The following is a 280,815-nucleotide window of genomic DNA, read 5'->3' as shown; positions in this document are numbered from 1 at the left end:
CTCATTCAGCAATTCAATGGAGCACAAACTTTTAATACTGCCTTCTACTGCATTCTTAGCAGATTAAAAAATGTTTCTTAACAATAAGATTTTCTATATAATCAGATAGTATTATCCTGAATTTTCCCATAAACCAATTGATTTTCCTTTGTAATTAGTCTCTCAAAATAGCTGAGGAATTATGCTCTAATATAGGTCCCTTTTCATATTTCACCACAAATAAGCAGAATATTTGTTTCCCCCCCCAAAAAAATACAAGTTACTGTATCAATTTATAAAATAATGAGGTGTGCAGGTCAGAGAGGGCGTGCAGGGGTGCAGCGCAGGTCAGGGAGGGTGAGTGAGAGGCACTGCTTGGGTTGGGGATGGTGTGTGGGGGTGGAGCATGGGTCAGGGAGGTTGTGTGTAGGTGTGCGGGAGGCACCGCACAGGTCAGGGAGGGTGCTCAGAGGGTGGGTCAGGGAGGGTAGATGGGAGTGTAGCGCGGGTTGGGGAGGGTGTACAGGTGTGCAACACAGGTTGGGAACAATGTGTGGGGTTGTGGTGCAGGTCAGGTGTGCAAGGGGCACCGCACAGTTGGGGAGAGTGCATGGGTGGGGCAGACTTACCCCAGTGACTTGCGATCTTCCCTGCTGGCTTCCCCTTTAAATTTCTGGGGAACCCAGCATGGAAGGTTGCAAATGGTGATCATGTGACTGCAGGCCACTTGGCAACCTATCATAAATGCGAACAGGTTGCCAAGCACCCAGATCATGATCCTGTGACTGTAGGGGTGCTGGGATGGCTGCAACTTCAAGGACCAGTCATAAGTCTCCTTTTTCAGCACCGTTGTAACTTCAAATGGTCGCTGAACAAATGGTCATAAGTTCGAGGACTACCTGCATACCGAACACCTGCATACTCTTAGGATACACAGGAAAATAATGAGATGTTAGAGACATGCTTGTCCCAGTTTAATCATACTCCATCTTATCCTGTCTACAAAAGTCAAAGAGTACATTTAGGAAAATCCACTGCCTCCCACAAGTCAGGGAGACTAGGTGAAATTATGTCAGTAGTTAAATGTACAGCTGAGGGATCGGCCCTTAACCATCCTGAATCTATAGTATTGCTACTTCTTGATACTGAAAAAGTAGACTAAATTGCATTGTGAAACCCTATAAGATCCAACTACGTATTTTAAAATTAGGGCAAGAAGGTGGTATTATAGAGCACATTGTTTACAGATACAGATAATGCTACAAAATGCTCAGGGCCTGATAGCACCAATTTCGTCGTGGTATACCAAAAAATTTAAACTGGTTTTTTAGGGAAAAAAAAAGTATTAATTATTTAATTAATTAATTGATTAATTAAAGTTGGCTGTTTAGTTATTTTGGACTCTCTGATAAATGGCCAGATTACTATTTGCCATTATATTATATTCTAACATGAATTTTATATTTCAAAACACCTCATACAAAAGCAGAATATATTAACATGGTCCTATGCACATTTGCTTAAACATTAAGCTTTGTTCAATTTAATGGGATTAATTGAATTACAGTATTTATTGACAATTGTGAAGGGCTTTTTCTAAAAGTTTTTTTCTTTTTCTCATTTTGAAGTGAAAAATTAATACTAATACTTTATACCTGAAGTCTCACAACTGAATAGGTGAACTGCCCCCATTCATAAATTACAGGTGGAATTTCAACTAGGTGCTGCTGTAAGTTGAGTACTGTAACACTGGCTGATGAAATATGAACAGATTTCCCTCCTCACTAGTCACCTAATCAACATCAAAATATGGTTCCTGAGTGTAAATCTGATTTCATATCAGATTTCACTTACTGTGTTTGACACAGGATCATAGGGTTGGAAGGGACCCTGGAGGTCTTCTAGTCCAATCCCCTGCCCAAGGCAGGAGCCAAATGTGATGTGAAATATCTGAGGAGTTTAAAATGTGATGTGCAAATCCACATTTACTATTGCAGTTATCAGCTTATGGATAAGTTTCTGCTGAACAGTACCTCTGTGCTTATATAACATTCTAGAATATCAAGAACATAATTAAGTTGCATTGATGGGGAGAGTGAGCAGTTTGTTCTCTGCAGTCTCCCAACATGCAAATGAACAAATCAGCAGTAAATTAAGATACATGCTATTCAAATCATTAAAAATACATGTTAGATGAATATGTGGTAAATATCATTAAAAATACATGTTAGATGATTATTTGGTCAGTTCAATTTATTACAATGTACAATAAACTTGAGTCCATAATAGTAGAGAGCAGGTGTGAAGTTAATGCAAACAATAGATTTTCAATTATCTTTTTTTTTTATATAAATCTTCCCTTTTCACTTTGTATTTACAACTATGATTCATGCCCTTATTACCTCACAGTTAGACTACTGCAATGAGTTTTACATGGGGCTGCCCTTGAAAATGACTTGGAAACTGCAACTGATCCAAATTGCATTAACCTAGCTATTAAAAGGTCATAGCTGCCCAGAGTCACCTTGTGTGAGATGGGCGGCTATATAAATATGATAAATAAATAAAATAAATAAAAAGGGAGGAGTGGATTTAGTAGCGCAACGCCAGTCCTCTAGTCACTTTGTTGGTTGTCAATAGGCTTCTTGTTGGTTGTCAATAGTGCTGGTTTTAGCCTATGAAGTCTTACACAGCTCAGCACCTGTGCACCTTTCTTGAATAGAATCACCCCATCCTGTGTATTCATTCCTAAGAAGGGTGGCAAAGGGTCCCCCGCCTGCATGAAGTGAAAGGAGTGGTGACTAGAAGTGTGTATTCTCCCACTCCGTGGAATACCTTGCTGCCTGAGGTGCAGAGTTTTTTGGGTCCCAAAGGATTTGAGATCAACTTGTTCCAAATAGTTTTTGGTGAAGATGGTGGACCTGGACTATTACTGTAATGTTCTTTTTTATTAATTTGTGATTGTCTAACTTTATTTTGACCATACTGAGATTACCATAAGCCACCTTGAAATGCTAGAACTAAAACAGTATAGAAAAGACTAAATAAATAAATAAATAAATAAATATTTATTGGCAATGTTTCTGCAAATAGCCATTGTCAAGAGCTGAGTGATGTTGAAGATCTTCTCTAATAATATAAACCTGCATCAATGTATTGTTTTGAAGAATTTCTCCATAATTTTACAGAAAAGACAGTGGTTTTTTTTTTAAGATTTTCTCCTTGGTGAAGTATATTTTCCTAAATTGTGTTGAAGAAAAAAAAGAGAAAGATTAAATTGAACTGATTAGTAACAAGTTTAACTTTTCTTAACTATAGAGGGTCTTGTGACAATCCACATATTCCAAATTCATTCATTCTTTCCCCCTCAGTAGTTTTTATAGCATAAAATCTGTCTGTTATATAACAAAACATTGAAAACAGATCCAAGTCCCAATACTTGTAAAAGGGAAAGAGAATACTGGCACATTTTTTTAAAATCTCCCTACTCTTTACCATGCAAATACATTACAATTTGGATATTTAAAAACTTCAAAACAGCTGTAGCTATTTTTATGTACAGTAAGAAGCAATAAAAATAACTTATTTAAGAAAAAAGATCTTCAAGCTCAGATTCGTATCTTTACATAAAACTAGTCTATGAATCCCAAAGCTCAAGCTCATGTTCATGCATGTAAGGCAGCAGAAAATGGAGTAAAATGTATAGATCCAAAGCAAATAATTTGCAAAGCAGATGAATTTTCAGTTATGAACCCCAAATATTAAGAAAGCAGAGAAACATGCCAGGAAAGTTGCCGTATTAGCAGAACGTAAACAAAGAACCTGACATTCACAGGCATTAAAAACATATCATTTTAAGAAACCTGAGTGAAAATTCACAGGAACATAATGCTAAAAGAGTTTGATCCTTCAAGGGTTCAGCTGACTACTAAATGCTTAGGACACCCTGCCAAGGTCAACATATGCAGCATGTTGTTGTTTCCGATTCCACACAATCCATGTCTTCAGATGAAAAAGCTTTGGAGACCCAGGCAGTGTGATATTGGAAATGCTAAATTTAAGAAAGGTAACCTCATATTTCCTTAAGAGGATTTTTTTTATGGCAAAAGTGTGCATTGTTCTTTTAATGTACCTCAAACTACTATTAAATGTTTTTCTTCATGTTGTCAGAGCTGCCATTTTTATGAGCTTTGGCGTCTGCTTGTCCAATGAGACAAATAACTTTGTAACATCCTTGTGTAATTTTGACCATCCACATTAAGTTCATAATATCCAATACAATACTGGAGATAAACCAGGCGCTTTGAGCTGCAAATCCTAATCTGTAGAAAGCTTCTGTTCCAAACTCAGAAGCAACACTGTGATAATAAATTGGAATGACTATGATCCTCCCTAGGAAAAACATGATGGTCATTAGCAGTCCATTGATGATGTTGGCTTTTGAAGCTTTAGAATATCCCAACACTTCAAAGAACCACCTACAAAAGAAAGAGGATTAACAGAAATCAAAACCAGAAAGGCAGTATTTATTTTATCTAGGCAATCTCTGAGACCTACACACATGCCTACTTTGCCACTCTAATCCTCCCATCCTAGAATGGGCAAGAAATGTTGCTGCCCTAAATGTGGCTGTCCCCACAATGCCATCCTTACCACATATTTGGAACAGGTCTCATGCTGCATAGCTATCTCTACACCTTTAATGAGCCATATTCTAAGGCTCATGATTGGTGGTTCCTTGGCTGAAATTCCAGCCCCATTCAATATCCTGTGAAAAGCCCCCTCCAAGTTGTATGCATAATGCTTTAGTTACTCCATAACTGCAATCATTTCTTTTTTTCTTTCCTGTCATACCATCAACCAATCGAACTGGGTTTTTTTCTTTTGTTTCTTTTGTTTGTTTTATATCCTTGAAACTATGAGTTGACTGGTTATGGTGAAAGTTTTTTGTATCTCTTTGCTGCCATCTAGTGATCTTTCTAGTGTATTGATCATCTGGATTTGCACAGCAGTTGGGTAAGTGCTGATGAAGAGCTGGAGTTTGAGAAAGGGGTTTAGCTGTGGGGAGCTGTAAACTGCCTAGGAATATTACATGAAGAGAGGTAGTGAGGAGCTAGGGCTCCTGGTAACCAGGAAGGAAATTCCCTGTTAGGTGAGCTACAGAAGTATAAAAGATAAGATGTTTCAATTACACTTCCAATTACATGTGAAAAGCCAAGAACAAGCTAGTCAATTTCAGAACTTTGAACCTCCATCAACCAATTGACTAATAGAGTTGGAGGGGGTGGCTGTGGAAGCCAGGGTTCCAATTTACCTAATAGCCCAAAGAGAATTGAGGGGTGGGAGACAGATCAGGGACTGGATAGAAGAGATTGATCCAACAAAAAACTAGCAGAACCAAATGGAGCCACAAAATTGTCAATACAGGACACGTTCCCCCACATGCATCAACACACTTGGCATTGCCTATTCATCATGTCTGGAGGATAAGAGAAAAAACACCACTTCCAGAATAAAGATCCTAGATCTGTCCTTGGGTTGCCTCAGCTGCTGGGGACTATGAGATAAAGTTGATGGCTCCAGACATATCCTTTGGAAACACTTAGAAGGCCATTATCACAACAAGACAAGGATAACATGAGGATTTCCCCTGAGATTTAGGATTTACAACACTGGTAACTCTATTATATCATCCCTGCATTTTTACCTTTTATTATAGCTTCATCTGTAATTTAAAAAAAAATCAAGTGAGATTTCTGTAAGAATATTCAGATATAGTTCTAACATGAATCTTGTCTCTTTACTAGACAAAGTCCAGTGTAATATAAGTAGATTTTCATTAGTGTGACTGGAGTTCTCTCTCTTTCCCTCTGCACATCTTATATATCTCTCCCCGGTTTTTTTTTTTTTCTTGAGTGTGCCCCAGCTATACAAAGTAGATTTAAGGAGTGCATACGAAGACTACAGCAAGAAGAGGAAATTTTCTCCATCAGTAAATTTCCTTCACTATGTTTTTATCTGGTGAAATAATTTGATTTGATACAACCTACTGACATATAACCACATTCATAGGGAGCATAGCTTTTTGCTTCTTACCACAGTAATGGATTTTTAAAAAATACTGTAACAGCTATGCCCTAAAAGTATATTTTCTTAGTTATAATTCTTAGTATTAATATATAATACTCTTGTTCTTTGTGGTAAATAAGAATAAACAGAAACATAGTAATGAAGCATTGTCCTAAACTAAATAGGTGAAATCCTTAAACAAACAGCAGTACAAAGAATACTCTCTTTTAGCCCACAAGAATGCGCAGGTGCAAGAAAAAAGGGGTCTTGCCTCATTTCTCCCGTTTTCCACCATGTAAGCACACAAAAGCCAAACTCACAGAATATATTCTTAAATTATGAAAATGTGCACAATAACTGCTCTCCTCAGGTTCATCTGGTCTGATAAAGTGGGAAATATTCCTTCTCCCAGTGTGATTTTATTCATGTTATCTTCTACTCCAGTATAGTTTCTACATTCTACAGTTGCATGGATAGAAGTCAAGAAAGGCATAATAGTTCCTTTTCTGCACATTGGTCCAGAAACAGGAAGTGAAATAAATTTAAAGCAAGATCTAACAGAGCACTGAATTTTGCCTCATATTCTTCACATTTATAAGGAAGATGATGTTTCCTTTATACATTATCAGGGATCATTATGTAAATGCAAGCGCATTAGGCCTATGATAAATTTTAATTTTCTTCCTGTGTAAGGGAACTTTCATAACAAACATTGAGGCTCCTCTGAAGTGATCTTCTAGTTAAAACTACCCAGAAGATTCAGGAAGGAAGGAAAAGAACTTGTTTGGTTTAGATCGTTGTACCTGGGTTTTTATAATTTCTGTTGACAATTTCAGAAGAGTAATTGAATTGCTTATAGATGTCAGGGAGTACAACTGAAGAGAACACCTTGACTATTTTCATTTCAATAATGATATAGGCAAGCAATATAAGCTGTTACTATAGATAAAGATATGCATTCACCAACTGTATTTGTGTGTTAATGAAGACCTGGTTGTACTTTTATCATGAGCAACAGAGCTTCTCTTCACTTCAAAGCAGCAAAAACAAATAGCAATGATGACATAGCTTCGGAGAACAACTGTAAAAAGAAATTGTTTCTTTGAAACCAATTTGAAGCCAAACTGCAGATCTTACTTTTGCTCCTTATGCCATGCTGCAAAAGTAGCATCAGAAAGGATTCATGGTTTGCAATGGGCCTAGTACTTTCTAACAGCAATAATGAAATGACTTTGAGTCACTCTTTGCATGACAGAGAAAGCAAACAAAATAAAAATAACATTTTAATATAGAAACAAGGTAAAAAGTAACAAGGCAAACAAGGCTCACCTACTCTTCATTCTAATACTATAAAACCCTTATTTTACTTATCGTCTTGGCCAAAACTAAGGGAAATGAAGTAATATTAAAACAATTAGACTGTTCAGACTTAAAAGGAAACATTATTTCTAAACATATCCAAAGTCTGAGATAAAGCCATTAATTATTCCAAATCAATAAAACGAAGACAATGAATTAGTGCCCTCAAACTATAAGTAGCAATGGCCAAAGATGGATGGATGGATGGACGGACGGACGGATGGACGGACAGACAGCGTAGATTGTATAAAATACTATTTACAAATATAGTCATGCAGAGTGTGGTCTAATATATACTCTTGTTTTGTGGAACATATAGAAGTTAAATAAACAGTATGACAATCATATTACTCTTTAGAAAATTTCAAAAGTTAATTTCTAGATCTCACTATGTAGGCAATCGTGATACCCAGATGGATCGTGCTTTTGACTTAGATTTTAACAAGCCTTTGACATATCTCAGAAGTGATTATACAGTACAGTAGCAGACATGAACAAACAAAAAACAAAACAAGAATGAAATAAACGTGCAAAAAACAGAAGCATGCACTTCTTGAAAATACATGCAACTTGAAAGTTGCCCCTTTTTACTAAGTAAAGTACCTATTCCAAGAATCATTGTGCAAGGAAAAAAAATCTCAACATGTTATTTAGATAAAAACCTCCTTTCTGCTTGGTTAAAAAGCCTTGCATGGAAATTAAGATAAATAACAAAATGGTTATTGGTTTTAGTTTGAACAGTACCTTTTTAGATACTATGAATGTCAACTACTAGAAAAAATTAAATTACCGTATTTATCGGCCTATAACACGCATGGGCGTATAACATACACCTTAATTTTAAGAAGGAAGTTTGAGTAAAAAAAATTAAATTTAAAATAAATGACTTGGAAGCAAAATAAAGAGAGCTATGAACTTTTTGTTTATTAATATTTATACCACTTGTAAGGTAAATACGTCATATGAAAGAAAAAGCACCTCTTCGAACGAGAAAACCGGTGCTCCCCATCGCTCACGCAAGCACCTGAGCTCCACAGAGCAGGAGGTGAGCAGCGGGCAAAGAAGGGAAAACCGGTGCTCTCCATCTTGCACCAGCGAAAACTGGCACTCCCCAGCGCCCGCGTAATGGAAAACCGGCGCTCCCCAGCGCTCGTGCGAGCGAAAACTGGCACTCCCCAGCTCACACCCCCAGCTGGGGAGCTCCAGTTTTCGCTCTCGTGAGCGCTGGGGAGCGCCGGTTTTCACTCATGCAAGATGGGGAGTGCCGGTTTTCACTCACTCACCCACCTCTCGCCTCCGGAGCTGCCCCGGTTACAGCCCTGGCTCAAATGAAGGCTCAACTTTCCCAGCCCTGCCGCTTGAGTATCGGCGTATAACCTGCAGTTAGGATTTCAGCCCCAAAGTTTAAGGAAAAAAGTGTGTGTTATACGCCGATAAATACGGTGCTTCATAATGAAATGTAATTTTATTACATTTTACAATCATAAATTACAATCATAAATTTGGAAGAAAACTCAAAGAGAAAGCAAAAAGAAAAAAAAGTTAAAAAAATTGAAAACAAAGAAAAAAGATACAAAGAAGTAGCTTCTGATATTCTTCATAGCAATTATAAGTACATTATATTTCCACCTCTCTCTAAAGTTACATCATGATACTCTTTCTATAATCTATCCTGTCTAATCATCAAATTTAACTCTTTTTCTTTTCTTGCACTTTTTGCTTTCTCTTTGCTTTCTTTCTCTTTTTTCTTCTTATTTTATATTAGTTTGTATTAGTTTCTGTCTTCTCTTTTAAACATTTTAATAAAACTATATATACATACATACATACATACATATATATATATATATAAATTTTGAAAAAACCTCCATTAATCAATTACTAATTTTAAGTCATTTTCATGAACTCCTTTGCTAAAACAGTAGTGATACTGTATCATAATATATAGCAAACTATAAAAACACTGTATTGTTTTTACTATACAATGCAATAATGCTTGTATAGTAAATATATCTTCCTTCCTTCCTTCCTTCCTTCCTTCCTTCCTTCCTTCCTTCCTAGCATTTTCCTATGGGTGTCCCTTTTTTTTGATCAACTGAATGTTGATTCGTTGGTTGTGACAGGAATTGACCAACCGGCTTGTCACCCCAGCCGAACGTCATGGGATGAGGGAAGGTGACTGGCCCAAAGTCACCCAGCCAGCTTTCATGCCTAAGTTCTGTGAATAGAACTCACAGTCTCCTGGTTTCTAGCTTGGAGCCTTAACCGTTAGACCAGACTGGCTCCTAAATATTATATATATATATATATATATTTATATAATAATTTATAATTATATATTTATATATTTATAATTTTATATTTATATATTTTTATATATATATATATATATATATATATATAAAAATATATAAATATAAAATTATAAATATATAAATATATAATTATAAATTATTATATAAATATATAGCACTAGCATTCTTTTTTAAAAAGGGTGCTAAACCTATTTTTAAAACATCAATTAAAATCACCATAAATTATAGTAAGTATATATTTAATTCTAAATATTGTTCCATAGTTGAAACATAGCTTTCATCACACAAAGTAGCAACCTACTGAGTTGCCAGCATGGAAAAAAATAGCAGAATATATATGTAGAAATAATGCGACAGGATGCAATTCTGCTTACAGATGACAATAAAAAAAGCAATGATTAAACAATACTGTACTAGAAGCACCTACCTAGAGCAGTGCACATATGTTAGATCAGTAGCCACCGAACTACTGAACTTCTAGCAAGCTAAAAGGTAATGAAAGAATAACTTATAGGAAGTATCACCTACCGCTGATTCACAAAAGGGGTAGAGACTTCTGCAAGCAGACGAAAATTAGCAAAATACGCCAATAATCCTCTATCCTAGGAAGAGGAAGTAGAAAAGCAAATCAGAAATCACAGTCTTATAAAAGCAATGCAAAATATACAACTTCCAAATACTAACATTTTACTCTGGTATAACATAAAATAATAGTAGTGAATACGCAATTACATAGAACACTATTTAGGAAAATGTATCAAGTCATTCAAACCTCTCTCTAATGAATCTACCACACTCACTTAACACATCTTCTAGTCAGTATTATAAAGATCCATCCACTATGTTATTAAAAACTAGTGAGATAAATCATTTGACAAGGATAACTTCAGTAGTTTAAATTCATTTGGTTGTTTTTCCACATGGCATATAAATGGTCTTACTACTGTTGAATAAAGGCTGCTACTGTCAATGCCCTGATCTCTGAATTTCCATGTTGCTGTGCATTTTATATACGACTGAAATCTGCAGTTGGTTCAGTATGCTACCAACAATACTGATTTCTGGTGTTAACCATAAAGATTGTACATGGTCTATCGATTGCCAAATTTACATCTAGCTTGAATTCTAGATATTGCTGTTTAACTTTAAAGTTTTATACAATATACTTGAAAGAGGACAAGTATGAAAGGTAAAGCCTATGAATTGAAGGGTTATTGATGAACAAGGGATGTGCTGATTATGAGGCACTGTGATTGTACCTTCCTTTGTAAGCATACATGATAAGCAAACATAGATGGTTTTGATAACCAGGGCACCACAGTTAAGTGATACATTTTCTTTATACATAAGATAATATCTGATTTAGACTACTGCTTTTGAATAAAAGGGAAGCAGGGCTAAAATAGTTCAGCCCACAAATAATAGTTAATGGCCAGATGAAACTGGTACAGTTGCACTTACTAATTGCAGATAGCTCCAGATTCTTAATTTGTAGTAAAAAGTTAAGTCCTACTTTCTTTAAAAGTGCAGCTATAATTTGGGCATCTCCAGAATGCAAATTTCTACAGGATTCCTAGGTTGAGAATAGTCCCTTTGATATCCCAAATGTCATACTTCTTATAGAAGAACAACTGATGCATATCCTCCCATCTTGATTCTTACAGTACTTTTTACGTAAGAGATTACTTTGAAGCTAATTTGGAAAGTTTAATTAGAAAATATGACAATAAGATTTATTTACTAGTGATAAACAAGGAATATAGTAATTTTTGTCATTGCTTCACTACTCTGAAATTATAAATATATTGGCTTTTTTTCAAGAGTCCGTGATCAAGAGAAATTTCCTAATTTCAATAAGTGCTACATGCACAACTTTACTGAAGATAATTTAGCACATATACAACAGACATCAATTACCGCTAGTCCTCGGGTTACGACAGCAATTGGGACTAGGATTGCCATCCCTAAGCAATGTGGTCATAAAACACAACATCACGTGACCACATCGCTTAGTGACGGCAATCCCAGGTAGTCCCAGTTGCTGTCATAACCCCAAGATGTGTGGGTCATTAAGTGGGAAGAGGGAGGAGTCCCAAGTAAGGAGCATGGAGGTGCTGTGGGGACAGGGGAGAGGTGGGGGAGGGCCTGGGAGGCAGGAGAAAAAGTGGGAATGATTTACCAGAACAAATTGCGACCTTCCCTGCCGCCTTCCTCATTGACTTTGCTTGTGGGAAGCCAGCAGGGAAGACTGCAAATGGCGATCATGGTTCCCTCCAACATCATGATGACAATCTGGGCACTGTGATGGCCAGAACTTCGAGAACTATGCGTATATCCATTTTTTCAGCGCTACTGTAACTTTGAACAGTTGCTGAAAGAATGGACGTAAGTCAGGATTACCTGTATCAATTTGGGAACAAGTTACAAAATATTTTCAAAACTAAAGTTGACCAGTATTCTGTGCAGAATAATACCAATAAAGCCACTCCTCGTTTAGCTACCTTAGTTAGCGACCATTAGCAAATAGGACAGTAATAAACACTAATAAAAAAATTCATTTGCAACCAATGTGTGCATTTACAACCAAATTTCACATGCTGGACGACACACCCACATATTCAATTAGCAACCATTTCACTTAATGACCTGGTTGCTGGATCAGAACTTAGTCACTAAACAAGGAGTGGGTATACTTTGCTGTTTATTGCAGTTTCATGGCCAGGGTACCAACCCTAAAGTACAGATAGTCCTCGACTTACGACGGCAATTGGGACCGAAATTTCTATTGCTAAGTGATGCTATTGTAAAGTGCAACCACATTGCTTAGCAATGGCAATCCCTGCAGTCCTGATTGCCATTGTTAACTGAAACCCAAGGTCAGAAGGCAAGGCAACTTCCTGCTGTCTTCCCACATTCGAAGTCAGTGGGGAAACCAATAGGAAGTTGCAAGTCCCAGGCCCACAGGCAAGTAAGTGGCTGCTGCTGGGGGGGGAGGGAGTAAGGGGATGCATGGGGGTGCAGCAGATGGTTGGAGAAAGTGTGCAAGGTGCAGTACGGGGAGAGTGTGCGAGGGTTGGGGAAGGTCCACAACAGTGTGAGGGGGTCAAGGGTGTGCAAGAGCACGAGGCGATGCATGAGAGGTGCCATGTGGGTTGGGGAGGGTGTTCAAGAGGTGTCATGCAGGTTGGGGGTGTGAGGGGGTGTGCAAGAGGCACCGCACGGGTCTAGGAGGGGGCATGGGGGCACGCAAGAGGTACTGCAGTCAGGGAAGGTGCATGAGGATGCAAGGGGGTGCATAAAAGGCACAGCACGGGTGGTGAGAGGCACTGGTCAGGGCGGGGTGTGGGGTGTATGAGTGGCCAACATGATGTGAGTACAGAGGGCCTGGGGGACGGTGCACGGGTGGGGGAGACTTAGCTCAGTGACTTGCGACCTTCCCTGCCAGCTTCCCCATTGACTTTCTAGGGAAGCCAGCAAGGAAGGTTGCAAATGGCAATCATATGATCGGGGGGCACTTGGCAACCGGTCATAAGCACGAACGAATTGCCAAACACCCAGATCACGATCACATCACCATGGGGTTGCTGGGAGAGCTGGAACTCCGAGGACTGGTCATAACCACCATTTGTTCAGTGCCATTGTAACTTGGAATGGTTGCTGACCAAATGGTCGTAGATCAAGGACTACATGCATAGCAAGAACTAGTTCTCTGGTTACTCTGCAAGATACAAAACAGAGCCTGTTCCAGGAAGAACCCATATTAGAATCAGTACTGCACAAGCAACAAAGACACAGCTGCCAACCTAAGTCCCATGATTTGGCTCCTTGTCAGCAATAGTAGAGAATGACTGATTTATTTTAAGGCGTGAGGAGGAAGCAGATGTGAGAATTCTAGAAGGTGAATTTCCAGATTGCAACCATGGGTGCCAATATGTCTGTCTTAGTATTAATGAATCTCCATGCCTGAATCTATTCTTTTTAGATTTTTTTTTTAAATAAGCGGGAAGCTATCCTGCTGCAAATCAGAACTCCAATTCCTAGCATAATCTTTATTAACCAAGAACTTTTCTGTGCCCTTCTTATACCCCTAGGGCAGTGTTGTCCAAACTTGGCCACTTTAAGATGAGTGGACTTCAACTCCCAGAATTCCCCATGGCTGTCTGGGGAATTCTGGGAGTTGAAGTCCACTCATCTTAAAGTGGCCAAGTTTGGACAACACTGCCCTAGAGTCATTCTCACAATATAAAAATAAGATATTTTTTTTGAAAGCATGCTTGCCTGCCAATAAAAAAGAACTAAACTGAACTAGTAAAGAATATCCTGGAAGACAGATGGGATGGTTGAAGCAACTTGATCAGTTTGCTTTCTGGTAAATGGGTGCTTTGTGACAAATCACGTACACCATGGCAACAATTCTGTCAGAGTGTACATGACACACTATCATATGTGTTCACTGGACCTCCCAAATTAGAAGCCCATTATCTAGAGGAAAGATATTGTAAAGAAACTTTGAAGACCCAAGTTAAAAAAAAGCAAAGAAGTTGGCAATTTGGAGTACTAGTGGTATTAATAAAAGGACTGTGGCAGGAATGTTACTAATGACAATCGGTTTAACATCATTAAAAACATTTGAAAAATGTACATCCTACATTATATAAGGGCAAGGGAGAAATCTAAATCATTTCCACTACTTATAGAAAATAATTGTACCAAGTATATGAGTGTAACACTCAATGTTCATTAGATATATTTACAATGAGATGTATTTCAGTGAAAGCATTAGTACTTATCTTAGAAAGAACAAGATTTTCAACGTGTACAATAAATATATTTCACAAATAATGAGAAATCAAACTGATTGACTGATTGATTACAGTGGGGCAAAAAAGTATTCAGTCAGCCACCAATTGTGCAAGTTCTCCCACTTAAAAAGATGAGAGAGGCCTGTAATTTTCATCATAGGTATACCTCAACTATGAGAGACAAAATGGGGGAAAAAATCCAGAAAATCTCAATGTCTGACTTTTAAAGAATTTATTTGCAAATCATGGTGGAAAATAAATATTTGGTCACCTACAAACAAGCAAGATGTCTGGCTCTCACAGACCTGTAACTACTTCTTTAAGAGGCTCCTCTGTCCTCCACTTGTTACCTGTAGTAATGGCACCTGTTTGACCTTGTTATCAGTATAAAAGACACCTGTCCACAACCTCAAACAGTCACACTCCAAACTCCACTATGGCCAAGACCAAAGAGCTGTTGAAGGACACCAGAAACAAAATTGTAGACCTGCACCAGGCTGGGAAGACTGAATCTGCAATAGGCAAGCAGCTTGGTGTGAAGAAATCAACTGTGGGAGCAATAATTAGAAAATGGAAGACATACAAGACCACTGATAATCTCCCTCGATCTGGGGCTCCATGCAAGATCTCACCCCGTGGGGTCAAAATGATCACAAGAATGGTGAGCAAAAATCCCAGAACCACACAGGGGGACCTAGTGAATGACCTGCAGAGAGCTGGGACCAAAGTAACAAAGGCTACCATCAGTAACACACTACGCTGCCAGGGACTCAAATCCTGCAGTGCCAGATGTGTCCCCCTGCTTAAGCCAGTACATGTCCGGGCCCGTCTGAAGTTTGCCAGAGAGCATTTGGATGATCCAGAAGAGGATTGGGAGAATGTCATATAGTCAGATGAAACCAAAGTAGAACGTTTTGGTCTAAACTCAACTCGTTGTGTTTGGAGGAGAGAGAATGCTGAGTTGCATCCAAAGAAAACCATACCTACTGTGAAGCATGGGGGTGGAAACATCATGCTTTGGGGCTGTTTTTCTGCAAAGGGACCAGGATGACAGATCCGTGTAAAGGAAAGAATGAATGGGGCCATGTATCGTGAGATTTTGAGTGAACACCTCCTTCCATCAGCAAGGGCATTGAAGATGAAACGTGGCTGGGTCTTTCAGCATGACAATGATCCCAAACACACCGCCCGGACAACGAAGGAGTGGCTTCGTAAGAAGCATTTCAAGGTCCTGGAGTGGCCTAGCCAGTCTCCAGATCTCAACCCCATGGAAAACCTTTGGAGGGAGTTGAAAGTCTGTGTTGCCCAGCAACAGCCCCAAAACATCACTGCTCTAGAGGAGATCTGCATGGAGGAATGGGCCAAAATACCAGCAACAGTGTGTGAAAACCTTGCAAAGACTTACAGAAAACGTTTGACCTCTGTCATTGCCAACAAAGGATATATAACAAAGTATTGAGATGAACTTTTGATATTGACCAAATACTTATTTTCCACCATGATTTGCAAATAAATTCTTTAAAACTCAGACAATGTGATTTTCTGGATTTTTTCCCCCATTTTGTCTCTCATAGTTGAGGTATACCTATGATGAAAATTACAGGCCTCTCTCATCTTTTTAAGTGGGAGAACTTGCACAATTGGTGGCTGACTAAATACTTTTTTGCCCCACTGTATGTGGCCAGCATATTTATAAAAGTTTGTGTGATGAAATGGAATTATGAAGGGCAGGCTCAGGGAGAAAAACATTTTCTTACATCTCCTGAGGAGCGTGGGAAATACAGGAGGATGAGACTGGCACTTCCCTGAGGAATTCACAATGTTGTGGATGGCATTACTTGGGAGCTGGGGTTTCAGTCTGGGAAGATTCTTGTTAGAGGTTGTTGCTAATAAACATAGCTGGACATCATGTCAGCTCTAGCCCAAGGAACTCCAACAGACCATGTAAATTCAGCTATGTTTATTAGCTACAACCACAACATTGTGAATTCCTCAGGGAGGTGCCAGTCTCATCCTCTTGTATCTCCCACGCTCCTCAGGAGATGTAAGAAAATGTTTTTCTCCCTGAGCCTGCCCTTCATAATTCCATTCCATCACAGTTTGGTACAAATCATATTTCTTTGTGGTACATATACAGATAAACAAACACAAATGTATAGCTAAATGAGCAATTTAAATAATGCTTTCCATCCCACCAAAAGATAGGCAGGGGCTAGTGAAGCTCAGGCGATACTGTCAAATATGTTCAGGAAAAAAATGGAGTTTTACCACTTTGCCCTCAAAGCAAAAACTCCTCAGAAAAAAAGCCTGAATCATATTCTACAGTCTTTGAAACTTCTATGGCTTTATTTGTATAAATTCTGGGTTCAGTGTACTGAGACAAGATTCTCTTTGCCATTCATTCTCCTGAAATCCTGCATGCCAACTTTTCATAATTACAGGGGGAAAAAATAAAACACTGAGCGGAGGATATTACAAAAAATATGTGCGTAACATTGTCATTACCTAATTGCTATCCCATTACATATAAGTATAGGGCATGAACAACATGTATGACAAAAGCAGGACATGAACACAGAAAAAACACACAAAAATATACAACTCTCTTATTATGCCTTTTATTCAGGTTTGGCTTTTTCTCCCAATTCTCCTGTTGAAAATTATACTTGGCTATAAATATGAAAAAGAAAAGAGTGTAAGTACTCAAGTAGGAGTACCGTATTCTGTTTTCAGCGCTAAAATATAGTACATCTTCTAAAGGTTCCCTGAGCTGGCATTTGCACATAAGAATTAGCCCCAACAATTGGCTTGCTGAATCGCACAGCTAATAGTGGTTCCATTGCAATATTCCTGAATTACTTTTCTGTCAGTAATGTTCTTCTTGCCAATGTGAAAAGTCTATTTCAAGCTGACACTGCAGAAGCAGCAGAAATCACTGCCTTGCATTTTAAGAAGCATTCTATTCTCTCTTCCCAAGGGGCGGTTGGCTCGCCCCACTTTTAAGTTTCTAGGATCCTACCAGGATGGCTCGATTGCATAAAATGACTCTAATACAGAATAGCCATCATGACAGTAGGAGCATAAAGGTAATAGGAGTATTCCATCACGGAAAGTACAAAAACACCAGCAATGCCAGAATTTGTTACTAACTGCAACTGCAAGACTCACACGTTGGTTGGTTATTAATGTTTTATGTTTAGTTATCAGACAGAAAGGGCAAATGTTGATTGTCTGTTAGACTCACAAGTTTGTTAGACTAAAGACTCACAAACATGTAAACATGCCTGTGCTCCAAGTACCTTTATGGCTGTAAACAATCAGAACAGCCTGATCAACCCAGATCACATTTTAAAGAACTACAAAAGATGGTTGTCTGAGAGATCAGCTAGGCTAGCCCTCTCTCTCTGAAAGCCCTTAAAAATCTATATAACAGAAGTCTTTTTAGTTTTCCAACAGATTGTTGGAAAGAAATTATGCAAGAGACTCAGGATTCTTTCCATCTGTATGTCTACCAGCAGGATAATTCTCTTAAAAATAGGCTAGATCTGACCAGGGTTTATGGAGAAAATTTCCAGGAAAAAAAAAACCTAGTTGGTCAGTGGTTTGGAATGCTGCCAACTGCTCTAAGCATCCTCTGACTTCCTTCCTGGTCACATGATCCAAAATGGACTATCGGTAGCACACCCCATGCTTCCAGGTGCACAACAGACAAAACATGAGAGGAGACACACAGACACGATACATACACATTCCCCTTGATTAGACACTCACAAACACAGAGATGCATGCATATAGCCAACATATATGAACACACCCTGATTAGCTGTTGGGGAGAAAATGCATTCATACATATCGACCAAACAAGTTATCTCATTATATAAAAGAAAGTATTACTGCTGTTACATTCTTTTATCTTGCTTTGTTAATTTATACTAATTAAAACAAAACAAAACACATTCCACATGGAGCTACTCTTGAAAAGCATTCGGAAACTTCAGCTGGTCCAGAATGCAGCAGCATGTGCAATATTGAGTGTACCACAGTACATCCATGTAACACCATTGCTCTGTGAGATGTACTGGTCCCCAGCAGACTTCCAGGTGCAAGTCAAGATGCTGACTGTCACCTTTAAAGCCCTGCATGGCATGGTGCCAGATTATTTGTGGGACTGCTTCTCCCTGATGGTTTCTGCCTGTCCCATCAGATTTGGCAGAGTGGGCATGCTCAGCTCCCTGCTGAGGCAGTGTCATACGGTGCGTCCGAGGAAGCATGCCTTCTCTGTCAGGATGGCTGCCCACGGAACAGCCTCCCTCCAGAGATATGGACAGCTCCAACCGTACCGGCCTTTTGCAAAGTTGTGACGGCCTGGTTCTGGAGCTCTGGGGTAGACATATGGCATGGTAACTGTGAGTGATCTACACTTTTGACCAGCACACAAACCCTCGTTTAGTCAAGCCAGTCTCTTCCTCGTCTTCTCCACCAAGCCACGGGTACTCTCTTTGGTTTGCCTGAGTCAGGAGAGAAGAAACTCCCTGCTCTGATCTTAATTAGATAATTGATTATTTATTTATTTAATGGATTGATAGGGCTACTCAACTCAAACAATATGTCTCTGGGCAGCATACAACAAAAACAAACAATACCACACAAAACCACACATACACTAAAAAGATACCCAATATATAAAATATAAAATGGTGACCAAACATAATAATTAAACAACACAAAGGGGACTTTGCTCAATTAGACCCAAACACCTGGGGAAAAAGCCAGGTCTTATCCACTTTTCTAAAGGAAAGCAGAGCTGGGGGCTCGTCATATTTCAGTGGCAAGATCTTTCCAGAGGACAGGGACAGCCACCGAAAAGTCATGCTTCCTAGGTCCCATGAGATGGCCAAATTTAAAAAAGGGAACCTAGAGCATGCCCTCCTTATGTGAACACGTGGAATGGGCAGATGTTCTTGGGAGAAGGTGGTCCCACACCTTGAATCGCACCCAGAAGCCTACTGGGAGCCAATGCAGCTAGTAGCGTAGTCGTGTCACATAGGTGGAATTAAATAAAATAAAAATCTTCATCACACGAAAGAAAAAACAAACACTGAGGTAAACGGGTTGGAAAGAATTCCAGAAGCCATGTTCTACATGCTTTCCCTCTATATATATTACAGTAGAGTCTCGCTTATCCAACATAAACGGGCCGGCAGAATGTCGGGTAAGCAAAAATGTCAGATTACCCGCAGTAATCCCCCCTCGCCCAAATGGCAGATTCAGTCCAGTGCTTTTGTCTTTCTGATTGCCATCTATGGGTTGTGCAGTTGTTGTCTTTGTTGGGTTTTCCTGTTGCACGCAAAACCAGGAGTTCTCAATCACGCACTGATTGCTTTGCTTTCGCGCCATTGCGCTTTCCTTTGTTTGCAGGTGATACAAAGCATCCACTTGCGGTTTTTTGAGCTAAGCACCCGAAGTATCCGCTTACGGTTTCACTTCCCCTTTTTCTCTGCTAGGCCTGGGTGGTGAAATTAACTAGGCGAAGCCGAGCAGCGCCTTCACCGCGCCACACCACGCCATGCTGGCTGAATCTGACACACGCCTGCTGCACCTGTTGCAATCGATTTTTGCGTTGCGGCGCCACACTGTCAGGAGCAACAAGAAAGAGCACACTCACGCTCGCAAACAAGCGGCACACTTTTCTCATCACCGATTTATGCGTGTTGTGTTTTTTTTAGGGGTGTCGGATAAGATGGAATGTCGGATAAGCGAAGGTCGGTTAAACAAGATTCTACTGTATTTATAAATCAGATTTACACGCCACCTATATCACTATGTAAGTGACTCTAGGTGGCTCACACATAAGAGGAATAAAAACAGTTTAAAAACTACAAAACGAAGTTAAAAAAAGACTACAAGACAAAGTTAAAAAATGGAGAGAGCATCCTCAAGGGACTAACCACTCCCAGTGTCAGGAGCCCCAATTGGATCCCCAAGGTTGTCGGCAGAACCAGATCTTAACGCTCTTCCGGAAGGCCAGAAGAGTGGGGGCCAATCTCACCTCAGGGGGCAAGATATTCCACAGGGCAGAAGTGACAGCAGAAAAGGCTCTCCTCCTAGACCCCACCAGCTGAAATTCTCTAGCCAACAGGGTCCGCAACATGACCTTCCTGCCGGACCAGGTGGAATGGACAATGAACCGGGACAAGGCGGTTCCTCAGGTAACTTGAGAATTTAACCTAATTAAATTCATTGTTGTAGGGATAGGCTTTTGTGATCGTCTTGATCTAGGTCAGTGTTTCTCAACTTTGCAACTTTAAGAAATTAGGCTGTGGAATTCTGTGGGTTGAAGTCCACACAACTTAAAGTTGCCAAGATTGAGAAACACTGATCAGGCTTACACTTCCCATAAGCAAATTAACATAAGACAGCTACATATTTCACAAATTAGTTCAGTACTGAAATAATAGATATTCTTCACCTTTTTACATTTCAAGTTTTATTCCTTTCCTCTATTATCTACTGTACTCTATATCATAAGCCTCATAGAGCAGCTACTTTCTCCTCTTTCCTTAAGAAGAGCTATGAATCTTGATGGTAAGTCTATAAATAACCAATTACACTGTCAGTTACTAAAACACACATGTACTTATTATGTTATCATAAAATTAACATGGAACTTACCAGTACAAAGTAGTATGCATATAGAGCTACTACATGGTGAATTACAAAAAATATATCCCCAATTGCCTTCCAGTAAAATACAATAAGCAACAAATCTAAAAAGGAATAAAGAAAGAATCAGTAAAATTCTACAATTATTATATTTTATTTTAAAGCTTTTCATAATGCAAGAACATGGGGAAAATATTAAAAGAGAAATCAAATCAAACAAACATTCAGAATAATTTTTTTGCTCAGCAGTAATCCCCACCTAAAAAGGAAGGCATACTTGCCAAAACAGAAAGTTTGGCATTACTACTCTGATCATATGAAATGCCTTTATAATGCCACTTTAAAACAAGTGAAGTACCAAGGTAACATATTCTCACTGAACTGGTGTACACAATTATATAATGACAGGGCAGCTCTGAGAACTGAGGTATATGAAAATCCTTCTATGTGGGTTAAGTATATAAAGTCTTTTATCTTCTAAACCTTTACCATGTTTCCCACAATGCAAGGACTTGCATACGGCACACTTTTTATTTGAAAAGATCCAGTATTAAAAGCTAGATATAAAATATAGTTACAGTATTTGGTGTCCTTGTTTTGCATCAAATATTTAGCATAAACTATTTCTCTTGCAGAAAATGAATGTAATAGCATTGAAGTAATAAATCATATGGAAGTTAGGAATCTCCAGTATAAATAAAGGGTTATTCCAATATTTAGCAAGAACATTTCTTGTCCTCCCCCAAAAACACATCACATCTGCTCCAAAATATCTTCTGCATGTAGTGGCAGTGGCAAGATTAAAAATTTGTTCTACTGTTGAAAACAGCATTCATCATCACCTTTGGATACATCTCACTATATAATGTGATGTGATTTATTTATTTGCTTCATTTATTCAATTTACATGCCTGCCCAACTCACCTAAGTGACTCTGGGCCACTAACATAACATTAAAAACAATAATCAACAAAAATAGAAAAAGCAGATATATGTTATAGCTGTCAAACTTTCATTATTTTGAAAAAAAAATCCCATTCATTTTTAATATAAAAGCTGGAGTTCTGAATGCATGGAAACAATAGGTACAACTGTGAATTGAGCTATGAAGTTCATAAAGATCATGAATCGACTTTTCAAAAATTGGGTCCACCTGCCAGTTCCGTTGGCAACAATTATAATGCAATCCGTCCAGAACACCAAAGTCCACAGCATCACACTGCAATGTGGAAAGGGATATCACAGTACTAACACTGAAGGCAGAGAGACTATATGAGGAAGCACCAACAAAATTACTTCTCTTTTTCTTTTATCTGGATAAAAGCTTTCAAGTGGCACTGACTTGCCAGAACATTATTAAAAAACAGAGACTCGAGTTTGGCTTATGATCCCTTACCATATAAAAATGATCATAACTACTAACATAAACCTCAGATTTACATCACCAAAGGAAGTTATTATCAAGCTAATCCTAAAGTTGCCTGATGTTTCTTACAATAGCAATCTCCTCCCACTTTATGTTTAGAATTTTTTTTTTTAAATTTAAGACTTACAAGAGGAGATGCATACTGCATTTATGTATATACTGCTGTAGTCTTTTTAAAACTGGGAAGAGTGGGTGAAGAAGTTCAACTTCCAAAACAAAAGAGACAATATACTTTCCATTTGATTAATCAATTTACATCTCAAGGGGAACTAAGGTGAAATGTGTAATTAGGAAGCTAAGTTTTCCTCCATGAATGGCCCTCATTTCTTTCCCCTTAGTTATTTTTCTATAGTTATTAAATTACTGACACCAGATTAGAGCTAGTGCCATGGAAGCAGGAAGAAAAATGGAAAGAAAAAAGTAATTCTTGTTACACAAGCTTGAGAATATGAGAACTTTACAGAAAAAAGCATTTTGAAACTTAACACAATACTGTCATATTATGAAATAAAATAATCACATTTTACAGCATAATTTTTTTGTGCCAGGGAAATACAGTAACAATTCTGCTTCCCTGTGTAAGGAAAAATATGGTAAACAATTCTGCTTCGTACAGATAGACTTTCCTGAAGAGGAGCATGTTTTGGCAAACATTCTGCTAAAAGGTTCTTTCAAAATACAGATGACTTACAATAAATTACACAATACTTTATACATTACCTGAAATGAGGTAGCCTGAAGTAATAGCAAGATTTAGTTGCACTGTAGAAGGATCACCCCTATAAACAAAGACACCCAAGGCATTACATTTATGCAAACTTACAAGTGTGTGTCGATTAAATATAACACACTGTAAACATTTTGCACATTGCTTACACTTATCTTTCCCCAAATATCATGATCACTTTTTTTGATGTCGGAAGAGAAATCTTACATAACTGACTCTGGTAAATGGCAAACAGGCAAGAGAACAGCTCCTGAACAGATATATTAAAAAAAAAAAAAAAGTAAGGTATAGTATTCTGAAGACAACCAATTGAGAGGGGTCAACCACTGTTCAGCCAATTAGGTTGCTAACTTCCTCCACCTTTGCTTCTAGTATCTCAGTTTCAACTCAGATGAACAAAAACATCTCCGTTCCAGCACAGGAAGTGAGCCAAAGGAGGTGAGTACATGGTAATAGCTGTGGTCAGGCTGCCCCAGTTTTTTTGGTGTTAGTGAAGCAAAAGCCCCAGATGTCCTCCACATTACAGTTCAATATAAGCCTCTCCTGCAATTTTGGAAAGGTTTGGGTAGTAAACAGATATACATCCCTTATATTTTTAATTAAAACATGAGATAATTTGACCAGCCAAAGAAATAACAAGAGACAGAGAAAATGGGATTTACAAACCAAGGTATTTCTTACCAAACACGGTCAGCATTAATAGCTTCATCATATAACAAAATATAGACACAAAATATTCCAACCACCAAGGCATGGAATGTAGACGCTGTCCTAAAAAGACAAAAGCAATCCCATTAGGCGTATGCTCCCTTTAATTTGGTGGCACAATAATGAGAGAAACAAACAAAACAAGTAAAACACTTCCTATGACCTTAAAATGAGATTTGTGCAATAAAAATGTTTCTACTGTACTGGGCACCTCATAAAAATTTAATTAGGGTTGATTATAATTATCCTATGGTTGTAACTCAGTAATTGGGACATTCATCCATATAGTTTTGCCTTGTCATACTGTTGTTGCATTTTGGGATAAACCAACGGATTGCTAATATGATTATCGATCAACTGCTTTAGGGTGCATATGTTCTTAGCTACATTTGGAATCTACAAAGATATCAAGAACGCTGGCCTTTCTGGGCATGTGGGTTGGCTAAAAGAAGGAGAAGGAGAATTCTACACTAGATCTGCAGCAGTGAATTACTAACATGTGTCGTTCATCAGCATTTCAATTAGTCTTTTTTCATCAAAGGGCAAAGATGATTTTCAAGCACTATAGTCAAACCTTTTGGAGTTTCTTCAGTTTATAATATAATTTCCAAAAGGCCTTGTTTCCTGGCCTTTTTTCTTTAATTGCTCTGCCTATTAATTTTGTGGATCCTTTAATGCCGTGATATACATTTGTACTTTTTTATTAGCTTGTATAATTTTCTTTCAAAAAGGCATGTACTGCCCTTATTATCCAGGAGAGACACAAGATATACTATGCATTTCTAAAAATGATCAGGAAGAGAAACAACACTGATACTTATTTTCAAGCCTCTCCATATAGCTTGGAGACTCATAACCCAGAGGAAAATCACTGTCTTTCAAGGGGTTTATGATGGAAATGAATTGCCAGTAGTCTGAGAGACCTTCCAAGAGATATAAAATTCTTAAGGGCACAGTCAGTACACCCATTACATGGTGTTATGGGAGACAGAGAAAACAAAGATGAAGTCAGCTGTGATCCTCAGCTAAGAAGAACCTGACAACACCAAGAGGGGATTCACATTTACTGTATTCCTGCCTTACCCACTCTGGTGCCCCTTAGATATATGGGGCTAATCTTCATTACCACTACTGGTATGGCCAGTGGTTATGTTGGTTTACAACCTGGTATCTTCCAGGTGTATTGAATTGCAGTTATGGTCATCTTCAATACACCTGGAGGATACCAGGTTGTGAAACAATAACATATACAGTGAAACCTCGATTTAACAGACCAGTTGAGGTGAGATCTCTTACTTCTGCATGTCTATTAAATTACATAAGTGACATAAATTACCACAGATGATTTAATTCAGTGCAAATGACATTAAAATAACATAAATTTAACCGCCTTATCCAGTGTACTTATGATGCCACAAGTGTGCCTGTTAGTTTAGGGGTATGTCTGAATAGAAAATTTGGTCCATTGCATCTGAAATCCGCTCACTTGGGGTCTATTACATTTATTATACTTCCATACACTTTATCTATCAAGGTTTCACAGTTTACAATTCATTATTAAAGTATTTATGGTAAATAAGCTAAAATTAAAATAACTAAATCTAAACATGTTCACAATAATTTGATGCAACATTACCAACCAATGGTTGGTACAACACAATGAATGTAATGAAGAAAAAAATAAGGTTTCATTGTATTGAATACCCACTAAAAGAGACATTAATATTGGATGCATATTTCATAGTTCTTTACAGAAGTGCACTGAAAAAATTGCAACAACGTAATACTGCAACCAATTATAAATGTTAATTGATTAATGAGGTTAGATTTTAGCTTAATTAATAATTGTCATTGAAGCTATATGAAATAGATATTTCTCCTTTAATCCCTCATATCCAAGTAACACACAGAATCTTTTAACACACACAGAATGTTTTACATGCATGTATACAGGTGAAACTCGAAAAATTAGAATATCGTGCAAATGTTCATTTATGTCAGTAAGGCAACTCAAAAGGTGAAACCAATATATGAGATAGACGCATTACATGCAAAGCGAGATATGTCAAGCCTTACTTTGGTATAATTGTGATGATTATGGCATACAGCTTATGAAAACCCCAAATTCACAATCTCAGAAAATTAGAATAGTGTGAAAAGGTTCAATATTCTAGGCTCAAAGTGTCCCACTCTAATCAGCTAATGAATCCATAACACCTGCAAAGGGTTCCTAAGCCTTTAAATGGTCTCTAGGCTGGTTCAGCAGGAATCACAAGCATGGGAAAGACTGCTGACCTGACAGTTGTGCAGAAAACCATCATTGACACCCTCCATAAGGAGGGAAAGCCCCAAAAGGTAATTGCAAAAGAAGTTGGATGTTCCCAAAGTGCTGTATCAAAGCACATCAATAGAAGGTTACGTGGAAGGGAAAAGTGTGGAAGAAAAAGGTGCACAAGCAGCAGGGATGACCGCAGCCTGGAGAGGATTGTCAGGAAAAGGCCATTCAAAAGTGTTGGGGACTTTCACAAGGAGTGGACCTCTGAGGCTGGAGTTAGTGCATCAAGAGCCACCACACACAGACGGATCCTGGACACAGGCTTCAAATGTCGTATTCCTCTTATCAAGCCGCTCCTGAACAACAAACAACGTCAGAAGCGTCTTACCTGGGCTACAGAAAAAAAGAACTGGTCTGTTGCCCAGTGGTCCAAAGTCCTCTTTTCTGATGAGAGCAACTTTTGCATCTCATTTGGGAACCAAGGACCCAGAGTCAGGAGGAAGAATGGAGAGGCACACAGTGCACGATGCTTGAAGTCCAGTGTGAAGTTTCCAGAGTCTGTGTTGATTTGGGGAGCCATGTCATCTGCTGGTGTTGGTCCACTGTGCTTCATTAAGTCCAGGGTCAACACAGCCGTCTACCAGGAGATTTTGGAGCACTTCATGCTTCCTTCCACAGACGAGCTTTATGGGGATGCTGACTTCATTTTCCAGCAGGATTTGGCACCTGCCCACACTGCCAAAAGTACCAAAACCTGGTTCAATGACCATGGAATTACTGTGCTTGATTGGCCAGCAAACTCACCTGACCTGAACCCCATAGAGAATCTATGGGGCATTGCCAAGAGAAAGATGAGGGACATGAGACCGAACAATGCAGCGGAGCTGAAGACCGCTATTGAAGCATCCTGGTCTTCCATAACACCTCAGCAGTGCCACAGGCTGATAGCATCCATGCCACGCCACATTGTGGCAATCATTGCTGCAAAAGGGGCCCAAACAAAGTACTGAGTACATATGCATGCTTATACTTTGCAGAGGTCCAATATTGTTCTATTTCCAATTCTTGTGTTATTGATGTCATGTAATATTCTAATTTTCTGAGACTCTGAATTTGGGGTTTTCATAAGCTGTACGCCATAATCATCACAATTATACCAAAGTAAGGCTTGACATATCTCGCTTTGCATGTAATGTGTCTATCTCATATATTGGTTTCACCTTTTGAGTTGCCTTACTGACATAAATGAACGTTTGCACAATATTCTAATTTTTCGAGCTTCATCTGTACATTCAGTCTAATGGCAGCAAAGACATTTCTGTACCTTCACAACTGAAATGTTTTTTAAAAACTTTGTGAAGCCAAATGCCAAAAATATGGATGAGATTTTAAAATACTGGCCTTATTTGCTTGAAAAAGAAAAGTATCTTTTCCTGGTTTACAGAATTTCTATTTTCTATTATTTCAAGAGATCGTGCTTGTTTGGTATATTACCTTTCAGTTAGCTTTCTGGCTTTAATATATACATACAGAACATACACAGTTGTTTTAGGCAGGTGTGAAAAAATGCTGTAAAGTAAGAATGCTTTCAAAAATATATATTGTTTATGTTTATCAATTTACAAAATGCAAAGTGAGCAAACAGAAGAAAAACCCAAATCAAATCAATATTTGGTGTGACCACCCTTTGCCTTCAAAACAGCATCAGTTCTTCTAGGTACACTTGCACACAGTTTTTGAAGGAATGCGGCAGGTAGGTTGTTCCAAACATCTTGGAGAACTAACCACAGATCTCCTGTGGATGTAGACTGCCTCAAATCCTTCTGTCTCTTCATGTAATCCCAGACAGACTCGATGATGTTGAGATCAGGGCTCTGTGGGGGCCAAACCATCACTTCCAGGACTCCTTAGTTTTCTTTATGTTGAAGATAGTTCTTCATGACATTGGCTCTGTGTTTGGGGTCGTTGACCTGCTGCAGAATAAATTTGGGGCTAATCACACGCCTCCCTGATGGTATGGCATGATGGATAAGGATCTGCCTGTATTTCTCAGCATTGAGGACACCATTGATCCTGACCAAATCTCCAACTCCATTTGCAGAAATGCAGCCCCAAACTTGCAAGGTACCTCCACCATGCTTCACTGTTGCCTGCAGACACTCATTATTGCACCGCTCTCCAGCCCTTTGGCGAACAAACTGCCTCCTGCTACAGCCAAATATTTCAAATGTTGACTCATCAGTCCAGAGCACCTGCTGCCATTTTTCTGCACCCCAGTTCCTATGTTTTCGTGCGTAGTTGAGTTGCTTAGCCTTGTTTCCACATCAGAGGTATGGCTTTTTGGCTGCAATTCTTCCATGAAGACCACTTCTGGCCAGACTTCTCTGGACAGTAGATGGATGTTCCTGGGTCCCACTGGTTTCCACCAGTTCTGTGCTGATGGCACTGCTGGACATCTTCCAATGTCAAAGGGAAGTAAACATGATGTGTCTTCCATCTGCTGCATTAGGTTTCCTTGGCTGACCACTGTGTCTACTGCCCTCAACATTGCCCATTTCTTTGTGCTTCTTCAAAAGAGCTTGAACAGCACATCTTGAAACACCAGTCTGCTTTAAAATTTTTGCCTGGGAGAGACCTTGCTGATGCAGTCTAACTACCTTGTGTCTTGTTGCTGTGCTCCATCTTGCCATGGTGTATGACCTATGACACAAAACTGTCTTCCACAGCCTCACCTTAATAGCAGAGTTTGGCTGTTCCTCACCCAGTTTAAGCCTCCTACACAGCTGTTTCTGTTTCAGCTAATGACTGGGTTTCAACCTACATATGAAATTGATGATCATTAGCTCCTGCTTGGTATAATTGGTTAATCATATACCTGACTCTAATCCTACAAGATCCCTGACTTTGGGCAAGTGTAAGAACTGATGCTGGTTTGAAGCCAAAGGGTAGTCACACCAAATATTGATTTGATTTAGATTTTTCTTCTGTTCGCTCACTTTGCATTTTGCAAATTGATAAACATAAACAATTACAATATATATTTTTGAAAGCATTCTTACTTTACAGCATTTTTTCACACCTGCCTAAAACTTTTGCACAGTACTGTACATACTTATCAAAAACGTTACATTTTGTAATGTGGCCCTTCTGAATAAAATGCTTTAATATCTGAGGAAAAACAAGTCTTCCACTATCCATTCATCTGGCCTCACTCCAGGTCAGAGAGAAAAATGTAGAGCATTCCTATGTTCTCTCAGATATGCAGGCTATTATTTTTTGAAATAAATCTCACAACCAAATGTAATTGCTTTACAATAAAATATATATTTACAGCAAAGCTAACAAATTTTAGATTGTAAACTCCTTTAGGTAAGGAACTGTCCTCTTGTACTTTATTAAATGCTTGCACAATAGGGATGTGCAAAACATTTCATTTTGATCAAGCATGAAACATTGTGAAACAACCTGTTTCAAGCATAAACTGGGCCCTTTTGAGCATCTGCTTGAAACAACAAGAAGACATTTCATGAAGTATTGCACTTGAAACAATTCAAAATGAAATATTCTGCACACTCTTAATAGACACTGATACCAATATATTAAATAATATTTTCTAAGTAAGTTCTACATTTATCCAACAAGGTATTTTTAAGATACCATGTAATCAACACTATACACAAGGAACTTCTGCAGGGAATAGAATACAAATGTTTTCTTGAATTTATAGGACAGGTGGTACATTATTCATGTTAAAAAATCATTGTGTACATCATTGTGATCAGTTCACAAAAGATAAACAGGATATCATAGTTTGTTCCATTATAAATATCTTAGATAGAATGTACTTTGAGCTTGATTAAGGCATAATTTATGTTAAGACTGCAATTCTTGACAATACAATGTACTTTGAACATTACATTACCATTTAACCAAATAAAGTATTTTTTAAAAAGTCAGTAAAAATAACTGAGGATCAATAATTATTCATTAAGTCTAACTTTATTTTAAAGTGATGATTTCTACGTAAAGCACCCAAGGACAATTTTGTATTAAAGATTATTTTTAACACAAATCCTAACTACATTTTTTCCAAAATCCCATAAACAATCTGGATATTATTTGAGCAAGTACAGTACACTACAGATAACAGATTAAAAGTTTTAAACTTAAAAAAAATCTATTTATAATTGTATAATATTGTTTAAAAACTGTACCTTGTATTCCATTCGATTTTCTTCTTTTGGTCAAGACTATTAAAACCAGATGTTAGGCGTGAAGATATCCAAGAACTTAGCACATGGAAGCTAAGTTGAAATAAAGCAAAACTGCTGACAGCGATACCCACATTGAGTTTATTAAAGATAGTCATCTTACTTCTCCCTATTAAAAACACAATTCCAAACAGAATTCCTCAATTCAGGCATGTGCAAAATACTACTACTACTACTTGTAAAATCAACAATAATTTACATTAAGACTACAATTCTTGACAATGGGCATTGGAAAAGTATATGTGCTGCAGGCACAGTCCACCTAGTTGATAAATTGTAGTAGAATTATCTCTGGCTGCACACATTGTCTCTTGCACATATTCTGTGGACTGTAAAAGTAATACAGGTAGTCCCCGGGTTAAGAACACCTGGTTTACAGACGACCCATAGTTAAGAACAGAGCCTATTGTAGCAAAACTTGAGTTAAATACACAGTGATTCGAGTTAAATACACAATGGTTTGAGTTAATTACACAATACTACTTATAAAGTATTATACAATAATACTGTTCCAGCTTACATACATACAAATTTGACTTAAGGACAGTTTAGGAATGGCACTCATTCTTAAACTGGGGACCACCTGTACTTTATGTTTTCCAACCCACCTATAAAAATTAGTCTAAATTTATAGTATCGGAAAAAAATTAATGACATTTTCATAAATCTACTAAGCCAGGATAGACATGATTCAATTTTACAATTATGCCATCATACTTGTTATATATAAGTTGTAACTATAACAGTGTAAGGAAAGGAAAGCAATAAAAATAAGTAATCAAAACTTGCCTTTCCTAGGTCTAAGTCTAGCCTCCAGCTATCATATACAGTCATACAAATTAAGATAGATTTCAAGACAATCCTCCAACCATCAGATATATCAAATACTGATTAGCTTCCAATTTAAGGACCACACTGTACCAGAAATACCCAACAGAGCAAACAGCTCCATAGGAAAACTATGCCTTCCCACTGCTGTGAGCGCCACTAATTTTGTCCCTAGTTTTATTGGGACATAAACAGTGAAGGAAAGCATAACTATATTCTTCATGAGGACTAGTGACTCACTTATCATTGCAAGATGCAATGCAAATAATTAATAGAAATGAGATACACCGTCTTGCTACAATTCCCTACTCTAGATGATGAGTAGCTGTTACAGACCTATAAACAGATGTTAGGGGCTATAAATGGATTAACGGACAAACATGCCTACTAGCAGACACATGCTATCTCATTAACCAATAATAAGTATCTATTCCACCTAGTTGCCTATGCTTCAGTCACCATCTGTGTGTCTCCCACACCCATAGAAAGGTGACTGGTATTAAATGAAAGTGTGATTCTTAAAATTGACACAACTGAAATAATTAAAATTACTCCTTCCAAACTTTTTACTCAGTTCATGTGTCTTTATGCCAAGGTTTTATGGACCCATTTACCCATGTAGCCTTTGTCTGAAACATCAGCAAGATATTTGTAGAAGAGAATATGCTCTTGATGTTCATAATGCCCCCAGATTTCATTGCTCGATGAATCCAACATCACTGGTATCATATAGTGAAAAGGAAAGAACATAACTAGGTTTGCTGGAAAGGTAAATCTTTTCTGGTAGCAAAATGCTTGCAGATATATGCAGAAGAAATATGAATTGGGTTTTATAATAACAGTGTTCTCCCCTTCACAGCTAATATCACTTCCCAATACATATACATTTCACACACAGAAAAGGAAATCAGTACTGTGTATCCTCTACTGCCCACCTGAATTGAGCTATTTTGTTGAACCATGTACATCCCAGCTCCCAACTTCCTGGATTGGATGAAATAGCACCAAAAATAAGACTCTCCCATCCATGTGAAGGTCTCTCTGCTGATAGTACTCTCAACACATGAATGTTGCAAGCAGAGACAAAAGATATACAGGCCTGGTCTGAGAAATGTAATTCTCTTACATCCTTAATATTCAGGGAGGCCATTTGTGAACAATCCAACTGTGGATAGAGACATCATGACTAAAGATGGTATGAAAGAGACTATTATTGCTGCATTTTTTCCTATTGCTTTTATAGAAAGGCATGAGGAAAGTAATTGGAATGTCTAGTACATGAATTTCAATAGGTAATCTTGTATCTGTGTCACATTTCTTCAGATTTAAAATTATGATTAATTCAATAGAATTATTTCATTATTTCATGTCTATTGGATATTTATGACTATGTTAGGAAGAAATTAGTGGGCTCAGCTACTTGTTAGAGATTTGTGTTTAAAATATAATATTGGTTTTCTGATGATCATATCAGATGCTATTACAATTCCCTTTGGGCCACAACTAATTTTATATACTATTTTGAAAGATCCATTGTTTTAGATACTTGTATCAATGGTTTAGAAACTAACAGGTCAACATACATGTTTCTATTATTACAATATACACACACACAAAACACCATTGTCTGTCAATCATACAGGCAGTATAACTATATTACCTGGCGGTAAAATACTTATTCAGACAAAAAATACTTCTTCAAAAGAAGTATTTTTTGTCTGAATAAGTATTTTACCGCCAGGTATTCTCCTTGGAGAACTATTTAGAAACATAGATTGCATATATAACATGGATTCATAACTTAATTTCCATTTTTCTGTTGTTAATGGATTTAAATGTTTATAATTTAATACAATCAGTTTTGTTTAGTACATGAGACAAGTATGTTTTGCGGACTTTTATTTTTTTTTTCTTGTTTCCCTCTCTCTTTTTGAACGTAATGAAAATAAAATAGGAAAGATAATCATCCAGTGTAAGTTCTGCCAAAGTGTTGGCCATTTTATCTAAATCAGAGGATTGCCTTGTGATCTCACAATAATAACTTTTAAAGAAATCTATTTTATTTCTTAACACCAAAACCTTTCAAAGTTGCTTATAGAAAAAAATATTTTTTAAATAAAAGCAGCAATAGTCGTTAAGCAGCGAAAGCGGTACAATTCACAAATACTGTAAAGCATAGATGAGACTATTATTGGATTACAGATCAAGAGGTCTGGGCGAACGTAGAATTCTTCACCTGATACCTAATGCTGATTCACCTTGCTCTTTCCTCCTTTCTGTAGCACTTACTTCTTTAGTTGGGATACATTATATAAAAGAACATGCCTCAATTTTGGCACAACTGTAAAAAGCCATGTGAAAAAGGGCTTCAGATAATAATCTTAATAAATTGCTCCAATGAAATGAATGTAAGTACCAACATCAGCTTGGTTTCCAGATGAACAGGAACTGAATGGAATGTTCCTAAATAAAAGGTGTAACTAAATTCATCTTAATGGAGCTGTATGAAAAAGTTATCAGTATTTTCTTGTTCTCATATAGAGATTTAAAGAAAACATTTCATAGGAAACATATGTAACAGTATCAAAACTGTAATCAGATTCATCAACACTTCCAAGTCAACCTCCCTTGTGGAAACAAAAGCTGAAGCTGCTTAATTGTACTAATTAGCTAAATGTAGAAACAGACTTACCAAAATTGCAGTATGTGATAACCCTGCATGGGTATTTAATCTCACATGGCTTGGATCAGCGGGATTTATGAGCCCAGAAGAGTGTGTTCAAAGTTGTGTTGATTTGTGCAAAGTGCTGCTGGTTAGGTTCCTTAGACCCAATTTCCTCCAAGAACAAAAAGTGCATTCTGGGATACTTTGTAGGGCTTTATAGGTCATCACCAGCACCTCGAATTGAACCCGGAAACAAACTGGTAGCCAATGCAGCTCGCAGAGCAGAGGTGTAATGTGCACTGATCTAGGTACCCACATAACTGCCCACGCCACTGCATTTTGCATTAGCTGAAACTTCCAGATGCTCTTCAAGGGCAGCCCCATGTAGAGCACATTACAATATAGTCCATCCAGGAGATGACCAGGGTGTGAGTGACTGAGTGTAGGGCCTCCTGATCCAGGAATGGGAGCAACTGGTGCACAAACCAGAGTTGTGCAAAGGTTCTCCTAGCCACAACTGCCACCTGCTCTTCAAGCAGGAGTCGTGAGTCCAGAAGGACCCTCAGATTGTTTACCGGTTCTGTCTGAGGCAGTGCTACCCCATCCAGAACTAAAGATGGTAAGTTCCCAGGCCCTAGTGGTCCCAAGACCCAAAGCTATTCAGTCTTGCCAGGGCTGAGTTGAAGTCTGTTGTTCCCCATCAAACCCCCACAGCCTCCAGGCACCAAGACTGGACATCAACAGCCTCACTTACTTCATCAGGGTTGGAGATATAAAACTGGATATAAGCTACAGCTACAGATGACCTCACCCAGTGGTTTCATGTAGATGATAAACATAAGCAGAGAAAGTACCGAACCAGGCCAAGGGTGGGACCTCTTGTTCTCAATCAACATCAACTGGAACCAGCTGCAAAGGAAGGAGAAGAACCAGCACAATACAGTCCTGCCCACCCCCAACCCTCACAGCTGGTCTAGAAGGAAACCATGGTCAATAGTTTTTTTTAATAATCATTTTTATTAAAGTTTAAAAATACAAAGATAAACTAATACAAACTAACAAAAATATAAAAAGTGCAGAGAAAGGGAAAAAGAAAAAATATAAAGGAAAAAAAGATATATAAAGAAATGACTTCCCCCTTCATCAAAACAAGTACAATTTCAGTAACTGGTCACCTTCTCTAACCTTTCAACAGAGGATCTCTTTTTCCCATATCTCATCTCTTATCTATAAGCAAATTATAAAGCCTCATCATTCAGTCCTATTCAGCAAAAGTCCATTAACAGTTACCAGAAATAACAACATATATATTTTAACCGTAATCAAATAAATCAGTTACATATTCCTTTCCTTTTACTTTTAACACAGTAACTTATTGTTCTCTAAAAATACAAGAAAAAAATCTCTCCTTCCCATATCTTATCTCTTATCTATAAACAAATCTTTAAAGCCTCATCATTTAAACCTAATCAAGAAAAATCCATTCAGAGCTACCAGAAACATATTAAGAATCTTGATCTTTAATCTCTTCAAATAGTGTCCCACAAGTTAATTTCTTATCATTTTCTCTGTGTCTTCTCTCAGAAACTCCTTCACAAGTTTAACACATACCAGAAATAACAACATCTATATTTTAACCTTAATCAAATAAGCCAACTTTGTAATCCTTTCCTTTAACACCATAGCTTATCACTTTCTCTGAAAATACAGCAAAAAATCTCTTCTTCCCATATCTTATCTATAAACAAATCTTTAAAGCCTCGTTCAGTCCTGGTCAAGAAAAGCCCATTAAAAGCTACTAGAAAGAACATCATATATATTTTAACCTTGATCAAATAAACCAAGTTTGTATTCCTTCTTTTTACTTTTAAAAATCTTGATGTTTATTCCCTTTAAATAGTGTCCCAAAAGCTGACTTCTTTTCATTTTCTCTTTGTCTTTTCTCAGGAATTCTTTCATAAGTATAACACATCTCTTTTGTAAGTCCAAGATAAGAGAGCTGTCCAAGTCACTCTTCTGTTTTACTATTTGTGTGTCCCTTTTGGTTATTAAGACATCAGTCAATTTTAACTGTAAATCCAGTATAACATCTTTTTCCATATCATTCTTGTACCTTATCATTTTTAAATCCAAATCCAAAACATCCTGATTATCAGTTGTATCCTCTTCTATCTCCTCTTTTAAACCCATTTTTATGGCAGCAGACAGTCTAAAAAGAAATTTCTGAGTGCATTGTTCCCAAATATCCTTGAATTCTTCCAAAGTTAAAATACTTTTCTCCATTATGTATTAGTGGGTCTCTTCTCCTTTAATTATAATCTTTAGTTCTTTCTGATTTTTTCTAGCATCCAGCTTCAAAGTCTCCTCTTATCTTGTTTTTCTCTAATCCACATTTTCCCATGAGAAGAGTTCTTACACTTAGATTCAAAATCTTATTTCCAATCCATCTGGCCCCTTAGTCCATTTGTGACTTTCCAAAATCAACATTCTAATCACCCCTTTGCTGTTTATTTCAGAATTTAAAAAAATTAAGTTCTTAAACTTACATGAAACTTCTTTCGCTGAGGATTGAAGAAGAATCACCCAGTGGGATGAAACTTGTTGTTCTGAAGGTTCTTAATGTCCAAAAAGCAGTTAACAAACAATTTCCACAAGTGATTAAAAGAGGAAGTGGGCAAATCCAGTGTCTGTTTGAAGGCTCCAAACTGCGGTTTGGGCAAAGCTGACTTTTCCTCAGCTCCCAGAGCTCTAAAACCTGCCGAAGATGCTGTTTTATGGTCTCTTCACAGGAAGCCTCTGTATGGAGCACTCATGGGCGATCCCTGGTCCTCCCCTTTATCCAGAGAGGGATTTCAAGGTGCTGATCCATTCACTGGCCCCTTGTTCCGCTGCAGTCACAGCCCACCATTGCTTCCTCATGGTCGATGGTATTGAAGGCCACCATGAGATCAAATAGAACAAGGATGGATGCATTACCCCCATCCTGCTCCCACCAGAAGTTATCTAAATGCACAACCAATGCTGTTTCAGTCCCATACCCAAGCCTGAAATCTGACTGAAAGGCTTGATATTACCTGTCCAGGTAATCCATTTCATTCAGGATCCTCTCTGCACAACCACCTTCTCAACAATCTTCCCTAAAAAGGGAAGGTTGGATAATAGATTAAAATTGTCCAGCATGGTTAGGTCTACCAATGGCTTCTTGAGGAGGGGGTGGACCAAAGCCTCTTTAGGGGGTGGAGGAACCACCACCACTCCCTCAAAGAAGAATTTACCACTCCCAAAACCCAATTACACATCACCTCCCAGGAAGCCTCCACCAGCCAGGAGGGGAATGGGTCTAATAAACAGGTGACCAAGCTTACAGTCATGATGACCCTGTCCACTTCCTCAGATTCAAAGATTCAAACTCCTCCCAGATAGCATGGCTGGACTGTACCCCAAACACCTCCAGGGGACCTGTACCAAGACTGGCATCTAACTGGGAATGAATCTGAGCAATTTTGTGTGACAGATGCTCTGCAAAATTTTCCTTGAGGCCTTGTAGGTACACCCCCGGGTCTCCTCTATCCAAGAGGGCTCTAGTCACCTTAAACAGGGCCGCTGGGCAGCTATCCACAGATGTAATAAGGGTGGAGAACTACTGATGCTTCACTGCCCTTACCACCACATATTAGGCCATATTAGGTTAGTAGCAGCTCTAACCTGTGTTCGGTTGAGTTCACTCTTCATTGACCTCCAGCAGCGCTCCAGGCATCTCTTAACCCACTTCATCTCCCTCAACTCTTCCATAAACAATGGAGAGTAACAGGATCTGTGAGAAGAGAGAGGCTGCATGGGTGCAATCCTTTCCAAGGCCTCTGCCGCCCTCTTATTCAGGTAACAACCAAGGTCTCAGTCACACTGTGCAGCAAGCCATCAGGAACAAACCCCCTCCTCCCCTTGGAACCTATCCGGGTCCATCAGTCACCAGGGGCAGACCATTCAAATAGGTCCTGCCTCCCTATGGTGGGAAATAGTGCCAAAAAATCCCATGCTTATCAGGCGTGATCTGACCATGACAGGGGGACCACAGAGAGCTCCCCCAATTCCAGATCACATTGCTACTGCTCTGACAAGAAAACCAGATCAGGTGTGCGATTACTGCTCCATGCTGGGCCCTGGATGATCTGGGATAAGCCCATGGCTGTCTTGGAGGCATGAACTCCTGAGCAGCCTCAGACCCTATCCCCAGAGAAGGCAGATTGAAGTCTCCCAGGACCATGAGCCTGGGAAACTCCACTGCCAACCCAGAAATAGAGTCAAGGAGATCAGGCAGGGCAGTCACTATGCAGGAAGGAGGCTGGTACAGTACCAACAATCTCAACTGATCCCTAGAGCGCAACTTAATGAACAGGGTCTCAGGTACAGTAACTTGTGGAGCAGCGCCCCCCAAAACTGTTAGGGACTTCTAAATGACAATTGCCATTCCCCCACCCCTGCCCTAAGCTCTCAGCTGATGTCATGCCCAAAACCTGGCTGGGTACATTTCTGAAAGGGGCACCCCCTTCTGGACCCAGGCAGGTGTTGGTAGTACATGCCAGATCAGCCCTCTCATCCATGATCAAGTCACAGATGAGGGTGACCTTATTACAGACTGACCTGGTGTTAAGCACCAGCAGTTGAGACCCTGGGCCTCTGAAGTTCTGCTGACCTGGGCATGGGATAGAGCCCAAGTACCTGGAAAATGGCACAGAATAAGCAAGTTGCCTTCTCTTCATACCACATACAGATACCAACTAAACTGTTGCCTGAATCGACTTAATAGGGGTGATAGGACAGCATCTCCCACTGAATTTCAGACAGCATTTAGTTAACAGGCCTCAGGGAAAGGCCATGTGGCAGAAAGGTAGAAGCTTACATATTGGTGTGATTGCCTCACTTCCCGCCTACATTACTTCACTCTGCCAATACTGGCTCTAAGTTTGCTGACGTCTATTAAATACTATTACCTCAGGTCTCTAAAGATATCACAGTAAAAGTAACTATAAGCTGCTGTTAAAAGAAAATGTGTTTATAATTCCTCAATGATTTCACATGTATTTTATATTCTTTAAGATATAAAATACATAGGTTACAATCTTATGCAGGCTCAACCTCAGAAGAGGTTACATTATACTTTGCAAGGCTTAATTCTGAGTAAACAAGTATGGGATTATGCTAGCAAAGACAGATTGCTTGTACTGTAGTTCTCTCTTGTTTGTGATATAATTCAGTAATAAAATCTCAGAAATAGATGTTTTTGGTCCTCTTGCCTCAAACAAAATGTAAAGCTGGAAAAACATAGCTTCAAAGAGACATATCAAAACAGCATGCAAAGCAACAAGAAAAACTCAGCTACATCAATAATAAAGTATTTCCCAACTCTGAACATGAAAATAACCCAACACCATCATACTGAAAGATAACTAGACTATTAACAAAAGTAAAGTAGTGGTATAGCAATTAGGAATTAGTCCATTGATTCTTCTGAATAAAAACATCCAGGAAACATTTTCCATTGTTATAAATAACTCTGTCGGCTGTTTAAAATCTTTTACATCAACATATATTATAAAATATTTGGATCAAATATTAAATGAATATTCTCAAAGATGCAGGAGCACTTTCCTAACAGGATAGGAATTGCAGCATAGCGTGGGTACTGTTCAAACTAGCTGATTTAGACATATCAATGGGGAAGCTCCCATTAACATCCCCCTTCAATTGAGACTCTTGTCTTGCCCATCTTTTTATTAAACCCAATAACATTTCTATTTCTCCTGTTCTCCCATTCATTCTTCAGCTCTTTGGAAGATGCAGCATTTCCCAGCCCCAACCGCCAGCAAATTAGCACATTCCCCCACCTCGCATCCCCATTCCATTTTCAATTACTAAAACAAGGTATTATCATTCTTGACTGGATAATGAGGGGAATGAAAAGCACAAAACCTTTGGAAGTAAGGTAGGTGGGAAAAGATAAAAACAGTAATGGAATGCTACCACTGGAACTCATGTACCATTCAGAAGCCTAACTACTACTTCCACTTGCACCCATTTGTCCAAGTTAAACATTAAGCCATCAGTAATGGGACATTATTCCTTTTGCTCCCCCCAGGTGGATGGTTTGGGGTGGGGGGGGTGTAGGCTGGGCAGCAAGCGGCTTTTTAGTTTTCAAGCCTTCCAGCCACTCCCGCGCAGAGACACCCCACTCCCGAATTGAAAATCGAGGCGCCCTGCCTTTATTATTATTTCAGCCTCAGATCTCACCTCTACGGGGACTCCGTCCAGCTCCTGACCCTATTTCACCCTCTTCCCCGCCGTGGGTCCGCCCGGCCGCCTCTCGCTCAACCTGGTTTAGCCCAGCCGAGTCCCTGAAGGGAGCAGGGCACCTCCTGAGCCGCCGCCAACGGGCCTACGGGTCCTCCTTCTTCACTCCCAGCTCCCTCGACCCGATTCCCCGCCTGAAGGGCTGGCCGCTTCCTTCTCGCCCGCAGACGCTCACCTGAGGGCTCAGCGCGACCGCCCGGCTTTCCCGCCCATCCTTGCCGGCGAGCCCCTGCAGCCGGGAGAGCCCCGATGCCCGCCCACGCGTGGGCTTCGGTTCTACGGTGAGGCGGCTGTTACGGCTGCTCCTGCGGCAGCGACAGAAGCCCGCGCTCACTGCGGGATCGCGTTTCGCCTCCCCAGCCTTAAAGGAGCCGAGGCGCTGCTGGCCGCCGCCGCTTGGGATCCCAGAGGCGGCAAGCGAGCCGACCGCTGCGGTGATCCCCTCCTGCTGCCGGGCCATGTCCTCGCCCAAAGGCCGACCCGCTGCCTCGCTGGCCCCCCGGGCAGCTGGGTGGGACTGCGAAGCCGCGGCGGAAGAAGGCAGCTGTTCTGCAAAGGCGTGGACGGGCGCCCTCGTGGGGGACGGGCGAGAGGGAGGGGATGCCCTTTCATTCAGCGGTCCCGCGTAGGGAAGGCGAGGTTGGAGATTTTTCATAGGCCTTACAAACGCTTCTCCCTCTCCCTCTTTCTCCCCTACCCCTAGTTTGCATTCAGGCGGGTTCCCTGCAAAGTTTGGCGAAGCTTTACTTACAGTATTTCTTTTTATTTAACAAATTTACATGGCTGCCCATCTACCAAAGCACTCTGGGCAGCGAACATTCATTCATTCATTCATTCATTCATTCATTCATTCATTCATTCATTCATTCATTCATTCATTCATGTTTTTAAATTGTTTTTAATGTTTTTTTAATGATTTTGGCTTGGTTTTTTTGGGGGAGGGGGTATTTTGTTGTATGGTTTTGTGTTTTTTTAACTTTGTACACCATTCAGAGTCATGTATGTGGGATGGGCAGTTTTATAAATTTAACAAATAAATAAAACCATCATAACCTGTATCATTAAAAAATGGCACCAAAAAAAGAAGAAAGAAACCCACCAGCAATAGCTAGCAAAAATCTCACTACGATAAAACAAATAGACCTGCACTCTTATCTGAGCACCCTGGCCCCAGTGCCTGTGGGAATAGGTTCTACTGTAATTATATTTCCATCCAATCTTTCCCCAATAAGCTCAAGACACAGTACATGATTCTTCCCCTATCTCAGTTGATTTTCATCCTGCAGGACAGGACAGGATGAGAGTACGACTTGCTTTACTCATGTTAAGCCATAAACTGGTTTACAAGCCATAGTACCTAAACCAAAACCAAGCAGACCACATGAGATCTGAGCAATTGGCAAACTTAGTTATAAATTGCAACAACAGCATATTATCTATAAGACAATGAAGAACTAAGTCCCCAAATGCTTATTTGCACTAATGGATCCAGAGTCTGAAAAGTTTCAATACCTCAGCTCAAAAGGAGATATGTAGAACATACTGCTTGGAACACCTTTCATTTTACTCATGATTTATTGAATAAGCCATAATGGCTGAGTTCACACAATACTCTAAGACTTGGCTTAATGCCACATTAAGTCTCCTTGGATAGTTAATAAAAACACATACTTGCTGCCATATTTGCCTCCTGCCCCTAAAATCTCAATCATAGACTGGTTTTTCTAAGGCTTAGCATGTTGTCTGGCAGTCACTCTAGCAAATAATCTGCTTCATCTTAGAAGAGCCACAGATCATGGTTAGGGAATATGATGTAAGTGGTTTGGCATGTTCTACAAATTTGCTTTATGCCAAAATCAAACTTACCAATAATGGCATACACATACAACTGAGGGACAGGTCCATATGTGGCTCTCAAACCCATAAGTGCAAAGGTTGTCACCAAATTATAATGTTCAGTGTAGCAGCTGGGGGAAATTATTAAATGACTGGCTTGGGAATAATCACATCAACTGTATTTAATGAATCATTAATTTTAACTTTAAATGAAATGATTTTTTTTTTCATCTTGTATCACCCACTTTTGGAGTTATGACTTTCAGCATATTCCTCAAAGATGAGATGGGGCCATCCATCTAGAAAACGTATAAACCACTGACTCAGCTCCATATAATGAACAGGTCAATGGCTGTACTAACCTAGTGCTTAAGTTCTGGTTTGGGGCAGCAGAAAAAGTTGTCTATAGAACTTATGGACAAAACAAGGACTACAAAACACATTCTGCAACTATTCTTTCTCACCTTGACTTTTTCTCATAAGAAAAGCAGCAGTCATGGTGGAAATGCACCAAAAGATTGCAACCACCTTTACAATTTTGTGAATGAGGCAGGATAATTTCATAATAAAATCTCATCCAAAAGCACCTTTAAGCATACTTGTCACTGTATATTCACCTGGTCAAAATATAGCAACAGAGATCTGACCTTCACCATTAACATAAATCTTATTCGTGTCAAAAATATTGTGTGTGTATGAGAGAGAAAAAATAATCTGCATGCTGACAAAATGTAAAGCTCCCACAACTAATTAGATGCTAGATTTGGACTGGTAGATCTCTGTGGAATTAAATTTTATGTTGGGTGTTACTAAGGAGAATTTAATAATGTAACAGCCAAGCTGAATCTAGTATAGCAGGTTCTCACAGCGGTCAACTAGATGTCTATAGGAAATGTTGAGAATGTGAACACAAGAGGACTGATTTTTGTTTTCAGTTTTGGGGTGGAAACACAAATTACTTTAATCCCATTACTAACAACTTGTCCTGATGTTCAGTTTTGTGGTGGAAACAAATTAACCTTAGTCTCATTACTAGTAATTCATCCTCATGTTTCCTAACTGTGGCATGAAGATGCCCCCCTAGACATTTTTAAAGGATGTATCGTCACATTTTATTTCTTTCATCCCTAGCCTACCATGAAGGCAGCTTAATGTTGCCTTCAGCTGTTCCAGTTGAAAAATAATGTTTTCTCTTCTCCCTACACAATTTTAGCCATGGATCTAGGATACTTCAACAATGATGTGGTTGATAATCAGTTCAAGGGCTGGAACTGCCCAGCTCTGTTGCTCATTTCAAACTGCTATGAGCGCACCCTCTCACCTCTAATCTCTGGACACTGTTTTCTAAGACTATTCTAATTTTGTCTGAAGTCCAGTTCTTCTCACCAGGGTCTCCCCTGGTCTCATCAGGTCTCCATCTTCATGGAGCTACTCCATGGGACGGGAGACCCGGGAGATAGAGCCCCATCTCCAGTCAGCAGCTGTCTAGCCTGCCAGAGCTCAAAAGGGTAGCAATAGGAGTATGGAGAGAAAATCAACTTTTTCCCACCAGGGCACCAACAGACCAGATTGGAGGGAAGGGATTGGAGGCCTGGCAAGTACAGCCATCTCTTCCCATTTCTCCTGCCGACTTGGGGATAGTGTGGCAAAAGAAACACGAGGGACAACTATTTACAGGTCTCTGATCCATGCATGGATCTTAAGAGATAAGAGACCTTGTGAGTGAAGAGTTGGCTCCCAGCAAGTGTGAACTGGCCTAAAAAAGAGCTGGCAGGCACTGTGCAGGAAGGGAAGCACAGTGAGATCCTGCCTCACCACACAGCCAACTCAACAGCATCAAGCCCATTTTTGGATGACTTTTAGATATGACTTACTGCTCTAAAAACAGCTGACAGACACAGGGGACAGCACTAGCAAGGTGACGTGGGAAGAAACTCCCCACTTCACCTGCAACTGCCTCTCGATATCAGCTCTTTTTAGATTTATTTTTAAACACAAGTTTAGCACTCTTATGAAAGAGCACTAACTCTGTGTTTACAAGTAGCCTGAAAAACCAAAGTTCCTTTTATCTTTTAAAGCTTTTTAAATTTATTATATCCATGTACTGCAATTAATATTTCTGCCCTTTTTAATTCTCCTTTACAGAACTTTTTCTTACATAGCTATTTTCTTCTGTGAAAATACATTCTTAAACCACTTCATATTCTATTCAATTTTCTAGCACTACAGTTTGGTTATGTTTATTCAAGCAGTTGTGATGTCTGATTGCATTTTGGCTAACTTAGTAACTGATACCTGAATTTGCTACATAGAATATTGCAAAGTACCAAAATAAATTTTCTCTGCTGTTTTAGTCAAAGACAGATCAATTCCCATTTATACTCAGTAAGCGCACAGTCTTCAAACCTCTAGTGTATTAAAAAAACAAAGCATGCTAGAGTTATAAATATCAACAAGCATTTCATTCATTTGCATGTGAGTGAATTCTAATGAGCACTTATTCTTTATGTAACACGAAAAATAAGGTAATGGTGTGTTTGTCATTATATACATATTTATTTTATTGAATTAAAATGTTATTAGTGCTGAGTCTTATACAAGCTGCCCTAGAAAATATTAAATTTCTCTAGTGGTGGCAAAGTAGCATAGGTTGTATAATTCAGGGTTCCTCAACCTTGGCAACTTTAAAACGGGTGGACTTCTCAAAGCTGCCAAGGTTGAGGAACCCTGGTATAATTATAATCAGCACATATCTAGTTAAGCTTCATCCAACAGGTAGGAATGGGATCCCCTAGACAAGAAATCCAAGAACTTAGGATCAATAATATATTGAAGTAAGTTAAGAAGCCATAACCAAAATAATTTCAGTAATTGCTGTGATTCAAGAAAAGCCCTACGTATAGAAACAGTGTTCAAACCCTCTTGATACCTTTTTCCTTCCCACATTATATAATCGGCTGCTTGGATTTTCTTTTGCCTAGACTAGACTGTTTCCATCTGTGTTTGCAATGGTCAGATTTGCATTTACCTTGTTTTTCACTCACTGTGTGGGAACTACAGTAATTTTCACACATCCATATGCCACTAATTTATTTATTTATTATTAAATTTGTATGCTACCCATCTCCCCCAATGGGTAACTCTGGGCGGCTCACAATTAAAAATCAAAAGCCCATAAACAATAAAATACCCCATAAATAATTAAATTACTCAATCCATAAAAATCCACTATAAAACAGGCTCTATACATAAATACTAAAGACATTCAAGACGACCGGGGGGGGGGGCGAGAATCAATGACCCCACAAGCCACTTCCACTGATGCGAGCCCCCATCTGGCCCCCAGGCCTTCTGGCATAGCCAGGATTTCAAATTTCACTATACTGGACTTGTACATTTTCCTAACATGTGCATGTACATGTTTGGTTGCTTAGAGTCACATTTAGAAGCCTACACAAAATGAAAAAAAAAATATCCTGGGAATTTTACACTGCCAATGCAGAACAAGAAAAGGAGGGAAATCCCAGACATTGAAAAGTCCCTGTTAGAGTCTCATATTTTCCAATATTAGTCACATCGTTTCATCTGGAAAGGGATATCCTTCAACCTGGGAGCATATCAATGGGTAATCTGAGGAACATTAGCAAGGATTTCTGACTTCCAGTTGTATAACATTAACAGAAACCATATTTTTTTCCTGAATTATATTGCTGAAATGAAGGACTATAATAATTTACAATGTGGAATGACTGCATGGCCCTTCACTTCTGGAATTAAAAGCATATTTTGGGGATCAGAATGGTTTAATTAAAACAATGAGTTGCCTCTGACTCCAACGGGAAGATTCTAGGATCCTACAAAAAAGGAAGTTTTCTGAAGCTTTTATATCATTATTATAATGAGTAGAACTTGTGCTGAATATTTTTGATAGGAAAAATAGAGGGACAGAGTTAATCAGCGTCCTAGAAAAACCTAGACTTTTATTTTGCACATTGTAATCAGGCCTCTCTTACATCAGCTAATAGAAATTAGATTTTGTATTACTGGTCCTGTGAATTGCACAAATATTACTGTATTGAAGAATCTGTTCTCCCACCTACCCTTTGAAATGAGCTCCTCCCAACCCCCCAGGGTCCAGGCAACCCTTCATGCTTTCGTAGAACTGGGAAGACCTGTCTTTTCTCTTGTGCATTGGGCCTGGAGGGTAGTTCTGCCTGTCCTCTTGTAAGAACGCAGATTTGTTATTCCCAACCTCAGTTATGTGTTTGTGTATGGGTTGGTGGGTTCGTTGGTTGGTTGGTGCTTTCATGTCAGTGTTGACTCCTGGCAACTACCAGGACTAGTCCCTGAAGTTTTCTTGGCAACATTTTTGGAAGTGGTTTGTTAATTTAGTTTTATATTATTTTCTATTCGGTTTGGATTGTTTTTGATTTTTACAGATATGTGCCATTGCAAGTCATGAATTATGAATTGGGTGGCCTTATACATTTCTAAATAAATAAATACTTTTTTTTTTTTTAGAACTGCAATACTATGCCTGATAGCTTTGATTATTGAGTAGATACATAATTTGGGCACAAGCTCTATTGGATAATTTTTAACTCCAGGAAATTAGTATCCTGGGTCTACACTTCCTTGTTTCTCAGTAGACAGACTTGATACCTAGACATCTTTCTATTAGTGCTTGAAGACTTCAGTTTCTTCCTGACTTCCTTCACCCTGTAATTGCATTTGAATGTATTAATATGAGAGTACCCATACCTGCTCAGATTGCCCTAGGCTTTGTTTTCCAGGCCAGAGACAAGAATCTTGGTTTACATTCCCAACAAGATTCTTTATTACCACAATATTCAAAACGACATCAATGGCACACTGCCTCAGCCTCAAGGTAAAAGGAAAATAAGGCACTAAGAAAAATAACACAAGTGATTCTACCGAAGCTTCATGGAAAAATGGCAACATCAAGGTCTTTAAAGTTTTGTTCAGAAATGTAAACCAATGCCTCAGATTGCTCCACCCCCACCCTCATCCCTGCGTTGCATTTCCCTAAAGCCACTTGACCAGAAAATTAGGTAACCATCTTGAACTACACTACAAATTTACCATACGTCTAACGTTATTTTAGGGCGATGTACAACCTTTCACCCAAAGCCCTGCTTCTTTCTATATGTAGATAATAATGGACTTTATTTTTTAAATTACAAACTGAAATGTTTTCTTAAAAACAACAAAAATCAAATCTATTCTGCAACCATTGTTTTGGAAATATTTGTGGGAATACCTATCTCCTATTGTTTCTTCCTGTCCCATATGGTCTGAGTCAACATGCTCCAGGTCCCATCAATTAATGTCACCCGGAGGGATCTCAGAAGCGGGCCTTCTCTATCATGGCACCTACACTCTGGAACACTATTCTGCCCAAGATTTGTATGATCCCTACCCCCGGCCTTGTTTAAGCAAGCCCTTAAAACTCGGTCCTGGGTTAGAATGGATGGTAGACCCTTTGTGGGATGTTTTAATTATTTAATGGGTTGTTTTTCTCCAGTCTCTTTGCAGATTATATATTCTGCATTTTTATTGTTTTTTACTGTTAAATCCTGTAAGCCGCCCAGAATTGTACAGGTTGGGAGGGCCTATACATTTATAAAGTAAAATAATGGTTCAACTATGCACTAAAACCCTCAATTTCTGAACTGTTTTTATGGATTAGCAGTCACTTTTCAGCAGAAAACAGTCAATGCACATGAACCAGAAATGTATTTCTCCTGACATGGATGCGTGATTCATGCTGTTAACATCACTTGGCTAAATAAGGAGAGGCAGAATCAAGTTAATTTCTTTAAAAATAAAAGCATTTGCTTTGTTTCATGAGACTTACACTTTTAAAACCAGAAGCTGGAAATGTGAGATGTATGGCTTATGTGAACAGAACAATTGTTCTGTTCTCCCCATGCATAACCATGGGTGGAATATAAATAAAGTAAATGTATAGCCATTAGAATACAGAAACAAAAAAGGGCAGAGAGAACAGACAGCTTCCCATGAATCTTACAAGATTCAGATGATTGCTGTTTTGTTTTGTTTATAATCATGCAATATCTCAATGATACATACTAATTGTAGATTTGAATTTTATGAAGGAAAACATTTAGATTAGAGATTCAACAACTATTGACCAAGCCTTAAGCAAGTAGGGCTGGCATTGACAGTCCATACTATCTCAGATCTTGGTCTATTGGTTTTTTCAGAGTAGATTGATGTATATCATATAGAATGAGATTTACCAATGAGGTTTCCCAAATGATTGTTTTGCTCAGAATCTTTGCCAGCATAATCTTGCCCAGGCCTCAAATGAGATGCAACCCTGGTAGAACTCAGACATTCAGTTAGACAGAGCCAAACTTTTCCATCTCTCATACAGATAAATTGCTCTCTCTCCCTGGACACTCCCCAATTACTTCTATAAGATTCTGTATGCTCCACGTAGAAGGGTCTTCTCCCTAGCTTGTATAGATGCTGCCCCTACTAAGGTGACAGCTAGCTGATATGTCAACCTTCTATATGAAGATCAAGTATGTATTTGCTCACAGAGGCCGAGTCTGTTTCACACATCCTTTTTTACAATTGTTTTCACCCTTGTCCCTCTCGGATGTGTTTTGTTTCTTTTTCCATGTCGTTCAAATGAATTCGTTTAAGCTACCACCACTACCATTATTGCCCTCCATATATTTTGTAATATATATCTTTGTAGGAGAACATTATAGGAATCCAGTGCTTTCCACTGTGAAGTCCTGAAGTTTCTCCTGGTGCTTTCTGGCATCAGTCCTAGTTAGGACTTCATCATGGTCTTAAATAATGCATAGTTGTCTCAAGACATTTCACAGGACACTGACAACAGGAAACCAGTTAAATATTTATTAATCACATTTATATCGCTGCCCCTCTCACAGAACGTGACTCTGGACAGTGTAAAACCATAAAATAAGAATATTAAAACACACTACCATTATAAACATTGATGTTATTATTAAAAAAGGCTAGGTGAGAGCATTGGATATTATGAACAGTGGAGCCACCTCATCAGATTACCATTCCCTTAAGACCCCCAGACCTGTTGGCACAGCCAAGGTTTGAGAGATTTCTGGAAGGATAGCAGAGAAGGAGCCAGTCTCACCTTGGGAGGATGATATTCCAAAGGGTGGGTGCCACAGCAGAAAAGGCTTGTCTCCTGGGTTCCGCCAGATGTAACTCCTTAATAGACAAGATCCGCATCATGCCTCTTCTGGCAGATCTGATGGGATGGGCAGATGTAATCAGGAAGAGACAATCCCTCAAATAACCCAGCCCCATGCCATGAAGGGCTTTAAAGGTCAAAACCAGCACCTTGAATTGGACCTGGAAGCAATCTGGTAACCAATGCAGCTTGCAGAGCAGGGGTATAACATGTGCCATTCTAGGGACACACATAACCGCCCATGCCACCACATTCTGCACCAGCTGAAACTCTTGATATTCTTCAAGAGCAGCCCCATGTAGAGCACATTACAATACTCCAACCTGGGAGATGACCAGGGTATGAGTGACCATGAGCAGAGCCTCCCAATCAAGGAACAGGCACAACTGGTACACAATCCAGAGCTGTGCAAAGGCCTTCCTAGCTACGATTTCCACCTACTCTTCAAGTAGGAGTCGTGAGTCTAGGAGGACTCCAAGTTGCACACAAATGTCTCAAAAAGAGCACACACACTGCTGTTCTCCCATCTCTAAGCTGTGGCAAGTTGTCCAAGAAGTGGTCAGGGTTATTCCCTTCCCTTCCCTGTATCCTGGAATCCTGTATCTTTCCATAGGAGCTGCTGCAAGTGTTGAATGGCTCACCACTCTTCAGTTTCTCCAGTTGTAATCTACTCTTCTGTTGTCTCCACCATCAGTCCTTTTAATGCCAGGTCCCCTTTTAAAGGGTTTCCTCCATTTTTTTTTTTTTTTAAAGTTGGGCCTCCAACTTTTTTTCATCACTCAGCAGTCCTGTTCTCTTTTATTGTAGCTGTATTTCCAATTTCTTTAGTTCAAGCGGGTCAGTGAGCCCAATGAAGTGATTTGGCTAGCTGTCCAGCCTCTGACATGACTGTCTCAGGGTTGGACATGTTGGCTTTTCAGATGTCTTCTGCTAACTGGGCATGCAAAGATGTTTTCCCATTCTTCAACAGCATAAAGGAAAACTGCCTCTCAACACTAACCTAATTATCATGCCAAATCTGGGAGTTACAAATAAAATTAGTGTGTGTGGAAGTCTCTCTCTCTCTCTCTCTGCTAAAAACAACTTAGAAGAAAGAGAAAGGGGTAAAATACCATGAAACTATCCTAGGTCATGTTTCTGCCTGTATGCCAGGCACAAAACAACAGGTGCTTTGGAAACATTTGAAGGAAAGAAACATTGTTTACTCTGGAATGCCTTCTGGTGTCTACATAACCCACCTCTGCAACCACCTAGTAGAACAGCTGAGCCCATAGAAGAGAAGACCGGAAGTTTAAAAACTCCTCCCCCAAAAGTCCTCCAGGTCTACAAACTTGGCCACTATCTCCTGCTTTGGGATAGTGAATTGCTAGTTCCTGCTGTCACTTTTTTCCCTTGGGCACCTCCCTTGGGATCGTCTCCCTAAGCCCAGTGTGGGAAATAGGGCTTTCACAGCCCATGTCACTTTTTTGTGATTAAAAAAGTAAACATGGAAAAATGTGTTTTTTTCCTAAAACATAACCTTCTATCCATAACATATAGGCATGTAGCTAGAAGCTTCACCCCTTCTTTATTCCCCCCCAAATCTCACAGGAGTTAAACAAAATATATTAGAAAAAAATGATAGAAACATCTTAACTTTTGAAATCTAATATGAAAACATTCAGCCTTGAAGGAGGTAAATACAGAGCTGCCTTAATAAAAGTGCTACTTCCAAATTAATTGAAAAAGAAAAAATAAAGATACAGTGTTCCAATCATACCACAAGATTATATTAAATTTTAAAAAGTAACTCACTGTGAAAACCTTGGAGCAGGATTTCAGGTTCTTATTCCAAATCAAGTTTCTAAAGAGAAATTATTTATTTATGTACAATCTTAAATGTGCATAAAGAGCTGAAATACACACACTTACTATAGAGGAATGTAGGCACCATTGAAGGAAGAGAAAGAACACAGTCCTGGGAAAGGTGAAAGTGTGAGAAACTTAAAATAACCCTACCCTAATTCTGTCTGATACAAGAGGGAACAAAGGGAAATTCTGGCAGGCTTTCAACATGCTGTTATTATAGCTTAATAACAAATAACAATCCTACCAAGACTAGCTGTGGGTATTTTGAAGAGATCTGGAGATACTCCAACATTGACCTTGGATGAGATGGTACTTCCCCATTCAAGAGTGATGTGCAATTTGGGGGTCTTCCTGGACTCACAATTCCTATTTGATAAGCAGGTGGCAGCGGTAGCCAGGAAGCTCTTTGCCCAGCTTTATCTGGTGCACTAGTTGCTCCCTTTCCTAGATTAGGGGGCCCTTCAGACAATCACTCATGTCCTGGTCACCTCACTGCTTGACTACTGCAAAGCATTCTACATGGGGCTGCCCTTGAAGACTACCTGGAAGCTTCAACTGTCCAGAATGCAGCAGTGAGGGGCATGCCTTGGTGTGCCCATGTAACACCTCTGCTTTACAAACTGCACTGGTTGCCATTTTTCTTCCAGATGCCATTCAAGGTGCTGGTCACTTCCTAAAAAGCTGTCCTGTTTCAGGTCTCAGCTCACACACACACAGAGACAATTGCCAGGTGAGGAAAGCAATTTACTCAAGGCTGAGCAGATAACAGCAGACAGGAGAAGAAATGTAAATCAACAGAGTCTCTTGGAAGGAAAGCTTGCCTGGGTAGTTTTGATTTCAACAGGAGCACACAGAAGAGCAGTAACAATCCAGTCCAAAATTCAGGCAGCCAAATCAGATTTATCAGCCAGTTCAAGATCAGAGATTCACAAGCAGGATTCAGAGGAATAACACACTAGAGCAGAAAATGAAGCAGTTGTTTCCAAGAAGGGGACATGGGTCAGAGCTGTCTTTTAAATCAGGCTGCAACCAGCTGTCCTTAATCAAGAGATTTACTTTCTTGCTTAGCAAGGAGTCTCAATGAATGTCTTTGTTCGGTTCTCCCTCTACTCACCAGGTGTGAGGGCTTGGAGGCCTTATGTCATTATCATCTGAGTGTTCCAGCTGTTCACATGGTGCTTGTTTTGATCAACCTCAGGTGATTCTTGGCTTTGTTTCTCCTGAGGCTGACATTCCACAGGTTTAGCTGGAGCAGCTTCTTCAGTCAGATTCAGAGTCTGAGTCCTGGGCCATGACAAAAGCCCTACATGACATCGGGTCTGGTTATTTGAGGGACTGCCTGTCTCCCATAGTATCTGCCCAGCCAGTTCGATCTGGCAGGATTGGCGCACTCCAAGGTTCCATTGATTAAACAGTGCCACCTATCAGGACCTCAGAAACGCACCTTCTCTGTAGCAGTGCCTGGCTTCTGGAATAAGGTTCCCCCTGAGATTTGAACAGCCCCCACCCTACTGGTATTTCAAAGGGCCCTGAAGACAAGGATGATTTTCTTCCTTTTCTTCCTTTTCCTTGTTCCCATCAGGGTTTGTTTTCTCTGCCATCTCTGTTCCTTCCATGCCCTTCCTTCCCCACCATGATCCTGAAGCTAAGTATGGACCCTTTGAAAAGTTGGGGAGTCTTCATGGGTTAGTATTTTCAAGGTACAATTTATCTACTGCCTCAATCCTTATGAACTCTAGGCAGTTTACAGATATTAAAATAGCAGTAAGAATAAATAATACATTTTAAAACTTTGATAACAAAAATATAACACATATACACACAGTGCCAGCTCAAGGATATACAGAGCCCCTTATCCTGGGAGAGCCACTCTGGTGTAGTGGTTAAGGCATCAGGCTAGAAAGCAGGAGACTCTGCGTTCTAGTTCCGCCTAGGCACAAAGCCAGCTGGGTGACCTTGGGCCAATCACTCTCTCTCAGCCCTAGGAAGGAGGCAATGGCAAGCCACTTCTGAAAAACCTTGCCAAGAAAACTGCAGGGACTTGTCCAGGCAATTGCCAGGAGTCAATGCTGATTCGAAGGCACACACACACGCACAGACCACATTGACTGATGGTACCACCTTCTGCTGATGTGAAGATTTGAATTTTAGAATGATTTGGAAGGAAGGGCAGCATTGGTGCCCACTAAGCTTTGGCACCCTAGGCCAGTGGCTACTTGGCCTTAGTCTAAAACCAACACTGCACGCGTGCACACACACACACACACATATAGGCCCCTGTGCCTTTAAATTCAGTCTCCCAAGGCCTTCCAGAAAAGTCAAGTTTTTACTAGTTTCTGGAAGGCCATGAGATGGGGGCCATCCTTACCTTAGGGGGCAAGCTGTTCCATAGGAGGAGAACTGCCAGGGAGAAAATCCATCACGAACCTACTCCTGCTGCAACTCTTGGTAGGTGTAGACTCCTAACAGGTACTCTCTGGCTATGCAGGTCCAATAAGCAGAAATCATATGGCAAAGGCACTCTCTTAGATTCCCAGGTAAGACAAGAATATTAATTCTGCAGAAAACAAGCAGAACAGCTTGTTTTTTATTTGCCAGTATTTGTATATTGCCTGTGTCCTGTGATTGACCTGCATTTCTCAATTAACACCTGGAAGAATTTTAATTTTTCCTTTGTGGATGCCTAAGCTAAGCAACTCTGAGGGTAAAGGGGAAAAGAGAGGTTGCAGGGCTATAAAAACTTGCTCAATGAAAGCAACCCCTTTGTGAGTTGAATTCCAGAGACCATCCTTGCTGTTTGGTCTCATCCGGCAGATCAAAGGCAGACCCTCTAGCACTTGGAATATAAGTCAGGGACAATTTCTTAATAAAATTTCTTTTAAAAGCTTGTTGCCGTCCTGGCACCTCCCTTGGTGTTCTCATTCTTTGGTATCCATTCTGCAAATCCTAAATTAAGCAACACACAAATTAACAATAGCGGCAATAGCCTGTTCTCAAGATTCTAGGTAGGTCCTGCCCTTCCGGGCAATTTTTCCTTGTCCATTCAGATGAATCATGCAAGTTTTAGTTGATATAATTGTGTTTTATTGTTATAAACTGATGAGTTGTGGCAGTGTATGAATTTAATAAATAGGTATAAATAGCTCCTAACTGGGATATTTTCCCTAGGAAAAAATTATTTTTCCCCCTTTATAACAATAACAAAAAAAAAGAACAAAACAAAGGAACAAAACACAAAAATACATACATTGTAAAAAAAAATTACATAACAAGTGCTTAAAAATAAGTGGAAAAAATACAACTTAAAAATAATAATAAAATAATAATTCCAAATATGAACATCTATGACTGAGAAAATTCTGAAATATCTTTTTCTTTAACATGTCGTTACAAGAGTAAACAGGAAGAATTTATTTCTAAAATATATTAATCTCATACTGATCAGCTTTCAATTTTTTATACAATAAAAATTAGGGAAATTGCAGTGAAAAACATGGGAGGATTACATGTTTAATGTAGATGATCATGATTTCAATTACCATAAAGTTCTATGAATGAAGCAGCACAGTTGCACGATAACAGCTCATCATCTGGAAGCATCTGCAGGCAGTCTATAATCTTTCTAATTTTTTTCCTAACCTATCCTACTCATCATTTAGTACTACAGTAGACAAATCTGGGTTTATAGTCAGCATGATGCTTCTTCTTCATAAAAATGGTACATTATGTACAGCTGGAATTCCATATTAATTTTACATTGCTTATGTTCTCCTTTTTTCCATTATTTATATTCTACAAATAATTCTATCCCAATTCTTCAGTAGTTTTAATGTCACTTCAGAATTCCAAATGTGAACAACTATGAATAAGAAAATTCTGAAATATCTTTTTCTTTAACATGTGCCCTTCTGATTCTGTGGTAGCTAGAGTACATTACAACTCAAAAAAACATACAACTCTATAGAACAACTGAAAAAGCACATTATCGTGTGACACCAGAATAATTGAAGTTACTATATATTAAAGGAGTCTATTAAAATTATCTACCAGAGACAAAACTGCTATAAAATGTATGTACATTATATGGAAAGATGGTGCTGGTTAAGTCTCACTGGACAAATTACAATTTTAAATTTCAGTTCCAAAATAAGAGCAAAGTAGGTAGAAAATTTTACAATGACAGTGATGATGATGATGATGATGATGATGATGATGATCCCATATGAATAATCTTTCAAGTCATGCTAAACTAATGAAAACTTAACATGCTGAAGCAGTTGGGCAGCATTTCAACTGCAATGTTCAGAATGTGTGGTAGAAAAATGCACCTAAGAAATACCAACAACTGGAAAGGATCCAAACAATAATTTTATTTTCCAAAGCTAGCACATTACAGTGAGTAACTGGTCTCTTGCAGCAAGACAAGTCAAGAACAAGAGCCATGATGTTACATAGGTCATAGATAGAATGTTGATTGAGGACCATTTGAGTATGTGAATTTGGTAACAGAAGATCCCATTTGAAAAAATTGCTTTACAACAGATAAGGAAACAAGATAACTACAAAAGCAGGCATGGATATCCTTCACATAATAAAAGCATTATAGACACATTCCTTGAAAGGCAACATACTGTGGTGGTTTTGATATGGGACTTACACCAAGGCTTTACATGTTATTCCAAAAAGCAGTCCCTGTATTGAATTTACAGTCTCTGCTTAAGGCATGAACTCTAAAATCATCATGCTACATAAGAGACATGTGAAAGGACACATATGAATACCACTTTTGTTTAAGAAAGCATATAATTTACTTCATCCTGCATTCAGATTCCAGCTCCCCACAAATGCTAACAGGAATATGATTGAAATAACATTAATTAAAGGATTTAAAGACATATCCCTATGAAAGCTGGTTAATTAAAATGATGTGACAATATACCTGATTGAGTTCTTTTAATGGTTTTTAAAAATAACTTTTCACAATGGCTTAATTATTTGGGTATAAATTATCCCACTGCCTCATTTGCTATGTGAATAGAATAAACAGAAGTGTTAACATGTATAAAATGAAGTTTATGAAAGGTACAGAAAGTAAGTGGACAAACTAAAGAATATTTGCACATTCCTTGCAAGTAATGAGGAACATTCAAGGATTTGGCATGCTAGACCATTAATCTGTGATCAGGGCCAGTTTTTCTTTGACTGTAGTCTTACAGATATGATGCCTACCATAGGTTGGGACAGGGTCAAATTAAAAGGGACCTTAAAAAATAAATAAGAGCAAAAAAGTAGGACTAGGACTGCAACAGGATAGAGAGCTGTAATATGAATTCTTTTTTCCCTGCACTGCTATTTGCCTTGAGAAAAATATTATTCCTACTGCCAAGATAACCTTTCTTTCTGAATGTAAATAAGAATGTAATGTAATTTCGTAATGTATGAAACAATTTATTGTGATCATAGTGGAAAAGAGTTAAACTCATCCTCTCCAGTCATAATACTGTTTCCCTTCCTTCAAGTGACTAGTTGCACTTTTTTTTAAAATGCATGATGTATGTCTCTAGATCACGGGTCTTCAGCTCATCAACCCCTTCATGAAACTTCAGATTGTTCATCGACCCACAAACATTCATTATATGAAAACAATTTAATAAATACTAATTTAACTAATAGAACTATGAATAACAACAACAATGGATAGTTCCATTGACCCTTGGGGGTTGATATTGACCATTTTGGAGAACCCAGCTCTAGATAGAGGAGGAAAGGACATTGGAAGCTGTCAGGACAGCTTAAAGTTGGAAACAGAAAAGAATGGGAAGACGCTCAAGTTGCCTGAAGATGGAACAGCCTGACTGTGATTACTGTACTGCCTTGTGATACCAACTGTAATAATATATTTTAGGAATTCTGTACACTTGCTTGCAAAAGGCTCTCCCTGAATATTTATAAGTATGCTGTGAGGATTAGCTATAGACACAAACAACCTAAGTCAAGCCAAGAGACACAGCCAACTGATCTACTTCAAGTAGAGTCACACCAGGTTGTGATACCATCTGACTACTTTAGACTACTCAATCAGCATGTGCAGCCTTGATACAAAGGCAACATTCCAGGGAGCCCATGCTTCAGAGTTCACAGCAGTCTCAGGCAGCAGGGTTGTTGCAAGGCTGAGATCTGAGAAGTGGAAAGCAGACATTGATCCAGCAGCTAACAGACTAGAATGGAAAATTTTTGATCCCAACATCTAAGAACCCAGCCGGAGGCAAAGCTGCAAGCCATCACTGGAGCTTCTGCAGGGTTATACATATAAGGAGGACATTACACACAAGTAGACCTTTTGTTACAGTATTGGGTATCCTGCTTTTGGCTCTTTAGATAGGCATTTCTGTATCTGAAATGTAACTGAGCCTGTACACACTGACCTTATAGGCCTGGACTCAGTTTCCTCCTTGGAATCAAAGAGGCCGAGGTTTTTCACGTCTTGAGAAGACAACTATTAAAATGCCTTTATAGCTTTAGGATCTCAGTGCTTAGCCAGAAGGGTTCCTGGGAGCAAAAAAAAAAAAAAAAATTCCAGGGATCTCCAAATATTCCAAAAAGGCCCCCTCCAGGACTGGGGCCATGTAATCAGTAGTCAGGATAGAAAAAAAAGGAAAAACTAAAGGACAGGTCTGGTGCATTGTAGCAAGGTTGAGACAACAGGAACTTAAAGAAAAAATGGATATGAGAATATGCCAACATTCAGAAAGACATTGTTGTTTGAACAAACCTCAATAGGAAAAAAAAATCTTACATTCTTTCCACTCAAAAGGTAGAATTAGTCTAGACGGAGCCTGAAGGCAGCTCACCAAGGGCTTGCCACCTATATTTCAATGCCTTGCTACACAGGACAGTTTCTCATACATCCCAGCAGCTTCTGACTGGGACAAATATTACAAAAATTCCACAAGTCCATAGGGATCTCAGAGGTCCAAAGGAAACCAACCTAGTAACAGTGTTCCTGGACTTCCCTCTATTTGGCATACATCCACATCTGACAGCCAGCTAACCCAAAGCATGCTTATGTAGTGCTGTTATCCATATGCTGGGGTATCCTGTTTGTCTATAACTCCAGCTATGGGGATGATGGGAGTCCAATACATCTGGAGTACATCAAATTGGAAAAGGCCGATGTAATAGTTGAAGAAACAGTAGTGGTGGTTTCTCAGCAAAAATAATGGAAGGCTGGCTGGGGAATTCTGGGAGCTGACGTGTGCACGTCTTAAATTTACCAAGGGAGTTGAAGTCCACACATCTTAAAGTTGCCAGGTTTCAAAAACACTGAACTAGATGATCCTTATGGTACCCTCCAGTTCCAAAATTCCATGCTTCTATGAGTCCCTTGATGAAAGCCACTTTTTACACCATCAAGCATATATATACACCAGCTTGTTTTAAAGCAATACGTACAATGTGAGGAAGATACACAGATAGGCTATTGCCCAAGGCACAGCTACATTCTACTGTGCAGCCTTATAACCTTATAACCTTTATGGAACAGAGATGTTGCCGATTCTCATTAAAACACTTGAAAAAACAAAAACATATGAGGTCTGGATGTGTGTCTAAGAGAGAGAGAAAGTCAGAGAACAATATGATCATGAATGCTACATGATTTATAATTGGGCTTGATTACTAGGCACAAATGCCCTGGTACAGGAAAAAATTAAGTCCACCAGATGGTTAGTAAGTGAACACTGGCAGAGCCACGTTTCAATTACTGGAGAGGTTGGAAGTGGCTGGCGCATTTATAGCACAGAGAAGGAAAGAGGCAGAGCTGCAGGGACCAGGCCATAGGGCTGATGAGAAAAACAGCAACAGAGGAACCAGCTGAAAGCACAGCCTACTCATATTTCTCCGCAAATAACATGCCAGATCTGAGAGAACATATCACTTCAAAGATGAAGAGCGTTCTCATCCATCATTCATCAACGGTGCCTGCTGTCAGTGAGTTGTGGGTACTATAAAAGCCCTACGCTGTAAAAGCTGCTGCTGCTGCTGCTCTGTCTGTCACAATCCAAAGAAATCTGTGGATAGAGATCTGAGTTAATGGAGTGGGTGGGGAGGGGCTTGTAGTCAGATGGGGGACTGTGCATTTAAAAGCATCAATCACACGCTGCATATTCAGCTTGATCAGACACAAACAGGTTAAATAGCAGGGATACTGAGGTAGCTTTTAATCAATTTGAAGGGGGAAAAGGAGAAAAGAACCAAAAGAAACCCCAGCTGGATGCTGTTTTTCCTTTTGATTTAATTACAGTCTTGTTTCTACGGTTCACACCACATCTGAACATGTACAGACAGCTTCATGGCAGCCTACAGCTACAGGCAGTGACACAGTCAAGCTGACCACAAAATGAGGAAAAGTCAAGACTGCTGATAAAATAAATAATCTTCCCATGTTTCAAGATCTGGAGTGTTGCTACCGGTATACTGATTATTTCCTGAAGGAAGGCAAGTACAGAAAACATACCTATTATGTTAAAGATGTGTGGACTTCAACTCCCAGAATTTCCCAGCAAGGCTGGCTGGGGAATTCTGGCAGTTGAAATTCACACATCTTAAAGTTGCCAAGGTTGAGAAAGACTGTCTTAATGTATGTAAAAGGTTTCTGAGGTAATCCCATTTGCACTGTTGACTGCAGGACAGGGAGGTGTATGCAAATTTTGTATGTTTCCCGGGGAAAAATAGAACTTCCAACCTCTAAACAATTAACACATCAGAGGAGCCTCTCCTATTAACTATGAAATGTCCATCTGTGAAGGCTTTTCACTGGAATGCAAGAGGGCGGTAGTATTAAAACATGCACACTCACAGCACATGTCTAGATTGCAGTGGTACAAAAAGTTTATTAATTCAGCTGATTGCATCAATCAGACTTAACTAATTAACATTTCCTTAAAGTCTCAGGAGTCCGAAAATCCTGTGGGTATTGCACCTATTTAAAGCAGGGGTGGCCATCAGCTCCTTTTTTGGATCTTTTGAGAAAATAAGGGCCAAAAAGCAAGTAAAGCCTCAAACAGACTATTTGTATGGTGGTCTTAAAAATCTCCCACTACCCTCTCAAATGGAGGGGAAAAAAAACAGGCTTAAAAAATACACACACACACACACACTTACCTGATATCATCAGCCAAGCCCTTTGAGTTTTTAAAAATTAAGTATCAGAACTCCAGCCCCAACCACAAAAAAGCTGCATGCCACTGATTTAAATGCATCTCTGCCCAAGCATTTCATGAACTGAATTAACCTGTGCTCCCCAAGAACATGTACTTTTTTCCTGATTGTATTTAAAGACCGTAACCCTCCAAACAGGACAATCAAGACTGGCTTTCCACTCTGATGTATATCTAGCTCCAGTAAAGAGAAGCCTTGTTGTCAACATACAACTACTCAGTTCAAAACAGAGCCACTGTAATGTCAGATTGCTTTATACAAGAGTTGACAAGATACCTAGTTATTATAGCACATAATAATTACTGTTAATTACAAGTTCTTTAAGTCTGTGTGTGTATGTATATACATGTGTGTGTATGTATACACACAGTGGTACCTCAGTTCACGAACTTAATTCGTTCCACGACTCTGGTCGCGAACTGAATTGGTCGCGAACCGAATCAAATTTTCCCATAAGGTTCAATGTAAATACGGTTAATCCATTCTGACCCCTACGAATGTGGTTGCCAACCGATTTTGGTCGCCAACCGAATCAAATTTTCCCATAAGGTTCAATGTAAATACGGTTAATCTGTTCTGAACCATATGTATTTTTTTTTTAAACCACAAAAATATGACACAAAGTACAGTACAGTACACTATGAAGAGAGAGAACGCTAACCTTGCTTGAGGCGTGGAGGACAGGAAGGTGGGTGGGGAGGCGGAGGGAGAGTCCCCTCCCTACAGGAAGCCACGACCACGTGTCACAGCAGGGAAAATGGCCGCGGATCCTGTTCGTCACCCGATGCGGAGTTTGCAAACGGAAGCAAAATTTTGCGAATGGTGCTGTTCATGAACTGAATTGTTCGTGAACAGAAGCGTTTGTGAACAGAAGCGTTCGTGAACTGAGGTATTACTGAATATGGTATAACATGCATACGTGTGTGTGTGTGTGTGTGTTTGCATTTTATCCTGTTGCCACACCTAACCTGCTTTCACACTATTACAATCAACCTGCTCAAGGTTGTATAAAGTGCCTTGCCCTTAGGATTTCAAGCTTGGTTTCTGCCATAATTTTAACAATCCATACTATTTTAAATCTCTGCAAGCATGGAGGCACAAACAATTGTGCCAGTCATGCCAGTTTGATTATTAAGTGGTTCCACCTAAGTCCATGAGAGTTTCTTTATCTAATAAATTATAGATATAGTAAATTACAGCATTTTTAAATGGTGGACTCATTTTGCAAATAACTAGTGTGGGAGAGAACCTTGACTACTTAATTTTGACACTATATTTGTATTCTGCCTTAAGACAGCATCTTGGAATGTATATTTGAATAAATTATGACTGCTTAGGACGGTACTAAAACTCACAGTGAACTGGATTCTTAATTATTGGTCTTTATTTTGAAGATGTATATGAAATTTATTGTGGCATAATTTTGACATATTTTGATTTGTTTGAGATTTTTTGGATAACAATAATAAAACATAAATAGAATATGCAACCATCTTAATTCCTTTGATGTACACTCTTAACATATTCTTACATAATAAAACACTTCTATAAAAATTGAGCCTATCCATGGCTACTTTTACTATAGTTAATAGGATTTTAATATAGTTTGCACAGATCTGCAGTCCAAAGCATACAGAGTTGCTTGTTTATTTATATGGTAATTTATATGGAATAAGATAGGAGATCAGAAATGCTCAATACATATTAAAATACATGTTAACATATTGTATTGTTTTTAATCCTTGTAAGCCCAACGTCATCAATGAGTAGGTGACTCTAGAAATTTAATTTATAAACAAATAATTTATGCATCTTTAAAAAGACAGAATAGCCTCCCCAGCCTGGTGCCCTGCTGATGTGTTAGATTACAACTCCTGGAATTCTCAGTCAATCTTTGACCATGTTGGCTAGCCATTACAGAAGTTGTAATTCAACACATCTGTAGACTACTAGATATGGAAAGAAGACAATTCAACAATTTCAGTTTGGGGAAAATAACACAGATGAAAGCCCTAGAAAAACAGAACAGTGATTTGAAAGCAACCATATGCAGATGCCCTGCAACAAATGAGTGAAGCATTATATCCAGTCCAAACCAACATCTCCATGACATTTATATTTGAAATACAATTGCATTTTTAGATAACTGATTTTTACCACTTATATTAATTTTGTGCATCAAATCAATTGTTCTTTGCTTACTTGCAGATCTGGTCCTTAAACATCATGCAGACAGGTAAAAGTATCTTCTTTTGGTAGCTGCACAGTTTGTGCTACTCCAACAGATCCAGGAACTTTATGTCAGCCTAAAAGCCTAGTTCTAATTATCTGGTCCCTGTTTTTCAAGAATATTGAGAAGTACAAATTAAACCTCACCCAGCACTTCAGACTAAGTTAAGGAATTACGAAGATTTTGCATTGGGCAGGATAAATTACAGGTTTAGGAAAAGGGTGTATAAGTTCTTTGGAGCCAAGAATTACCCTTGGCCTTGGAACAGAAGACTGAGCCAAAAAAGAGGAGGAGCCCAAACAAAAGCTTGACTTAATAAGACCAACATTAAAAAAATTTAATTACAATGTAATATATTTAATTTTAATTAAATTAATTTAAAACATTTAATTCCTACCTATTCAATGGTTTCTGTATTCTGTAACATTAAAAATAACAATTCAACAGCAAGTGTGGGAGAGCTCTGGGGCCATACCTGAGGCTTTTGAGAGGGACATGTAGCTTTGCAGCCTCAGGCTATGGGCCCCTGGTTTAGAGCTTAGAATTCTGTACTACAGTGAATCATTCCATGCTTATGGAAGATACCGTAGCATGTGTCTGCCTGCCTGCCTGCCTGCCTGCCTGCCTGCCTGCCTGCCTATCTAATTACAGCTCCTCTCACTGGCCATGCTGGCTAGGGGGCAATAAAAGCCTAACGCAACAAAAGGTTGATAAGGCTGCACTTCAGGCATACAGCTTCCAATTATTTTATTTCAAATGTTCACATGTCTAGCCAATGCTTTCACCAATCAGCTGTTAAGATGCATTAAAATGTCTGTTTTTCATAAGTGTGTTTGTGTATGTGTATATGTTGTGAATTTTTGTGAGGAGGAAGTATTGAGTAAAGATGTTCTGAACACCACGAACCACTTTCTGTTCCAGATAATCCACGTTTGTAATTGCATACACCACTGCTGGAACATTTGGAATGGACCGTTCCAGGGAAAAACAAAATGTTTGGGGAAAAAAAAGTTCTGGTGTTGGATTGCTAGAAGGGTACTCCTTAAACAGATATGAATTTATTACTGATTGATTTTAGTGTCTAAACAAAGAGAAGAAAAACATTAACCAGAAACAAACATTAAAAGAATTTTTTTTAAACCCACAAACAAAAATGATCTCTCTCTCTCTCTCTCTCTCTCTCTCTCTCTCTCTCTCTCTCTCTATATATATATATATATATATATATACACATACATACATACATACTGTACCTCACAAAAGCACAGTTCTTAAACAACAAATTGAACCATAATCACATGGAATAATACAGATCAGACTTTCTGCAAAGTTGATAGAAAGCCAACTCATGTAGAGAAAGTGAATACATGTCTTCCATCCACAACTTTAGATCTGGTATAGTCTTTTCACCAATATAAAGTAATATTTTTAGTGGCAGCCCAAACAGCAGTGTCTACAGCAAATCACAATGATGCCAAAATGACACATCTTACATTGTGATGCAATTGCTGCCCCACGTATTTGAATTTCAGTGTTTGACACAAGTATGTAATCATGGCATTTGCATTATGATATCATGATGAACTTTCATCACATGGCACCTTGGCATTCACCCATGAATCCATACACTATAATTCCAAAGTTCTTCAAGAGATTCCAGCATACAGAAATTGGAAAACTAATCTTTATAGCACATGTTTTGGAGTGCCTAATACAAAAAAAGAATTACTTGTTGACTTAATTTCATCTTAAAATCATAAGACACTAATATTCTTTAACATTCTAGCCTACTGATTTGTTAAAACAGGATATTCAGGTTTTCAGTGTCTGTTTTACCACTACTTTTCAGTTGTACATATTTGGGAGCCTCCAAATTTTTTTCCAATAATATCACCAATTTCAGGCACTGCTAATGCATAAAACTTAAACTGTAACATCAAAAGATGATTAAAATATAAGTATTGCCATTTAGCAGTTTTAGGCAAAGCAAATCCTTTTTGCAAAACATCACAGGTTTTTAATGGGCTGATCCAAAATATTAACAACTCTTTTTTTGCTCATGAATTCCAGATTTACCAGCAATTTTCAGACTGGGATTATCCCATAACATTAATCAATCAATCCTATGAGAATTAGAACTGAATTGAATTTCCTTCCCAATATTGTCCATACATGTCTTGCAGCCTTTAATGAAGGAAAAACAACTAACCTATAAACTAAAACAGGATTCAAGTCCCTTCTAAGGTTCCAAGGGGGTCAAATAATAAGTTTCTACTTGTGTTCATAATGGTACTTCAGACACATTATGCCAAGACCTAGCTCTCTGGAGAAGGTTCTAATGCTGGGAAAGGTGGGAAGGAAAGAGAAGAGGATGACCAGCAGCAAGGTGGATGGACTCAGTTACAGTGGCAGTAAGTGCACCATTGGAAGACCTGAAAGACCAGGGTAGGGACAGATCACCATGGAGAAAGTCTATTTGGTCACCAGGAGTCTAAAACAACTTGATGGCACATAAGCAAGCAAGCAAAATGATATAGCTGGAAACTGAGAAATAAACATGCCCAGAAAATTTGAACAGACCTGATCCAGGAAAAAACAGAATGTTCTGGAGAGACAATGGAACATTGGAGTTGGATCACACTGTTTTTCACATCTGAAAAAGAACAGTTTTTTAAAACAGATATTTATAGATTCTCCACTTTTTTCAGCTGTTTTTAAAAAACAGAACATTTGCAAACTCTAAGATCATTTCTTCAGGAGCAAATGCCCTTAATTACTACAGCACCGTCTATTGTAACAGTGCACTTTAGGGCTCATCCTTAACCTGCTGGCCAGCAGAAAATCATGCTGCCCCCACTAGCAATCCCTTTCCTGCCACAGGTACAATGGTAACAAATACTGCTGCTTTTACAGCTAGTTCTTGTTTAGCAACTGACTCATTTAGTGACTGTTCGCAGTTACAACAGTGATGAAAAAGCACTTTGCGGCCAGTCTTCACATTTACAGCCTTCACAGGTCTATAAAGCAAAGGAAAGCTGAAGTAAGATCATAAGCACAGTCCTGGTTTCACTTAGCGACTGCTTTGCTTAACGACTGAGTTGCCAGTCCCAATTGTGGTCACTAAACAAGGACTACACACATGGCCTACAAGTACCTTTTTATGGCCTTCACAACCTCCTTTATGACTGCTTCCTCTACTTTGAGGTGAAAAATAGATAAAGAACATAGTGTAAGCCAAAAGCAGGTACATCACAGTTACAAAACAAGAAAATGCCCCCAAATTCATCTCCCCTTCAACTGTGATGATGTGGCCCAACAAGTTTGGGGCCCTCATTCCACATCCCTTTTAAGCACAGCCTATAGCCATCAAAAGGTGACTCATCACTGTGCTAGGTCTTAAAAAATAGGACTTGGTTTAGGGACAGTCATTATTTCTCAGCATAACCTATGTTTCAAGATTCTTTTAAGGATAGACTAGAGTAAGGAAGGAAGGAAGGAATGGTTTATGTTGTCCTGAGCTTCCTGGAGGAAGGACAGGATAAAAATATAGTAACAACAAGCTATCATAAAAGCAAGACAAAATGGCAGAATACCAATACCAGAATCTTTGGTTTTGTTTGGGGTTGCAGCACTCGAGACAGATCTAGTTCATAATCTGTGGGTCCTCCTGGACTCTTAGCTCCTGCTCAAAGAGCAGGTGGCAGCTGCTGTGTGTAGAAAGACTTTCACATAATTACAACTTGAGCATCAATTATGACCTTACCTAGATTGGAAGACATGCCTTAGTCACCTTTCATTTTTACTACTGTAATGTGTCTTACATGTGGCTGCCCTTGAAGGCCCCTAAGAAACTTCAGGTGGGCCAGAATGCAGCAATCTGAGTAGACATTCCCATGTAACAGCTCTGCTTGGAGATCTGCATGGTACACCAGTTATTTTCAGTGCAATTCAAGGTGCTGACTGTCATCTAAAAAGTCCAAGATGCCTCAGAGCCTGGATATCATTGGGGCTATCCATTCCCACTAGTTTCTGCCCATCCAAAAAATCTGGAACAGTGGCTCTCTTTGGTCCCTCAAGAGAATGCCATATCCAAAGATCCCAGGGAACAGCCTTCTGTCAAAGCTCCCCTTCTTTGGAAGAGCATCTCCCCTCTTCCCTCCCCCAAGATGAGATGGAAGTAATTTCTTTTATTTTTCTTTATTATATTCTCTCTTTTCTTTTTCTTCTTTTTTTTCCCTGCATTTTTAATGCTTTCTTTCCATTCTCTTCTGTCTCCAGGTTTAGTCTGTGATAGTTTTTAACTATTGTAATTAACATTCTTAATTTAAAAAATTATATTTTTAAAAAAGAAAAGTCTACTTCTCCACAGTCCATTTCATATACCCTGTAAACTATACCTTACTTATTTAGGATGCAATAATACATATTAATGTTTAACATATGTCAATATTGTGGAGCAAAGAAGTACCAAAAAAAACACTAGGAAGGTGGGACTGTCTGCTGTCTTATTAATTTCGAGAATATTTTCTTTTCTGAAACAAGTATTGTAGCTATATATGATCAACGCTTGCGAAAAACAGGGAGCGGTGAAGAAAGCACTTTGATGGGATAAGAAAAACAAACAGCAGAACGATTCTGCAGTATTTTGAACTATTTCGGCTCCCGTAATCCCCCCTCCCACCCATTGCAGCACTGTAGAGTTTTAGTGAATGATGGCCTGGATATGGAGTCGTTGTTCTGGACAACGCTGGGCGTCACTGTCTCCTTTTTCCCTTTGCTGCTGCTTCTCATCCTGCGGTTTGTGAAGCGACGCTTTGTCTCTCATAATGCTGCTATCAAACTTCTGGTGGTAGCCGGTTCTGGTAAGACAAAAAACTAGAAACGGTGAACTACTACGCATAGCTGTGGCCATCCGGACTACATTACCCAGAAAGCAAAGCAGCCACTACAGAAACAAGGCGTTCTTGGTGCCGATGGCTGTTCTTGCTAGGCATGCTGGAAGTTGTAGTTTCTTTGTAGAGATTTGCGAAGTTTTGTTTGTAATTGGGTGATATTTGTCTAGAGAGGAATCAGGGGTCTTCCGTCGAATATTTTATAGGCAGAATATTACGGTTCCATTCGTAATTTTAATTCCAGTCGTAAAGCTTAATTCTTCCTTGAGAATAACTGTTAATAGCGTGAGATTGCAGCTCAACCCACAAAGTGAAATTGTAGAGCGGGTAAAGAAGGAATTGGAAAAGGACCCTGAGCCAGGGAGATCTTATTTATCTCAGCTGTGTTCTGCTTCTCCTCTAGGAGATCAAAGCTATTGGACCTCAAAGGAGGCAACTAGCTCAGAGTGACTCTGTGAGCTTTGTGATCCAGAGGAACTTGAACTTGGCTGTCCCCAGTTTTAGTCCAATATTATGGCTACTACACCGCTCTGGTTCCTTGGTCTGGTCTGATACCCTACAGGTGTACTAAGGTGGAAATGTTGCAATGGCACCTGAGTAGGGGCATCTCTACCTGCTTACCTACAAGTTACATTAAATATGTGTTTGAAAAAGGATGCTTAACATTTTCATATTGTAAAGGAAAGCAGAGTAAATGCCAGTAAATTTCCTTTGCCCTGCAGCAAAGTTATAAAACAACAAAGCCTCTAAAAACTGCCCTCTACCACTGCCTTTCTCTTGAGGTTGGGCAGTAGGTAAGTTTGTAAGGAAGAAAAGAGCCTACCTCTGCTCTCTTCCACTGAGACAGGAAGAAATTTCTGCCTGAAAGCAGTGTGCTGGCTGGTATTTGGTCCTCTTTTCTTGCTCGGGAGAAAAAAAAAGCAGCTCTTGCTTTGTTACTTGCTGGTAAAGTTCACACATCATACTAACACATAATGTGGTTTGTCTGATTTTGATTCAGCATGATGTGTAAACCCAGACTTTGCATTTTGTAAACCACAGGTTATGGCTTAGTTTGATGTCACCACTAGTAACATAGTTTACTCAGTAAACTGGTTAAAACAAACCATAGCTTAGCATTACATGGCCATTCACTTGCACTGTCTCTCTGCATTGGCTAGTGTTCCACACCATCTAGTAAGAGCAGTTGATGACAAGCAAAGGGGAATCTGCTTTGCCACCTCTTGCTTTCTTTTCCCTCCCTCCCCTCCCCCATTTGCTCCTTTTCTTCCTACCACATAGTGAAACAAACCAGGTGAGGTGGGTCATCCTCTCCATTCTCTTTGGCCCAGTCACTCTTGGCCCAGTCATTCTGTTCCATTAACCAAAGAGAAAGTGTTAGCAAATAGTGAGAGAGAATCGGAGTGGAAAAGGACAGATGAGTAACTGGACACAGTAGCAACTATTACTTGCCTGGTCTTGCTGTTTCAGACAACATAGTAAACCACAAACTAACCCACCACATAGTTTAGCTTACTGTACAAATCCATCTTGTGGTTAGTTTACAATTCAGCGGTCAGGCAAAACAACAAATTGTACTTAAGTTAATCATGAATAAATATGATATGTAAAATCCAGCCAACAAAGGGGCGAGCCTGTTTGGAGGTTAATCAGCAGAATGAAAAACATTTTTTATTTATTTTATTTATTTATATTTCTATATCAAATTTGTCACCGCCCTTCTCATTGAAGCGACTCTGGGCAAGGATAAAATACAGCAAGGATAAAATCAATTAAAATACAGTATAAAAACAGTCCTAATAATAAATAGCTTCCAAGAAAAATGGAGAATTGGTGAATAACTCAGTTATCATTCTAAAGTCAATGTAACTTACATAAACTAACTCTGATACTATATTTTTCAGGAGGGCACACTACAGAAATCTTAAGGCTGCTTAACAGCCTTTCCCAAAAATACTCTCCCAGGCATTATGTTTTGGCTGACTCAGATAAGATGAGTGAAGAAAAAATCCGCTGTTTTGAACAAAAAAGAGCTGGAAAATACTCTGATTCCTTGGTGAGTTTTTATATCTACCTAATTGTTCATATTTTAATAAATAGTAATGTCACATTTCCTGTTAAAATATTGTAAGTTTTCCCAAAACTGAACTTAGATATGAATTCTCATATCTAAATTTTTCACTTTTCTCATTAACCTGCGTTGCCTTTCCACACAGGCCAGAGAAGGCTTACCTAAACGCCTAACTCCAGAGGAAGGGAGCTGGCTTTGAGAGCAACCTTGAAACATCTGTGCCCTCCAAACATAAAATAACACTGTATAGCTGTCTTTCTAGAACTTTTGGCTCTGTCTTGTAGCAATAATCCATACCATTTGCATGCATCAATATGTGATATGTCTGATCTCTAGGCCAAATGGAGTGAGGTTACCTATTTAATTACCAGTTTCTTTTCTGGTTCATGAGTATGGAGCATTTTCCTGAAAAGATTGCTGCTGGTTGAGGCTACTCCTTTTCTCAAGCAGGGATCCCTGTTATACTTCCACCTCTCACTGTGCAATGAAGCTTCCAAACAGCAACAATCATTACAAATGCAGGGTATTTTAAATACTTCCTGCAGCGTAGAAGGTGGGAACATTTTAGAATAAGCTATGAGTGAAACTTCAAACAAACATGTTAGAGGTTACATACTTGAACTTGGCTAGTGGTATGTAGCCCCGTAACATGCCTGCTTGAAACCAGTGTGGCTTGTTGTCCCTACTTCTGTTCTGAGCTAGACCATTTCTAGCACTGAGCATGGGCCAAGGGTAGATGTAGATCTTCTGCTAACTCTTCAGGGAGATGATGTGATGGTATGTGGGAATGATCTTGGGAGACAGGAGGAAGATTCACAGGCTAGGCAATGGTCTGATAAGAGGCAGCTCAGTCTGCAGGTGGGAGAAAAGCATGGGAAGTGTTTCAGAAGGGATCCTCCCTAATTTTCCAGAGACTAGAAAGAGAGGAGGGGAGAAATACTTTCAGTCTTGCAAGATTCTGTTTAAAGTAACCTTACAATAAAGATAGTGCTGATGCTCCTGGTTGTGCTTCTTATCTGGACTACCTCATAGGGCTAATAGATGTTTAACTGTCAGCTATCAAGTATAGTAATTACAAAATAAGTAACAAACTTCCATATTAATTATATTACTGAAATGAAGAGAACAAAGGGTAAATAATAGTTGTTTTTTGTTATGAGAGACCCTGAGTTCTATCAGTCCAGCTATTCAGAATAATTCCCTGGACTTAATATTCCATAGTTCAAGTATATATCTTTTGTACCAAACTGCTTGGTGAATCTTGGGTTCTCATTAAAAAAAAAAATTAAAAAGGTTCCACAAGCCTGAGATCTGCTCACCTTTCTTCTAGCAGTAAAGAAAATTTTAAAAATGGCATAGCCTCAGCATTAGAAGATACTGGTTGAGCATTGGGGGTTTGTGATGTCTTGCATTGTTGAACTGACTCATGAATAATTTCCATTAATTACTCATTATACATTTGTCACTGTGTATTTAAGATTCTCAAGATAATCCATTAAATGTATTCAGATAAATCTTTCTTAAAATTTCTAGAGCACAGTGAAACACAAATGTAAGCATGCATGGGCTTAAATTGCTCTGGGGTTTTTTGGGGGGGAGGAGGGGACTGTAGCCATAGCCTTTTATATGTTGCAATTTGCTTCCCAGTGGTATTTCATTATTCATGGGGAAGTGAAGTGAATTAATGGAAGTATTCAAACCACAAGGTTGCAATCCTATACACACTTACTTGGAGATATGTCCCTTTGAACTCAGTGAGTCCAAATAGACTATGTAGGATTACACTCTGGCCCTGTTCACACATCATGATTAACAAAATAAAATCAGCATAATGTGCAAACACAAAAACAGAGCACCAGAGCAGGAGAGATCAGTTTCCAATTCAAACCAACCCCAGGTTTGTTTGGAGTTCAACTATCCTGTTCAGCCATAGCTGTATACCAAAAACATGGGCTAACATAAAGTGAGCCCTCTCTTGTGGCTGCTTTACATAGAGATGAGAGCCTAGCGTTCCCTCCCCCAAATTAGGCTTTTCTAGCCATTCCAACTTCAATGTTTTACTTGTTTGGATTACTTGCCCTGGGGGTACATAGAATTTGCCCGCAGCAGGAACAGAAGACTACGTTGGTGTCATGGCAAACTACGTTGGTGTCATGCTTTGGTAGCCACATTCTAAAATCACTTTCTGTAGACTGATGCTTCCTAGAAGTGTTAGACTTCCATAATCCACCAACATGACCATTAGCAGATGTTTAGCATAAACTGCTGTAACCTGATGAGTTCCAGATGAGTTGGACTCCAGCTGCTGTAATCCTCTGGGCAGCATGGCCTTTGGCCCTTCTGGCTGAAGACTACAGAAACTGATCCAACATATCTGAAAAGTGATAGGTTGAGGAACTCTTGTGTGTATTTATCTAGCAGGCCATTGGAACTGGAAGTTACACACACATTTCTAGTTTTGTACCTGATTCAGCATACATCCAACCTTTTTCTCCTTACACCTTTGCCAGCAGTTCTTTTTTACTTGAATTAATATGGGATAGAGCTGATTCCAAATTCTGTTTCTACAGTGAAGATAAACTGGGAGGCTTGGAGATGGGTGGATTGAAGATCCACAAAAAGGCATTTTCTTTCATCTCTTCCAGTGCAGAATTATAGAAAAATATCAGAAAGAAGAGCTGAGTTTATCTGATACCTTATTAAATGTGTATTAACATACATCTGTTTTCTTTTAACTATCTAACAACTTCTTTGTAACAAAAAGTCAAGAATATGAAAGCTATGTTTCTATTGGGTTGACTTCTGAAATTTCCATTTTTACTGTTGTGAAACACTTTTGGGTTTGTTTTTGTTTTCTGTGGAGCAGGCATTATCTCTGCCATGTGTCTTTTGTAGGATTTTGTATTGTATGAGACTGCTTCCCTACTGCCACCCCAGTTCCTTGTCTGATCTAGTTACTGTCAAATTCCAAGGATTGTGATCCTGGTGAGAACTTAAATAATTGATCTCCATTACAGTACTTTCTCAGATATCTGAGATGGAGATTTTGTACCCTTTGAGGTACTGGGTCCCCCCCCCCCCCGGTTTGGAGACACGTATTTTTCTGCACTGAAGCAGGAGGTTTATTCTCGCCCTGTCCTCCCACCTGATCCCTAAAATAGAAAAAAGAACAGTGTCTGAATTACATTAAATAGATGAAAATGTAGGTTTCAGAATATTTAGATATGGCTATATAAAATGAGGCAAGAGGCCATGTAATCTAGCATTCTGTGTCTGACAGTAGCCAACCAGGTCCATTCTGGAAGCCATAAACCTGGACAGGTGGGCACTAGGCACTTCCATAGTTGCTCTACAGCAGCTGATACTTAAAAACATGCTGCTTGTGATTCTAGAAACCGCAAACATTACTCAAGATTAGTAGCTATTGATAGCAATCTAATTCATGGAAACCCAATTTAGTCTTTTGTGTGAAAAGAGATGAAATGTGTCTTCTAAAATGGGATTTTCCACATATGGTGTTTATAAGTACTTGCATTACCAGTCATTAACTTTATTTAATCTGCTGCTAGATTGAGTGAGAGCACAAATTGAATTAATGAAATTGCCTTTTAATCATTTGGCCAATAAAATCAAGTACAGATCTAATATTTGGTGTTCAGGACAGCAGATCACCATTCTACTGTATGAAAGGTATTCCACCAAATTTGGTATCTTACTTCTAATCTTTGCTTTGGATCCATATATACAAAAGGGATGCTGGACTGGGAAGAGACAACATTTAGAGATTAAGTTTTTATAGCATTTTTCCCCCTCCTCAGCATTACTCATTTTCTCTAGAACAATATTCCAGAGATTGGACATTTTTAAAATAAGCACAAGGAAAAAAGACTTTGCATATGACTAAGAGCCAACCACTAAGACATCTTGGATTGCTTGATGACTTTAAAGAAAGATTAGGTGGTATCCTGGAGAATGGGTTAAAACCAATGGCTCACAGAGTGCAGGATACTAAGGGATCTGGTGTGGCCCCTGAATATCTGCCTGATAATACTGTATGTCCTAATTTCTCTGATTTCTTACATTGCTACACTCCATCCCTCTTCATTTTGTTTTTCATTGCTTTGTTTTCTCTGTCTCTTTCTTATCCTGCTTGCACTGGCTGTTCCTTCACCCCTTCTTGCTATTTGCCTTCCTTTTGATCCTGCTTTTTAAATCTCCCTTTTGCTCCTGGAAGTATATTGTTTCCTTGTTTTTGGTGGGAGGTTTTTCCCCTTTTATTTTCTCAGCACACAAAATTTCAGGGCCTCTCCCTGAGTTTGAGTCTCAGTGCCATAGTGCCCTCTACTGATCATGATACAGGCTATTGCTGCAAAAAAAGATGTATATACATCCTGTTTTTAAATCTGAATAGAATGGAAGCTGTGTATGTGTGGGGGGGGAGGCAGGAAATAGAAATGAAGGTGAACAATTCTTGATTCAGGCTTGACTACTTGTAACTCCATGTGCATGTGGTTTTCTTGGCAGCAGTAAGGAAATAGCTTGCCACTGCATTCTCCTGAAATGTTTTTTTCAGCTTCCCAGACTAGCCTTCAATGCTGGTAATCTCCAGTCCAAGTAGCAACTAAATCGAATCCTGTTTAGTGTTTTCAGTCAACTAAAGTGGATGCATGCTGCCATCTGCAGTAAGTTGGGGGAAAGTATTATTATTTTAAAATTATTTTTAAACCTGAACAGAAGTGGAATAGAAACACATGAAAACTATTTCATAATATGAACAGAGAGGTGTCTCCATGCTAGGAATGGGGACTATTTAATTTTTTGCTTTAAAGAAATTTGGTTCTTTTTGGCCTAAACACATCCATTTTTGAGTGTAGCCCTTTGACCTACCACAAAAGCTAATGCAGCCTCTTTTCCATGGGAAACAATGTTGAAAGCAATTTAATTAAAAACAGTCGAAATATAATTGTATAAGTTCAACATTCCCCTGATATTATCTGTGGAAAGAACAAACACATAACTCAAATAACAGTCCAAAAAAGAGACATTTTATGCAAGGCTAAATGTTGCTGCTGTCTCCAGAGCAAGTCCTGAATTTTGATGGTCCCTAAGTACCTTCTGCAGGAAGGACAACTTAAAGTACTTGGCACCAGTCCATATTCCCTCTAATCAGCTGGAAATGATCCAGACAAAAGACCAGGGACCTGTCTCATGGGACTAGCAACCTTGTGGTGGTTATTCTGTTCCCGTTGGAGCTTCCCTAGGCTAGATCAAGGGCAATAATGGATGGTTTTGGGGGTTGATCTGACCCAGTTATTATATGTTTGACTTGTTTTAGGTATGATTGCAAATATACAAAGCCTGCTTTGATGTGGCTTTGTTTTGTACTTGGAGAATCTGCCTGAAACAAATCTAAGATTGTCTACTAAAAAGTAATACCAAGTAATGTTCAAAGTTTGGCAGGTTCTTCCAAGAGGAGGCTAGAGCAGGACAGTTAATATGAACTCAGAAGGTTTAGTTTCATACCTTTAACCCAGGAGTGGGCTAAAGGTAGATCAGAACCTACAGACAGCTATTTGTAATAGGTCAACAAGTATCTTAAACTCCCAAACTGTTTTACAATAAATGCTCATAGATTTAGATGGTTAGATGCACAAACATACATGGATGTAAGTGTGTATGGGCGGGGAGGGGGGGAGAGAGATTAGAAATTTCAAGGTAACCCTGTATGGACTTTTTTCTGAAAGACTCTGAATTCAGGTCAGTTCTGAAAACAAATTCCTAAGCTCAGTGTCTGCTCAGAGATGCCTGATACTTTGATTTTAAGTGTGGGCCTTTGGATGATTTGGGGATTAGAGGGGGAAATGTCTGAAGTCTTGCTAACAGTTGCATCTTATTGTCCACCAGATGGAGCACTAAGCTAAATCAGTTAATCTAGTGCTGTGTGATACATCTATGCCAACCTCGTTAAAAGCACTCAAAAGTTATTTGTTTTTAGTAACCTGGGGAGGCTAGTAATATCATACATTCCCATGTTAGCTACAGGAAAGGCCACAGCCCCCATGGCCATATAGAAAATGAAGTAGGCTAGCAAAAAAACAAAAATAGCTTACCACCAAGGAAGCTGTTGGGGTTACTGTAATATGTTGCGGAGAAATAGAATCATAGAGTTGGAAGGGACTTTGGTGCTGGATAAACTTTTTTGGACCTGTGGAAATTAAGCAAATGGCAAGAGATGCCGGCCCAGTTACTCCCTGCAGAGACATTGCTGGTAGCTGCAAGTGAGCAGTTAAATACAAGTTTGCTCTATGCTGCCTCGCTCTATATTTTTCCAGGGTTTTACCAAAAGGTTTTTGCTGGATGCTGCTTTGAAGAAAGAAATGTCTTATACAAGAAACTCAGCATGTATTCATATTTTATTTACCGGAAAGGAAGCCTTGTTTCTTTTTCAAATAATTTACCTTTGAACTGGAAAGATTTCTTAAATTGGCTGAGATTCCTTCCAATTTTGGGGCGGGGGGGTACCTTAAATGTGAAGTTGGATTCTTTCTCCTTTGGGTTATCTCCTGTGGCTCATGATAATTGGATGCTGGAATGCAGCAAAAATAAGTAGGAGCCCATTCAAATTGGAATTTCTTCTTTATCTAGCACTGTTTATGTAGCTGAAAGGTTTACAGGAAGTAGGTTTAATACCCAAATGATTTTCATTTGCAAATCTGTCAATTCTCCCCTTACTTTCCCAGTTTACCCTCCATCGCATTCCCAGAAGTCGGGAGGTCCGTCAGTCCTGGAGCTCTTCAGTGCTAACAACCGTTCGTTCCGTATTCTATTCTCTTCCTTTGGCCTTCAGGCTCAAGCCAGATTTGGTACGTAAAGCCACTAGTGTAATGAAGCAGTAAAGAAACTAGCCAGTTCCAGAAGATGTAGCTACTTGAAAATAGCAAGTCTTCGGTACTTAGGTGGATGTGTTTAGGGCTGATTTTTTGCAGGATCTCCTTGATTGCTGTATTTCAGGTATTGTGAGCCATAGAAGAGAATATATGTAGCTCAGGGATGAACTGTGGAGTCCTTGGTGCTCTCTGAGCTTGGTTGTTTGCTTGCAGACGCTGATAATGTTACCTAGTTGGGTAATGAAACATCTGCAAGCAAATAGCCAAGCTCAGAGAGCACCAAGGACTCCACTGTGAACCATAATTTACCATAACAAGTATTAAGCCTGTGGACACCTTGGATTCATACACAGTTGCTGCCTCCTCCTCCTTTTTTGTTTGCCATGGCTGCCAAGAGCAGTTTTCATTTCCACTTACATTTTACCACAACTTGTTATGTTATCCAAACCAGACAAACTATGGCCAGACTTAATTATACAGTGTTTGAGGCTAGTTTTATACTAACCATTATTACTACTGAGTGCAGTTTAAGGTTTGAGTTCAATGATGAACTGAATTAATCGCAGTCGTAAAGTTTTACTGTCTATCTCCATTTCTGAAAACCTTGAAAGGGGAAGAAGGGAGCCAGTGTGCCCAACTTACAGCCTGTCCTCTTCACACCAATCTATGGGTTATGAAGACCTGTATAGCCACTGAATTCTCCAAATCTGCAGCAAAGCTCTTATAAAACTCAGCTTTTCAGCTCTTGTTTAACCATAGATCTTAAGAAATAGATGTTAGCAGATGAGATTAAATTAACAGCAGTCACATGGAACTCTAAATGGGTACAGTGATGGTTGTTATTTCATACCGAGTGTTATAATTATCTATGAATATCATATTTACAAATACAGTGTAAAATCCAAGTCTCCTGGTTAGGATCATTATCTGTTGTTCTGTGTTTTCTTTTTGAAATTACAGTATTAAATTAATTTTAAAAAAACCAAATTTAACAAATAAAAAAGAAACAACAAAATTCTGTAGTTATGGGAACTAGATCTTTATCTCCATCTATTTTAAATTCTTCAATCTTACAAATGTTCAGTTGTAACTTATGTTTTAGTGACTGATGGTTAAATTGATAGGAATAACTGGTAGTATTGCCTCAGATGACACATTCTGAAAAAAGTGGCCACTGCAGGATATCCCTGAATAATTATGAACTTTGTTTTTTCATCCTGCCCTTCCTCCCCCCCCCCAAGTTTGGCTCTAGATCAGCTGTGGAAGAAGAACCCCTAGAATCAGGTTTTGGTATATTCTGTTTTACATATCTCCAAATGGTAAATTATCACAGGACCACCTGCCTCCAGGAGGTGCCATACCTTTTCCCTTCCCTGTAGATATGCCTATCCAGTGACATGTGGAAAAACTGAAGCAAATACAGCGAGATTTGTGGAAACAGCCAGAGCCGTGGCCCATCACTCTCCGTGTCTCTTCAGAACTGCTTTCTCAACTCAGTGACTACAAAGCAAAGGAGTGGTTTTTGCAAAACCACCTCTGTTCTATTTCTTTCCTGTCTCTATATTGATTTTTTCCCTGTTCATTAAAGAGGAAGTAAAATACCGTAATTCAGATTAAAAAGATAGCCTTTATGAGGGAAGTACATTATAGCATTGGCTTGTTACAGAGATGGTTTCATTTAATTAGTATTGACTCTATTGAGTTTCCATCATAGGAGAAATTGTCTGGAAAATCAAACAGAGGGCATTACTAAGATATGTGGACAAATTCAAAGGGAGGTAATATAATTCTTTCTTAAAACAATTTTTTGTTTACAGGAGAATACTGTTGTGACAGATGCAAGGAATGGTGACAAAGTTTGCTCACTGGTGATAATTTAACTTTTATGCATTTTTTTTTCATTTGAAATAACAGTGCAAAAAAACCCCAAAACAGTTACCAAATGTCACACGGACTTTGCACTGAAACCTCTTTTATGATTTTTAAGAGGTATATAGCCACACTATAAATATGTATCTGACATTGTGGTAAATCATGGGTTTATCAAATTATTTTTGGTCTGTGTTTAGCCCCAGTAGGTGAAGCAATCACACTCAGGGACCTGGATTTAATTGAATACTGCACTGATTGGTGAGCTGGCTGCGTGATGGCTAGAAGTCAGTATGGACTGCAGTTTGTAATCCCCAATTTAAATCTCTCCTCAACTACAAACTTTCAGGAGTGGGGAATCTATAGTTCTCCAGATGATATTGCACTGTTGTTTCTAACATCCCTCCCAATTAGCCATGTTGGCTGGGGCTGCTAAGAGTTGCAGTTGAGACATATCAGGAGAACGCAGACTGACCACTCCATAGAAAATAGTCTAGGTGATCATTGTTAAGGATGGGAAAAGAAACACTGAGCAGAATCCAAAACAAATCTGCCTCACTCACACTTCCCAGATTAATGTGTGATTTAGCCAAGGATTGATTTCTGAATGAAGCTGAAGCTATTCTCCCTCATTTTCTGAAAACTAGTTGCCTGATGTATTTAGTGAGAATCTTGACAAGGACCATATTCCTTCCTCCCTCCCTCTGACTTTTTAGAAGAGGGACAGGTCTCTCTTTCCAATTATTTGAACTGATTGCTTGCAAAGGAAATTTAAAATTAAGTCAAAGGGCCTTACGTAGCCTAAGACACATCCAATTTGACTTGCCCATCCCCAGTTTAGAGAATTCTTTCCTTGCTTTCCCTTTTGTCTGTGAGAACTGTTCCTTTTGCCACTAGATTAGGAAATCAATGCTGTATTTGCCTCATGTTCCAGAAAGCCATATCCTTCAGCTAAAGATCTTTGATTAAAAAAAAAAAAAAGTTAATTTGAAAGGAGAAACCCCTATATCCATTTCTGGTCAACTGATTTGCCTCATGAGAGACATTAGCCACTTCCTTTGAATGAAGTCCCTCTGGAGACAGATCTCATAATAATGGAATGAGAGAATTGTGTAACATTTGATCATATTTTCCCCAAACATTTGCTGCATTAAATCTATGTTTTCTTTAATCTCATTATCATATAGTTTAACATTTATCAGAATCAGACTACAGTACTAGCTTTGATCTTGAAAGCAGCCTCAATAGCCTCATATATTAATCTGCCTTTGGGTGAGAGTGTGTTTACAGAACCACTAAGCACCACATTCTTGGCAGACCACCAGGTCCTTTGGGTTTACAAGCCTTTGGAGGAGAGGAACAAAAAGTTGGTGCTGAGTTGACAACATTTGACAGGGATGTCTGCCAGGGAATTCAACAATTAAATGTTTAAAATAGGAAGTACCAAGAAAACCGACAAATGAACCCAAAATTACATAGTTGCCATGATGGAATGTATGGAGAGTTCAGGCATTAATCAGTGTAGGCAGGATTATTTTCCCGTTTGGGTTTCTACTGTATTGTTAATAGAGAACAATGTAGGATTTTGGAATGCTTTTAAGGAGTCACTTGTATAGATTAACAACTGATCATGCAAATTCTTGTGCCCTCCCAAACTGCTCTTAACTACAGCTGAGAAATCCTAGGAACTTGAGGAATGTTAGAATGAGATAATAGATTAAATTCTACATTGCCTTCACCTTGTACGAATTGGGGGCAGAAAACTTAGCCTACCACTTTGAGCTTTGCTGGTGGGCTAAGATAATCAGCTACTAGAGTCAGCTGTTACACAGCCAAGTTTACATCCCAACCACATAGATTAGCAAAATGTAATGCTCTTAAGTAGATTGGTGCGCATAAGTATTTATCCATGTATTATTTTTGCATTTAGGTTCGTTTCTCATTTTAAGCCAAAGCCAAGCTATCACATTATGGATTGGTACAATGTACGTGCCCAGCCAATGGCTGCCCAAAAGTCACCCTTGATTGCTTACTCTGTATTGCAACATGGTGGTCCATGCCTTTACGTAGCTGTTTGTTCTTTCTTGTGTCAACAAAGCAACCAGTCCAACAAGGCTGCTAAAGTAATCTACCAGACTGTTTTACTAGCCCATGCTCCCCCTTGTTCCATTCTTAGCCATTTGTAGTTTAATAGAAAGAAGGGGGGAGGGAGTGAAAAAAGGAAGGGAAAGGAAGGAAGTAAACAAACATTTCTCTGTTACTGTCTGATCACCAAAAGACCAATCATTTACAACTGTCTCAAGAATTGGGATGGATGGACCAAGATAGATCTAGGGTTTTTTTATTATTATCAAAAACCTCTAGAAAAATCCGTCAGAATTTTACCAGAAGTAAGGTTGGACAACTTCTTCTTCTTCTTCTTCTTCTTCTTCTTCTTCTTCTTCTTCTTCTTCTTCTTCTTCTTCTTCTTATTATTATTATTATTATTATTATTATTATTATTATTATTATTATTATTATTGTAGCTAAAGGGTCTTTTCTCTTCATTCCAGGAAGCACGGAGATGAAGTCTCTGCTCTTCAATGAGGCAGGCACTGCTGTGAGTGCAGAGGGTTTTTTTTTAAGCTTAAAAAGATAAAAAAGATCCCCTCAGCCACTTTATAAATGTTAGAAAATAAATACCATCTTCATCTGTTCCTACCACTTTTTTTTTTCTGGGAAGGGCAAATACTAGGTGGATTTCATTTTCGCCTAGTGTTCATCCTGCCATGGTTTGGCAGCAAACATCCCAGTTCTCTCCAGACCTGATCTGGAATAGGATTCCTTTTAAACTCTATTCTGGAGCCAGAAGTAGGCTCCAGAGAGTAGAACAAGAAGTGGAAGAGCCAGTGCTGTAAGAAAGATTGTGTGTTTAAAATCTTGGCTCTCTCTGTGTTTGGTGGCATTTTTAAGCAGCCCAGGGGATCAATTCTACTTCTTCCGTTCTCTTCTGTCTAATTCTTCTTGCTCCATTGCCATGCCTGAGTAACAGGTTGGGTGTGCATGGTGAGAGACAAAAGTGTCCCAGAAGCCAGGATGATGATGATATAATCCTTATACTTAATATTTAATGTATTTTAAAAGGTTCCCTAAATGTTGAGTCAACTATGTTATGACAGCCTTGGAAGCTAAGCCAAATTGTAATCTCCACAATGGAGTAGAGAGAGTTGGATTCAGTGACACTGTCAGAGGAAAAGGCACTTGCCTGTAGGCCTCCATGTAGGTTTGTGGTTTAGGCAAGATCTAACTTCAGGGCTTTCTAACTCATACTCTTCATGTGCTTAATTTTTAAAATATTTTTAAGGAAATTCCTTCCATTTAGTAAAAGCCTTCTTTTTCCCTATACACAGAGAGCTCTCATTTCCCCTTTTCATCAAAGGAGATTTTCAAACAGGGCATGTGTATGTTTGCAACCCAATCTGCTAAAGTACAAGAAAAGTTTTACTTGATTCTGGTTGACTTCTATAAGGCTCTTCAAAGTTTTCCTGCCTTTTGTATCAGAAAAAGTCTGTTAGCACCTTCTCAGAATAACACAATTATGTCTTTTAATACAATGTGTTAGTCTGAAAAGGTGCTACCAGATTCCTTCTAATTTTTGGCTACTATAGACTAACACAGCTGTCCTCCTACAGTGTCTGCCTTCTGTAAGTGAAAGAGTGATACAGTAAGGATTACATCTGGTCTCTGAACTTTCGTGGGTTTCAGACTTGTTTACAACCAGATGAGTAGAAAATAGCCCTCTGACTTGAGTCTGATAGGACTAATGATGATTAAGGATGCAGCCAAGTCTTTCAGGCCACATGATTACCATATCGCTTAAAAATATCAGATTAGGTATTGTAAAATGGAAATATGAGGGAGGTATCCCCATGTTTTTATATCCTACTTTTGGAGGTGAGTAAGCTACGTGCCAAATCCATGTGCTTATAATCACCGTAACAGCTACATTTTATTATAGAAACACTCAGACAGCAGAACTATATTAAAAGAGGTCTTTATTTCATTTAGCTAAGACTTTCCATTCTCTCTCCAGCTTTCAAAATGTCTTAAGTTCATGGCACTTCAATAGCATGCTAGAACGGATAATGTGGCATTGTTCCTTTATACTATCATTCCTATTAGATGGTCTTTTCTTTTTAGTGATAGATTAAGAAAAATATGCTAAGTTATGTTCCAATATATTCTTACTTTCTTGTCACATTTCTGTTTTTTTTCCACATACAGATACCTTAGATAAGCTGATTATTTTTAATTAAAAAAGCACAAATAGATTGTATGTATTGGAGGCAGTCCGTTGTATGGGATTTTTTCCAGAACATCTGGACGATACTTAGATTTTATACTTCTTTTCTAGATTGGGGCAGGGGCATGTTGTACCTTTTTTGAGAATATATATTTGATATGTACAATTAAATCATTTTGTATTCATAAATCTTGTAACTGTAATTTTGGTCATATTTTTACCTACTGCATGGATTTTCTCTGACATACATGGATTTTTTTCCCTTAACAAAAAAAATCTCTATTTTCACTAACACAGCATTTTGGGCAGTAGTAGCCCACGAGGTAAATGGTGGACTCGTTATTGGCAAGGAGAACCATCTGCTAGCCCCACCTGCTGCTTCTCCCTATGCCCCTCTTCCCCATTGGCAGCCACATCGCTATTTTGCCTGGATCAGGCCAGCCAGCTGATCACCTTATCTGTGCCACTGAAGAATATCCTCAAATAACTCAGTGTGAGGTTGTTGTACTCTGCACAAAGTGGATTGCAATCTTCTAACAATTGTTGCTCTGAAATCCTTCTCACAGTGATACCTATTGTGTGATCTGCTGTGGTAGCAAGTTACTTGGGAGCTCTCCACATTTCAGGAACTAAAGCACCTGTTCCAGATATCTTCAGGAAGTTAGCAATTAGATGTTTGGCTGGAATCCACCACCTGATTTGTTCCATTGCCTAAAGTAGGGAGTCTACTATGTTAATTGCCAGGAATCTACTGTGGGATTATGGCATATAACAAAATGAGAAATAAGTAAGTGGGTGCTTCACTCCATCTAATTATAGAAATGATCCTATTTTTATAAGCAACTTTTGACCACAGAGTTGCAAAATTCAGAAAGAAAAGGCAATTACCAAGAACAGAAATGTATTGGACTTCCATATTGGTTTGAGAAACACAAATTAAATAAGCCTGCATTAAAATGCTAAACAAACAGATCCCTACTGTCTAAACATGATGTACAAGACCTGGACAAGCAGTGTTATCTACAGAGTATGGAACAAATATATATATCCCAGGATCCTTTGCAATGTTAGAGAATTACGGATAAATCAGTAGGCTCCTGGTTAGGTCAAAAACCTGACAAGAGCTGACATAACATGATACTTCCAGCAAAGAAGTCAGCCAGCACAAGAGGGTTGGTCTTTTATTCTTCACAGAGAAATTCCTTCACAAGTATTGGGCACGTGTTTGTGGCAAAAATAAGAAATGGGTAATGTTAACAAAACGTTCCTGTAGACTAGAGGAAAGAGTGAAGTACTCAGTTAATTATTTTTATTTAGTTAGTGGATCTATATTCCACTTTTCTGCCAATAAATGATTCTCAAATCCTTTAGCATAAAAACAAAATCAGTCTAATAAGAATCACAAGACGTTATTAAAAACCCAGTGGTAAAACTAACCCTCCGTTAAGTAGGCAAAGCCTTCTATAGCAACTTAAATAAAGCATTTTTGCCTGCTGGTATAAGGATAACAGTGGAAGGTACTAGTTTAAGTTCCCTTATCAGGGAGTTCTGAAATCTGTAAGCAATGCTGAACATTATTTAGTACTACAGGTGGACTTCTGTATTTGCTCACACTCCTTTCTTTTCTACTTGTACACTGGCAGTCTGCTCTAGTGCATCCTGTAATTCACCACAGCAAATTTGGGAGCCAAAAAATCCATTGGTGGATGGCCACAATTGGGTACAATTCCCATTTTAACTGAGCATAATTTAAAGGAGTTAAAATTTCCATTGAAATCAGTGAAATGACACTGACAGTGTCATTGACAGTGTATTTAACTTCCATTGATTTATTTTAAAATAGCAACTAGATTGCCGAATCAAAATAAATTAGATAACCCGTAATAATTTGAGTTGCAGTATCAAACAATCCAATAAAACCCTAGATGAAAAATACAACAGCTAATGCAGAAAAATAGAAATACTTAGTCACCCATTTCATCCTGGAGAAAATCTATCTATGTAATCATTAAGAGTCAACTCTGACTTGTTGGTGGCACATAATCAATCACAAGTCATCTATATCTTCAGGATAAAGCTCTGATATTTAATGTTGAAAAATTACAACCAGTTCGCAGTCATTCTTAGATCTTACTCAGTGTATTAGTAATAATAATTTGTATAGTGTTACTGTTTTGGGCAGGGGCTAGGATTGAACTTTTATTTGACTCTATTTTAATGGTGTGCTTCTGAACCATTTAACCCAGTGCTACCATTTCAGCTACCACTATAGCAAACACAAACATTTGACTTACTGCAAATCTATGCGTGGGTTTGGGTCATTACCTCCCAGCAGTCCCATGCAGTTTCAACTGGTTTTGTACAGTGCTCTCCTGAAGTACAGGGAAGGAGAGGCAATGATATAATCTCCAGAATTCAGAAAGTACACAGTGTGGCTGACAGTTATCTAAGCAAGGATATCTGATAATGTAAGAGAGAGCTGTATGTTCTTTGTTTCGTCAATAATAGAGATTGCATTCTTTTGCATGTTTGCTTTGGAAATATTTAGGCTTTCTTTGGCTAGATATTTTTAAGGGGAGGAGAGAGCAAGCAATATTTAACTTTCCTAAGTACAGGCATAATGCACACAATAATTGTGAACTGACTATCCAAAGAGCAGCTGAATATAGCAGTAGGGTACCTTTCTATCCCCCTCTCCACCTCCGCTTCCTTGGCGTCTGGGGCACTGCGCTCTGCCTAGTATTCTGCAGTGTGGCAGATCTAGTTCTTGAAGGGAAAGTCCTCTTACAATTTCACTTTCTAAAATCCAGACAGTCCCTCTTCTTAGGCTTGCACCAAGTATCTCTCCTGATAGTACCGATAGTCCTTTGAGTATGGACTCCTAGAGGAGGAATGGGACCCTGTGAGTAGCATATTTTTTGGCTTCAAGTAGCAGGCTTGGGAATGGTAATGTGCATGGCAGAAAAGAAAAGGTTAGACTAAAACAGCCCTTAATTTGATATATTTCACCATCCTTAGAGAACATGATCCTTGCTACCTAAGAGCAAACTGTAGTTTAACACATGTGGAAGGTCCCAGCTTTGGAAGGGGCGCAACAAAGCCTTCTGATGAGTTCTTTCCATATATATAGCATGGAAGTTTTAATTGAAGCATAAAAGCTTTGTTTTCCCCATCTGATATGTACTTGCATTTGATCTGACTTACATACAGCTATTGAATTCTTGCCTAAGTAATTTAAGTCTTTATAGCCAAGGAAATCCAATATCCATCTTGCTTCTCTTTACTATGTATGCCCTATCTTTGATTATCTTCCTGATGATGACATGAATGGATAAACAGCATTCTGAGCAGGGTCTCCCTGGTGCCAGAATAAAATTCTTGGCCTTTGCTCAATATGTATATTTATGACATCTGGAATATTTATTCAGAACTTCTAACATATTAGTCTGTTCATTAATACTCATGTAGAAAATTTGCCTTGCATATTGTCACTTTAATCATCTGTGTGTTTCCTGTTTGTTTCTGTAAGCATTCAAATAAAGTTCCCACTGATGCAACTTTAGGCCATCCTTCATGAAAAATAATATATTAAGGCAAGCAGGATATCTACATATAGGTAGTCCTCATTTAGCAACCACAGTTGGGACCAGCAATTGGTTGTTAAGTGAACCAGTTGCTAAGTGAAACTGCAACTGTGCTTATGATCTTACTTTAGCTTTTCTTTGCTGTACAGACTTATGAAGGTCATAAATGTGAGGATTGGTCATAAAGTTACTTTTTCATCACTGTTGTAACTGCGAACGGTCACTAAACAAGTCAGTTGCTAAGCAAGGGCTACCTGTATACCTAGTCTATTCATTGTTGTTTCAATTATTGTTAAAAATTGGTCCAGAATTTGGATACTAATGATAGGAGTATGGGATTATAGTTTGCAATTGCAGAAAAGTGTTCAAGAAACCTAAAGGTTTGAATGGCATCTTGATTTCTTGATCTTCGGGCACTCCTGACTTCCTTTTTATGACTTTTTCTCTCTTGTTTTTGGAGAGATGTAGTATAATTGAGTGGTTCAGTTCAAAATGTCCTTCATTTCAAGGTATTTCCAGCAGCAGGTCCAAGAAAGATTTTTGCCTGAGATACTTTGTAACCAGCTCTGAGAAATGTTGCCAGTGAATGGATATTAAACATAATTTAGCCTTAGATATTGGTGTTAAAAGGGATAGTATTGACATGATGGATCTACTGGCCTGACCTCATATAAGATAGCTCCTATATTTTTATAAACCTTTGATTGTGAACATTTTAATAAAGAGAATAATTTTGGTGGCTGGCAAGTGGCTGGCAACTTACACTGAAGTTAATCTAAATAGGGTAATCTAAATAGGGTAAATTGTATAATAACCCATCATACAATGGGCTTAAAACTGGCTTACGAATGACTGTTGCCTGAAGTAAGGTAACATACATTACCAGAGCCCCAGGTGACAACCCAGAATTCTTTGCCATTTTTTCCAGGGTAAGTTTGGACCTAGCATGTTAATTAAGTGTATGATTTTTATATGTGAAACTGATAGCATATATTTTTATCACATGATATACTATTATGCTTTCCCTTGCTCTTCAAATATATTGGGCCGTCTACCTGTTATGTCTACCTGTTATGATGGTAATTGGAGTTGTAGACTAACACATGCAGTGTATCTTCTTAGAGAAGACTGTTGTAGAGACTGGCTTTTATTCTGTTCTGTACCTGTGTGTGTGTGTGTGTGTGTGTGTGTGTGTATTACAAACATATATAAATGCCCATCTTTCAGGACAAGGAATGTTATGCAAAGCACAGAAAGAGTATGAAATAATAAACCAAAGAAATTAAAAGTATGAAATAAGAAAAAGGAAAGGAAACATAGTTAAAACCAGTTTACACCAACACCACTCACTATACCTCCTTGAATCCTTCTAAACCATACTTTGCTTCTATCATCTTCATACACTGATTCATATGTTGCCTCTGGTTCATTAAATTTCTTTTTTTCAGAACTTCATCAACTCCACCCAATGGCCATTTTCTTGGACTTTCCCTTTCTTTCAACCATTCACTCTTCCTTCATGTATTTGTTTTGTACTTTGATCCTAATTTACATTCTATATGACCAAACCACCTCAACTTACTTCCTTAGTCTCATTTTTTGCATTCTGTCCACATTCTCTCAGCACCCATTCACCATTGACCCTATCTCCTTATTTTGCTACACACAATTCTTAAATACCCCATTTAACTTTGCATGATGTTTCTTCTATTATACGCAACTCACTTCCACATAGCAAAGTGGGCAGAAGCACATTCTTAGAGAGTCATTTTCATGTGTTTCCATATTTATTTATTCATTCATTCATTCATTCATTCATTCATTCATTCATTCATTCATTCATTTAATAGACTTGTCCCTGCCCATCTCCCCACAACGGGGGACTCTGGGCGGTTTACAACAAACTAAAATCAGAAATACAATTAAAAGTTATAAAAACCAGACATTACAAAGATAAAAAGGGTAAAAAATCCAAGAGGCCGTTAGGGGCCACACCAGGCCGCTAAGGGGCCAGCCAACCCCATTTCTGATATCCTCCCTCCCCGCCCCAGGCCAGATGGCAGAGCCAGGTCTTCAAATCCCTCCGAAAGGCCTGGAGTGAGGGGGCCTGTCTCACCTCCGGGGGCAAGATGTTCCAAAGGGCAGGGGCTACAGCATATATAGGCAGCAGATGACATAAAACTTTCCATCAGCATTGGCACATTTTAAAAAATGTCTCCATCCTTTTTCTCGCTTTTGGTAAATATTTTGCCAAAGTACATATCTATAGTTCTTGCCATTGCATGTATATCTTGCTATTGTTCATTCCTGATTTCCTGTGAAACACCCCACAATCTTGGTCTTTGAACTCTTCATTACATCATAGTCTAAGCCAGCATCGTAGCATCATCTCCATACCCAAAGGCACGCATATGGACATCCTCCACCAATACATTGCCACAAGTCCTATGTACACATTTATCCATAGATACATTAAACAGCTGGGGGGGCATTACATCTCCTTGTCTTACTTTCTGCTCAATATTCAAGCATTTCACTGAGACTCCTGCAAGGTTTATTTCCTTACTGCATTCAGCAGCTGACCTTCAACTGTATAGTTTCCGTAATATAAAACAGTGTTGTCCAAACCTGGCCACTTTAAGATGAGTGGACTTCAACTCCCAGAATTCCCCAGCCACCATGGCTGGCTGGGGAATTCTGGGAGTTGAAGTCCACTCATCTTAAAGTGGCCAAGTTTGGACAACACTGATATAAAACCATTCATTTTGTCATGTGCTTTCTCTAAACCAACTAACATACAGTAACATTTCCTTCTCAGTCACACGTTTCTCAGTAACCTTCTGGAAGTAGAAACCTGATGTGCATATCCACTACCCTCCATCAAGCTGCACTGCACTTCCCAAATTCTGTTCATTGTCATCTCTTATATCCTTGTAATGAGGATTCCACCAAAGATCTTCCCAGGGATGCTTAACAACTATTCCCTCATAGGTTTCACTTTCACAGTTGACTGTAAATTGCAGCTTAATCCTAAATGTGTTTATTTTGAATGAAGCTTCTTTTAGAATCAATGGGATTTATTTTCAATGTGTTTAGAATTTTAATGCCATCTGCTACTGCAGACTTGCCCTGAAATATGACCCATTCTTTTTACTTGAGCTTACTTTGTTGTAAGCCCAATGCTGCTCTTACCTGTAATTTTACTGTAATTTGCACAGTAGGACTTGTTTTTCAAGTAAGCATATTTGTGGTTGAGCTCTATGTATCAGGGCAAAAAAGGAAGATATTTTTTTTATCTTTCAAAGAAAGAAAGGGAATGTTTCTTTTCTAAAGTTACCAAAAGGCAGAGATGTCAACTATTCCTTTGTTTCTCCATCAGAAGATCTGCTTTTAAGGATATGAAATTAAAGGACTTCTTTTCATTTGAAAATCCTTTTTTAAAAAAATGAACATAGTTCACAGATGTGCAGGCAAGTTTGTTATTAAAACTGTGGACTGATATCCACTGTGAAATTATTTTCCAAACTTGGATTAGAAATAGTTATTCTGTAGTCATCCAAGGGAGCAAGCCATTCTTTTATCATAAACTGCTGAAAAAAATTCAAACAACTTCCTAAATTCTATCATCTTCCAGGGGAGAGAGAAGAATGTGCAGTCACTAAAAAGTAGCAAAGAAACAAACAAAAATTTAAAAAGCAAGCCTAACCAGAGTGCAGTCCAAGCATAATCAAGATTAACAAGTTAAAAATTAACAACATTTAAAATTACAGAAAAGCAATAAAGTCAATTGTACACTATGATATTTTTAACCCATGGTGCATAAATTATTGTAAAATGACTTTTTTAATTATAATTGACAAGTATCTTGACTAGAATAGTTTCGGATATACAGTGGTACCTCGGGATACGAACGCCTCTACTAACGAACATTTCGGGTTACGACCAACTCGGGATACGTCCAGAGTCACGGAACGGATTAAGTTCGTATCCCGAGGTACCACTGTATAATTTTTTATCTGGATTGGACATACCTCATGTCTTTCCCTTCCTTTTAATATTGTACTGGTCTAATTGACTGTAATAAAGTTGACTTGACTATGATATTTTTACAGTTACAGTAAATATCACTTATACAGAATAGAAGTATCAACTAGTATTAATATTGATCATCATGGCTGTATTTGCCCAGAATATTTGCCTGTGGCTTACTAAATTCAGTCTAATTACCTGGGTTCACTTGGTACATACACTAAATACATGGGCTGTGTTCATATAGAATACTAGATGAAAATATGGTTGGCTAGTTGGTTGCTCAGCCAAAACGCAATGAATAAAAGAGATTAATATGCACTTTCCTTTTTGCAAGCCATTTTGAAAGTTTATCTTTATTATGGACAAAACAGTTTTTCTCTCCTTAAATAGCAATTTCGGAAGACTAAGGATGGCAGAATTATCTTTCCACCAGTACTCTGCTGGTAGTGATGCTGCTTCTGGGTGGTGGGGGCCACTGTTGCACTATTCCACAGATGTAAATTACACATTTGTTTTTGGAGCCCAAACAGAGTTTGTAGTAAAACTTTGGAGCCATTTGATCCATGGCTCCTGCCTTATTTGAGAGGCTCTAGAATTAGGCCCCCTCTATGCCAGTTTTTTTTTTTCTTTGCCCCCTCCCCCCCCCACAAAGCAGCAAAGGTGAAAATTAAAATAATACTGCTTGGGCAGTTACAGTAAATCTGGTCTAAATGATATAAATTGGTGAGCATGGAATTGGGAGGGTTAGGTGCACAACTCTCCTGATTTCCAATTTTTTTTCATGTGCCTGCAGATACCCTTCAGAGTCTCTGGAATTCAGGGCATGGGCAGTTTGTGGTCTCATTTTTGCTCTTATATCAACATCCTCCCCATCGCTTCCCGTGTTATCAATGCAGTCTAGGGCATTTGGATCTGCGTAAGACTGCGTGGTATCCCCAAGGACACTGAAGAGTGGCTGGTCATACAGCAATGTGGGGAAAGTCTTCAGTGACCTTAGCGTAGCCAATGGCATCCTGTGGCTATAGCTGCTTGCAAGCACTGTTTACATAAATGGAGATGGGATTTGACCAGTAAGTCATGAGCAAAGAGAGATTACTGGTTCTGCTACTTTCATTTTTTAGTCCTCTTCAGTACAAGGATCAGATGTTAAATGAACAGATATTATTCAACCTAGTTGACTGGTTAGCCATAACACTTGCCAGTGCAAGACAAGTTTTTATGAGTCTCATCTTCATTCAGGTATCATCACACATCCCTTAAAATATAAACACACCTGTCTGTCTATCTGCTGAGGCATCTTTGCAAGGCTGCTAGAAAAACTTGTTTTTCTGCATCACAGAATAGGGTGAGACTCTTATCTTTGACTTCTCTATAGTTGCTATGACACCCCTTGCTAGTATGAATCGATTACCTCTGTGTTGCTGGCACGCCAGCTCTGTAGGCAATAGAAGCAGACTGTCCTGTTCCTCTCCTTGTCTCTGAAGCTGCCAAAACTCTCCAGAGTTTACAACAGGGCACAGCAGAGCTAACAAGCATCTGGGAAAAGGAGAATGTGAGGCAGGGAAGTGTAGGGAGAGAGACCCAGAGACCAGTTGAGCTGCTGGTGCTCAGGCTAGCTGGTATAGGACAGGGTGGAGGGACCAGCACCCTAGAACTTTAGTGTGACAGAAATTATGGGTTGGGACCCTCTCACCTGTTATCCTTATTTTCTGATCTTTCTTAATAAGTTATTTTGGTCTCTTTAGCCTGTTTTTTATCATATTGCATCAGCTCACCAGTGCAGGAATGTCTGTGTCACATCCAGCAAAGTTGTAGTCCTATTACTATCTGTAGGTTCTGCCTTTTGTTTTTTTTCAGATCTTATTGTGGGTGGTTTGGCTTCCTTCCAACCCTAGGTGTGTATCTCTCAGGATAATATTGTGACTAGCAAAGTGGCCTGTAGTCACGGACAGCGCATATCTAAAGCTGTGCACTGCCCTGATTTCAAAGATGAAAAAGTGCTTTGGGGCCTGTGGAGGTGCAAGTGAAGCACATGCTTGCAACTCATTAAAGCAGCCACGCCTTTCCCCAGGATTGCGCAGCTGCCTTGTGAGTCCAGGAAGAGATGCGCTTGGGTAAAGAGTTCCAGACAGGCGCTACACACATGGCCCTATGCACTCCAAAGCACATTTTTCCTTCAAATTTGCATTTAAATTGAATTTGATATCCCTACAAATATGGTATGTTTCTGTTCAATACCTCTTAAGAACAATTTTAATTAGTAGAGCTCACACACACACCGCAGAACATCTTCACTGAGAGCTAGTGAGGATTCTGGGCGCAGCCAGAATACCAAAAGCAGGGAACAAGTCAGCAGAAAGTCACAGATAATGGAACATTCTCTACTGAAGATACCAGCTTGAGTCTTATTTTGTTGTACGGACCTCTGTTTGCTAACTGGGGATTATGGCCAGTGGTGATTTTGCTTTTACACTGGGTACTTGCCTGGGTACTGATTTAAATGCATGCCACACCACATTTAAATGTACAGCTTAAATGCAGATTAATAAATCTTAAGCTGCTATCATAGAGTTTTAGAAAATATTAAAAACCATAGAACACATACAAACACACCCCTTTCCTAAAGTCCAAGAAATGTTTGGCCAGACTCTGTAAACATCCTAAGTCCCACTAAAACTAGACACGCGTAACTAATGGCAGAACTGCATTTTAAGCAACCGAGCTGCACACACACCCAGCATTGTAGTTATTTTGCCATGCCGATTCCTTTTGCGGGGGAAAAACCTTGTAAATTGAGCTGTGTCCCGTAGGCAGTGAGGGAATACAGAGATGTTTGTTAGGTGCCTTTGTGACTTGCTGCCAGAATTCAGGCAATTAGTGGGCTACAGAAAGGCCCTGGCACAGCATGTGGAAATATATTGTTGCACTACCAGGATTTAGCTCACAAAGACCAGCCTCTCTAATAGGTCTCTGCTCCAATGAAGACCTCAAGGCTTCCTTCCACAAAATGGCAATACATTCAAGACAAGTATTTGCTGTAAGGATCTGGGAAAAATGTCCTTTTTGGTTTCATTTAACTTGGGAATATCTAGAGAGCTTTAATTTGTAATTAAAACACACCAGATTTTATTTCATCACATGATGTGTCTGAAAACTAGTGTTTTCCTCCACATTTGGCCTATTTGGCTGACATTTAATCCCTGCAAGGCTGGAAGCTCTGATTTCTTCACTGGAACCAGTAAATGTCAGTTGAATACATTTGCTACATTCAATACACTGAAGCAGCTTTCATCTGGAGAGTGTCAAAGTTCATAATGTCCCATGGTTGGGGGCAAGGAGTAAGAAAGGAAAAATTATTTTTGCTACTTTTCTCCAGTCTTCCAGGCAAGGATGAATATACTGTACATTAAAGAACTGTTTTGTCTTTTGGTTTTTAGGAACCACATTAGATGTGTGTACAAAATTCTGCTCTATCTATGAGGAGGCTGGTACATGTAGTTAATTATTCTGCAGTTTTAGATAGCTCAACCTTTGTGCATGTTTTTTTCTGACATAAGTTCCCTGTATTCACCAGAGCTTACCCTCTAATGTTTTGGATTGCAGTTTTGAATGTTCACAGTTGTGGGTGGTCCTTGCTGCACATGTCAAAGAACATAGGGCTTCAAGAGAAGACATATTGGTGATGTATAATGCAGTATACTCTCTGTGCAGATGTTTTCATGATTTGTGCATCCTCCATGCGCACCTAGTCAGCAGCATGTGCCTTAAAATGCATCTTAAAAATCAGGATCTGAAATTCAGGATGAGGATCTGAATATAATCAATGTAATCACCAAGAGACAAGCTCAGCTTGAGGCAGACGCACCATTGTTATGTGTAGAGGGCTCTAGAAGTTTTATAAAAATAGGACCATTGCCTGTGAAATTTAATCCAATGAATTTAAATTTGCATCAATCTTCAAACTAGTCATTCTGCAGATCAAAGGATATTCTTTTAGTATTTAAACGCTCCCTGGACTTGTCACTACAGGCGGGTCTTAGGAGAAGGATCTCTTTCTGTGTGAGGGTGACAGGAGAATACTTTTTCCCAGGTAACCCTGCCACCTGCAGTTTCTACAGGTTTGTATGATTAAAAGGTGCTGCTTGATTACTTGGGGTGCCTTTTTGGTTGATTTAAAAGGTTTTCATCTTTGACTGAAAGACGAAAATCCTAGTTGTTTGGAAAAATACTTGGACAAGGCCCTGGAGAGTGGCAGTGAATTTCTGTGATGCAAATTGCTAGCGCCGCTATTTTTTTCTGTGCATTTTTTTGCTTGTAGGCTGGCAACTGGGGATGGGGGAGGAATGGTTGGTACACTTGCAGAGCAAGATTTGGCTCATGTTTTGTGAGATTTGTCCCAGGCACTGCCAGTTCCTATTTCTTAGGATAGACTGTGGAAGTCATTCTGTGGTAAGTTATATTTAGGAGATAACGTAATATAGAAAGGGTAAATAGCACAAAGAATTCTGAGATAATGCTCTATTGAATTAAAAATAATTCTCAGTTGAGCCTACAGAATAACAATTAATATTGTAGAATTCAAGATACTTTTCCCATTTATTTCAATTGGAGATTTTCATGCGAGAGACTAAGGTAGACTTAAACTTGACCACTGCTGTTTCTTTTTCTTCCTAGCTATTTATCTCCTCCATGACCTATGAATGTAATTTTCTAAAGCTGAATTATAACATATTCATGGATGACTCATGCTAACCACATTCACAATTCCTCTTCTTCCCACAGAAATCTTGGATGGTCCCAATGTACCCTATCCTTTCCCCTGCTTTTGTCTGGAGACATTGTAGGAGAGGCTGCAGTGGCAAAAATCAGAAGGCGTCTGGAAGTCCCTTTCCCGACTAAAAAATGTATTAAAAGACATAAGCTTTTTTGAGCTGCAGCATCTGATGAAATGAGCTGCAGCTCACAAAAGCTGATGCCTTTCCATACAGTTTGTTAGTTGGAAAAGGTGCTACCAGACTCCTCCTGATGTTCTGTTTCTGTCTGATAATTTTCTCAGAAATCCACACTCATTAGGCCCATATTGAGGGACACATTCTTATTTGGTACTTTCATGCTAAGAGTCTTAGGAAGGCCTGGATTAAAAAATAGGTGGGGAAACATGCCCTCCATCAAATCTTCAGAATTTATGACAGAACTAACTGCATATTTAAGGGAAGTGGAGCTAGCAGCAGACATTGCATTCCATATTAAGCTGTTCTCCCAAAACTCAGTAAGTACATAATAACCTTTGCCATCTGCCATGAAATCATGCAGTGTGATTAGAAAAGATGGCCCCCGGCCCCATTATTTATCTTTCTATAGCACCTAATAGTTTGAAGTGATTTTGTTAAAACTAAGTACAGTGGTACCTCGGGTTACAAACGCCTCTGTTAACGAACTTTTTGGGTTACGACCAGCTACGGCCGCAAAAATTTACCTCGGTTTGCAAACTCCGCCTCGGGTTTAGAACCAGATCCGCGGCCATTTTCCGCCCCTGACACGGTCCGCGGCCATTTTTCCGCCCCTGACACGTGGTCCGCGGCCATTTTTCCGCCCCTGACATGTGGTCCGCGGCCATTTTCCGCCCCGACACGTGGTCGTAGGGAGGAGGACTCTCCCTCCAAGCAATAGCCACCTCCCTGTCCTCCACGCCAGAACGGATTAACAGTAATTACATTGAACCTTATGGGGAAATTTCCTTCGGGGTGCAACCAATTCGGGGTGCGACCAGAGTCACGGAACGAATTAAGTTCGTAAACCGAGGTTCCACTGTATAAGTATTACGTGCCCACATCCGCTTCCCTTTTTCCACATACAATACCTTCCTCCTTTCAGCCAGGTTCAAGATGGTTTTCTTTCCATAAGGGAACCGAATAGGATTTCTTTGCCCATCCCAAATTCCTTACAGTATTTCACTTTCTGTTTCTTTCAGCAAAGAAGGGGCGGCTCCCTTTTCAATTTTTATTTTAAGGGGATGTATTCTCAGGGACCAGAATGCAACTGAGATGTTTTAACTACCAACAGAGGCGAATATGTGTAGCTCAGGGTTGAACTGTGGAATCCTTGGGGTTCTCTGAGCTTGGTTCTTTTCTATATAAACAGAGAGCAAACCCCATCCCATTCTAGCACTGAAGACATTACCTAGCCGGGTAATGAAACGTTTGCAAGAAAAGAACCTAGCTCAGAGAACCCCAAGGACTCCACATGTTTTAACTAAAGGGGATTTAAACATGGCATGTCCTCGAGTAAACATGAACCTCAGAAATGGCAACCACGCATGCTTCAGAGAGGAGGGTTGAATTTACTGAGGGAGAAGACAACCATCACATGTAAAAACATTCATGAAGAACTCAGTGGGAATGTAACAGTAGGTGGGAAAGAGCAATAAAAGGAGAGGTAACATTCATTGGAGAACTATTTAATGGGGGAAATGGTATTCAAAAGAAGCAGTATTGAGGGACAACACAATGAAAATATGAAAACATTCACAAAGCACTCAGTAGGGGAACTAACAGTCAGTGGGAAATAGCAATGAAAGGAAATGCAGCTGTCATTGGGAAATAGCATTTAAAACAATAAGTGGTATTGAGGGGATAAAAGTGAACAGGCCCTGGGGGGTAATAGTGGAACAGCCTGTACAACACAGTTTTAGGAGGGAGAGTCCAATGTGTGCTCTGTATTGCTATGGAGAGGGGAGGAGAGAGAAAGTGTGAGTTCTGGAGAAGCCAGAGACAGGAGAGGTGCAGATGTCTTAATGTGGGGGACTGGGAGTTCAGGAGAAAGAGGGAAAAAGAAATGGGGACTGAAGACCTAGTTATATGTAACAGGTCAAGGGTAGGGGAGAAGACAATCAGAAGTAAAGGCAGATAATAGATTAGAAAGGAGGAAGGAAGAGAAAGGACAGGTGTTCCTTTTATGGTATGAGGATTTTGAGGATTAGTGATGGACATAGCCTCCAGACATTTGCAAGAGGAGGATAAGTACTCATCTTTTAGCCCGAGTCAACTCAATACTCTCCTTGGCTTCCTGAACCCACAGGAGCTGTGAACTTGGATTAATTCAAGGAGTAGGCATTGGTACGCTGCTCCCTTGTCTCATCTGGGTCCAACTGATGAGACAAAACCAGCTATGTCTTCCAGGCTGTGAAGCCCAATTAAGCAGGACCTGCTCTAGGAACTTGGAAGGATTGTACTTCTGAGGTGTACTTCTGAGGCAGCATGCTAGAAGGAAGTTTGGCTTTGGAGGGCCCAGTGACCACCTTGAAGATGAAACTGCTGGGAGATCCAGCAGGCCTCTGCCCACTTTGTGATTGCACTGACCAGTCTCAGGTCCAGTCCGTTAAGGAGCATGGACTTCAGGTTGCTCATAGGGGTTTCCTGGAATAAGCCAAGGTTTGTAAGGAGGAAAAGCTCAAAGTGCATCTTCCCAATCTGGAAGCTTTATTCCTATGTCATCACTACCTTTTTATCTTTCCAGTAATTATTTTGTGTTAAATCTAGATTAGTTTTTCAGTCCTATAGAATGTATTGTGCATATCAATAGAAATAATGGAAATTATATTTTAAATTTAGAGTTAGAGTTTGATGTTTATTGTTACTTTTATCTGTTGCAAGGAAGGTCGGAAGTCAACTCTTTTTTTTTTGTCTCTTTTCCTTTGTCTCTTTTTCTTTTCTTGTTTGCACTTTTGATCTTTACTATTTTCTCTTTTTTCAATTTTGTTTTCTTTTTATTCTTTCTCTTAATATTAGCTTTTGTTAGTTTTTACTGTTCCTTTTTTAAAAAAATTAATAAAGTTATTTTTAAAAAAGAATGCATTGTGCATATCTACTGTATATACTCGCTAATATATTTTTAAGATTTCTGGAGGGTTTGAGCAATTCTTTTTTCTTTTTAGGTGCTGTGCAATGGCCCAGGAACATGTGTGCCCATATGCGTATCTGCCTTTTTACTCAAGATACTGGGACTAAAGAAAATAACAATTGTGTATGTTGAGAGCATCTGCCGTGTTGAAAACCTTTCCTTATCAGGAAAGATTCTTTACCGCTTTTCAGATTACTTCATTGTCCAATGGCCTGCTCTAAAAGAAAAATATCCCAAGTCTCTCTATCTTGGGAGAATAGTGTGACGTGCGAAGAACAAAGACAACTAGTGCCAGTGTGACCTCTAAACATTTTTAGGACTCTGAATTTCTTTCCAATTTCCTGATTCATTCGTTCACGAAAATCAGGCTAGACCTGATAATGGTAAATCAAACAGACTGTATACATGTGCCATCCAAGGTCATTGGCTGGTACTGTGGGAATACTGCTACTCTGTTGCTAGTTCCTACTTGAAACCTATCCTAAATCTGTGATGCCATTTTTTTAAAAAACTTTTCCCCCCGGGTCTATTTTCTCCCCCCAAAAATAAATAAATTGAATCGATTAATATGACACCAGTAGAACAGTACTGATGTGTATGAAATGGCATTAAAATATGAAAACAATGCTTGGTATTTGATGTGAACTGAACTAGCATCTCAGAATTGGAAAATTATTACTACCTCCCCATGTCTTACTCTTGACTAAACTTTTTTTTCACATACAACTGCAAGGGTTTGACAACAATAGTTAAAATGGTGGTATACAGTCCCATTGAGCTTTACATGGGAAAAGTCAATTGAGAAAATGCTAGTTGGAGCAAGTAGAAGTTCTCCCTGCCAATTGTCCCTCATTCTGGTGCTGGTTATCTGATGCTGGTTGTGTGAGCTGGTTATCTGGTGCTGGTTGTGTGAGCTCCTGCCAATCTAGTGAGAGTAGATTGGTGGGGAGGGAAGATGAGAGTATAGGGAGGAGTAGGGCCATTTCTCTGGAGGTGCTGAGTGCTAAGCAGAAGCACCCTGGGTTGACAGCCCTGGTGGAGGCTGTAACTGGAGGTGTACGTATGGTGAGGTGGGCTACAGGCTTGGGTATGGACCAATTTGGACAGGGGGAAGAGGGAGGCTTTGGTGGGGTGGGGGCAGGCTGTAACATCCCAGTAGTGATGGGTATGGGGAGATACGGTGGGAGACGAGGGGGCGGACCGCTCACAGGGACCATGCTAGAGGTATATTGTTCCTGTGGCATGTTCCAGCCCCTCAAGCTCATTCCCGGGCCCCAGATAACAGACCTTCAAGGCCTTGGGTTGTTGGCTGCTGCTGCTGAATGCCAGGTCAGTCTGTAATAAGGCCACCCTCATCCATGACTTGATCATGGACGAGAAAGCTGACCTGGCATGTATTACGGAGTCCTGGCTGGGAAAGGAAGGGGGAGTTCTCCTTTCTGAGATACGCCCACCTGGGTTCTGGGTGTGGCACCAGCCAAGATCCCAGGGTAGGGGCAGTGGAGTGGCAGTGATCATCCAAGAGACATGGGAGGCATCCAGGGGCACTGCTCCTCAGATTGCCAGGTGCAAGAACCTATTTGTTAAGTTAGGCTCTAAGAGAGATCAGTTAGGACTGTTGCTATTGTACCAGCCTCCCTGCTGTGGGGCAACCTCCCTGCCTGAGCTTCTTGACTCTGTGGCTGAGTTGGCAGTGGAGTTCCCCAGGCTTATGGTCTTGGGGGACTTCAATTTGCCTTCTCTGGGGGCGGGGTCAGAGGTAGATCAGGAGTTCATGGCCACCATAACAGCCATGGGCCTGTCCCAAGTCATCCAGGGCCCAGCCTGGTTTTTCTATCGAAGCAATGGCAGGGTGTTCTGAAATTGGGGGAGATACTAGTTTCTCCTCTGTCATGGTTAGATCACTTCCTGGTGAGCCTCCAGTTCTCTGGCGCCACCCTCCTCCACAGGGAGGCTGGGTCTATTAGATTGGCCCACCCCAAGCAACTGATGAATGCAATTGGGTTCCAGAGGAAGCTTGGGGTTGTTCTGGAAGATCTACACGGTCCGGCCGAAGCCTTGGTAGCTACCTGGAATGGGAGAGCAGCTGCGGTTCTGGACTGGATTGTGCCTGAGTGGCCACTCCACATCCATGGTTCCCAGCACTCTCCATGCTATATGGAGGAGCTAAGGGAGCTGAAGAGGGCTAAGAGACGCCTAGAGCACCACTGGCAAATGACAAAAAGCAAATACGATTGAACGCAAGCTAGAGCCACGATTAGGGCCTACCTCATGGCAGTAAGGTGGTGAAATGTAATTCTTTCTCCACCCTTATCACATTCCAGATAGCTGCCCAGTGGCCCTGTTTCAGGTGACCCAAACCCTCCTTGTAGGGAGTAATTCTGGGGTCTATCTTCAGGGTTGCTGTGAGGAATATGCTGAGCGTCTGGTGGATAAAGTCAGATTTGCTCTGCGTTGAACTCCAGCCTTGATGCAGGGCCAGTGGAGGTTACAAGGGCTGAGTCTTGCATAGTTATCTGGGAGGAGTTTGAGCCCGTTGAACCTGAGGAAGTGGACAGGGCTCTTGTAACTGTTAGTTCTGCCACTTCTGTGCTAGATCCGTGCCCCTCCTGGCTGGTCAAGGCTGCCCAGGAGAGGATGTGCGATTGGGTCTGGGTGGTGGTTAATTCCTCTTTGAGGGAGAAGGTGGTCCCACCAGCTCTTAAGGAGGTAGTGGTGTGCCCCTTCCTCAGGGGGCCATCACTTGACCCAACTAATCTGGACAGTTTTCATCCAGTCTCCAATCTTCCCTTTTTTGGTTTGAGATGGGCGGCTATACAAATAGAATAAAATAAATACCTTCCAGAATAGGACTGTGTTTTGGATTCAGATCATACAACCTCATTTCAGAGGCCAATGCTATGTTGGGTGTGTGTGTGTGTGTGTGTGTCTTCATTCTTGTTCTAGCGTAACAATGCTTGTTTCTTGTGCACAAGCAATAAAATATCTGCTGAATATTTTAAGCATAAAGGGAACAGTCAGATTAACTTGGCTGCATGACAGTTTTCACTCTGCAGCTTTTCCAGAACCCCAAACTATCCGGTATCCTTTCCTTTTTTCCTTTTGGTCCGTCAGAGTAGCCATGTGATTTAAAGTGCACTTTTTAAAGCCTTGCCTTTAAACAATTGTCTTTAATTGTTAAAAAATAAAAAGCTAGTGGATGTTACAAACAGATGCATCATTTGTTCTCGAAAGAGGCAGATTCTCCAAGCTAAGCATTCATCTTTTTAACAGTGTTAAATTTCAGAGAACATACTTCCATTAGATAAGCTGCAAGAGTCTTTTGGTGTGCTTGGCAGTCCTATGTGTAAATACTTAAATGATGGTTAACAATGCCAAAAAGGGAGTGGGGATGAGAGAGAAATGAAAGAAAAATACCACTTCCTCAGCAAACATGAGTTTTGTATATTTAGGTTTTGTGTATTTAATACTTACAGATACATTGGGTTAGTACTTGAAATCCTTTCCCTTAAATTGGAAATGGCATTTAATATCAAACACTATTAAAAATAATAGATTTTGGAGGAGACTGAATTTTCTGAAATGTGTTGTAGCTGTTTGAGATTGTCAGGCAAATCCTAGTCCTATAGATTATTCTGTGTATAAAGCACTGTAAACGTATCAGTCATTGGCATACAGCATTACATAAGTGAACAGATTTGGGCTGCAGAAGCACAAACGTTGGAGAAAATAATAGAAAGTAAAAATAAATGCGTTATGTCATCCATCCATGAAGCCAAACAATAGCCTACGGTCTATTTCTACAAGAGTTTGCTACCATTTACATCTGTGATTCTTTTGATAGAGCTAGAAAGACAGTTTCAAAGAGGCTGTAGTGTCTGCAGTTTATGCACGTGATAAAATCAAGATGTGTACTAAAAAAAAATCTTTTCTAGCATGCCAACTTGATGCTGTTGAATGTTAGTGCAAAATTGGCAAGGGAAAGAACATTTTCTGAAGGCATTCCTTAATTTGGTTGCAAAGTAAGTTTAATATCCCTTGAGATCTGGTTCAGTTTTTTTGAGCAGCTCAATTTTCATTTAACAGAGAAACTGGAAATTGGCATAATTATGATGGCATCATAATAACCAAATTTGACTTGGCAAAGGCTTCTGATGACACTGGCTTTTTAATGCAAAAAATAACAGTAATACATTTCCGAATCTTGTAGAGAAGGAGCAAGGCAGTTTGGCTGAACTGCTCAGAAGTCAGCTAGGGGCCAATGGTGTAATTAAATCTCTTTCCAAGTGTCCCTTGTAGAGTATCAAGACTGAAGCAAGCAACTCAGTGTTCTCCAGATGTTGTGGACTTTAGCTCCCATCAGTTCTCCACTAGCATGGTCAGTGGGCTGTTTGATTGGTAGTTCAGTCTGGACTGCACCGTGTTGCATATCCCTAAGCTAAACAGATAAATTATATCCACTAGTGCATAAACTAATCCCATGAGATTAGGCAAAGTGTTTTTTAAACCTCAGCATCTATAGTTTAGAGTTAGCATCCTACTTTGCAGAGTTGTTGTAAAGACTGCTGCAATCATAAATATGAAGTATTTTGAGCACTTTGGAAATACATCATTCAACGATTAAACAATATTCATTATCTACTCATATTCTTTGATTCTGTCCTTTCTCCAAGTGATTCCCATTTCTTCTTCAAGTCATTCCATCAGCTGAGTCCATAATGAATAAAGGTGTCAATCCTAAGAGCATCTATGTGAAGTCATATCCCATTTCAGCTAGTAAGTTTTAGTTTAAAAAGAAGACTTAATGTGTAAATGTGTGCTTTGGGTTAGGGAGCTGTTACCACGGGCCGCTCTTGATAAAAGCTAAGCAGGGTTGGACCTAATTAGTACTTGGATGGGAGGCCACCAGGGAACCCCAGAGTTACACACTATGTGGGAAATCAAATATCCTAGAAGGCAGCCATGACAAAGAGCATCCATATTGTTTCCAAGAAAACAACATACATGTGTCCATGTGGTAACCAGGACTCAAATTAGACTCAAGGGAATTTTTCACCTTTTTAACCAATAAGAGTTCACAGATTTATTTGATGGCATATGTATCCCAGTCCAATGCATACTTCTATGGAAATATGTTTCCTTTGGCTTAAGTAGAATTTATTTTCAAATATGTATACATAGGATTGCATTTTTATTCTAATAACAGATTCTAAAAACTTGGAATTAGCATTGAATTGTAGGGGATCCTATGATGCTTTGGTAATTTTAAGTAAAATATTTGAACATTTATCCCATTTTTCTGTAAAGTTTTTAAGCTAAAGTATATAGGTCTCTTTCATTCTCAATTTATCTTCACAACAATCCTGTGAGGTAGGTAAGGCAAAAGGATGGTAACTAAGTATTATGAATGAGCAGGATTTAAATCTTTCTTAGCCTCAATCTAATCCGCAAAACACAAATGATTAGTAATGAGTTATTTGCAAGGCTGTAAATCTAGGTAAACATCTCTAAAGCTTATCTCTCCGATAAATATTCCTATCCGAGCTAAGTTTTATTCACTGCCAGTTTCTGGTTTTGGTGTGCAGGTTGCTATAACTATACATCAATTAATAGTTTAGCTGGACCAGAACTATTTCTGCAGTGTGCCTCACTAATGAATTCCATGTGAAAGCTATATAAAGTGCTTTCTTGGTAGCAATTCTCTGCAATATCTGTGAGGGGATAAATAACCATGGAAATGACCTGACCCCTAGTTTTGACTCATGTGTTCTAGCTTTTTGCCTAATGACTCAAATGGAGGTTACATTATCAGGATTTTCTGTAGAACTGTATACTGTCTAGTAGATAAGGAAGATGGTGTACTGATTGTTATGACTAAAGCTCTTTCAGTTCCCAGGAACATTCATTAATGAGGCCCATTTACTGTTACTTAATTGATTCTGCAGTCTAAAAAATTCCTCTCCCATGTTTGCTACATGTGCAAGGATGTCCATACCATGGCCTTTTTCTGCCCAATGCCCTCCAGATCACTTGGACCAATATTTTCATCATCCCAAATCAGCATGGCAATTGGATATAATAAGTATTTTAACCCAGTCCATCTAGAGGGCATTGGGTTAAGGAAGGCTACCATAGTGTATAGATAAGGGTTGGGAAATAAGGTCCTCTGGATGCTGCTGAACTACAGAAAATTCAGCATGACCAGTGCAGAAAGATATTGGGAACTGAAAGTCGACAACATCAGGAAGCCAACAGGTATCCCATGTCTGACATAGAGGACTGAATGATTTTGGCTCAGTTTTTCTTGTTTCAACTAAAGTATCTTAGTCTCAAGACCAAGAGTTCTACCTGACAGACTGGAGAGGTACTGTACATTTAAAGTATTAACACAAGACAGATGGATACTAAGGATATATCTACATGTCCCACTAACATCAGTTTGAAAATTTATAGAATCATAAAATCATAGGGTTGGAAGGAGAGGATATCTTCTAGTCCAACCCCTGCCCAGGACAGGAATCTTCAGGCCATCCCAGAAAAATGGCTGTCCAACCTTTGATTGAAAATCTCCGGTGATAGAGCACCCACAACTCCAGGAGGCAGGGTGTTCCACTGTCTAATACAGGTAATCCTCGGGTTACAACAACAATTGAGACCAGAATTTCCATCGCTAAGTGATGTGGTCATAAAGCGCAATGTCATGTGACTGCATGGCTTAGTGATGGCAATCCCGGTTTCCATCATAACCCCAGGACTGCATGAATCATTAAGGAGGAGCAGGCAGGAGTCCCAGGTAAGGAGTTGGGGGGGGGGCATGGATGCGCACCAGGGAATGCGGGTGGGCCAGTGGGGGCCGTGGGTCAGCCAGCAGAGCCCATGGGCAGGCACTAGGGTGAGCTTGCAAGATCCTTGGGATCTTGTACTCCGTAGTGAGGCTCTTAGGGAGAAAAAGCAGTGTGAGTAACTTATGGAAGCAACTTATAACCTTCCTGCTGGCTTCCCCATTGACCTTGCTTGTGGGAAGCCAGTAGGGAAGGTTGCAAGTGGCAATCACATGACTATAGCTCACAACATTGTAATTGCAAGCCAGACCCCCAAGTGCCCAGGCTGCAATCACATTTCCCCAGGGATGCTGCGATGGCTGCAATTTTGCAGACTGGTCGTAAGTCCCCCTTGTTCAGCGCTGTTGTAATTTGGAACAGTTGCTGAACAAGTGGTCATAATTCAACTACCTGTAGTTCTCACTATCAGGAAATATTTCAAGCTTGGATCCCTTTCTGTGAAGCACCTACCCACTGATTCTTGCCCCACCCTTGGGCACTACAGAGAATAAATTGACAACCTCTTCCCTATGACAACCCTTCAAGTACTGGAAGATGGGTATAATGTCTCCCCTTAGCCTTAGGGTTAGGATTAGGCTAAACCTATCCAGTTCTGTTAACTGTTCTTCATAAAATTTTGCCTCCAGGCCCACTACCATCATTGTTGCTCTTCTCTGCATTATTTCCAGTTCCTCAGCATCCTTCTTGTATTGTGGCAACCAAAACTCGACACAGTAATCCAGGTGCAATCTGACCAGAGCAGCATAGAGCAGAATTATTACTTTCTGTGATCTTGACATTACACCTCTGTTAATGCAGCCCAAGTTTGTGTTGGCTCTTTTGGCAGCTGTAAAACATTGCTGACTCATCTGTGCTCTACCAGGATACCCAGATCTTTCTCACAAGTGCTATTGCTGAGCCAGGTATCACAGGTATTGCTGAGCCAGGTATCTTGTACCTATACATCTGATTTTTCCTACCTAAATGCAGAACCCTGCCTTTCCCGCCACTGAATGTATTTTGTCAGGAATGTTCAAGCCCAATGTTTAAGTCTTTCAAGTTCCCTTTGAACCGTGGTCCCATCTTCTGACGTTTTAGCAGTCTCCCCCAGCTTTGTGCACAGCAAATTTGCTGAGCATCCCTTCTATCCACCCCCAGCCAACCATTCTTAAAAAACACATCCCTCCTTTCATTCCTAGCCTATAATTGAGGCCAGCTGACCTTTGTTTTTTTCTGATCCAATGTAGAAGACATTATTTCTATCTCTTCCTGACGCAAAGCTTTCTATATACGTGGTCTGTGTCGCTAGGGCAGCAATTATGGCAGGGCTGAGATCTTCTCGGCTCCTATTTGCTGCTTTTGGTGCAGTTTCCTTTCCAGTTGCTTGCTTACTTATTTCAATTTATATGGCCACCCATCTCAAACTCATGACTCTGGGCAGCTAACAATATTTTAAAACAGCATAAAAACATAAATGCATAAAAACAGGAATATACCATTGAGACACACACACACACACACACACACACACACATATACATGTATATGTATATATTTAAGACTGATGGGGTGGAACTACCAGTGGACCACATAGCAGACATACAGACCAGCTACAAGTATCCCATAGTCACATGGGAACCATGATGAGGCAAGGAAGACAGCAACATCCAAGTACCACCAAAGGATAAGACATTAACTGAAGAACCACCTCAATGGGAAGAACAAGATCCATGCCAGTATAGTGAGCTGGCCAAAACAGGACATGGAGGCTGCCAATGTGAAGACCCAGAAGCTCCTCACAGTGTACAGAGGTTTCCACCCCAAGTCCAACACCCAGAGACTGTAGACCAGCTGGAAACAGGGCAGGTGGGGTCTGGTGAGTATCAAAGCCACTGTCCTGGATGAAACTCAGAACATCCAGGAATACATCAGTAAGATGGCATCCAAAGATGAGCTGCTGAGAGAATGCCTCAGGCAGCAGTAGACATGGAAGGAAGTTCAAGCAGAGGAAGTACCATGGCAAGACGAGCCCCTACTATCAACAGATAGCTGAGGTGGTTGACATTGGGAAATCCTACCAGTGGCTAGAAAGGGCTAGACTAAAAGACAGCACTGAGACACTGATCACAGCAGCACAAGAACAGGCACTAAGCACCAGATCCACAGAAGCAGAGGTCTACCACACTAGACAGGACCCAAGATGCAGACTGTGCAAAGAGTCCTCAGAGGCAGTCCAATACGTAGTGGCAGGGTGTAAGATGCAGGCAGGAACAGCATACACTGAACGGCACAACCAAGTAGCTGGCATTGTGTACAGGAACATCTGCACAGTGTATGGGCTAGACCCCCCCCCCCAAGTCCAGATGGGAAATTCCACAGAAGGTTGTGGAGAATAACACGGCTAAGATCCTGTGGGACTTCCAGATCCAGACGGACAGGCAGGTACTGGCCAATCAACCAGACATCATGGTAGTAGACAAAGACCAGAAGACAGCGGTAGTGATAGATGTAGCAGTGCCAAGTGACAGCGACATCAGGAAGAAGGAGCATGAAAAGCTGGAAAAGTATCAGGGCCTGAAGGAGGAACTAGAGAGGATGTGGAAAGTAAAGGCCAAAGTGGTCCCAGTAGTGTTACGAGCACTCAGGGCTGTGACTCCTAAGCTGGGAGACTGGCTCCAACAGGGCCCCCAAATCAAACTAAACATTCTGACAGATGGCTAAACCCGCTGCTCTAGCTATCTCTCAAAACATGCCTCCTTCCCCAGTCCCAGGCCACATGAAGGGGAATAACTGATAGATGTTTTTCCCAGCAGCTGGGAATTTCACCAATCTCTGCACCATAACTTGTTCTGCAAGTTAACTTGCTGGCCTCATTACCAAAGCAGAGTAGAGACAAAGTGAATTTAGGCCGACATACCTTGTACTATCTCATGGACTGAAACAAACTGTATTAATTGGCTGTCTGAATGTGATCTAAGTCAGGTGGTTTCTTTTTCTCCTTTTTTTTTACAGAGTAAATGGGTCAGAAAGAAAGGACAATTTGCATTTCCGACAAGACAGTGAGTAAGAGATACTGGACTGGGCACAACGGCTCAGAACAGAAAAGAATGAATCAACACATGTTGAACTGTTGAACAAGACACAGTTGGGCAGGTTCACCTATAAACCCTGATTTGCAAGGAACAGTGACAAGGGTTCACAGAACACATTAAAGGCACCTTCACATCAGGGCTTGTTTGAAATCAGTTACTGATTTACCTGATTGCAGAATGTCATCTTGTTTGGAATGCTAGCCAATGTTTCCTGGCTCTGCATCAGCTTACCGGCACCACTTTGTTTGAGTAGAGCCAGTAGTCCAGGGGTTTTGCAAGCCTGGAATCTGTGGGTAATCCTTTTCAATTGGCAGGAATGCTGCCCAAATGCCACCGTCAGGGCTTCTGAACTAAAGCCAGTATTCCCCCACCCCCACCCCCCCACCCCCACCCCTGTCTCTAAGGCTTCAGCACCCTGGTCCTATATTTGATTGTTTAGAATGGGTCTCCTGCTCTAGCTGCCCAGTCATGCCTGCAGCTACTGTGAAAGAAAAGTTTGGTTGCAGAGAAGTGCTGATGTTGTAATATTTCACCACCATAGCTCAGAGTGAATTTTACGTACCATGAAGTAACGGTGGCTTTCAGCTTGTCACATGAACTGCTCTGATTTTTCAGCCAAAAGCCAAATAAATGCACAAAATCTGTCCTGAAAGTAAAGATGGAAGAGGCAGCTCTAACAATTTATTTCATTCCCTTTTGTATGGACAATATGATTATTCCAGGATCGGACTGACTAGGCAAGGCAGCCTTTGATCTTTACGCTCTCCCACTGGGGAGCTGGAAGGAGCAGCGACTGGCTCAAGATACTTTCTACCTAATCTTAGCATTTTGTGGCCACAGAAGTGATGGCCAGTCAGTTGCACACTGTTGAGGAGGGACTGAGGAAACCCAGGGTGGATTAGCCCAAAGCAAAACCATGAGGCGTGAATTCTGCAGTTCACAGGATTTCCAAGGTGATGATTCTACAAGTGCCACATGGGTGGAGGTGAGTTGTGGGGAAGCAGTTGGGAGTACAGCTCTAAACATTCCAGACTTATTTTCCCCACTTCATTAGTAGATGCAAGTAGGAGAGGACAGGACCAGGCCAGGGGATCTTTTCCTGCTTCTTCCTTGCATCTTTTTTCTCTGCGAAGGAAAGGTTGGGAACCAGACGTGCATGCATCTCACAAGAAGCGTGGGTGGAGGACATGGAGAAGATTACATAAAAATTCAGATACACCTCCTTGAACAACTTGGAGGCAGGGTGGTGTAGAAATACAGTGCAGGTGTGAGACACTGGCTCAGTAAAGGATGCAGCAACTTACATTTTTTAGCTTCATGCTCCATCAATGGATGTACTATACACAAACTTACTTTCCCTAGCAGGACTGCTCAGGGAAAGTGGCAGATTGGGCTTTTGTGAAGTTTTTAATTTACAAAGTCAAAGTTAGACTTTGATCAGCACCTCAGTTTCATGGGCAGGTATCTTACCCACATTTTTTTAAACAGGTTTTTGGAATTAAAAGAAATGACTCGGGCTTGTTTCAGTGTGTTTAACATTTGCTCTTGAAAACCTCCGATATTTCAGCACATTAACATTTTACCTAAAATTGAGAAAATATTTCATTGTCAATGAGATAACTAAGCTTTATGAATGGAACAAGCCGTTTCACATCAAGAAGTGGCCAGGGCCATCAATAATCTAAAGTAACAGCTGTGCAAATGCACCAACGGATTGTAACTCAGAGAGGAATTACCTTAACCTAACTTTGATTAGGATGACCCAGTTGCTGCCCAAACCACAAGAGGACTTCTGGCTTTGGACCAATAAGAGGTCATGATGTTAATTTCCTTTAAAATTGGAATCTGGTAGCACTCCAAATATTGCTGAAATAGAGCTCCTAGCATCTCACCGTTAGCTGTACTGCCTGGCTGCTCTTGGGAGCTGTAATCAGCAACAACTGATAAACCCCACTGTTCAGGATGTATAAAATGTCTGTTATTTCTTGGCAGAGGTGGTAAAATTAGCATTCATCCCATTATTTTCCAATTCTAGTTCTGGTTTTGGTCATAGAATACGAAGAAGCTATGATCATTTTAATTCCAAATGCATTCCTTTGCTGAAATCAATACCAAAAAGAATATTGCTATTGTGATGTATGATAGGAATAGTCAAAGAAGTAAAGTGATTAGCATGGTAGAATTGAATTTAGAAAACATGGGTTCACCTCTGAAATTAACTAGATGGCCTTGGATTTAATTAGCGAACTCACCAAATTACTTATTAGCCTGATCAACCAACCATTTGCCAAAGAAGCCATTTTGTTTTTGATTGTTGCCTTCCTTATAGCAACACTCTGTTGTTCAGTATTTGCTATCACAACTGATAGAAAATACAAGAATCCAGCAGAGTCCAAGGCATAAGCAAACTAACAGATCAATAAAAAATAACACCCCCCCTTTCCTCTGGTTTCCTGTCTAAAAATCCCAGTGTTTGGCTCCCTGTGCACCTCCCCACTTCCCAGTGCAGGTATGACACAACTTGGTCATTCGACAAACCGGTTCAAGAAGTTCTGCTTGAAACTTCACTTTTCTCTGTCTTATTCACAGAGGTAAAACTAGGTAATTCTAGATCATGGATTTAATGTTCTCACTGCAGAAGAGACGGGATTTAGATAATCAGATATATTGCTTCAACCATGGAAACTCTTCTCTCTGTGATTTACAACTGCTTCTTTAAACACAATGTTAGAAGAAAAACAATAAATAAAAATGCCAGGAAGGAAGGGTCTGAGCTTGTACAATTTTTGATTTAAAATCCACTGAAATCTTAGTAACATTATGATCCCAAGAATAAAATAATTTACTTCTGCTGATCTGATGTGAAACACGTAGCTAGTTTTTTCATAGATCACTAAGTAAGGATGGCTTCTAACCGATGATCTGTTGAACAAACTGTACTGTCCTGGTTTTCATATAGCAATAAAATACAGTTGGTAACTGCTCTTGGCACTTACATGCCCATGCTGGCCATGTGATGATGCTGTTTGCTAATTCCTTTGTCATTTCCTGTTGTCAAGGTAGTCATTTGGGAGACAGGACTCACAGTGGGAACCCTAGTCTTTGGCTGTGAGATCCAGCTATAAATGCACCACTTTTGCTGCCTCCAGACAATAAATATCAGCAACTAGCTTCCATCCCCAACCAGAAGCTCAATCCAATGAACTGAGGTTTGTTCTTTTTTACAGTGAGACTGCTCTGCAGGAACTGTGGGATTGCTTGTTCTGCCCATTTCTTTCTCCGCTGTAATGGAAACATCACATGTGCTAAACTATCTCAGCTTACATAGCTGTTTCAGAGTCCCAGAGAAAAAGATGCTTCAAAGTAATTGATCATGAAAAGTCATCTCAATCCAATGATTCTGTCTTCAGGATCTTCCTGCTGCGTTAATAGCTAGGTAATAGAGCTACTTCCGGCTAAATATGCCAACAAAGCCAGATTTGGTCCTCCAGAGCTTCTGTAAAAAGTTGATTCAGAGAGGAAAGATATATTAGAAAACTGGGTGCTTTCAGGTGAGGCTTTTATGGTGCAACTACTCAGCCACAGAATGTTATAAGGGGCCCAGATGATGTCATGTCTCCACTGATAGACCCCCCCCCCCCCCGCAACTTTTCCAGCATTTTTGCTGTCATTTTTCTTTCCAGGAAAAAAAAAAGGTAGAAAAGATTAACTACAGATTGTCTTCAGCTACTGTTATGAGCTATGAAGCAGCTGCAACCATCTTAATGCAGCAAGCCACATTTTCACTTGTGACTTATAGTGTCTCATGGTGTCTTAAAGCATCTTTTAGTCATCATTGTAGCAATATTAGTTATATATATTACCAATATTGATTAGTGATTTATTGCCCTTATATGGGCTAGGGGAAATTATAAAACATTGCTGGTGAGGAAATAGCCAAATGGTGGAATGCTGGCTATTTTAACCTAGACTTTTTATCATGGCTGACCCTAATTTTGATATTTCCATGACTTTTTAAGTCCTCAACACATTTTCCCATTCATGCTAGATTAATTCACCAATACATGTCTTTATTTTCTTTCCGGGGACTGACTTCTGAGTCAAAACATGTAAGACTGAACTGTAAAAAAATTAAAATAGGATTATGTAGATGATGACTATCCACATCCATTGCCTTGAAATACAGGAAATACTAAGAGACACAACTCCTTTCCAAGGCTCTGTTTGTCCTTTGCCCAGATAAGCTAGCTGTATCAAGACAGATAACAAAAAGACTCTAAATTATATTTTAAGGGCAGCTTTCTCAATAAACGCTCAAGGATTTGAACAAGGGCTGTCACACAATCTCTTTCACAACAGTCAAAGTATTGCCAGCAATGTTCATGTGAGGATCCAACTCCAGACTTGTCTTGAAAATCCTAAATTCCACCACTGCATCTGAGTGGCATTAAATGACTGCAAGATTCTAATCTGCTTTGTGACTAGCCTTCTAGGGCAAATAGAGACCGGGGACAACTTTCTTACCAGCTTCCTCTCTGATATTGTCTTTTACATGTTCTGAACAGATATTCATCCTTGTTTTACTGTTAGCTTCTTAACAGTGGGATGAATGCACAGGTGCATGTAGAGAGTCAATTAGTTAAATGACAACTGGATGGAAGACTTTTTACAAAACACATGTGGTGTAAATTTAATCATTTCTCATTTAATTAATATTAAGGACTTATTGCTTTCTCTATAATATCCCCAGAGCCATTTCAGTAGCCCAATAAGCTGAAACTTAACTTAATTTTTCCCCCAGAGGGAGAAAAACTCAACACTAACAGTTTTTCTTTCTTTAGAACAGAGCTCAGATTTTACTTTATACATTAAAATAATGATTGTGCCAATACAGTTGAGAACTAGTAAGAAAGAAGTGATTAGAAAACTGTCATAAGTAACATACAAACTTTCTGAGTCTCAGTCAATACCAAGGTTCCAAGTAAAAGGTGGATGGTAATTTAAAAAAAAGTTTTACTGTCTGCTTAGAAAATACTTTCCTTATTTTATCAAGCCTAAAACAACTTCATTATAAGCAGATGTAACAGGACAACCAAGTCACCTATAAGGTAAATCAAGGTTAATCACTGGATTATCTGATTTTGACAAAAAACCATGAAACAGACTTGATTAGTATACTGAACCGGACTGTAGCCTATCAATCTGTGAAACACTATCAGTCTCTAAGTATAGTGCCAAGTAGAAGTAATTTAGGTAGCCTACAAGTGTAGAACTGAAGCTTTCCGTTTTTATTTAAGCAAAAATTTGGATAGGAAAAGCTTATTTAGTATGAATAGTGGCATGCAGTCTGTGGTTTGGTTAACTAACTAAATAATAGGACCAAACTATTGTTGGTTGGCAAAAATTTCTAATGTAGCATCCAGAAATATATCGATTCATTCTGCATTTGGCCCCTCATAAGAAATAGGTTCCAGTCACAAATTAACCCAGGAAAAGAAAATAGTAGTGGAGAGTAAGCAACTATAATCCAATACACACATACTTGAGGGGGAAAAAAACCTCACTGAACTCAGTTGGACTTAATTAGGAATAAGCGTATTTGGAATTAGTGGCACACCAAAAATTCCTGTAGGTGTCTATCCTGTTTGCAGAACTGGGGACTGAAGCAAAGGAAGAGGGGTTCCGACTATTGTTGGCTGACAGTTATGATGTCTATACGTGGTCTCTGAGAGGAGTAAGTATCTCATAATTAGCTGCTGGGAACATGAGCTGTGTTTTATGCTGATACCCTTATGGGTTTCCTAGTCATTTAATTGACTGCTGGAGCAGCAGAAGTATTAAATAAGCGATCGGTCTGATCCAATGTGACTCTTCTTAGATTCTTAATATAAGTTATTTGTGGGCAGCCTCTGTCCCAATTGTCTCTGCATACCCCACCAGAACCAGCAGGGTAGGCATTCTTCAGGTACTGCCATCTTGTAGGACCTAAGAGCATTATATACCATTATGCATTAGTATGATTTTTGGTTTAATGTGTCATATATATCTAGCTAACTGGGGCTTATTCTATAACCTATATTAATCAACACATAACTTAGCATTTGGTATGAATACAGTTACACAATTTATAAACTACAGGGGCTAGATTAACACATCATTTTCTTGTGTTTTCACAAAACAGCCATCCATAACAAGAGCAATCACTATTTTTCTGCAGAATGAAATGCAATATCAAAATATGAACAAAGTTGTGGTACGTAACTAGCAGTCTCACATTTCCTCAAGTTATAAACTCAATTTGATTTTATGTTAAAGGAAAACAAAATAATTTCATAAAGACTAAAGTGCCCCCAATGTCCACTCCTATGTGTACTGTTTGCTGCCACCACTCAACTATGCCTCACCTGGGAGGTGACCGCAGCATCTATCTTTAAAAGACAAAACAGGAAATTCTTCCAAACCAAATTAATTTGTATTGTTTTAAGTGGATTTTTTTTTATTGGTTTAGTAATTAGTATTTCCTGCTCTGTCATAACACTATCCAACTAATGTTTGGTGTCATGCATTGCAACTTTGCTTGCAAACTAAACTAGTAATTCAATTGGGCAAAATCCCAATCTTCATGTTATTTTGCACTACAAAATTAACTTGTTCACTGTGCTGTAGGAAAAACAAATGATCCAGTGCAATCATTATTAAACAGAGGAACTCAGCGATAACAGATCCAGCATATCCCTGACTTCCAGCAGGATAGCCACCTTGGGTAGGTGCGGTGCGATCAACAATAAATATTGTGGCATCTTTAACAAACTGATTACAGCATAAACCTTCATGGACTATATTGGAGTATGTTGTCCAGATCACCCTAGGTATTAATTATTTTGCTTTGGCAGGCTTAAAATTACCCACCCAACATTTGAAGGCCAGAGCAATTGACTGTAAATGGGAATCTCTCACATTATGGTAAATATTCTGTATGAAATTCATGAAGATGTGATAGAGCAGAGAGTTTTGTACTTTGTACTTTTGTACTTTGCATTAAAGATGCCTGTGGCCATAGACATAATAAAATTTCTTGATGTGTCCACAGTCAATTTTGTCTATTATCCTGAGATCTGTGTTGTGGCAGAAAAAGAGATTTGGACTGATCTGTTCTATGAACCATTTATTTGTTTTTGTGACTCCATAGCATTCTCTGGAGTCTTCTCCAACACCAAAGTTCAGAATTGTCAATATTTTTTCTTTCATGAAAGAAAAAAAAGAAAAAAAGTAGATGGCTTTTTAATGAAACATTCTCGCTTTCTCTTCCATTTGTATCCCCAACCACTAGCCACAGATTAGATATTTAAACTTTGCATCAAGCATTAATAATTGTTATAATTTCTATTTGAGTCCTAAAAACCATGCCCTGGATGTCTAAATCAGGAATAGCCTCCTACTTGAATTAGGCTTCTGCTGTGGAGATATCCTGTCAATGTTGCCATTGTAGCATATTCTCCCATTTTAGTCTCCCAGCCTGATACTGTAGGTAAGGTATCTCTTTTCCAATGTCGTGCTTGGTTTATTCTTGCCACAGCCAACATATATCTTAGTTAAATGTAGCATTTTTCACTTACATTTTCTGAATTACACCTAATAGAAATGTTCATGGTTTCAGTTCAAATTTTATTTTTAATTTTTTTTTTTTTTATGTTTATCTTTCCAATGCTTTTGGATTTTTTTGCATGACCACCATGTGTGGTAAAATGTTCCTTCATTGTTATGGTATTTCCAACATTGTAGTTATATGCTTATCTATCTTAGCAGTCATAGATGGAGTTATATACCATCTGTAGAACATTTTATACTAATTTTCCCTAAAATTGTAGCTGGAGTAAATTTTATTGATTCTTTGGCATATCCTTTCTGATTGATCCACTGTAATTACTTCTCTCAAATTTTGCATCACTTTTATCATACAGTTTTTAATTTGTTCTGTGTGTCATATTTCAGCAACAATTTATAAATACATCCTAGTAATTTATATTGGTTCTGTATAAACATTTCAAAGTCTATCATCTTTCTCTAAGTCCCTCCTTTTTTGAGATCACTTTTTATTTTTCCCGTTATTTGTAAATTCAATAACCATGGTAAATTACTTCCTTCATTGTGCAGTTCCTGTTGTATCTTTAATATCTCTGTTTCTTGAATCCAGATATAGCATACTGGCATATGTAATTGAATCTTTTTTACTGAAATTATCCTTAAAAAGCATTTGATGGTGAGGCTAGTGGTGAAATTGTCAGACTTATTCTTGCTTTTAAAAAATTCCAGATTTTTAACAGGCTTTGTCTTATTACATGTCCTTTCAAATTCTTTTCTTCTTTTGTTTCTTCGTACCATAGTACCTATGAAGTCTGTTAGCTTGACCTGTTCCTTCTATTATTGATGTTCAGTTCTTTGGAGATCTTATCTGGTAATCCATGATAGGCAGCTTGCTCTTTAGTACAATCTTTTATTTTTATTTATTTATTTATTTATTTAAGCAATTTATATGGCCTCCCAACTCACTCACAGTGACTCCAGCCAGCTTACAAGAATAAAAAACCCAATACAAAACCTCCCCCACACCCCTGGCAACAACAGTACATTTACACTAGCCATTTGATGGGCTCCAGGTCGACCTGGGATCCCCAGGCCCACTGGCAAAATCATGTCTTCAAGGCCCTGTAGAAGAGCATCAAGGTGAGGGCCGGTCTTATCCCTGCAGGGATGATGTTCCACAGGAATCTTGGATTGGGGAATGCTAGTCCACCTCTTTCTTTTTAATCTTGTAGAATTTTAAGTCTTACTCGTTTTTTTCCTTCTCCATATGAATCTGTTGCTTGTTCTTTGCCAATCCTGCACGCTTTTGTCTGAAATTGGAATTGGTGCCATTTGGAATAGAAAGTTCATTCGGGGTAATATATTCCTTTTTATTATTGCATTAAGTCCTAGCCAGGAAAATTTCAAACTTCTCCATCTTTTGAGATCTTGCTTTATTTCTTTCCGTAATTTGTTATTTGTTTTGAAATATATCTTTATTGCTTCCTGTCAGATAGAGTCCTAGTTAACTGAGTCTTTTGTTATCTATAACCAATCTGTTTTCTTTATTAGAGGTTGATTTTGAATTCAGAAAAGCAACCAAAGTCTTTAATTATTTGCATTAGCTGTCATGCAGAACTTTGTGATTGCATAATTGTTAATACTATATCATTTGCATAACATGTTCTCCTCCTTCATTTTAATCACACTTATTTGTTTGTTTGTTGGATCTTGTTTGCTAGGACTTGCAAAGCAATTACAAATAGTAAGGGAGAGAGTGGACACCCTTGGCTTGTAGCTTTGCATATTCAAAAACTTGCAGAGAATATCCCAGTCACTATAACCTTTGCTGTTTGTTGTTGATACATACTCTCCTCCCAGGTTTTAAATTCTTCCCTGGTTTCATTTTGTTTAAAACCTTTAGTAAAAATAACTATTCCAAATTGTCAAAAGATTTTTCCTTGTCTAAAAATATTACTGCTGCCTTATTTTTCTAAGTATTGATGCATTCTAGTGAATTTCTAATAAATCTACTCTTGCCTATCATCTTTCTCTTTGGAATACTTTGTTCTTTTTTTCACTATTTTTAAAAAATTCAAATGTAGAGTTTTTAATTTTTTAATCATTTTGCTTTTTTTAGCTGTCTTTGTATTACAATATATTTTTCTGTTTTCTTTATATTTTAATATTTTAATAAACATATGGATTTAAAAATACTTTCACTTCCATAGAGTATCACAGGGAAAAACTTTGCCTGCCCAGTTCTGATCTTTGTAGGCATAGACACAACATGGCATTTGAATATGTTTTCAAAGGCCTTCATTGCTACTCTACCAAGTGCTACTGTGGTGTATTTCTTGACTGCTGGTTCCTTTTCTGTAGATAGTCAATCCTAAAAAGCAGAAGCTGTCCACCAATATCTTCGCTGTCAGTTCTGGTTGCCATACCTGTTGCATTACTTTGGTCTTTAATCTTAGTCCCATTTTTTCACTGTGTTCATTAACTTTAATTATTAGAGCCTGCAGATCATTTGTATTTTCAGCCATCAGAGTGGTATGATCAGCATAGCGTAGGATATTGATATTTCTTCCTCCAGTTTTAAAACCATGCTCATCTTCTTCCAATCCAGCTTCCCTCAATATATATTCTGGAAGGCCACTCTCCCGGCCTTCCAGAAAGGGGTGAAGACCTGGCTCTGCTAACTTGCATGGGCAAGAAGAGATATAATCAACCCTGGGGGTGGCTGGCGCCTTGAAGACGCTCCCCAAGTCTAATAACTCCTAGTTAACATCAGCTTCTTGGAAGATATTTATTATTTATACAGGAAGTCTTATTGTAATGTATTTTAATTAATATTTATTATTTTTACTGTAAACCGCCCAGAGTCGCTCTGCAGTGAGATGGGCGGTGACAAATTTGAAATATAAACAAACAAACAAACAAATATTCCACATATAGGTTGAATAAATAAGGGGAGAGTATACAGCCTTAACATACTCCTTTGGTAACCTGGAGCCAGTCTGCTTTGCCATGTTTCATCTGGACTGAGGCTTTCTAACTTGCATATAGGCTTTGCATGAGAACAAAGAGATGTTTTGGGATTCTGGTTTTCCTAAGCACATTCCACAGTTTGACACGGTCAACACAATCAAGAATTTTTTACAATCAATGAAACACATATTGACTTATTTTTAGAATTTTAGAATCCAGTGTTCCTCAGCATTTTCTAAAGCTTGCATGAACATCTGCAATTTCCCTTTTCATATGGGATTCTAATTTGTGTTAGATGACCTAAGATTATTTTGCTAGCATGTAGAATTAAGGACATCATGCAATAGTTTGCACACTCTATTAGATCTCTTTTCTTTGGTATTGGTATGCAGATTGCTCACTTCCAATCTGTTGGCTGCTGTGTCTTTCTCCAGATTTGCTGGCATAGTCAGAACCTTTAGGGAATCTTCTTCTGTTCCTTACCATATTTCTATAGATATTCTTTCAATTCCTGTAGCTTTGACTTGGTAATGATCAAAGTACTGACTTAATTTCATCTTCTAGTACCAGAAGTTCTTTTAAGTAGGGAATATCATCTAAGGCAGGGGTCCTCAAACTTTTTAAACAGGGGGCCAGTTCAAGGTCCCTCAGAATGTTGGGGGGCCAGACTATAGTTTGAAAAAAACATGAGGAGAGGAGGAGAGCCACCGGACCTGGCATACCTCTCATGTAGAATAGTCCGGCTCTACATTCTCCCTCCTCGTGCATCGCCTGCAGCTCCCGACACAACCCTGACACTTCCGCTTCTGACAGACAGCAGCGACGGCCAATCAGATGGGCGGGCCGGATAAATGATCCTGGCGGGCCGTATCTGGCCCATGGGCCATACTTTGAGAACCCCTGATCTAAGGTATCTTGGATATTGACATCTCTACAGTACAGAATTTCAGAATACTCATTCCATCTTTCTTTGATCTTCTGGGAATCAGTTTACTGGAGCAACCTGTGACCTTCCCTGCCAGCTTTCCCACTGACTTTGCTTGTGGGAAACTGGCAGGGAAGGTCGCAAATGGTGATCAAGTGACCACAGGATGCTGCAACCACTGTAAATGTAAGCTGGTTGCCAAGTGCCCAAATCGCAATCGCATGACCGTGGGGTTACTGAGATGGCCAGAACTTCAAAGATAGACCTGAGGGCCCTATCCTTTGGCATTATATCATTAATTGCTTTATCTTGTCTACCCATGTGGTTTTCTTGGTCAAATACAGGAGCGGTTTACCATTGCCTTCTCCTGCAGAGTATGAAACATTACCTTTGCCATTGTCATGAAAGCAATCATTCACTTCCAGCTTCTTCTTATACCACTGCTGCCAATATAGGTTGCTTTAACTGGACAGTTAGGGTGACTTTCATACCTTGGGTGACCCTGTTGGGATTATATGCTCTTTGCATAAACTCCTGGCATTCTTCGCTCATCCCTCCCAGGAAGATCCCCCATCACAGGAGTTGAGGGGGTAGGTTCAATGTAGCACCCTCTAATGACCATATATCTACATACAATACTCCACTGCACCTCTCTTTGTGCCTACCAATCTCCATGTCCCACATGATTTTCTTCTTTTAGACTATCTAAATGATAAACAGAGATAAATGGGAAGTAGTATGCTTCAAAACAAAGTGTCATGGTTAAGCACAATCTTTATTTTCAAGAATGCTTCTGGGCCTGCAGATTTATTCTAAAACCATTCTTGGAAAACAAAAATGATAGGGAGTTGCAGTTTAGGTCTCTGTTTAAAAGTATGCCTAAGTACAGGTAGAAATTATACAACAAGATAATGGATGATGGTAAGCAGTAATCTCCTAGTTCTGGTGCTTAGTGATTCACCACATCCACTATGGCAGCCATTTTGTATGGGTTGTGCACTCTCAGAAGTTAAAATGTTCCTAAAAATTGTAGACTCTTGACTTAGTAGGATTTGCAAACCCAACCATTCTACTTAAAGAACGTGGGTTACATCACTTTCTTTTTTTGGTTTGGCATTTAAAGAGTTTTATAAGTGGAAAGAATCCAAAACAAACAGGGTGGTGATGTCTAAAATTATACCAACTGAACACACTGCAATACCAGAGTCCAAGTAAAAGTGCCTCTATGTAATTACATTTGTGAAGGATTAAATAAATTGTTATCAGAAAACTTTTCACTCTCCTCCTCCGTCTCTCTGGCATACAGGTGAAAAAGATTTCACATAGTACAGAGAAATGCTGCTGATCTAATATTTTCAGATGTGATGGAAGCAAAAAAGTAAACATTTATCACTGCACTCTTCTATGTTCTAGAGTGAGTCTGTCTGGGGCTTTCCTTGGTTAAATAGGAAGACGAAATAACCAATGATCTGCAGCCCTTTTCCTGTAACAGGAAGTTCAATTCACTCATCATCTCTCTCCCTGAATATTCCTCACCTTTTTCCATGTTTCCCAGTCACATTTCAAAAGACTCCAAAACAACAATAAGATCATTTCCTAAAATGTTTTACAATATAAAAGCCCAATCAATCACAAAAACAAATTCAAATAAATTTAGCATTCCATATAAACACACACATACACACACACAACCCCAAAACTAGACAGGGAGACATTTTCAGCCTTTTTTTCTTAGGCTGTATGTAAATTCTATTCACATACAAGACGTTTTATGGCAGTTGTCACAAAGACATCATCAGAACTTTTTTTTTTGACAAGCAAAAATCCAATAAACTACATTTATCTAAATTATATATATCTAAGAGATGCAGCAGCAGAGTTATATGGTGGATTTCTGTCTGTCAGAAGCATAGGAACCCCGCTAAAAGAACAAAAAATAAATAAATCTAGCAATCCTATTTATAAAATCATAATTTCTGTGATTCAGGCAAAGGACAGCTTAAACACAAATTAAATAATTGGAAGCATTCATATGTATTGTGTATGCATAGTTTATACAAAAATACTGTATAAGTTTTTTTTAAAAAACTAACCAACTATTGATCTAGTTGAGAAACTTTTAAAAAGCATCTGTTCCTTCTGTAGCATGTGTTAAAAATTAGTGGCCATTTCAGATTCTTAAAGCAAAGTTTCCTGCATGTTATTTTTCCATAATGTTGCTACAAAATTCTGAACAGCAAGCAATTTTTTCTTGCTTTCTTTGATGTTTCTCTCTTCCTTGGCAGAAGTGGTAAGCAGACTCCTTTCCAGTCATTAACAGCTGCCAATTCTCCCTCCAACTATCCTGAGCCTCCATGATCCAAATTTACAGATCTCAATATATTTTCATAACAACTTTGTCCATATCTTCTATTCAACTGCACCCTCTTTCTCCTAGCAGCAACCCAAAATTTCCAACAGCCCCTTCATCCACAATACAACCTCTGTTAAATGTATATGGCTTTAGATCATAATATGAATTTGGGGGAGGAAGAATTGCTACTATACACACACACACACACACACACATATTGGTGGATGCATGACTAAAAGAAAATGAACCACTTGTTGGCAGTTGGGGTGCCATAATATCCCTATTTGTAAATTGATAACTGAGCATGTGAGAGCCAGTTTGGTGTAGTAGTTAAGGCATCAGGCTAGAAACTGGGAGACGGTGAGTTCTAGTCCCACCTTAGGCACAAAGCCAGCTGGGTGATCTTGGGCCAGTCCCTCTCTCTCAGCCCTAGGAAGGAGGCAATGGCAAACCACTTCTGAAAAACCTTGCCAAGAAAACTGCAGGGACTTGTCCAACCAGTCTCTGAGAATCAGATACAATTGAACAGATAAAAAAAAACTAAGCATACAAATAATATTTCACAATTTTAACCGCATCTGTGTGCATTTTAAAGACTTTAAATAACCAAGCCTTCCCAAGGTAACACATCCTAGTTTAGATGACTAAGGATATAATCCTAAGCACACTAACTAAGTCCTTGCTCCTTCTGAGTCAAAACGCTTAGGAGTTGTGTTTAGGATTAGGAAAATAAACAATCATTCCCTTAATCTTTGGCAGCTTCCCCCATCAGGTGCCCTCCAGTTTGGTGCCGTACCACAACACCCATCCTTCCCAGCCCTCCTGGCCAGCCAGGCCATTCAGGGTAGGATTGGTAGCCTAGCATCTGGACCCCCGTTTGGGAAAGGCGGTTTTGTAGCGCACCCACGACTCCATCCCTCCCGTGAGTGATTAATCTCGCGCAGCATTGACGAGAGCGGGCTGCGGTTGGTAAATTAACGCGGGCCGTAAAGGAATTAATTTGACACGGGTCTAATGAACGGGCTGCGATGATTAAACCAGCATTATAGGGGGCTTATATGGAGCTGACGCAGCGGAAACGGTTAGGAAGTGGCCGGGTCCTAGAATGCCTTTCTGCGGTCTCCAAAAGTGCCACCACGTAGACTCGGCGAGCGGAGCGAGAGTGCGTCCAGCCCCGCCGCTTGCCCGCCGGGGCTCCTCTCGCGGCCGGGAGAGGAATGGCTCTTCGGCTTGGAGAAGGGGCGACGAGGCTGCTCTCTGGGCCGGGGCGGGACTAGAAGTTTCGGAGGCCGTCTGAGCCGCAGCGGGCGCCCTGTCAGCCAGCCTGGCCCACGTCCCTCCCTCTCCGAGCCCGGCCCGCCCTCGCGCGCTCGCTCCCCACTGGCAGCGCGGAGCATCCAGTCGAGCGCAGGCAGAGCTTCCGCCGCGTTCCCACCTTGGGCACGGACTTCGACCCGGCGCCGCTCCCGCCGCCATGACCCACTTTAACAAGGGCCCCTCTTACGGACTTTCCGCCGAGGTGAAGAATAAGGTAAGACGCCGCCAGGGAAGGGAAGGGAAGTGCAGTGGCGGAGCCCGCCCGCCCGCCCGCTCACTCCGCGGCTTGCTTTCTCTCCCGCTTTGTTTGCGCCTCCGAGGGGAAGGCGTGGGATGGAGGCAGGCAGGCGCGGGAAGAGTTGCTGCTGCTTTCAGAAGGACGGAAGGGGGTCGCGGTGGCGCTTCCCTGCGCTCCGTTCCTCGGGTTGGGGGAATGGAGCGGCCACTGCGCCCACCCCCTCTTTTCCCACATAGTTTCAGGTTTTCGAAACCCTATTCCTGTTTCCAGCGTCTTTGGTTTTCCCCGCCTCTTCCATTACTCCCCCCTCTCCATTGTTTGGTTTAAATGGGGTGGAATGTGCGCGAAAGAAAGGGTGGTTTAAGAGGAAGGTTTTTCTCACGTCCCTAACCTTGCGCTGAAAGAAAGCTGCTGCTTCTGTCTGGAGGAGGGGAATCCTCCCGGTCTTTTCCCGTAGGGTGTAATCGTGGTGAGAAATACTCCTCACCTCTTGCTCGGTTTATGGGAAGAAATTCACGCTCACACATGCAGACGCTGAGATACACGGGGTCACAGGCAGTGCGGGAAAAACCTTGGCCTTTCCGAGACTTCCACTCCTCCTTTTCCTTATTTCAGGACAAAAAAATGGGCTCCCTTGTCATCTTTCCCCCTTCCTTCACATTTAGACACCCTGCCGGTCTCTCTCTCTCTCTCTCTCTCTCGTTTACTAAACATTCTTCCTACGGGGTTTATTCATAAGCTATGACCAGGCGCACCTTTCTTGTAAAAGATCCAAGACACCAAATAGCGGGGGAAGGGACGCCCCCCTCCCCCGTCCCTTGAAATGGCATAGCGCGCTCCTCGTGTCGTCCTCGTAATTAGAAATACATTTGTCCCGCGATTCTCCTTGTGTTCCCTACGTCGCCGGCCCTCCTTTACTCTTTGCATCCGTGAGGTTTCTGTTGGCTTCTGCAGCGTTTCTCTATCGCGGGTCGCTTTTCCTCGTCCTTCAGCCTTGGCTGGAGAAGTGCTCGACGCTTGCCGGGTCGACCTCAGGGTCAGGCGTTATGTTTCCCTTTAACTTTTCTTGGCCTCTATGATTCCTTCCTCTTAGAGTGGAAAAGTACTTTCCCAGAAGGGGAAGGCGGGGAAAAGGGCCTTTCTCCCTCGTTCCCTCCTTTCTTTCCAACTACTGCAGATGCCGAGGTTAATATCAGCCAGCCGTTCCGTCTGGCGAACCGCTGAGGGACGAACTCCGTCTGCTGAGAAGAAAAGGAGACAAAGACAGCAAAATGCCGCTGGCCGGTGGCTTTTGCTCGGGAGTTTTGCTCTCTTGAGACTGTGACTTGACAAACGGGGGTGGGCAAGCCCCCTCCCCCGCTTGGAGGACTGGCTCTCCTGCTGCTGCCTGTGGGACCCACCCAAGCTCGGGAGATGGCGGCGGCAGGGGGAGCGGGAGGTGCTCCCAGCCTACGTGGCTCCAATCTAGCGCTAGCGAACGCCAGGCAAGGATGGTGCGTTGAGGAAAAGACGGATGCGCGCTGCCTCTCTGTCCCCCTTCTTCTCTGTATTTCTGTACCGCAGCACGCTTTCCCTTGAGGAAAACAGTCTTCCTGACGGCCAGGAAGACGATGAAACAACAAAATAGTAAGAGCAACCTCCCAAAGCCCACAATAGTGATTTTAAAAGCACCAAAACAGTTGTCTTTGTTATTGAGGGCAGTCTGGTTTCTAAAACAGAGGTTACTTTTGAACCATTGTGGTCTAAGGATTGCTGGATTAAAATGCCAACAAGAATAAAGTAGGGTGGCTGTTGTAAACTAGTACAGGAGATCTTGCAAAAAACAGCAGGACGCCCAACATCCTGCTCCCTTTTTTCCCAGCAACCTAGCACTGTAACTCTCATAATCCTTCCATCATATCCTGCTAGTTTAGGGGTTTTTAAAACCAACCCTTGCACTCTTATTTGATATGTTGCTTCATTTATATTCATTTCCTGTCCTGTGCAGTCATATTTTTCCAGATACAGTGATGTACTGATAGGGGAATTGGAGCCAGTTCTCAGGCTTTTAAAAGAATCCCTTCCATCCTAAATAGAACATAGGAAAAGGTAATGAAACTTGGCAGATATACTAGCTCCATCATGTTAATTTGCTGGACCTATTTGGTCTGCAGAACAGATGAGAAGTGTCACCTCTGTCTCCCTCCCCTTCCAACACTTCCAGCTCAAAACCCCAGCACATTCCAATCACATTACATCATAGGATACTGGGGAGAGACCAGCCAATCCATGTGGGTGTTGTGCACAGAATGTTCATTGTCTCCACACTGCTGCTCTGAAGTCCAAAGTGGTGGGGAGGAATGGGGGAAGATACACACAAAGGAAGCTGCTGCAGCTTGGGCTTAAGTTTCCCTTAAGTCCCCTGGGAAATGAAGTATTCTGAGACATTCCCATCCTCCTCTGAAACGAAGTCCAATGGTGGTACCTAATTCCTACTTCGTAACATACTCATGTCATAAGAGCAAGGTGACCCTGATATGTGGAACAATATGAATTTAACAAAAGTTTAATATTTTGACATTACAAAATGCGAGTCTTTGGGGATAGAACAGAAAACTCAGAAATTTTTATGGGTTTCCAAAACTGCTTGATCCATCTTTTTTAATCTTGGGTCACCCAGTTCTGTGCATGCTTACTTGTAAGTAACTCCCAGTGATTTCAATGGGGCTTGCTGCAAAGTAAGTATAGACAATACTGTTTTCTAACTGAACTTCCATATGTAGTTCTTTGGATTGTTACCTTTCTATGATCTGTCATTTTTGTTGTTGTCATTTTGCTTTCTGAGCAACCTGTTGGAACAAACACCACTTCTGCTATTGATAACTTTTAAGAGGGTATTTTTTTCTGTAAGCCTTTAACATTCCAAATAAAATCAGTTTGTTTCAAATAGTCGTTCACAAATATGAACTATTTTAAATAATAATATAGTATAATCTTGTAATTGGGGAATAATTTATTTATTGACATGTATTGGAAAAGAAAATATGTGTTCTCATACACTTCTTAAAGGTTAATTCACCTCTGAGAATGGAATGAACACTCTTTTTTATTATGTACAAGAAGTATCTAATACATAAAACATGAAGAAAATGATACATGTCCCTCCTTTAACTTTCAGCACAGAAATTCAAAGCAGCTACTAAAAGAAATATAAAACATGACTAGGTCAAAATAGACTGATCAATAAGGTCTTTCTCTCCTGTAGACAGATGGACAGATAGTAGAGCTAGGGCCACTGCTCAGAAGAAAGTAGTTCAAACTTCCTCTTTTTTTAAGTTGAGAGGATGGGCAAGATGACAGCAGAGTCAAAAAGGCTTCTTTCCTTATGCTGCAGATACTTTACTACTCAATTACTTGTCTGTTTTCTTCAGTAGAATGTTTTGTAAGGTTAATGTGGCGTGCCAATACATCACTGTATTTAAATATAATTTTTAATAATGCACGTTCATGTTCAATAATTACAAAGCATTGGAATAAGAAAGCACGATATGTGATAATGACTTTTCTTGTCTCTGCCTGAAAGTAAAAAACAACTTTTAATCAACACACCTCAGTATTATTACTGTTATATAAACCATAATTTCATACTGAAAAATAGTTTGCTACGTGACAATAAAGGTTTGCAATCTTAGAAATTTAACTCACACAACTGGTTGTGCCATTCTGACAATGTTTGTTGCGCTAGACAACCTTGTTAGATACTTTGTACAAAGAAGCTGTTTCCATCATTACTGATTTTGAATAAGATTCTTGATAGAATAAGAATTATATATTCATGTAGGAACAATATTTCATATTGTCTTTTGCATTTAAATTATGGCCTTTCATATTTTTACATTATAGATCACTCCTGTTTAGTAGACCTCTTTGTTTCAATGAGGTTTATTCTAAGAGGAATTTTGAATCCCGGTGCAAATGGATTTACTTGGAAATAGATTCATTAAATATCAATAGAACTTAGAAGTAGATGTGCTAAAAACTACAATCTTAGTGGAATTTATCCTTTTAACTTGTTAATACCTATGTATATTGGTCTTATTCAAGTGTTACCCTTCTATAGCTAGCTTCTAATAACATTTTTGCAATATCTTTTAAGATGCTGTGCATTTTGATCTTGCTGATTTTGATAACTATTATAGATAATACAATTTATTCCCCATTTATCTCTCTTTTTTGCTTCAAATACTGTCTGTCTTAACTATTTTGAATTCTAAGAGACTGTAAATCTGATGAAGTTTACATTTTATAGTTCATTATAGTTCATTTTATGAACTATAATTCAGCTGACATCAAGAAATATGTTTCTGCTCCAACAAGAGACGAAGCAAAATAAAGGAGAAGTGAAAGAGTACTTTAGATTCTTGCTTTGGATGCTTGGATATATTGAAAATTATGATAGTTCTGGGTAAGAATACATTGGTGATTTTTTTCTTAGCAGTACAGGCCATAAAGTTAGATTTGTAATAATATTATCTGAGAAATGTCTTATGCTTCATTGCCTTAAAAGCTGCTACTAGACTCTTTGATTTTGAGGAAATACGAGAAAATGAAAAAAGTCCAAATGCATAATTTGTGTTTTGAAGTGGGCAATATTAGAATATGCTCTGCTGCTCCATTCCTAAAATAGAGAGAATCATGCTATTTAAAAATAAAATAAATAAAATGAAAAGGATTTCCTGTGCAATACATACCTCAAAATCATAGAAAACAGGAAGGGACCATCAAGATATTGGGGAGTAAGAACCATATCCTCTCAGACTCTTTTTAACAGAAAATGATGTCTAACTATAAATAGTTCCTGCCTTTATCCATTTGTGAAGGCTTTTTAAACAGGGTAGATGTGTATGCCAAAGTAATAGTACGTATAACCCAAAGAATAATTTGAAAAATCTAGTTTATACTTTAAATCAGTGCAGACTGGTGTGCAGAAGGCATTAATTTCAGTAACGTTAGGCAGAGCTCCTCTGTTAAGCAGTTAGTTACATGAACAACTAATACCTGTTATGTTATGTGACGTTGCAGAGTAGCTTAGTTAGGGCTGGTAAATAATGGTTAATTGCAGCTCTGGGAACACTTCACCAGTAAATATCAGGGCTATCATTCAAAACCTGTCTCTTAGTCCTCTTTTATAAAGTACTCAGACTTATTGCTAGGCCTTTGGGATGGAAAAAGGGAGCAATAATTTTTTTCCACTCCTTAGCATTGCTGAATTGTTGGTTTTTGCTTTTACCCAATTGAGATAGAATATATATATAAACGATACACTAGATGCAGAAAAGTCTCATAATCCCTTTCCAAACATCTCATAACTTCAATAATTTAGAAATCTAAAGTTTGACATGTTGTTACAAGGATATTCATTTAAAGTATGGTTGTGATAATACAATGTTAGGCTGTATTGTCATAAAAGATAAAGTGAGTCCAAAAAAGAGACAGTTTCATGCCGTGTAGGTTGGATTTTTTTAAAGATTAAACTATATTTTTAAGCCTTTTAACTATGATAAGTATTTGAAATATTTTCAGGACCTTCTTCTCCAATAAAACCAGCCTGTCCAAGCTATTCTTCCCTGGAGAAATTGCCAGTAGTTCTCTACTTTGGGGGGCTGAGTCCCAGTTATGCTTCTTTTCAGTGCTAACCCCTGTTCTATGAAGCAGCCTTCTTCCAGCAATTAGATAAGTCCCTTCTTTGACTGTCTTCCAGAAAATGTTGAAACCAGAGCTTTTCCAGAGTATTTTCACAGTAGGATGACGCCATCTCTGTGTTTTTTGTTGACAAAGCTCTATTATATTTATTTTGATTTTAACTCTAATTTAATGTAATTACATTGCTGTTTCCTGTGGGTGTTTTCATTATTGTGATGAATATATGTAATTGTTGCTGTCAGGAGTTCAAGTAAATTGTGGCAGTTTATAAAGTTGATAAAAATAATAATTTTCTGATTTAACATGAAATGTTGAATATTTAAATATATGCAGGTCAATAAAATGCTCAGTACGTATATTTAAATAATTGTACATATTACAAATAGGAAACATCCAGGAGACATTTAAAAAGGAAGGTAGTGTTACAGGTGAGAATATTAGTTTGCCATCAAAGTAGATCATTTTATAGGCACCTTATATTGCCAACTGTGTGGTATTTCCTTAAAAACCACAAATCTTTTTTGGGGGGAAGTAATGATATAATGTTGTCTAATTAAGGAACTGAGTTTTTTTTTCAGAATAACTCTTTCTGAATAATAGGAATGTTAGGGGAAGTATTTAATCATTTGCTAGCAACTTATGAATTCTCTCATCTTTTACAAGAGAATCTAACATTTTTCAGCTGAATCCATATATTTAAATACTCTCCTGATTGGTGTAATAATCATTAGATTGGATGATTATGTAGTTTCTTTCTCTTATTTCCTGCTTGACCATCATAATAAGGCCAAATGTCAAAAGTGTTTATAGAACTAAAAGGGATTTAAAGTCTGATGGCCCATTTCATCTGTATTATAATGTACAGTGAATGGAGAGCACATTATACATCAGTGGATTGTGAAGTTGGTACTAGGAAACATCCCACAGCATTTGCTTGATCAGGTAATACAGAGGTACCATGTTATTTAATAGAGCTACAAAAGGACCATGTAGCTTGCTTTGTGGCTGGATGATTGACTCCAGAAGAAGCTCAGGCTAGACTACATCAGTTTAGGGAATAGCCTATTCTAAATTGTTTCCAATTCAGGAACTTAAATCCGGAAAAATTGAACTCTATTAGTACAGCTTTTAAAAAAGGTTTTCAAACTAAAAAAAATCCCTTCAGGATTGTTTCTTTCTTTCTTTCTTCTTTAACTGAGAAAATAGGCCCAAGCACTGATAGGCCACCTTTTCATTCCCCCCTCCAATACATACATACATTTGCCATGCAGCCAGCTATTCAAAATTTCTGTAAAATTATTTTGGTACAGTATAGAGATGCTGATCTGGAGTTTTCTTTTTACAAATTATCTTTACTATATGACTTTTACAATTGCCTTTCTGTGCCTGATACTAGGACTGGAAGTAGCACCCAATCTGTGCAGAGTACTGTTCATATCAGAACATGTCTAGAGAAATTTTCCACGTTTAAATCTTGTCTTCTGAAATTAATACTGACTAGGACATAGGAAATAGACTGAAATAAGTGGTTGACCAGAACTGGGGACACTTATGAGATTCAAGTCACCACTCAGTCATGAAATTTACTGAATGACTTTGGGCCAATCCCTGCCTGAGCCTGACCTAGCAGAGAGAGTTTTGAGAGGATAAAATTAGAGTGGGAGTATTATGCATGTTGTTTTAATTCCTAAGGCAAGGCAGGATATAAACACAACAAATAAATCAGCTCATTAGAGAGCGCAGATTATACTCTCCTTGGACATGCCTCAAGAACTTTCAGTACAGAAGGTGTTCTCTGGCCAGAACTCCTCTTAACAGTATTATTAAATTACTGTCCTAGAAAAAAATCACAAATTTCTAAGCTACGCTATGTTTTGGACACTCACATGTGTTAAGGGAACAAATAACTATTCCCTTTAGTTTCAAATATGCATTTACAGATCAGTAGTGATAACCTTTTTTAGTTTAGACCTTTTATAGTTTAAATATCCGTATGTATTTACCCCTGGAATGTAGACCTTTGCTCAGAGCAGAGTTCTGAAGGTATCTTAGTTTCTTCCCATCCAAAACAGGGAGAAACAAAACAGAATAGAAAATGGGGATTCAAAACCCCAATTGGATTCTGAAACAAGTTTCACAAATTCATGCCCTGAAAAGAAGTTGCTTCAGGAAGAGAGGGTGGTGAAGGAGGACCAGTGATGGACTTTGGTATAAGAAAGAAATCTCTTTACATACTTCAGTCTCAAGAAGGAAGAATGCAGAAGCAACGGTATGAGGGATAAGCATAAGAGGATATGGTAATTATTCTTAGTAAACTTATTTTCCCATGGACTCTTAAGTATCTGATTGTTCAAAAGTCCAAAGTGAGTAGTATAATCTGGATCAGAGGAGGGAAAGGAGGAAGGAATGGGTACTAGCTTGATTTTATTTATCTCAGGTCTACAGAAAGTGGCCATTAAGTACAGTACCTCTTCCCTCAACAGGTATTTTCCTATAATCCTAAAGACTACAAATCAAAGACAACAAGGAAGACCAGCATGTTCCAATTATCTGGTTGGAACAACATATGATTTGGGGATTACAGGGGCTCTGTGCTTTTGCTTCTGCCTATATGTCTAACTTACAGGTCTGATATCTAGTGGATGGGGGAGAAAGGGGTGGGCACTAGGTTGAAAACCCTATAGTAAGAAGTGAAGTTTCTGTTACAGCAACCAAGTCTAGCCTAGCAAATCCTAACTCAGTTCTTTTTCTTTTCATTTCCTATAGAGTAGCTGCTATTTACACTATCTTCTCTTCATCCAATGCAGGAGAATGATGACAATTAGCTGTTCCATGACTATCTTTTTCTTACTGTATATTGAGATGGCCATCAGACTTCAAACTAAAAGAGCGTAGTTCATTCCAAAGCCAGCAGGCCCTTTGCTTTGGGTAGGACATGCTTGATTTGTAATCAAACCCTAGACAGCTACATTGATTCCCAATGTATTTTTGCTCCTGACATAAAGCAGGAAGGTGGACTTTTAAAGCTCTAAACATTTGGGCTCAGGTTATGTAAAGACTCCCTTGTTCCCTCTTTTTACTCTATGCTTTAAAATTTTGTTGGATTTTGAGTGAAGTTTCATTTCAGTGGAAAAATAGGAAGTAAATGTTTTAATAACAATAGGTTACCGTGAATGTATATGTATAACATATCCTAGTAGAAAGAAACTGCCAATAAGAGTTACACAAATAAAAGAAATGCATTCTGCCACCATGAGTGGCAACCCATCAGTGACTCAGTAAACTTACTGGTTTCACTTCTACTTGATGACAGTCACTGACACATGATTAATGTGGCCATCATGCTGCAGCTGATTCAGTGGATTACAAATTATGCCTACCTGAGATATAAGTATAAGCCTCTTTTACACAACAGCAATTTTAATTTGTAGATATCAAGATAGCTATGTGGTTGCCTACATATCATAGTGTTCTTGAATGCATTTGTGGTGCATCTGCATGTTAAAGTAATCACTTTTAACTTTATATAGATCCTCTCTTTAATAGTTCTTCTGAGTTGTTGAAGAGAAACACAGAACCTCCTTGATGTATTTGTTTCTGAATTGAAGGAGGATTATCTCTCTTGTACTGGGTTCTTTTGAGTAGGAGTCCTACACCTATACTATACTGCCTGTTTACTCTGGATTCCTGAAAGCTGGCAATGAGTATGTGTACAGTATTGCCAGTTTTCATACTTCCAGTGTAGCTTCAATATAGAAATTTCAGAACAGTCTCAAAATTAATAGAATGTCCAAAATGGTATAAAGGGCATATCTTAAAATGATACGTCCAAACTCATGATCTTGCTTGACTACAGGAGTTGAAATACGCCAAACTGTTAACAGATAGACTAGAAATTATTTGGCCTTAGAATGATAAATTAATAAAGCTTACAGGTGAAACTCGAAAAATTAGAATATCGTGCAAATGTTCATTTATGTCAGTATGGCAACTCAAAAGGTGAAACCAATATATGAGATAGACGCATTACATGCAAAGCGAGATATGTCAAGCCTTACTTTGGTATAATTGTGATGATTATGGCATACAGCTTATGAAAACCCCAAATTCACAATCTCAGAAAATTAGAATAGTGTGAAAAGGTTCAATATTCTAGGCTCAAAGTGTCCCACTCTAATCAGCTAATGAATCCATAACACCTGCAAAGGGTTCCTGAGCCTTTAAATGGTCTCCCAGGCTGGTTCAGTAGGAATCACAAGCATGGGAAAGACTGCTGACCTGACAGTTGTGCAGAAAACCATCATTGACACCCTCCATAAGGAGGGAAAGCCCCAAAAGGTAATTGCAAAAGAAGTTGGATGTTCCCAAAGTGCTGCTCGTCAATAGCACATCAATAGAAGGTTATGTGGAAGGGAAAAGTGTGGTAGAAAAAGGTGCACAAGCAGCAGGGATGACCGCAGCCTGGGGAGGATTGTCAGGAAAAGGCCATTCAAAAGTGTTGGGGACTTTCACAAGGAGTGGACTGAGGCTGGAGTTAGTGCATCAAGAGCCACCACACACAGACGGATCCTGGACATGGGCTTCAAATGTCGTATTCCTCTTGTCAAGCCGCTCCTGAACAACAAACAACATCAGAATCGTCTTACCTGGGCTACAGAAAAAAAGAACTAGTCTGTTGCCCAGTGGTCCAAAGTCCTCTTTTCTGATGAGAGCAACTTTTGTATCTCATTTGGGAACCAAGGACCCAGAGTCTGGAGGAAGAATGGAGAGGCACACAATGCACGATGCTTGAACTCCAGTGTGAAGTTTCCATAGTCTGTGTTGATTTGGGGAGCTATGTCATCTGCTGGTGTTGGTCCACTGTTCAGGGTCAACGCAGCCGTCTACCAGGAGATTTTGGAGCACTTCATGCTTCCTTCTGCAGACAAGCTTTATAGGGATGCTGACTTCATTTTCCAGCAGGACTTGGCACCTGCCCACACTGCCAAAAGTACCAAAACCTGGTTCAGTGACCATGGGATTACTGTGCTTGATTGGCCAGCAAACTCGCCTGACCTGAACCCCATAGGGAATCTATGGGGCATTGCCAAGAGAAAGATGAGGGACATGAGACCGAACAATGCAGCGGAGCTGAAGGCCGCTATTGAAGCATCCTGGTCTTCCATAACACCTCAGCAGTGCCACAGGCTGATAGCATCCATGCCACGCCGCATTGCGGCAGTCATTGTTGCAAAAGGGGCCCAAACCAAGTACTGAGTACATATGCATGCTTATACTTTGCAGAGGTCCGATATTGTTCTATTTCCAATCCTTGTGTTGTTGATGTCATGTAATATTCTAATTTTCTGAGATTGTGAATTTGGGGTTTTCATAAGCTGTACGCCATAATCATCACAATTATACCAAAGTAAGGCTTGACATATCTCGCTTTGCATGTAATGCGTCTATCTCATATATTGGTTTCACCTTTTGAGTTGCCATTCTGACATGAATGAACATTTGCACGATATTCTAATTTTTCGAGTTTCACCTGTATTCTCCCTTGCCCCTAGTAGCTTGTTTCTGTTCTTTATATCACAACACTACATTCACAAGACTGTTTCTGTATCTGTCTCATGCCCATTATGTGAGCTGGAACATCATGGCCAACTTCTCTGCCCCCGGTGTGCTTCACCATCTAGTCTGATGAAGTGTTCTTTCTTGTTTTGTTAAACTCATAAAAATAGCATGAGAAGATCCAATGTTGTATAGTGTTTAAGGTATTGTACCAGGATTAAGGAAACACAGGTTTAGATCTGCCTCTCAGCCATGGAGATTTTGATTCTCAGTCAAGCATATCTCACAAGATTGCTATTGTGGAAATAAAACAAAAGGAGATCTCCATGTAAGGCACCATATGCTCCTGTAGGAAAAAAATGGGGACATAATTCTAAATAATTTTTAGAATTACTTAATAAAAAATATGAAGAGTTGTAAGAATTCAACTGCTTATCTATGCTTTCATGATATCTTGACTAGTTTTAATAAAAATATCCCACTGGATGTTTTCCAGATGATTCCTATGAACAACATAGTTACAGTTTTGTGTCATTTACCCAAAATTTGTTTCTTACTTACCGATTTCTTTTTCCTTCGATATGTTTTTATTTATTTACGGTACTGATGGCATTGCTAAATCTTACGTGGAACCTTCATTAACTTTCTTCTTGCTGTCATTCAAATTGTGATTACGAGATGAGCTTGAGATAACTTCTAATTCTGACATTTCCAGAGAAGCCTCAACTACAATGATAGAACAACCTCAATTTCAAGTTATTAGTGTTGGAATTTTCTAAATAAATGCATCCTTCCTAGATACACAATTATGTTCTAAAAAGGCATTTTTAAAGTTTATTGCAGGGTTTTGGGGTTTTTTAATGGTCTGACTAGTCCACCAGTTTATTGGTGAAATACTTTTTATTATGTCAAACCTGAGCCTGAAAAAAATGTTACTTTCTTTAAGAGTCACATTAAATACAAGCTTTTTTAGTGATCTGATTCATTAAAGAAGTACAATCTTTTTCTCAGGCTTATTTGAAAGCTTGAAAGAGACTTGCTATAATGAATAGCAGATAAATGTTGTGTTCATGAAAGAAAGTCCGAAGAAATTCTTCCAAATCATTTTCAAAGTGTGCATAGACCTTATTGTCTGCAACACTTTGATATTAATAACAGTGCTTTCAGGTTTGTGTTTATTGTCTGATATTGCTACATATTGATATATTTGGAAAAAGGAGAATCACTATTACTGTCTAGTATATAACTATTAAGTGTCAAATCTTTTTAAAAACTTAAATGCCACACTTGACCTGTCTGAACCTATAGGCCAGCGATGCTGAGGGAATTTTTTTCTTTTTTTGGTGTGCAAACAGACAGTTCTTTCATAACTAATCCTCTGGCTTGAGGTAGAATGTGAAAAAGTTATGAGGTGCTGTAGTTCTAGGAGAGCGGTGTTGATCTTTTTGTGGCCAAGGACATTGCTTGATATTTTGGGGGAAGTCAATGGCCTCAATGTGGGTAGAGTCGTATCACACAAAAAGTAGAGCTTGTTTCTTTTCAGGGAATTTGGGACTTTTATTTGTTTTGTTGGATTGTTTTTTTCCCCCTCTCTCTCAATATGCCTATTTTGGGGGTTATACTGCATTTGTTCTCATCCCAAATTAACAAGAAATTGTTTCACTGGTTTTCAGCATTAGTGATTAGGGAAGAGGACTCAAGGGCTACCCTGTTGGGACTTCAGAAATATGGTTTTATTAATTCCTTGTCTGTATTTTTCTTTTATTGCTTGTCCGTCATAGGTATGTCAACATCATAAAAACAAGTTTTACACAATATGTTCTGCCATATTTTAGATATATATATAGCTTCAGTTGAAGGGCAATAATAATTCACTAGCTGTAACATCTGTAAAATGATAAGAAGCACTGAAAAAACCTTGGTTTGGGGCCAAATGATCCAAAAGCTGGATTATTAAATTTTGTACAAGATAACTGTGATGGGAAAAAACAATTTTATTGCATCACAAGGAAAGTTTCTAATTTAACAAAAAATACAAGGTACTCATTTTACTAGCATTTGCTTTGATGTTGAGAAGTGAAATTTAGAAACATGTTGCATCAAATCTGATACCTTGTGTTATATTTGTGAGGAAGATTTAGAATGAAGTACTGATAGACAATGGGAAAGTGATTGAACAAAAAAATGGGTAAAGTAGAAATCTATACTGTAGGGAAGATGAGAGATGATTCTGACCAACACCAAGTAAAAGGGGTTAAGTGGTCTGATTCTAATTGTTTTAGTTCATGTTCATGAATGTTTAAAGATTTTACATTTTGTTAATGTGGTGGTCAGTGTTTTCCTCAATCATACCTTAATTTTCAAAAACAACATTATCTCTTGTTAGTGCTTGAAGATAATATTTGGATGCATTTTGTTTTTCTAGGATCCTGTTTGGCAAAATTGTGTTTTTAAGTTTTCAAATGATCTGATCTTGGATACTCCTATATGTAATTGTCAAGTAATGAATGCTTTTTCTTGCAGATATAATTATCTTAATTCTTAATTTTGATTAAATATTAGCTTTATAAGGAATTGTCATCTTTGTATCTTAAAAGGAAAAGGAACTAAATTCAGCCTTGTAGCCCATATAATTACCTTTTAATTATCTTAAATAGCAATTTTGTGCAATTTAAGGTTGGTGTGGTTGATTATGTCATAGTGACCCTTTTTGGGAGCCAAAACAGCAGATTTTGATTTTAGAAGGGTGGATTCTTCCCATACCCTGTTCGACCACTTGTGTTTTGCATCATTCTCTTCCCTAAAGTTCCAATACTATTGGCTGTTATCTCCTATTGATTGGTGATGTGGGAGAACCTATGCTTGGAACTTTATTGTGACCACTCTGTTGCTATTAAGTGCATCTCCTCTACTTACTTTAAAAACATTATTCTGGAATGTGATGTCAGAGATGAGACTTAAGATCTTTAGATCTCACCTCAAATGTTTCCCACACTTGATGGGCACACACAGAGATTCCACCCAATTTCTTGGCACTTTTGCAAGATAAGATAATAGGTCATATTATGTTCCTTTTTTACACAAAAATTAACAGAAGTCTTTCTGTTACCAGTTACATGGCAACTAGCTCATATGTTTTTGGCAGGATTATGTTGACCTTAGTTCTTCTGGATATTTTTCCAGTTGTCATTTGAGTACAACTGACCCAAAATTGTATGAGGAAAATAAAGTTGTTCAAAGGGAAAAGTCTGAAATATCATAGTTAAGTACTAACTGAAATATAATGTAGAAGATGGTTTTTCTTCCATACTTCCAGGGTGTGGTTGACACTGTACTGAAAAGTGAGAAAACACTTCCAGAAATTTAGATATGAAAGCATTAATCAATTAGCCAAGATTGGGGCAGAGTCCAGCTAAGACTGGGAAACTCAAACTTGAAGAAACTAGTAAAAAATAGGAACTTTTCCCCTCCCTCTCAGGAAAACTTTTAAAAGAGGAAGGACGCAGATCTATTTTTCCTTTCGTTTTTAGTCAAGTTTTGTTGCACTGCTGATTATACCAGTGCTGGAGATTTGCACTGCTTTATCTACTCCTTATTAGGTGTAGCAGTTGGATTGAATCTGAGACACAACAGATTCTATTAATATAAATTTTTACTGGAATCTCAAAAAAAGTCACTGAATTCAATTCTTTGCAAATGTCATCAGGTACGGTCTGGGATGGTACAGCTGGCAGCTATTAGGGGGACTAAATTGATGATGATGATGATGATGATGATGATGATGATGATGATGATGATGATAATCGGTATTGGCAAAATCACCATCAGTCAATTGCAAAAGGTAGCTTTACTTGGAACAGCTTACATCCTGTGACAATACTTTTAATATTATTAAACAACATCTGCCTATCCCAGGTCCTTGGGAAAGACTCGATAGGTGGATAAAAATGCCAAATCCAGTCTAAACATCTGGCTGACTGGGCGACCAATAGTAATAATTTATTAAATTTATATGTCGCCTGACTCCCAGTGATTCTGGTGGCTTACAATTGTTAAAACATTTAAAAACAAAGAACAATACACAAAACACAAAAATAGTACAAGACAAAAGAGCAATGATGGTGAAGAAAACAAATCCAGAGGGGAACAGAAAAGAAGCAAGGGGCATCAGTCGTCCTCTCCAAAGGCCTGGGTGAAGAGACAGGTCTTTAAGTCCTTCAAAATACAATAGAGTGGGAGCTGCTCGAATTTCAGGGGGAGCCTCATTCCAGAGGGCAGTGGCTGCTACAGAGAAGGAGCACTTCCAGGGTGGCATTGTTTAATTGATGGAACTGGGAGCGCACCAACCCTGCCAGATCGAACCAGTTAGGCAGATACTATGGGAGACGGGCAGCCCCTCAAGTAACCAGGCCCTATGTCATGGTATGATAAAGGTAATGATCTAATGTCAGATATTTCTCTACTATTTATCACTATATTACTGAGCGCCAGTTTGGTGTAGTGATTAAAGGTTCTGGACAAGAAGAAGCTGGGAAATCATGAGTTCCAGTCCTTCCTTAATCTTGGAAGCCAGCTGAGTAATCTCTCTCAGCTCTAGACTGGGAAGTCAGAAATCACCTATCTCTCACCTTGCACTGGACCAGCACTGTAGATTTGGTCAATAACCTCCAGTGTAGCTGCCTTCATCTGCAATGAATTGATTCTGGCTGAAAATAATAAAGAATATAATAAGAATAAGGATATCAGGATTTGTAAATTGAAGTTGGAGCCATATCAAAGGGATCCACCAAATATTTGGAAGTTTTAAATTTACCAGACTTGACATCACTGTCTTTGCAAAACAAAAAAAAGATGGAATTAAACAGAAGGGCCACTTTATTCATTCTGCAATAAAGTACAGGGGGGAAATTTGTTCCTGGATTAAAGCAGTAGTGGTAGCCTACTGTCAGACTCCCCAGATTGTGGGAGGTGGCAGCATTTGGAATAGTGAGGGAAGGGACCCTAATTTGAAGGAGTCATAAGGGCCAGCATACCACATCTCTGCACACATGTGTGCAAATGCATGCTCCATTTCAGATACTATATATTGAAAAAATGCAAGATATAACCATTTCATAGGATTTATTATGTACTAATTTCTTCATAAGCATCTATGCAAAAATATAGCTATCCACAAGTAGTTCAGAGTAGCCAAAACTTGGGCAACCACTAGATGACATTAGAAGAGGTACAGAACATCTCTAACTCTTTGCTGTCATTTAATGATTCTCTAGATTTTTGCAGACCAGAGCTGGTAGGCTGAAGTAGTTAGCAGGCAAATCATTGTGGGATAAAATAATCTCTATGTGCTAAACCACCAATTACCTATCATCATACACTAATTGTAACTGCATGCAGTGCAGCATTTAATCTGCAAAATTAGTTGATATTTCTTGGTTTTTAGCCTGGCAGAATCACAACTTAGTTATAGCATGTGTTCTACTAGATTTTAATAAAGTCTTTGCATGTTTCATTTGAAAAAAAAAATAAAGCTGGATGCAGTACAGAGTTTAAAGGTTTACAGTGTCAAACAAAACAGGAGTTGAGTGCATAATACTCATTATATTGTACTGATGTTTCTATAACTTTTACAGTTGGGCACTGTACAGTATTCCCAAATAGTTAGAGGTGCTGAACTGGGGAAATGTGGCCTAGTTAATTTATAGAAAGTTAATGCGCTTTGTATATTAATTACATGGAGATACATTTATTAATATTAATACAAGTAGGCTTTTGGGTTACTAGAACTTGATTTAGCAGACTTTGGATACAACAGACAAATACTCCATTTGACACCACCAACATTTTATTAGGGAATTATAACAACAATGAAGAATATACCAGTGATAGTACAATTTTTAAAATAGCTACATACGTTACAGAGATTAAAAGAAATTAAACCTAAGCGGGGGAAAAAACTAAGAAAAAAAAATATTAAAATCTAAGCAATTCCATTCTTAAATTTGGACCATATGGAAACATATTATTTCATCTTCTCATCTTTAGAATATAAAGACATTGCAAAAATTGATATTGTTATTGTGCAAATAATGACAAGTGCCATAAGTGACAAACTAGACAAGTGTCTGGTCTCCAGACAAGTGTCTGGAGAGTCCTGTGTTTTTTTATTATTATTGTGAGCCGCCCAGAGTCACCCATTGGGGGAGATGGGCGGCATACAAATTTGAAAAATAAATAAATAAATAAATAAACAAACTATATTATGCATACATAATATAGCAGATGATGTAATTAACACACAAGATGTATTTTCTGTATTTAACAGACGTTCAGGAGTAATGGACACTCGCTTCACAGATTTCCTGAATGGTTTGGTAAACCAAGGGTTTACTGTATTTTCGGATAAGTGTTAATATGAAATATTTTTTTATCATTAGAGATAATGAAGAATTCTTCAAATACAAAACATTCTGGCTTGAAAGTGGCCGCTTTGGGTGTTCCAAACATGAAATAAAACAGCTAGGAGTGGTCGTGCTCCAAGTGTTCTGAGAACTGCAATTTTTTCAAACTGTTTCCAATCTCACCAGCACAACAGTAGGAGCAATTTTGTCCCTGTTTTTGCCGATTTAATGGCTGATACAGCTTTAAAGAAAAGTAGCAGTTAAACATATGGCCAGACTGAAGAAGACTGCTTACAGCTCCAGGCCTGCCATTCTGCCTGACAGAAAATACCTGTTAAAGCAACTGCAGCCTTAGATATGGGGAAGTTAGAATTCATGTGGACGGATGGATGGATGGATGGATGGATGGATTGCAAGTGTTGTGCTGTGTTTTTATTTTTCAGGAAGGTACACTATCATACTTCACACTCAAGTGTTGCTAATGTTACTGAGGCTGCATATGTGCAGACTTACTACAGCGTTGGTTAAGTTTTGGTGTGCATGTGACATCTCTGCATGCTTTTGTGTTAATTGGAGGTTAAGCTTCAGAGTATATTAAAAATACAGTGAGTCTATATTGACTTGGGTTGGTTTATTGAGATGCATTAATAGAAAAGAATATTAAAAGTGATGAGCTTGTTCTGTAATCTGTTAGTTGAGTAACCCAAAGGGTTTCTTTAAAAAAACGGAAAAGCTTGTCTATGCTCTCTGTTGAGAAGGTGGAGAAGGAAAGGTTGAGAACAATTTATGATCCAAACAGATTTTTCAGTAGATGAAAGCAGAGCTGTATTAATATTGTTTCCTATGGGAGTTATTTTGGTGTTTCAAAAATGTTTTTAAAATAATCCCTCTGGCCAAATTTCATGAATTGTAGCTATTAGATTGCATTTGCAATGGACTACAACATTACCTAATCTTATGGCCCTAGGGTGAAAACGGGACCAGTAGCTAGCCCAGAGTTCCCATTTCTTCATATGGAATTCAAAATCTTTTTTCCAGTTTTTGTGAGGTGGGCACAATTCTATGAAGAATGGTTAACAGAACTGGATATGTTTAGCTTAAAGAAGAGAAGGGGGCTTAGGGGAGACTTAATTGCAGTCTTCCAATACTTGAAGAGCCCTCACTGGAAAGAGGGTGTGGATTTATTCTCTATAGTGCCTGAGGGTAGGGCAAGAACTGAAAGGTGGAAGTTTCCCAGACAGATCCAAACTCACAATAAGGAGTAATTTCCTGATCGTGAGAGCTATTAAACAGTGGAATAGACTGCCTCCTGGAATTGTGGATGCTCCATTTCTGGAGGTTTTCAAACATTGGACAGCCATTTGTCTGGGATGGTCTGAGGATTCCTGTGCTGGGCAGGGGGCTGGATTAGAAGATTTCCAGAGCCTCTTCCAACCCTATGATTCTATGATTTTGGTTGGCTGATCTTGAAATAAGTGAGGAAGAATTTGACTTGGTTAGTACCGCGAGTAACTTCAGAGCTGTAGACTAGAAGCATCCTGGAAAGAGGCAGTACTTAATCACTTCCATATTGTTGCCAAGAGTACAAGATGGACATGTCCATCTTGTCACTGGGAGTTCAACTTGATCTGAGAGCTTAATTTTTTTTAGTGACAAGATTAATAAAATGTGCTGACTTCAACAGGGCAGCTATAGTATATCCTATCTATGACATTGCCAGTAGAGTGCAATCATACAGATTTATTTTGTCTTTTATAGCAATGAAATCATGTCATGATAATCACAGTTCCGAGGGCTTCAGCTTAAACAGCACCTGCATGCCACCTGCTGAAGTTACAAAAACTCTTCTCCTGTCAGTGTCCCTGCTCAGCATATGTGTACTGCTTTTTTGTTAGGAATTGATTTGAAATTTGGGTCTGTTACAGAATGGATTTAATGCATTTAACTCTAAACTTAATCAGAATTAGTATAGTTTTAATTAAATATATAATTCTGCAAACAGATAACAGACTGTTCAAATTTTGTATGAAGAATAATTTAATAGTACTACCTGCGTAAGTCTTGGAGACTTTTAAAGAAGCATGTTTTAAAACCTTATCATTTTTCCTAATTTGATCTAGTTTTGGTAGCAATGAAGAAGACAAAATAAGATGTAGAATTTGCTGATCTTGTGTTTTCAGACACTGCAAATTTTCTCAATTGCCTGTTATGTAAGATTCATTTATACTCTTTACCCCTATTCAGACTTCCACAGAAGGGTGAATCCTGCGAGGAGAGAGATATAGGGCTATGTCTACAGTGTGGTATATCTTGCTTATCCTGTTTGCCAATTCTGTAGAGCAGGAGTGAGCAACCTGTGGCCTTAAATTCTTTTTTTTTCCCCAGCCTCAAATCCCTCTTTATGCTGAAAACTGCCAACAAAGTTTTCTGCCATGTTGAGAAGAAACTTATCTGAAAGACATCATGTGTGCCCTAAAAATAGATCTATCACAAAAACAACCTCCCCAAATGTTCCCTGAAACCATGCATATATAGATACATACATACATACATACATACATACACACACACACACACACACACACATACATACACATACATACATATATATATATATATATGTATATGTATATGTATATATACATACTGTATATACATATGTAGTGTACTCCCACCCACTTTTTACTCCACTCACCCCCAATTTAAAGTATGACCTTTGGCCACCAAAAATTGCTATCCTCTGCTGTGGCACATCTACATATGTACAACAATGTCTAAATATGGCCTTTTTCAGACTCCTGATTCTGTCCAAAGGTCATGAGTGGAATCCACAGGATATAGTAGGAGTCAGGGATAGCAGCTTCATTCCACTCCCTCTCTCCTCAATATATTCACTGTATGTACACAACATGCTTGAAATACTTTTCATGTATATTGTTGCAGTCGTAAGATTTAAAAGCAATGAAAAGTAGAATTTCAGATTTTGCCCTTTTTCCCCCTCCTTCCATAGAAATGTGGCATATAAACAACCCATAAATTGGAATGCCATTTGGGACAGGCATTCACCGATTTATTTAAGGAACTTCCCCCTAGTTTTCCATGTTATATTGAATCAGGAATAAATGTATCCTCCTAAAGATGATAATACCATACTATATTTCTTATTTGCAAATTAAGCTTCTTGGTAATGTCATGATCACATCCATCTAGTATATCTGGGAATATACTGAAATTCCAGTATAAATTTAACTCTTTTTTTTTTTTTTTAAAGACAGTGTGCATGTGTATGAAGCATCTGTGCATTGGTTATGACAAATAGTATATTTGGAAGAAAAGCTGAGTTAGAAGGGACAAGTATTGAGACATTTTGCATATATGTTGTCATAACATACCCAGTGGCCTGGATAAAAAACAGCAAAGAAGTTTCCAAAGAAATAATGAGCATAATGGGAATGAATGGCTTGGATGCAATTCCACAGACAGGAAAGCAGCAGCATAATGCAAAAAAAAAAAAAAAAAAAGCACTTCCTATATCAAGAGCAACAATTGCTTTGTGAACATTGGAGCCTCTGAAGCTCCAATAGAAAAATTACTGAAGTTTCATAACACAGTTTGTCTAATACTTTATAAGAAGTACTATATAAGTCCCCTAGAAACATTTCAGCAATGTGGTAGAAGAGAAGCAAATAAATATGTAAAGCTAAAATAAATATTTGGAGCTTTTGGCAACATTTGATTAGTCCAGCATTGTTATCTTTATGTTTTATGTTTTATTGATTTTACTGTAATTTCTTTGATTGTTGTGAGCCACCCAGAGTTGATGAGAGTCGGGTGGCATACAAATTTAATGAACTATTGCTGCTGCTGCTGCTGCTGGAACACTGTGATGATAGATGCATTTCAAGGCAGTAAGCATTTTATTCCATGACTTACTATGAAAATATTGAAGTTCAGATGCACACCCAACTAGCAAAATGAACACTGAAAAAAGTTTATTTTCCCAGTAGGTAGGTATGTAGGTAAGTAAATAAATAGATAGGGATAGAATTGATTGCTGTTTTTGCTGTACTAGCCTGATGAAAACTTTACTTTTTGTGGTCTCCAATATAAGAATCAATTTCCTTCAAAATGCCTCTTGCGATGATGCTCTCTTTTAGCCCTGTATCTGTTTTATTAAAAAGATTCCAAGCTGATAAAGAAATAATGAGCTCAGAGTACATTTTTAAAGACATTGATTTCATTGATTTAAAAGAATTATACAGTGGGGTTCTGAGGGACTTCACCCTCTAAATAGGAACTGAGATTCATTGACTATGATTGCAGTTTTCTAGTTTCTATATTCACTCTTTCTGTAGTCACTGTCTGTTTTTCCCCAAATCTATGTATATGAAGAGAAACCTGGTAGTGGCTCCTTTTAGCAGCCAAAGTGAATTCAAGATCACCTGTGGAGAATGGAAGAAATAAGAACTACCCATGGGACCTCAATATGAACAACTGGCTGGTTTGTTCTGTGCAAATAGGAGGGTCCAGAGTTGATGAAATGCTTGAGTATGATGGTGTGGATGCAATTTGCTCCCACAGAAGTGTCGGGGGTGGTGGTGGGGTGTATGGGGTAGAAGGCTTCTGCTTGGCTCCAATGAAAATTAATTTTGTCAGTGCAGTTCGCTGAGGAAGAGGCTTTGTTGTAAAGAAGTTCAAATATGATAGCTCTGTTTATTTACATTTTAATGCATTATTTTTTTGCTTAGACACTACCCAAAAACCTAGGTACAAACTTTTCAGTTTGCTCTGGAAAGGGCATCTCAACTGGGAGTAAGTTGGCAGAACTGCCAGGAGCAAAAGGTGTTGATTGCTATTATGCACAAATTTCTGTTGTGCATTAAAGAAAGAGTGTACATTTTAATTTACGATAATTTCAAGGTGGAATAGCAAAATCTTAATTAAATTGAAAGGTTTTTCCAGTGGGATAGATATGCTGTGCCAGATTCTATTAATTAGAAGCAACCACCTTATCTGTGAACCCATTAGGGGATCTTTTAAATTGCTTAATCCAACATCTCACCCTGTATAGGAAAAATAACAGTCCTGAAGCATTACAACTTCCTAACGGTAATGATGTTTTGAATAGTATTGGATAGTCATGATGGTTTTCAGTGATTCTTTTATTTAGCTGTCTTTTTTTTAAGCAATCAAGTTCTATTTCACTTTTCAAAACGCTCTCCTATTGTTTTTTCTCATGACCCAGGCTGAGCACAGCCAGAAATAGAAACCCTTGTGTTTCTTCTGCTGTCTGCTTAGAGTTCCTTTTCCAGGTTTTTAATTCTGGTAGTTAGGAAGGCAAATCATTACATTCTTAGACAGTAACTATATTTTGTCCACTTTTCAATCAATTTAAAGCAGATTTTTAGGTCTAGGTTCTCTAATATTATTTAGCCTCTGTTTAGTTTCCTCCTCATTCAAAGCACTGAAAGGAATAATTCTTTCTGAATACTGTAATATTGTTCTCAAATGAAGTTGGTCTCAGATAAATATTGATTCTAGAGCCTATATTCTAGAACTGTTGTGGATAACTTTTTTTTAAGAATGTTGCCTTGAAAATTATTGGAAGGAGAACACATAGCAATGGTGGGTGAAGGCTTAAGCAGTAAATGGAGGGAACCGGAGCCAAATATGAGTGGAATTGCCAGCAGTTTCCACTCTCTGTTTCTGATAACACCTTTATGTTTGAATGTTTTGTAATGCTCTACTGTTTTCTCTCCCCATCATCCTAAGCTTAAGGTTGGATTGGTTATCAAAATGGCCACTTCCAATTTATGCACACCATCAGTGGTCAAGACCATAGCAAGAAAATATACAGGTTTCATGAGATAGCAGTCATGTTTTTATTTGATTTTATTTGAGGATAATGCTCATACCACCTCTTCAGGCAGGTGCTTTTGCCTTATTAAGTGGAACAGGTCACAGTCTCTGATTTTGCATATTAGGCTAAATAAACCATAGGCAGAGCCATACATGTTTGTTAGTCATGATTGCTTGTGAGAGGAACCTGTGGGTATACTCAGGAGAGTTTATATCAGCATAATGCAGACTGGCTCACTATCATGTAGTCTAACAAACGTGATTAAAAATGAAGTGAAAGGAAAGAATATGTGGTGTGTTAAACTCTTAGAGGAAAGTCAGGACAGAAATTCTAAAATACCTACTCTCCATATAGTTTAGAAAAAACTTAAGAGATAATTACACATTTATTTTTATATAGATTAGTAAAATTAATGATTAAAATAACTTGTATTTGTAAAGGTGTGTTTCTCAAATATAATTGCTTAAGCAAATATGAAAATACTTTAATTAAAATTAGAGAAGAGACATTAATTCTTTTATTTTTTCCTTTGGCTTGTAGATTGCTTTGAAATATGATCCACAGATAGAAGAAGATCTCCGCAACTGGATTGAAGAAGTTACTGGCATGAGCATTGGACCAAATTTTCAGTTGGGCTTAAAGGATGGAATTATATTATGCGAGTAAGCAAACTTTTTTCCCTCCTTCAGGTAGATCTGTTTAAGCCTAAACCAGCAGCTGCCAGTTGTTCCAGGCACAGATCAAAATTTATAGTTTCCATTTTTATAACATCATATATGCATTCTGTGTCTTAGAAAGGCAATATATATTTTCCATAGACATATAAATTATGTAATTGTTGAAAGTGCATGTTTGAAAAACTGTACCTACCAAAATAACTCTGTAGCTCTTGAAAATAACAGAATATAGTTCTCCTTTGTAACTGTCTCTTTTCTTTCCTGTCTCTCAGTAAATCATAATCAGCTGAATTAACATTATCAACATTTTGTGCATTTTTTGTCATTCTTTATGAAATAAGCTTGCCTGGTGCTAAAATACCTTATAATTTTGCTGTCAGGTTTTTAAAATTTGGGACGTCAAAAAAGTTCTAATATCTTGCATACAGGAAACTACAATATAATAGTTCAACAGAATTATAAGGTAGATAGTCCATCGAAAATGTAAGAATTATGCAACTTGTACCCAATATCATTTTCTTGTATGAACAAAGCATAAAACTCTTTTGATAGCAGCATTAACACTTTTTTGGTGTGACACTAAAATTGATTATGGCTATGTAAAAAAGAAAATAGAAAAAGGCCCTTTATTTCATTACTTTTGCAGGCTTATCAACAAACTCCAACCAGGATCAATAAAGAAAATCAACCAATCCAAACTAAACTGGCACCAGGTAAACTATATTTTATTTTCTATTTGTCTCTTCTTTAAGGAGAGTTGTAATGAATAAAAGTTAATAGGCAGTGATTTTCAAAAGGAGGCCATTAAAGGTTTATTTTTCAGGAACCATAAATGGTTTATTAAGTAAAGCACTAATGTTTAAGCAGCAGGATTGCTAATTTCAGTAATTAGGTTTCATACCTGTACATTTATTTTCTGGGAATAGAAGAACAAGAAAATAGTTCTTAATGGAAATTAGAGAAGTAGAGATTTTGTTAAAAGTTTTCTCAGGGTTGGAGATTTTTCTATCCCTTTGCAGTTTTTCTCTAAATTTTCATAGCCAAAGGAATCTGATACTGTGTACTCGCTTTCCAAATAAGAGGCTCTGTGGTACTACAAGAATGAGAACAAACAACTGCATTTCCTTTAAATTAGACGTTTGCCCCATTGTTTCTAAAGGAGATAATTTTTCACATTATATGAATAAGGAAGGAATAAATGGATCTATGCGTGCACCCAACAAAATGAGCCTTCACATAGAACAGATGCTGAAGTAAAAGTATTTTTTGCAGTTTTGAAACTGTATTATAAATACAGTAGAAACATATTAGCCAGGGACTACAGGATCAAACTTGAATAAAATAAAACGGCACCATTCTGGTAGCCTGTTAATCACTGAAGTATTCTTTTCCTGTTTTCTGTTATGCCTGAATTGTAAGCTTCATTTAAGTACCATTTTCCTCAGTTAAAATGATCTTAATGCTAAGAGCCTATAAAGCACTGTTTGCAGATAGGTGTACATGAATCACAACTACCATTAAAAACAGCCAGGACAGTGATAGTGGTGGGTGAAGGAAAGATTAAGCATTCCTCCATACCATTTCTCCCTTCCAAGTCAACTCCACCTCATATGGCTTTTCTCAAGCAATAACCCTCCACAGTTATTAGCTCCAAATAATGTAAAGCTCCACTTTAAGTAAACAGAAATGTTAACAAGTCCTGAGAGTGTAACTTCCTACATTTGTTTTTAGTTGGAGAACATTGGAAACTTTATCAAGGCCATACAACAATATGGCATGAAACCCCATGATATTTTTGAAGCAAATGATCTCTTTGAGAATGGAAATATGACCCAAGTTCAGACATCACTGGTGGCACTTGCAGGCCTGGTAAGTATATTGATCTATGGAGTCTAATGCACCATTTGCCATGCCTGGTAAATAACAAACCTTATAACATTGGTTTACATCATTTGTTACCTAAAGACATAAAAAAAAGGCATGCCATAAATTTCATAGTTTGAATTTGTATTAAGGCAACGGCTGTCTTAAGGATTAAGTTAATGAACCCCAAGCCTTTTTCTGCACAAAAGTCATCACCTTGCCATATAGCAAAGCAAGATCTCAAAATGTCAAATCAAGGATCTGATAATTGATTTCATGGTATCATGGTATCAACCTTTATTCTTTCACAGGGGCTGACAAAGTATGCGTGATGACATAATCATACAAATGCCATGCCTTACATACTGAAGTTGGCTATTGTGAGGCAGGGGTGTTTTTGCAGCGTTTGCGTGATGCCATCATCCCTGTCATAACCCTGCAATTATTAGTTTGTTACAAGCACCACTGCATTGGATATTTTTATAACATAACATTCAAGTGATTAGAAACAAGTAGAAGAAATACTAAGTGTAATTTTAACCTCCATCTAGGCAAAAACTAAGGGGTTCCACACTACAATTGATATTGGTGTTAAATATGCAGAAAAACAAGCAAGAAGTTTTGATGCTGGAAAACTCAAGGCTGGACAAAGCGTGATCGGTTTGCAGGTAAGCAAAAAAGACAAAATATTCTAAATTAATACGCAGAGAAAGCTTTTGGGATGTAATTGCCAATGATTTATACTGCATTCCAAAACAAATGAGATCTACATTACCTTGGAGCAGTTTTCCAATACAGCTAAACTACTTTTAGACCATACTTGGCAATAAGGTAACATTTCTCCAAAGGCCCTCCAGGTAGGGTCTCATCTCGTCATCTCAGGAAAGACAAGCTATAGTAAAGCAGCTGTTTGTTCCAGCAGAGGCCACTTTATATGTTACTGTCAGCCCTTCCAACTAAGAAACCAAAGTTATGAATGCTAATACTACTTTTATTATAAGATTACAGTAATAGAATCTTGCAAGTCTGAATACACTCCCCACTCCCACCCCCTTATCTTCATGAGAACTAGAGAGGTCATGTCTGAGGTGCTTTCTCAAATTATATTTCTGCCCCGAACTCAGATTCCTGTTATCTGATTGTTGTCTTGGTGACAGCTCTTTCTCCTTTTCCTCAAGGTTATTCCTTATGCCCGTTACAGTTACAATGACATTTATCAGACATTTGACTCTTTGGGTATGTAGGATTTGGGGGAGAAGGCTGGAAAAAGCAGAAAATACATGTTCCCAAGGAGACATTTGACTGGTTCAACATGGCTTTTGCTTCTTATCAGATGTATAGATATTGCCAAAATATATCCAGAACAGATTTTTCCATAACCAGGAAAAATTCCAACATCATCACCAAGATGTGAATTTTGATGGGCTTTTGTTTTGGCATCATTAGGTAATGTTGTGCCCATGAGTACCATTGTTGTCAGCTGCCAAGCATTCTGATTAACAGGGAGGTGGCATAGTCCCTAAGTCATTTTTAGAAAATTAAAAATATGTAACTGAAGCCAAGAATGTTAACGTTCCATCCCAGAGAATAGAAAAGCTAAATTGGGTGATGGTGTAAGGTTTTATAGTAAAAGTAAGGACATCCTGAAATATTAGGAATGGTGGATACAGCAGGGGGCAGGATCTGTTGCCTGTACAGTATATCTTGTTCCAGCCTTGAAAAAAGGTATGATGGGTTTAGTGTGGTTTTTGTTTTGTCTTTTTTTTTTCCCCAGAGTATTTGACATTTGTGATGATCTGTTTTGTTTCCATTACTGTATGTATGTTACATTTTGCCTGGATTTTTCATACATGGGTCTTTAAGTTTTGCCTTGTTTTTTGTGGATATCCAGTGCGTGTTTGTGCATATTTTTTCTAAACATCAGTTTTTGTTAAATTAATTTCTGGGCAAGGCAAGTATTTGGGTATCATTTGGGGTTGAGATCCCACCCGTCTTAAACCCAGGTTCCTTGGGTTCAAGTTCTTTTAGCTTTACCAGTTTACTCTCTGAAATGGATGCATATTTGGATATTAGTCATGCCTATCACAGCAGACATTTGGGTACTATTTTCTTCTTTTGGATTTTCTAATTGACTGTAGATGGGGACTAACAAATGTGCCAGCCAGGCAGGAATGACAGCTTATGGAACTAGGAGGCATCTCTATGATCCAAAGATGCAAACAGATAAGCCATTTGACCAGACAACAATTAGCCTGCAGATGGGGACTAATAAAGGAGCCAGTCAGGTAAGTAATATCTACTCTCTGATTTAGATTTCAAAACCACCTTGTATTCAATAGTTTTAATTATTGGAAAGGTGAGAACTGGTTAACTCTCAGTCCACTTTTAATCCTTCAGTTAAATCTTGGGGGAAAAGCAAAATATTCTCAAGACTTCTCTTTGTATTCACAGTAACTATAAGGACTGAAGCAAGAAGGTCCAACAAATTAGTTTCCCTATTTCGCAGTCCGTCAGTTGTTCTGTGTAAAAGTATTGAGCAGCACTGTTGAATGAACTTTAATTCACATATATCCTAGTTGTACCATTTATTGTTAGTAGTCACTGTAATCCCTGAAATAATTTTTTTGTTTTTTAGGCAGGGATGCTTGCACCAGGAACAAGACGAGACATCTATGACCAGAAGCTCACATTACAGCCCATGGATAACACTACAATTTCACTACAAATGGGCACCAACAAAGTGGCTTCACAGAAAGGGATGAGTGTGTATGGGCTTGGACGGCAAGTGTATGATCCTAAGTATTGTGCTGCACCAACAGAACCTGTCATTCATAATGGGAGCCAAGGAACAGGAACTAATGGGTCAGAAATCAGTGATAGTGATTATCAGGCAGAATATCCAGATGACTATCACGGCGAATACCAAGATGAATATCAGAGAGATTACCACGGTCAATACAGTGACCAAGGCATTGATTACTAGATTTGCCTCAAAAGCTCAGTATTAGTTTATTATTTTATTCAAGAAAAACGAAACTAGCCTTGTGGAATTGTTACCCATCCTTTACACATTATGCTTCATGTACTTAAGGAAATATTGCCTTACATAACATTCCTTTTTCCTTTCTCTGCCCTTTTCTTCTCTAGTTGCCTTTAATGCTGTAACATTTGCAGTCTACAGCATAACCAATAACAGCATATGAAGTAAAAAGGAATACTGTGAAAGGGAAGTTCTCGTATACAGCCAAGTCTTTTAATAAGAAACTATGCATTTTTTTTACAATCTTGTTCTGAAATAGGCATTTTACATACCATACCAAGCTTTTCCTTTTATTTTTAAAAAACTTTTTTATTTACAGCTCCATTCTGTGGAAGACTGTAGAAGCCTTTATTCATAAAGCTAATTCTGGACCATGCCACCAAAATAAAGGTTGTGGCTTATTAGTTAAAAATGTTGGTTATTTCGTGAGTACTTGCTTGCTAATCTCCTGAAGTCATAGTAGAAATAATAAATGTGCATTTGTGATTGTGTATGTTTCATTCCAATGTCTAAATTCACCAAAATTCTAGGAAAAGCTTTCTTTCTTAGAAGGGAACTAGTATTAAGTTCTCAGTCCACAAAAGTCTCTACATTTTGAAGGTCATTGACTTTATTTTCTGTGCCATAATATATCCATGTAGAATTGCCTTTCCTTTGAATTGTATTTATTGCCACATTTCTCATCATCAACTGATCTTGTTGTATTTTTTATAAATAAATGTTGTTTTCTTGAAGACATAGAAGAATTTGTATTATTAAAAACAAATGATAGCTTCTGTTTACAGAAGCTATCTAAGAGTCAGTTGGAGCCACACAGCTTCAAAATCAAACAAATAAGTAAAATTGTAACAAACAAGTCAAACTAGTAGAAGAACGTGAATGCCTAGGGTAATGGACATCCAACATGAAAACTAGAAAAGTAAAAACCCCATGTTAAGGTAGAAGTACAACAGTGAAATAAGATTCTATTTAACTAACGCTGCTGATTAAGAGGTCAATTTGCCTGTTAGAAAATACTAATCTAATTAAGTCACAACTACTTTAAAAAAGAGTAGCCTTTCATACTGTTCTACTGGTGTTGGATGTAGGGGGACACACAATCATACTTTATAGTGCCATTTTCTCTTGCCACCTCAGAATTTCTCAAATCTAGCACCTTCCTTTCGATTCAGTTGCAAGTTTAATAGAGGACACATTTATTGGATTCTTATGGTGGTTTCAGCTTGCCTATTACATTGAAAATTTGAAACTAGTATTCCAGAACATCTACATAAAGTACTAAGGGGATGCAAATATCTATTTTTAAGCTTTAATTCAAAGGCAATTTTGATTCCCTGAACTCCAAATAAAGATGTATCTTCCAAATTGATTTGACGGAGTTTGAGGTACACACAAGTATCTTTTCTCCAAATCAGATCTGACTCACATAGAACTTTCCTATAGAATTTCAAGAGAAATGCTATCAATTCCTTCCAGACTTCATTACAAGGGTATCATGTTCTTCTTTATCAGATTGTCCAAGGGGAAAAAAATTGTCAATCTTTTGGGAGGGAATTGACAGGTGGACTTTTGGGAGCATATTTGTGGGAGCCTCACAAAATGGTTGCTGGGGGGTGTCAGAAATTACCCATTTATTATTTATAAATTGAACGAGAGAGATTGCTTTTTTGTTCAGTTTATCACCCTCCTCTCCACTGCCCTGGTTGTCAGGCACACTTCCAAGTATAGTAAAACCTCAGTATAATGGATCATTCACAGGGAGAGGATGTAGATTAAATCTGTGTGTTAAATCTAACTTTACATCATTTGCATCAATTTATGTCATTTGCCTAATTGTGTGGTTGACATAAATAGCATCATTTGTACTAAAACTATTTAACAATGTTTTCATAGTATCTGAAGTCTGCTAATCCAAGGACTAAACCAAGGAATTATTTTAGAGAACTGCAATCATCCATGCTTTATTTTCTACAAATGACTTTGGAGTCACTAAGGGTCCCATAGGCATCCTTGTAAAAAATACTCCTGGCATCATACCAGCTTCCCATTCATTTATTTATTAGAAGTATCTTTCCAATACATAGAAAGCTCTACCCTATACATTCCTACAATGTCTTCAATATATTTTCAGCAGAAATACATATATATATATATATATATATATATATATATATATATATATATATATCCTATTTTTGCAATTGAGAAGTTTCTGGTGCTTCTGTAAATGCCTTAGAGCCTATGTAAAATACATTCTTTTTCAACTGAGTGGATAATTAAGAAATAATTGCACAATCATCTTGATGCTACTTGCTGCTTAACAAGTTTTGACAAGGACTTTTTTCCCAAATCAAACTTTAGAATCCAAGTAACTGAAAATACTGTCAAGTACATATTTGGGGTGGGCAATTCAATTCCCAACCACAGACCCCACCGTTTTTGGCTGTTACCAGACCTGCCTAAGAACACGCCATTGACATTCAGCATCAAATCACCCATTTTTGGTGGTACAGTTTTCCTGCTTTGTTTTTTAAGCCTGCATGTAGGGTATTTAGTAAGGCTTGAAAATTCCAGTCTCCATGTTGCCATCCCAATATACTTCCTATGATCCTTAGAAGCTGAAGAAAAGTGGTCTACTCTTGATTGATATACACAGCTGGATTATTTTGTTTCTTTTCTGCACAATTACCAACAGGATAGTATGTATCTCTCATAACCTTGGAAATTAGGATTTGAATTTTAATAAGGAAGTATACAGCTAAATATCCAGAAAAAAGGAATGAGTAAACTCGCTACCTTTGTGATACAAAAGAAAATGATCCTCCCCATGTAATATCTCTTATAAAATGTATAGCAAAGTGATTCATTAGTACTTTCTATAGGTGTTTCTCAAATTCTTGGTTTTTAACATTAAAAATCTCTCTGAGTTATCCAACATTTCCATTTTCAGGATGTCTGAAAATAAAACCATAATCTTCAAGTTTCTTACTGAGCTGTTAGCTTAGAAATGTGCTAAGCTATTCACAAAGATGGGCAACAAAAAGAACTATATTATATGGTCATCTAAAAAACTCTCTTGATTTCTCAGTGCATTCTTTAGGAGAATAAAATGGTTGCTGTGTCATCTTTATTTTTTCTTAACAGTTTAATACTGAGCTATTTTTTATTGTATCTAAATCATGGGCAGCTGTAGAGGAGGGGAAAAATTACAGAATTCGTGTTGCAACACAATCCCCTCCCCCTTATGTACTTGGATGCAACATTGCAGTATAAGTAAGAGAGGGTGGAACTTGTGTTGTGGTACTGCAACAGATGGATAGTCATTTTGGCACTGTGGTTAAGAATGGATGCCGAAGATCTAAATGAAACCATAAAATGTACAACATAGTTGGTCATTAATATACTTTAATTAAAATACCTTAAATAAAATTTTAACAAAACCATAAATGCTGAAGACATTTTTTTACAAAGTGAGAGTGAACCAAATCATCTCTTTTAGTGCAAAATATACAAACCAATTCAGGGGATTATTTTTCTTAAAGTACTGGTAGTCTTCATTTTATCTTTATATAGTATTAAAGCCATCTCAATTTCGGCTCTGCAATAAGGAACATAAAGCATGAAATTAGCCGTAACGGTAATAGAAAGTCTGTAAATAGTAGAGAAAAAAGTTTAGTATAAAAAATATTTTTGCATTCTATCAGTGCATATGTAATTTTGAGGGTTTTTTTGGGGGGGGCAGAAATGCACAAAGAGCTCCGTATGATGACTAAACCAAGCAGAGGCATATATAAACATAATAAACCTAAAACCAGAGATTCCAGGCAGCACAACCCACTTACACTATTTCCAAAAAAAGATGCAAGGACCTAAGCCCACCAGAGTGTGCAGCCTGAACAAAAATCCAGAAATATGACCCCTACGTGCAGATTTTCTTTTCTGGCATGAACTATTTTGGCAGAAAAATGATCGCTGCTACTGTAAAACCCCTGACAGCAAAATGATACTTTGGGAAGCATCCCAATGGCTTATTCTGCTCAAATGCCAAAAATGCTGCACAGATGCTATTTTAAAGAATATGTTACTGTTTTACAGTGGAATTATCTATTTGAAGTAGACTCTATGACACTTGGGATAGATTAGTGCAGCAGGCAGTGCAGTGATCATAGCAATGTTAATTTTAACAACTTGATACTCCTAGAATCTTGCAGTTGCGTACCTTCTTGTTCTAATGTACAGTGGGGCAAAGAAGTATTTAGTCAGCCACCAATTGTGCAAGTTCTCCCACTTAAAAAGATGAGAGAGGCCTGTAATTTTCATCATAGGTATACCTCAACTATGAGAGACAAAATGGGGGAAAAAATCCAGAAAATCACATTGTCTGATTTTTAAAGAATTTATTTGCAAATCATGGTGGAAAATAAGTATTTGGTCAATATCAAAAGTTCATCTCAATACTTTGTTATATATCCTTTGTTGGCAATGACAGAGGTCAAACGTTTTCTGTAAGTCTTCGCAAGGTTTTCACACACTGTTGCTGGTATTTTGGCCCATTCCTCCATGCAGATCTCCTCTAGAGCAGTGATGTTTTGGGGCTGTCGCTGGGCAACACGGACTTTCAACTCCCTCCAAAGGTTTTCCATGGGATTGAGATCTGGAGACTGGCTAGGCCACTCCAGGACCTTGAAATGCTTCTTACGAAGCCACTCCTTCATTGCCCGGGCGGTGTGTTTGGGATCATTGTCATGCTGAAAGACCCAGCCACGTTTCATCTTCAATGCCCTTGCTGATGGAAGGAGGTGTTCACTCAAAATGTCACGATACATGGCCCCATTCATTCTTTCCTTTACACGGATCAGTCGTCCTGGTCCCTTTGCAGAAAAACAGCCCCAAAGCATGATGTTTCCACCCCCATGCTTCACAGTAGGTATGGTGTTCTTTGGATGCAACTCAGCATTCTCTCTCCTCCAAACATGACAGGTTGAGTTTAGACCAAAACGTTCTACTTTGGTTTCATCTGACCATATGACATTCTCCCAATCCTCTTCTGGATCATCTAAATGCTCTCTAGCAAACTTCAGACGGGCCCAGACATGTACTGGCTTAAGCAGGGGGACACATCTGGCACTGCAGGATTTGAGTCCCTGGCGGCGTAGTATGTTACTGATGGTAGCCTTTGTTACTTTGGTCCCAGCTCTCTGCAGGTCATTCACTAGGTCCCCCCGTGTGGTTCTGGGATTTTTGCTCACCGTTCTTGTGATCATTTTGACCCCACGGGGTGAGATCTTGCATGGAGCCCCAGATCGAGGGAGATTATCAGTGGTCTTGTATGTCTTCCATTTTCTAATTATTGCTCCCACAGTTGATTTCTTCACACCAAGCTGCTTGCCTATTGGAGATTCAGTCTTCCCAGCCTGGTGCAGGTCTACAATTTTGTTTCTGGTGTCCTTCAACAGCTCTTTGGTCTTGGCCATAGTAGAGTTTGGAGTGTGACTGTTTGAGGTTGTGGACAGGTGTCTTTTATACTGATAACAAGGTCAAACAGGTGCCATTACTACAGGTAACAAGTGGAGGACAGAGGAGCCTCTTAAAGAAGTAGTTACAGGTCTGTGAGAGCCAGACATCTTGCTTGTTTGTAGGTGACCAAATACTTATTTTCCACCATGATTTGCAAATAAATTCTTTAAAAATCAGACAATGTGATTTTCTGGATTTATTTTTCCCCATTTTGTCTCTCATAGTTGAGGTATACCTATGATGAAAATTACAGGCCTCTCTCATCTTTTTAAGTGGGAGAACTTGCACAATTGGTGGCTGACTAAATACTTTTTTGCCCCACTGTATCTCTTACAACTTCCCCAAATATGATGAAAAATCAGGGGATTCTGCTTCCCATTCATCCCAGTGGGAATTCTTTCTACCTGTGGTTTGGTAACTCTGATTAAAAACGTAAACTGGAGTGATTTATTTAAAAACATATTCCCATGTTCTGCTCCATCCAGATGCCAGATGAGGGGAGGTAACTCACCATACCAGAACCAACATTGGCAGCGTAACTATCTGCCCAGGTGGAATTCTTTCACCTGGAAGAATCACTGCATCCAGGCCCTCTGGCGCAGAGCAAGATGGGGCATGAAGTGGAGATCCCCAAAGTGATCTGGCAGGCTTGTGTGGGTGTTGGCAACAGATACTCCCACCTCCCCTCTGCTACTGCCCCATTTGGTTGAGGGGGCTTTCAACAGCAGGACTTCTGTTATTAAATGTTTAGCTGTAATGGACACAGTACAGTTCTGTGCACAAAGTCCTGTACACCCAATACAAGCTGCCTGTCACAGAACAAGCAATACCTACTGATGTTTAGATTTGGTTTGTTTCTTACCATAGGCTGAAGTTCAGTGCTGTATTCGTTGTTATAAAATATTTTTTTAGTTCTCTCTTTAATCTTTGCAAGCTTGCTGTTCTGATAGACAAAGTTCTGCAAATAAATAGCAATACATTATTCAACTGTATTATATTCAATACTATTATTATTTGAGCAATCTCAAGTCAAGTCAATAGATTAAGATTAGCAACCCAGTATTAAATTTTAACCTAAGCTATTTGTATTCTGGGATGAAATATATAGCCTAGAGTAAATAAAATTATATATTCTTGATAAATAAATAAAAAAATGAATACATGAAATAAAAACAGTAACAAAACTAATTTCCTATAAAATGCTGTTTTATTGTCTGAGAAAACAATTACATGACATATTTTATTGCACAAATTTAGAACTAAGATAAGTCTTCATCAATATAGAAAATATATAACTAAAACTGCAATTTTAAGTAATGATTCAGACTGATTGAACCTATAGGTCTAATCTTGTAAACAAAAGGTTGGACTTTAAGTAAAAAAATCCTAAGCATACTGAAAAAAGTCCCCTTAGTTAAGTGGGGTTTACATGTTATTAATTCTGTTTAGCATTGCATTACTATCTTGCAAACTTGAAAACAGATATAAATGTTTAGAAAATCACATTAAATGCCTAGTCTATAAAGACATAGCATCTGACATCAGCAGGCAACACCTTTTCATTAATAAAAAATGTTTTAAAAGCTTTAATAAAAGATGGCCCAGTTACCAGGGAAAAAAAATTAAATATGAAATCCTGTTAGTTGAAAATGGTAAGCTTTAGTTTTAGGTGAAATTTTCTAAAGGAATGTGAAATGGGAAGAAAATAGTTGTGACAATTGTGACTGACAGGTTTTTAAGCTATATTTTAGGGGGGAAATTCTTGAAGTTTACTTTTATGACAACCACTGAAGCATCTAAGAAACTTTAAAAATCTAGAAACTGATACTGCTATTAGAAACTGGAATAAATTTCACAAAATATTTGCCGCCATGTTTAAACTGGACAACAGAGTACTAAATTACATAGGAATAGAGTTATTTTCTAAAAAATAGAATACTATCAAATATTACCTTTGACGTAATCACCTCATTTTAAAGAATTAAGACCATAAGGAATTTACATCTGAAACACAAATTGTCCTAACTGCTGAATTCTTGCCCTTAGATGAATTCTATTTGTCATACAGTAAATTTAAAAAGGACACAAAAACAGCCTTAAAAGAAAGATAACTTGGCAGTTGCTTATCTTAGGTTAGAGGTCTGCATTTCACCAAAATTAAAGTTGAAGGTTTGCTTTTGGGAGTGCTTACCATTAAGTCTTGATCCATTAGGTAAGGTTTATCTGAAGACCCATCATTTGTTTCTACATCAACAGCAAAGCAAAGGAAAAGAACATCCACTGTAGTCTGAAATACTGATAAGAAGTTATGGGCAGTGAGATATGCCAACACAGCAACCAGCAGCAGTGGCATGGCCCAAACATGTAACTCCCGGTGGTAGTTAAATGCCATCAAGCCTCCAAAAATGGTGAAACATGCTACAAACACCTATATTAAAATAAAAGCAGATATATTTCAAAAGGTGACTCATCAAGAGAAGATCACAACTGTATGTAATATGTAATTATGATTGTTTTCAAAAGTCCACTGGGACATGTTCACTTAAAACTTCCATTCTGTCTCAATACAAGATAAACACTGGTTGACTATTTTCTTCGCTTTTGGCTTTTTAGTCCTATGATATGTTGCCTCAAATTAATTGAAGAAAATATCCTCATTGTTTTAGTTCATTCTATGAATGAATCATGGTTTCCCATTAAGAACCATCTCTTTTTCCCTTCACTTGAACAGTTGGACACCTTTGATTCTTCTAAATCCACAGCTTGCCATTATGATGGAAGCAGCTACACTGTGGTGCTGGAACTACTATAAGACACAACTGAATGCCACAGTCAACACATGGTATGTACCAACTATAGTGGGTCTAGTCTGGCTGCAAACGTGTATTATGGTACATCTGCAAAGTATATATCAAGGGGGGCCGCAAATGGGAGGACATAGGTCTAATCTAATACCCAAGTACAAATTATAATTTGACATAATTACCAGCCCAAACCGTACTTTTGAGTTTGCTCAAAGATCAAGTCCTTGCATTAAACATGGTTATGAATATTACATATATTTTATTGGCTTGCAGGGAACCATTTAATTTCCATAAAATGAGAATTTAACCTTGAATCCATACTGATACAACGTATGGAGCAAACAGGATGTTCATTGAGGAAAAAAAGTTAAATAAAATTTTACCTTCCCAAGAAAGGCAGCAAAGTCACTGAAGCAGCCAACTGTCATGCTGCTGGTTACATTTTTTGATAAAATAACACAGGCATCTTCAGCTGAGGTACAAAAATTTGTCCCATTTATGATAGTTGCCGCGTATGCATTCTGCAATCAGAACATTAATTGGTAAAACAACAGAAGTAACAAGACAAAAAGTAGGAAGTACTTGGCCCAACTTACTTTTATAATCTCTTTTGTCAAATACCTATATTATGGAAATAAAATGACTTGCATAATTTTAAATCTAATTGTCAAAACCTATGTATCTTCTCAAAATTATTTTTTTAGTTAAATTTCTTACTATGAGGACAAACTATTTTCTCTAATTTTATTTAGAACTCTGGAGATCAGTAAGCTTCATTCCTCAAGGACTATTTTAATTAATTAGGCATATAAATAGGTATACGCAAAAGTCTACAATTGCTTTTTTCCAATAATCTATGAACATCCTTATTTGTGCAATGAAAAATGAACCATTCTTCTCCTCTTTAAAAGAAGAATTTTCATGCTGACATGTTTAAGAAGCATAGAAATCTACAAAAGTTATTCTGTAAAAAGAATGTGTAGATTTCTAAGGCTCACTTTGGAATTAGAATTCTGATTGTGGTATGAATGAGACTAAAAGTGCTCTCAGCATTTGTTTAAATGTATCCTTCAAACTACCTAAGATTAATGTTCTGTTTTTATTTTTTCCTATATCTATACCTTTGGAACCTATGAAAATTAAGTCAATGTACAAAATGCTACAAGATTTATTTTCATAAGAGAGTTGGGAAATATTAATATGGAAACACACCTACAATAAATCAAACTAAAATCATACACAATGTTAAACACAGATACCTGAAATCATCTGTAATTTATGAAATTTCTATATAATATTTATGCTGCAATGGGGGACAATATGACGATGCCTTTTTGAACATATGATACGCATGACAGCATATTAACAATAAATAACCAATCACCACCATCTAAAATATTATGCTATTAACTAGCTCAACTTGAGTATTTTAGTACTTGTAAAGATAACACATTCCAACATGGAGCATTAATATACATTACTCAGCAACATTCCTCATGGGAGGAATTTTCTAGAAATAAGTTTGGGGTTTTTTTGTCTTCTTCCCAGTGTAACTGCCTGCAATTAACTCCCAAGGGTTGAGAACATCTTGAACATTATAGGATGAGGCAGAAGATGAAACAGCACCCAAGGGACTTCTTTCCCATTTGAGCCAATTTTCTTCTCTCTACAGCTGCCTTCTGCATCCTAGTTCAAGCCCTCACCCTCAGCAGCAGATTCCAGGAGTGCACAGTCTGAAGTGAAAAAAGGCAGGAAAATCCTAGTATACAAGTCCTTGAACTAAGAATTCTTAGAAACGCTATCTAGTAGTATCACAATACTCTAGAACTATTACTTAAATAAAAACATTTGTAAAGTGGAGCAGCAATCAAGATAAATAAGTAATAAAGACTGATTCTCCTGATAATTGACTAAGTTAAGGACACTTTGTTAAGACTTAAATCTTTCCTAATTCATATATCAAACCTAAATCTCTTAATCTACGGAACATCACAACTTCAGCACAAACTAGTAAGCCTCAGATATTGACAGTTTACATTTGGATTTCATTCTGGGTTTTTTGTATTAATCTGCATGGGAACCAAAGAAACAGATAAATAAGGAATGGGATTGTTTACATACTTGAAGTTTAGTAGGCGAAGAAAATATTTAGGAAAAAATACATCTACTCTTCCCAACACAGACTGAATGTCAAAGGCCTTGGAAAAACTGACCTGTTTGCTTCGTGAGAAAAGCCATGTGGCACAGGTCCAACACTTAAAAATCCTTCTTGTGAAAAATAATTGCTACTTTGTCTAACAGCCGAATTCAGTCTTCCATTCTAAGATTCTAAAAATTAGCCCAGTGAAAAGAGGAGTGCCATAGCAACAGAACCTTCTTTTGAAAGAAACCACAAACTAGCCAGGCACAAAACTATAACCAGCTTCCACAGCCTGCCTGCATTTTTAGAGTGGCTGGCCAACTCCCACTATATAGAGAGTTATCCCAGAGGCCTAATGGTGCAGCAAAATGAAAGAGCAATGATCCAGAGACCATGACAGATGGAAGCTGTAGCAGGTAAGTAGGTTTCTTACAGCAGTACAGGGAAAATATTAATGGGATAATAACATAGACTCTTTCTGATATGCTACCCATGAATTCAATCAAGGCGTGAGCAGGGAACAAGTCTGCTTTAGCTTGGAATAGCAGGATTGATTGTCCTGCCCGTCTGCATACTATGTATATACATGCAGCTCTATGCACAGTTAATTGCATAATTCAGCTTCTTTTAAGAGTCCCTTTCTTGAGTTTCTATAGATGACAGAAAGTAGGGATATTTGGAGTGCATGACATTGGACACTGGAAAGAATACCAGTCAATGCAGCCCCCCAAAGTACTTACGAGCTAGTGGACTGAATTGCAGCACTATATAGCTAAGAAATCCCTCAAATTAAGAGAGGAACAAAATAATTGCATCCATAGAACAGTGGTAAAACAAACAAGTTATGCATTTGTAGCATTTCTACATGGTCACCAACCAGTAGCAGTGGGCTAATTGTTTTGAGGTAGCAATTGAGACTATAGGACTAGGATCAGGCTATCTAAATCTATGTCCATTCAGTCACTGAGTTCACCAAGAAACTTTAGTCCACTTACTCTTTCCCAGCCTACTGTATTTTATACAACTATTCGGTGTATTAAAGAGGTGAGAATATTTTGATTTATAAGCTCCACTGAATCACTCGTACTGAAGAGAGTGGAGATGCCAGAATAAAAATAGTTCAAACAAACAAAAAATTCAGTAACCTTTCAGGAATCCATGTGTAACACCATGTTCTTGGGGACTGCTAATTAGCTGGAAGTGAATCAAAACCAGACATGCAAAAGTAAAATTTTACTTTACTGGTAAAAGGAAGTAACTGAACAGGGCTATAATGTACAAAATTCTCTAGTGGCTTGTTAAAATTCTACTGCAATAAACAGAAAAAAAACCTAAGGTGGTAACAGTAGCATAAGGAAAAGTCTATTACCTACGCAGGTGTTTCTTTCTATTAAATATTAATTATAATAGAATGGTGCAAAATCTTTAATTAAACCTGACAAATTAAAAGCAAGAGTAATTTTATATTCACACACATATACTCCACCTTTCTTTTAAGGAAGCTTAATATCTTGAATGTTATGTTATAAAACAAACATACCAAAATCACATTTCATGAAACATTTCACATTTCAAATATTTGTGCAACTTTGAATTAGAACTATAATATTTTCAAATGTTTTGCCTATGGTATATATAGACTTGTCACGTGACTGACTCACAGTTTCAACTAACACCTGGAAGAGAGGCCGCTCAGACAAGCTAGCTCTCATACTTACTCTTGCGAGCTGTGAGATAACAAACTTTCTGCTCTAACCCCAATTACTTATTTCCCTCTTTTGCCTTAGCAGGCTCCAATACCTGCTAGACACTTAACTGTCATTAATATGTAACCTTCCCTTGCTGATGCCTAAACTAGGCAACTCCAGAAGCAGAGGGAGGTTAAAGGGCTATAAAATCTGCCCAACTAAAGTAAGCCCTTTGTGAGTCAAATTCCGAAGACCGTCCCTGCTGCTCGGACTTACTCCTGTTGCTGTAAGTAATTAATGGGGACAGTTTTATTAAACATGATTCAGTTTATGGCTGTCCTGGCGCCTCTACTGATGTCTTCCTGCTTCAGTATCTGTTCTGCAAATTCTAAATTAGGCAGCAACACAAGAATTTCAGAAAACAAGATTAAATGGTCTAACTCACTGGGCTAGTACTGGTTGGAATAGGTGGTCCTGCAGATATCCAGGGGCCAGCTATAAAGGGCTTTATAGCTTAAAACCAGCTCCTTAAATTGCACCCAGAAACCAACTGGTAACCAATGCAGGATCTGCAAACTTGGTGTTATATGCTCCTAACGGTGGGATCCAGAAAGCATGCAGGCCACTGCATTTTGGACCAACTGTGTTTTCCAGTAAGTTTTTAAAGGTAGACCCAAGTAGAGTACTTTACTGTGGTCAAGCTAGGTGGTTACTGTAGCTATATATGTACATAAAATCCTATGAAGATAGATCTAGAAGCATCCCCAAGCCATGAAACTTCTTTCTTGAGAATGGGGGAGGGCAATGCAATCCCTTTATAAAAAACACAATTCCTCCAAACAAACCGTCTACTAATTGAACCCCTTATCTGGACTGAGTTTCAGTTTATTGTCTTTTATAAAATCTATCATATGGCTAGACGTTAATTAACATTTCTACTGCTTCAGCTGAAAGGAGTGCTATGGAATGCGTGACTGGGCTTCTTCCCCTCGCTGATATGGTTTAAAATTATTTCTTAGCTTGCCTCATCTTGCAATTGTCATCTCCCCTGCTTTCCTTATTACATTAGGCAGAAAATAACGTTTCACTGAACAATCACAAATCCTCAAATGCTATTTCATTGCTTTTAATTTCCTACCCACTAGAAAAAGCAACACAAGAATGTTTCCTGTATGTCAAGGAATGGCAACCTGCAGTCTTAAGTCAAAATAAGAACTGAGGAGGGCTTGCAACAAGCCAGTGTGCCCATTTGTAAAAATCAGGACTCAAGGCAGTAATTATGGATGATGTCAGTGTGCATTCCACTGAAATCTAAAATAATTCTGGGGAAACATATACCTGACATACATATTTTCAGGTTAGAATAACTCAGGGTATTATAGAAAAAATACCATGAATGACATTCATTCCAACCAAGGAATTTCCTTTTAGATTCTTACAGAAGTGGAATGTATTCTCATTTGGCAGAATATAATTCACTAGGTGCTTATGTCTGGCCCTATTAAATAATCAGATTTAGAAGTGCTACAGTTTAATCATGTTAGTTAAGTTGGTCATTATAAATCATAGCAGCCATTCTACCCCATGCATCTATGAATAGGCCTACTGAACTCAATAGGATTTATTTTATCTAAGATCTATAGTACTACTTGTTTTCTATAAAATCAGTTGGAATGAAAAGGGTAATGGGTTCTTACATAAAGATAATTTTTCTTCACTGGTTGTCACAAAACAGGGACAGTAGCTGCCTTGGAAACATTTTTCATCAGCATAGCATTTCTTTTTCATATGACTTTCATTTTTATGCATGTGATATTATCCAATTTATAAAATATACCTGGTTTAAATATCCAAGACATCTTTCTAAGCACCAGAAACTGCAAAAACAGCATTTGAAAATACACCTTGCACATGTATTCTCCTGGGGGAGAAAACACAGGTTGTATTAGTCATCAAAGATATCAGAATTAAAAAGCAAGTGTTTCAGATTCTTCTAACACTTCACACTTCCCATGCACAGAATACAAGATTCATATTCATGGGTCATATCATGAATATGAAGTATTTGGAGAAGACCTGGCTATTGGTCCTTTGGACATTAAAGCTCCTGCACTGATAGATAGCAGCAATGGTATTTTAGGAACACAGGGTATTTTTCAATCTCAGAAATACAATATTTAGGATTATTCTAATGTAATTTTCCTTTATTTTAGGATTCCCATTTTCAGAGATAAGCATGAAATTTCTCTGACATAAAATTATGTTAGCATCATCTTTACCAATAAATTACCCAAACTAGATACAGGGCTACATTGCAGCCATACTGAAGAGTCTTCTGTTTTGATTTTTTGATTAACAGTAAGCCTTAAAATATAATATAGAAAATTTCCTTTTTCCCAATGGGAAAATTTCTTCTTTTTGCCCTGTTCACTGCCACTGCTTTTCCTGTCTAGGACTGCTTCTGCAACATTTATTTTATTGATTCTTTCTTCTGTCTGGGGAAGTAAGATGAACAGTTCCAGACAATCAAATTAACACAGTCAGGATTGACTATGGGGACATCGCTGAGGACAATCAAAGATTAGGTGACAGAACATGAAACAGTAATGTATATGAATAGGTAAACATGTTCACAGCTATTGTTGAAAAATATTGATAGTTAAAGAATATTATCTGTTAAAAAGTTCCACCACTATAGTGAATAATTTTGGCTCTTCTCCAAAAGATTTAACTCTCATTTGCTACTGAACCAGAATAAAGGAATACAATATCTAAAACACTATCACCAAACAAGTTTAAAGCTTGATATACAACTCACTTATGAAGTGTTATAAACCTAAAGAAATAATGGCCAAGGTCATAGAACATGTTCATTGGGGTTCAGGCTAACCATACCCATGTAGAGCAGCAACTGATAAAAGGTAGACCATTCATTGTCTGGCCCACTTCTTCCTGGCTGGCACCTCAGTAAACTTCATGAGCTCTGTCCAGAGCTCTCCCCACTTTTTAAAGCCTTAAGAAATAACTGCAGAGTGCCCTGATTACGGCCAAAATTACCAAGGGAAAGAGAAAGGGTAATCCTTTCTTCAGTATTTTTTTCAACTTAAATTTCCATCCACATGCACTTATGGGAAGTTCTGATATGGTGAAGGGGGAGGAGTGGTTTTGGTTTGTCATGCAAATACATCCAGTATAACTGAATTCTTTGTTTTGCAAAATATTATCAAAGCATAGTTGTCTTTCTTTGACACCTAAATTACAGCTGAGTACAACATGAATGAGCAGGAATGACCAAGGCAAGATGCAAGCTTGTGCACTCTCCTGCTACTTTCTGGTTAACCTGATCTATACATTCAGTAACAGTTGCCTGAAGTTGGCTTACTTAAAACTATACTCAGTTGATCAGAGTTTGTTAGTCTAGATGATAAACTGTAATTAGAACAACTGTGTAGGAAGGGTTGTGCACACTTTGTTAGTTTCATGAAGGTAAAACTATGAGAACATGTAGTTTATGATTTATTCCTGTGTTTATACTGTAGTTTACTGTGATTTATTCCTGTGTTTATATTGTAGCACATCATGATATAGTACAAGATGGAATCTGGCAAATAAAGAAATGCACAAGGATATTACATTTCCAATTATATAAAAGCTTGCTAATTTTCTTGAGAGCAATACTTGAAAATAAGATTCTGAAGAGAAGATTAAAAGAAGACTGTGACATATCAGGCAGTATAGCCCTTTGATTAACCAGTGATTTCCAATCTACTGAAGAATCACTGTTGTCACACTCTGTACAGAAAACAAAGCCACATTCATTTAAAACCATGTGATTCCACAGGAGGATGGGGGGGGGGAAGAGAAATGATGCGTGTGCTAACATCATCACACAAATGCCATGACTTATGTACTTGTACCAGATGTCATGATGTAAGTATAGTACATAATCTTGGCATTTATGTGATGACATTATTTCACATGTAATGTCATTCTGACATCATGGTTTGTTACAGATGTCATTAAGATCATGAATTTTCTTTCAGAAATAGAAAATATATGTTACCCTTCATAAAGCTAAGAAGTTCTACCTAAATGATGTTATAAACATACTATATTTATTTATTTATACACCGTTTTCATAAAGCTAAATATCTGACAATTTAAAATTAATTAATTTTTAATTAAATTATTAAATTAAAATTAATTTAAAATTAAAACAGGAATCAAAAATTATTTTTTTTCTTAATTCAACAGACTCAATTAACTTTTTTCTTAATTCAACAGACTCAGTTAACCACATACTCTTAATGTTCCTTTCCCCCTGTAAGGTATTTGGATCTTCTGCCTACGATACATTTAATATAGCAATATGTATATTAGCATCTTACTTTCAGCCTCCCATTTTAATATATGAAGCTCTGAAAATCTCTTTCATTATGTCTCACTGGAACCTTAAGAAGTCAAGGGGCATCTCTCAATGGCACTTTAGATGAACAAAGTTGAAACATTAGGATGGTCCAAACACCCGCCATTTCTGATCTACTCACAGAAGTCTTTTCCATCTTCCTCTCAAAGATAGGTCAAACCCTTAGCCTAAGCAATCTTTGTAGTTTGTGCATAGTCTTGTCAAACCTCTCTTTTCTGGCTGTCAGGGATTAGGAATAAATCATCAGGGCCTGAACCCTTTTCATAGTAAGTCTGTTACAATGGAATTTATTGCCTTTTAAGATATTGCCTGCTGAGATCCTCTGCAATAAGGCTAAGTAATAAAGTCCAGTATAAAAATAAGCAAATAAAGAAAGACTGCATTTGTATCCCTTGCTTAGATATTACATTTCTAGACTTACTTGCTCAATTGCTATGCTATGGTGTTAGAAAACAAAAGTAGGAGCCTACCTTTTTTTTCAGAATGTTATAAACAGACAATAGAATAATCCTTGGGACTCTCATGATTGTGATTAAAAGAGACCCTTTCACAACTGTTCCCAGATGATAACAAAAAAGAACTGATATGGAAGACAGGATTGGATGACTTGATAGTTTACTCTTATTTCTACAATGAAAAATAAGCAAGCATGTAAAACTACAGAAAATGAAATATAAGCACAGTATAACTATCAGAATCTTCATCCAATTGTTTGGAAATCCTTCCAGGTGTTTACAGTACTCCAATTTCCACTGACCTCCAAGAATGAAACAGAATTAAGTCCAAATATCATTTTATTTGATCAATTTAAAATTTATATCATGATCATTTGTATTCATTCAGTCAATTCCACTTCAGAAGCTCCACTACATAATGTAAGGACTTTGCTGTTGGTCTTTGGCCATAATAAAGTTTTTGTTTGTTTGACTTTGCTGCTCTCAAAAAGCATGTGCTACACCAGGACATGCTTTTAACTTCAATATGTGAATTTCCTTTTATACACACTCATATAAGTTTCCACTGATGAAAAAAAATGTGTTGTCACTGCTACTAACGCACAATGTCATGACTTTATCAGATTTATATGGCCACCCATCTCACAAGACTCTGGGTGGCATACAACAAAAAATATAAAAACAATAAACATGTCAAAAGGAGTCAAATTAAAAAGTTTTTAAAAAGCATAAAACACACACGAGATTAGATCAGCAAGGGAGCCACCTCAAGATTTCACCAGTCCCCTAAGATCCCCAGGCCAAATGACAAAGCCACGTCTTGAGGGACTTCCGGAAAGTAAGTAGGGATGGAGATGACCTCACTTCAGAGGGGAGAATGCTCCATAAGGCAGGTGCCACAGCAGAGAAGGCCTGCCTCCTTGGGCCCGCCAAAGGTAGTTCCCTGACTGTCAGGACCCATAATGTGTCTCTCTTGCCAGATCTGATGGGACAGGCAGAAGTAATCGGGGAGAGGCAGTCCCTCAAATAACCCGGCCCCATGCCATGAAGGGCTTTAAAGGTCAAAACCATCACCTTGAATTGGACCCAGAAGCAGACTGGCAACCAGTGCAGCTCGCAGAGCAGAGGTGTAATATGTGCCATTCTAGGGGCACACATAACTGCCCGCACCACTGCATTTTGCACCAGCTGAAGCTTAGTAAGGCTCAGGGGAATTGGGGGAAATTACTCTGAGTTAACTTTTTCTCTCAAGGAATCTATGGGGCATTCCACTTGTACTTAACCATGACATGAACATATCCTGGAAATAGTTGTTTTCTTCTGTGTCTCCATGATGCTGCCTTCATCTCATCCCAAGCCTGAAAGACAGGCTTAAATCGTCCTTAGCTATACTGATATTAAAACAGTATTCCTCCCTTTTTTCTGACACACCCAGAGCAAGCCTCAAGGTGTATGGAAATCTGTTAACATTTGTCATCTATTACTTTGGAGTAAAATTAGGTGACAGACAGCGATTGAGAATAAAGGCAAAAGAGGCAAGCTAGGGATCATCAATGGGAACAAACTGCATATATGCCTTGGTGAGTAGCACTTTAGTTCAATAATGGGGAAAGGTCCTAAGAGAAACTTCAAGCATCTAGATTTGCTACTTCTATTAAAAAGGAGGCACTAACGTACTGGAGCCCAAATGTGTGTAAATAATCACAAAATTCTGTAAAACATCTCATACAAAGACAAACTGTTATGAAATTTGAAATGCGTTTATAATCGAGTGAAATGCTTTTCTCTTCCCTCTCTGACAAATTTTGCAAGTTGAAAAAATGTCTATGCTGCTCAAGACTGATTAATACTTTAATTAATGAAAAAAATCAAGCTTTCTATTAGTTAAAGATAAATGAAATGGAAACCACAAAAAACCAGTTATGACAGAGATTGAATCTGAATTTAAATCTGTTAATTTAAAACCAGAATTTATTAGAATTAATTTTTAATCAGACTATTTATAATCCTTCAATTATCCTGTTATAACCCCTCAGAGAAGGTACCTGTTTCTAGTAGAATAGAATAGATGAGAGATGCTAGAAATAAAGTTTTGCAAATCTAATTGTATTAAATGTTTACCTATGCAGGATTACTCCATGCATAACCATGCTAACACAGGTATCATAATACTATAGCCCCTCCAAGTAGTAGCTACTAGCAGAGAGTCTGCTGTCACCCATGCTCTCTAGTATCCAATCCTATATGTACTCAACAAACATGCTATACTTTTGAGCTAGTAAGCAGAAGCCAGGTGTAGGAGAAATAGCATCAGTTCTTATACCTTGCTTCTACAGCAGGGGTTCCTAAATTTTTTGCCACCACACCTCTCTTTAGTGTAAATCTTAAGGTACACACCTCCCCTAAAAATCTAAACACCAAAATGGACACAAATGAACAATGAAAACACTACAATGAAACTTTATTTTTAATAAAGACATAAAAAATCAAAAAGCAAAGGTTCTTCATACCTTCCCTGGATTCTGTCTGCACCTCACCAAGGGAGGTACATCTCACAGTTTGAGAAAACCTGCTCGAGGGAGTATTTTCCCATAGGAAAGGGGGGCTATTGCTGAGCTGGCATGAAGGAGGAGAAAAATGGAGACTTAAAACTAGAAGAACTCTGAAGAGAAGAAAGGAGAGGTGGAGGATTAATGGCTAGCAAACTAAGATGGAGCTAGACAGTACTGGTTGTTGAAGACTTGCTGTTTCCACCAAACTACCATGGGACAGGTCTACCCTTCACAGATAGCTTCCAGGTAAAGGCTGAAAAGAGAAAGAAGCCATGTGGAAGGAGGAACAGCCAGGCCAAGAGAAAGAAAAAATGCCAACTAAAGTAATCTGCCCTCACTTATCTCCAAGTAGGACGCAGGAACAGAATTTAAAAGTAACCCCACCCATATTTAGCCAATACTCAAGACTTCACTAGATGCAGGGAACCTAACTGTGCCAGGAGAGAAAGAACTGCCTTTAAAATGCCGGGATATTCATTCGGACATAAGTGTCTTAAATCAAATCCCAGGGACCCACAAAAGTTTCTTGCTGCTACGCTACAGCTAAATGCCTATACTATATACCTGTGCTTCAGTATTTTCAATAGGAAATACCATAAAAGTGGTATGCATCTATTTTAGTTATTTTAGTTATTCAGGCTAGGAGAATATTTAGGGGTAACTACTGGATTTTTGTATAAAATAAATTATTAACATTCTTAAAAGGGTTATAATTCTCTGTCTGAAACAGATTTTTATCTCAGTTTCAATTAGATAAATTAAAATATCTCCTAATAAGCACTCACATTTGAAACTTCTGGTAACACCTGAAGATATGATTTCATAGAGTTAAAATTAGTACAGAAACCAACTGTACAATTTTTGGTACAACAAGGATTATGCCTTTATCAGTCATTAATTTCTTACAGAAACTAAGAGAAGAAATTGTCCTTGCATGATTACATTTTACTTTAAGAGTAGATAATTAATGGGTGCAAACAATACATTCTGAAATGTATTTAGGAAAAGCTCTAAAAAATTCTTTAAGTGATTCTAGCCACTAATTTCCTTGCCTGTTTCTTGGCAAAGAAAAATGGGAAAAGACCTGATATTCTTCCTTGTATCTAAAACCAAACTAAATATGCAGAAAGTATAAAGCACCCAACACTTGCCAAAAGTAATATGACTTAAAGAATGTCGTCAGCTGGTCCACTGACACATAATCTTCTGTAGAATTATAGATTCAAGGTCATATAATATGCTGAGACTAGAAACTGGAGCAATTCTCGTGGTATTTCTAGTAGTGCAATCATGTAAATATTGTATGACATTTAAGAGGGATTGAAGGAAGCAGTAGAAAATGCTCCTGGCTGCTGTCTTAGCAACATTTTTCTGAACTGTATTCTTCTTTATTGATATAGCATAATTACTCTCACATGGGCTCTATTGTTTTGCTGTTATGATTTTTTTTAAAAATTAATAACATTTACTCTTTTTTTTTTTTTTTTTAAATCTGAGAAGTATTTAATCCCATAGCAACAGCTTTACAAATTTAAGGATACCTTCCAGTACTCCTACTACTGATTTTGGGGAGAGAATTTTATAGTGTTTATTCTCTCAGAGCTCCTTAACAATCAAGCAACACTTTTGCTACAAAATAATAGTGGGAAGGATATTATTCAAATTTTAAAGACAGCAGAATGGTGATACAGGATAAAAGTCTTCTCCCAGTGATAGTCAGTGAATATGATGGCTGAGCTGGGATTTCAGTGCATGTTTACTGAACTATTCTGCCACTCCATTAAATTTCCAAAAATCTAACACATTATCTCTTAAGATAAAATTCTAGCTATATATTTGAATATACACAGTCCATTTGCACAAACCATACAGCACACTGTTAACTGAACCCTTCTTTCTTTCATTAAATTATTATAGTCTCCAAGGAATGCGTCTTTCATTAAAAATAAAAGAAAGCAAAGTGCGTTTTGCTATTGTTGTTTCAGGCCAAACAGATGACCCTGAAAAGGTAATCCAGCTGAAATAACTCTCCACCCTCCCCAGTTTAATTCTGCTTATGAGTAGAAGGCAGAGTGCCTAATGGACTGTGTAGTAAGGAAGCAGATTTTCAAAGTCTCTCCAATTTCCTGTAACTGCTTACTAGCTAAAAAGGAAGGCTCTACACAGAATACGATAAACAAAGCTCTTGTCCACGTTCCTCCCACAAAGTATGTGAATAACACTGTTGTTTTTCTCTTCTATATTTATGACATTGTTCTACTGTATTGATTCATCTCGTTTTCTACATGCTGACAAAGCAAATAATAGGAAGAGAGATGAACCCCAGGGGACTGCACATTTCCCTCTGGAAGCATGTTTTCAATACAAACACCTATCAGGCAACTTTTAAAATTATCAGTAGTGTTAAGAGAGTAAAGTTTAGTTCTGACATGATGGAATCATATTTGAAAGATATTCAAAGAAATGGCAAATACAGAAAGGTATTAGTTAGGGAAAATAATGGTCAAATCAACATTTCTTGTCGGAATTAAATTAGTCCAAAATTATTTATCCCATACATTCTGGTCAAAAGGATGGTAATATAGATGCATTGTTAAAAATAAATGTTTATGAAAATTTTGCTGTCACCCTGTGTGTTCGAAATGTATCTCACACAGTATTTGTCCTGTGTAGATACTCAGAATTCTTAGTATGTTTTATTTATCTTATGCAGTTACTAAAAGAATGTGTTGTAACAAAACTGTTTTTCAGACACAAGAGATAAAATTTACATTGCTTTGCTGATTGAATTCAAACTAAATTACGTATTTTGTAGCATAACAAAATTAAAATATTACGCATCACTGGACACAATTAATGAGAATTCCTTCTTTCTCCTCACCAAGCTACTGAAGTGAAATGATTACACCATGTTGGCGTTTTATGAAAATTACGAAAGAAAAAATAGATTTAACCAAAATCCTTCATTTCTAACAGGGGTGGGGGCACCCCTGCTATATATAGAACTGAAACCTCATGAAATAGTGATTCTATAATATGAGCTCAACTCCTGGGGTGTTTCACACAGAAACAGACTACAGCAATAATACAGAAGCACTTTACCAGGGTTTACACTTCTGGGTGTTTTCTAAACTTTCCAGTCTAGTTTACAGTCCTGGGATTGAGTGGTGGTTCCACTGAGTATGAATGAGCCCTAACCCTGCTTAGCTTTTTCAAGATCAGATAAGGTCAGCTAGGTGCTGCCATACAGAATAATATATTGTATTATTGAGCCATGTAGGAAAATTTAAAGACAGAACCATTTTCCAAAAGAAACTAGTAATCATAACCCAATGAATCAGCTCCCTACAGACTAACCATTCTGCATGGGCCAGGCAGGTATTTCAAATACACAAATCTGTTTACCTATGCAAGAGGATCAGAAACACAGGAGAAAATCCGAATCTATTAATACAAGTTAAAGAACACCATGCTATTAAACAAATAATATAACATAAAAATTAGAATTCCAGTTCTAATTGAGGATAATCTCAAAAGTTTTACATCGTGAAAACAATGGAGAACTGTGAAACTTTGGAGGGTATAGAATATTTCAGTATTGTTTACAATATTTAATGAAAAAGAAGCTTTTAGGGACTGCCATCTGATGAATTCTTCTGATAGTATACAATTTCTTCCTGGCTGAAACTCAATAAACCATAACTTGGACTGCAGTTTAATTGGTGCCAGAGGCAGTGATTTTTCTCTACCTTTCTGACAGAATTTCTAGAACATACAGTCTTATCTCCCACATTCACTCTCTAATGCATGTATACACATACACTATACATGCTGAAAAAACAAGTAACTCATACATTAAACAGACTATTAGAAGTAATTTATTTTTTTAGTATTTTTAAGCTTTTATATAGATCTTTTAAGGCATTAAATGTGCTTAGCATTCAGTGGCCTGGTTCACACATATTAAACTGTAATATGATTGATTTGTTTTGGTTTAATGTGTTATATAAACCAGGATACTATGGCTTATTCAAGAAACCATGGTCAAAAAGGAAGTACTGGCTTAATGTTATGTGTGAACCAGACCACATCACCTTAATCCCAACAAATCTTATAGATGAGTTAAGTATTATTATTTCAAAATGAAACAGAACAAGCTTGATTTATTTTAATGTAATTCTAAATCACTGCTTAGTGTCATTTATATAAGTCTGATCTCCCCTTCCACCTTGTTTATTAGAAGCATCTACTTCCGTTTTCTACTAACTCTTGTTCAAAACAATCTGCAGTTATTTAACTATAGTTTAATAACAATCTTGGATTACAAAACATGATCTGAGCTTTATGGATACAAACAAACCATTAATTTAAAGCCAGCCCTAGTTTGTATCCAATGGGAAACTGCTATTAGTTGAAAATAGCAAATGTTTGTCATCTTTTCCCCAAAGTCATGCCAGAGGAGGAGAAGTAGTGTGGGAAAGTCCAAAAATCTGGATCCTGTTGATGTACTACTAAATTAGATTGTGTTATGCATGAATGCAGCCACTGAATTAATGAGACAAGCAAGATTTGAAAGAAAGCTACTTAGTTCACACAGTAGAACATCAGCCAATAAAGTTCAACTGTTCTTGTCACATTCCTCAATAATTATACAATACTGCATATATTTAGAGAGAAGGGAATCCACTGACTTCAAGAGGGTTTGTTTATACATACTTATAACATAGTTATAGGATTGTGTGATTGTTTTTTTCTTATTCCTTAAAAATACGGTGAAAGTAAGCCTAAGGAACAAGCTTTTGGCAATCAAATTAACTGTTGTACATACCGGTTGAAGAAGCAAGTAACTATAGTCCCAGCCACAGTCATCTGCTGACAGGCTAGAATAAATTCACTTGTCCAGATAAGTCCCAGTAAATGATACCACCACATGTAGCGGATTCCAAATCGTATATTGTATTTCACTTGACCTCCTGAAATGACTTGCGCATTGCCTACAAATTTAAGACACAAAGAGGAGGAATCAATATTCTTCTAATGTCCTTTTTTAGTTTGGCCAGCCTTTATTCAAGTGACTGTTTATCAGATTTTGGAGACAATTTGTAATGAAAGTATTTGGAACTGATTATTTGACTGGCGAAGTAAAAAAAATTAAGATAATAACATGCAACTAAAAAGATAAATGTCAGACTAAGAAATGTTTATACTAAAAAAATAAAAACTAGGGATAGATAAAAACAAGGAACAGAGTACAGCCCAAAATGTTTAAGATACATCAAAATAAGCTAGAACTATAACTATAACCTTTTTTTTAACACTGAGACAGCTTTGTATATACAGGTAGTCCTCATTTAGCAACCACAATTGGGATCAGCAACTTGGTTGTAAGCAAAGTGGTCGCTAAGGGAAACCACAACTGTGTTTATGATCTTAATTCAGCTTTCTTTTGCTTTATAGGCCTGTGAAGGTTGTAAACGCGAGGACTGGTTGCAAAGTTACTTTTTCATTACTGTAATCACTGTAAATGGTTGCTAAATGAGGCAGTCACTAAACGAGGACTACCTGTATCAGTTATAACTTAAGACATTAAGTATATCTAACATAAAATTCAACATTCCATGGAGAGTAAAACAAAGAATTTATAGAATTAAAAGCATTTCAAAAGCAGACAAGACTGTGCATCTATATTAGAAAATACATACACACAAAGAAAAGGGTAATGTATTCAAGAAATACTGTCATACTTTTTTCTGAATATCTTACCCTGGGAAAGAAAGGCAAAAAGAAACAAGGACACCTAGAAGAGTTCTAACAGATCTAATGACTGTTACCATTCTATCAACTTCAGACATTAACATGTCCATTACGAATTAGAACCTCTAACTGCTTCTAACTGGATGGCTGGGCAGTGACTGAAAGAGAAAGAACTTCATAAGCATTCTAAGTGAAGTACATTGTCTAGGAAATATGTGACCTTCAGAATCACACTCCTACGTACAAAGACGAGCTCTCTTTTCAAGGTTATAGAAAGTGTTTCTTTGTAACCTAACAAAATATTTGCTAGGTTCATCTAAAGGAAAACCATGCAGGACTACTGATAATGGCAATTTTCTTTTTCAGTCATACTCATCTACTGATTCATATTTCATATTCAAATTTCCATACTAAAGTGACGGAACACAATCCATGGAATGTCATAGAGTCATTTTTCAATATCTACTAGAGATTTAAATTGTAGAACAGAAAGGACAGAGCAACATTTAATGTCACGCCATTGAGCATTTCAGAACTCGCACTTCAAGCAATGGTTTGGCTTAGACTCTAACTCATATAAGGAGAAGCAAGTCAGATCCATTAGGTCTGTGGCACTGAGATTCCTGAAACCTAAATCAGCATCATAATTAGGTTTGGATTGGATCAGAGCAAGATCCCTGGAAGACAAGACTCACCACACACCACTAAATGTCTAGCACTGTGGATCAAAGGCCAAAATTTTCCAGGAGGATGGCATCTGCCAGGTGTAAGCATGGAGGTGGATTTCACTGTAACATGGAAAATACATCTCCATGCTATTTGACTGATCACCCTGATTTCATTATTTATCTTAATAATTTACAGAGCACAAAATATTTTATAATGCTTCAGAAGTCAAATAATTTTCCTCATGGCTTTTACTCTTACAGAATTGGCTTGTCATTTAAATTTGTATTTAAATTCTAGCATCAATAGCGCCAGACAGGAAGATACGTTCCTTTTGGAACGGGACCAACTGCAGCGTGTAAAACTAACCAGCAGGAATACATCTAGCTCTGTCTCATGACAGTGTAATTTTAACAGAGGAAGCTGGGGAAAAATATTGACATCTCATATAGCAGAAACAATACTAATGGGCATATCTGTTGATTCAACTGCAATGTTTTGATAACAGAAGGCCTCACTGTGACTTTACCCCTCAATGCTTTTCTGTATGGAAGGGTTTGGGAATATGCATCAGCTGAATAGTTTTTCAATTACTTTTTCATTCTAAAGTTTTGCAAATAGAAGCAAAATTAAATAAGAATGGCTTCCTTCTCACTAAAGAGGCAACTAATTCTTTTATATTTTAGCACCTATTTTTGCATTGTACTTTGCAATCAGTATATTCAAATAATTCATTCAGACAAATGGAATAATTGATCACTAAACAACAAAAAGTATCTTGACTCTGTTTGGAAAGAAAGTGTGAATCTGTGGAGTCCTTGGGGTTCACTGACCTTCTGAAGATGTTATCTAGCCGGGTAACAAGACGTCTGCAAGAAAATAACCAAGCTCAGAGAACCCCAAGGACTGCACAGTTCAACTCTGAGCTACATATATTCTCTTCTAAATATGTATCTGCTTGCAACAACTGACTGTTAAATTCTGCATTCACATTGTGTTGGCATACAATTGTATGCATATTCATCCTTATCATAGGTGTGATCTAAGGACTTCTCGTCCTCTCCTTTATTTCCACAGCAGAAACAAAACAGTGCCTTAGCAGGTATATTAAATCACACAATTAACATTATTAAGCTTTCTTATTGCAAGAAATACTATACATTCTGAAGAAGTATGGATTCACCAACTTTGCCTTCTTGACTCAAGATCATAACCACCCAAGCCTCTTTAAATGCAACTAAGAGAATACATACATACATACATATACAGATGAAACTCGAAAAATTAGAATATCGTGCAAATGTTCATTTATGTCAGTATGGCAACTCAAAAGGTGAAACCAATATATGAGATAGACACATTACATGCAAAGCGAGATATGTCAAGCCTTACTTTGGTATAATTGTGATGATTATGGCGTACAGCTTATGAAAACCCCAAATTCACAATCTCAGAAAATTAGAATAGTGTGAAAAGGTTCAATATTCTAGGCTCAAAGTGTCCCACTCTAATCAGCTAATGAATCCATAACACCTGCAAAGGGTTCCTGACCCTTTAAATGGTCTCTAGGCTGGTTCAGCAGGAATCACAAGCATGGGAAAGACTGCTGACCTGACAGTTGTGCAGAAAACCATCATTGACACCCTCCATAAGGAGGGAAAGCCCCAAAAGGTAATTGGAAAAGAGGTTGGATGTTCCCAAAGTGCTGTATCAAAGCACATCAATAGAAGGTTACGTGGAAGGGAAAAGTGTGGAAGAAAAAGGTGCACAAGCAGCAGGGATGACCGCAGCCTGGAGAGGATTGTCAGGAAAAGGCCATTCAAAAGTGTTGGGGACTTTCACAAGGAGTGGACTGAGGCTGGGGTTAGTGCATCAAGAGCCACCACACACAGACGGATCCTGGACATGGGCTTCAAATGTCGTATTCCTCTTGTCAAGCCGCTCCTGAACAACAAACAACGTCAGAAGCGTCTTACCTGGGCTACAGAAAAAAAGAACTGGTCTGTTGCCCAGTGGTCCAAAGTCCTCTTTTCTGATGAGAGCAACTTTTGCATCTCATTTGGGAACCAAGGACCCAGAGTCTGGAGGAAGAATGGAGAGGCACACAATGCATGATGCTTGAAGTCCAGTGTGAAGTTTCCACAGTCTGTGTTGATTTGGGGAGCCATGTCATCTGCTGGTGTTGGTCCACTGTGCTTCATTAAGTCCAGGGTCAACGCAGCCGTCTACCAGGAGATTTTGGAGCACTTCATGCTTCCTTCCGCAGACGAGCTTTATGGGGATGCTGACTTCATTTTCCAGCAGGACTTGGCACCTGCCCACGCTGCCAAAAGTACCAAAACCTGGTTCAGTGACCATGGGATTACTGTGCTTGATTGGCCAGCAAACTCGCCTGACCTGAACCCCATAGAGAATCTATGGGGCATTGCCAAGAGAAAGATGAGGGACATGAGACCGAACAATGCAGCGGAGCTGAAGGCTACTATTAAAGCATCCTGGTCTTCCATAACACCTCAGCAGTGCCACAGGCTGATAGCATCCGTGCCATGCCATATTGCAGCAGTCATTGCTGAAAAAGGGGCCCAAACTAAGTACTGAGTACATATGCATGCTTATACTTTGCAGAGGTCCGATATTGTTCTATTTCCAATCCTTGTGTTGTTGATGTCATGTAATATTCTAATTTTCTGAGATTGTGAATTTGGGGTTTTCATAAGGTGTACGCCATAATCATCACAGTTATACCAAAGTAAGGCTTGACACATCTCGCTTTGCATGTAATGCGTCTATCTCATATATTGCTTTCATCTTTTGAGTTGCCTTACTGACATAAATGAACATTTGCACGATATTCTAATTTTTCGAGTTTCACCTGTATATATTTGGAAATGCTGTTTTTATCTTGAGATCAAATAAGAGATCAAAAGAAGTAAATATGCATAGCCAACTTAAAATTTAAAAATTTAAAAAATTTAAAAATGACAACTTAAGCCAATATCTATAATAATCAGATAACACCACTTTAGGGTCTAGCTTGACTGGTTCTACATCTGTAATAATGTATTTTGCAATTCAAGGAAACAAAATAACACACACACGCACAAGCATGCACACCTCCAGATAATCTGAATAACTTTTGACCCTCAGGAAAAAGAAATATTTATGTAGCAAAGAGGATCTACTTAACATTACTGACCTGCAGTTCCTAAGCTAAGTAGCACTGCCACCCAGTACACCCAGAATGAAATAAGTATTAGAAAAGTCCAAACAGGCTGAAAGTACAGAAAAGGGGCATTGCCAATTATTTTATTGGCAGCTTGAAAGAGCTGTATAATCAACTGAATCTTCTTCCTTAATAACACTATCAGGAAAATTAGGATCACCTATGAAAAGAAAAACAATGCATTAGAATGTTGAATGAGAAACAGTCTTTTGCTTGATTTTAGGTACTGTATTTAGTTTTTAATTTGTACACTGAGTAATTTTGAGATGGGTAGTCTTACAAATCTACATTATAAATAAGCCAACACACAGAGTAAGATTTCAATACCGTATCACAATTTTGCACCACACTTCTGCCCAAGGAAATGTGCAGAAAATACACTATGAAAACCATAGATCCTACACAGAAAAAGCTGAAATATAAATTCAACAAATGAATAAACTTTTTTAAAGTTTTCTTATTGATTTGAATATGAACAGCTATAATTATCCTGCAAGAAGATGCAACAACATAAAGAGACCAGTCATATTTATGAATAAAATCAAATAAGATGCAACTTGTTTGATCTGTTACTCCTTGTACACTGAAAGATCTCTGTCTTAACAGTACAATGCTAAAAGTGTTGTTTAAAAATGTATATTCAAATTACATTTTTATGTATTTTATTGTAATACAGAGGTCTTCCTCAGTATATCTGCTGCCCCCTTGTGCTAGCAACTAGGCATAGTGGCTCATGAGACACACACATTGTTACTGACTCGAGGGCCACAAATTCATATTAATTGAATCTGATAATGGACCACAAAAGCTTAATATACATTGGTATAATCTACAGGTGCAGCAATTCTATGCTTTCTCTCTCTGCTACAGCCTAAATAAGTTCTATTCCACTGTAACCTGATATTAACTGGTAGAATCTATCAAGTAGTTTAACTGTCGAGTCCCTGGAGTTCTCTGAGCTTGGCTGTTTTCTTGCAGATGTTTCATTACCTGACTAGGTAACATCTTCAGTGCTAGAAGGGAGTGGGGTTTGCTCTCTGTTTATATATAGTTGCTTGCCCTGTCAGTGTTGGAGGGGGTGCTGTTTTTCTCCTTGGTACAGTAGTTCTTTGATTAGGCTGTGGTTTACTGTTTGTCCAAGTTGGTAGTTCCTTGATTAGTGTAATTTTTACTGCTTGTTTGTCTGGTGTTAATGCTGGTGTTAATCCCTGTTTATCTGGGTGTTGATTGCTGGTGAGGTGTTCTAGTCTTTTTGTTTCCTTTTTTAACTTTTTATCGTCTCTTTTGAAAGGTATGTAAAGTTTATCTCTATGTGCCTGTTGATGGCTGACTTGTTTGAATACCAAGCTTCTAGGAATTCCCTAGTGTTTTTGGATTTAGCTTGGTTAAAAGGCTGACAGTTTCCCAGCTGAAACTATGGTTAAGTCTGTCCATATGTTGTGAGATTTATGAGTGTTCATTGTGTCTTCTGATTGCTAGTTGTTGTTCATGGATGCACTCTGCTAGTCTTCTGCTTGTCTGTCCTACATAGTGGCTATTACAGCCCTTACACTATTGTGTAGATGACACCTGTTTTTCCTTCTTGGGTTACTGGGTCTTTGGGTTTACTTAAGATGTTTTGGAGGGCTTTAGTTGGTTTGTGTGCTATGGTGATACAATGTGGTTATAACAGTCTGTTGTTTCTGAGATGTTTCTGATATACGGCAGTGTTATCCTTTTCACAGCTTGTGTTGGTTGTGTTGTAGAGGGTTGAGTGGTCACTTTTTGATAAAGTTGCGTGGATATCCATTTGGTTGGAAGATGTTGTATAGGTGGTCTGTTTCCTTTTTCTGCTGTTCTGGGTTGCTGCAATGCGTTTGTGCTCATCTGAATAATGTTCCTATGCAGCTGCTCTTGTGGGAAGTCGGTAATGGAGCACTTGGTTAGTTTCGGTGGTTTTTCAATAGACTTGTGTTTCCAATTTGCTGACATTTCATCTACTGATGTGGATATCCAGGAATGGTAGTGTGTTGTTTTCTTCTTCCCTTGTGAATTTTATTCCTTTGAAGATACTGTTGATTGTTTCATGTGTCTTCTCTAGTTGTTCCTTATGACAAAGGTATCATATACATTCCGGATCCATACTTTTGGTTGTATGTGTGGGAGTGCTATAGTTTCTAGACATTGCATTACAATCTCTGCTATGAGTCCTGAGAGTGGTGATCCCATGGATGTTCCTTTGATTTGTTGGTATATTTGTCCATCAAACTGAAAATGGATAGTGAGGCAGAGGTTGGTGGGGTCTATGATTCTGGGTATTTCAATCTTGGTGTATTTGGTTAGATCAGGTGTGTTGTGTAGTACTGTGCCATGGATTCTTTTGTTAGTTCTGGGTCTATGGATGTAAAGAATGCTGTGCATTGAATGAAACCATAATTTCATCTTCATCTCTTTTTAGGTCTTTGATTTTCTGGAGGCACTGTAGTTTGATTTAAACATTTAGTACATTCTTAGCCCTATGCATACAATGTTTGAGACATCTTATATAGTGTATTTTAAATCAAATTCCATTACCAACCAACTGGATCTTCTAACTGTCTTCACAAAAGGTTCCAAATTATAGATTAGGTTCAAAGCAAATAAGCTGCATCCAAGTACCTGAAATCTGACTTATTTGGCTATGACTGATGCTATTACTTTTCATTTATCAGTGCTCTGATGCCCTTAAATAAAATCTCACTAACAACTTGTATAAATCATAAGAAAGGTCTAGTGAAAAACAAAGGTTTCAACCAAATATCATTTGAAAAGTTTCAGACTGATGTACACAAGACATATTTGTGACTTAGAACAGCAACACCTTATGTGGATCAGGTATTCACAGCAGGATCCAGGGGAACAGGGCAGCCACCATCTCTCCTAGCATTCACTGGTGACCAACAGCCAGAAGAAAGGTGGTGCACATTTGTATGCCATCATGGTTCAATAATGGCCATTATCAAGGAAAGATAATTCACCTGGTACAAATGCTGAGTGTACGTGTACGTTCAACTGCACTGCCACTGGCTTTTACACTATCTCATGTAAACCTGCCAGAAGCAATTTTAATTACATCTGCCAGAAGATATTAAAAATAGGAAATTAACTGAAGGCTTTCAGTTTAGCAAGTACTTCTTATCCTAAGTCCCATCTTATCCTATACAGTGGTACCTCAGGATACGAACTTAATCCGTTCCGTGACTCTGGGCGTATCCCGAGTTGGTCGTAACCCGAAGGAAATTTCCCCATAGGGTTCAATGTAAATCCGGTTAATCCGTTCCGCCCTCTGAATTTGGTCGCACCCTGAGGCAAATTTCCCCATAGGGTTCAATGTAAATCCGGTTAATCCGTTCCGCCCTCCGCCCGAATTTGGTCGCAACCCGAGGCAATTTCCCATAAGGTTCAATGTAATTACCGTTAATCCGTTCTGGCGTCCATGGACCACACGGAAAGCGGCCGGGCGCGGCGTGGTGCGGCGCGAAAATGGCCGGGTGCAGCGCGGCGCGGCGTGAAAACGGCCCGGCCCGGCGCGAAAACGGCCCGGTGCGGCGCGGCGCGAAAACGGCGCGGCGCGGTGCGGCGCGAAAACAGCCCGGCGCGGCGCGAAAACGGCCACGGACCACACGGCAGGGCCGGAAAAACAGCCGCGGACCACGTGGCACGGGCGGAAAAATGGCCGTGGACCACGTGGCACGGGCAGAAAATGGCCGCGGACCACGTGGCACGGGCGGAAAATGGCTCGTACCCCGAGGCGGAGTTCGCAAACCGAGGTAAAATTTTGGGGCCAGAGCTGGTCGTAACCCGAAAAATTCGCAAGCAGAGGCGTTCGTATCCCGAGGTATCACTGTACTCAATAAATTATCCATAGAATATTAATGACAACATGCAAGAATGCCTTACCGTAGCAACTGTAGATATAACAGAAAATCCAAATAATAATTTCATATTTTCCTTTTCAGTTTCTAATTCTATGCTGGGCTCACTGCTGTAGTTGTAATAAAGCCACCACATAATACCTGAGACAACTAAAACAAATACAGAAATCAAGCACTGTTTATTTAATTTGAAAGACAAGCAGCAGCACTGGCATATTAAGCTTATCATCAAGTATCTACCCAGCATGATCTATCATTCAACTGCGGTTCCAAACAGATTAAAAAATTAGGTTAGCACAAAAATGTTAACACAAGACTAAAATTCTACTCGTTTTCAGTTTTGAGGAAAAGTAATGTTGATGCATGTCACCTTCTACTCCAACTACCTGCTATGGATGTTTGACTGCAATTGGGTTCTTTGGTTATGAATGCATTAGTACACATGGGTCTGTAACTGTTTAGAGAATCTTCTAAGGAGAACCTCAGGAAATTTTTAAAGCTGAAGGGGAGGAGAAATCTGGCTGCCCCCACTGTACGTATGAATGAACTTCACACTTTCCCCATCAGAGAAACACTGGAAACGCAGATGCTCTCAACTGTAGACATAAGCATCCTGAAATGGAAAGGAGAGTTGATTCTGTGAATGTGCAGATGTTCACTGGAATAATGCCAGTTACAGATCACTCTTAAGTAGCAGAAAAATTGTTGGGAAGATGGTAGGAAGAACCACCAACTGATTTAAATGGAAATCCAACGCAACTTTTGAGAGGAAGCTTTGGACAGAGAACCACTTCCTCTCGTTGGACTGTGAGAAGGAAATTATACATGAGCAACTGAATGTCTGCCATTGTTAAATATTCAAAAGGCTTCTGGGATAGAGTGGAAAACAAAGGTGTTCATTGGAGAAGGTACAAGGAAACAAATGACAACTTATGCAGTGTTTACAGCAAACTGCCAGGACACCCAAATGATACATATACAATGACATCATCGCGCAAATGACATGACTTAATATTTGTGTCAATTATCAGAATACAAATATGTAATGATGGCATTTGTGTGATGGCATCATTGCATCCATATCACTTTTGCATCACTGTGATTTGCTGAAGATGTATGGCAGTAAGTACCACTGAGAAGTTCCAGGCCAGACCTGGAGACCAAACTGAAAAGAGATTACAGAAGCTCTTTCAAAACTTCATGAACAGAACACTGAATAGAACATTGAACCAATTTATGAGGTGAAAGTTGATGGAGATTGGAGTTAAGTATGCTCTTAGAAAGAAGAAAAGGCCATTTCCTGACTCTTTAACAGAAATCAGAATGCTAGATCCAATGTGAAAGTGGTCAGAGCCCTCTCATGAGTAGGTATGAAAGTGGGAAACAGCCCACTTCTGCCAATGTAAGTATGGAAAGTAAAAAAGCAGTTGTTAGCACTTCCTGGACTAGGCTGGGTAACAAATCTCCCAATGAGGCTGTAAAAGATTCTCATTTTAAGTAACATTATTGTAATCATCTACATGCACTCCATGATATTATCTGATGTATTACTGAATAGCACTTCTTGTCCAGTTGTACATTTCTTGGTAGAAGAACCACACACAGTGATTGTTTCACACTGTGCTTTACATTTTGCAGTATTCCTTTGTTGCTGGGTAATTGGCTAGTTTTTGTCAAAAACATGACAGTGAAGTTTTTTCATCACCAGGTAGGCAAAAAAAAAAAAAAAATGCAACTTTGTCCCATGGAAAGCAATTATACCAACCTAAAGTATCAGATCCAAAAGGACAATACAACTATTGAATAGAACCCGTAGAATCCACTATATCCAATTTGTAGCCCTTTCTATCACCAAGAGTGAAATTAGTGCCTTGTCAAGATTTGCCCTGGGAGGCTGATACAACCAGGGAGTTGAAAAGAAGCTGGTACCCACCCTCTCAAATCTTGTGTAGAGATTCAAGGCATTTAGTCCCTGGGGACATTGGGCCATATTATAGTACTTGGAATATGAGACTGTCCGTTAGCTAAGGTGTTTGATGAATATCTACGCCTAGTGTAAATGCCCAACATAGGGCTTGTTATCTTCTGTATGCAAAGATCTGGACTGATCACTAACCACTGAGTCCAGAAACAAGTCAGAAAGTTTTGAGCAGATGCTATGTTTGTTAGACTACAAGCTGCAGTGGAAGGGAATTAAGCTGTAAGCAAGGCTTTCTCCCAGAGAAGGGCCTAGAGTCACAAACAACAATTTCTTTAAGCTGGCTTCATAAATTTATGACCCTGTCCACAGGAGTATTAACTTCATGGTTGCCTCCTAGATAAAGGAGGCAGAGTACATTTCTGTCTTTTGATAGAAGTTTGCTGCCATACCAAGAGCATTTATAGAATGGTGCCCTACAAGCCATATGCAAAGATGTGTAACATGGAGTCCTTGGGATTCTCTGATCTTGGTTGTTTTCTTGCAAATGTTTCATTACGCTTGCAAGAAAACAACCAAACTCAGAGAACCCCAAGGACTCGACAGTTCAACCCTGAATTACATATATTCTCTTCTATTGGTAAGACGTGTAATATTTCTGTCCTCTTCTCTTTAAAAAAAGTTAACAAGGACAGTGGCTTCTGGAGTTCTTTCCAACCTCCTTACCACCAGTGGCTGTTAGGATGTGTCTGTATTTTTTTCCTACCTAACAAAATGAAGAGTTGGGTAGGGTGTTTTCCCTTTTCCTCATGTTGTGTCTGAGCATTTGAGTGCATGTCTGCACTGGGAAGCACAGGGCAGGCAACACATGCTCCACTCTGGGAGGGGGACTTAGAATGGAGCAGTCATCAGCATTCAGAGCCACTGCTCTACTGCCTATTTCATAAAGATGCATTGGGGATTTTTTTTTCCTCCAGGCCCCAAGCTCAATCCAGCCAATTTTCTCACTCAACCTTTCTTGTTCTGGCTTCTCCTGCCATGCTAAATGTACATTCTACTTTTGGAGAATCATCATCCTGCTAATGGACAAATGGACTGAGAGACAGGCAGGTTCTTAAGCCCCTTTGCATAATTTCTTTCCAACACTCCATTGGGCAGGAAAAAAGAAAAGGGGCAAAGGAGGTAAATTAATGACAGAGAAAAGAAAGAAGACAAAAGGAGCTCAAACCTCAGTTAGGTTGTAGTGAAATGGGAGAAAATTCCAGTGATGCTAACTATGGAACACAAGTATTCCAGGTGGGGATTGTGGGCTTCCCATCTAAATTCTCCTCAGCCTTAGAAAGTTTGCAACATTATTTGTGCAGGTGCAACCCTTTATGGGCCATGCACTAAGCCCAGAGAATTAAGTTAATACACTTTCAAAATGTACACATTGGCTCAACAATATTTATACTGAACCTTATTATTCAGCATAAATGTTACTGATATTTAATGTATGGTTGTTAAACAAAATAACAATTGAGATGACTTTCAAGTCCAGTGTTTAAAGCAACAGGCATGGGCAGAAAAACACTGGAGCACTAAATTACAAAATAAAGTACAAAGTCATTCCTGAACAAAATGTCAAGAAAAAGAAGATACAGACTAGCAAGCTTAAAGCAAATAGCTGCATCAAATGATATTCCATAGACTACGGCAGTTGTCTGGAAATTGTATGTCAATATTGTAAATTGGAATAGCAAATAAATGACTGTAGTTTGTTAATAAGAAGCAAATCCTTGCAGAATCTGAAAACTGAGAATCAGAATCAGCAGAATCCAGAAATTTAATTCTAGGCTTTAAATTATGGTCAGAATAGAAAATAATGTGCATGTTCTTCTGTGCTATGCTTAACATACAAAACTGTGCTCTGATAAGATTTGAAAATATGTCACTGAAACAAATATGACTTGAAAGTCTAGTTTTGGAGATCCAAAAGATCCAATCTGAAATCTTTTAAATATTGCTTTGTGGAACCATCAAGCTTAACGTCAGAAAACACAAGGAAAACTGGCAATGTTCACCTGAGTTTCAGCAAAACCATTTCCCTCAGTTTCTTACAGTTCTTACTGCAATGTGTGTTAGGGTTAGGTAAGATTTCAGGCTCTTGGTAACACAGTATGTTTTTGGACCCTGGGAAAGCTGATATATTAGTTCACAATTTAGCAGTAAGGGAGAGGTTCAAATTTTTCCCCATTTTATTTCACAGAGTACTAAACAGGGTGATCTACCTTATGCTGTGAATTTCCTTGCATTACTTGAATAAAAGGCAGATGATCATTATTAGATTTTTCCTCAATCTCAACATTCTGGACAAGAATAAATGATAAAAAAGAGATCAGAATATAATCAGTGACTCTTTCTCCTTCCATAGATGCACAACTACACCTATCTATATGACTACCACAACAATTACCATTCCAAACTCAAGGTTGATATCTGAAAATCAATTCATAGCAATAGATATACACCTTTCACTTATCCAAATATACCTCTTAAGATTATATTCAAAACCATACGTACAGCTTTCCAAATATTGTATTTGATGGATTCATGGAGGCATTGAAATATTCTAGTAGTGCCATTAAGGTATGCAGAAAGAGGACGTTATAGTCACTTTACTTATCTCACCTGAGAAATTTCATCTGTAGGAGGGATGTAAACTTCAACACAGTATAAGATAGTACTTATTTGTCCATTTTAATAGGAGAATTTGAAATAAATTCTGTGTCTTTTGATGGAAGGGTCTGTACAAAAATGGAAGTTTTCTGGGGAATTGATATAGGTGTCATTCCTAAAACCTGAACATCCCAACAAGATTCCCATGAATATTAACTGATTGTGGACATCTGTCCTAGAATTGCTAAACTAGATACCTTTCCTGAAATTACCAGTTTTATTTCCAATAATTATCAATGCCTCTTTAGTTTTGCTTCTGTAAAATGGAGCAAACTAAATACATAGAAAAAAATAAAATAAATGGCTTGGTGTTTAGAACTTCATTCCACCTCTGCACTTCACTAATTGACTAGTTAACTTACTTTTCTTTCCACATCAACTGTTTGCCTTTTGGAATATGGATATGTTTTACTAGTCCTCTCCCTCTCCCCGAAAAACACTATTTCAAACATGTTCAAAAGAGCCAGGAATGCCTGATTAAACAATTAAGAAGGGAACAATAATTCTCTAAGATCTAATACAAAATTTTGTTATGCTTCTGAGTCCCTTTCAACTTCAATGTCAGAGACCTTAATATTCAAAGTACATGTTTGGCTACTAACCTATGAATCCTACTGAAGTTATTTCTAATTTGCTAGTAAACTGGGTGTCAGAAGAATCAGATTTTTTTTTCATTAAATCACTTTATTTATTAGTGATTTTTGAATGAAATATAGAAAGACCCATTAATGTTCAAAAAAAAAATTTTCTGCAGGCAGCTCTTTATACCATAAGACTTTTGATTTGAATAAAATTGAAAGGAAGTGAAAAGCCCTCACATTAATGTGCAACTGATATGATACTTTGGCATGAATGCCAGTTTTGCTAAATAGATATCAAAAGAATAAATACTTACATAATAATCCAAATATAAGTAGTGTAAGAAAAATATGAACCACAAGCATATTGATGAATCTGAAGGCTAACATCATTACGACAGAGAAAACTGCAATGAAAATAATGGAATAGATTATTTATTTTATCAAGCTAATTAAATGGATTACATGGAAGTTTTCTTTGTACCTAGAGGTGACAACTACATTTCTTGCCAATTTAATTGCCAAATATTAAAGGCCCCAAAAGCAGCTTATGTACATGTTGTCTTTAACAATAACTTCTATATATCTTCATATAGGTATTGTTGATTTGGTATACAAATTAATTCAATTTCCCTTCTAATTCAGTATTGTATTTTTATTTAGGTTCTACTACACTCATTATTGGTTACTTATATGTAAGGATACATGATCAACTTTTTCTTTCACTGTTCATTTCATTTTCACTGCATTTGTATTCAGAATTATTTTCTTTTGCTAAAAACTGAAATATTATTTTCAAGTATTATATATTAATCTTTCTCAATCAACAGAAAGTGTACGTAATAATCATTCATATATATGTGTGTGTATAAGAATCATATACGTATGTATGTACGTATTTACATTAGCAGATTATCAGTTGCTAAATTCTGAAAGTAAAGGACCTAATTTATAAAAAGGTCAGAATTCATGATATTTTAATAGTGATTAAACTACAGGTACTCCTTGCTTACTGACGGAAATTGGGACTGGAAACTCTGTTGCCAAGCAATGAGATCGTAAGGCGTGCTGTCACATGACTGCACCAACTTACAACAGCAGTTTCAGCAGTCCCACTTACCATTAGGCAAATCCCACATGGTCGCAGCATCCTACGGTCATGTGATCGCCATTTGTGACCTCCTGCCAGCTTCCTCATTGACTTTGCCCATCAGAAGCCAGCAGTGAAGGTAGCAAACAGTGATCACATGACCGCGGGATGCTACGATCGTCATAATTGCGAGTTATTTGGGTTGCCAAGCGCCCAAATCACAATCATGACCACAAGGACACTGCAATGGCTGCAACTACGAGGACCTATCATAAGTCCCCCTCTTTCAGCATCATCATAACTTCAAACAGTTACTGAACGAGTGGCCATTAGACAAGGACTACCTGTATTCACTTTTTTGAAAAGCAAAAATATTAAAAACACAACAACCAGTTCTTGGGAATATTCTTATTATTACCAGTGTAATCTTTCTTTACATTTCATTAGCCCCATTTATAGCTTTTGTTTTATTTTTAATTAATCTTATCAATAAATACTTTCTTACTTTATTTTGATACTCATACTAGGAAACAACTGAATAGGACTAGATGCTCACAAGCACTTTCTGCTATATTTCCTACTAATCTCTATGTTCAAAAAGCAAAGGTTAGAGGATACTCCTCAGCAAAATTCCACAGAGGCAAGGGCAGCTGTCACTGAAAGCAGAAATGTGTGCAAGGAAGCACTATAAGTTTATACCCGAATCTCATTTACTTTTCACTTCTGAATGTATGTTAGAGTGGATATTTTTGACTGGAAACTATCATGACATGTCATAAAAGTTGAAATCCTCCCCAGCAGCCATTTTATGAACAGGTATTGTAAAAATTCCATATGAGCTCCCATTCTTCCTTCTCCATTCCCTGTTTTCTGCAATATAACATTCAAAGAAATTTCTGGAGAATTCAAAAGCTTGCACACCTTTTTGTATCTATCTGATCAGTCTTAAAAAAACTGATTTTGGATAGATTTTGACTTTTTTTCCCCATTTGTGTAACATTAATATGGATATATTTTCTTTAGGAAAATTATTCTGTATCTTTTCTACATTTTAGTAAGAAGAAAATCCCCTATTACTCACTGAGATACATTAGTGATATGTAGAACAGAGAACTTTTAAGCTAAATTTATGATCAGAGATACTCTTCTTCATGGGTAACTCTGCCTTTATTTGTTTGAAGAATACTCATGACAGCAAAGTTGCATGTATCTTGTAATGCACTAATAATTTATTTTAAAGATAAATGTAATTAATTTTTATATGAAATAAATTGAGACTCAGCTTACCTAATGCAAGGATGCACAGTCCTGTTACTGTATCTCTTCCTGCCATAAGCCCACCCAGAACACGATGAAAGATGTCCACCTCATTTACCACATCTATCAATACAGATGCAAACTTGGAATAGCATTCAGTGTTCCGTGGAATACATCGATTAAACAGTGGAAAAGATAAACTGGATAATTAAAATATATATACAATAAATGTTAAAAAAGAGAACACACTGGAATGAACGTTTCAACTGCAATGTAGAGCTAGGGAAGGGCAGGGAGAACTACTATATAGACTGGATTACCCCAACTCTAGATGTTATTAGGACTGTAACTCACAGAATTCGTAGGTGGAATTCTAGATTTTCAGCAATCTGGATAATGTTTGGGAAAGGCTAATACATAAAACAGGGTTGTGCAGCGCTTAAGTTTTGAAAGCAAAAAGCAGCTTCAGTGAGAATGGTGACTGCACGTGCCACCTGCAACTTGCTAAGGAGGTGCAGAGCAGTTGTGCAATTGCAGAAAAAGACATGTCTGCTTTAGGAGCGCTATGTACATATCCTCCCCATCCTCCAAAGCAGCTTTTGCTTTTGAGTTCAAAGCACTACTTAGCCCGAAAAGATAATAATACATTTACTGTGTTATTTTAAGAAGGAAGCCTATCAGGAAAATATTTCTCCCTAAGTGATTTCAAGAACCCCTTCTAAGAATATTTTGGTTAGTACTGCACCAAAATGTACCCATCTTAACCCAGAGGCTTTTTTACCTCCAAGGAAGCTTTTTAATGGACACAGAAGCAATGTCATTTTGTCAGGGACAAGTCTTTTATGCAATATAACTGCTCTACCATACAGCTGTTGTTGATATGATAGGACAAAAGCACATAGCCTTTCAAGCTCATAAACTCTTGATTTTTGAGGCCATGCTGTAGGTGCCAAAGAAATACTCGCCTAGTCACAAAATATATGCCACAGTTCATGCACAGCTAGTCATATTTTGCCATTACAAAATAGGTGAAGATTCTCCTTAATCACTTCTAGCCTCCAAGATGACCCCTACCACCATCCAGCTTACCTGGAAGTAAACATGATTGTTAAACATTATTGGTTAAACAATCATGTTCTACTTACTCATGCAAGAGTATTTAGTTTAATTTAATTTAATGTAATGTAATTTAAGCAGCAGGGAGAGCTTGACTTAAAAATTGTTTTTTAAAATTATTTGCACACTAAAAAATCACACACCAAATAGGAATGGGAACACACGCAGTTGACTTGGCTGGCTTCTGTTGACTGAGCTGCTAAAAAGATAATTTAATTACAGGTAGTCCTCAACCTATGACCATTCAGTCAGTGACCATTCCAAGTTACAATGGCACTGAATGAATGGTGGTTACAACTGGTCCTTGTATGTCAAGCACCCCACAATCACGTGATTGCCATTTGCAACCTTCCATGCCAGCTTCCCAAGAAACTCAATGGAGAAGCTGGCAGGAAAGGTCGCAAGTCACTGGGTTAAGTCTCCCCCACCCGTGCACCCTCCCCAACCTGAGCACTCATGCCAGCCTCTAGCACACTGCCACACACCCTCCCCGACCTGCACAATGCCTCTCGCGCAACCCCTAGCACCCTCCCCAGCCTTCACGGCACCTTTTGCTTGCCCCCTTGCACCCTCCCCAACCCATGCAGTACTTCTCGCACATACCCGCGCACCCTCCCCAACCTGAGCAGCACCTCTCAGGCACCCCCTTGCACCTTTGCACATCCTCCCCGACCCATATGGTGCCTCTCATGCACCCTCCACCATACACACCCCACCCAGCAGCAGCCACTTACCTGCTTGGGGGCCTGGGACTTGCAACATCCTGCCCACTTCCCCATTGACTTAGACTGTGGGAAGCCTGAAGCTGCCTTGCCTAACGACTGTGGGATTCAGTTAACAACAGCAACCAGGACTGCAGGGATTGCTGTCACTAAGTGATGCAGTCACTCTTTACAACTGTATCACTTAGTGACAGAAATTCCAGTCCCAATTGCCATCATAAGTTGAGGACTACCTGTAGGGTCCTTGGAACAGACATAACGTTTAAAATATTCCTTCCCTGAAACTACTGAGTTTTGTTCTGAGAATGAGCAATTAATACCTTTTAATATAAAAGTAGTAAACTAAATGCAAAATATATTTCATTCTAGGTAAATAATACCCACAGTTGTTCCTACCTTGGTGGCACTGGTAGGGCAGGACAAAGTTCAGTGGCTTTGGATCTGTGTATACAACTGGTAGCATTCAAATTGTAAACACAAAGGCAAGATCCTACAAGAACAAACCCATAAAATATGTTCATAATTATGTGCATGCATGCACACGCGTACACACACACACACACACACAGAGTATTCAGAATTAATTTTACTGTTTTGCTTTGTTTTTTAGGAAACTGTAGATCATATTTCATAATTTCTTAAAGATTAAAATTACAGCAAAACTAAAATATAATTAAATGACATAGAAAAAGGGAGAAAGTAAAATCAATAAACCGGGCAAAATATCCATTTTATTACAAAGATCTATATATGTAAATTAATCATTTTAAAGCCCATGTTAAATTCTGGAAATTTTAGTAAGCAGTTGGTTCCGTAACTCTGACCATCTTCAAGAAACTATTCTTCAGTAGGGGTACAATAGTTAGGCTGCAAAAAGCCAGCCTATTACTAGACAGCAGTAAGAGTTAAGAGTTTTCAATATCTGTTTGCTCCCATTTAGTATGCATCTGGATTTTTGCAGCTCAATATGCCAAACTGTCTCTCCACCCTGACTCCTTAAAAGGCCCTCTTTCTAGGTATAAAATTTAACTTCAGAAAGTGGAAGCAATTATATATGACATTGGAGGAAGCATTCCTTTACATTAGAATTCATACCTGTAAATGTATTTTCTTTTTTTATTAAAGCCCTGCACTCTTTCCCTGGGAAACCACTGCAAAACACAATAATTGAATTCTGTTTGTTTGGGGCATATGAACTGAACTGAATGTGAATGGAGTATGTAAACTGAACACAGCTCAATCCTGATTATCTCTAGCTTTCAGTTATGTAATTTAGAAAATAATTTTGTTGTTGCTTTTGTTAACTACTGGGAGTTAGCAATTCTTGCTGAGCTATAGCCAACAATCAGAGATAAATCATAGATGCATTCTCATATTCTGCCCAACTCTGCTTTAAATCCCTGATTTCCCGGCTGTCAGGACCTTGGACTCAGCATTTTATCAAAATATAGGCCACCAGCCAATATAACTGATTACACTGATCTAAATATGCTTAGTAAGTTTGTATTAAATAGCAGGGGATTATTTATAAAGCCTCCCCTGCTGGTTGGGATTATGAAAGTTGAGCTCCAACACATATGGAGGATACCACATCTTGGAAAGTATGTGAAGAAATGGGGGAAGGGAGACAAGGGTATAATGGCATAAAATGGTTTCACTATATTACTGAAAATCCCCAATGCAATTTTAGAGTTTATCCCCTTTTATTCATTTTTTTTCTACTGCTACTTTCCTATTTGGCTTAGACTTTGCTTGGGCAAATCATCATGTTGTTGGATGGGTAATGACATTAAGGCTTCATACCAATATATGTTGGTACAATACCCTATAGAGAACCAGTTTGGTGTAATGGTCAAGACATCAGGCTGGCAACTGGGAGACCATGAATTCTAGTTCCACCTTAGGCATGAAGCCAGCTGGGTGACCTTGGGCCAGTCACTCTTTCTCAGTCCTAGGAAGCAGACAATGGCAACCCATCTCCAAAAACCCTTGCCAAGAAAATTGCAGGGATTTGTCCAGGCATTTGCCAGGATTCAAAAACTGACTCAAAGGCACAAAAAATTTAAAAAAGCAGTACCTTATAATTGTTCCATTTCAGAAGGAAGTTATTACATTTATTATGTTAACATTGAGACAAGATTCTCATACGTTCATATTCTTTTGAACTGTATTCTTAACTGTTCTTTGACAAATGATCTTGGACGAAGGAAATGGATTCTCTCCGCCCTACTTCTGCCCTACTTCTAGCTAAAAGACCCACTTTTTAGCACCGGAAAGACAAATATATGGCCCCAACTATTCAGCAGTCTGCAGATTTAGAAATAAATCACTTATCAAAGTAGATTAGTTATGGAAGATTATAATGAAATAGAAATACCACTGAAATTCTTATGTAGAACTTTTATATAGGTAGCTAAGCTTCCTAAGGACCTTTAATAGAACTGCAGTGATAGAGACTGGGATAAAAAACATCTTGTTTTACACAAATGCCGATGGTATCTGAACTGGTGACAATTAACCAGAAAAGGTATCCTTATAGATATCTGTCAAAACATATACTCTATAATGTATGATAGAAGGCAATAAAATAATGCTGAAGGGCAAAAATTAATTTCAGCCATGTGTATATGAAGTCGATCAAATCAAATTTATTCAAGCCTTTATTGATTAAGCAATGAGATTTTTATCAGACTTCAAAAGATAAATATATACACAAAACCATGCATATAAAGGTATGTATTCATGTATTTGGTCTCATACCATTGTTATTTGCAAATAGCTGAATATCTTCCAAAGAATTCAGTTGCTCCTGTGGACAGCTTGATACACATAATGCAGTTAAATTGATATTAAGGTTTTTTATTTCCAAACCACATGAATTCAAAAAGAACACAAATCTAAGGATGAGAGAGAAAATCTCTATTTAAGAATCAAATATCCACTTTACTTTACCAACAATTTTCACCTAGCTATTAAAAGCAGCAGAATTTTTAAACTGAAACCAAAAATGAAATTCTATCTCCTATGTTTCATACTGCATAATACTGCACTTTTATTCTGACCGATATATAGGATAAACTCTAAAATTTTATTAAACAGGAAAACAATTTTAAGGCTTAGAGGATTTCCAAATATACATGGATCTTAGCTAAATATTGCTATATCTAATTGTTGCTTTAGGATATTTATGCATTTTCTTAATGTAAAATACCTCTTAGCCACGCCAAATATGGATTTCTGATGGATCAAATTTCACTTCCAATATATGGAGGTAATGTTAAAATAGCATAAAATAATAACTCACTCACTTTTTGTTTCTCATATCTTGTCCTGACAAAGGTGCACCAACCACAGGAGTGTTCTTCTGACCACAAACATTTCCATAGCTATCATATCCAAATATAAGCCTTTCTGCAGCTCCAGCTGTTACAGCATAGCCTGTTATAAACATCTGAAAGGACATGCACACTACTTTATTCTTGGAATTCACATAAATCTGCCACACTATGTCATTCCTTCTAGTGAACATTACTGGTTATCTATTTCAATGCTTTACTTAAGTTAAGCATTGAAACAGATAACCAATAATGTTCACTCATTTACCATAAATAAATATACTTTATTTATGATTCCTTTATAAAGCAATGGCGTCAAGTGAAGCATTTATCAGAAACTGTAACAGAATGTTATATATGTATTTGGTGTATGCCTAACCTTCTGCTTTTTTTCAGGAAACATATGGTGCTTTTGCCAACTCAAGTCCACAAGCCACTGAGTGACCTCAGTAGCTAATAAGATCAGCTTAAAGAATCCCAGATCATCACAAACAGCAAACTTACTGGCAACTGGATTTTTCTCAACTATTCCTGAGAGTCAGTGATCATACTGAAAAACAGTTTAGCTTTATGTACTTGCTAGTGTTTACAATTCCATAGACTCTTTAGGTGAAGGGAGGAAAACAGAGTGGAAAGATGAGGAATTGTTCTGCTTACCATTATAGGAAGGTATGATAAAGTTAAAACATGTTCTCTCAGCTAATATGGAGAACTTTAAGATTTCAGGAAAGGCAAAGAATATTTACTGATACCCATAAAACCTCTCCTCCAGATAAAGAGAAATAAAATGTTCAAGATTAGTAACCAGCCCCAGTTTAAGGGAAAGTGATGAGCAGGGAGCCTTTTTTCCTTCCCCTACCTGAGCTTGCCCCAAACATGACCTTCTGATTATTCTAGCCTATAGAACCTGGGGGGGCGGAGAGGAACTCTTGCTAAATGCTGGATTAAACGTTCTAATACCAAATTTGATTTCCCTATATCTATATCCTTATATCTAGCAATATGGCAGTAAACTGGGTATATCTGCAGACAACACAGCTATTTTTCTCAGGAGAAACATTCAACTGTAGTAAAATACTGAAACACTTATGCCACTACACCTCAGTATAACATAACATATATACAGTTGCAAAACCAGTTTAAAATGATATTGTGAAATTTTGCTTCCAGAGAAACTGATATACTCAAAGATTAACAGCTGCAGTTGAATAAAGCAATATTATTCACTAAATTTCAATCACTTATCATTCTTTCCAATACATTTATTTCAACAGGAACTCTACTTACCAAACCTGCCCAAAAGAGGAAAAATATTATCAGCCAAAAGCTGTCTGTGCATTTCCTATGTATCAATGGTCGCCATTTTCTTGATTCAGGAAATCTATCTTCAGACACCTAGAATTTACAAATAATTGCATACATTTTAAAATGCATTAAACATTAAGAATGTTCAGATAGATAACGTATCGTTTTGTATGCCATACAATGGATAGATCTCTGTCATTCATCTTAGTTTAATATGCACAAAGCACATAAGCATCAGATTATAAACTTCAAAAGATTAATTTAGTAACATAGAAGGTTTCTGAATACCTAAAATCTGGAAACATACTGGTGGAATAGTTAGAAGAGATCAACAGAGATAAAAGGCATGGCCCTGTGATTCAGCTATTCACAGATCAAATAGAACATTTCACCACATACAGTTCCTCACAACGCATATAGCAACTGCCAGTGCCTTCGCCCTATGATGCAATGCTATTTTCTGACATGAAGAGGAAATGCAACAGGCCATATAGGTCTGGCAGGAATGGTGCCATCATAGGGTTTCTCTTTTGCAGTGTTTTCTCAATTTTTATAGGCATACCCATCTCAAACGGAAACCTGATTATTTCTGTTTCAGCATAGTATTGGTCCGAATATTTGTTCTGACCTCCACGTTACTGAAGAAAACCTAACAAGGTAAAATAATATCAAAGCTGTATGCTTTTATTCTCTAAAATACCTCTATTCTAAGGCAACCCACATGCACCGCGGATGTGCCCCCTCCCCAAGTTCTTGTTCGCACTAAATATAATTTCCAATTCAAATGGACAATATATTATACATATTGTATAATAATTCTTACACTATAGTATACTATAGTATGGTATACACTATATTTCTTTAATCTCATATGACCTAACAGAATTAGAGAGGAACAACAGTTGGATTATTAAAAACTGAGTAAGTGGACAAGATCTGCATTATGTTCAGCTATCCAATTGTATATATAGATCCAAGAGGCTGTAGATTTAAAAGATGCAGTCAGCTGGATTTCCAGTATCTCTTTTGAATGGCATTCTAAGGGACCTTCTTCAAAAAGTAGCAGGTGGTTACTCTGACTATGTAGAACCTTTACTTTGATTCCAAAACTGTGCTTTGGAAAACAAAGGAATATGTCTTTTCCTGTGTTTGCAACTATAGACAAACTCAAACTTTGCCTAGCCCTGGTGATTACTTTCATTATTCTGCAAACATATATTTATTAATTGTCCCCTTCCAGCCAAGGCTTTTTCGGGGTGCGTATATGCAATGGCAATCTCCCATTTTGATTACTAAAATGTACTGTACTTGGCAACATTTAAAATAGCTTGGAAATTATTGATAGTTAAAAACAAGGTGTACTATATTGACTACTAAATAATAGATTGGCCAATGTAATCCCATTATGCCAGTGTTTTGCCACCTACACTGACTGCAAACCATTTCTGAAACATTTAAGGATATTAACAAAGGAATTAATTTTAAATCCCTAAATGGACTGGAAGATTTACCGTGAAGGAGTATCTTCTCCAATAGTTACCCCTATATACTTTAAGATTTTCCTATAAGGTCCTCGTCTTTCCTGCCAATTGAGGCATGCTACATGGTTATAAGAGAAAATAACCTTCCACAGGAGCTCCTTTGAGTTTTATTTTGATTTGAGATGCTAAACTTTTGCTGCAGATTTTATCAATAATAATTTTAACAATTCATACAATGCATTCTGATTTGTTGTATGCCCTGAGAAGTGCTGTTTAGATGCATAATGCATATACAGTATAAATGACCCATGAACACTGTCTCTAACAATGTTTTTTGTTGTTGCTGCACCATAAGGCAGTGCTTCCCAAACTTTTTCCTTTATTACCCAAAACTACTTATCAGAAAGTCCTTTTTACCCAATGTAAGTAAAACACTAACTGCACAGAAAAACATATGGGTTCATGTGTCATTACCCAAAGAAAAATCACTTTTACCCAATTTTGGGTAATTTACCCAGGTTTGGGAAGCACTGCCATAAGGCTAAGCAAAACACCAAAAAGAGGTAGTCCATGCTGAGTAGGAGTATGAACGAAACACAACTGTTTATATTGCTCTTATGCAACCTATTCTGGCTGATTTCACATGCATGTACAGTATAAGCAAATATTTTGCTTTTCTCTCCTGCAAAGCAAAGTAGCTGTGCATGCATATGCATGCAGACACTTCTGGAAAGTGCTTCTAAAGCAGCCTTGCAAAACATGTGGCTGCTATAATGATTCAAAGAGATTTTACTTTTGTTGTTCATACTCTTGCATGTTGCAAAGCACCTCTTTCAAATGTTTGAACATCTTTATTGCATGGTTGCTTAATATGTGTTATTGAAACAAACAAAAAAACTACTCAGAGGATAGTATCCTCTAGGACTCAACTGACTCCACATCAAAAGAAAATTTGAATAAAATTACAGCAATTATATGGCACTTAACTGTTTTGACTAACATAAGATTTCGGGGCAAATTACTCTGTTTCCCAATTATGACCCTGAAGGGTTAGAAAAACCCAGGTTCAGTTTCCCCTTTAGTTATAAAATGACTGGGTGGTTAACTTGGGGCAGTCACTAACTCTCAGCACAACCAACTTTGGGGGGAAAACTGAATTAGAGAATGTGATTTCCAACTTCTTTAACTCCTGAAGGAAACATGGAATATACAATTACTGGATAAAGAAATAAGATACACGGGTCATAATCTGAATGGAACAGATGCATATTTATTACTAATGACATTATATTTATACCCTGCCTTTTTTTCCCAAAGAGAACAAGGCAGTGTACGTGGTACTCCTTCATTCTCCATGCTATCAGCACAACTTTGCCGAAGTGGTTAAGTCTGAGCATTAAGTCCAGCGTCATTCGGTGACTATCCCAGCTCAACGGAACCTAATCACATATCCACAGAGGTGCACGGAACCCAATCCTCCCGGTCGGGGCAGGGCAGGGCTCCTTATGAAAGAATCTCTGAAAAATGGTCGACCAGCCTTTGCTTATAGCGCCCACTGAGATAAGGAGAAGTTCGCTTTTCTTAACATTCCAACACTTCTCTCAACCTGCAAACCAATTCGGTTGTCCCTTCCTGCCCCGCTACAAACGCACAAGAGAAAAACTCGCCGCGGAAAAAGGCTTCGTTACGGTGGAAGACAGAGCTCCGCTTCATGCACCTGTCGGGTTGGGAGGCAACGCAGCGCCCCTTCGCCTGCAGCGCCGCCTCCGCGCGTAACTTTGGGGGAGGAAAACGCACCTCCCCACCCACCCCCCGCGTCGTTAGTGTCGTCCCGAGCTGCTGCCAGGCGGCCCGAAGCTGACTTTTCCTCTCCCCCTGGACTCTGGGGGTCAAAACGTTTCCCCCAGAACGGTGAGAGGGTGGCCACCCCATCTCGCTATCCCCTTGTGCTCATCGCCGACCCCTCACGAAGGTCCCGCCGTGCGGCTCTTACCGAGTACTCGCCTCTGTAGCACGCCATGCTGCTCCCTTCCCGCCTCCGCCGCTTTCGGTGCTGGGGCAGTTTGGGCGGCTCCTTCCTGCTTCGCCAGCCCGGGGAAGCGAGGCCGTGAGGGCCGGGCCGTGCTGCAGCTGGGCGCGGACGACGGGTCTAGCAAGCGACTCCCAGCCTCTGGCTCGCTCGCTCCCCTCCCGGTCCGCAAACCGACGCTTGAGGGTTGAAGCGCCGCCCTGCGCAATCGCCGCGCGCCTTTGCGCCCGAGTCTCTGCGCGCCTTGCCTTTGTATTCCTTTCTGGGAAGAATGTTCTGGCTGCGGGTGTAGAATTTCTCCCGGGAGTGAGCAGAGTTTCAGGAACTCCGCGCGCAAGAGAGGCGCGCGCACGGAGCCAACTTCTTGGGGAAGGACCAAAGGTAACGCGTTTCCCATTCTCGTGTGGCTCGACCTGACGCGTCTTTCGTCGGCAAGCAAAATCTTTTGACGTGGAAGATGTCCAGCTGCGGTGTGCGTGTGATGGCGGCACCTGAGCATGGTGTGGTGAATTTTTACCCCTCTCGTGTGCAAGCGACAAAAAAATAAAATGCCCACCCAGTTAGTAAAGAAAATCCACTCATATCTTAGTATGAGATGGATCTTGAGCTTCCATATTCAATCTGTTCTTGGATTTTGGACTTCCCATCTGGCCGCTCCCAGAGGGTTAGATTAGGCAATTATATCGCCTCAGCTCTTACTCTCAACACTGGTTCACCACAGGGCTGCGTGTTGAGTCCCTTACTTTACACTCTTTATACATATGACTGTACCCCCACTCACTTCAGCAATATTATCATTAAATTTGCAGATGATACAACAGTGGTGGGGCTTATCTCCAAAGGAGTTGAGTCTGCCTACCGGGATGAGGTGGACCTGCTGCTTTCGTGGTGCGGAGATAATAATTTGGCTCTTAATATCAATAAGACCAAGGAGCTTATAGTGGACTAGGAATAGATTAGATGTCCAGCCCCTGGTTATCAGTGGAGACCGAGTGGAGCAGGTGGCCAGTTTTAAGTTTCTGGGTGTTACCATAAAGGAGGACCTGACCTGGGGCGCTCATATTGCAGCCTTGGTTAAGAGGGCCCAGCAGAGATTATACTACCTGAGACTTCTCAGGAAACAACAACTGAATGAAAAACTGCTGGTGACCTTCTACCGCTGTACTATAGAGAGCGTTTTAACCTACTGCACCTGGGCATGGTTTGCTAACTGCACAGTGGCAGATAGGAAAGCACTCCAGAGGGTTACCACCACTGCCCAGAGGATCATTGGTTGCCCTCTCCCCTCTTTGGAAGAACTTTATAGTTCCCACTGCCTTAAGAAGGCTCAAAACATTCTTAAGGACCCATCTCACCCGGGACATTCTTTTTTTGAACTATTACCATCTGGCAGACGGTACAGGATAATGAAAACAAGGACGAATAGGCTGAAGAATAGCTTCTATCTTAGAGCTGTAACTATACCGAATTCTACCGTATAGTGCAGTATTAATGTAGCATCAGGGGTTGTGCAATATGGAATGTGAAGGTTGTGTTTTATGTGTGTTATGTGTTCTATGGTTTTTATATTTTTAAAGCTGCACTGGGGTGGCATTTAATTTCGTTGTACAAGTAGTACAATGACAATAAAGATTACTACTACTACTAGTAAGCTTTTCTCATTGTGCCCTGGATAAAAACAGGCCTTCTGATGCAGTGATGGTAGATAAATAAGGAAGGGGAACTGCCACAGGCACCTCCTGAACCGTTTTCCATTCCTGTCGCTGCTCTTGTAATGGGGCAAGAGGAGAAAACAGCCCTGTGCGGTCATACAGCTGTCTACAGTATATGCCTTCTAACTTTTTTTTTTTGTTTTAAGTGCCTTCGAGTCAGTTTTTGACTCCTGGCAACCGCCGACTGGCAGTTTTCTGGTCCCTGCAGTTTTCTTGGCAAGGTTTTTTGGAAGTGCTTGCCATTGCCTCCTTCCTAGGGCTAAGAGAGAGCAACTGGCCCAAGGTCGCCCAGGTGGCTTCTTGCCTAAGGCAGGACTAGAACTCACAGGAGACTAGCCTAGTCCCTTAACCACTACGCCAGACAGATTCTCTCTTCTAACCTTAGCTTGTGGTTTTCAAGCTAGGCAGGAAAATGTCTCCCACCAGAAGTATTTAGAGAAGATCTCACTATTCTTCTGCACTTGGAATAAAAAACATCCTAGGAACGTTTGGCTCCTAATCTCGATGGATACATCCATGTAGTTTTCTTGCCAACTATTTGGACGTGGAATGGGTCCCTATTACCTTTTTAGAACAAGAGGCTCTCAAGCCAAGCTCAACTTCTGGGGATCGCATTCTTGCTGTTTTCCTAGCAGTGTGCAGAAGGGGGTTGCCATTGCCTTCTTCTGGAATGTTCCCCCAATCTAGCCTACAGCCTTGGATGTTCCATATAACCAGGGATGACCCTGCTTAGCTTTGAAATCAGACAGGATTGGCTGGGAGCTACCACCTGTTGAGTTTCTCATCTTAGAATGGGATGGTGCTATTCACCTCCTGCTGCGAAATTATTTGAATGGATGATCCTGTTTTCCAGTCTGCTTTCTGCTTACCCCCATTTTTATTTTATTTTACTTTATTTTTTGCTTAGTTCAAATCCACACACATCTATATTTTGGCACTTCCACTTTCTAAAACTGTTCTCGCAGGACCCCATGCCATGTGGGCTATATAATGGATATTGAAATGCTAAGCATTGTCATAAGCAGTAGTAAACAATTTTCCCACCAGCATTGCTGTTCTTCAACACAATTCCTATTCTTTCAGTTGGATTTATTTTACCAAATGGTGGATCAACCCCTGTGTTTAGAGATAAGGGGGTTGGAAATATAATGCTTGTTTTTGACTAAGAATATACTACCAATTTCAGAATCTGGAGTACACTAAGACAAAGATCTTATTTCTATAAAAACAATTTGCCTGTCTTTATTATCTCCTCTGTATTGAAGCACATTTTTCACCTCTGTTTCTTGAAAATTGAGTGTAATAAAGGATATTTCACAGCTGTAATGAAGCTATTCACAAAACAAGGTTGCAGCAAGGCAGAAACAGTCCAAAGTAGCAAGATAGATAGCAGCAATGTGCAAAGGTTAATTTCGTTCTAACAATCCTACAGAGAGAGTTGCTGTTTTGTACTGTCACAACAAGCACAGGATATTGAAGGACCGCCTCGCCCCCACGATCTCTACCCGTCCCACCCAATCTCACAGAGAGGGCATGCTTCGGATCCCCACGGTAAAAGAACTTCGATTAGCGGGGTCCAGAAGGCGGGCCTTCTCTGCTGTGGCCCCCGCCCTTTGGAACATCTTGCCCCCGGAGGTGAGACAGGCCCCCTCACTCCAGGCCTTTCGGAGGGACTTGAAGACCTGGCTCTGCCATCTGGCCTGGGGCAGGGAGGGAGGATATCAGAAGTGGGGTTGGCTGGCCTCTTAGTGGTATGCTGTGCCCCCAGTGGCCTCTTGGATTTTTTAGTTGTTTATTTTTCTAATGTTTGGTTTTATAACTTTTAATGGTATTTATGTTTTTTAGTGTGTTGTAAGCCGCCCAGAGTCCCCCATTGTGGGGAGATGGGCTGGCACAAATTAAATAAATAAATAAATCTGGGCAAAGAAAATGCTGACTAACAAGAAGAGGTGCTCCATTTCTACCAGTTACCTTCAATCAAATGAAGGATTGCTGATGAAGTTATTGAAGAGAAAAGTATCATGGTAGCACTGTCCCCAAGGCAATGATCAAAGTGATAAATGGATGCTCCTGTCACCTCTGATTTTTCTAATTGCTGTTACTGGAGACCAAGAAGAATGCCCAAGTGTCAAAGGTCATAGTGGTAGCTTAGTCCTGCAAGGTATTACTGTGACCCTGTAAACAATAAGTGAACTTATCTGACCTCTGATCCCTGAATAGAATTAATGATTTTATTGGGGTTAGGGTTGGGCAAGTAATAGGTATAACACTTAATTTAATGATTCAAAGTTAATCTCTATTAAAAACAGAGTTTTTCAAACTTTGCAACTATCTGCCACAGTTTTGTATAGGCAAATAATAGTGTTCCTCCAAGCCTGATCAGTTAAAAAAAAAACTGTGATCACCCTCCTCAGTTATTTACAACTCACAGTTTGAGAATCCCTGCATTTACTTGGATTCTGCTTAATATTTTCTTTAGTTTGATCTAACTACACAACTGACATTACATATAATTGCATATAATTACTTTTTGTCACTGTATTTTTTCTTGAAAAGTTAAATTCTAAAAAGCAAAGTAAGGAAAGTATCACTCCACAATTTGAAATTATGTAGTTTGATCATGAAAGCACTTACAACTTGTAGTTCTCTCCCAGTTAGAGCTAGGATCTGTCTTGTCAAAATACTCTCCCAGAGTTAAACATTAAGATGTTTACTTATGACTCAAACTCCATGAAGTATAATGTCTTATACTGAACTTTGACATCATGTAAAAGAAAGCAGAATAGAGGCGGACCTACAACATTCAAACCGCATTCTCGTTATAACCTTTCCAGCTCGATTAAAGGTGCAGCCCTAACTTATGCACTACTTTATAACATGAATCTTTGCACTTAGCAAATAATATAGCAAAACAATTATCTCTGTTGCTTGTTTAACATCAAGGTACTAATAATTCATGCAATTTAAGCAGAAACCAAAACTTTGCAAATTCAACATACTTTGTAAAAAAAACTATTTTGATTAATATGCATTAATTTTAATATTAGCTTTTATGACTGTCATTTTACAGCATATCTAGCAAAGCATGTTTTGTAGTGCAATCCTACATTCTCAGGAAAATGGAAAATGTTTTCCTTTTTTTCTGAATAAGGCAAAAAACCCAAAGATTTAAAAGAAAGTAGAAAAGGCTTAATGCTGGGAAAGGTGGAAGGAAAGAGAAAAAGAGGTTGAGCAGCAGCAAGGTGGATAGACTCAGTTACAGTGGCAATGAGTGCACCATTGGGAGACTTGAAAGACCAGGTTAGGGATAGATTGTCATGGAGAAAATCTATCTACAGTATGTGGTTGCTAAGAGTCAAAAACAACTTCATGGCACATAATAATTAAAAAAATACATGTTTGCAGCCTAAGACCCATTGAAATCTATGGAAGGATAGTTTTACATGCAAGTCAAATTGATTTCAACTGTTTCTGGATTCTGCCAAGAATATCTTTTTTGTGATTGCAAGCTTTGAATTAATAATACAGCTAGTGAAATGAAGTAAAAAAAAAGAAATGTTTTTTCATGTTAACTTTCTACATTTCTAACTTTGTAGAAAACTGGACATTTCTAAATGGTGCACTTTATGTAAATGTAATTATTATCATGCTGTTTATTAGAATATGTTTCTGGTAACACCATTATGTTGAGAACTTTATTTGTAGCTCCCAACTAGCTAAGAATATGTTAAAGAAGAAATCATAAGTTTTGTAAACATGTGTATGCTGGGCTTTCTTCCACAAGGTGGTGCTATCTATCACAGAATGTATAGCTGTTTAAACCAAGTTGGCAAAATAAAACAGGATTTTCTTTAATACCAATCACAGGGCTATGTTCAACATATTTAGGAGGGACACTGGTCTGCAAGGGGGAACAGATCCACTCTACTAACAGATGCTGGTCCATGACAGACAAACTTCTCGATAAAACCCATTGCCCACAATCTGGCATAGAATTAAATAGTCATACTTAATCATATTGATTTTGACTCTCCTAGGTTATGAACAGTTATTTGAAAGTAATTTTCTAGTTGCCTCTGAGTTCCGATTAATGGAAGCAGTTTAAAATGTTGATGTCTTTCATGGACATCATGTAAACCTGTTCTGGACCTTATTTACCAGGTTATATTTGAATCTGTAAATATCATAGCAGGTGGTAGCAAGAAAGTTCAAGCATGGGACTTGGAGAAAATTCACAAGTAAGTTTTATGATTAAAAGGTAGATGCTTCAGCAGGAGCTACTCATGCAAACACAGAATTGAAGGTTTTATTGTGCCAGGCTGCACTAAGGTTATGACTTGTATTAACTTAAATAATGTAATTTATGCAGAAGAATTCTGTCCAAGCAAGTGGTCAGTAATCCAATATTGAAAGTGCCATCAGGTAACTGCAACAGTCTAGCTATGGGGTATGTGTGAGAGAGCAAGCTGCTTGCCTTTGGAGATCCTCATCTTTTTGGAACTTGAAGATATGGGCATTTTCATATTTTGTTTACACAAAAGCTGTTCTGTGTACTAAAGAGGCAGTGGGATTGCTTTACTGCTCCTGTTCCCAAGGTCACAGTTTACCTAGCTGAGTCCTGATGTCTATGTGTTGAGTTGTGGATGTCTGCTTTATACTCTGATGGAAGCTTACATGGGCAAAAATCCGACAGAGCATGCAGTAATATGAACATACATCTTTTCCTGGGATTATTCCTTTGTGGATAACCCATGATCTCAGAAAAATGTGCCACTCTTGGAGTTGCAGACGGGAGCTACATTCATGGCCTCCATGCTTTGAAGCATGATTTTGGAACTGAATTCAGAACACTCTGCAGCCCTCAAATGCACTACATGTAAGCTTCCCTTTGCAGACAACATACATCTATCACTGTAGAGGCCTAACAGTCTCCACAGTGACTACAGAGTTAGTAGTATTTTGCACATGAAAGGGACCGTGTTCCAAGCAAGCTAACAGGATCAGCCGCACTGAATGGTCAACTCTCATGTTTCTTATTCAGTACATTCTATTCTTACTGTGTTTTTAAGTTAGCTGCTACCGCTATTGTTTCTAGAAATCCATCATGTTAATACCCATCTTAAAACGGAAAACTTTAAATGGGAAGAGAAACCAACATGCATGCAGATTAAATACAGTTGGTGGCCAAGTGAAGTGCAAAGTCTGTATCCCTGGAGACAGCATTTTTTAGTATGTCCCTAAAGACTTCTCACTCTCGCTCTTGCGCTCTCTCTCCGTTGGAAGCTAAGACAATCTTTAATATGCAAAGGTGCACATGGGAAAGTAACCTAGAAAAGAAGCCAAAAGAGGCAGCCAACTGCCAAGTGAAAACCAGCTACCAACACATTCTCTGACTATATCCATGGTACGGGACAAGGAGTTCTTGTTTGACAATTGAGAAGGGTTCTGAAAGCCAGCACCTATATCAGTAAGTATTCATCTCAAAGGAATGCAGTTGAACTGGACAAGCACCAGCTACTGGTGGCTGTTTCTTAAGTAAGAAAACAAACAGAGGGGGGAGGAGGTCCCGCACTTAAACATAATGATTTTCATCCTTAGAATCATTTTTCCTTAGGTGCATTTATCCAATGTCTTTTCACACATGAAAAGAAATGGACAATTCAGTAACTTAGCTTACAAAACATTTGTGTCAATAGAAACACCACATATTATCCAATAAATACTGTTGTGGTTAGACTCTCCAGAGAGGACCAGCATAGAGTAGGTTTAATCTGTAATATAATTACAGTGTAATTTTGCAATCAGCTATGACAATAGGTCATCTACTTGAGAGGAAGTTCTTAAAAAATACTCTTAAGAAGTCTTCCCCATATTTTAACAGATCTGGAGTTTAAATTCAGGAACTATGCAGATAGAACCTCACATTTGCTAAACAAACAGGAAAAAGGGGCAGGGAAGGAGAGTGGAGATTAACGAACAGGGAATTTAACCTATCTGATTCTTGCTTATTCTTCCTAGGAACTGCTGTTCTCCCAGGCCATTAGTCACCAGGTAGACTAATCTCTGATTCAGGTACAGTACCTGACCAAAGTAGGGGAAAACCTTTCTAAATAAGGTACTTGGAAGAGTACCTCCTTCAGTAGCAGCCAGTCTACTGATTGAGATTAAAAACAAGGTCCTATCGTACTTGTGATTAAATTTGTGAGTCTGACCCCAAATATAATGACTCAAGATAGTCTTGGTGGTGGTAACTTCTCAATAATTTGCAATTCCCTTCCATTCTGTATTACAACTGATACCAAGTGTGACAGACAAGGATTTATCTGTTCAGCCAGTTCTTTGTTGCTATGCCTTTTGTTGTTATTGTTTTGTCCTGTTTTCTGAAAATGCTTTTCATTTCATATGAAGAATAAATAAAAATATAAATAAATACAAATCTATTTTTACTATGTATTGTAACTCCGCTTTGTGATTATTTCAAGAAAACTTTGTAACAAATAAATGCAGTTATAGGGGATATTTTAAGCCTCATCTCCCACAATACAGTTATTCCCAGCAAAATTTTCCCCAGCCTCTTGTTAGTGTTGTACTATATGGAGATGCAGAGTGAAGGATCTTGTATTTCACTCATAATACTCTGTCCTGTCGCCTAGGATTCATTCAGGTTGATTTAAGTTTTAGTGAAGTTAGTCCTAAGGATGTTAATCAGGGATTGGTGGAGCATGGTCAAGTCCCCGCATGCTCTACAATTGTTCCTTATCACTCATATTGATAAGGGAAGAAAGAACAACAAACTACAGATGAAATTTGTTGGACTACCTTAAAAAAACAAATTATAAATTTGTAGAATCAACTCTAGTTCTACTCTTCGATATTTCTTCTCAAAAGGTTAAGTCCATATCATGACTATTAGCATTTTCTGTTAACAGGAGTATTGAAATTTGTAGAAAGGTATACCCCCAGCACACCTTTCAGAAGTTGCCACCAAACTATCGTTTTTAGTATGACAGAATGAGAACATTATTAAATGTATTTGAAGTACAGTAATAATGAGATCCTACTATTACCAACTGTATTTAATAATAACTTACTGTTATTACCTACTATAATAATCAGTAAAAATGAGAGCCAGTTCGGTGTAGTGGTTAAGGCATCAGGCTAGAAACTGGGAGACCGTGAGCTCTAGTCCCACCTAGGTACAAAGCCAGTTGGGTGACCCTGCACCAGTCACTTTCTCTCAACCCTAGGAAGGAGGCAATGGCAAACCACTTCTGAAAAACCTTGCCAAGAAAACTGCAGGGACTTGTCCAGCCAGTCTCCAAGAATCGGACACAATTGAATGGATTAAAAAAAAAAAAACAATATCAGTTGTATTTAATTAATTAACTCAAATTTATGTCTGTGTGCAGCCCTTGCCTCCCCCTTCCCCGCCAAGAAAAAATACCAAGTTATATACTTCTGTTCTATTCAATCTGTCTTTGCAGTGGGGTGCCAAAATGATGATCATGGTACAATGCAGTAGGCATTCTGAAAAACGTCTGGCTTCAGTTATCCATACTTTAATATAATATATATATTAAGGTATATTATCCATACCTTAATATATCCATAATATAACCATGCCTTAAATTAATGCTTGACGCTGTACGTTAAACCTTACCCTGCTTGGTACAGTCCAGATAGTTTGGACTATAACCCTCATCATTCCTAGTCAGCATCACCATTAACCCAGACTGAGGAAGGCTGCTTTATTTGGTATTACATATGAAGGGTTCAGCTAATTCCAAATACAACAATGAAGGTGTGAATGAGGGCAAATAGAAACAGTATTGCAGAGAAGCAAAGATCTTTTCTACCATTTTGCACTGCACAGGAGATCTGGCTAATCTTTCATACTGTTTGAATTTCCACTTAACTGATGAGCATTAGTTTTGTGTGTTTATAACAAATCCTCGTTTTGGAGCTGTCGTGTGTGTAATCATGAATGATGCTATTACACCATGTATTGTACAGGAAGTCTATCCGGAGAATAAAATTTTCTAAAGAGGAAGCTCTTGCCTTCAACATTCATAGTGTGCTTTTTAAATAGACATGTTATTCTGGTAACAGGATGTTGCATTGCTCTTTAACCAACATGTTAACCTGTGGCAGAACTCTACAGCAGTGGGTGCTGCATTGCCACAGTCTTGGTTGTGTCATCAGAAAATGACGTCGATAAACTGCTGAGAAAACTCAGAAAGCCAGTACCATTAGAAACCTCATAAACCCTCTGGACTCTGTATTCTTAATCACACTAAGGTTTATTGTGAAGGAAATCATTCCATTGCTTTAAGCATTTATGGGGAAATGACCTTCATGAACCATTCACCCATGCAAAATGTTAATCGTGGGATTCTTGTCCTATATTCTACACATGATGCCTGTTTTTGCTACCCATTACCTTTAAAGTGGAAGGGTTGTCTTACAACTGCAAATGCAGGACAGCTGTGGTCTCATTATGAAGGAGGGGTCCAGCAACAAGTGGACAGCCTCCATTATTCATGGATTTCAAGCATCATTCTATCAAATGGAAAAACCCCAGCTTCTTTTTAGAGAGAGGACTTTAAAGAAATTGACTAATTGAGTTGAACTCTCTCTTGATGCCAAGCATTTTCCTGGAATCTTCAGTGAAGCAGAAGGGATGGTGGGAACATCTCCCCCGTGCCTGCATCACTCCAGGCAAACATTCTCTAAATTGGAAGTACTCATTTCCTTTTTTCTCTCCCTCAGCCCAGCTACCTCTTCACATTGCTTCATCTCTTTTCTCTTTTGTTCCCCCTACTTTTATTTTTGGTTCCAATTTCAGTGTAGCATTTCTTCCCCTTACCCCATCTCCATCCTGATTTCTTCTTTGCTGTTTCTGATGGAAGGAGAGAGGGAAATGCATGAGGGTATACTGTATCTGTGTGTGAGAAAGAATGATTTGTATGTGTATATAGAAATAGTGAATCAGTTTTACAAATCTAGTAGCTTATTTTATTAGTAAATATGCTTATTCATTATTCAGTTAATATTGCACAGGATTTTTGTCTGTGTTTATGGTTCTTTTTTCTGGTACTGTTCCTGGGGCGGGGGACAATTTTAAATTAAATGATACCTTACTTTTGAATAGATGAAATATCCTAGTGTTCTTCATTAGGAATATAAAAGAACTGTTCATTCAGATGAATGAAAATTTAAGGAAGGCCAAAGTCCATGCTAGCAGCTGGCAGTGAGACTTGTAGTCCAACACATTTGATGGACACCAGGTAAAGATGGTAAACTATACTCAAATAATGTAATAATCTTTATGTATTGTGTTATATAATATTGAGAGCCAGTTTGCTGTAGTGGTTAAAGGCACTGGATTAGAAACTGGGAGATTGTGAGCTCTAGACCTGCCTTAAGCATGAAGCCAGCTGGGTCACTTCAGGCCAGTCATTCTCTCTTTCTCTCTGAAAATGTTGCCAAGAAAACTGCATCTGTCCACTCAGTCACCAGGAGTCGAGACTGGCTGGAACCATCATCATCATCATCATCATCGATGAACACAGATTCAATGAAAAGAGTTTTTATTAGGGAACAGAGGCCTTCCATTAATGTTGCCCCATAGCCTCAGTAGAATATTATTTCTGAAAATACTTAGCTGTAGTATTCAATAGCAGCTTAGACTGCTATTGCCCAAACCCTTTTAAAACATTCTTAGGGACAAATCAGATCAGATACTAACAATGTTATTTTAAGGGCTATAGCAGAAGGAGATTCTCATTGGAACTACAGCACAGGGAGAGGGGGCAGTTGTTGTTATTACATTTTTATCCCACCTTTTTTATATATAACTCAAGGCAGCAAACATAATACTCCTGCCTCCTATTTTCCCCACAACAACCCAGTGAGGTGGGTTGGCCTGAGAGAAAGAAACTGGTCCAAAGTCACCCAGCAGCTTTCATGCCTAAGGGAGGCCTAGAACTCACAGGCTTCTGGTTTCTAGGCCAGCACCTTCACTACTACACCAAACTAGCTTTCTATCTTTAATACTTCCATCCCCTGCCATGGCCCTAACTGTGTTCTGCATTCTCACAGCAGTGATACACAAATTTGAGTAAGGAAGAAAGACTTGCAGAATGTTGACTACAAGGATTACAAGCTTCCAAAAGAGCGTGGGGAAGATGGGAGTTTAACCAGGACTGTTCAGAAGAAATCCTTATTCCTTTTTATACACCAAGTTCCAGGTGAAAATTTCCCCGCCTTCTGCGACATTTTACTAATGGTAAAAGGAACAATCATGGCATTTCAGATGATGCACTAAGAATTCCTGAATAATTTGGCTCAAATTTAGTAGCAATCATCACATCCTAATGCAAGTGAATTCCATATGGATTATGATGAAGTATCTTCTTTTATCTATTGTAAATTAAAAATACTGTATTCATTAAGATATGAGTCACAGTATTTTGAGAAGTTGAGTAGCATTACAGTATAAGATTTACTTACAACTTAAAATGTACATGCATTTGTTTAGAACTGTCTTCCTAACCTGGTACGGTCTGTGCTAGCTGGGAATTTGGGAGTCATGGTGAAAAGCTGATCTAGAACATTAGAATGGACATTTTAATAAACTCATGTGTCTATGATATTTTAAAGAATGCCTGAACATAGCTGCTGTTAGGTAATTTTAACAGCACTCTTATGAACACTTAATCAGTAATGAAGAAATCCAGCCTTTCTTAAGGGAAAGCTAAAAATGTAATTTATATGGGCCACATTAAGCACTCAACTGTATATTGGCTGGTTTTGCATAACACATTCAAGCAGGCTGAAATCGAGATGGGTGGTTAGGATTTCCATACATTATGGGAAATCCAACCATTGTCTTAGTGTATTGCATAAATATGGTGTTATACTATTAACAGTGTTACAATTTATTTGAGTACAATACATTATGTGAATGCAGAAGTTGTGCTTTCTTGCCTTAAGTTTAGAATTAAGCATCTTGTGTGTTGATTCAACCGTAGTATTCCATCGAGTTGTTTTTTTAAAAAAATAACTCTAATAAAAATCTAGATTCCCCCTAGAATCACAGGAAGAGAGGATTTCTAGTACAAGGTATAAGTGGTTAATTAGTAGCTCGCTAATTTACACTAGAAGTGAAAAAAAAATGACCTTTCAACTGTTGCTGAACTTCCATTCTAGTAAGTCCATTCGGTAGGATGCTGGGAATAAATAATTCATGACATCCAAACAGTCCCATTTTCCTACTTGCTATAAAGCCATGTTACACAGAATACAGTATATAGAGTTCTCCAGAGGTTTTTTTGTATCAGGTCTTAGCTTACATGTATAGAATATTGTCACAGTCCTGTACTGCATAGATATATATAACACAGGGGCCCGCTGTGATCCATCTGACTATTCTTTCAAAAACAAATAAATAGGAAGTTAGCATGCAACAAGCAAAGCATCAGCCTCTATCATGCAGCACTGACTTTATGAGTAGCAGCCACTGGAAGGCATTCAGTCCAAACTGTTGTAAAGTAAATGCTTACAGCAATGCAAGCTAAAGCAGCATAGTGTTATTGTGCATCTACAACTGGCCAGCATTAAATTCAGTACTTGCTCATTGCGTCTACTGCCACCCAGGTATGTATGCAGGAAGAATAGGTAATGTGGCAATTCTTCAACATATGGAAAGCTGAAGGTTACAGATTCACCACCTCCAGATGGAAGTACAGTATTAAGAAAGGACTATCATAAACAAGGGAACGTGGTGGCGCAGCGGCTTAATGACGCTGAAAGTTGCCGGCCAGAAATGGTCGACACGTCAGCGGTTCGAGTCCAGCCTTCGCGTTAACAGGGTGAGCTCCTGTTTCCTCCCCAGTACCTGTAAACCCAACAGTTCGAAAACTCATGTGAGTAGACAAATGGGGACTCTCACTCCGGTGGGAGGAAAAATGCTGGCGGCGCCTTGCAAAAAGGAGTCGGGAGCAGTTGCCGGTAAGCGCGAAAAACCGTGCGCGCCCAAAAAGGGCGCGAAGCAACGGAAACCCCGCTTCCTGCGCTCGCCAGCTGGGCTCTGCTCTAGAAAGGAGGCTCTGGCAAACCACTTCCGAAACAATTGCCTTGAAAACTGCAGGGACTCGTCCAAGCAGTCACTGCAGAGTCAGTAACGACTGAGCGCAGATTAAAAAAAAAAAATCATAAACAATGAAATCAGATGACTATTCCATTTCCTTTCTCCTAAAACACCGCAGACAAACCCAGTCTCTTCTGCCCGAAATTTTCTTCCCACAGTTGAAGAACCTAGTGCAACAAGACATTGGGGAAATACATCTGGTGTGGTTAAATATGATGCTTTAATGTTGACACAGCTGCAATTTCTGAAAGAGCCTTAGAATCAAACACTTGCCCTCTACACTTTTCATCATTCTCTATTCAATTATTGTGCATAAGCAACAATCAAGGCAGGGTCCAAAATAAATAGGATGTTAGTATCTCTTCAGCAAATATATTCAGCATGTAGGAAGTTAGCTGGAAGAAAGAGTTGTGGTATCTGGCTGCAATACTTTTGCTAGGCACTATTGTACTTCAGATCTCTGTAGCAGTGAAATGGTCAGATGTTGAATTTTCTAACATTTGCCCCCCAAATAAATCCATCCTACAATTTATACAATGTAGCTATTACGATGGGTGCACTCTGATAAAACAGTTGTAATTTGTTTAATTCACTTAATATGCTTTCTGGGAAATCCCATTTTTTAAAAATCTGATATTGCAGTGAATGAGTTTATCAGATTGTCTTTAGGGAAGCATAAATGCTACTACTTCTTGATCATAGTAAAGATACATTTTGTTTGGCACAGGATTAATTCTTCAAACATTATACAGTTACAATAGTTCTTTTGTTCTCATATCACATGAAAGAAGTTTGTGGCTGTTAATAGCTTGTTAGAAAAATAAAGCTCAGTAATGTATAAAATTTCTATAATTAGAACTATAATTAATGTATAAAATTTCTATCATAATTAGGACTACCATATCAGGGCTGCAAAAGTCCAGATCATCACTAGATGTCATCAAAAAGATCCAGATTTTGGCAGCCCAAATATGGTAGCCATAGTTATTTGTCTCAGAACTCTTAACTACAGAAATGTTAGACATTACTAGGTTTTGTTTAGTGCAAAATCCACACAAACATTAGAGAGTAACAAAGAGGTACAGAAAACGTTGCCTCTGTCCCGATCTTTGTATGCCAGATACTGTATGGCAGCCCTAAGTTTTAGCAATGGCCAAGAAGGCTTTTGCACTCATGATTCATAGCATACCAACTCCACCTATTCCTTGAAATGATATATTTTGGTTCTGCTAGCCCATAGCTGATTAGGACTACTATACTTTATTTTAGACAAGGCCAAGACATTGTGCTCCTGTGCACAATCAACAAGATTGGCAGTTCTCTTGCAAAAGCCAGTTAGACTGCAGTATTGAATATGGCAAGCTACCTTTGCTCACACAGCATACAGTATCTAGTACTACCTCTGGTCTTCCCTCCTTCCAGCTCTCCTCCGAAAAAGTTCTCTAAATCCTGGAGGTAAACATTTTCAAAAGCCTGAAGTGCAGCAAGTTTCAACTCCTTTAGGAGAGAACTCTTCAGATCCATTTCCCTACTTTGGAGAGAAATCATCCTCTGATCTGAAACTACTTACCCTGAGCACAGTCCAGTTCTCCAGAGTATAGGCAACAGAGAATACAAACACAATAGCTGGGGAAAGGCATGCCTATCTGAAAAAAGTAATTCCTTGAAATACTGGTTTCCTCAAAAGTAAATCATTCCCTGTAAGTAGAATTTTTGGAGATGACCCATAAATAAGCCTTGGGTGAGATTTGCAGAGTTAAGGAAGGAAAGTCTTTAATTCTAGGCTGATGAACAGTGTCTGATTTCTCTGCCTTATCCAGCCATTTCCCTCATCAAGGGCTACAAAAATCTGTACAATCATTAAAAGGAAGCAAAGAGTTAGGGTTTGCTCTAGCTTTTTGCTGCCATCTTATGATTATCCAGGTTTGTGCAGTTTAGACCTGGTAGTCTAGCTTCATCATTCCAGATCTTGAATTTCTCTTTACTTATCAGATACAGTTCTGCCCCAATTAAGACACTTCCCTTAGATATTCTTATTTTCTAGCATCTGCCACCTATGGTAGCTTCCTCACTCTGAGGCCCACTCACAGAACATACTAATTTGGAAATTGATTGCACTTGTTTTTCATTGGCTTTTCTTGTTTGATATTACCCTAGACCTTAGATTTTTTATTTTGCACTTTATTGTTTTATTGTATCTTTACGTTTTTATATAATAGGTGTTAACTACCTTGGGCACTACTAATTAAAAGAAAGGATATGATTTTAGTAAGCAAATGTACAAATTGTGATAAATGTATACATATCATAACATAGTGACAGCGTTTTCACAACAGATTTAGGGGAGGAGTGGTTATGATAAAGAATATAAAATTGGCACAAAAAATATCAACTCCGTGTCCCTCTCCTGCCTTTTGTAATCCGTAGCAACTGAAATGCATATCATCATCCAAAATTGCATTTTTAAATGTATTACTTTTACCCTGTCCTTCTGATGCTAATGCCAGGAGCTGTCAAACTTTGTGATGCCATCGTTCCCCAAAATAATGAATGAATTTGTGTGATTCCAGACTGAGCTCCTGCTCTGGCAGGACAAGCCAGCTGTCAGGTATCCAGGCAGAGTGGCAGCAATTCAGCAGGGCTTGTGCAAGGCAGACTCACATACCCAGAACTGGACTGCTGCCAGGACTTGGTCCCAGGACCAGGGCTGGCCTTCAGTGACCTTAGTGTTCACAGCAATGGTTCCTGCAACCCAACTCTGAGCACCACCCAAGACAAATGCACTTGTCTAGTCTCATTTTCCCTCTTGTCCAAGGTTGGCTCTTCCAGGCTTCTTCTTGGGCAGCATCATGGTGGGTCCTGTCTCTGACCTGCATGCCTACTCCAGGCAACCTGAGCATGCTGGGCTTCCATAACAGGGTATAGTCCTCCTGCAAAAGGTAGAGGAAGCTCAGCACATGGACTTCCTAAAGCAGGTACACAGGATCAGTGCCAGAACGCAGCACACAATACTAGAGAAAGCGAAATAGGGGGGTAGCATGCATTCAATATTTTCCTCTGCTTTTGTAAATGTATTTTGCTTGCAACTTTTCATTTTACTTTGTATTTGATCATACTGTCCTTTATACTATGCATGCTTCCCTGAAAGCTTTACTTATAGGGTGGATCCCATTGAATGAAAAAAAAAAAAGAATGTCTCCATGTGTTTACACACGTACTTATGAAGGCTCAACTGTCAGTTTTTGACTCACTAAAATCAGTTTATTCTTCTAAACTAAATTAAAAAAAAACTGAGAAGCTGTTAGATGAAAGGTGGCGTTCTCAGCTTTCTTTATTCTTTGAATTGCATTCTTCCTCTAGTTAGGTTTCTTGGAGCTTTCTTTCAAAATGAAAAGAGAACAAATCAGTGGAAACAAAGGAAGGCAACGGATGTGAGGAAGAGAAATGGATAGAAGGGACTGACTCATCTGGAGTTGCATAATGTCAAAACTTTCTCCCATCCTTTTCCCTTAAATAAACCTCTAAATACAGATAGTATTGTAAGAAGTAAAACTTGCAAGTGCTGGATGACGTATAAGCCATTCTGTAGCTCATTTTCTTACAGGAAGACAGAAAACCTGGAATCAACATTCAATCATATATGCAATGTTTAATGTGTCTGTCTTTAAATAGTTACCTCCTAATGATGTGCATGTACAGTGAAGATAAAGTCTATAGTATGAAGGCAGGGACGGGACGCTGTGTAAAAATCCTGGTGTTTCTACAACCCCAGTAAACCGCCCCCAACCCCCACCTGAAGGTATTCTTTCTTTTCAATGAAGGGGAAATCTAGCATGGGCTGAAAAATTAATCTGTTGTGCCCCTTCAGCCACCCAGGGTTTTAAGTAGGACTGAATATTAACTTGTGTTTGGAAATGGACCTGCTGTAGGTCATTTGTGTTGCTGTTAAACAATGCTAAAGCCTCTTTTTACATAGTAGTGTGTGTTGCTTTAGTTATTTCCAAATGAGCAAGACAATCCAGTGGATACAACTGAAACGCAACTCGCGTAAAAAAGAGGTAGGGCTTTGATTATACAGTCACAGGCATCTTGACTTTTTTGACACTCCCCCCCTCACTAATGCCCTTGTTCCTGCTCATTCTGATTAATTGAGACTCTAAAATTTTACCCTGGCAGTAATGCTGAGAGTAATGCAATTCTAGCATCAAATTCTTGTTGGTGGTTTATACATAAAGAGTACTCATTTAGTGTCAGTTAACCAAACGTGGCATTTTCAATCATTTTAACATGCAATTTCAACTTAATTATTACATTTTACTCTTGAGGTTATCTTTGCACTGGTTCAAAACCAACTGCGGGAGTTGCCTTCCCCTCCTCCTCTTCATTTAAGATTACTTTTAATCACAGAGTTAAGACAGTTTGCCTGTAAGACCTGTAGGAGTAGCTGAATGACTGAAGATAACCTCTAGAGTAAAATGTAATAATCAAGTTGAAATTACATGACAAAGTGATTGAAAAAAGACTACTAATTAACTTCTTTCCTGGAAGAAGTAATAGATGTTTTTTCCCAGATAACTTTGAAATGCCAGATGCATTTTTGGATTTCTGTTTACCAAAAAATACTAAGTATAACATTTGTCTGGTTGGGTAGGCATTTTTTAAAAGTAGTAGTTGCTATAACTTAGCATGAGAATTGGTATAAAATCTACATCTTACAATCAAACGTTTCATCAACTCTTCACCTCTAATTCACATGGGCATATTCTCTGAAGGGCTGGCATATTATTATTTTATCTACCTCTAAGGATATTAAAATATATTCTTGAGAAGGTCCAATTGTATTGGGGGGTGCAGTCCATTATTTAGTGGGGTCAAAATGGACATTTAAGAAAAAGGGAAGAAGTGAAAGAAGCTAGAGTTAAAAGCAGAGTGACTACAGGAAGAGAAGTCCTGTAGCAAAAAATACTAGAAAACAGAATAATTTCCCAAAAGAATGAATGGAAAGTAGGGGTAAGGAAAACAAATGTGGAAGATGCTTGAAACAGAATTACATTACAAAGTGCCATGGAAATGTGTGGAACCACATTTCCATGGCACTTTGTAATGTAGTGAAGAGTTTGAAAAAGAATGTATGGGGGAATGGTAAAAATATGCATGGTGGAGAATAATTGCTGCAAAAATGAGAATGAGAGTAAGATATTGTATAATGAATAAAGAGGGGGGAAAAGCTGCAAAAAATGTAGCCAAGAAGGAAGAACGAGGCTTGGAGCTCATAAAACCTGAGTATTAAGCAGGTGGATTCTTTGCCTTCTGTTCTTACTCCTGTCAGCCTTAGAATTGGGCTAGTGAGGTTTCTAGGATGGCCCAACAATTTATAGTTTTTTATTGTTGTTCTGCTGTGGTTTTCTTGGCAAGATTTTTCAGAAGTGGCTTGCCATTGCCTCCTTCCTAGGGTGAGAGACAGTGACTGGCTCAAGGTCACCCAGCTGGCTATGTGCCTATAGTGGGACTAGAACTCACTGTCTCCCAGTTTCTAGCCTGGTCCCTTAACCACTACACCAAACTGGCTCTCAGTTTCTAGGGTGGCCCATCAATTTGTAGTTAGTCATATTGCATCTAGTAAAGCAATTGTCTTTGGGAAGAATAGCTGCCCTTTCTGTCAGCATGCTCTAGATCTTCTGAAAGAATTTAATTTCCAGCCTGGGCATTAGAATACATTGATCTCACAATCCAAAGGGGTACGAATGGCATTCAAGACTATCTGATGCAGTTAACAGGCACTTGAATGGTTCCTCAAATGTTTGTTGGAGAAACTGGTGGTTTACAGATCTGGTAAACAGAAGTGGAGAATTTCTCCTTAGGTTAAAACAATTGGAGCATCGGGAAGAGCAGTGATAAATTTAAGCTGTGACTACCTTCACACTGTGCCCACAGGACTTTGGACATGAGATTAGTTGACTACCTCCTCTTGTCTTTATCTATTGTATATTTCTGAAAGGGGGCAATAAAAATAATGGAGAGTTTTGGTTACTGTCTGGTTTCTAGGATACAGCCTAATCTCCTTTGATATCTTTTTAGTATCATTGTTTCTCTGCTAATAAAGTGCTAAAACTGAGAATGAATCAACTATTTTTTTAAAAAAAAGATAGATAAAGAGAGCAAGAACTGATTAAGGTGCAGAGAAAATTCAGCATATTCTTGATGGAAATTAAAACTGTTTTGGATGTGCTTGAAGAGGACTAAACAAGAAGCTCTAGTGCAGTCAAAAGAAATAAAAATAAAACTTTTAGACCAAATGTTACAATAGAAATCGGAACACCACGTCTGAGAACAAAACAAAAATCATAAAAAACAAACTTCATAATCCAGCATGTGTTTCAAAATCCATTCTTGTCTGCATGAAACAGATTCAACACCTCCCAGCAATAATTGTGATTTTCCAGATATTTCACTAGACTATTTCTTTAATTTAAAAAAATTACATTTTTTGACTGGGACCAGTCCACACATTTGCTTATAAGGAGAAAACTTAACTGTACATGACAGGTAAGGTTAAAAGACAATTCAGTAGAATTCCAGCATGGATAACATGAACAAAGTAAACATCCTCTTTACAATAGCTTAGCCGGATCCACAATATGATTCGATGTTTACTATTTGCTTTTGCCAGACAAAAAAAATAATCTTGGTAATAAAGGAGTTATTCTATGTTGGTGGTTTATGGGAAGCCCCAGTACTATTAAGATCTGAGTGAATATTTTCCAAATTGTGGGCTGAATTGCTCATATGCTTACTTCTTTCCTTGTACTGTGGTTACTACAAAAAGCCTGTATGTATGAACTTTTAATGTGGGTAATAAACATATGGTAGTTGGTTAAATTAACTCATGCACTGAGATCCTTGCTGTGTAATACTGATAGCATAGGAGCCAAGCAAGGAATCCAGAGAATGTGAAAACCTTAGACATGTCAGTCTTAATAAAAATGAATGGTTAGTGTAAGTCACAGAGAATTTGTGGCTGGAATTCAAGGACAGATGGTGGACGTGAACAAGCACCTCATTAGTACTTGGCTGACTGTTTTTAAACAACCAGCCCAGAATTAAGACTCATCAAAAATTCAAAGTGTTTTTTTATGATTCTGCTTTCAACCATTAGTGTAGCTGAATAGAGTACTTTGTGCTAGCTTCAATCCCACATTAATCATCTATTTCTTTACTCACAATGGTACTGCTGTGCCTTAAAGCTCCTTAAAGAGGCCTAGAGAAATACCTAAGTTGTATCCCGTCTTTCCTCCAGGAACTAAAGGCAGCTTTCACGTGGTCTCCCTTCATTTTGTTCTCCCATCAACAATTCTGTGAGGTAGATTAGGCCAAGAGAGAGTGACTGGCCCAAAGTTTTCATGCCACAGGGTAGACTTGACCCTGGGTCTCCCAAATGCAACTATTAAATACCCTGGCTCTCAGAAGATATTTCAAATGTCCCACTGTGGTCTTGTCAAAGCAAGCACCAGCTCAAATTGCTTTAGAAGCTTACTTTTTAAAGCACCCCATATCTTCCTTTGCACAAAGAGATCCTAAACCACATGGAATAGTGTATATACCCCAGACATTTGGATCCCAGTAGCTGGCACATTGTGAAAGATTCCTGTTCGAGACCTGGGGGAACAGGTATCAGCGGACTGAGATAGATCACTGCATGGGAGGCATGGAGGAGGGAGGTTGTATATTCAACTTCTTGCTATCTTGTTAACTTTCCATATGAAAAGTGATGCTACCATGAGATCTGTAATAATGAAGTACCAAAAGAATGGCCACTGATAATGTTTACAGTAGAATTATATTATCATCTCATTTTCTCAAGGGTTGCTAGGCTGAGGAGGGAAATGGGTCCTGATCTAGAATATCCTTAACCCAAACTGAATAACATGGTTTTTATAACTTAAACCCTTGGATATATTGGAGTATAACTGACTTTAAGGGGTTCAATGCAACCACCTTCCTTTCCTAAATTCGGATGAGTAGCACAGTCTTCACTCACTGGCAATACTCTTGAGCCCTCCTCAGAACGAGTTTTCTAATTATGAAAAATTTCTCTGAGCTGCCTATCTTCATTATGTGAATATTTAATCCCCTTGGGTCCAGTTACACTGTTATCAGTGCTAAATATCTAGTCCATTTAAAAATACTTCAGTCCTATAATTATATTAACAACATCAGTCTTTAGATAAACACATGCCTGGTCAGGATGAATATATATTTCTTCAGGGTTTCCCCCCCCCTTTTTTTAAGAATCTGAAGGAGTTTGAAAGGATAGTTCTGGGCATGGATCTTAGCAAAGACCTCTGGCTACATAGCAGAGGAATCTGTTCACAGAACAGTCACAAGAAAAATTACATATTCATTTGATGGAATGAGTAGGCAGACCAACTTCTAAGTGATTCCTGATGTTTAAATACTCACTGCATACAATTTTTCTCACCAATTTACAGAAAAGCCTGCAAAAATTTTGGTGGTTTTTTTTGTTTGTTTGTTTGTTTGTTTGTTTGTTTGACATGCATTCTCATCCAAATAGTGAAACCAAAAGTATTTTAATACCCATCCCACTTCCTGAAACAGTAAAGAATTTCAGTATGTGCAACATATATGGAGGATTGGATCTTCTTTCAGATCTAACCTAACCTATTCTGTTTTTACCGTGTAGGCCCAATTTTGCCCCATTCAGAACTGAGGAAAGATTAGTTTCCATAAACATGTAATAGAAATATCCCAAGTATTCACATTCCTTTGGGTCTAAGGTTCCACTAAGACATTGTCTAAGAACAACCCAAAGGATAATTCTACTCATGTTCTGGACGTGAAAATAATCCAGAAATAAGGCAGAAGTACTCTATTTAAGAATAGAAGATCTGACTTCACCGCACTCACAGCCTGTCCACACATTTCTGGGTCCACTTCAAGGTAATAATTTGGCTGTCATAATTAGGGGCCGGACAGCTGCAGAATGTGTAGATAGAGGGAAACAGTTCTTTTTGATGATGGAGCCCAGACTGTAGAATACTACCAGAGATATGCTAAGTTGCAGCCCACCTAGATGCCTTTCTGATACCAGGCAAAGATCTCCTATCTTCCCAGATCTTTTAATTTACCTTAGCTTTGAATGGTTTATCCTTTCTGTAATTATTTATCTGCAGTAGTTATGTTTCATTTCTCTTAAAATAATCTTATTTCTGCTGTGAGCTGCTTTAGACCTTTCTGATGAAGAATCTATATACATAGTAAAATTAATAAATGAGTAAGGACGATTTTAAACAAAAAGGATTTGATTTCTACTTTGAGATCAGGGACTTGAGACTGCCTCCATAAGCCAACAAAGATAAGAGGTACAATCATCCATTCCAGTAATTACAACACATCAACACACAACATGCCCAGCCAAATAGTCAGAGTTGTAAAGCAGCTGGCAAAGCACAAAGCATTTGCAGTTCTTTAGATGTTTTTAAAGAATCAAGGTAATAGCATGAGATTACCAATCCTATACTTGAGTTAGTTTCCCTATGCAACACAGTTAGTGCTGATTTCTACTGTCAGCAGAATCATACAGTAAAAACTAATCCTAGATCTGTTTTTTAAATTGGGTAGGCATGCCTTCATTCTCAAAACTGATGCACTTCATCTTCCACTTCCCACAAAAGATGATTTCCCACAAAAGATAGAATACTAATATGGGGAGCTATTCCCATATCTGTAGTTGCTACTTGGCATGAAATGTTTGGTGGTTTGAAAATGAAGCCGAACTCTTAATGATAGATTGCACAATGGAGTGATTCAAAGCCATCTGCAAAGTCTCTTATACACAACCCCCCACGCAGTTATTTAGAAATAGAAACAAACACAGTAGTCAAATATACAAACAAACAATACTCTGGGAAGCAAGGCAGGAGACTCAGGTCTGTCAGAAGATGAACCATATTGTGTCATCTGACTTATATGGAAAAGACAATGAAAGAAGTGAAATAATTACATACAGGATTATTCAGGAGCATCTAGCATGTTAGTGAATAATAGAGCCAGTTAAAGCATAAATAGAATCAATCCTGTCCTACTTGGGTCACATGTGTTCTTCAGACAGCTTTCCCAAATCTACATACTGTACATGTTTTATTGGCCGTCTTAGAAAAGTTCCATATAAAATATTCTGTTGCTTTCTGCCACTTTGCCTTAATGTGGCTTGTTCTCTCTTAAGTTTGTAATGATGATGGAAGTACACGTGCAGCTCCTGAATGGAAAGATCCCCGGGCAATCAAGATGGAAGGGGAGCAGCACTAATATTTGACCAGCACAATCTGAAGAAGGCAGTGCTGGTGTGCAGCAGATCCAGTGCAGGTATTCCCGGGTTAAGAATGCCCAGGCTACAGACAACCCATAGTTAAGAACGGAGCCAATTGTAGCAAAATTCAACTTAAATACACAATGGTTCGAATCCATTATGCAATACTACCTATACAGTATTTTATAATAATACTGTTCTGGCTTACATACAAATTTGACTTAAGGACAGATCTTGGGAATGGAACTTGTTCTTAAACTGGGGACTACCTGTAATTCTTTTGTCCTGTTCAGCTTCTAACAGCATTGATAGAAGTGCAAGGGGGAAAATCGTGTTTCTGAGGGAATCTTCAGCAACAAGCAGATGAGTTCTTTTGAACCTATTAGGGTTCTGAGAGCAAATATGATGCAAACAATGTGTGTCAGTGTGGAGAACTTGAGAACATACCTATTGATTCCACCTAGCATAATATCCTGTGCCACCTGAGACAAAACAGAAAGCCAGACAAATACATGTTTGAAAGATTTTATTACCATGTCATAAACTTCCTGATATTAGTCAGAAATTGGGTGAGTAATTACTAGAGAGCAATTAAGCCTTAGAAGTTCACAGGGATCATAACTTGCCTTGTAACTTGAACAGTTAGTGATCTGCTAGCGGAAGACAGGCAGAGGCAGAACCACAAGAGTTGTCTGTAACAGTCCAGTTTTGAGGACCAGAAAATTCCATGAGCTGGTCTGAATTCAGGACAAGGAGCAAGAGTGATAAAAATGCAGACCCAAAGTCAATAGAAGGACAGGGGCCTGGAAGTTGCTCTTATATAACCCCATATGCTGACATGCCTTGATTAGAGACGCTGCTGACTTCTTCAAGGAAATATGCCGATTTCCTTTCTTCAGCCCAGCTATGTGCCTACCAAAATCTGACCCCAATTAACTGACTCAGGTTTCACCTGCTCAGGGTCATTGTTTCCTGATGATGCTGTAGGTGTCTGATAACTAAGGTTGATAGTCTGTCTGATTTGTCCCTTCAGCTTCTGACTCAGAGAATTCAGAGAAGACCACAGCACATGTTCTGAACTGACCATATACATTTATCCACTAGCTATATCTATGAAACCTTATCCATCCAGTCTGCACTCTTGGTTGCATCTGTTGCAGATGCTCATCCAATGGAAGGCATTTGCCAGCACAACTCAGGAGATTGATTGGTGCCAACTCTTGACCTGCAGCATCTGTTTGTCTCTGAAATTTGATCCTTACCAGATCTATAGACCCTGCAAGTAGGAGGTGGAATTCCTGAAAAAAGTATCTTTTCACACTGCAATCAGGGATAGCTTATGATGCATGGTAAACACAGCTGGAGAAGTTCCCCGCATTTCTCTGTGATCTCTAGAGTATATATGACCCGGATGTGGAACTTGGCAGCTGGGCTCTGACCTCCTGATCCACCTTTCATGAGTGATCATACATTATTTGAAATTAATGGGTTGCATACACATTTTAGAATTTAAATACATTCTTCTTTGCAATCACATAAAGCCATTAATATCGAAACTGCTAATATTTCACTGAAAATAACTGACTTGTTTAAGGTGGGTTGTGGCAGGGAAGATAATGATTTCTTGCTCTGGCCTGTTTTCAAACATTTTAAATAGCTACACTAATATTTAAACTTTATCAAAATTTTTGGGAGTTTATATATTTATGTGTTTCAATATAAAATGGCCAGGATGGCCCATAAATGAGGAATGAGAGAAGGACATTAAACTTTTAAAACCAACATTGAATAAATGTACATAGCATGGAATAAATATAAGTAGATAAAAAGCATAGGAGCCCTGTAGAATTTTTTGCAACTCAAAACATTATTATTAGCCATTGTTCTGTCTTTAAGTATCGGTAGAGTTTCTTTAAAGTAATGTTGGACTTAAGTGAGATATTTAGAGATGTGTATTAATTTAATAATGCTAATGGAACTTTTAAACATTTTGAAAAGCAAACCAATTTGTGAACTAGCATTGTTTGATTATGCAAGGCAAGTAGTTCAGTAAGCAGCCTGACATTCACATTGTAAGAGAATGATTCACAGCCTTGAGGGAGACTTCTGTGAATGAATCGCCCATCAGACTTCTATGCAGCAACAGGAGGGAGTATCCTCTGAAGAGAAAATTCTCAGGACAACATGTTCCCCTTATGATCTGTGTGCATATATACTGAGGAGTTGGTTTCGCTAGGATAAAATATAATGTTTTCCAGATGTGTACATTTTCATCAAGGCTTTTCTGTGAATTGAAAGTAGACTCATTCTCCAAAACACTATTATCCAAGGCTGTACTCAGAGTTATAAATAAACTAGCTGCTACTAAAAATATTTCTAATTATGGTAAAAGACTACCTCTATTAGCCTGTTACTTTTCAAGATCATGCTTGATTCACGTAACAGTTTCATGTTACATGAAACATGTTACAGATTCATGTAACAGAGGGCAGGTCAAGATACTTGAAAACACAAAGCCAAAAAATCTTATTGTAGATTTATAAAGCTCAGTAGCTGAGTGGATTGTAAAGCAATACTGTATGTGTTTCACAGTCTTAAATATATACTGTAAAGGGTATTTGTAGGGAAGTTTTAAAAAGTCAAGATAGTTCCTATGATCATGTGATCAAAGCTCCACCCCCTTTGTACGTATGCATGTTTTGATGTTGTGGTCACCATCCTGACAAGTGCAGGACAATGCTATTTGGATTCTTTATGAAATTCCTTCATCTTTCCTATGAAGCATCTTAGATGTAAATCATGAATGAAGCAACAAAAATTACCAGCTGGAGTTGGAGACTATACAGTTACATACTTCCATTTGCACATATATTATGCTCACACACATCTTTTCCTTCTTCATCCCTCTCTTCCTCAACTGTGGATCACTGGTTTCTTTCTGCCATTACAACAGGAAACTAGCAAAGAGGTAATCAGGTCCCTTCTGAAGATTGAATTACTTAGGTCTTTCTTATTATTGGCAGGAGGAAATCAGCCCAGCAAAGTGAGGAGAGCTCTCCACTAAGTTCAAAATTCTGGCTCCAGCTAGATACATCAACTTTCTTGGAAGATGAGTAAGCCAATGAATTTCAGAAATTTAGGAAATAAATCCCAACACCAGAAGAGAAAGAAAAGATGCAGCCTCAATCCTAATTCTGATGTGGAAGCTTTGGATCTCAGCCTGGAACCAAGGCCCATCTCACCAGTGACTAGGTAACATAATCAGTGCTAGTGAGTGTAGGGTTTGCTCCCTGTAGTACAGTACAGTACTACAGTAATGCAGTAGCTTGCCCTGCCAATGTTGGTGGGGTTGTGGTTTTCTCCTTGGTAGTTCCTTGATTAGGGTATTGGTTTTTGTTAGATTCTTTGTCTGATATTAATCCCTGCTTATCTGGATGTTGGCTGCTAGAGAGGATGTGGCCTGGTATTTTTGTTTCCTTCTTAGCTTTTGTCTCTTTTGAATGGTGTGTAAATGTGGTTTATCTCTATGTGTCTATTGATGATTGATTTGTCTGAATGCAAGCTTCCAGGAATTCCCTAGCGGTTTTTTTGGATTTAGCTTGGTTTAGGATGCTTACAGTTTCCCAGTTGAAACTATGGTTGAGTTTGTATATGTGTTGTGAGATTAAGGAGTTTTCAGTGTGTCTTCTGACTGCTAGTTGGTGTTCATGGATACGCTCTGCTACTCTTCTACCTGTCTGTCCTACATAGTGGCTTTTACAGTCCTTACACTGTATGTTGTAGATGACTCCTGTTTTTTCTTCTTGGGCTACTGAGTCTTTGGGTTTACTTAAGATGTTTTGGAGGGCTTTAGTTGGTTTGTGTGCTACAGAGATGCCATGTGCTTGTAATAGTCTATTGGTTGTTTCTGAGATATTTTTAATGTATGGTAGTGTTATTCTTTTCATAGCTTGTGTTGGTTGCACTGTAGTGGGTTGAGTGGTCAGGCACTTTTTAATAAAGTTGTGTTCCAACATTTTGTTGGAAGATGTTGTATAGGTGGTCTGTTTCCTTTTTCTGGTGTTCTGGATTGCTGCAGTGTGTATGTACTCATCTGAATAATCTTCTTACACAGCTCGTGTTGTGGAAGGTTGGGTTGTTAGTTTGGAAATGGAGTACTTGGTTTGTGTGGGTTGTTTTTTGATAGACTGTCTCCATCCATCCATCCATCTATCTATTTATCTATCATCTATGGTCTATAAGACCAGACCACATCCTCTCCAGCAGCCAACACCCAGATAAGCAGGGATTAATACTAGACAAACAATCAAGCAGAAAACAATACCCTAATCAAGGAACTACCAAGGAGAAAACCACCCCCACCAACACTGTCAGGGCAACCTACTGTATTTAAACAGTGCAAACGTCACACTCACTAGCACTGATGATGTTACCTAGTCAGGTAATGAAACATCTGCAAGAAAACCACCAAGCTCAGAGAGCACCAAGGACTCCACAGTTCAACCCTGAGCTACATATAGTCTCTTACAATGGAACTTCTTAAAAATTGTGATCCATGCAGATTTTGTCATTTGAATCAATAATTTCTTTCCAAATAAAATTTATTGTATACTGGGAGGGAGGGAGGGAGGAGACATTTTTGGACTCTCCATATGTTTGGGAAAACATTTTTTCTTTCAATATTTCATAAAATAATCCAGGGATAATAGTTTCCATAAATACCATGTCTTTGATGGATTATGTCTTCATTAACAGCAACTCAGTTTTGATTTTGGATCAGCATCAGAGCTAGTATAACATTCCTTCAAAGGCAACTGTGGAGATTATGTTTGAATACATTAATGACATAGAGCTACTGTTCTTTCTTTTTTATTGAACGCTGATTGTTGCTAAGGGAAAAAAAAAATCTTGGAGATTTACTGATTTTGCTAAGAGTCAATGCTGACTTCATGGCACATAGTCATCAGTTCTGATTAATAAAGGCAGGAGTTACAAAGAAAATCTAAAACTTTACATTCAGATATATTTATTGAGCCATAGGAAAAATTGTACCATATAAGCTTCAAAGTTTTTCAAATTCCTTATTGGGCAAGAGAGAGGTGAAACAAAAGTAGAAGATAAGGGGGGAAACCCCCCAACAATTCCCATATTAATTCAGATATTCTATTTGTGAGTCTGCAGTTTAGTTTCAAGATGGACATTCAATCAGTGTACATTATTCACTAGTAAGTTAGTAGTAGTTATCAGATTATACCTAGCACTTTATTATTTTATTTATATCCCACCTTACATTCAGGAGCTCAAGGTGGCATACTAAGTTCTTGCTACTCCTACTTTTTCCACAACCACATCTGAAAACACACAGTCTGACTTAGTTCTGCCCTCTGTCATGGGCAAGACATCTTTCATGGGATGTCTTAACATGTGATAGCTAACACAAGTTCATGTCTACATTTTTAGGGAGTATTTTCAGAAATGGCGATAAAGAGAAGGAACTGAAACAATTAAAATATTTACAAAACTTCCAAAAATTGGCTTTCTTAGAGCATCAATAACAAGTGTAGAATTATCTCTGGGCTGGTTATTGGGTGTGTCCAAAATTGACGGGTGGGGGTTGAATAAGAAAACTAATTTGAAAAACATTTCAAGGGGGCACTGTTCCAGTGGAAGAAAACTCAAGCATTTCAAGGCATCATTTTTAGTTCTAGAGCTACATCTTCATTAGAATCAATGCAAGGGCCACAAGAATAAAGTTGAGGGATAATTCATTGTTAATGGATGCTATCTACCATCCAACTTATTGGCCATGAGAATAATTTTAAAAATTAAAATCCCCATAGTTTGCAAATATCTATTGTTTCCATTATCTGCTATAGGAATTTAAAAAGTGAACTACTATACACTGGACTTACATAGTTACTTTCTTCCCATGAAATAAAAACATTTACTTCTTAGTCTTTTGACCTAACCAGTAACAAGCTGGCAAAGCAACAGATACAATGATTGCCCTGTAATAAAATCTCTGCTCTAGCATATCTTTAGTTACATGGTTTAAATAAAATAAAATCAGTGTAATGTCAGAATATCTGATGCATTCTGACATTAATGGTCAGATATAAGTAAATACTGCTTGTTTACAAATGCAATTCTATTCTAGAATATTATTGCCATTTATATTTCACCAAATAAGAAAAATTACATGTGTGTGTGTGTGTATCTTTCAATTATATTCTGTATGTAAAGGTAAATAGTCATCATTAGCTGTAATGAGAGAAAATTTGTTTTTGTATATGGGGAAATGTTAATGGTTTGTGTGAAATTGCTCATTTCCTAAAAATAGAAGAATCCTTTTTATGACTGAACTTTAAAATGTTCTTGTTACTAGTTGTTTACAATAGCTATTAATACATGAATAGAATATATGAAGTGGAACATGAATAGGATTTGTTTTTTAATTGATCCTGATCATAATGTCTCTAAATGTCAGATTTTGAAGCATAGAAAACATGGAAAAGAGAATATGTTCTGAGGAAATCTTGACTTGGTAAATGGCACTCTGCCATTTATATTAAATACATTAATACATTTCTATCCTCTAAAATTAAAGCATGTATATTGGTAATTTATGGCAAGATGAATATATAATATTTACTTAGTATCACATTATAGGCTGCTTATCTTTTTTTACCTATACAGTACAATCATTTTTTTAAAAAACAGTAAGCTATCTTGTTTATAAGTAACTAGTATTTATTTAAACTTTCATTAATACTTTTTAAACATTTCTATGTTCTTATCCACAAGTCAGCTGGATTCTAAAACATAATTTCTTTTTATGTGGGTGGCTGAAAGAAAGCTTATGCTTGACCAGCATCCAAATACAGTATTTTTAATATAAAACATATGAACAATGTTAACCATTGAACGATATGAATATGTATTAACTGCAGTATTTGTCAGAAGACTACTCTCAAACAAAATATATATCAATAAGAGCGGCAACTTGCCATGTCAAACATCTGCTATTAATAAGCCACAAATAAGTGTGATCAAATCAATCAGTGTCTGAAAAGGAATAAAGTGGCTCTGAAAGGAAATGTCTGCCTAACATAAATCAGGAAGTTGATGTCTGAGAAAAATTATCCCTCCGTTCACCCACACACTGTTACGCTTTTTGCCAGTGCTGTGGAGAAGCGGGAGCAGAGCGTTCAAACATGCAACGGCTATGAACTGTAGCCATTCCTAAGTGATATTCAGGTGTGCGAGAGAAGGCTGACAAGTTCAGTGAGCGCTGTAGATTTTTTTTTCCAGCAGGGGATTCAGATGGCCATAGAAAAGCAGACGAATGGGGCTTACCAGATGCAATGATGTAAGAGCAAGCTAAGTCAAGAATATACCAGCTGGATCCAATGTTCTTTCTTTAAGCACGTTTTAATTAAGAGTCCAGAGTTTTTCCTCCTGTCAATAAGCTCGTGGGGCAGATTCCCAGTCCAAGATTGTTAATGAAACTCAAGCCTACGGGCCTTTCCCCACTGCTAAACTGAAGTGGGCTTCACCAATCCTTGAGTAGGCAGACGTTTGCCACGCCCATTGCCAACCCGTACACTGCCTTGATTGTGTTGGACCCCCCTTGCTGCCCATCACCTGATTTCTTTCCAAGAGCAAACGTGACGAAGTGTAATAGATTTTTCCTTCCTTGCAGCTAGGCTATGGTGGTACTGGAACAGGAGGAAAATGCTACTTTGGCAGCAGCACAGCTAAAGATGATTTAAGCCTGTTTAACTCATGGGCTGGGGATGAGATACAGACATCAAGTGCGAAGGAACTGTTGGGCTAAGCTGGCTTATTTAACATCTGTTACAATTCTGAAATTTCGCAAAACTTTCACCCTAGCTAGAATGGATGCATTGCCCTCAGCAGTCCTTTTTGGACGTTTTAAGGGCATTCCTATTCACCTTCGATTATCTCCATGTGGAGATGGCTCAATAGAAAGACTAAGCCATATGCTACGATATTGCTCCCTATATAAGGATTCTAGACAGACAGACAGACAGACAGACAGACAGACAGATAGATAGATACCCGATATTGAAGAGATTTCCTGGCAAGGAGTGTGATTTCCATCTAATGCTACTCCTTTCAGACAAAGACCCAGAAATATCCTCCCAAGTTGCCCAGTTCTGTGCTACCATCTGTACAATACACTCCACCATTATTTAGAGTTAAAATTCCACAACACAGTAGCCTACTTTGATATATTTTAGCACTGTTATTTTAATTACTAGATTAAATAATATTAATTGTTTTGTTTTATAGATATATATAAATGTAAGATGGTTGTTATTGTATATTTTGATTGTATCTGGCCTTAGGGCTGTAATAAACGTGTGTGTGTGTGACATCAAGTGGACATGTTAGAAAAAAATATGTTGTTGGGGTGTGTTTCTGCCATGGTGTGGAACAAGTGGGGAGAAGCTTTTAGAAGAAAATTTAGTCTTTCCACTATATCCCCAAGTGATGGATAATGGATGAAAGCAAGAGGCCTTTTCCAAATAAATCTCATTGGCTCTGACCAATAAATGCTGCTCAGCAATTAAAAAACAAAAACAGTCATGGGTCAAAGGATATCATCATTTCCTAGAAAAGTAAAGCTTTCCAGTTGATGATGGTATGTTATGAAGGTAAACGGTATTCCTCCTGCTTGACTGGACACTGAACATTGTTCTAGGTTGGAATTATAGAGACACTTGTGGTTTTGCAAATGCAACAGCTTATGTTTGTCATTACAGTCATGCAGAACTTTCCACCAGACAGCAATTCTGATTGTATTTCCTGAGTGATAAGCTCATCTGCTTAGAAAACAGGAAAATTTCCTGTTTTTCTCCTTCGTACATTCATTCTTATTGAAGTATTTGGATTAAAATTGAACTACGCTGACTCCAAGATGATACTGCATAGGGGTATTGCACAAAACAGGAAATGTGTTTTGTCTTGAGTTTAAACAAAACATTGCATTCTGAAAGTTTCACTGAATCGGTTGGCCATGGTTTAGCAGAACAAAACCTCTTTCTTTTGGGGGGTGGAGGGTGGACTATGTTCATCAAAACAAAATTTTGAAATTTGAATGGATGGATGGGGCAACAAACACTAAACTCTGTGGTTCACAGCTATGGTCACCTTATCTTCTGTGTGAGCCATATTCAGCAGGACCCACCAGTACCTGGATCTTGGGAAATGCTGAAAGCTACTATAGTAGAAACTCATTTTCACCCAACCCCAATACATGGTAAGGAAGAAGTAAGAAGCATGCACTCATGACTAGAACAGATGTTTAAGGTACCATTTGCTTGCTGAAGATGGTAAATGAGGGGATCTAGTAGACCGAGAAAACCAGATGGAGGAAGAGCTGGAATTCATTATCTTCCAACATGCTGAATGGCTTTTAATCCAAAGCCATCATCTAAGGAATAGCATGTGTCCCATCTGATTTCTTTGGACCATCTAGCCACTTCTTGCCTGATGGCTACTTCAGCCTTTGCTCAGAAATCTTACTCTGCTTGCCTCTTCTTCCATCCTTAAGATACCAACTCAGCTGGGTCGTTCTGAACCAGTCACTCACTCGCTGGGATGAATCCAGGGCTCACATCAGCAGAGAGATGCATATGGATGAGATCCACATGTCTCACCTGGCTATTTCCTTTCAGACTCTGAACAACTAATGAGTGAGGCTCCATGTTGCTCACCTGTAGCCTCTTTTAGTCCCTGAGAAGAGAGTTTATCCTATCTTCAAAAGAACTATCAATGCTGTTTACTTGCTTAGGCAGCCAAAAGGAAAAAAGGGGGTGGGGAGGCAAAACTGTATTGCCTGAGCTGGTAGGGACACCTTGATGATGTCCAACCTGATCCTTCAACATCCCCAAGGATGTTGCCTCATGTCCTTTCTCCTGCTGGCCCACCCCATGCAGTTGCCGCAGACTGCATAGCAAGGGTTTTCAAGTGCAAGTGTGGAATGCCCCCGTATCATGCTGCCTTTGGACCCACTTCGGTGGTAGCGGGCAGGCAATCTGCTGGTGCATCCAGTTCACCACCACCACCGCATAAGTCACCATGGACTTATATCCAGGAAGGGGCAGCTCTTCTTGCTCCTGATCTTTGCTCTCAATTCCTGGGTTACTAATGCAGAGGAGTAGCCCGCGCTGTGCTGTGTACTCCTTAAATGCCTGCTGCTTTGCTCTAAACTTCACCCCAGATTGTCCCTCACCCAGACTGAGCAAATAGCAGGAGGGACATGACTGGCCCAGAGAGAAGAATTCAGAGATAATGGCAAGAGGCAAGGCAACTTCCAGTCACATCACCAACACCTGTGCGCAACACTTTCTACCCCAAATAACCACATTTTGGGTTGCATCCAGAAGAAAGCACTATTGTTTTGGTTCATTTTCAGACCAAAGCATCTGAAAGACTTGTTCCATTTTGTACAGTACATAAACCACTCAAACCAGCTGTTCCATTCTCAAAAAGCCCATATTTGAATTGCTTTGCATATCCTTAGTAAGAAGTAATGTTGTATTGCTGCATATTTTCAATCAGTAACCATGTAGCACTTTTACATTATGCCTTTAATGAGGGACATTTTTTTTTTTGAGGAATTAGTGTTGGTCAGAAAGAAGAGGCAATAGTTGCATATAAGAGCATGTTTCTGCTCCCCATCTTAATGGATGTAATAGTTGAGTTTATCAGGTAAAATGTGATAGTTGAATATACTGGGAATGGGCTCCTTAAGAAGTGTGTGGGATAGAAGAAGAAAAAATAGGGTCATGAGTGAATAAATGATAAATGAATGCCCATTGAATACAAACATTAATGACAATACAAAAGAGGTATTTTGAGTTGGATTGGTCAGATACATAGAAGCAGTAAGGGCTGAATTACAAAACAAATATACAAAAGAAGGGTGAATGGGCTGAGAGAAACAGAGAGATGAAGGAAGTCATTGCTGAATCAAATTGATAAGATACTCAAAAAGAGAAAGATGGTAAGTTTAAAAACAGAAGTCACTGTATAAAATTGTGTATGGGTATGGTGAAAACAGATGGTTGCAAGAATGTAAAGTCATGGAACAGTATAGAGAATGAAGTTGGTGTAAACTAGATTTAGCTGTATTTCCATTTTGTCATATCTAACATTTTAAATGTCTTTTGCTTAGTATTTATTAATCATTTTCTGCACTTTGCAAAACTTTGCTTACTCTGAAAAGGAATAGTGTGATGGGTGTAAGGTAATGAGAGGCATGCTTCTCTAGAAGAGGGCAATGGACTTGTTCTTCTATTGGCATCTATTAGTAGCAATGCCTAGAAACCCTGTCCGATTATTTGCTCATATCCTGCAATGAGAGAGTTCATCTGATTATTTGCTCATATCCTGCAGTAAGAGAGTGCATCAGGTGGATATTTCAAAATGTGGCATTTCTTGGGAGACGTGGCAGAGAAAAGAATCAGAGGACATGTGACAATTGCCAGTGGTGACAAGGGGTCTTGCTACCTCAAGTGATGGGTCCCATTAGATCACTACTGGCAAACATTTCCCTGTCTACCTTCATGGAACCAATTCTTGATCATTACAAGTAAGCAAATACATAGATATTTACAAACCTGTTCTTAAAGCTTTCCCAAACTAAAGCTGACTGCACACTTCATTTAAGTGTGCTCTTTTACAGTTTGTCTTGAAAAATGCAACTTGATGAACCACTTGCGGAAAATGAGTGACACCATTTCCTTTTGGAAATTTACACATTATAAAACATAAAGAGGAAATGTTTTCAAGAGACATGATGTCATCATCACTGTTGGGGTTTTTTTAATAGAAAATATTTCCTAGATGTGTTAAGTATTTCAGAAAGCTACAAAGCAATTCCATGTAAAAAAAATATATATATACACACACTGGCACGCATTTGACAATTTAGAAAATAAACAAACTATAAATCATAGGCTTCTGGAATTGACTCAAGGCTGAATCAAAAGCAAAACGTGGAGACTCAAAACCTTTGTACCTCACTTTAACTATCATGCAAAACATTTAAATAACGGGACTTTTATTGTTGATTTATTTAATGTTTACTTTTAATAGGTTTGTGTGAGAGTTCCAGCAACATATGAGCTTTCTGGGAGAATATAACATTTCACAGATAGACATATACATACTGTGCTGGATGTTCAGTTCTCTTTAATCTTCAATTTTTTCAATAAATTAAAAAAAATACTTTGACAAAATGATGCTAAGGCATTTTTGTAAAATGTCATAAAATTTATTGTTGGAGTAGAAATGGAAGGTGGGTGTGGTCCTGGAACCCTTCCCAAATTGCCCCTGCTTTTTGGTGCTGCTGCTGCAGGTCCAAACGGTGGCATTGGCAATGTTCTGCAGAAAGTTTGTGGCCACCTTATTACTTAAGTCTCCACAGCCTGCTGTAAATCCTGTTCAAATCAAATCAAACCTTTATTAAGGCCTTTAGGCCAGAGAACACTACAATAAAAATACATAAACCTATAATTATTAATAAAGCTAAAAAGGGAACACTACAATAAAAATACATAAACCTATAATTATTAATAAAGCTAAAAAGGAGACATAAAATACAACACTATTGCATAAAAATAAGTTAATATAGTAACAACAATACAGATAACAGTGACAATCACCACCATTTGTACTAATCTTTAGGTGTAGATTGGATAGATATGGCCCAAAATCAGGCAATCTGGAAAGGTATGTCAGGGTCCTGGTCAGACAGAAGAAGTGACAGATAAGCATTGTGCTCTCTACCAGGGTAGTTCTTTAAAATAGGATAGATATGTTTTCCGGGATTCCCTATAAAGAGAGCCCCAAAGGAGCACATGGCTTAGGGATTCCACAGAGCCATCCCCACACAGGTATAAACGCTGCTGAAGAGGAATGTTTTTATACTGTCCCCAGGACTGCGGAGAGTAGTGCCGCCAAGGTGAAGGCCCAGTTAAATTTCAGAATTAATACTGAGGAGAGATAAGATGATGGACCATGCCCATTTGAGAAAAAAATCCATTCTAGCGGTTGGTAAACACTTGCTTACCAGCTTACCAGAATCAATTTGGTGTAGCGGTTAAGGCACCAGGCTAGAAACCAGGAGACTGTGAGTTCTAGTCCTGCCTTAGGCACGAAGACAGCTGGGTGACCTTGGGCCAGTCACACCCTCTTTGCCCTAGAAAGCAGGCAATGGCAAGCCACTTCTGAAATCTGGCCAATGCAGGGACTTGTCCAGGCAGTCGCCAGGAGTCAATACTGACTTGAAACAAAAATATATTAAAAAATGTGCAATCTCTGTAATATTGTGGTGAAGCTTCTGTGCAAAAAGGAAGTTGAACTTCTGTGACTTCTAGACTACCAGAGGAAGTCACATGCTTTATTTTACAATGGTTTATCCTCTATTTAAAAGGTAGTCAGAATGGAGAGCTGTGTCCAGGCTAAGTCCTGGGTAAAACTAAAATGTTTTAAGGACAAAACATAGGATTCCTGTCAGCAGTTGGTAATGCAGGCACATAGTTTATAGTTCATCAGGCCACAAAATCTCAGAACATTGGGTTAACTAAGCCAATTATAGTTACATTAAATTCAGATAGTAGACTCTCCCTGCCATGTTTCTCATGTCTGGGATTGGTTGTGACAATGTAGTACACACTGAGATTTCAGAGACTTCCAGACAGAAATATTAGCAGGAATCCAGTGTGTTGAATCAACAAAGGTGCAACCCACTAGATCATATACTGATTCCTGTATGTGAGTTTCTCTCACATCAAAGCTTGGGCAAGTATGGCATAATGATTTTAAATGGCAGTCCCCCTACTGTGGAGGGCAATTTTCATGTGAATTCTTTATGCTCCTTCCTTTACTACCTCAAATATAGCCGTCTTTTCAATTGTTCCTCCTAGAGCAGAAAGGTCATTAACAGTCACCCCTACAAGTCTTGGACCAGACTAAGTAATCAGTACAATGTAGGTCAGTACTATTTTCATTGCAACAACTATAATAACAATCTTGCTAGTCTGTACTTCCCCTTCCCTCCATTTATCTCCGTGTGAACTACAGAGGGGCTTGTCTGAGACATTTTCTCAAGTTACTTTCTTGGCCCAGGCTCAGCCCCTCTTATTTGACCATTGCCTTGGTAGTCACTCTTCCTCCTGTCCTTCAAGGCCATTCCCCATCCCTCTACATTAATGGCCCAGCACCAATCTCTTTATTCCTCGGGAGTGGCTCTTGCTAGGGTACAAATGCATTACAGTTGATGCTCCCCCTTAATATAGATTGGATTTGCATATTACAGCAAGCTAAAATCTTTATCCATGGCTTGTCAAAAAAGTCACTATTGGCTGGGTGTGTATAATTCACAAAATATAAACTGTACTTTAAAACCACAATGGGCACATGTTTTGCAATAAAACCATGATATATGAACTATTTCTGAACTGCTGATAGAAAAAAAAAGAAAATGGGTTAGTAAATACTTCAAGCCTCTCCAGTTCTCTCTGCCAGAAGAAGCAGCAGGTAGAACAGGTCCTTTGGGTTCCAAATCAATAAATTGGGGCTGAATTCCAAATGGTAATTTTTTCAGCTCAGCCTACAAACCAGTGATTAAATGAACTACAAAGATTCACTTAACAGCAGCTTTATGTAAATCACAGCGACTGAAAGAAACTTTCTGTTTGACTCCTCTTCTTCCAAATAAATATCTGTTGCAATATGACCTATATAAATTGGTTTTCCTAATGGCAGAGCCGTGAAAATCTGAATGGTGTGTCATTAAGTAATAATGTAGCATCTGTCACACTTTGTTCCCAGAGCTTTCAAACTCTTTGTAATGACCTATATGCAGTCATGAGAATCTCACAGATCTTACAGATTACCAAATGAAACGCATAACATTTTTTGTCCACCATCTATTGAGGCATGAGCTCAATCTGAATATTAGCTCAGAGATGCTGAAATATGATAATATTATTTTGTCACATTGGTTTCAATATTTCATCATATTTTGATCACTCTGAGCCAAACAAAACTGCCATCTACAGAACTGCACAATTGCAAGGAAGGCTTTCTAAAAGCAAGGGTTGCAGGTAAGGAGGACCTAATCCAGATCAGATCCTGGCAGATCAGATTAATACTTGGTTGGGAGACTACCAGGACATCCTTGGCTCACTGAGAAACTGAAAAATCATCCCAGAAAGTGGCAATGGAAAACAGATATTGCTGCCGAACAAACAAAGCAAAACTACATGAATATGTCTAGGTAGTAAATAGAAGTTGAACTCAACTCAAAGAAGTCTTTATCTTTTTATGGAAGGAAATATGTTTTTAATTCTTTGCTGGTGAGAGATTTTTTATTCAATGAAAATAACAGCTACAGGGTCCTGATCATGGCCACAGCAAATCAAACCCATCTCTACAAATCAGGAATGTCTATACTGGCAATTGGCTTCCATGCAGTTGTTAACTGCATTACTGACATCTCATCTGATTTGGCCCATAATGATCTTTGCTTTGAAAACTCAAACTGAAAATCCCCATTGGAGAACTAACCTAAAGGCTATTTTATTCTGACTCTATGATGGGATGGTAAATTTCTATGGACCCACAGAAAAAAATCAACATGCCTCAATAGATTAGAAACACTGCACCATTTCATCTTATTGCTGCAGAATGTAAAATCTCCTTCTGGTAACAGAACAATATTTTTAAAATATACCAGCAAATACAAGACAAATAAGAGTTCATAGGTAAGATATACAAGGAATACGGTGATGTTGAAATGGATCTGGAGATTAGCATGTACCAATCAACAATTGGATTATACCAAATAGCAAAGAAGTTTTGACAGACTTTTGAACATGAAGGTATTAAATCCATTTTCCCCAAAGTATTTATCTCATATTTTTAAAGACCTACAGTGCATATTTTTGCATTACTATTTTACGCCACTTAGGTAATTCGTATAATAAATATGAAAACAGGAACCTGTATCAGGTGGTCCACATGTTGCCCGAGAGACATTAGTCTACTCATGATGTCAGAGTTTCAAATATTAATTTTTGTTACATAAATTCAGAAATTAAATATTCTTTATTCTTTGCAACTTCATCTATTACAGTAAAGAAATTGAGTTTTGTATATATATTGAAGATTATTTTTTAAAAAACATATCGCCACAGAATCCAACTCCATGACCAGTATAGAAATCCAAATTAAAGCATCACTGACAGATTGGTGTCTAACCTCATTTATCTAGGTATCTGGTTTCACTCTTGAACTTACTGTTCTTAGTGTTGGAAAGTTTTTTTTAACATTTAGTGAAAAACTCTAACTTGAATTCATTATTCTGTGTCCTGCACTCTGGAATTATGGATAAAATTTCTTGAGTATTCCTGCCAAAAACCTTCCATTTATTGATAAATGTTATCACATACCCACTCAGTCTTCTCAAGACTAAATGATGTCTAATTCCTTCAATGTTTGTTGATACAACTTAGTTTCTAGTTCCTGACCATCTTTTCTGCTCTTCCCTTAACTTGTTCCAATTTTTCTGAGTCCTTTTTCAGATGTGGTATCCAGATCTGGTCACAATATCTGAGATACAGTCTGACCAATTCAGAATGAAATAAACAGTTACTTCTCATTATTTAGAAATAGCACAGACTGTTGATAAAGTTTGCTTTTGTCTTTTTTTTTCAGCAACATCATACTGCTGACTCACTCTGCAATCAACTACTATTCTAAGATTTTTTTTCCACAAGTACTACTACAAAGCCAGATCTCTCTTTCCTTTAACTACAGTATGTATTTATTATTATTTTCTATGCGAATAACTTTGCACTGGTCCCTGTTAAATTTAATTGTCATTTTCAGCTCATGTCTCTAATTTATCAAGATTATTTTGAATTTTATTCGTTTCCTAGGATATTAACTAAGCTACCCTACCTACCTAATTATGTCATCTGCAAATTTGATTAAGTATTCCTGCAATCCTTATACAGGTCGTGGAAGAATAAAAAAATGCTGAAGAATCCAGGAGTGAGCATTGTGGCGCCCATTCAGTTGAGAAATAGCTGATGAGTACTCCTGAGTATGATTTCTGAGTGAGCTATGGAGCCACTTAAACATCATTCCATCCAGCCCATATTAGCTTGCTATTCAAAGTACATGATAGCATATTTTGTTAATGCTTTGCTGCAATCAAGGCATATTTTACCTACAGTCTTCCCACAATCTACTAAAGTTACCCAATCAAAAATAAGATAAGGTTAGTCTAGCAATATTTGTTCTTCAGTATACCGATGCTTTGACAAACTCATACTGACTATCCACATTCTTTTCAAGGTTGTTACAAATTAATCTTTTATGATCTGCTTCAGAATTTTTCCATGTGTTGATGTCAAGCAAGCTGACTTGCCTGAGTTTTTTCCCCTTTTTCAAGACATGGATAATATTTGGTCTCTTCCAATCATCTGTACTCCAAGATTTCACAAAGATAATATTTAACATTATAGTATATATTAATATTATAATATTATATAGCATTTAAAATTGGAGCCAGGCCATCATCTTTCAGTATCCTAGGATCTAGCCTTGGATATTTAAATCCATCCCAATTTTTTTGCTGATTATGGCTTGAGGCCCATCATTCTGCTGTCCATGAGTATATGATGCAAAGCATATCCTCTTGTGGGAGAAGACAGAAAAAAATAGGAGTTGAACAGCTCTGCCTTTTCTTTGTTACCTGTTAGCATATTTCATAATAAATTACTATGGTAACATAATCATTTTTTCCATTATCAGAAATATTTATACACCTACAACACTTACTTCAGAGCTAACAAATTAACATATCATTAGGCCACATTTCTTTTTGGGTCACATTGCTTTTCCTTGAAGAATCCTAAATCAAAAGAGGATATGTTCTGATATATGAAAGTTGAAAAATCTACCTAGCTGATACAAAATGAAGAATTACTTTCTGATTAGCAAACATACCTACAGAGAATTTTTACTTACATTTTTTTTCATTCAGTTACTGGGGAGGGGAAGGATCTGCTAAGCATCAGTTCTAACAAGAAAGTGTCTATTTTATCATTCTGTATATCACAAATAAGTTTATATGTATCCATATGCCTATAAAATAAAATGGAATTTTTAAAGCTAGCTGTTCTCATTTATGAGATGTTATCATTCACTGTTGAATCCCATAAAAGAGGAATGGGGGAATCTCTTTTCACTCAATGGTTGCATTACTTTCTGAAGCCACGGTAAAGATCAAAGCCAAAATGAGGCAGAGTGAGAGACACATAAATACTGCATACACACTCAGTTTCTCTCTCACACACAGAGATCTTCCCTCAACTCCAGAATTATCAGCAGTAAGACCTGAAACGTCTTAGCACTGAAACCTGTTTGCCATCTGAATGGTTTCTTGGTGAGTTTCAACAAGCATAAAAATAGAATAGCTCTCCCAGGGCCCATCTAAATCCAACATTTTGTTTTTCCCAGTGTTCAACCAGTTTGCTAAGCAGTACTCATAAGCAGGAGATGGCGATATGAATGATTTTAAAATACTTTTAATAAATACAAGCATAAATTTAGGCTTATGCCTTTAAAGGGATTTTGCAAGGACAATGTTCATTTTATTTGCAGTCAATAGTTACCACACCTTGATTTATTTAACCAAACAGAATTTCCTCACCTTCCAAATCTAGAAAATATTTCAGCAATGTTCTAAAGAAACACTTGATCCTAGTGAAACTAGTTGAATAATGCAGACTTTGTTTTTCCTCTGTGACAAATGGATTAGAAGTGGATTTACAAGATCTACTGTAACAACAACAATCTTTAAAAGTTTACTCACTTTTTTTAAATAAATAGAATAAAGCAATTTTAAATTGACTTCCAGCATATCTGAGTGACTATGTTATCATGAACTAAGAAGATAATGCTGTAGTCCTAAACATAATAACTCAGAAGTATATTCATCAATTATATGTTTGTGTAATATAGATTTAAGACTTCAATGAAAGGATCATTCGCATCATTATTATAGAAGGCATTGACACAGGGTTAAAGGTGAATTTGGAGCAGTATCCAACAGTAGATGCTTACTCATCGGAATGTCCTCATTCCCTGTTCCCCCAAGTACCCTCAAAATCCACAGTAAAGCAGGAAATCCTCCAAAGCATATTCTGAGGTTGTATATATCCCAATTCCACCAGCAGAAACTGCTTTCATGGAAACAATCATAATATTGAACTGTTCATTTATCTTTTTTTACAAATCCATGCAACTACTAAACATGTCTTTGCTCAAATTCTGATTTTTTTTTTTACAAAAATAAGGTAGATTAATCAGGAGTATAATACATATACAACACCCAGGTACTTTAAACCTCTTTTCAACTTGATATCAAAGCCTCCATAAGTCAAATTCTTGGTTTCAAATTATCTTTAATGTTTGTACTTAACATAATTCTGGGTTGGTATTTTGGTCCTTAAATGAGGGCACCAAAATATATCTCCTTTTCAATAAATGCATGGGCAAATTAAGTATACATTATTTGATGTATAAGCATCAAATCTAGTCTCTAGTTCACCAAGTTACCTCACTACTGCTAAAATCTTTCAGTTCTTACCATGCAAAATCCCTAAAGTACTATACTGCTCTGATTTATGTCAACATAATTTCAACAAGATGCCTGAAGGAATATTAGTATCGATAACAGATACCAGTGTCAACTTTCTGAAATTCTTAAGCAACAGCATCTTTCAGTTAGTTTCAGCTTAACATATTTGCTCAGGTAGAGTGTGCTTATGAGATTTCAAAAGAACATACTCAACATTTCTCATAAAGGCACACCACACAGCCAACGCACATTGTAACTCATTGTTCTGTAACTTTACTGCTATGCTGTCTGTGCTCTCCAAATGTATTGGAACCATAGAATTCCCAGTGAGCATGGTCTCTAACATCTGGAGGTCACTAGGCTAGGAAAGGCTGTTCTATCTGCAACCAAAATAAATGTGCTACAGAATTTTTTTTCCTGTTGACTTTCAGAGCAGAAACGTGTTGTCCTCAAGAGACAAGTAGCTCGTACATTCATTCATTATGTATTTGTTAGTTACATTTGTATCTTAGTGCACTCAAATTGACTCTTACCCCATACCTTTATGATATGAGGTTAATAAATATACTGTAATTAGATTTTGAATGTCTGTACCCAACATTCAAAACACAACACTAATTCACTAATATGGAAGAGGATTGTAGGGATGCATTGAACATGCAACCAACTAACATTTGCCATTGCTATTCTCTCCTCCCTTTGCTATCAGATGCTATTTGCTATCAAAAATCATCTAGTGAGTTTCCCTGAGGGTGGGGCTGCATCTGTGTTTCTCCAGCATAATCCAGCACCTGAACTAGTAGATCACGCTGGCTTTCAGTTCAGTTGAAAGCCAAATAAGTGCAACAATAATTAATAACATTGCATAACAATAATTAATAACATTGCTAACACCAGTAGTAATTTAGTGACAACACAAGCATCATGTAACAGGAAAGGAATCCAGTATCTCTCTTCATGCCAACTATCTAGAATCCAATTCTTGATCAATTCTAATTCTGATCCAGCAGTTATACACCCAAGTCTTTGTTCAAATCTCTGTTGTGGCAGAATTCCAACTTTCAAATTACAGTAGAGAACTGGGAGACTGAAATATTCTCTTGGTGATTTCAGAATATTGCCATTTCTGATTTCAAATCTGTAGCCAAAAAGCTATGTTGAGTCAGGCATGATTATTTCTTGGATTATGATAGGAGATGACTAGAGAATGCAGAGAAGAGGCTAGAAATGTTCCCATACTCCTGCACATAGCCTGTATTCTCCTTGGGAGGTAAAACATTGGTATCTGGTTATTCCAACCTACAATTACAAATGGAAAATTTAGGGAGAAAATTCAATGACTGATGACAAAACTAGAATATTATAAATGGTTAAAATGAGCAAATTTGTTAAAAATATAGCATTTTATTGAAAGGAAGACAATCCTGAATTTAAGATGATCCATCTGCCCAGAGGAATAACAGGAAAAAAACATTATAAATACAGACAGAAATTCTCAAATTTCTCCCCTTGTCAACCTAGATTTGCCAGCTCCAGCTAAAACTGATCCTGGGGATTTTCTCCTCCCAGACAATGAGTAGCTACAAAACACTTGTGTGTGCATATATACATGTGTATAGAAAAAGCTACCAGAAGCCATGTAGAAAAGGAAGATAGGACTAGAACACAAAAAATATTAATAAAATTAATTAAATTGCCTGTAAGTTGACACCTTATCTTACAGGCAATTTTAATCAGCACACACACACTTACCATTCTCTGTCATATGCACACAAACCCCTCTCATGTGCACCTCACATACAGTATATATTCCCCTCTCTCTTTTCAAAAAAGAAGGAGCAGCTACATTAGGAAGGAAATGAAGGGAACAAAACAAAATGAGGGGTAGAGATGTGAGGAAAGGAAGAAATGAAAACAGGGAATGGATGAAAAAAAGAGAAAGGAGCCTTGTTTAGATGAGCAAGTGGATGAAGGTTAATTTTCAAAGGCATCCATGCTTAGGATGTTTGCATCCATTTACCCCTCTTACATATTCCTGCATTTTCAACCATTCAAGAGACACCCCACACACACACACACACACACAACTGAACAGAATTTATGGGAAGGGGAGTAACCTTCCTATAGGGTAAACACATTAATGCAATTGGGGGATTTTACAGTGTTCTATTTAGACATCTTTCTGAGAGCTTCCTATCTATCACTATAAATTACCATCTATTATTTCCTCAATAAGTGAGATAATGTATCTGATTTTGAAGACCAGCAATTTATGGGAATTTTCATCTTGATCTTAAAAAAAAAACAAAAAACTACATCACTCCTATGCAGATGTAGCACTACCAGTCACCCAACTATGTCCAAATGTCATGTGTTCTCATTTCTCATTCTTCAAATCATAGTTTCAGACTAAGCTTAATAAGAAAAATGACTTTCTTAGCTTTAGCACTAAATCATAGCAAGGAGGGAATCTGAAAGGGGCCCAGAAGAGGGGAGAAAGAGAAATGCCTAAGCTTGCAGCCTGCTCAGAGTATCTTAACTATGGATAGGAGATGATGAATGGGCTCAGCTAGACATAATCTTTCCTAGGGGTTTGATTTTCAATTGAATCATTTAATTTCTCTCAAATTAATCCAGAATCCCCCCCCCCCGCTTTGCTCATTTAGGTCATCTAGTAAAGAGTTTAAAAATTATGCCCAATTCTGGATGGCTTTGCTAAAACTACTTTTATGCATAACACATTGAACTGTTAATAAATTAGTCCATATGGGCTAAGAGATATTTAATCATTTTAGTCTGGCTCCAGAATTGCAGTTTACTGACTAAAGAATTACTAGTTTACTTTCATGAAATATAGTCATAAAAAAGGAAATAAAACTTGTGATTATTATGGCTAAGTGTTTCATTTCATCATGCCACAAATCTTACTTCCTGCCAGACAGGATAAACTGTCCTATATGTGCAAGCACATAACTTCTAATATTTGGAATGTTGGAAAAGTTTTTTGAAATATATTTCTGCACAACTGTCTTTTCCAATCATTCTTTCCTTTCCTTTCTAGTTCTAGCTTTTATCAGCGCCTTATTCTAGTAGATACATCTTACAGTTTTAAAGGGGGATATATCAAGAGTGAGCAAAGCATCTTCAACTAATGTGATTTCATCGTACATTTGGTTAATTAATCTTTTTATGAAAAAATAAGAACTAACCTTAATAAACCACTCTGTTCAGTAAACATCTTTTTGCATCAAAGTGTCCTCACTGTCTTTCTGTATATATTTATATATTAAAGAGGCAGGAGCCATGGATTTCTTTTTGTTAAACAGTGGGCAACTTGAGAACACTCAAGGAATGTTTCGGTCAGCAAAAATGTCAGAGAAAATGTGTCCAAGACCAAGAAGGAATGACTGTGATGCAGTAAGCTTTTATGCAGCATCAGTCAGAATGACAGTGGCATGAGCATGAACAGAAAGCACAGGAATTACCAAATACAGAAACAGAAATAATTGTTTCCAAAAATAAAAGCAATGACTATACTATTCCATTAGTCTTTGGTCTTGGCAGAGTTAATAAAGAGAAAGATTCCTTCAGGTTGAGTTCAACTCCTGGTGACTACATTTAGCTTTCTTGGCAACAGTCTGGCAGTAGTTTATCTTCCCTTTCTTTCCAGATGCTGGGTTTTTTTTGTTTTTTTGTTTTTTTGACTTTCTGATCTAGTTTAAAGCCCTGGGATACATGGTCTCCCATTTGAGCACTAACCAGGGTGAACCCTGGTTGGTGATGTTCCCAATCAGGTTTGGATGGCATCTCATTAAAAGCTAGGTCCTGCCATCCAAACAAAACTTTTTAGAATGTGGAGGGGGGGAGGCATTCCAAATTTCAAATTATTTTACCAGTGCAAAGCTAATTAAATTAAGCAACATGTTCCAAGTTCCACATACTTCAGGATGGAGAGTCAGAGTGATAATATTGATTATAACTTGTACCTTTACTGTTTAATTTTTTTCCCAGTTCTTTCATATCAACCTAATTTTTACTTTCCATTCCTCCAATTTGGAAATATTTTCCTGTAGCTTTTCTACACTGTTCAGATAGTCATTTCTCTAATTACTTTTTGGGGGAGGGAAATAAAATACTTTCTGTTACCTTAACCCTTTAGAATATAGGTAAAAAATAAACAAAAAAACAGAAAACAGAAAGGATTTTCCCTTTAACAACAGAGCAGAAAAATGGAGATTTCATGAAACAGATTGAAATTCCATCTGAAAATCCTGGCAGTCCTAATACTATTACCGTAATATGCCCAATCAACAATTCATAATTTGGTGTGGGAGAGGTTATTCTGAGTTCAGAATAAATATGCAGTGGTCAAAGATAATACTTCAGTGGAGTATAATAAAGAATGCAACTACAGCTATGTTTTTTTGTGTGAGCATAATCATTAATCCGTACAGTATTTAGTTTGTGAAGTATTAGAGAGAGAGAGAAGTGCAGTGTTTAATGAAGTAGACTGGGAAAATGGTAAAGACATGGGAACTAAAAATAAGGATTATGCAAATCTGGGTTAGGAATGAAGGGAACAGAAGTAAAGCATGCAAAATTGATTCTGGTTCACATGCTAACCCATGTTATATTTAAGCTTACTATGTTATTTGAACTGAGATCATGGTATGCTTTATTTATTTATTGCTTGCTTGCTTGCACTTATATACCACCAGCTCTGCCCCAGACTCCCTGCGGTTTCAAGTCAACAATTCAAATATCCACCATACAAGGAAAATGCACAGTTAAAATATCCATGATAATATAAAATCATACATTTAAATTTGGATGTAATACAAATAATTTCAGTAGAACAATTCTGGTACAACAAAAATAGCATCATAATAACAACATCAATCCTGTAACCAGCAGCAGAACCTCTTTTCCAAATGCCCCAGGAAGTGCTCCATTTCTACAGTTTTCCAGAACTCTATCAAGGAAAGAACCAGCCTGGATTCTGAGGGAAAGCCATTTCACAGGACCAGAATCATATCCAAAAAACAGTGACTTCTGGCTTTGGGCCCCAGCCATCAAGAAGGGAGGAGCAACGAAAGGTCTCTCCTGGGATGATCATATGACAGTGTTGTCCAAACTTGGCCACTTTAAGATGATTGGACTTCAACTCCCAGAATTCCCCAGCCAGCCATGGATGGCTGGGGAATTCTGGGAGTTGAAGTCCACTCATCTTAAAGTGGCCAAGTTTGGACAACACTGTCATATGAGATGGGCCAATTCAAGCTGGAGACTGTAATCCTGCAAGTACCCATGTGCCAAGCCATTTAAGTCATTATACATAAACACCAGCACTTTCAATTGCACCCAGAAGCGAGTAAAGAGTCAATGCACTACCTGAAGCATCTGTGTAATGTGCTTGTGGTGCTGGGTGCCAACCCATAACCAGACCACTGCATTCTGGACCAACAAAAGCTTCCAAGTAATCTTCAAAGGCATCCCCAATATTACAATAATCCAACCAATTAGTGATGATGACATGAGTCACCATTGTGAGACCCTTCTGATCCAGGTAAGGCCACAACTGACGCATAGCCAAAGTTGGACAAATGCCCCTCCCCCCCCCCCAGCAATTCTGAAGTGAGATATGCTGAAGTGAGAAACCAAATGTATATTAGAGAATGATTGCTGAGGGAAATTATGAGGGAAATAGATTCCATAACGTGTATATAAAATAAAAATACACTTGCAAAAAATGGAACAAGAAGGTGTTAAGATTCAAAGAGACAGAAAAAATGCAGAACAATTTTGATAAAAATAAAAAAACTGTTTTGAAGATGGCTTTCAGCAGACTGATTGAAGTTAAAAATAGTAGTCATTAAATTATTTGGGATAGAACTGCCATGAATGCTGGAAGGAGCACTTTAGAGATTTGTATGGGAATGGATATGATATACCAAAAAGTACAATTGAAATTAAGACTATTAATATTGGTGTCCAAAAAAAAATGAAAAAAAAGTAATAAATGCCCTGAGAATGTTGAAAAATGGTAATTCTGCAGCTGTGGATGACTTAACTAGAGAAACTTTAAAATATAAATACGGTTTACTTATGGAATAACTGTGCAACTTGTTTAATGCATTATGAAGGATGCAACTATGCCTACTATTGGAAACATGCAATTACTGTTCTCCTTTACAAAAGGAAAGGTAGCAGAAGTGAATGTGAATCATTTAGTTTGTTAAATGCGCCTGAGAAGGCATTTGACAGATTTCAGATTGAAAGGCTACAAGTGACAATGAGCAAAATCTAGGAGGTGTTATTTGGCTTTATGCCAGGCAGGGAGTGTCCGGAACAAATGTTTGCTCGTCGCAAGGCATTGGGAAATGCATGAATGTGGGAAAGGAAGTTAATTATATATTTGTTGTTTTAGAAAAAGCATATGATAAAAATGAATAGGACTGAATTATGGAATGTTTTGTGTGAATATGGAGTTGAAAGGTAGATGCTGAATGTAATAAGGATGGTATACGATAGAAGCATGCATGAGAATAAGTAAAATGTGGTGTATTAGAAATGTGTTAGTTGAATGTACTTTATATGCAGATGATGCCTTATTGTTAGCTAAGAAGCCAAATTATTTCCCACAGAGATTTTTATAATTCTCTCTATATGTTTAAACCATCTCATTGTACTTCTTTCATGACAATCACTCACTTCCATATTCAGTCCACATACATTCAGCATTCATACATTCTGGACCCTATCTCTTCTTGTTTTACAGTACTCCATTCCAACTGCATTCAACATACTTTTGTGTTCCTCCTGACATACCCAACTCTCACTTTCCTGTACCTTTCTACCAATATTTGCAACTGTCTCCAACCATTTTCTCCTCTTTAGTAAACATTTTCCAAATTGACCTACTTGCTGTAGTTTTTCTCCATTTATGTATTACTTGCAATCATTTATTCAGTTTTTCCTTGTTAAACACAACTACCTGTGCCTTTCATGTATTACCTGTACTTGTTGCATCATAAAAATCTCTGTGGGAAATAATTTGGCTTCTTAGCTAACAGAAGACTGAGTCACAAAACCAATAGATGAAGGAAGAACAAATGGGTCAAGAGAAAGGTGAAGAATAGAAAAGTCATGGATTGGATGGAGTTGATGAGAACCTTAAAAAATATTTATTATTTTATTAAAGAATAAAAGGCAGTGTATGTATGTGGGGGAAACACAGGTGGTTTGTTAAGGTCAGAAAGATATGGAGAGGTATAGGGAATAATGTTGCTATAGACTAAGTTTAACTATATTTTCTTTTTTTATTTTCTTACTTCATATCTTTACTTTTTGGGATGTGCTATTTCTTACTCCTTTTTTTTGCATTCTGCATAATGTTGCTTACCTCAAAAGAGAATAGCATATGGATGTGTTTGCATATAGGTAAGTATAGCGGCTTGTTACAGCTAGAAAGTAGCAAATTAAATTGAATGTAAGATGAGGTAAGGAAGCAGAAGAGAAAGTTTGTGAATCTCATTGTACCCATGGTTTAATACCTTGTTTGAACTCACCAGGTATATTTTATTTATACTTACTACAAACCCTTCTATATTTTCCTAGGGTGGCTTGTTTCATCTAACTTGTTTGATGATAGTTCAATTTAAAAACTTTTGCAATCCTGCCTAAAGCTACAATCCAGGGCAGATTGACTTGCAAATAAGCAAGGATGTGGCCATGCTGGGATGAGTGATTTCACTGTTTAGAGGAACTTCCTCCAGGATAAACAATTTTGTAGGATAATATACAACAGCAACACAAGAAATTGTCAGTAATATAATCTACTTAGAGAAAGTGTGTATCATTAAAAATTGAGCAGCGTGATAGGAAAAAAAATAGCCAGCTTGTATTTATTCTTGGCAGGAAGCCTTCTTGGACATAATTTCATACTGCAACCTTCTTCTTCTTCTTTTTTTTTTACTTCTGCTAGGCTGCAGCATTTATATTCCTAAAAAGAATGTGCCCTCACAATTCTGTTTCCAAAAACAAAACAAAAAATCTGGAATGCCACAGGTATTAATGCGTGTCAGAATGAATAGATCATTTTCAATATACTGTTTCTGCATCCTATGGGAACTACTTTATAATCAAGTCAAATACCAACCTATATAATTTTGAAAGAGATAACTCTGAAGCCTTTAAATCCAAAGAACTTTGACCTTTGCTCTTGTACAGAAAAACTTTCAGTAAAGTACAGTTCACAGAAAATCTGTTTGGAAGGGTAACTAAGTAAAGAATAAATGTTCCTTGAACTTTTAAACTGCATGCCTCCTTCGAAGAGACAAACAATCCTCTTCCTCCAAACTACAATAGCATGAGACATGCTAAAGGACAGAGGGATTTAAATCAAAAGATGTCACTTTCAAGCACTAAACACACTTTCACACAGTCAGAATCATTACCAGTCTAGACATGAAGAGGTGATAGATTCCAAACTCTCCTTCAAATCACACCCTGAGTGGTAGTCAGAATTTTGGGTGTTATTAAAGGGAAATGGACCATTTCCAAAGGTTTTGTTTTAATAACTGTATCTTATTTCTGACAACTGAAAAGTCTTATTTCTGAGAACTTTACACATACCTATCTACTGATATTAAACAATGATATTTACTGTCAAATCACATGCACAGGATAATGCTGCTAAAGGTGTAGAATAAAAGAGAGAAAACTGAAAGCAGTATTTTTGTATGCATTCACTAAAGCTAAATTTTCATTTTCTTGAAGAGTGGCAGGAAACATGTGGTCCTCTGATTTGGTCAACTACAATTTCTAGTATCCCTTACGATTGACCTGTTAAGTTGGGCTTCTTCAATTCAGATATATATAACGTAATATGGATATCCAGGACAACAGAGGTATAGATGACCAAATGTATGCCTACAGTGTGGAAGGAGCAATGGTGAGAATTGTCCATACGAATATGATCTGCATCAGTACCAGAAAACCATTGTATTCTTTGCTTTCAAGGTACAATGTCATCTTAATACTTTTTAAAAGAAAAATTTGGCACATGAGAACATTGGGGGTAAAAGAGAAAGCCCAACTCCTGTGACTTGGAAATCTCTGAGTTTGTTATTTAGTATTTGGAAATGTCTGTATTTGAACAATAAATTCAATCCAAAATTTTAAGACTTGCATTCCAATACATTCCAGTGTATTTCCAATACCTCTATATGCTTGAAATCATGCATAATGTACATTTGCATATGCTACCATTTGTATGATTTACACTGGATTCAGGATTCCCATCTTAACCTTTGGCTTACTGGCTTCATAAAATATTTTTGACAAGTCTCCATGGTAGTCTTGGGTGGGAAAAGAAATCTGTAACATTGTGATTTCTCAAGGTAACCTTGGCTTGAATCTTGAAAAAGTAAGACAAAAATCAGGCAGTAGATATTGAATACAGACTATTAAAATAATGATTTGGTATAATCCATACACTTTTATGGGAAGGAATTAAGAGAATAAAGTGCTTTCTTCTTAGTCCATCTGAAGGTCTTATCCTCAAGAATTGGAAGAGAAATACAGCAGCATACCAAACTGGAACAAATCTGTCTATGTGAAATCCAGAAAATAGAGACAATCATGTAATGTATTACTGCCCTTCCCCTATTTCATCAGTTACCTCTCTAATGTGCTCTTCTAACCAAATGTCATGGTAAAACAGAGAAGGATTATATAATTCATCTATTATAAAAACAATCTGCATTTACTCCAAGTGTACTAAATTCTCTTCCATTGCCATCTCTACATGTGTTAACATGTTAAATATATTTTAGTTGTTTTTTTTTTACTGTGACAATTTTGATTCCTTGTGGATGCTATGATATGAATTGTACTGGTAGTCATTTAATCTGTGCTGAACTTTAATGTTATACAAATTGGTCTTATATAGGGACCATAAGTAAAGAATATGAATATATATTATACTAGACATGTTATACAGTATATTTATTAGAACATAAGCATTTTAATATATTAGTATGCATATTAATGTTTCATTGTATATGTGTGCAACACATATTATATAGAGTATAAATGCATACACAGACATACACTAATCAATCCAAGTACAATCCAAGTAGAATACAGTATTTTTGATGGGTCAACCAGAAGTGGGTTATAAGGCTAGCGTTCTTAACAATTAACGGTAAATGAACATACATAAATAATTAACCATTTCATTTAAAAACAATTTAATACACTCAACCGTGATGCAGTATACAATCACCTTTTATTCCCATTCAAAAACTTATTATGATGATCTCTGTGTATGCTCCCATGATTATTTAATCTTGAATAGAACGTCCTCAGACTTGGTGATAAAAATTGCTTGATGAAATAGTAGTGATCCCTTTAGTAAGCAATAAAAATAGTTAATAATTAGGTTGTGTATGTCTATAGCAATGCAGACTTGTTTAGTGGGTTCTTAGATATCTTTTTTTAAAATTTTGATAAAACCATAAGAATACTTTGTCAAAATCCCAGGAAAGACTACAAATATCTGGAAAACTACAATTTATTGGATTATTTCCTCCCTGTTTATCAACCCCTTAAAGGATGTTATTCCCTCTGTTGTATGTCAGTAGCTCACTGGATACCTTCCAACTTGGGGTAGTTCCTCTTCTAGTGTCATGCTGTTATTGTCCTACTATGAATGTCCACTTGGTTTTCTTAGCAGAATGTTGGAATGGGCTGTCATTTCCTTAACCAACAGATCTTATTTGGTCTGATCCCATGACTATGGCCTGCCCATCATGGGTGACCCTTCTAGGAGTCTAGGTTTAATGTCACTGGAATGTGCAAGCAATACGGTAATAAATATAGTAGTTAAAGGATAATGCTATTGGTAGGTGCCATAAATTTAAATAATAATTTTGAACGCTGGAACAATAACATGCACAAAAAGACCAAAATGTTATAAAATGCACATTACAGTAACTGGTCTCTGTCATCATTCATTTACCTAATTTGTAGGGTGACAAGATACATGTTTCTAAAAAATATTAAGAATGTTGATATACTAGAGAAAAGCGCATAGCAATAAATAATAGCAGTCTACTTTAGTTAATTATCCTACTATAATTCTGTGCCATTAAGTTTTAATAAGGTAATTCTAGTGAGAATTAAATCTCATTTGTTTTCAGTAGGCCAATTCTCAGATAGGACTGCAGTATTAATATCCCAATGTTATCTACATCATCAATATTTTGAAAACGTAGATTCTAGAGTCTAGAATCACAATTGTGGCTCTTACTGACCTGAGTTAATGACTTAAAACATTATGTAAACTAGAATAATTCTGGTTGAAATAGGAAAAGAATCCTTTAACATCTTCCAATCCAAAATCTTTAACCATATACAGTAATTCTTATTTTTCCCCCAAATGAAGTACTCCAGATGTACTGGTCTACAACTTCCAGAATTCGTACCCAGCATGGAGCTCTTGGAACTATAACCCCAACATATCTAAAGACTCTCAGGGAAAGCTGCCATACAATCACTGTTCTTCAACTTCTGCTCCAGAATATTGACATTTCTACACATTAGACCTATTTAGATATTTGATATAATGGAACAGATAGTGTGGCCTGCTTTGCACTGCCATATTTATAGCCAGCCTCCAGGCGCTTAGCATCTTCATAAGATCTGCACCAGTGTCAGGAAATTGTATTCTTTCTAGTTTTCAAGACACAAAGGAATCTATTTTTAAAATACTAATGGCATGACAGAACTTCATGAGTAAAAAAAAAACAGGATTTTGGTTCTAAGGCCTGTAAATCAGCAGCCATTCCCAACCTGAATACCTTCTGGTTTATGGGACAATAACAATTATATCCAGCCGGCACAATTGATTTGGGATTATGCCAATCATAGCCCAATATATCTGGAGAGCATCAGATTAAGGAAAGATGCGCATGTATCAATAGTTATTACAATATGATGCAAATTGTCTGCATTAAAAACAATGCAACTTGAAGAAATCATCCAGTTTTTAAAAGAAAGAACACAATATAGAATTAACAGTTCTGTTGATGTTTGGGAAATAAATTATGGCAGGAAACATGATTTGCAGGGTGTGATTCCATTCCTAAAAGTACTTCAGTAGCACTTCATTCCTAACCAGATTTTGTTCCTAGCAGTTACAAAAGCAAGCACACTATGATTACAAAAGGAACCAATGAACAAAGCAGCGTTTAGAATTTCTCTCTACAATTCCTACAGAGTTAATTAGTGTCAGAATGCTCACTGTTAATTAATGCTTGTTAGTTAATATTTGATTAATTCACCTCCACACATTATATACATTTTAATATGAATATTGATTTCAGAATGTGTATGAAAGAGTTATACAACATGACGTAATATTGTACATTAACATTTCCCCTTGACTTTATAAAGTATTTATTATAAAAAGATTAATCTTTGTTGACACTTGCTGTTAACTAACTTTAGAAAGAAATAAGGTACCAGAGGTAAACATTAAACACAGAAGGTAGCCTTGCCCTGTTTTAAAAATAAAGTACAATACATGTCCCTGCACAGTTATGCATCATAATATCCCACCTTCCCCAATCTGATTCTGTCAGAGATGTTGGACTATATAGGTGGTCCCCAGTTCAAGAACAAGTTCTGTTCCCAAGGTCTGTCCTTAAGTCAAATTAGTATGTAGCCGGAACAGTATTATTGTATAATACTGTATAAGTAGTATTGTGTAATGAACTCAAACCATTGTGTATTTAACTCAAATTTTGCTACAATAGTCTCCATTCTTAATTATGGGTCATCTGTAACCTGGGCTTTCTTAACCCAGGGACTACCTGTAATTCCTTTTATTGTCTCCTAATATTGTCATTTACTGGAGATAATGAGACCTATAATCCATTATACTTAAGTAAGGGTTAGGTGGAAACAGAGGCGTAAAATAGTTATTCTCTGTATTCATAATAATATTTAGCAAACACCTATATCTACATAACTATTTTGCAATTAGAAAGGGAAGGAATTACTATACTTACAATTTATACTCACTGGAAAAAAAGATATGAAGAAAAAGAAATGATAGCATTGTTTTATTATAAAGAGCTACATCTGTTCTCAAGAGGAGTAGAGCTTAGTATTTGCCAGCGTGAAAGATTCAATCTCACTTCTGCAACTGAATCTATTGTGCTTTTAAGAAAATCACCTTAAATGTCTTGAGATCAAACAACCTGAAAAGCCACTTTCATATATGACTCTGACCAAATCTTGTGATACTATTTGGAATCCTTCTTTAGCATTCCCACCCCGCAGTGTGAAATCAGTCAGATAGTCTGAGAATGTCCACGTGGGCAGCATATACTTTCCCAGCATAGATGAACTTCAGCTCTCAAGGGTTGAACTCAGTGAACTACTCAATAAGGTCAAGGGTAAGATATGGTAGTATGCATGAAGATAAAAGCTACCTCGGTGACTGCTGTTCCAAGAGAAGAACAAGTCCAAACCCCAGTACTGAACCCTAGATTCAGATGGATAATACAACACACTGCCAAATAAGACTAAATGATTCTCCAGGCCAGCATTTTATTCCCACGATTAGATGCCTATGGGAAGATCAGATAGTATCCTACTGCTCATGTTCCCAAGAGATACATGCTCTCTGATACTAGTATATGTTCTTACTCTCTAGGTCAACACGTTAGTGGCAGAAATTTGGGGAAGGAAAGAAAAGGAGAGGAGGGAAGGGAAGGGAAGGGAAGGGAAGGGAAGGGAAGGGAAGGGAAGGGAAGGGAAGGGAAGGGAAGGGAAGGGAAGGGAATTGCATAATAAATGTGGTGTCCTACAATTAATTATGGGGGATATTTACCACCTATTTCAACATTCCCTGCATTCAACAGGATATACTTTTACAAAAGAGCATTAGCTATGGATTAGAAGCAGGATGTAGGAATAAATGTTCAATGCTCTGTCACAAGCTCCCATTGAAAACCACTCTGAATGTTCATGACTTGACATAGACAGAATTCACACATTATATTGAGCCAAGATTTTTTAATCATAGTTTCATTAACCAAGCCATAATTATTTTGTTTGTCTTTGATACTAATCTACAGTGTCTAGATTCATGCATTGTTTTAAACCAAAAACAAGTGAATTAAGCCTGTCAAACTGCAATGATTTTAACACCTAACCCTAACCAGCTGAGCCTCTGTGATTAACACTATCTAGGACTGCACCAAGATTTAATATGCTTAGAGCTATATACTTAAACCAAAAATATAAACTACATCTATTTAGCTTGTGTATACTTTATTATTTTCTGGAACCTTTCATATGATTCTCATACAACTCTGCTTTATGTCATTCAACAAGAAAATACAGAAGCCACTATCCCAAAGAAATACTAAATTATTTAAGTCAAATTGTTCTTTTTCAAATTTAAATTAGTATTCTAATTTAAATATCAACCCAGACAAATAAAGCAAATAAAAGCATAATGCTGATTATTTCTGTTGTCCTCAGCTAAAGAAGTAAAGATTTTGTAATTTTCCAATGAGATACAAGCTCTGTCCTTTGACCTGCAGTTCTGCTTTAGCAAAAAGATACTCCCTTTACTTCTTATTGGCTGGTAGTATGATCGACAAGTTCCTACTTGCTGCAATATCGGGAAGTTCATCAACTTTTGCAAGCTTTCAAAAGACCCTGTTTTAGTTCCAAATGAATCTTTTCTGATAAGGCTGATGAATAGTTCCTGAAAATGACCTCAGAAAACCATATTTTTGATAAACGATATAGTACTGCATTAGAATCTGTTTTTCTTATGCCACATTAACTATCTATCTATTCAGTCAGCCAGCATTTGGAATCTGGTGAAAACAGTACATAGCTGAAATCTCTCTCTCCTTCTGTCTCTCCAACTTGTAGCAAAGATAAAGTAAAAAAAATGTGTGGAATTTCTACAACAGCAGAATACTAACTGTGCATTAATTGAATTGGATACAGAGTTTGCTACCAAGGGCAGATATACTGTACTCTGTCTGCTCAAAACAGAGCCTCTAAAGAGTCTCCAATTCTCCAGAGGATCCCATTGCTCCAGGGCATGTCAGGCAGGGCATAAATATTATAAGAAGAGGTGGAATTGGCAAAAGCACTGGATCTCCTTTGTACCGTGGAAATGTTCTGCTGGCTGTCACAAAAGCTGAAAAGATGCTTGTGGATTTGCAAAATAAGAAGTTGGAATCTAAACTACTGAAATGATTCGTTAGCCAGATTGATGAACGAATGTAGCAGATACAGATGTTCAGCTAATAGGGCCATTCAGAGATCCAGATTCAAAATTAATGGGATGTACACATAACAGCTATTAGGAACACCTTAAAGCAATTATACTGTTTCCTGGGATCATACATCAACTACTTTAAGATATTCATGACAGGTGCTAATCTGTGCTGCAAATCACATTTTGATATTTGAATCTGGATCTCTGCACAGGCCCATTAGATAACAAAATGAAATTTAACTTGAATTACATTAATTAAATTAATTGGGATTATGTTGGATTTTTAGAATACTTGATCAGAGCATGACTGACGTTATGTGCCCATAAAAAATAATTTACATATTACTCTCTTAGTGGATTACAAAGAACTGACTATATAAAGGAATTTACATCAACTATGTGCTGAACCAGCAGATCAAGAAGAAACATGAAGCACTTCAAAGGAGTTTCAGGCAGACTCTAGGGTTTACTTTCCTCCTTTCTCTTCCCCCACATTCCAAGAATTGAAATGTAATTAGCTTATTTTTTTCCAAATTGGAACTCATACAATCTTCATATAATTATCCTAAAGTTTTTGTCCCTCACCTTTCCCATATGTTCAGTGGCAATGTTCTTTGACCTGATGCTCTCCAGATATTGTGGAACAGGGATAATGGGAGCTGAACTCAAGGATATCTGGAGGACATAAAATTAGGCAAGGCTGTTAAATGTTAAGTGATGCTTTTTAGATGTTTAGATTGATATTTTTATATTTAATGCACATACTAAGTTGCATATAATCTTCATAAGAAATTTTTGCAGCACATGGGCATTATTTGCATATGACAATAGTTAAAAGCCACACAGTGCCTCCAAGAAATCTGACTTAGTCAAATACAGTCATTCTTATGTTAGACACAATATATATTATAACATTTAAAAGATGAAATTTACAAAGTTGTGAGACTGACTATACTGTACATAAATACCATCCAGTTTTTCCACTGCTCTACTATTATAAAGCATATGTTATGAATTCCATATTATTTGCCCTATGAATTTTGATACAGAGAATCAATGAAAGTCACTGTGAATCATTAACTTTCACATATATATCTGAACATACAGTGCTAGATATGGCATTAACTATATTAATGTGTATAATGTACATAACTGCTGTATACTTGAGCAATATAGTTAGCATAGAGCACATGGTCATGTTCTTAGCAAAAATCTGCTCCAAAGTTGCAGTTTGTATCAGGAAGAAAATTTCCATTTCTACTAATGGAGACTTTCCTCTTAAGGTAAATAACAATTTGGTAAGAGATATTTTCTTTAAAGCTACAGCAAGAGGAGAAAGGGTTAAAATTTCTCTCCATATACAATCTTGATATTGTATACCAGGATCAACATCAAATACACATTCATAAAAAAATTAATTGCATCCAATTAACCTTTTATCTTTTTGGCCCTCAAGTTCATTGTTTTTAAAAAGGTTGTTTCAAAATGCAAACATTTTGAACAACATCTTTGGAGTCCTTCAAATCATACCCACTGTTGTATTCTCTTTCAGTTTTCAGGAACCCACACTTCTCAGTCTTTTGAGCTCAAACCTTTCCCTCTGCAAATCAGGAACAGCACATTACAATATTATTCTTGAAAATAATTATTTTAAACATTGGATGCTATGAACTTGTAAAAGTAATATTATGTTAAAAGACAGAGGCATCCATGGGGGAGGCAATGGGAGCAAATGATGTGACGCCATGACCCTCTAAAATGATAAAAGAATTTATGCAACCCACCCCAATCTACCCAAATTATTTCATTGTTTAGGGTTGACCAAGAATTAAATATACCACTTACTTTTCATAATTAAATTTAAATCTATACATCAAACTAATGACATATTATGGCCTTATACGATGTATTTAATTAGTTTGATAACTGGAATTCTTGTACTGTATATTGCTCCAATCTTAGCAGACTCTGAGCACTAAGGGTCTGCTAAGTGCAATACAGTAGAAGTCAGAAACATTCTAAAATATAACAAACCTGTGGAAGGAAAACCTCCCAATGGTTTTTCAATGCCAGATCTTCTAGACTAGTTGGAGTTACGAGTTACGGTCAAAGGTAACTGCATGAGGAAAACATTGTAGTAATCCAACTGTGTGGTGATCAGGGCATGAATTACTCTTGTGATGCTGGTCCAGGTAGGGCCATAACTGATAAAACAGCTGTGGTTGGGCAAAGGTGCCCCTAGCCTCCCTTCTGTTTTTCCTAGAAATATTGTAATTAATGCAGGGGAGGGAAGAAAAATACTTTAGGAATTCTCTTAGATTACAATGCCTCTTTTTTCTCTTAACAAGATGCCTCCTTTTTAGAAGCTACATGACAAGGATAAATTTAATCTGTGCAACTTCCTCCAGCATGGATATGCAACACAATGCTGCAAATTACTAAATACAAAAATTCTATTACAGTACAGTAATTTCTGAGAAGCTGTGTGACAAATCTCACACTGGTCTCACTTTACATCTCAAACAATCAAGAGAAGGTATTGTATACTTAATTGTTGTACATCGCCCAGAGTCATTCTGTGTGAGATGGGTGGCTATATAAATATGATAAACAAACCAATAAATTTCTGGATCTGCATAAAAGTTGTGATTTTTACATGGGATCCACTTGAAAGCATCATCAGATTACAGATCACATCTGCCTACATAAAAATAGCCAAACAACAATGGAGCTGATGATTGTTAATGTCAGTGTGGTGCAGGCATATGGATCTCATGAAACTGCTGAGTGAAGTTATCTTGAAGTTTATTTGAAATGGCATCCCTACATGGATATCAGACAATCCTGCCTATGTTTTTCATCTTGACTGTAGCACATGAAACTTTTGTCAGATTTATAACTGTTACATCTCCATGATCTGTGATTTGATAGTAGTTTCAGATGAAGCTCATATAAAAGTAATAAAGATTCGTGTTTTTGCATGGTGGAGGAGCCAAAGCTATAGCTTATTGCATGAAGACCAAGCATGAATTACAGCGTCTTAAGGTGAATATCTTATTAAAAATAGCATGAAAACAAGAAGATTTATATTTGATTTCATACGTCTGATTTTTAAACACTTCTTCCTATGGGTTGCATTGGCAGTGGCAGAAGAAAGGTGCAGTATTTCGAGATTCCCTTCCAGTTCTGTGACTTGGATCCACATTTCATCAGAACTGGTCTACGGAGATCAATGGGACTATTATTAACTATTGTTAATGTACACCCCCTTGATTTCAGTGGGGTTTGCTTCTCTAAACATCATTAGAAAAGCAGGTCCCGCCCCCTAGAACTATCAGTGCGTCTCTCCTCTCGCCGCCCTCCCCCGGCCCACCTGGAGATAGCGGGGAGATTTGGGGCTGGCCGCGTCGTGTCCTTTCGTTCCCGAGGATCACGGGGCGGAGCGATGGGAAGCAGCCTTCACCCCTCTGTGAACCTGTGGCTCACCTCACCGACTTCTTTTCCCTCCGAAGTCGGCCAGTGTCCACCGTAAGCTACCTGGGCCAAAGGCAAGGCTGCTCACCTGGCCCAGGTCCTGGAGAGAGAGCGACGAAGAAGGAGCGGTTCTCTCGGTCGCGGACTCGCGGGCGTGGGAGCTGAATCACAGCCAGCGCCTGGGTGATTCAATCACCCTCTAGCCATCCGCCGTCTGTCCAGAGTTTCCGGGAGGGGATACTATAAAAGAAGGAAGCGCAAGCCATCTTCTTAGTTAACTCTCGCGCGCGCTCACTCTCGCACACAGTTAGACATACGCGCGCGCCTTCCCGCTTCTTGGACTCCCTGCCTCCTTCCGAGCCTTGGACGAGCCATGGTGCGGCGGTATTTTTCAGCGGCGGTAGCACCCCACGCTCCAGCACTGCTGCTCTGCACGTTGCTTTCTCTGCTTTCCTCCAACTCAGGTGAGTGAATAGCGCGCGCTCAACAATCGGCGCGCGCCCTCTCCAAGACACAGTAATGGACTGAACCCCTTTTCGCGCCATTGGATTTGAGGAAGTCGGGGATGTCTCTGCGCGGTCTGCCTTCTCTCTGGAGGGGTTCGCCGGGAGAGCGCTGGAATTTTCTTGGGGGTTCCCGTCCTGGCATTGACCAATACTTCTGAATCAGTAGTTTCTCTTTTGCCTGTATGGTTTCTTTAACCATTTCCCACGGCTTAGTTGTTGAAGTGGACTGGAAGTCATCCTTGCGGTCTTAAGTAAAAACAGCTGGCTATAGAAATTGACAGTTGGGCATAAAAGTCTCAAGCTAGCTAAGTAAAAGCAATGAAATTGGAAGAATAAAAGTGCCTGAATGATGGAGAGTGTTCATCATTCTGGGCATTTTGGAAAAAATTGGCAAGAAGTATTGGACATTTCAGAAACACTCAAGAAGCATACTCTGTTAAGACTTGCTGAAACGTTAAGGATATATTTGTATATATTTTTTCTCTAATTACATTTAAGTTTATTTTTCAAGTGAAAACAAGAATAGCATGATTTAAGTGTGTCGATATATTCTGAATCCTTTTATAAATTAAGTATGAAGTTTAGTGGAGAAATGTATAATCTATTCCTAACAATAGGGAAAACTAGAATGTTTTCAAAGCAATTAAGTGCATTTATAAATAACATGCAATGTTGGTACAATTCTAAATGCAGTATTAGTATCATGGTGTCACATTGAAACAATGCATTTTCTTAATTTAATATCAACAGGGCATTGATAAATCTATTCCAGAAAAAAATATTACAAGTAAATTAGCTAAGCAGAAGGGCTGTGCACAATACGAAAATGATTGGGAGTGCTTTGGACATCACATAAAAATAACATTTACCTATCTTTCAACCTGATCTTTTTTAGGTTTCTGTGCAAGCCTGATAAAAAACGTTGTAGCTGCTTTAACAGTTGCACTAATATTAATAAACCGTTTAAAGCAGCTTCTTATGAAAACCTGCAAAAAAGCTGGACTACTTTAATGAATAGCAGAGAATTGCAGGAGTTGCACTCATTCAAGGTTGGAAGCACTTCTTTCCAATCAGTGTTTATGTGTGCACAGCCTTACTAAGCCGTAAATCTTCAATATAAGAAGAGAGATTCATATTCACACATAACTATTCCCTTGGATTTGTTCATATGAGTGAATGGGCTGCTTCCTTATCCCCATCTGATATGATTAAATGTAATATGCAAATGTGGAATGGGATTTTGGTACTAACTGGAATTTGAAACTAATGTGGACATAACTAGAGATGTTGGCCACATTTGCATTTCATGCTTAACAACAGAAGAGCCACTAACTAATTATGGTTGAAGAACTGTGCAGGACAGGAGTAAGAAGGCAACACACATATTCATGTTAGCCAGCTAGAATGCTTTAATGTGCCATGTAAACACTCATAAAAAATCTTCATGATCATTAAACAAAAGTACTGAACATGCTATCACTAAATTCACAGATTATAGAAAAAAATTGAAAATATTTAAAACAAAATTGCCTTCTAAGTGTAGAATAAGTTCTCAGTGATACTGATGAAATTAGGTGTACAAAAGAAGGACTTAATCTATTAATACTGAGAGGCAAATAAAATCTAAATAATTGCTTTGAAGAGCTATAAAGCCTGCCAAAGAATGTTTTGTTGCATGTGGTCGTGTTTTCTAAGGGAGGAACGGAACCTTAGGGAACATTTCAAACTGTTTGTTCAATAATTCAGTAATGTACTGTAGTTGGGTAGCTTGCAGCTGTGAAAAGCATATAAATGTAGTGAGTATAAAAATGGTAATAACTGGAGCATAAGGAAAGAAATCTATGCATTCTTAGAATGAAAAAGGTTTCCCCTTTTCTCAAGTCACAAACATAAGAGTCAATGAGCCCTTATATTCAATATTTCTTTTCTACAGTGATTAATCTTGGAAAGGCCCACAAGTAGGGTATATATGAAATAAGTCAGACAACTTCAAAATGGCACCAAAGAATTGGTATTTCTGTACTTCTTTGCTAGTATTATATGGTTATCTAGATTTCTGCAATGCAGATTAGGTAGTTCTAAAAGTTCCCCTTCCAGTTTTTCTATGAAATTCCATATGCCCACCATAACTGGTAACCATTTCTTTGTATATTTGCTAGCATAAACAAAATTACAGTGTCTTGGTTCATATAACATTCTAGGCTAACATGAGGTTAGATAGTGTTTGGGGAGAATGGTAGGAACCTAGACATTGAATTAGCATGTTGGGTGAATCACTTCAGCACAGTAAGACATAATATGGCTTATATGTTTGGGTCCAGAATATTAAATGCTGTTCTAAAGCAAAAAACAAAATGATTAAAAACACACATAAACAGGCAACCCTGACTAAAACAATCAGAACAATAAGCAGCACAAATATGACAGGTGTCCCACAAACACATTAACTTCAGGCCTGGGAACCAAGCTAGGTCTTAAGGCCCTTCTGGAACCCCAGAACAGTGGGTGCCGTCCATAACTCTTGGGGTTGGATGCTGTTCCAGAAGGCAGGAGTAGTGACAGAGAAGACACACTTCCTTGGTCCCACAAGATGGCATTCTTTAAGTGAAGGGTCTGGATTGCACCCACTCTGTCTGGGTGGGCAGAAGCCATTGGAGAGAGGTGGTCCTTCAGATAACCAGATAGATAATCAATATGCCATGAACGGCTTTATAGGTGATGACCAGCACCTTGAATTGCATTCAGAAGCCTACTGGCAACAAATCCAGCTCAAGTAGCAGCAGTGACTCTTGGACATAATGCGAAGTGCCCGTTACTGCGCTGGCTTTGTTAAGCTGGGTTAAGCATGTTGCAAGAATTTAGCCAATGTGTTGGCACACTTTCCTTATGCAGAATCTACTAGATTAGAATCAGATATTCTAAATCTACTCCAAATTTGTGGTTTTCATATGTTTTGGATTATAGCTCCGTGGACAAGTTAGATCAGATTAAAGGAGTCAAAGTCTACTAATTACAGAAGACTGCTTTATGCAGAGAATACAGCCTGGCTGAAACATTGATTCAAAGAAACTCTCTCTCTCTCTCTCTTTCTATTGCATGAGGGAATAATATATATCATTATTAAATTTTGGATTAGCACAAATTAAACCACATGAGCTATAACTCCTGCAACACCTAGACACTATGGATTTGCTTGTTGAGAGGTCATGCAAGTTGTAGACCAACATATTGGAAAGATATCAGGTTGGGAAGATTTTACTTATACTCCAATTTCAATCAGACTGCTTTTAAAAAATACATCAGAAATTATTGTGTTTATAATATTGTTAGAGCCTTAAACAATTTATAGTCCACATAGAATACTGTAATATGTGGAGCAACACCTAAGTCATACTCCTCTCTATACCATTTTCACACAGGGAGCTCTACAGTACAGACAGCTGTTAACATTACTTGGTCATCGGTCAATTTTAAGACTCTGCTCCACTGGGATCCAAAGCCAATTGGTTATGTTTATACAGTTGAAATGGATGGGTAAGTTAATGTTTGGAAACACACCCATTTTTTTCTTAGGTAACTTTTTAGGTAATTGTATCCCTCTTGCAGTGTCTCCCAGTTTGGTCTGTTGGGACTGTTCCAATTTCAGGGGGGAAATTGAGTCATACACCTCGGTTTGAAGGGTTGAATCAGCTGGCTGCTGCAAACTTATAGAAGGTGGCTTCTGTTTAAATCTGTCACATGCACAGATACAGGGCCCAGATTGAAATCAACAACCACTATGATCTGGTGTTTCAGAGGGAAGTGCTTTGAATATGCTGCTTCAGGTGGAGCTTCACTGAATCAATCTATAGTATAGACTGTTACTCTATTCCTTTAATGTACTTACATTAGTTTTATATCAATTTATTTGTAAGCAAGTTAATTTCATATTTATATGTTTTATAATTTTTATTTCTCTTATTAACTTTGTGATACTATCCATAATTTTACATGTTCTGTATTGTTGCATTTCTTAGTACTTCTAAGTCTGCTGTGAAAGCAGCTATTTCTTATTCATTGAAGAAGTACAAAATATTCAAGGTCATAAAAGCCATTTCATGTTTTCCTAGTTACACTGTTTATCTGATTAACATGGGCAAGATTCTGCTGACCTTGAAAACATGTAACATTTTGCTTTTGACTATATGGATCAAAGTGAAAGTTATGTATGTGGCCAGGATGATATTCATTGTCTTCTGACCACTGCAGTGCATGTATGTACATCAACTGAATTCCTCACATATATACATAAAATGCCTGATTTACATCCTTGATCTTAATCTTTACAGGGACCAGTTAAAACGGGAAAAAGTATGCATTCATACTGATAAAACTGAATGTGATGTTACTAACGTGGTGCTACAGAATTTAAAAGATACCTACATAGCGCGTATATATTCTGAAATACCTTATAATGAGGATAATTTTGAAACACCTCCATATGAAATTTCTCCAGAATTTGTACCTTACACACAAAGTAAGTATAATAAATTAGATTTATATTCCACTATCTTTAACACCTCTTTATACACAGAAAAGAAGGTTATGAATAAAGACTTAAAAAGAGTGTTTTTAAGATGTATAGGAAGGCATTACATCTTCCTGTTAATTGTTCAGTTTTGTAATTTAGTTCTGAAAGACTAAATATTTTATCTATAACATATATCCATGGATTTCCCAACATTTAAAGAAATGTTGCAAGGGAAGGAAGCTAATTTATTCAGTTGGATCAGCAGAGCATTAGATTTAATTGTTTGCTTCTTTTTAACCCATTGATGGGGGAACTTGTATCTGTAAAACTGTCCAGTATATGTAGATGTAACAATTGTATTGGTTTGGAAAATGGTACAAGAGAGTAAGCTCAAAAAAAAAATAGACAATATCCCCCCCTAGAAACATACACACAATTGCTTTTTCCTTTCAAAAGTATTAAAGGATCCAATCACATTTCTCTTGCATAATGTACAGATTGTATTTGTCCTGTCTGAAATCTGTTTCAGATAAGCTTTTTCTTAGTTATGTGATAAAGGATTCATGCTTACATATATTTTTGTGTCAGAGTGAGAAACCTTTGAGGAATCAGAAAGCCTATATAACAATTTTGAGAGCCCCGAGGATTGCACTGTAAGGGGCAAGGATAAAAAGTTGATGAGACCAAAATGTTTTGGGGAGAGTTCTTTTTTAACTATATTAACCTCATTTTTAGACGTGCACCATACTTTTTGTACATTTTCTGGGTCAGAAAGGTGGGAAACTATACCAGCAATTTTAGCAGTTAGGGTAAAAGTATTTTTTTTACAATTGCTATTGTAAAAGTATTGAGTTTTTTTGTTTGGGGGTTTTTTGGCCTTCGAGTCAGTGTTGACTCCTGGCGATTTCCTGGGCAAGTCCCTGCAGGTTTCTTAGTAAGGTTTTTCAGAACTGGTTTGCCATTGCCTCCTTCCTAGACTGAGAGAGAGTGACTGGCCCAGGGTCACCCACAGCTGGCTTTGTGCCTAAGGGGGGACTAGAACTCACTGTCTCCCAGTTTCTAGCTTGGTGCCTTAACACAAATCACTTCTGAAAAACCTTGCCAAGAAAACTGCAGGGACTTGTCCAAATAGTCACCAGGAATCAACACTAACTCAAAGGCACACACACACACAAAAGTATTGTATGTGACTAAAAATGGGCAAAGTATGACTCCCTACCTTTAGTCATATACAATATTTTTATAATAGCAATTGTAAATTGACCAAAGAAAATCTGTGCTCAGTATAAACAGTCAGAACTGTAATGCAGTTTTTTCCCCAACTTACAACAGCTGGTTTAAAAAAAGGGACATATTCCATTTTTTATTCCTCCCTGTTCTATGCAGCCCCTTTTGCCCAGGACTTATAATATCCTTTTGAAAATACTATTTTGGTACATAACATTTTATTGTGCACTTCTTTTATATTATAAGAAAGTCTTACTAGGTAATACTTCTTTTCTAGCTGAGCTTGGAATGCCAACAATAACACATTTTGAACAAAAAGATGTAACTCTGAAAGTGGAAGTAGCTGATCCACTAACACCTTACAGAGTTAATGGTACCTTGCAAACTATCAGGGACATATTCAGAAATGATCTGGAATACCTATTGTACTACTGGAAGGACCAAAGTACAGGCAAGGTGAGAACCTAATTTCTAAGAATGTATAACTTTTGCTATTCTCCATTAATACTTGCCTTTTAAAACTCATTTGAATGCAGTAGTATTCAACTATACTTTTATTGTAAGCCTCCGTAGTAATATATTTGAAGGTGGGGTATAGTTCTCAAAAATAAAGATGAGTAGAATAAATAAAAAAGCGTAACTAATGCATTTGTAAGCTTTCAGATTCAGAACTCTTTTCTGTTGTTTCATATTAATAGCAATAATCATAAAAGTACTGCTATTTCTACAGTAGTGGACTATAATTTACTAGGCTGCAGTGTGAAGAATTAGAATATCTGCCGATAACTCTCTAAATAACCTTTTTGTTGCTTTCAGAAATTATCAAAGACAAAAACCAATAAATTTGAAGTTGAAGTTGATAAAGGGAAGAGCTACTGTTTCTATGTTCAGACTTACGTTCCAAGCCGCGTAGATAACCACAGAAGTGAAAAAAGCACTGTAAAATGTACCAGTGTTCAAAGGGAAGACTTGGATAGTACGTATTATGTGACTTCCTAACCTTTGCCTTTAAGCATACAGTCATGGCATCACTTTACGCAGATTGCACAAGAGAATGACACTATTTTTCTTTGATTTCATTGTTTCATATGGATTGTACCAGCATTTTTTCCTCTAAGAATTGAGCTCAATATTCAGAAATATCACAGGTCTAGGAAGACTGAACTATTCAGAACAAATAAAATATCTCAGGGTATAATAGTCCTCCTTGTCTAAACACATACTTTGTTAAGCTAAGGTTATTCTTTGGATCTACTAATGGTGTACAGGTAGTCCCCCAAGTTAAGAATGCCCAGGTAGCAGACAACCCATGGTTAAGAATGGTGTTTATTGTAGCAAAATTTGAGTTAAATACACGATGATGCGAGTTAATTACACAATACCACTTATACAGTATTATACAATAATACTGTTCCGGCTTACATACAAATTCAACTTAAGGACAGACCTTGAGAACGGAACTCGTTCTTAACCTGGGGACTACCTGTAACCCAATTCTGTGCAAGCTTTCTCAGAATGTCAGTGCCTCTGAAGCAAATCTATATTTCATATTTCCTTCTGGTTGGAAGGAAATGCTTTGTGTTTATTACACCATTTAATTACCCATTAATGTAGTATAGCTTCAGTCAGGACAAAGTTCAAATAAATATAAGGCATGCATGTACTTCAACTGACACTGTGTTTCTTTTCTTCTCCAGCTCTTGATTTGGACAAAATCCTCATAATAATAGGTGTTGCTGTTGGAGTCCTCACTCTAATTATTATTTTATCTGTGGTGGTGTATAAGTGTAAACGGACAAAGGGCACATCATCAGAAAAAGAAAATATGCCTCCAAATTTGTAAGGAGTAAAAACTCAGCCCTGAATGATCACAGTTTGATAGGCATTAACATTGCAATAATGCCATGAAAAAGAACTCCCCTCTGGAAGCAATCGTTACTGACAAACATTTATGGTTTCTATGAAACATTTGTTTTTAAAACACTATTTTAAACCACCTTTTTAACTTCACTGTTAAAACTATGAGAACTGTTTGAAATATATTAACTGACATGTGTGATGAATTGTTATTGTTTCTGCTGCACTTTTAGTAGTATCTTTTTATATTGGGTGTTCTGGGTACTTCAAGTGGTGATGAAATTATAAGAATGGGCTTTTAGCAGTCTGATTTTGTATAAAACGTATGGTACAAATTGCTATTAAACATTAGAATATGCTGCAAGTAGATATCTGATAAAAAGGGAAAGAATCTCTTGAGATGAACTTGACAATTCAAGTCAACAATCCAGCATGGAAGTGGTTCAGAAATGCCTTTTTTGGGCAGATATCTAGCACCAACTTTCAGATAGATTATTGCATTTTAAACAAAACTGTGTCATCTCCTTCAGTTGATAACTTGTGTTGTTGGCTGCCATTGCCAGAACTTAGCACTTTAAATGTGTATTGATAATTAACTGCTGGACAGAAAGAAACCTAACTTTTTAAGAATTCCATATATCTGTAAACGCAGGTGGTGTGAATTGGGGTTCTTCCTGGTACTACAATAATTTAATGTATTTATGATTTTTATGAATGAAAGTATATTTGTATATATTGCATTAATTTATTTAATATAATAAAGGTAAATGGGAAATATAGAAGTATGTTTCTTGATTGGGGCAGCTGGTGTCTTTTCATTATCAAATGTTTTGTCAGTACCTGTCAAAAATGTGCTTGTCCTTGTACATTTTAAAACTCAACAGGTTTACAGCTAAACCACAAAATTAAGTGAGAAATTAGAGGAGAAAAATATTTTCCCTTTGAGTAACAGAATTAGGATTTGTCTTTAACATCTGGATTGTTTGTTCTTCCCTTCATTTCTGTACTATGAATACTCTACTTTCTACACCGAAGTAATGCCAGTGGGGCAGGGGTAGCCTTGCAGAAATACATTTAGTTGCACCAACATTAACCCACTAGCAACACTAATCTTAGCTCCACCATCTCACGGAAGCATATGTCAACCATGGTTTACCCTACTGATGATTTATAAGATTCATAAAATGTTCTCCATTTGAAATGTAGAATGCATTTCTGATTTTAAGAAGGTCCTGTGTTGTAAACTGTTCTCTATATACAAAATATTATAATGATCAATTTTTTTATTTTTTTTTTGCAGGGGGGGAACGTATGGGTATATAAAGCTAGGAGGATACAGATAACTAATTGTAACTATATGTATTCATAGACATTAAGATCTTATTTAGAAACAAGGGAGGTTAACAAGTATATTTCCATTATAATAAACTCAGCTGATAAGCCTAAACTGCCAAAAGGTATGTAAGGAATGTAATTAGGAGCTTAAGTTAGACTGTGGCTCTTGTGACTATTTAAAAAAAAAACAAACTTACAACATTGCAAGTTACATGCAGTGCAACATTTATTCTGATCTTTTCACCTAGATGGCATTCCTAATGTAAAATGTTTAATGTAATGATTAGATTGATATAGTAAAGTGGAGTTTTAATACAAAAATCTATTAAGCCCAAATACCCTCAAATAATTTAAATAGTAGTTATAAATCTTACAGATAGCCTACATGGAGCACTGAGTCATTCTCCTACAGCAATTGCCTTGCACTGCCTCCAGTTTAGAATCAGTCAAAAACACCTATTCCAGAGATTCTCAAACTTTGTGACTCCCTAATATAATTAATTTGTGTAACATTTCCCACCCCACCTCCACCCCACCCCCCAGTAAAACTAATTTCATTGTTTCAGTTCATAGGCAGAGTGGTAAAATGGCTCACGCGCTGTCAGCATGAGAGTGATCAGGTTAAGTTGCTCATGACCCTCCTGGAGAGTTTGTGAACCCCTGACCTTCTTTATTGCTAAAGCCTTTCCATCTATCATCCATCATGTTTGAGCTTATCTTTCCACAGTCACTCACTTCTCAGCTTCTTCCTTTCAAATCCATGTTGGCTACTTCTACAATCTATGATTTACCCTATCTTTAGGAAAGAAAGAGTGAAAATTGCAGTACATTCTCAGCATTCAGATCATTCAGTTTTACACCACTCTACGGGCAGTTCCTTAGTCCAATTGTAGTAAATTTCCATGGTTCTCCAGTCCACTTATTGAAAAGAAAATTCCAGGTTTTTTATCTACAGCCTTTCCTGCCTGGTTTAGGGGACTAAAACTGCCGGTAATGCATGAATAACTTTTCTAAGAAAGAAATGATCCAGCTAGGGATTGTATTGCAATTTTGACAATTCAAAAGAGTGACCATAGGTGTTAGGAGATAGCTATACATAGATAGCTATTCTAAAAATAAATACTTGGGGGATTATTTAGGCAATCATTCATTTTAGTATTGCAAAGGCTGTGATGTTTAGGACTTAATCAAAAGTAACTGGACAGCTATTCCAACTTTTCCTACTCAACCCCATTTTTTACAAAATAAGTTAACTAAGGAAAATATAGGAAAAGATGAGAGTGTTACAAATCAAGACATCCTTGTAGAATTCCATTAATAAGACAGGGTAAATGCGTCAGTGAAATGTTGATGTAGAAGTACTATTAAGTTTGAGAAGATTTGCTCTCTTCACATTATGTGTACTGTCACACAATGTTTAAAGCCACAAATGACTTGTTTATCATGTCTTGAAGAGTTTTAGAGCTTTATTCTCTCTTGCATTGAATCATTCTGCTGATTTATATTCATTTTACCCCAAAATACCAAACATGTGATATAAAACACTGAAATAAATTACTCATTTTCCTAAAAGTATATTAAAAGATAGATTCCCAGGGAACTAAATTTTGTATCCAGTATCATATTTAGTGCTTTCTTTTGCAGTCTGCAAAAACAGCCCTGGTTACTACGTAGCACATCTGTTGCACACATTTCTATTGTAAGCATACTTTTTTTCCCCTAAACCAAACACACAACTTTTGTTTGGGTTTTTCACACAGCACGTTCTGTTCAGTTGCTTTTAATTGTTAGCTTTCATCAACAGTCCAGTCCAGTCCAGCACAATCAATAAATCTCCCAAATGACTGTTTTTGGCAATAGCATAGACATAAATCATGTTTGAGGGAACTCATTATTGATTGCATAATTTTAGAATGGGCTATCCAAATTTGGCCTTTCCTGTGAATTCCTGCAGCCCAGGCTGTCCTATGCTTGATGATAGCATATGTTTTTGGAAACTTACCAGGACTTTTTTGGAACTGGAATGAAAGAAAAGTGCTGTATCACGACTTCACATTGATATGACAGGCAGACTACTACAGACAAACTAGTATAGTCAGTAGAGTTAACTGTACACCATTGAAACAGACAACTGTTACAACAATAATTCTTATTAAAAAGTGCAAGCCTCTCCCCATTAAAACTGAGGCTTAATGTCCTCTGATACTTTTGAACTGATGTTTTTCTCCATTCGATCCTTCCTTTCCACTTCACAGTTTTGTAGATTGCTATTCAATTTCATTATACTATATATATTCAATTCAATATACTTTAAAAATCATAACAATTAGAAAGTAACAAAATGCTAGTACGTCCCCTCAGTCATCTCCCATAGCACCTTCAAGGTTATAGATTTACAAAGATACACGCTGTGTTTTCCTTGGATATTGGACTTGGAAATGTAGAAGATGTAAACTTCAGAGTAGTCTTTTGTTAACTGGGTCCTCTCCCAACAAGTTCTCAAAATTTTCTGGCCACAATGTCCATTTCTGAGGATTGTGGTGTTGCAGCCCATACATCTTCAAGGTATCCCGTTTTGATAAGGCTGTTCCAGAGTTTGTCATTTTTCCTCTTTCTGACAAAAGTAACACAGATCACAATCCCTTCTGGTGAGAACTTTTCTGGGAATGGAACAAGAGCAAGGAATTTCTGACCTTAAAATGATACTAGACAACCCATGACCCATTGGGTCATCATTTCAGAGAAATTTCCTCATCTAAACAGAGAAACAATGACCGAGGGCAAAAAAAATAGTGAACGACTTACGGCTTGCTGCTGGCTTCACCGTTGACTTTGGGAATGGTGGGAAGCCATCAGAAATCTTCCTTCCTTCCTTCCTTCCTTCCTTCCTTCCTTCCTTCCTTCCTTCCTTCCTTCCTTCCTTCCTTCCTTCCCCCTTCCTTCCTTCCTTCCTTCCTTCCTTCCTTCCTTCCTTCCTTCCTTCCTTCCTTCCTTCCTCCCTTCCTCCCTTCCTCCCTTCCTCCCTTCCTTCATTTCCACATATAATACAGGCATGTGCCATTTGCCCTCCCCTCTCAGGACAGCTGCAGTGAAGCTGCCTCCTCCTCCTCCTCCTCCTCCTCCTCCTCCTCCTCCTCCCCAGCTGACCAGCAGAACTGCCTGCCATTTTGCTGGGGGGAGGTGGGACAAAGGGAGCCACGGATTGTGAGGAAAACTGCATCCCCACTCCCCATTCCAGCATGTCCCCAAGGGCCCCCTTCCTTGAGGAAGGAACAGGGCTCACTCATTGACCACCAGCACCCCCCCCCCCCAGCCAGTCCTACCTTGCCAGCAAGCATCTGAATCACTCCCTCATCCTTCCTTCACCACCAACTGCCATTAAGAGATTTCAAATTTCTGCCTTGTTTCCAAAGCAGCCAATTGCCGCTTGCCCGTCAGGCCTTGCCACCAGCTGATTGGGCGCAGGGGACAGAGGGAGGTGAGAAAGAGGTCAGGAATATGCCCATGATGATCATATGACCTGGGCTGACTGCTGCAGTGCAGTGCAGAAGCAGCCACAAATTTCCCAAATTTCAATCCCATGGGAGTAATGGGTCCCAGATTTTGGACACAATCTGTAAGTTAACCCATTTGAGGCACCTTGGTTCAAAAATTGTTGCCCTATGACACACTGTTTTGCCCAGTTGAAGGTTATAGACACGAGAATTTTAGTAGTATATATAGATTGAACCACTCTCTCTACCATGGTCCTTGGTAATTTGGTGAACGGTGAAGGGTGCTAAGAGTTGTAGTTCAGCAATATTTGGATCATCGTCATCATTTCTAAGAATCATTACTGTGCATTCATTGTATACATGGATGGATGGATAGCAGTGGAAGTGTTGCCCGCTGTTGCCCATTGCACTGACATGCCTATCTACAACAAACTTCTAGGAGGTAGTAGAGCTCTGGGGAACACCCAGATTTCATGCCATCCAGCCACTTAAGGAATTGTTATTAATCATCCACCTTTTGGAAGGACATTATATCTGAATAGCTAATACACCTTTCGGACTATCAGTCAGAAACTGATAGTCAAAACTTGGAAAAATAGATGGAGAAATGTTAAAATGGAGTTGATGGGATTCTCAAAAAAAAAAAAAAAGTGAGGGAGGGAGGGAGGGAGGGAGGGAGGGAGAGAACATTTTAAAGAACAAAAGGGTATGTATCAGTGTACAGACATGATGGAAGCAAGGATGGTTTGCAAGGATAGAAGGATATGGTGTTATAGTTAGTAGTGTAAACTTGATCCAGATTTCCTTTCCTCTTACCTTCTGTCTTTTCCTGCGATTTGCATAATGCTGCTAATGCAAAAGGAATCGGATGATGATGATGATGATGATGATGATGATGATGATGATGATGTTGTTATTTATTAAACTTGTATGCCACCCAACTCTCAATGACCCTGGTTGGCTCACAGCAAAAATAAAAAAGTTACAATAAAATCAATAAAAGATAAAAGATAAAAGATGGCAAATGCAATGAAGTGAGGGGTCTCACTCTCCTCACTGAAGGCCTGGGTGAAGAGCCAGGTCCTCATGGTTCTTCTAAACAACAGCAGAGTGGGGGCCATCCAGATCTCAGGGGGAACCTCATTCCAGAGGGCAAGCAATTTACAGAGAATGTGGGCTTCCGGAGTCCCAATAGATGACATTGTTTAACCAAAGGAACCTGGAGTGTGCCAGCCTTGCAGGATTGAATAAGTCAGGCAGACGTTATGGGAGACAGGAAGTCCCTCAAGTAACCAGGCCCTATGCCATGTAGGACTTTATAGGTAACAACCAGCACTTTGAATTGCACTGGAAACATACATATGTATGAATGTATTAACTGTACTATTTATATATTAACATACAGCTGAGCAATTTTCATAGAATCAAGAACTATTCGTCTTCATACAATAGGGCTCCCAGTAGATACAGTGTAAGGGCAACGGACAGTAGATTCCACCATCTAAATAATAAATTATACATTTGCCTAGTGTATCTCATATATGACAGTTGTACGTTTTTGTGGGTTTTGTCTTCTTTTTACATGCGAAGTAAGTCTAAAAACTTTTAAACGTATATAAAAACGTATGTTATATGCTTCTCCAAATGAGCCCCTTAGCAATAGAGTTCCTTTCCATATATAATGGGATAACATCTTCGGTCCACTGAATAGGTGGAGAATAGGTGGAGAATGAAGAGTTTTCCAGCATTGACCCGTAAAGTAGATTCCTACTGTCCATCCACTCATTTCCAAATCATTTGTAGATAATTCTTTTGAATTACACAAAACCAGTGAATCAAGGGAATTACTATA

General features: G+C 38.2%; 6 protein-coding genes, 1 long non-coding RNA gene and 1 pseudogene across 10 annotated transcripts; 6 read left to right on the top strand and 2 right to left on the bottom strand.

Moving 5' to 3' along the window:
* Positions 1-3,071: 3,071 nt before the first annotated feature.
* TLCD4 (TLC domain containing 4) lies at positions 3,072-40,826 on the bottom strand. Its single transcript, XM_088154123.1, has 7 exons — positions 40,611-40,826; positions 30,538-30,703; positions 24,022-24,111; positions 23,334-23,392; positions 21,197-21,291; positions 10,251-10,324; positions 3,072-4,457 (listed from the first exon to the last, which is right to left on the bottom strand). The coding sequence occupies exons 2-7, from the start codon at positions 30,690-30,692 to the stop codon at positions 4,124-4,126; spliced, it is 807 nt and encodes a 268-aa protein (XP_088010249.1). The 5' UTR covers positions 30,693-30,703; positions 40,611-40,826; the 3' UTR covers positions 3,072-4,123.
* Positions 40,827-67,486: 26,660 nt separating this feature from the next.
* ALG14 (ALG14 UDP-N-acetylglucosaminyltransferase subunit) lies at positions 67,487-99,607 on the top strand. Of its 3 annotated transcripts, none has more exons than XM_088128416.1 (4): positions 67,487-67,664; positions 76,506-76,628; positions 81,074-81,120; positions 98,353-99,607. In XM_088128416.1, the coding sequence occupies exons 1-4, from the start codon at positions 67,526-67,528 to the stop codon at positions 98,581-98,583; spliced, it is 540 nt and encodes a 179-aa protein (XP_087984542.1). In that variant the 5' UTR covers positions 67,487-67,525; the 3' UTR covers positions 98,584-99,607. The 3 variants fall into 3 exon arrangements, with proteins under 3 accessions (XP_087984542.1, XP_007426788.1, XP_087984541.1); XM_007426726.4 differs by lacking the exon at positions 81,074-81,120 and adding an exon at positions 69,599-69,750; XM_088128415.1 differs by lacking the exons at positions 81,074-81,120; positions 98,353-99,607 and adding exons at positions 69,599-69,750; positions 77,894-80,971.
* LOC148214147 (uncharacterized) lies at positions 99,480-103,567 on the top strand. The gene is made up of 2 exons (XM_088153341.1): positions 99,480-99,542; positions 99,604-103,567. The coding sequence occupies exons 1-2, from the start codon at positions 99,480-99,482 to the stop codon at positions 100,177-100,179; spliced, it is 639 nt and encodes a 212-aa protein (XP_088009467.1). The 3' UTR covers positions 100,180-103,567.
* Positions 103,568-123,413: 19,846 nt separating this feature from the next.
* On the top strand, positions 123,414-153,431 carry CNN3 (calponin 3). Its single transcript, XM_007426727.3, has 7 exons — positions 123,414-123,594; positions 147,658-147,779; positions 148,441-148,507; positions 149,526-149,663; positions 150,209-150,325; positions 151,796-151,942; positions 152,293-153,431. The coding sequence occupies exons 1-7, from the start codon at positions 123,538-123,540 to the stop codon at positions 152,638-152,640; spliced, it is 996 nt and encodes a 331-aa protein (XP_007426789.2). The 5' UTR covers positions 123,414-123,537; the 3' UTR covers positions 152,641-153,431.
* Positions 153,432-156,085: 2,654 nt separating this feature from the next.
* On the bottom strand, positions 156,086-203,453 carry SLC44A3 (solute carrier family 44 member 3). Its single transcript, XM_007426729.3, has 16 exons — positions 203,329-203,453; positions 199,837-199,944; positions 198,523-198,665; positions 197,975-198,111; positions 195,611-195,704; positions 193,407-193,576; positions 191,347-191,436; positions 185,841-185,965; positions 181,896-182,082; positions 177,108-177,273; positions 169,743-169,899; positions 166,684-166,767; positions 161,402-161,539; positions 160,406-160,642; positions 159,077-159,172; positions 156,086-156,295 (listed from the first exon to the last, which is right to left on the bottom strand). The coding sequence occupies exons 1-16, from the start codon at positions 203,353-203,355 to the stop codon at positions 156,284-156,286; spliced, it is 1,971 nt and encodes a 656-aa protein (XP_007426791.1). The 5' UTR covers positions 203,356-203,453; the 3' UTR covers positions 156,086-156,283.
* Positions 203,454-203,639: 186 nt separating this feature from the next.
* Positions 203,640-245,768, top strand: LOC148214145 (uncharacterized). Of its 2 annotated transcripts, XR_015798545.1 has the most exons (4): positions 203,640-203,745; positions 215,178-215,326; positions 244,310-244,410; positions 244,612-245,768. It is a non-coding gene; the product is annotated as an uncharacterized LOC148214145 (long non-coding RNA). The 2 variants fall into 2 exon arrangements; XR_015798544.1 differs by having other exon boundaries at positions 244,310-245,768.
* Positions 221,232-223,221, top strand: LOC148214146 (glutaredoxin-1 pseudogene; annotated as a pseudogene).
* A 20,170-nt stretch (positions 245,769-265,938) lies between the features above and the next one.
* On the top strand, positions 265,939-274,903 carry F3 (coagulation factor III, tissue factor). The gene is made up of 6 exons (XM_007434583.4): positions 265,939-266,498; positions 269,960-270,074; positions 270,869-271,056; positions 272,555-272,733; positions 273,094-273,253; positions 273,975-274,903. The coding sequence occupies exons 1-6, from the start codon at positions 266,408-266,410 to the stop codon at positions 274,118-274,120; spliced, it is 879 nt and encodes a 292-aa protein (XP_007434645.1). The 5' UTR covers positions 265,939-266,407; the 3' UTR covers positions 274,121-274,903.
* Positions 274,904-280,815: the final 5,912 nt, after the last annotated feature.

Source organism: Python bivittatus, unplaced genomic scaffold (assembly GCF_059951505.1).
Source record: "Python bivittatus isolate LINGU-HERP-01145 unplaced genomic scaffold, Pbiv_v1 ctg000700_np1212, whole genome shotgun sequence".
NCBI lineage: Eukaryota > Metazoa > Chordata > Lepidosauria > Squamata > Pythonidae > Python > Python bivittatus.
The sequence above is the reverse complement of the archived record's forward strand: the minus strand, read 5'-3'. Positions and strand labels throughout refer to the sequence as shown.

Coding starts and splice junctions, on each gene's coding strand:
- ALG14 (XM_007426726.4), top strand. CDS start 67,526: ATGGAGTCGTTGTTCTGGACAACGCTGGGCGTCACTGTCTCCTTTTTC. Junction 67,665..69,598: donor TCTGGTGGTAGCCGGTTCTG/GTAAGACAAAAA, acceptor TATATTTTTCAG/GAGGGCACACTACAGAAATC. Junction 76,629..98,352: donor TCAGGCTCAAGCCAGATTTG/GTACGTAAAGCC, acceptor TTTTCTTTTTAG/GTGCTGTGCAATGGCCCAGG.
- F3 (XM_007434583.4), top strand. CDS start 266,408: ATGGTGCGGCGGTATTTTTCAGCGGCGGTAGCACCCCACGCTCCAGCA. Junction 271,057..272,554: donor ATTTGTACCTTACACACAAA/GTAAGTATAATA, acceptor CTTCTTTTCTAG/CTGAGCTTGGAATGCCAACA. Junction 273,254..273,974: donor TCAAAGGGAAGACTTGGATA/GTACGTATTATG, acceptor TTTCTTCTCCAG/CTCTTGATTTGGACAAAATC.
- CNN3 (XM_007426727.3), top strand. CDS start 123,538: ATGACCCACTTTAACAAGGGCCCCTCTTACGGACTTTCCGCCGAGGTG. Junction 123,595..147,657: donor CCGCCGAGGTGAAGAATAAG/GTAAGACGCCGC, acceptor TTTGGCTTGTAG/ATTGCTTTGAAATATGATCC. Junction 151,943..152,292: donor CTAATAAAGGAGCCAGTCAG/GTAAGTAATATC, acceptor TTTGTTTTTTAG/GCAGGGATGCTTGCACCAGG.
- TLCD4 (XM_088154123.1), bottom strand. CDS start 30,692: ATGACTATCTTTAATAAACTCAATGTGGGTATCGCTGTCAGCAGTTTT. Junction 10,325..21,196: donor ATGCATACTACTTTGTACTG/GTAAGTTCCATG, acceptor TCCTCTTCCTAG/GATAGAGGATTATTGGCGTA. Junction 4,458..10,250: donor ACCCCTTTTGTGAATCAGCG/GTAGGTGATACT, acceptor TTTCTTTTGTAG/GTGGTTCTTTGAAGTGTTGG.
- LOC148214147 (XM_088153341.1), top strand. CDS start 99,480: ATGGGTATGGGGAGATACGGTGGGAGACGAGGGGGCGGACCGCTCACA. Junction 99,543..99,603: donor TCACAGGGACCATGCTAGAG/GTATATTGTTCC, acceptor CCCAGATAACAG/ACCTTCAAGGCCTTGGGTTG.
- SLC44A3 (XM_007426729.3), bottom strand. CDS start 203,355: ATGGCGTGCTACAGAGGCGAGTACTCG. Junction 199,945..203,328: donor GCTACAGAGGCGAGTACTCG/GTAAGAGCCGCA, acceptor TGTAAATTCTAG/GTGTCTGAAGATAGATTTCC. Junction 161,540..166,683: donor GTCTTGGATATTTAAACCAG/GTATATTTTATA, acceptor TTCTGATTGCAG/AATGCATACGCGGCAACTAT.